This window comes from Nelusetta ayraudi, unplaced genomic scaffold (assembly GCF_046127955.1).
Source record: "Nelusetta ayraudi isolate G7.1 ecotype Tasmania unplaced genomic scaffold, CSIRO-AGI_Nayr_v1 ptg000002l, whole genome shotgun sequence".
Taxonomy (NCBI): Eukaryota; Metazoa; Chordata; class Actinopteri; order Tetraodontiformes; family Monacanthidae; genus Nelusetta; species Nelusetta ayraudi.
Window position 1 is genome coordinate 9,628,587 of NW_027466052.1, and position 202,346 is coordinate 9,830,932.

Sequence of the window (202,346 nt, forward strand, 5' to 3'; positions counted from 1 at the left end):
ATTCTGTCAGAATAAATGAGTTGTCTGATAATTAGGGCGACCGCATCATCGTGCAGTCATCGGCCAGTGGCAGACAGCTCCATCAGCTCCTTGTCTCACTCCCAGTCAAGTCTGCTTTCATATTTGCTCTTCAAGTAATTCGTTCAATTGGTTGTGGATAGATATTTGAAAACTTTCCTCCGTTGTTTGGGCTCACATGAAGGCCAGTGTTTCTATTAAAAAGTGTTGGCTAATTGTCCAGGTGTTCCTGCGATCAGAGTTACATCATCACAAAGCCGATGACTTGAGTGTTTATTGGACACAACTTCTGCTTAAGACTAAGAGACTAAGAGAGTTTCTGATCAGGTTTTTCTGATCAACTTTGACAAAATCATGATGAAACATGGGACAGAATGTACACACCATTTGTACAACAGCAAGTGCACAGTTACCATAGCAACAACCAATCAATACTAAATAATAATAAATAAGAGCCTGTAAGTGAATAATCAAGGCACAGGAATATCAGTCTGACATCCCGCTGCTATTTGTTAAAATTGTTTGCGTCTTTGTCGAAAGACAAGAGCAAGTCAGAAAGCATTTCGCTTTTTAATTCGTTAGCTTTTCCCCATCATCTAAGGGCATAAAGTTTCACGAAAACATCAAAGCCATTGAGTAGTTCTTAATCTCTATTAACCTTTGAAAATTTAAAAAAAAGTAAAGCAAAGCAATAATTCCATTGCAATTTGTAAAGCTGAGTAGAGCATGAGTAGAGATGAGCGCTGGGAGAGTTTCGCATGTGTCAAAAGCTTCAAGATCATTTGGTTGTATAATACAGTTCAGGGAGAAACCAAAAAAGACAAAACATCATGATTCCACTGAAACAAATAAAAATGTACAAACGATATGAATGCGATAGTGGATTCGACTTTAATGAGATTTGTCACCAAAGGCAGCTGGTCTCAGTCTCAACTAGGCTGCAGTCCGGTGCAGATAAAAATAATAAAACAAATAAACATGCAGTGTTTCGGTCGAGGACCATTTAGGGTGCTTCCTGTGTAGATAAACATTGTGGATGAAGGGGGTGAGTGGATCCAGGTCAGGGTGCAGTGGCAAAGCTGGAAATGGCCAGTGTTAGTTTGTGTCGTACGAAAAGAAACAGACAACATGCAGCACACAACATTTCTGGACTGCATTGCTGCCTCTGCTTTGTTACATCAATGGCTTTTATCTCAGGTTGCTTGTGATCTCCCGTGTTTTTCCTCCGCTGCATATCTCTGTCTGTAATTACGTGTGTGTGTGTGTGTGTGTGTGTGTGTGTGTGTGTGTGTGTGAGAGAGGGAGAGAGAGAGAGAGAGAGAGAGAGAGAGAGGGAGAGAGAGAGAGAGAGAGAGAGAGGGAGGGAGAGAGAGAGAGAGAGAGAGAGAGAGAGAGAGAGAGAGAGGGAGAGAGAGAGCGAGAGAGAGAGAGAGAGAGAGAGAGCAGGATGGGGGTTTTCTTTCTATCTAAACACCATTTACCTGGACTCACTTATCTTATCAGCCCAACACAACATCCCAGTCAGTTGTTGACTATCCCCACTCTCTCCATCGTCACCATATCTGCTGGGCCACCAACTGTATCTTTATCATTCCCACTATTAGACTCTCCTATTTGCTCGCCAACTTCCCGCCTGCTTTCCTTGCTTGTGATATTTCATAGTGTGTGTGTATATATATATTGCCTGCTAACCCTCTGAAAAACAGTGAAAAACTGCCAAAAGGAAATTAACCCAGAAATTGCATCTGTATTTTTTAATCTTTTTTTTTCTTTTTTTAAAAAAGCCCTTTGTATTGTTTCGTGGTTGCGATGTGCCAGGGTGCAGCGTTAATCCAAAGGTCAGTCAAACCTTTTTAATATCAAACGTTGAGACACAAAATGATTCATTCTAAAGAACCTCAGACAAAACAAACCAATCTTACAAAGTTGTCACAAAGATTAAACTCTTTTCCCAGAGTTTCTTTTAAAAGGCTTCATTAAAATAAAATATATGCTTTTAAAACTTCAGGACAAGAGGTGGAAGAACACGGGGGATGATTTTCAATTATATTAATCCTTATTTTTCGACTTAGCATAAAACACTTTCTAAACGAGCTCATAACAGGCTGAAAGCTGATGTTAAATTACCACCTCAGCTTTGGGAACTGCACATATTCATTCACTCAGTTCATGTACAGAAACATGGAGATAACTGCTTCCCCCGTCAGCTGCATACTTCCCCAGAAGGTCCTCCGCCCCGGCTGTTTGAACCTGCAAAAACAAAATCTCACACCTGTCTGCGCTCAAAGGTAACTCATATTTACAGAGGTTGTGTTGCAAGCGTTTGAAAACTGCATTTTCTCTACCCTACTGAAGCAGTAACGCACTGCCACCTCAAGACAGTGTGGCAGAACTGCAGCTTGTCTCTCTGTCCCTAAACAGAGAACCATCCATCCATCCTTTTTCAATACCCGCTTCTTCCCGAGCTCAGGGTCACTGCATGGAACCTATCCCAGCTGTCATAGGGCGAAGGCAGGGTGACACCCTGGACAAATCGCCAGTTCATCACAGGGCTACATACAGACAAACAACCATTCGCACTCACTCACACACCTACGATCAATTTCCAGTTCACCTCACATATGCATGTTTTTGGACTGTGGAAGGAAGCCAGAGAACCCGGAGGGAAGCCGTCCTATATTAATAATAGTTGCATGGAAGATGTCAGTGGGGCAATCAGAATGAAACTTATTTGGCTAAAGAAAAGCAATATAGCAATAAAAGATTATTTAAAAAAGAAAAATCTACCCCTTCTTACATTTTACATGATCGACTTACTCTCACCGCACAAAGTAACACACATATTAATTAATTAATTAATTAATTAATTCTTATCTAATATTCTATTTGACTTCTGCGAGGGGAAATAAAGTAAACACGCAGGATGAAAGAGAGTCATCAAAGTATGTGACACATGGGATGGGGCAGCAGCCAACAAACACATTTACAGCTCTCTGCCAACAAGTCCAGCCTACATTCGACATAGGCACTGCTGCCAGCGACCGTGTTTTATGCCAACTGGGCTGCCACATCCGCACAATGTTAATGACTTATTTATTAAATAAATATAAAAAAAAAAAAAAGAAAAGAAAAAAAGTGGACCCATAAAAGATCCTCAAATCGCCAGCCAGACAGCAGAGGGGCTAATAAAACTGTGGAGCAGAATTGACCATATGTATTTCACTTACATATATATATATATATATATATATATATATATATATATATATATATATATATGTATATATATAATTTTATCTTAATGTTGATGTTGATTGTTGAGGAATAGAGAACTGCAGCTCGGTATAAATGTGTCACTTTGAGACACAAATTGTTTTTTATGTCTGAGCAAACACAGCTCACAACCTAACCCCTGTTTATCTTCACAACTCACACAGCCGCCTGTTGCGGCAGAAGGAAGGCAGCTTTCCCGAATGACAGAGATCATGGAAAAATGCATTTATTACGCCTCTGAAAACTGCAGTGGCCCGCTTAAACCCATCAAATCGGCCTGATTTTTGGGCCCTTTCTAGGAAATCCTCCATGGGCCTGCCGACCAACTCACAATGTTTGGAAAGATCACACGAGTTGTGTGCAGGACAGGGATCCATCAACAAACTAAATCCTGCCTGTGACTGTGATCAGACAAATTAAAACTAAAGTCGCAGAAACGGCTGATGTCCTGCAGTGGACAGAAAATATTTGTCGTCAAGCAAAATCTTAACTCCGGGAACATAACAGGTAAACACCTCAGAACACATTTTCCTGGGCAGAACTTCACTGCGGACTGAAGACTGGACTGCTCTCAAAGATTATATTTATAATAATTAAGTTCTAAATATTATTATTGGACTGTGCCGCTGCCAACTCAACATGTTGGTCTTAGCTCTCTGCTCACAGAAACTCTCTCCATTTGTCACCAAGCTCCTGTGCTCACAACCCAGGATGTTGAATAAAAATCAGACCTTGTACTGTGGATTAAAGACATGGCTGCAGGCTTTAGAACATTTCATGCAGACAGTTGATGGATTCTGCTGTATTTGTCATTTCTTTTTTATCCTCAGCCTGTTATCATCCTCCGTTTCTTCCCTCTGACTCTGCACACAGGCTGTAATTTAAATGGGTTCTAGTTATTTATCCCCTTTTTAGAATCACTGGGGGGAAGTATATCTCCAAAAATGGGACCTGCATTAACCACAGGCTGATGTCGTGTAATCAACGGCTTGCACCGGGAAATAAATTGTTCGGCAGCTATCTCTTCCACCAGAAAAACGCAACCTCTGAGATTTGAGGTATTTTATTTAACGTGTGGTCACGGTAATAAATATGTGTTTTCTTCTGCTAGTATCTATATCCTGTATCTGTGGGTTTGTACAACCTGAGAGCAAAAGGGAGTGGTTGTGGGGGGGGAAATGAAACTGCAGTCTGCTGTGGAAGCAATGTGCTGCTTCCCAGCACTCGCTCAATCCTGCTTGCCTGTGTGCTCCGTCTTCCTTTTATTCTCTTTTCAGTGATATGCTGCATTTTTCAATTCTATGGACCTTTATTTCAATGGGCGGCATACAAAATAAGCAAACACATTTGGTTCTACCTGGATACCACAGGCACACACACAGTCTTTAGGCAGCAGCTCTGCTCAGATAGCATTTAGAGAGCCCAGTGTGTGAATGGTAATCAGGCTTCATATAGAGATAAAATCCAGGGGGATTCTCTGGCTCCCGCTCCTGCTAAGATAAACATCAGTGAATGAAAATAGAAAAGGATGCAGATGGGGGGAGGGAGGACGAATACAGAGTGGTATGTTCTCTGTATGGTGGAGTGTGCGTGTATGCTTCCTTGTCATAGGATGAGGAGCGTAATGGTGAGGACGAGGACGTCTTCTCGGGGCTTCTGACCTACACCTTCAGCCTTTATGGAAGAGGCCTTGACTAAAAAATCTCGGTAACCTCCAACACACTTACTGAAGCTGGAGCGTTAATGATTATGCAAAGAAATGATTCATTTTGGAGGAATCTGAAATAATAGCAACACAGTATTCAGCCCTATTCGCACGGGATTAGTATTACCTGGGGACCTCTGGTAATGTTGAATTTACCAGAGGTCCCCAAATAATACTAATCCCGTGCAAATGTTTTGTCTGTGCGGTAGGTTTGTAATACTGGCAACTTGCAAGCTACAGTATTTTCAAAGTACATTTGTTACGAATGACAAAAAAAACAAAAACAAAAAAAACAGCAACCTTTCCCTTTAAATTACAATGAATATCATCTCTAATAGCACCCCAGAAGGTGTTTCGGATGCCGCATTGTGCACACTGTCGACAACAACAACTTGTAGCAACTCAGACTCTTTAACATAAAACAGCAAATATCATTTCTCCCTTCGAGCCCCCAGATGAACACTTGAGGTCTCTGATGAGTCTGGCACTGAACACCAGGGCAGCTGACGAGCGGCGTTATGTTTGGTCAGCCATCTATTAAGTTTGCTTTTCTCTAGTGAGATTTTATCTGCACCTGTTTATAGACAGTTTCGTGTAACACAGCAAAAAAAGAGAGAGAGAGAGAGAGCAAACATTCCCCATGGACAGATTTAATAAGTGACAGTTATTAAGCTTGACAGCACTCCTGAGGCTAACCGTGAAGAGGTACCAGGCCCGCTGCTTTGATTCTGCCTCTGATCCTGTCATGTGGTCCACATAATGACAGGCAGACCCATTTCTATGTCAGTATGTGCCACGTCAACTTTATGTGCAGAGTTGCCCAAAAGCTCAATTACACTAAAGTGTTCAGAAAAGATGGTGCAGTGTACGATGAGGAAAACTTGATATCTGTCGTGACAGTGAGTCGAACTGGTAGCAGCACAAATGTGAACAAACCCAAAGTGTGCACGTCAACGTGCATGTACGACATTTCTTCCATGCAGTGTCTCCATGACATACTTGAATGTATGCTCATCTAAAAAAGAGAGAGAAATGAATCTCAAAAAATGCAAACATTTTGTTAAAAGTGCTGATAGAAAAGCAAAGAGAAACTTCCAGTCTGCCAACTGATTGGATATGAAGTCCAGTGCATCACAAGTCTGTTATGAGGTTTGGTCAATCACCAGGAGTATATATACCAAAAAAAGACCAAAAGAAAAAAATGTGTTCCTGCACTCTATCATCTCAGCAGGAATTATGGGTAATTTAAGCAGCACATATTGACCCTGTTACACAATGTTTGAATGTCATAATGCTTCTGCTTCCCTCCCATGTACAAAAATAGAGTGAAACTAGAATTTCAATCCTTGCATAACAGCTCTTTCATTTAAAATGACTGGACATTGAATGAATGATTATTCTCTGGGTTCTTTTTAACATCCATGTTTTTGTTATGGATGTTAAAAATTGTTAAAGAATTCTGCCCATTTATTTTCAAAATCATTACCCCCCTGAAGTGAATGTCTATGCTGTAAAAAAAAAAAAAAAAAACAAAAAAAACACGCAATTTGGACCAGCTGGAACAATTTGCAATGGAAGAATGGGCCAAAATCCCTCAGGAGACCTGTGCCTACCTTGTAAAGATCTGCTCTAAGAGGTTGTGCACAGTTGTGGCTCAGAAAGGGACACTATTGATAATTAATGACCAGGGGGGCGAATATTGTTGAATGTCTCATTTTGCACTTCTTGTTTCAACTCAGTGTATCAACACAATATCCTAATCAAACTTAGTGGACATTTAGTCTTTGTTATTTTGGAAGCAAATACACCATAAACAGTTGTCCAGCATGAGAGATCAGTGGAAGGTAGTAGCATTGAATCCTTGGGGAATCTGTTGGTGCTCTGAGTGGTTTGGTTCTCTCTCTGCGCTGGCATGCGTCTCCAGTCCTCCAATAACGAACCTGTAACCTCTCTGACTCTCACCACCCACACGTTTGGGTATGTGTGTAAGAATTTTTCGTCAAACTTCCTTGGCTCTCTTTTCACTCGAGAAGGTAATTATATCACAGTGACCAGTGTACAAATCTGGAAAAGAAACATTTATTCACTGCGGATCCAAGTTCATTTATCCTGAGGTGTGAGGATGTTTAGGGGGCCATGATGAAGAAAGAAGAAAAAGGTCATTTCAAATTCTGCGTACAAATCACATAACTATACTGTGCCATATTAAGCCACAGGCTTCTTTGTGACTCCTTTCAGTGCAGAGGTCCTCTACGTGGCTTCCTGGTGATTGGGTGAGGATCTGTTTATTTAGTGCCGTCATTCATGTGTGCGTGATGGGTGACACACAGAGAATAAAAATGAGCCGCCAGGCAAAAAATATGTCTGATAGTGATGTCTGCTACTCCTCCGCAGTTACCTTTTTTTTTTTTTTTTTAAATAATAATAATAATAAGTTTAAACTTTCCAAACTGCAATATGTACATTCCCCCGGCAGCATGTCAAATAGTATATATTATCTGATGAGCTGCTGTTAGCATTTATATGCAGGCTCATTTTCTCTTCAAGTGTCTATGGATTAAGCAAATTAAAAAGTCAGACATGAAAGAAGGGATCATCTCCATGCCAGTATAATTGTTTTCTAAAAAAAAATAAAATGAAAAGAACAGCTTCAAAGCAACATAGCAAAAATTAATCCTTTGATTTAATTTAGAAGACTGTCTTGTTTCAGGAGGATTCCAGCATGTACTCCAGTTTCATTAGAATTTTGAATATTTTAGTAAGATGGGTATCTCAAAGTCCAAATTTCATCTTCTGTATCGTCTCATATACGTTTGTGTCCTATTTGAAGTACTTATGTGTGACCACACGAGGGCGCAAAATACTAAGTAAGAGTCTTCAAAGGATCGCACCACACGTGAGTTCAACATTGTTAATTTAATGAGGATTACTTACACAGTCATTTATTCCAACTCGCAAACATCTGTACCGTACTAGAAAAGTTCTCTCACAAAAGGAAAAAAAAGGTGTTTTTTTTTCCCCATCCAGAAAAGATATTGTTGCCTCTTTATTTGATTTTGCTGCGTTTTGTTTGTAAAATGAAATGATGGCATAAAATTGCAATCTTAGATAATGTTGTTTTGAGAACTCTTGAGAACTAAGTCAAAGGACTGGAGGCATCCTGAAGAACTTTTGCCTCTTCTCAAAAAGGCTTCCTCAATACGTCTATGACGACCTGGACGACTAAGAACCTCTATAGAAGTTATTTGTAAGTGTTTAGATTTTACGGAGCATACATTTTCCCTTGGTCCTTAAAAAAATAATAATAATTAAAAAAAAATAAAAAAAAAATAAAAAAGCTGTATATAAGAAAAGCTAAGGCCTTAAGAACAATATTTGAAAGAGGCAATCGTTTTTTCTTCCCGTTTGGCACAGTATTAGATACTGACCAGCAGGGGCAGTAGTTCACAAAAGAGGCTTGAAAAAGAAGCCACAAGGAATTATGGGACTTTTAGTTCTCCATGGCGGTCGGTCGGTTGATAAGATCGTGAAGAACAAAACAAGGCAATAACCACCGAAAATAAAATATCAGCCTCGAATCGAGCATCAATTCGATACATACACAAGGTGAGTCGGGAAGAAATCGGTAGATTTCCGCCGTCGCACGAGAAGAAACGGTTCACTTTTGGCGAAAAATAAACAGGAAGTTGGTAGCGTTGTGGGACGTGTAGTTCCGCTTGCAGGCCAGCGAGCTTTTTTTCAACGCAAAGAAAAAAGAGAAACAATAACAAAACAATCCCAACTTCCATCTGAGAAGCTGTGTTTGGATTTTTACCGTTCAGCAACCATGCCTGGCTTCACCTGCTGTGTGCCTGGCTGCTACAACAACTCGCACCGAGACCGGGACCTGCGCTTCTACACATTTCCCAAAGACACCACGCTGAGAGAGCAGTGGCTGAGGAACATCTCCCGGGCTGGGGTCAGCGGCTGCTTCAGCACCTTCCAGCCCACCACGGGTCACCGCGTCTGCAGCGTGCACTTCTCCGGCGGCAGGAAGACGTACAGTATCCGAGTCCCGTCCCTCTTCCCTCTGCGGGGTGTGAACGAACGCCGGAGTCGGCGGGGCAGAAGCAGGAAGGCGACCAATACGGTGGCCGCCGCCACGACCTCCGGGATCGTTATCAACAGTGTGCTGGCTAGCACGGCGGATGTGGCCGGTGTTGGGGGCGAGGCGGGCGACGAGACCATCACCGTGGTTCAGATAGGCCACAACGGAGAGTACCTGGGCACGGCCAAGCTGCCCGCCGCGTCCGAGGGCATCACGTACGCCGCGACGGTCGACCACGAGCTGATCGCAGACGACGCGACGGTCGAGACCGTCTCCGGCGGCCACCTGCCGGCCGTGCAGTACGTCAGCGTCACCAGCAGCCCGCTGGATCACTCGTACTCGCTGACCACCGGCACCACGTCCGCCGAGCTGCTGCGGAAACTCAACGAGCAGCGGGACATCATCGCCTTGATGGAGGTGAAGATGAAGGAGATGAAGGCGACCATCCGCCAGCTGCGAGTAAACGAGGCCAAGCTGAAGGAGGAATTGCGGGAGCAGGACCGGCTGCTCTTCGGAAACCCGTTGCCACTCTGCTCTAGGAAGAAAGTCTGAGTGATGTTTGGTTTTTTGTTGGACTTTCATTGGGGTGCGCGCAGACGTGAGATTCCCCCCCCCCCCTTTTCGTATGGATTTATGAGCATTGACAATGTATTTTTGGCTAATAAAGCGTTTTTTCTTTGTAGGCCAGATGTATAAAATGTTCCGTGGCATATTAGAAGTACGCACATGCCATGATTGTCTTTCGCTAGAACCAAGGTGAACATGCTACCTGAGGCCCAGTGGCACAGCTTTAGGCTCTGAGACTTGTGGGACAACAGATGGGGGGGAAAGCATCAGGACTGCCTAGTTGGATAGATGGTTTGTCAATCGACGTCCCTGTTTGCTTGTTTGCCCTTACATTTAAATCAATACTATGTTGCATTTCAAACATTGCCTGGTCGATAGTTCTTGAAATTTTCAGAGGTGTTTTTGTGTGTGAACAAGACACTATATTTGGCATACATACAGTTTGTCAATAAAAAAAAATATTACAGTGATATGTGTTGCCGTTCAAGGTACCTCTATTTTTTTTAGGATGTTTGGGCAGCAGGAAACTAATGAATCACTTAAAAACATATTTAAAACATTTTTTTTAATAAAGTGTATCTGTTGGATACAAGCAATAAGAGGAAGTTCTGAGAAAAAATGTTCTGTTCTGACACTTTGTGCATCTTCAACTTGCACTCCAATGGCATTTTGTAAAGTGGAAATCATTTATTTGAGTTTGATAGGTGAATGAAGTGCCTGTTAAAGGTCAGGTGTCCTGCTTGGGACTGGTTCTTTGTCAGTATTAAACTTAACAGGAGATCAGGAGGTCAAACATTTCAGATTCCTCATTTTGAAGTGAAATTAATTTCGAAGCACACACAAACATGTCCTTTCAGTGAAATTGTCATGAAAAGAGGGTTAAAAAGAAATTTTATATTGAAGGCCATTTACTAAGAGCTTTACCGTTTGTTTATTTTTTAAATAGTGAAAATGAATGAATGAATGAATGAACCATTATGTTCACCCAAAGACATGTGACATTTAAAGTGGCTAACTGCATTATTAGCGTTATAACTGACAAGTTAATGAGTTAATTAGGTTAGTGAAGGAAACCTCAACATATGTTCAAAAATAACTGATTAAAACAAGATTAATTTGTTAGTGAGCAGTAAGAGAGTTATTTTCCATGGAGCTTTTGTCAATTAGTTACATAATGCATTTACTTGAAATGAACCGGCTTTCCATTTAAATCATGAACATTTTCATCACTATAATGTCGCTGCGAGAATTTTGGATTTCTGTGTAATTTTTTAAAATAAAAATGCTCTTAGTTGTTGCATTTTGATGTACCCCTGCAAATTCTAAAGATTATGCTAGGCGTCTTATTTTGCTGTTGCAACGTTAACACAATTGTTGAAAAAAAAATTTGGACTATATTGCATTGGGAATTATTCTTAGGTCTGCAACAGCATTTTTCTTTTTGTGTAGTTGCTCACTGCCCACACGCTCATGCTAATATTTGAGGTTATGTAAAGTACTAAGAGTCGAAGAACTTTTTCCTACTTCCCACATTCTAATATCAGAAAGTCAGGAGATGTTGCAGTGTGATTCATTACCACTAGATGGCAGTCGGCCTAGCACTCTAAGAACGGACGTTATGGTTTCCGATTTAATTTGCTTCAACCTTGCTGTGGACAGATTGGCTATCTGTTCCACTGTTTAATCATAGAACTAAACTAGTAATGAGAATGTAACGGAATTTATTACTGCAGACCCAGTCAAAGCAGTTACTCTGACTCACTTCCAAATGTGTGATTAAACCCCTCTTGTGATGTAGCTGAGTGAGAAAAGAAGAGGCACATGAATGGATTGACAGAGAGTTTTGGGCAGAGTGAGGGTTCAGATGCTAATCTCATCTGGATTTTTTTTTTTTTTTACTCCCCACAGTGTTACATAATGTAGTAATCCACGGCTGTCGATCAAGCTTGCGGGACTATAGCTCCCTCTGTGGCTCCGGCAATTCAAACATCCACGTTTAACCGGATGTATAGAAAATGCTGATGTCTCATTGTCTTTTTCATGGGACTCAATTGAAAGTGAAAATGAAATACACTAAAAAGTGCAGACAGCTATATGTGTGGCATCTGTTTGATGCCGTAGAAGAAAGAGCTGGCAAAGAAAAAAAAAGTTGCCATTGATTTCTGTTTGCTTGTTTTATATAGTTTTCAGCAAATCCTTCGTCAAACCAAAACAAACAGTTTTTTTTTTTTTTTACAATATTCCAAGGAATGAGTCTGCGGGCCTCCTGTGGCTTCAACAATCGAGTCACACACATTTTGACCACTATTCTGATTGCTGCTTTATGTGCAGTCTTACTGCTTTTATTTTTAACGTGTTTAGGTCATCTGCTTACCACTACAAGACACTGTAGACATAGTTTAGACATATTTACATTGTCTAAAATGAGAACTTTCCACACAGTGGACACATGTAACACACCTGTAACCTGACACTGGCGTGCTTTGAATCTGGCTGAAAACGTTGCCAACTCCAGACTGTGGCTCAGGAAAAGCATCTACCTTTGGTGTGTGACAGTGAGACAACGCTCTCAGCATTCCAGATAATCTGGAAATATTGGGAGTAGTCAGACGGGGGCTCTCTGCAGACCAGATTATTGCTATAATGCCCACCGTCCGTCTTTAGTGAAACGAAGGGTTAAACTTTAACAAGAAAAATCCTCTCCTCGCAGATTTGATGCCGTCAGCCCTCACGAGCGCGGCTCCCACATGAGAATGCAAGAGCATCATCCCATATTTGCTGAGTTAATACAGATGTTTCCCGGAAGAGTTGCAGCTGGAGCTCCTGCCAAAGTGGCTCTCCTGGTGTATTGATTTGTGGCAGCAGCTTCAGGCACAGACAGATTATTCTGGAGTTAATGGTTGTTTTAAGCTGCAGATTAACAATGAGTTGCCATTGCTCCTGTGTCAGTATGCAGGATTTATACTAATGCACAGTGTGTGAGCCATGGGGGTGGGAGGATCGGGAGGCCGAGAGAAACGGGATGGAGGTTACAAGGTGGATTCCTGCCATCCGAAAAAACAAACAAACAAAACAAAAAACGAGGATAAAACTTAACAGTTCACACTTCATCTGTCAGGGAAAACAAGCTGTGCGAGTGCAATTTGTCAAATATTAAAACTGGCTTGTTCTGACCCGCGCAGCTGTCGGGTGATTCTCACACAGCTTGCTGTTGTTCTTCCTGCGCCTGAACTCCCAGGTGAGCTTGATTCTCTTATCCTCTCTGGGACGTCACCCATCTGTCCACACACGCAGCTAACACAACATCGCCCCCATCGTGTTGTTGCCTAATCACGCGGGTTTTTTTTTTTGTTATTGTCTTATTTGCGTTTCGTTTTTTTATTTTGGTCACAAATCTTTGATCGCCAAAAGCTTGTTCGATCGCAGGTAAATGTGTAGGAACACGAATGCTGATGGTGTTACATTATTTTATAAATGATTCCTATTTCAGACGCTCTAAATACTAAAGGCCGGAAATGAGATGCTTTAATCCAGTGGGCCGTGTTGTGGCGTTGTCATTGGTCTGTTGCTTCCAAGCCCTCTATGGCTCTCGCCTTGTGCCCCTCCCTGACACGTACACACAAACACATACACACACACACACGCACACACACACACACACACACACACACACACACAGCATCCTCTTACTCGCTGTGATGCATTGGCCTCTTTCACTGTTAATCCAGTTGGTTTGTGCCTCCGTGCATTCAGCAATCTGAAGAATTCCCATCGGATGGCAGGACTCATCATATTTTAACGCACAGACCAAACACTCCTTGGTTCTTCTAGACAGTGGTTGACGCATCGGACCCTGTGGTTCGGAGGTGGAGAAGAAGGATGAAGTTCCAAATGGGCATGCCGTCACTGCTGCTCCCCATCGCTCTCAGCCTCAGTAAGGATGCTTTTTCATTTCTCTTGTGATTGTTGTGTTCAATTTCTACATTAATTTCTTTGGGTGGGTAGAAATGGTGGCTAAGCGGTCCCATTTCCTTTACCTACCACTGGGCAATTTTAATGTGTCTGAGTTGGACTAAAGCCAAAAAAACTGAACAAAGATAAAAAAAAAAAAAAAAGTCAGGTGTGTTTCTGCAACTGTTTCAGAGGTTCATTGCTAAATAAATGTTTGATTGGATGGCTGATAAAGAAGCTTACCTTTGATATGTTCTGAAATAGAGGAAAGACGGTTTTACAAATGCACTTAACTTAATGAATTCCCCACCGTGCGCTCATGTCCATATTGTCTCTGCTCATCACCGTGTATTTATACTGTATGTTTGATGAACGTAACGTAAATAAACTTTCTGTTACTATTACTCTGAAAAAAACAATAAACCAAATAGAGCAGCTGTACAAAAATGTTCAGATTTATACAAAAAACTTTTGACAGGAAGTAAAATCGTGTCATTACTTGAAGATGCGTACAAAAACAAAAGAAAATAATAATAATAATAAACATAGCAAATACAATTGAGTCTTCGCCTTGCGAAGACCTGCTCTGATCACTGATGTTCAGTCACTCTAGTCAGTGAATTTCAGACTCCACTGCCACAGCAGAAAAACAACATAATTCGGCTAATCTGGTTTGAGGTGTTGAACAGTCACATGAGGTCCAAGCGTCCACATTTGACGTTGTGCATTTTGAATGTTTACTGCCAGCAACTGTGTTTGTTCAAAAACTTGCCTTAAAAAAAAAATCCACTGGAGGCTCAAATGCTCCATCTTCTTATCTTCTTGGGCAGCCAATGTACAGGTTTGCTTTAAACCGTCTGTTTTTAGCCACTGGATAAATGCCCAAGTTACTTTTCAATTATGTCAAAGACCACTCAGAGTGGTGGGATGCAAGGTATAAGCTGATCAATATACTTAAGCAGGTCTTACATGGTTTTGTAGTCCTGTGAATTTGGCTGGGAGGATTTATAATCCCTCCAGATGAGCAGGATACAACATATTTCTGTATTTGTTTGATCCGTCTCAGATCCATCTCAAATGGGACACGTCAACGTATAAACATTGTTTTTCACTCCATCGGATGCAATCCCCAAAGGACACAATAATTTCGTACCTATGTTATCCTCCGATGATGAAATGAACCCGGCAGTGGTGGAACATGCTCTTCCTCTCTGCAGGCCTCCTTCCTCTGTGTTTTGGAGCTGCCATTCCCGTCTCGTGTGGGTCCATCTACAAGAGCTTTGCCCAGTGTTTAGTCACGCTTGGGGACAGTTTGGGACAGACAGAAAAAGACCCCAACACGCAGGACATTGATGCCATTTGCAGGTGTGTGAGTTTGTTTTCTGTAGTGACGACCTTTCAACAAAACTCTGTCTTGATATGTTTGTCTCATGGAGAAAAACAAAGTTTTATTGGTAATTTCAATATTTCAATAATTATTGGCACTGGTGATAATTAGTAAGTGGTGCAAAGTTAAGAAGATGAACAATTAAGTCAATCATTGTGGAGTTTTTCAACCTGTATTAAAACAGATGGCTGAAGAGTAAATGGAGGGGGGGAAAAGCACTGGAAGTGACCTCAGCCTCTCTAGGACAAATCGTGTTGTGGGCCAATAGGAAGCTAATCTCATTATCAAGGCTACTGGTTTCACACAAAAGTTGATCCTTTAATGTAATGTAAGAACAACCATTGCACATTTATCACTATTTGTATTCACATTAGAATTAAAACTAACCATATTCCCAGATGCCACGCTGAACTCTAAATTACTGGTCAAGCTGCTGATTAAGCTGCTCTGAGATTAGCAAGAGAACGTTTTTAAAACTCATTTTCTCATGAATTAGCTAGCTACATAAAAGCACAACGCTCTGCTCTGCTGAATTCCTTAGTAACTCACTGTTGACTAACTGTTCCTACTGCTGCGCTCGTTCCTTTAAGATCCTGGAACGCGTTCCACGTCTGTGCCAACTCAGCTTTGGCTGGCTGTCCCGGTGATGCAGCAGCTGTCTGGGAGTCTCTAAGACAAGAGTCCAGGAAGACACAGTTTTCTGGGAACCTCTATGACATGTGCGCCAGCCGCACCACCCTGCCGTCCAGCACCGTGCCTGCTCCACAGAGCCCACCCACGTCCGACCAGACCAACCAGGAAACGCTGAAAGGTCAAACGTGGAGGCCCGGCCCTGCCCTCGCCTCTCTGCTGTTTCCTGTGTGCAGCACCCTGCTGATTGTGCTCAAGAGCTAACCCAGCGTCGTTGTGTTAAGGATCAGCGACAGCAGCTGCAGTTCCCCTGCGATCCAGACTCAGTCAGACTTCAGTCGGGCTCCTCTGCATCCCAGTTTTGGGAGAACTTAAATAACTGGATGTACAGTGCATGAAACATTTGGATGGGTGATTCCTTTATGGACAAACTGTGAGATATATTTGAAAAAAAAAAACAAAAAAAACATGAAGAAATACATACGAATGAAGACAAATCTCAGCTGTAAATTATTTTCTGTCATTATGCCGCAGGGATGCATGTCTTTTAGGTCAAAGGAGATTTTGTGGAATGCTTCAACGCCAGGTGTTCAGATCTGGTTGTGATCCAATCAGGCTGATCCAGAAGTGAGTGTTACAGGAATGATTTTGTGCGGTGAGTTTAATTCATCACCCCGTGCGGCTGCTTTGTCGTCAGGAAATGAGATTTCTGTGCAGAAGTGTTTCAAAACTGAGCCCTGTCAGTGGGTTTCCAGCCTGGCAACGTGATGATGATGTGATGATGTTTTCTGTTAAAGTGGATTTCAGGTTGATGCTTAATCAAATCAACAACTCTTTACCTTCATAAGTTACACAGGTGACCACAAAGAGCCAGAGAAATAGCTATACCATTAAACTCTGAAGTCAAATGTCAAATGCACATGGTGGCATGTTTTCCTGATTAACTCTAAAAGTAAATGTTGATATATTTTAATTTTGTAAATTTGTCTAATTAAAATGAGATTTATGGAACCGCATTTTACATTTCAGTGACCGTTTTCTTTGTTTGTGTACCGCTGATATGTTTGTTTGTTTTTTTTGTTGCATGTTCTGGGTATAACATCTGTTACACATATGTAACACGTTTCTCTAGTGGTGTGTTGCTCTTCACTATTGCTTTGGCTCTCGACTTGATCAAACAGCAATTTGTTATGCTAATGCTACAACCCAGCCCTCATAAAACTCTTACTCATCTTTGGCAATTGTCTCTTGTGGTCATCGTACCTCTGCGCCCTTGAAGCCACTGTCTTTAGGGTGCGAGAACACAGGAAGTAACTGATGATCTGCGCTGCAAAGCAAAAGTTCAGGTTTAACTGGCTCACATCGAATTTCCGATGGAAATGCTAAAAGTCAAAGGGTATCGTTGTCCTTTTTGAACTGACTAGATATTTAAAAGGGTATTGCTTCCCAAACGTGTGCTTTGTAACTGCAAAACAAATTGGTTCATTACTGATTGTGCAGGAATGGGTTTGTTTCGCAATTTAGCATATCAGACATGTAAACAGCCTAAAATTGACCTTTCTCAAAAGTTTATTTTTTTGGATAATTTTTCATGTTTTGCAAAGTTATACTGTGTTGTATTTAACCTTTCGGAGAACGTTTAAATATCTATTTAATTCACACAGCAAAAACACCATGTTTCATTCACATTTTTGCTCATTAAATTTATTTTGAAAAAATTTAAGGAAAAAAAAAACAGAGGTATTTCTTTAAACATGCCTTTAGGATAGACTGTGTTGGTCTTCGGACTGTCCTTACAAGAGCCTTATAAGCCTCTTCACTCTAATCTCTCTATGTCCTGAATTTCACTTGAGGAAAATCTGCAGCCTCGTTACGAAATTTTGGAGGAAACTTCAGAGCGCTTGCATTCTGCGCGCAGCTGTTTACAGATTTCAGAGGAAGCAAACGTTTTGTTGTTCCTGTCGACTACCGAGAGTCCTGAAGATGCACAGAGACATTCATGGGCTGCTGACCAATGACAGTGACAGATGGTGTGTATCATCAGACACGGCTGGGATTACGTATTCCATGTGCTGTGGATTGTATTATGTGATCCATAGGACCAGGACTTTGTTTTCCCTCAAACAGCAGCTGTGACCACGTCATCAGCACTGCACGTCAAATCCTGTCCTGGGGACAGATTTAAATGTCGGCATTGTCTTTCTCTGCTTAGTCAACTCTGCACATCATTTTAATATTCTTAGATTATAATAACGGTTTTGCAGCTGTAAATATGCACATTTCCACTTAAATTGAACTCATGGTGAGATTTATGCATCTGTCATGGCTGCATAATGTGTATTCATCACGTTTTTATAGAGTCTGATTGTGGAAAATGAAAATCCCCCAAAAGATTCCCTGTAAAATACCATCATCTCTGTTTCTACACATCTCCTGGCCTCTAGATTCTCTTAACATGACTCAGGACGTGTCAACGTACGGTGCGTAACAGTGCTGACTCAGTGTTTCCCAGCAACACCACATCTTCTTCAGACGGTGTTGAAGAAATATACTCTTTATTCTAGCGTAGGCACATCTTAGACACAGTGGAGGTTGTATGTAGAAGGGCATTGTCGAGTCTTACAAAGTGATCTCACACACCTTGTAGAAATGCCACTTTATTAAAGAGGCCAACGGAGGCCCAGAACATCAGGGGTCTGTGAGGTGTTGCAGGCTGTCAGGATAAAGTGAAGTTATTTTTTCCTCAAAACAAACAAGCAGTGCAAAACAAACAAACAAACAAAAAAACACCACGGATTTCAATGCATAAGTGGCACAGTGCAATTTTACAACTGTTGAGTGCTTAATTATTTTTTTTAAAATTTAAATAAGGGCAACAAACTTGTCTGGTACAGAAATCTCTTCACATCATTAGAGGTGGTAGGGGTCGGCCTGACTATTGGCTTTTTTCCCACCAAAAAAGTGACATATTTTTAGTGTACCAATGCCTTATTCAGAGTAAGTTCCCCTCTGGCAGCTGCAGACCTACAATACAGATCAGAAATCTAAAGGGAGCAGGGGGTTGTATGGACAAACATCCTCACGTCTGTGGCAAATACGTCGCCCGAGGGTGAAATAGTGATGTTAGACCTAGTGAGACGTGGGCGCGTGCCTGTGGCCTATATATGCAGAAGGTTCGGACTCACACAGTTTGATCCTGGACAGACTGTGACGGAGCTGCCAAGCAGCTGTACCGCCCCGCAGACAGTGTACTAGAGAGGGATCAGTCAAACTTCTCTTCCGTGTCGCGACCCTTTGGGAGCCAGTTGTGGGGCCATGGAGGAACTGGCCCGGGGAAGCATCAGCCTGCTGGCCAGGTCCGCGTCCCATTCGGACCCTCCGAGGCTGGGCTCGTACGGAGCGGTGTTCATCATGCTGAAGTCAGCGCTGGGGGCAGGACTGCTCAACTTCCCCTGGGCTTTCCAGAAGGCAGGAGGAGTGACAACGGCCCTCAGTGTGGAGCTGGTGAGCAAAACACCTGCTGGATTTGAAGCAGATTTGGCTTCCCGTGTGCTTGTGTAACTTGCAGGAATCTTTGTCAAATGTTGCTTAATGATATTTTATGAGGTTGGTTTTCGTGGGCTGTTCTCTGTGTTTGGCCACATTCACGGTCCTTGTGTCACCCCTTGGTGTGAAAGAGGGACATTTTTCACAGGTGAGTGCTAATGAAGCTTCTAGTTTACGTGAAGAGCTGCTTATCTATTCAACTGTCACAACAGAATGTGTAATCTAACCATGTGGTTGTGTGTGTGTGTGTGTGTGTGTGTGTGTGTGTGTGTGTGTGTGTGTGTGTGTGTGTGTGCGTGCGTGCGCGCTGTATCATTCTTGGAAAGTCAGGCTCCCTTTCTATGAATGGACCAAATTGCCTCACAGTTCAGGGGACCCACACAGTTCTGATAGGACAGTTCCTATTTGATGCATGTGTTTCAAGTACGCTGCTGATGATTGATGCAAATCATTTAATGCCGACCAAGAACACTTGAAGCTATTTCTTCATCTTCTGGGATAAATTATGCCTCAAATGGTGAATATGCATTGCCACTCATCTACATTCTGGGCTAAAACCTAAAAATTCAGGTTCAGCAGTGGCTTTTTCTACTTTAGGCTCAATCAATGTGAAAACATCAGGGCTGCAGTCGACACATAACACTTGCTAAAAATGCTGACTGTATCAAGGACCTCTCTTAAATGTAAGTTGGGTAAATGGTTAAACAGTGATGTCGGCCAACACCCTGTCTGCAGGTTTCCCTGGTGTTCCTCATCAGTGGTCTGGTCATCCTGGGCTACGCCTCATCGGTAAGCAGACAGAAGTCCTACCAGGACGTGGTGAGGGAGGTGTGCGGGCGAGCCGTGGGCCAACTGTGCGAAGTCTGTTTCTGCTTCAACCTCTTCATGATATGCGTTGCCTTCCTGGTGGTGGTGCAGGACCAGCTGGAGAAACGTAAGTGCTGACCTGTCGTGAAGTAACTTTGGCTCCACAGTATTGCTTCTTATCTCCCTCTTTTAGCCACTTCAAGCTTCTGAGGTTTGGGAGGCACCGTAGACCTTAGTCCTGGCTAAGTTTATTGGAACAAACTGTTTGCACACAACTTTTGTTTTGTACTGTAGTGGTCAGTCTTGTGCTGGTAGGCTAATGGTAGTTTTATGCCGCAGTTTTATGGCTTGAGATCTATTCTAAACTGTGAGACAAAGCAAACGTTTATGTACATTTCCTCCTGTCGAGAAAAACTAATCAAAACAAAAAGAAAACCAAAAAGCAGTCACATGACACATGAAACAATATAAAATAATGACAAGGCTCAGCTTAATCATGTTACATTCCTTAAGAAAAATTTTGTTTCAATGTTGTTTTTCATTAGACATTACATATGCAAATACATGCAAACAAACAATAAACCGATCAGTAAATTATTAATAAAAGATAAATCCACCCACAAAACATAGGTTTTTATGATGTTGCTGGCAAATGTTGCTCAGAGTTTGTGACCAATTTTAAAGCCATTACAAATATCAAAAACATTAATCTCTCGCTGACCACAAAATCATCTCCACTTTAATTTTCATGCCAGCATAAGGGTAAACATGTGACCATCAGCAGTGAAGCAGCCTGCAACCCTTGCACATTTTTTCGTTGTTATTTCATCCATCTGAAATGCCCACATGCCAAGTTTATGTTGTTGCACTTTCTTTTTAAATGTTTTTTTTCTTAAAAAAAAAAAAAAAAAAAAAAGTTATTTTTTGAATTTACACACACCATCTGTCTCTGCAGAAAAACTCAAACACTTCTTGTCTTATTGTGATATTCTCAAGGGTGAAAGGCTCTCAAAGCATTCCCTGGGATGGTTTCCTATTCAAATCAAGTGTTGTGAAGGAAGTAGTTTAGCCTTTGGTGCTTGCTAAAAATGACCTTGCAGGATGCGTGGAGCCTCTTTCTTTATGTCCTTGCGTTGCATCCTCTGTCAAACTCTGTTTTGTTTTTTTTCTCTAGTCTGCATCTCTTTGTACGAGACCATAACGGGGTCCACTGATGGAGAGATGCCGTACCACTGGTACACCGACCAGCGTTTTTCTCTCTTCATCGTGTGCCTCGTCATCATCCTTCCCCTCTCCATCCCAAAAGAAATTGGCATCCAGAAATACACCAGGTATCCAGCACTTGTTCGACGCTCTTGGCCAACATCCAGCTTCTACATGATTTAACTCCTCTCTTCTCAAACCCAGCGTGCTGGGGACGCTGGCTGCAACGTACCTGTGTGTGGCAGTGATAGTCAAATATTACCTCATGGACAGCCATACAGTTGACCTCACTCCAGAGCGCAGCCATGGGTCAGTAGCACTGGGTCCTTGCATGCATGCATTTTTTTTCTTTTGTTTTTTAATAAGAAGGCTGTTGTTTCTTTGATTGCACCAGTGAATGTGAGCATCTTTATTTTATGTTTCAGTGTCGGTTCCTGGGGTTCAATGTTCAGCGTCGTACCAACTATATGCTTTGGTTTTCAGGTAGGGGCATCTTCTGATTTCAATGAAAATTCAGATCAGTTTTATTTGGCACATAAATATTAAAGTGTAATATGTAAATTTTTTACACTTGACATATTTGTGTATTTGGAAAAATCAACAGGGGACAGTATTAGTGAATCTTTTTTTGTTGTTGTTTGTTTGTTTGTTTGTTTGTTTGTTTGTTTGTTTTGTCCCAGAAGCCACATTCAATAATCTTTAATCCTAACTATTTTTTAAATGTAAATATTTGAGAAATAATATTTTTATATCCCTCTAATGTTTTTACATGGGGATTTTTATTTCTTTCCCTTGTCCTCATCATGGTCTTCGCCACTTATAAAATAAAATTGTCCGTCCTTGCATTGTAAGTGTTCTTTAAAGGAATTTTTCATACAAAATGAGACTCTTACATATTTATTCTGTGTATTTTGATTCTTCAATATTGTGATTCTTGCCGCAATCATAGCTGATGAATTAAAATATTGCCATCAGACATTATTGTCATTATATATATATTTTTTTTTATCCATTGTGGTATCTCTGATCACATGCTGTACCTGTGTGTGCCTGCAGTGCCACGAAGCCTGCATTGCCATCTACAGCAGTATGGAGAACCAGAAGCTCTCCCACTGGGTGTGCATCTCCACGCTCTCCATGTTCTTCTGTTTACTCGTCTACACCCTGACAGGTGCTTCCCTCTACGAAGACCAGCGAGCAGTGCATCATGGGACTGTCTCGAACCAACAACCATGTCGCCCCCTTTCTCTCTTTGCAGGTGTGTACGGCTTCATGACCTTTGGACGGGAGGTTGCCTCAGATATTCTGATGTCCTATCCTGGGAATGACGTGGTCATGATCATTTCCAGACTACTTTTTGGAATATCGATCATCACCATCTACCCGATCATTCTGCTCCTGGGAAGGTGAGCGCTACGTGGGTCAAGGTGTGTTCCCCCACTTGAGTTTCTCACCACGGGAACGTGTTGTCTCGCTGTCCATCTCCGGAACAGGTCTGTCATCCTGAACTTGGTTCTACGTCTTGAGAGACATCGGCGAGGAATAGTCACTCATTCCTTTGAGAGCCGCTGCAGATTCATTCTCACTGTGATCTGGATAAGTGTCACTGTCCTCACCGCCATGTTTGTCCCCGACATGAGCAAGGTCATCAGCGTCATCGGAGGAATCAGCGCCTTCTTCATCTTTATTTTCCCTGGTGACTAAAAGTTCTTTCCTCTCTTCGTTGTAATGTCAGTGTTTGCGGTCACTCTAAATGTGGCTAATTTGTGTGAAACTTGGTATGTCTTTATATTGCAGGTCTATGTTTATTGTTCACAATGCAAACTGAGCCAGTGAATCCAACTATCAGGTAAATACTTAATGCTAAATACTTGATTTTTTAGAGAGACTTGACCCTGACTCGTCATATCTAATGTTGTAAGCAGTTTTTCAGCTAAATCTATGTAACTGGTCAATTAAAGAGCTACATTCTCAAGAAATGTAAACATGATACTAGGACACAGTTGCAGCCACGCCATGGTTGGCAACATCATGTGAATTTGTTCACCACCCTCATCTCTGAGTTTTCTCTTCACAGGTCAATTTTGATTGTTTGGGCCGTCATCACCATTGTCGTTGGAGCCTTCATCTTCGGCCAGAGCACAACCATCGCTGTGATGGAGCTGCTCAACAAGTTCTGAACTGCCGAGCCTTTAGGTTTTACAGCCGTCCCTAGTTACTGCATTGTGACCCCTGAGCTGTCTAGTTTTCTAGTCTAGTTTGCACAACTCGAATTCTCACATGCTAAATGCAGTTTTTGTTCTACACATGACAGTAACAGAAACACATGCAGGGACACAAAGTCTTTCTTTGTGACATGTTGATCATGAAAGAAAGGAATCTCAATCGCGGATTTTATTTGGTTTTCAATTCATTCACAAGGCTGTATGTGTTATTCACACTTATTTTTGAATGTTTTCGTTTTATGTGATATGTTAAAATACAGTATTAAAGCCACGATGTTTTGGAGTTGAGTATTCAGTGTGGTTAGAACAACACCAGGGGGCAGTATTTGACCATATTAATACAGCTTTTTATACCTTCTTATTTTAAATGTGGAAGTATATTTTGGCAAAGCCAATAAGGAAACGTTGACATGCTTTCAAATGGTATTGGGGACACGTTTAAGAACATTTTCTATTTCATATAAGCAGATGGGAAGGTGCCCTTGCTTTTGACCTGCAAATGATTGTGTGGCCTCCCATTAGGCATATGATGCATGTCTGTCATGGACATTTTTTTATTTACACTTTCCCTCCACTGACCTCCACAAGGCCTGAATCACACATGATGTATTAAATCTGCAGTTTTCATTGGCCGCATATTGATGGTTGAGGTGTGCTGAATTTTATTGTTTATTGTTTATTGACTTCAAGCTTGAAAGAGTTATGCTCCATGGGCTGGGAGCATGCACATACTCACACAAGGACGGGAGTGCGTAACGATTTACAGTAAATCCAGAAAATGGGTGCTGTATGTTAGCCGGGGGGGCAGCGTGCTTACGTATCAGTGGGATTTCACATGGCCCACTTATCTCTTAACTTCATTGAAACGTAGACACTTAGTGAAAACAGACTCCAGCTCCTTATCAACACTTCAGCTTGGTAATAGGCTTGTTTCATGTGCTGCAGTGTGACCTCCCTGTAGGGAAAACATCAAGCTCTCATAGGCCGGCTCCTTGTTTGCCAACCAATAATCATTCATCCGGCTTCAAATTAAAAAATCCAGCAAATTTGAAGAGAGAGAGTGAGAGAGAGAGAGAGAGAGAGAGAGAGAGAGAGAGAGAGAGAGGACCACATCTACTTCTATTACGCAGCCTCTGTGCTTGAAACTTGACGTACAACTTTGCTTCAACCGTTTAATCCATTTCAGACCTTTAATAATTTAATACTGGCCTGACGGCCCTTTTTTGTTTTATCCCAAAAGAAAAAGAAACTCTGAGGAGAAATCTGCAGCCTTGTCCACAATCCAGGCATGAGTTAGCTGTAACAATCTGCCCTGCAGTGGACATGAATATGCAAATTTGGTCACAGCCCATCAAACACTTGTTAAGGCACTTTCCCTAAAATCACCAATGTCACAGTGGCGGCAGAGGTAAAGTCCTTTCATCTTTTCACAGAAATTTAAAGTTAAGGTGTCCCAGCGGGAACTAGCTGAGGTGAACTGAGCTGTCACTAAAGGAAGCAAGCCATCCTTTTTTCGTTCACTTTTAATACTTTTTTTTTTTCATTTTTCTTTGCCTGTGATAAATTATTTGCAATCTTTATTATAACACTGTCCCCTGTAGCCAATTTATTCCCTGAAAGATGACATGTAATTTGGGCATCCTGCACTCCTAATTTATATCAAAACGTCTTTTAAAATGTAAATGATCCTGTTAAGAGTGTTAACAAAATGGCTACGTTTTTATTTAGCCAAATTATGCGTGCGCGCGTGCATGTGGGTGAGTGGGTGTGTGCGGTGACAGCGCGTTTATTGTGTGATTGTTGACAATGGTGGTGTGGATGACCTTGTTTTTTATGGCATCAAGGTTATGACAAGGAGGCTGGGATCATTATGATGGAGATCAGATGCGTCCATCACTTGGTGGCTCCAGTCTTCATTCAAGTGATGACGGCAGATCTTTGACCTCCAGGCCGAGCTCAGCAAGATAATCGCTGCCGTGGCAATGAGATCAGGTGAAGGAGAGGCCCGCGTCGCTCCGTGTGTCTGCAAGAAGAGCAGGAGAACAGGAATATTGCAAGTGATCACAGGCAGAAGGACTGTGGTGCAATAGTTCTATGCAGCGTGCAGAATTAACTTGATAAATGTTTTCAAACAATAGTATTTTAGAATTTAAGATTATTATTTTAATCACAATGTATGAAGGGGAAAAAAAGATTTTCATGTGTTCATGGTTTTCATTTGAATTAAGGCAGAACCGCTGCTCACTGAAGTCTGGCTGGCTTGTCAGACCTTAAAAGCTGCAGGGATTTGACTAATTACATTTTATCACAGCACTTAGATATGCTTTTTTTGTTCTTTGAGACAAAGATTTGTGAGGCAGAATTAAGCCTGTCAATGCGTTCAAACACAGAACCCTGAATACACCAGGAAGGCAGTACAAGAAATGTGCGCCTCACTCATCATCCCTTTGTCTCTGTATCCAGTCACAATCAAGACAAAAATTTTTTTTGATATCCTGTTCTTTCTGTTTGCATCTTCACCATGTTTCCATTGTGCTGCCAGTGTAGTAAATGAAAATCTTAGGAGAGTAAATGTAGAGAATTTAAGGTTAAGTCTACGTAATGCACATCCTCTAAAAGTGTCTTCTGTGTGTCCTGGGCAAAATCCATGCCATCAGCTGAGGTTGCATTTGAGCCAAATGTTAATATAACACTTTCTACAGAGCCAGTGCCAGCAGGGCAACATTAAAACACACTGTTTCCATTTAGCAAGCAGATATCTGCTGACTGGCAATTTCAGATGGCGTTTGGCAGAGGCTGGAAGGAATGTCATTAGCTGATGGTATATTGTCTTTTTCTGTTAACAGCAGTTCACAGAAAATGTCATCTTTTGCAGCCACATTTTCAAACCCACATTGTTTATTGACAGTGTGATGCTGCGGCGCAAACATATTGAAATGACTGTGTGCGCAAAAACATATTTGTGATAATCAGCCCTTTGTGATGCCACAAAGAGTGTTGATATGTCTCCTAACTCTAGCAAGGTGTTTATGCTGTCTGATATCGTCCAACACCATCCTTGTTTGCGTCCCGTCCAAAACATGAAGCATCAGTTTTCAAAGAAATTTGGCTGTCATCAATTTAGTCCCAATAAATCTGCTCCTGCTTCTGTTTCTGGGCTGCCAAGCTTGAAAAAAATATCCCGAACAATTTCAGTGCTGATCTTTACAGAAAGAAGGTTATGTTTTTCAAGGCTTAACTGTGTCAGTATCTGAGACACGGCAGCGTTAGTAGTGGAGACCTGAGTAAGCTGAATGTCAGATGGAGCCCCAGAGTGGCTGCCCTTTCGGAATAATATACTACATTAAATAATTCTGTCCTCATTCTGCGTTTCAGGGCATGCAGCATTTTTTTTTTAGTTTGACTATTGACCTTTAAAATGTCTTTCACGTTAATTGTGGTAAACACAATATGCTTTTGCACTTCATTTCAGCAGTATCTGTCTCTTTTTTCTGTTTTCAAATGTATGAAAAGATTGTAATTTGCTGATAAGGTTTAGGCTGCTTACTGAATGCTTGTACAAGCTATGCTTTTGCTTCCAAGACCCCTGGCCATTGTTAAACCATAACAACTTCAAACATCTGCCTCAGCTTGAGTTTGGATGGTGCATTTGGTGGAATGGGGGCATTATGATATAAATAGAAGCCTACTTTCTCATTAATATTAAAGAGGTGACACTGTTATAGAAGCAAATCAGATAACAAAATGTTTACACCTACCTCTTTTGGAAATACTAATTGCACATGGATTTCCCAAAGGCCCATTATTTATGAATGAGACTCCCTCTGTCGGTGTCCTGTTTTTGCGGCTGACACATATTCCTCGCAATTTCCTAATGCCAAGAGTATCGACTGCAATTCCTGTAAAGTGAATGCTAAAAATTGGCAAATTGGTAACACTTAACCTATCAAGCTACTGGTATTTGTATATAGTAATTATGTAACATGATGACACAGATCAGATCACGGTGGATAATCTGTTAGGAAATATGGATGCACTCACAAATCCCACCAAAATACTGGATTAGTTCAGATTTCACTCACAATGTAAATTTATTCAATGATGAGTGAATAATTTTGTTTCAGTTGTGTGTGCTTTATCTTGCACTTGTCAAAAAAATAAATAAATAAAACAAACAAACAAACAAACAAACAAACACAATACAGCAGTATACAGTAAATTGCCCACAGCAATTCAAAAAGAATAACCAACAAAAAGACTTTGATTTATTTATTTATTTATTCAGTTCATGTAAATACATTTATTTATGGCTATTACATTTCCTTTTTGGTTCAGAAAAATGTTTTGTATTGACATCATTGTATCATTCAGGACCTCAGCTTTACAACACAAGTCCCGCTGAACTTTAATTTATGATATCCCCCCCCCAAAAAAAAAAATATATATATATATATATATATATATATATATATATATATATATATATATATATATATATATATATATATATATATATATATATATATATATATATATATATATAGTGAGTTCCAGCGTATTAATTTGCTCTTTGGGCGATGCTCTCGGTACCGAAATAAAACTATGTAATACGCCTTTAAGACAGCGCGCATGCGCATCTCCTTCCCACAGTCACGTGAACACACCACGCCATTGGGCTTCCTCAAGTCAACAAAGGTCCGGTGAGTCCGTCTGTAAGTAGTTTGACTGTGTTCTGTTCCCCGGTAACCGACCTACAGATCTTTACAGGGCCACACATGCCTCTGAAAGCCAGTTGTAGATATGGTTACCCTAAAAAAAAAATACAACAAACACAAATCAGAAAGAGTCTTTGCAGCTTTACACTCTTCTCTTCGATCATGTCTAAGTGTCGTTCACCATGCGCACATATTTATGTTTCTATATGATTTAAAGGAAACACGGCGTTAAGGTGCCAGCGGGACTAAATACCTAACAACACAGCACACTTGTCTGTCTCACGCTTTACTTGCAAAATATACGGAATACAGACGTGAGTTGGACTGCATCGTGTTACTATTTTGTTTTTGTTTTTAAATGAGAAACAAATAAAGTAAGAGTCACGCTCGGTCGGAGTTGAAAATATGTTGTCTAAGGGAACACATCAGCGCAAAACATTATTCCATGTCTCTTTCTCCTTCAATAGTCATTTGCCTTAAATAAAACACTGGCGACAGCATCCAGACTCGGATGTTAGTTTAACTAATTCTAAAATTAAAATAAAAAATACAGTGGTGGAAAAATGTTTTTGGACACCTCATGCATTTGTAACGTCTGCAGGTGTAATTTGATTTAGTGCAGCCACCAACATTTACCCACATGCTGCACATGTGCTTTTCCATCCAGCTCAAAAATGGATTTGTATGCTCTGATCCTGCTAAACATTTTGAAACACACATAAAAAAAAAATATCTAGCAATATTTAATGACAATAATTGTGTGTTCGTAAAATTGTACAAGGTGTCTGAAAACTTTTTTCCTCTACTGTACAGAGTGGAATGGATGACTGTCTTGCACACTTGCAAAGCTAAACCTAGTGATTTATTAGAAGTAGTTGATGAATGTGCTGCCATTAGCCATATACCAACCAATGATTGCCATTCATCATTGAGTCACTGTTCACTAATCAAGAAAGTACCCAGAATTCCATTCTGCTGCCTTGCATCGCCATCTAAATCATGTGCTTAGCAGCAGAAGATTAGCTCTGGGCTTGGTTTGGTTCTCACTGTAATTTTGTCATGAATTAGGGATTGTGCTGTAATTACATTGCTTGTTAAAGTCAATTATCAGCAGTCGTGGTTTTGGTAAAATGAGTAGCATCACAAACTGACCACAATGCAATTTTGCTGTGCTACAGCATCAGCTGTAATAAAATGCAATTCGGTCATTGTAACATCTTCTTTTCATCCCATAAAATAATTTAGATTCTTGTCATCATTTCACATTTTCAATTGTATTATTATTATTTTTAAATGTGATCCGTTGTTATATGATGAGGCAATGACAAACGTGCAGTGTGAGCTCCGTGCCCTGAGGGAACCACATCACCATGAGTCGACATCAGTAATTCAGCGGCACTCATGCGTGCAGAGAAAAACGAAGGGTTGCAGAGCTCAAACTCTGAATTAATCTCTTGAAAAGCTCCATACAAATAGAGGCTGTCATTATTAAAATGCAGTTTTATTTTGAGTTTTTCTCATATGAGCAGTTCATATTAACACTTCACAATTCCATCACTACGGTCCTCTAACTGGAACATTTCCAACCACAGCAGGTGTTTATAGGATGAACTCATGCAATGGAAGGAGGAGGAAAGTGGCCAAGCTGCAGCAATCCAGCTCAGTGGAAATGGACCCTGACACAAAGACTGAGGTCTGCGCTCTTTTTGGAAAAGTTAAAACCTATGTGAGACCGTCCAGTGGGGAGTGGTGCGTTCCGGACCCAAATGTTGCCTTAAGATATCCGGCGGTGAAGCACTGTCAGCTGCAGGCCCTGAAGGCATCGCTGAACGCCGTAAAGAACCAGCTCAGCGACAAAAACGTGCAGGTCTGGCATCAGCACACAAACTCCACCAACCGAGCTGGCAAGGTCATGGGTGCGGTCCGCTCGGCAGCCAATGCGGAGATCTGCACTCAGGCCTGGTGCAAGTTCTTTGAGATTCTGGGGTCTTTCAACCTGCTTCCAGTGGAGGCTCTTCAGAATGGAGAGCTGAACACTGTCCACCTGTGCGAAGCTCCAGGGGCCTTTATAACTGCTCTCAACCACTACATCAAAACCAGAGAGTCCACACGCTTTTGTGATTGGAGCTGGGCGGCCAACACGCTGAACCCGTACCACGAGGCAAACAGCGGGAGCACCACGATCGCGGACGACAGGTTGATTGCGAACACGCTGCCTTGGTGGTTCTTTGGCTCAGAGAACACAGGGAACATCATGCTTCTGAAGCACCTGCGGGAGCTGCAGAGGTTTGTGGCCAACATGAACAGGGTGGATTTGGTGACGGCGGATGGCAGCTTCAACTGTCAGGAGAACCCGGACGAGCAGGAGGCGCTGGTGGCGTCGCTGCACTACTGCGAGGTCACCGCTGCACTGCTGCTCTTGAGTCCGGGCGGCTCCTTGGTCCTGAAAATGTTCACCCTCTACGAACACGCGTCCGTCTGCTTGCTGTACCTGCTCAACTGCTGCTTCGGCTCCGTCAACGTCTTCAAACCTGCCACCAGCAAAGCCGGCAACTCCGAGGTCTACGTGGTGTGTCTGAACTACGACGGCAAAGAAGCCGTGAGGCCTCTGCTCTCAAAGCTGATCCGTAATTACGGCCCAGATCAAGCCAATCGGGAGGCACTTTTCCCAATCTCGGTTGTCCCAGAGTCCTTTCAGAGACAACACGAAGAGGTGTGCCTGTACTTCCACACGCTGCAGGTGGAAACGATCACAGAAAACCTCCGACTGTTTGAGGGGATGAGTGTGGAGCAGAGGCAGCGGCTGGACTACATCAGAGACTGCACGGCTCTGGAGTACCTGCATCGCTTCCAGGTAGGATGTGTGCAGACCATCTGCTTTTTATACCCCTTATTCTGCTACTTTATTTTGAGGTTGGGTTCACACCTAAAGGCCCCTTTCCTGATCCTTATCAACGCAAGGATAATCGCGTTGCAACTCTTCTGTTGGTCCAGTTTGCGTTCGCTCGGGCTAAACTCAAACAGTCCAGGAGTTGGAAAGAAAAAATCATGTCACCATATATGTCATGGACATAAACTCCCTTGCTGTGTCTTCAGTACATTATAGAACATCGTCCGCTTATTTTGTTTAATGTTGGTGCTAAGCTAGACCGCACATCAACGGATGTTAATGGGCCGTGCATATGAATGGCTGGTAAGCCTGCGGGTATTAAATAATGTTTTTATACATGCATATCGCGGAAGACGCTCTGCAATCAGACAGTTGTATCAGAGAAGAGGACGAGGGTTAGTGAGAGCCGACCAAGACTTGTTTTCTTTTGCTGTACAGGATCAGCTGGCGAGGTAAGTGCTGCGATTCGGGTTCACATCACAAATAAAAGGCTCCAGAATTCACACAGTGCGATCGTTTAGTCTGCATCACAGGCCTTGGCCATCGTTCACACCGACCCAGAGAGTAAACACTCCAGGGTTTAGTTTAACCGGAATATACGCAGCAAGTGTGAATGTGCCCTAAGTTCATTGCATGTGTTTTAATTGGATTGTTCTCAAAGTTAAATATTACTTGAATTGAATTGTTGAGTTTTTTTCATTACTGCAATATATATTTTTACATTAAGAAATATTTTCACATGGCAGAATTAATCCCCGGCAATGTGTCATTAAAAGTAACCAGCGGTCAGAAGGATTGGGTCACAGGGTTCTTTCATGCGGTTACCAGTTCAAACTTTTAGAAAAAGCTACAAATAGCAAAATTCCTGCCTTCACACACACATTCCTAGCAGGAAAATGACATTGTGTGTGTGATTGCAGGTGGTCCATGTTCCTCGGTGTCGATGGGTCTCTCGCAACACGGTGAGTCCCGCCTGCTGCAGCGTCTCCGCGGGCCGACCTCTGGGGCAGAAGAAGCAAATGGGCTCCTTCAACGAGCGTCGGGAATTAGAGACGCTGAGCTGGAGCCAGCGCATGGAGAGGGGTTGCCATGCCGCCTGGGCCCAGAGACACTGCACTGAGGCTGCCGGGACGGACTGCGTGCTGACGGGACCCCTGACACAGTGCGAAGTCAACACGTGGTACGTCCTGACCGGATCTGCGCTACCCGCCGTCACAAACTCTCCCTTCTGTGAAGGGGAACTGCTGAACCTCCTGAATGAAGCCTTGAGGGACACGGCACCAGACTGGGCTTGCCTTCCTCGTTGCGGCTCCTGTCACGCGCTCAGCCCAGCCTCCGTCTTATCGGACGTCGCGCGGCTCTGCACAGCCGAGGGCGGCGAGAAGAGACAGTGTCTGGTGTTTGGCAGCAGCTTAGCGTGGAGCGCCTGCGAGTGCGAACCGGGGGATTTAATCCTCAGATTTTCTGCAGAGCCTTCATTTCCTAAGAGCGGCTGCATCACGCTACACGACGGGGATCCGCAGTACCAGCAGGAGCTGCTGGCTTGCGTTGTGTCCTCCCTGCAGAGCCTGAACTCTGGGGACGCCCTGCTGCTGCCCGCGATTTCTGCATTGACTCGAGTCACAGCAGCTGCAGTGCACTGCCTGCACGTCTGTTTCCACTCGGTCACGTTCAGGTGTCCACGTCCCTCAGGCCGAGTCGGCAGCCTGCTAGTGTGCGTTGGCTTCTGTCCCGAAGCCGCCCAACAGATACTCCCTGTTCTCACTAAGATCCAGGACTCCGTGGGTCTGCGAAGGGCAGCGGAGGACGCGGGTGGAACTCTGCCCCATGGGACTGATAGACAGGTGCTGCAGTTTGTTCCCATGGAGGAAATGCTCACTGGAGGGTTGACTGACTTCCTGCGGAGCATGAACGCTGAAATTATCCAGCAGAAGCTGCACTTGCTCATGCAGTCCTAGTGCAGCACGGCGAGCTGCGACTCGCTGCACAGCATCACTTCAGGGGCCATGTCATTGTCTGACAGCGTGTTTGACTCTGACTGAACCAGCAAACTACTGCAGCTACACAAGCCTTTGGCAGTTTGTCATCTGCGTGTGACAGCAGATCTTATCAGGCTTACATCATGTGTTTCTGGACAATGTAGTACGAAGCAGATTTTTTTTTCCCCGACGCCATGCTTGGTTTACTAAACAACTACTGTCCAATCTTCGGGAACATCATGTTGAGTTTACACAGTTTGGTGCCTTGAGTTTTTTTTTTTTTGTGACATTCCCAAAGCAGAGCATAGATTTTTTGAGAAACAAAATAATGGCTTCCTCAAGGTTTGTTTGTCCCATGTGATCAAATCATTTGGAGACGGCGAAAGGTTAAGTCATATGGTTAATTTATAAGGTTGTATACTGGTCACCCTGGCAGAATCTTTTTCAGTTTGGTCTAAAGCTAAATTTTCATTTTAATGCTTTAATCATTGATTTTTGGATAATTATTTTTTTAGATGAAGTGGCTGATTTTCATCTGATTAATAATGTAAGGAAAAGCTACATCACACATAATGAAGGAGACATAGATGAATACATAGTTTAATCCAGATAATAATTCACATGATGGTGACAGTTAATATGACTCTCAGATGTTATTGATTTTCCCATCAGACTTTTTTTTGTTGACATCTTTGAATTTGGCAAAAGGACATACATTGGCGTTAGTCAGACTGGCAGTGATGTAAGAGTTTAAAAATAATCTGTCCGACTATTTCGATTTGTTAAATTGAACAGTTTTAATCCAAATATTGATATAAATTTATGTTTACTTATCCTAACAATAAGATTTGGTAGGATTAATAGCAGTTATGGATAATGGAATACGTTTCAACCAAATACTCGATTCAACAAATTGATTTGTTCATCCTCATGTTTTTGTTTATTTTGAAAAGTTATGTGGTTTCAGAACTCTAATCACATAAATTATAAAGTTGTAGCCAATTGTCAATGTCCTTTCCAAAGTACATAGACGTCAATCAGTCGATGTTTAGGAATGATTCTCTACCAGATTTCTCAAAGTGCTTTTTTTTTTCTTTTCTCCATATTATTAATTATTATTGTCAGTTGAAACACAGTAAAATTGGAAATACTTTCAGAACAGCCAGACATGGACACTGTTGACTCATGATACGATTCATGAAAAGCTAATTATTTACAGAAGTAGACTGAGAGAATTCATAGGGCAAAAATGGTGCAGTCATTGCTTTTCTCCTTCTTTTTTTTTTGAGAGGCTGGATAAATAACAGTTTCACCCTGAGCACCATCCTCCCTTCTGGCATTCACAGATGGTTTGTGTTGAAGCCCACATCATAAAGACAGTGCAGATTTACCCTGAAGACCCATTATTTCATCACATGAAGTCTGCGATCTGTTTGTCTTGCTGCCATCATGCAGCTTATAGCCAACCTACTGTTAATTATTTCATTTCTCTCGTTTGTTTCCCTGTAAGAAAAAAACAACAACTTTTTGTCCGTGTAAAGAGGACCTTCTGTGGGCACTCAGATGTCAAGAGAGGGGGCTGTTTAAATATAACTACATATTTTAGAGTACAGGTGTGCATCATCGTGTTTATCAGGATTTTTGTTTTCCTTTCGGTGTCATTACATAAACTTTGTCGGACGTGGAGTTTTATTTTATCCTTTCATTTATACAAAAATAGAATAAAAAATTAAATGACGGAAGAAGTTTTCTGTTTTCCTTAAGGTTAAGGCATACGGCGTTCTGTGGAAATTAAGTAAAAACTTTATGTCTGCCTTTCTCCTCGCACACTTTTCAAGAAACCAAATGACAGTTTGACCACTTGACAGACGTCCTTTGGAACCGATGCTCATTACGCGCTGGAAAGCAACACCGAGAGATGAACGCAAACTGTAGTGACAGCTCTTCTATTCTGAGAAACTTAGCAGGTGTGCTTCCCATGAGGGTGCAGCGAGGCAGAGAAAACTTTCATCTGATCCGATGCTTTTCTTCAAGCTTTTCCAAAACTGATATCAGTGGTAGAAAGAAAATGCAATGGCCGCCTTGAGCTCGGCACTGGAGAAAGTCTCCCGCACAACAGCCAGCTTTCGACCAGCCTTCGATCTGACCCACTGATTCCTAGTAGGAGGGCCCAGTGAGTGCTGGGTCAAATTAAACTGGTGGACAAAACAAGTCCGCTTATATTAAAGTGGAATCAATACACAGAGAGGCTCACAGAGGGTGATTGCAAAAACATCAGTCTCTGGCTCTGCTCTTTTCACAAACTGAAAGGACGAACTAATTGCACAGCAGCCAAAATCAGAACAAAAACAGGAACAACTGGAACAAAACAAAATCTTCCTTGGCTTTATGGATTTGTCAAAAATCTGCTCTGATAGAACACATTAGTCAGTGTGACTCGAAACGACAGTACAAGCTGTGACCTGGGTGTGCTGATTTTCATTTTCTTTAAGAAGTGTGGCACCATATGCTCCAGTGAACCCCTGCAACCCTGAGTGCAGGAGGAAGCGGGTATAGAAAATGGATGGATGACAGAAGTGTTGCACTGCAGCAGGTTGTCATGCACTTCTCGTCCCTAATGAAACTGTGCGATTCAGCCAGATGGAATGTCAGAAATTTGAAAGGGAATTAAAGTTTTGTGGCAACAGTTTATTTGAGTCAAGATGGTTATGGGAATAGGCTGCTTTAATTTGCGAAACATAAATCTGTATACCAGTAACATTTAGACTCTGTGAGATTATGGTTTTGTCTGAAGCTGGGGGTGCTCCTAGAGTTCTTACCCTCACAGAAAACAGAGAAAAAAAAACCCAAAAAAACAAAAACAGACTGTTTTTTTTCTCTTCATTTTCAAGTGAGACCCTACAGAACACCCAAAGAAAATACCATTTAGGGGTTTTCATTCACCAGTCTAAAATCAACACATTGTCTCTTGTTTAAATACGGTTGGATTACTGTCGATTGGTAGATCACAGAGTAAATGAGTGATCCTTAGTTCACCAATCCGTCTGACCTGAGCAACACTGCGCTTGGATTTAAAGAGAAGAAAAAAAATCAAACAAATCTCAAAGTTTTTCTTTCATGCTTGTGTGTCACAGAGTCAAATTATCGGCTTGAACAGTGTATCAGGAATTTAATCCATCTTCACAGTCACCAATCTAACCTGCGTGTGCGGGCACACACAGACACACACGCGGACGCACAGAGTAATCAGGGTATGTGTATGAGCAGGTGATGCAGACTAAAGTCTAGGTGGATTCAGTGATTAGATGGTGAACTTGTGAACTCAGTTCAAATTCATCCCAGGTTGTGAATGAAGCCTCATACACAGTGATTGTTGTCTGAAAGCGTCACAACGACTGATCAGAAGGAATGTTTCCCGATATAGCTGTTGGATTTGTGTCTCATCCATCCATTTCCTATTGTCCTTTGGAAAGGGAAGGCCTTCTAACCTTAGCTTTAGTGCACACATCTGTGTGCACGCACTAATACACACACATAATTAATGATTCATTTTAAATCATACAGGTTCAGTTCTCCTCCCAGAAGTCAGTGACCTGCTGAGTGGCCACAGTATAACATTAACCTCTGTTTTTGTTTTCTGTTTACCCTTAACCAAAAGTGAATGTGTGAAAAGTGCATGACCTCAGTAATGCAGTAATAGACCTTATGACTAAACAATTTTTCTGATGGAAATGACAACACAGCAAAAAAAAAGTGCTTAATCGGAAAGAATTGTTCCTCAAACGACATTGTATACTTAAATGTGAAAATGCCCCCAAACTTCTGGTAAATATGAAATGCGAGAGGTTAGTGACCCTCTCTTCAACTAGAGGCCGTGATGAGTCAGATGGATTTAGGTACATTTATAAATGTGTTTTATTTGATGTGACTTAATCTGGAAAAAGCAAACTCCGAGTTGCAGATGTCTCCTGATGTTTCCCTGTTTTTACAATTTTTACAATTTGACTGATCCCTGTGTGCTGAAGTGTATTGATGCCAAGTCTTAGGTTAGGTAAGTTCTAAGGGATTGTACCATCTAGTCCTATGAGCTCAACTCCACTGTAAGAAGAAAAAGTTGATCCCACAGTATCCAACTTTTGATATGTGCTATTTTTTTTATCGTGTGCAAATCTCAAATATTTTTGTTTACCATGGAACATCCACCAATTAGGATATTCTCGGTTGTTCCAGCATCTCAAAAAACACTGCTCCTGGTAACTGTGCTCACCATGTGTTTCTGGTTGAGCACAGGCTCAGCATATTAGCAGTCACTTAGTTGGGGAGACTATGCAGCTTTCATTAAGCCAGTTGGTAACTTTTAGCTGTGCCACAATTACAACGTTTTAAACATCGACACAGTTTGCATTTCTTGCAACAATGTTGTTTCCTGGAAAAACTTTTACATGTCCCCTTTTGCTCAGTCACTGTGGTTGTATTGCACAACTAGACACATTTCACTTAAGTCAGATTTATAAAAAGTTGTTTTTCTGAAGATGTATTGTTTACCTCTTTTTCTTAAATTTTTCACCTACTGATAAAGCTGCCCTTTTCCCTTGTTGGGAAAAAAGTGGTATAGGGCCCTCTGCAATGCCCTTTCAGCAGTGAAAATGAACTCCAGTACAATATAGGCACCCTTCAATGCTAGAGAAAAATGTTGTCTCCCTTCTATGTTCCAACCTCTGTTTTTCATGGTTCTTTCCCACATGTGCAATCAAAAGTCTCCAGGGTTGTGAAAATGGGAGTGAATAAATTATGGTTGGAAGCTGTACAAGTTAAAAATAAAAAAAATATAACTAAGACAGAAAGGGGAAGAGGACTGTCCAAGCATAGGGTCATTATAAGTGCAGCAACAAAGCTCAGGCAACACCATTTGACAGTAACTGTTTCACGGACACCTTCATCCCTGTAATGATAAAAATATGGAGATGGTTTTATTCAATGAAAGTAGTAAGTCTATCTATGTGGTGAATGAAAGCCCCTACAAAGACTCTACCATGGATGCTACAAGTCGCTCAGGTGAAGACAGTAAAGTGACTTCGGCACTTCAAGGTAAGACCAAGTTAACATTTCAACAGTTTTAGTGATTGTATAAAGATCCAGTTTTAAACCATTTTTAATTATCATGCTAAACTCTATGTTTGAAGTCATAAAGGGGATTGCATTGATAACCACAATAGTAAAAGTTCTTAAGAAATAAATTGAAAAAAAAAAAAACATTTGTGAGAGGTAGATGGTCCAAATGGGAAACAGTCAGAGATAGTTGGCAAAAGTAAAAAAAACAAATGGAATCTATCACTGATCGTTATCATCAACTACTAGAGCAACTGAAAACTAAAACTATTGAGAGTAACATTCCTCTGTCACTCACAGGAGCAGGAAAATCAAAGAAGAGCTCCTGCAAATGTGCAGCTTCGTTTCTAGTTGTGCAAATTCTTCTTCTTTCGATTGGACTTGTGACTCTGTGGTTTTTCTGTGAGTATTTGAGAAAATGCAGACTTACATAAAAGCACTAATGTGACTGACTGTAATTCTTAATTTTCTTGATGTTTCCAATGCAGTTATCAGGGGTCAGCCTGAAAGTGAAATGGACGCTGGCATCTTAAAGGGGAAGTACAAAAACCTTACTTCAGAAGAACAGAACTCAAGTTTAAGTTTACGTTTAAGCGACCTGGCCATAGAAAAACAGAAGTTAGAGACCACTAACAACAATCTAATGACTGAGAAACAGCAGTTCGAAAATGAACTAAATAGGCTGACAGATCTGTTAAAGACCCATCAAATCAACTTTTCCAAAGAAAGAGAGGATTTGGAGACCACAGTCACCAACCTCACTCAGGAAAGACATCAGTTACAGACCACATTCAACAGTCTAATAAAAGACAGAGACCAATTAAAGACCAGTTACAACAACCTAACCAAGGCACAAGAGTGGATACACACCAATTACAACAATGTAGTTAGAGAACAAACCCAGTTACAGACCAGCAACAACAACTTAGTTAGGGCAAGAGACAGGTTACAGACTAACTACAATAACCTGGCTAACGAAAAAACCCAGTTACAGACCAGCAACAACAACTTAACTAGGGCCAGAGACAGGTTACAGACTAACTACAATAACCTGGCTAACGAAAGAACCCAGTTACAGACCAACTACAATAACCTAGTTAAGGAACGAGACCAGTTACGCACAAACTACAACACTCTAGTTACAGAAAAAAATCAGTTACAGACAAGTAACAATAACCAAACTTTGGATATATACCAGTTACAGACAAACTACAATAACCTAGTCAAGGAAAGAGACCAGTTACGCACCAACTACAACAATCTAGCAACGGGAAAAACTCAGTTACAGACAAACTACAATAACCTGGCTAGGGAAAGAGACCAGCTACGCACCAACTATAACAATCTAGTTACTGAAAAAACTCAGTTGCAGACCAGAAATAACAACTTAACCACGGCCAGAGACCAGTTACAGACAAACTACAATAACCTAGTCAAAGAAAGAGACCAGTTGCGCACCAACTACAACAATCTAGCAACGGGAAAAACTCAATTACAGACAAACTACAATAACCTGGCTAGGGAAAGAGACCAGTTACGCACCAACTACAACAATCTAGCTACAGGAAAAACCCAGTTACAGACCAACTACAATAACCTAGTCAAAGAAAGAGACCAGTTGCGCACCAACTACAACAATCTAGCAACGGGAAAAACTCAGTTACAGACAAACTACAATAACCTGGCTAGGGAAAGAGACCAGCTACGCACCAACTACAACAATCTAGCAACAGGAAAAACTCAGTTACAGACCAACTATAATACGCTTGTCAAGGAAAGAGACCAGTTGCGTACAAACTATACCAGCGTAAATACTAGGAATCAACAGGTAGAACAGCAACAGGTAGCTTTAACAAGACAAAAAAACATTTTACAGGCTAGCGCCAACCAACTGTCTCTAGAGAAGAGCTTGCTCCAAAGACGTGCTGAAGTCCTGACCACAGAGAAAAATAATCTCCAGAGAACACTTCAAGGTAACCTAATGTTCACACACACAAATATACTAACACGGCAGGGTGGGATTTATTCTGTCACACTGTCCTAAACAATAGCACAAGAAGAAAGGAATTATTTCACTGCATTGTCACTGTACTGAAACCAACTACTTAGCCTCTTGTGTACAAATAATTGAGTACTTGCTAATTTTCATATATGTTCATTAATTTACATAGCTCTATTCCAAAACAAATTGATAAAGCTTGACAGAACCTGCATTATTTATGTGCATAGTAAATTTCACACCAACAACCAATTAGCTGGTAAAAAGTAAGTATGCAATAAGTCAGTGAATTATGACTGTAAAAGTAGTGCTTTGAACATCGCAATAATTTTCTTTTTCAGACAAGGAAACCAATTTGAGAGACCTGACACAGCTGTACACTACCTTGAAGAGCACTTTGACCAGCTTTGGAGGTATAATTAAAAAGTCAAGTTGTGACATTTCAAATTTAGACTGTGCGTTACTCGCTTATTTTGGTTCATGTTTAATTTTCTTCTCTTTCACAGGTCAGCTAAAATGGTCATTTTTCAAAGGTAGTCTCTACTATGTATCATTGTCCAAGAGCCAATGGCAGCAGAGCCGAAATTTCTGCACAACCAGAGGGGCAGATCTTATCATAATAAACAGCAAGGAAGAACAGGTACGTGTGTGTGCACTCGTGTTCGCATCAAAATAGACACAGGTAGGTTGTGTTAAGAATTTGTGAAAGCTATTGTGCCAATATTTTGTTTTTGTTTTGTTTTTTTTTAAACACAAGGTTTTTGCGAACCAATTCAAAAAATCTGCGTGGATCGGCGCAACTGATTCAGCGAGAGACGGAACGTGGAAATGGGTGGATGGGACTAGCGTAATTCAACCAAGGTTGTCTGAATTTTACACTACCATTTTATCTTCACTAATAACTTTCTACAGTATTATGGCACTTTGTTTCTGTTGCTATTCTCTGTTTTAAAATAAATACTCTGGACCCATTTCAGGTACTGGATGCTGAGGGAGCCTAATGGTGGAAGAGGGGAAAATTGTGCTGAGCTAAAGAGTTACAATTCTTTGAACAGCTGGAATGATGAAGGCTGCCACTCTTCACGCTACTGGATCTGTGAGAAGACACTTTTTACATAGCACTGCAATCGCTCATAAAAATAAAATATTGTTTTTACTGATTCATGAAAATGTAAACTTTGATTTGAATAGAAACAGAATAGGTCACTGAAGTGACCAAACCTGCCAACTGTAATGTGCTTCTTAGAAAACAGTGACTTGAACCAGCAAAAGGTCAAAGCTAAAAGCTGAAAGGAAATGCTTCAAACAACATTACAGATTGTTTAATTGTATTGATAATTATTTATGAGAAACATTTTGACAAAAATGTTCCCATAGAGCCAAGAACTTTACTTTACTATAATCGTGTATAAGACAAACATAATGTTAATGTAACAAGAATTAATTAATAAAAACATACTCACCAAAACTTTCTTTGATGTGATATTTCATTTTTGAAGCTACCTCTACAAAGACAAATATAAACTTTACCGCTGAACATCATAGATCAATTTGCTATCAGTGTAGATCAACTGCGAGACGTGCCCTGGAGACATGGTGGTCAGCATCATTAGAGGTAACTTTGGAGTACAGAAAGATTCAGAGTAAAAACTCTGGCAGAGTAGTGATGCATCATGTCGTGTCACGCTGCCAATGGAAAAACATTTCATTTCGAATGTTGCAAAGAGTTGCCGAGTGTGCTGCAATGTTTAGCATCGCTGCTTGTTGGATTCCCAGGTCAGGGGAATTCCTGTGTTGAGTTTGCATGTTCTCTCTGTGTCTGCGTGGGCGCTGTCCTGGTTCTCTGGCTTCCTCCCACAGTCCAAAAACATGCACATGGAGCAAATAGGGAACTATGAATTGGCTGTAGGGGCGAGTGTGACTGCAAGTGCCAACAGTTGTTTCTCTTTCTATGTGACCCTGCGATAATCTGTCGCCTCGTCCATGGTGTTACCCCGCTGTTGCTGGAACACACCTGATTGAATGAAGTAAAGAAAACATACATAAATATCCATCCATCCATCTATGCATTTTCAACACCCACTTCCTCCTGGCCTCAGGGTTGCGGCTTCTGGTGATACACAATACAGGATGAGTGATTGACTCCAGACAACTTTCCTTGAGTATCGTTTTGATGCAACAAAATGCAGAACAGTGGCTGTGTGTTTGGCGTATATAGACCTTGAATCAAGGCGTGTCCTGTAATGTTCACATTACTTCGAAGTCTTTCCACTTGCTCTGCTGTCTTCAGAGAAATGCTGTTGACAAAACAGGTGAAGTGAAACTCTCATTATGCAACAGAAAAAGCAGCGAGGAATAAACTTCGGAGGCACAGACTCATGTTCCCCATGGAGTTGGATGTCTTTGGCGGAGGAATTCAGCTCAGTCACTCAACTGTCTCACTGTGATCTTCTTTCAGGATGAACCGCGGTGCTTGTTAGTCTCGCTTTGGAGCCCCAATCACAAATGTGTGAGAGAAATGAGGTGGGCAGACAGTAAAGAAAGCATTACACCACTTTAAGACATCTGCTGTGATTGAAAACTAATCCAAGCTTATCTTAAAATCCTTCCTTGTTATTCGCAGTGTGCAAAAGTATCATTTGCACTTATTTCGCTGGTCAATGCTGTCATGAATATTATACAGATTATAATCTAAATGTTATCACATAAAGATATTTTCTCTCTGTTTTGGGGTGCCAAACCAACATTTTTAATTATTGCACAAACCCAAGTCAGATTACAAGTCTTAATTTCTTGGAGACAATCTTTAAAACTGTAAATCCACATTCCACGCTCGATTTTTTAACTCCAAGTTCTGACCTGCACACCCAGTGTTCTGGTGCCATCTTCGAGAGATTTGGCTGTGTGTTTTAATGGCATTTTGGTTTGTTGTACAGCACAAGCTTGCAAAGTATGTTTTTTAACAGAATGGTTGCGTTGTCTCAAACAAGGCTTGGCCACTAGCGGGACAGAGACTTGAGACAAACAGTGTGGTTCAAACAGTAAAGTTGTTTCCATGCAGGAGGTGAAGTGAGGCTTAGACGTCCCGATTTCACTTAATGTCAACATGCTTGTTAGCATGGCAGCTAGCTAGCTAATGTGGAGTTAATGATAAACTGCTTTACAACAAGCCCTGTGGAGAATCAGTCAGCATTCCTGAAGTGACGTCATTTTCAAAAATACATGTAAAGAGTTTAAAGGCTGCATCATCTTGCAGCAGCGTGCAGGAGGAATGCTGAGGGTGACAGAAATGTTTCAGCTCCATCTCGTTGAGAGGTAGAGTTGCAAATCAACACACCAGTAAGCAACATCTGCTCTCTGTCACGGCGACATGGCGGCGATGCAAACGAGCCTCTCGGCAGCTGTCATCTGACAACGAACACTCTTTTGTCGGTTCCACAGATGAGAGATGGACCATCCACAGACCGAAGGAAAACCATCAATCTCAGCGTTAGAAAGAGAGACAGGAGCCGAGCCACATCTGCTGTACAAGCATTAGTTTACAGTATCAACAGGGATGTGACAAAATATGAAGAAAAAAAAACAACCAACATTTCAACTTGTGTAAACTGCTTTGGAGGGCAGCTCAGTTTTTTTTATTTTTATTATTTACTGCCCCAAGTTAAGCCTCCTAAGCTGCTGCAGACACTTGCTGATAGTGAGGAAGCTGCACTAGTTTTTGTAATGTTTGAAAATGTGGAGTAGAGACAGATAAGAAAGAAAATAGAGCTGTGGAGATAAAAATCCAGCCAGACGTTGACTTGAACTCACGCCAGCAAAGTTGAAAACATTCATCTTCATAAGTTGTGGCTTTACTGCTGATACTGTTTGAAGTGATAAATGCACAGCACTATATACTGTACACTCCATTAATCCCCCCGCGCTGCATGTTCTGCATTTAGACCTCATGGGAATGCCATTCAGAAAATCTTATAGGCATAAGGGAATATATGAATTGTTTGGTCTTGAGTTCGACTCGGGGTTTCAGTGTCATGCGTGTGTGCATCTATAGGTGTCTGAAAGGAGGAAAATAAAAATCATCGAAGGAGAAAAGAGGAACATGTGGTTGCAAATCTTTCAGCGTGGCAGGTGTTTTCCGCTCGTAAACAACAGCAACCAATTAACCTCTGACACCTGGGCAGGATTGGAGTGTCAATCCCTGTCGATTCCTGGAAATATTGCAGTTTGGTTCCTTTTCTAATGACTGCTTTTATGGATTGAATATGTTAATCTAGCTGGATGTTTGTTGGATTTATCGGCGATGCATGACAGTCTTTGGGGTTTTCTTTTTTAAAATGCTAATCAGTCACTCAATTTAACCCTCATAGGAAATGGAGATCATGAGGCAGCTCAAACTCCATGCACATATGTGTGTGTATGCCTTTTGTAAAATATATGTTTAAAGAGTTTTTGAATGAATATGGTACATATATAAATATATAACTATTCCTAACAATAGAACTACTTAATTCACAGAGATTCAAAGACTTTGTAATGATATTTTAATTTATTATTTATAAGGGCAAGTTATTGGAGCTATTGATGAGAGGGAAAATATGTACTTTTACCTACATTGTTGTCTGGTGTTGATGCAAAAACAATTGCGAATGTGTTAATGGGAAGCATGGAAGAGGAGTTGAAGAAATGGCTTTCATTGATTTGAACCAGGTGATTCAGTTAATTCCACTTGAGTTTTCTTATAATAGATACACTTCATTTGTGATGCTGACTAAGTGTGACGGGCAACACAGACATATGCTGATATGTGTTGGTTTGCATCAATAAATGTATATGAGCTTTAGTTACCGCAGATTTGGAATGGATTAGAAGTGTTCAATACTAAACAGGTCTGGAGTCATTGATTATTCGCCATTCGCTCGACACTGAGTGTGGACTCTAAATGTCATCGTAACATGTCCTCGATGCACACAAGATGGATCAGTGATACTCGGAAGAAGCCCATCATAGAAGTGTTGAGGTTCCTGTGAAAGTCATGAGCTCTCTGCTGACGCCTGTGTGTGAACAAATCACTCTACGAAGCTGATGGCGGTCTATGAAAAATTAATCCGACGTGGCTAAAACCTGCCCGCTTCATTCAGCTCGCACTTTGAGCCCATCGTGTCATTTTTTTTTTTCTCTCCCCAAAGTGAACCCAGGACGGTGCCAAAGCTTTAAATGCACCGCTGCTAGTGCAGTTCCAGCGTGTCGCAGCTGGCTCACATGTTCCCCCCACAGTGTGACAGCCAGATTATGTCCCATATGGACTGTTTGGTTTATCATTTAATGCGATTAATTTGTCTCAACGCTTGTAATCACAGATCTGATTTTGCTCTCTCCTCCCTGCCGCATGTTCAAACTGTGACAATAAATGGCTGCCAGATTAGCCTTCTTCACAGTGTGGCTCGGAGTACAGTGGTGCGTCTCTGCGCTGCGTTCTTGGCCCCGAGGCACATTGATAGGCCGGCGTTCAACCCGCTGAATTGGACCAACTCGATAAAAGGCGATTGCCCGGACAGAGGTTGATGCTTTGGGGCACAAATCAGGCCCCAGGGACACTTGTTGGCATTCATTATGCGAACGCCCACACACGAAGGCGCACATACACACGCACACACACACACACACACACACACACACAGTCCAGGATATGGTTGGTCAGGTAAACAGCACTGTACGTGCACGTGGGAGTGCTTGTCGCGCTTCGCTGCATTTGTTTATGGAGGCCTGTCAGCTCGCTGTGATTCATCACAGCACCCACTTCCTGCGCTGTGCTGCGTGTGTGTGTGTGTGTGTGTGTGTGTGCTTTACTTTTAATCCATCCATTCTTTGGTACAGTCCATTTTTTTTTTCACTGATGAATGGATGTGAGGTTTTGGTGTGTGAAGGGCAAAACTCCATCGTCGTGCTGGCCAAGGAACCACGTCCTCGAGGAGAGGAGGCCTGGGCGGTGCAACGCGTTTGTGTCCCTTTTTTTTCTGTTCTTTTCAATTTCCTGTCTTTTGCAGGCTTGACGTTTTGGCCTCGCTGTTGCATCAGGAGGACAAATAATCGCTTCTTGTCTCCGGTGGCATTATTACTCATGGTGGGGTTGTTGTTGCAGTGGAGAAATGTGCTCTCTGGGGGTCCAGCACCCTAATTGCTCCCTGCGGATGTGGGAGAACAAACCGTCCTGCATGAATACGCGGCGGCGATGCCACTCTCCTCAGACAGGCGCAGACTGGAATACAAATTTTTATCATTTGCCAGATTCGACTTCCGCCTCATCTGTGAAATGGCTGTGTGGTGACATATGGGGCCCGCGTCGTACGAGTTCAGCTCTTATCTCGGCGGGAGGCTGCCAGTGCGCTGGGAAGGAGTTGGTGGAGATTCTGTTAAGCGTGTGTGACTTCTGACAAATCTGCGTCCTAAACGGCGTTGCGCACAAGATGATGACGATGCCGTTTTCCCCCATTGTAAGGTGTTCACGTTGTAAGCGCTGAGACATTATCACTCCACAATCTCCCGTATGGACGGAAAATTGGTTTCCCGCTCTCTTCCCCTCCTCCCCCTCTCTCCATTTTTAGCCTTTAGCGGCCAACAGTTTCTATCTCTGATCATCACTCGCTGGCTCGCGTAATGTAGCTGATAAAAAAAAGGAGGCTGATTATGACAATGAGGCATCCTGTCACTCTAATCTACACAAATCATACACTGGCACTCCGACTGCTGCTCAACCGTGTTAATGTCGGAGCAAATGTCTTTGGCAGTCAAGCCCAGAAAGCCTAATTTAATCTACATGCACACTTCCACATAAATAATCCCACACTGTGATACTCATTCCTACCAACAGCGTGTGCATTTGGCATTTATTGTTCCTCTGAGCGTGTGATTAGATGTGTGTTATCTCAGCACTGCGCAGGACTTTGGTGTTATTTATTGGTTTCAGCGCCCTGATTCAGCTGATACCTGATTGGCTGCGTGACAAGAATAGCTGCGGGCGGCTAGTCGATGGGAAGCAGAGAGCTGAAAAGTTGAGGTTCTCCAGTTTGCATTCAGACTCCTTTATTTTCCCCACAGAATAGCAATGGCAGCTAATAATGACTGCTGGTTGAGAGGAATGGCGCCATGCGTCACTGAACTGTCTCCCATTCAGGAGAAGGATTTCGAACAGTCTAGCTGATGACGTGAAGGCATTGCACGTGTGTTCAGAGCGGGCTCTTCTTTAGAAATGCATTTGTTCTTCATTTGAAGAAGAAGGATGAATTACACTCGTTTTTAGACTTTACAAAAAGCAGAATTTGCTTGGAGCTTTGCCATCCTCCACAGTTAACATCAGCGGAGACAGAGTGCGCGCAGAAGTGATGTGACAGTTTAACACCCACCTCACTAAATCACTGTGACGACGCTTCTCCCTCTATTATAGCCTCAAATGGCTAATTAGGACAAAACCTTACACATAAGTCAGCTTCACGCTGTGATGCCACCGGATGTTTCTCAGAGCCGGCACACCACCACCAAGAGGCAGCGCGGAATTTCAAGAATTCTTACATGTCGTTTGGTCTCAGGTGGCTGGAAACTAGGTCAGCGAGTTCAGGACAATGAATAATATGTTTGTTTTATTTTCTGTCTAATGTTTCGAATCAGTGTGTGAGACTGAGACTTGAGTCTCACACATTAGAGAAAAGGCAGTTACAGATGTATGTACATACAAGATACAAGTGTATCCTGTGTCTCACATGAGGCATGCATGTATTTATTAGTTTGTGTACTTTTTATTGAAAATTATCTGAATTTTTAACCCATTTTTTTCGATGTGGGAGACCTGTTATTCTGGAAGGGCTAAAAAAAACAAAAAAAACTTGACTATTTTGTTGATGTCTGCACTGAACAGTGCCACTTCATGCCCGTTGGCCGTGTTACAGCACAACAAAACAGGATTATAAAAATGCAATGAAAATGCAAGACTTTAAAACTTTTCCATGTGTTTAATATTAAAGATGCATGTTTTTAAACTTAAAACCTGTTTTTGATCATGACTATGACTAAATCAGACAACAAGTTTAGTCACTGTGTGTGCTTTATTCAAATACACTAGATTTTAACTTCTTCCCTTATAGGTGTTGGTTGCTGACGTGGAATGCACCGAGAGAGATGTGACATCCTCATAGGTTGTAATGTGGAAAGTGTTGCTGTTGAAAAGACTGGGAATACATTAAAGAGAGGCACTGGGAGAGGAGTCGGAGGAATGGCTTTCATTGATTTGAACCCATCAGATGAGGAGAAACAGCAGCGGCAGACACGAGCGGCAATAATCATCCATTACGGGAAAAAAACAACATTAACCCACCGTTTCACCTGCTGCGACCAGGATAGCTGCTTTTAGTCCGAGGCCCTTTCATTCCATCCCGTTTAATTTGCCACCAGAGCAAATCTAAAGGACCTCGCACCTTGATCGTATCCCATTATAACATTTCCCACTGAAGGTTTCTGCACTTGATCCTGCATAATGCTGCATAACACCAGAGCTGCGATGATGAAAATTAAATCAAAGTGAGCTCCAAAGCCTCTTAAACACCTGGCCGCATGCAACGTTTCCTCATCCCGCCTTTTTTGCTTTTAATTATCAACAGTAAGCCTCTTATCTGGATTTCATGCTTTATGTCTCACAGCATTCATGGAATTGCATAATTATCCATCATCTGCAAATGTGTATTACAACAGCCTTCCTATTGTATTGAGCTGCTGTACACAGATGTGCGCACGCCTGCATCTGTAGGTTTGTGTGCGGTGTTAAATGCAGTGTTTGTTGAAATCACAGTCGTCTCTTGTAACCTAATGTCTCGTTTTAGACCATTGTCTCCTCACCATCGTTGTCACAACGTCCAGACTGGTCCTTTAGCTTCCTCACCTCTTGCTAGCACTTCTTTCAAAAAAGGACATTGCAAACAAATTGTATTGTTCATTGTTGTGTTCATATGCTTTTGACATTCATTTTCCTCCTTTCATATAAATCCCCTCCTTGATTTTTCATAATTCCTCTTCAGCGTTTTCTAACACATTGCCACACAAAAAGTGTCTCACACATGCACACACACACACACACACACACACACACACACAAACACGCACACACACACACACACACACACACACACACACACACACACACACAAACACGCACGCACACAGAGGTTTATTATCCACGCAACACTACTTGGTTTCTTGTTTTTCTCCTCTTCTCTCCGATCAGCAGCACACAGCTCTGCAGGGACGAGATAAAGTGTCTTCTCCTTCCTCTCCCTCCCCTTCCTCCTCATCTCATCCATGTGAACCCCCTCCACCTCACCCCGTCCCAATCCAGCTTATGCCAGCCAAACCAGAGAAAGAGGAGGCGAGATTGTGCCGCAGAAGGAGTGGAGAGGTAGGGGATGAAAAGAAGGGATAGGACTGCAAGGTTCATCTTGGAGATGGTACAAAGGTGTGCTGGTGATTTAGTGGCCGTGCAGGAGCCGCACTGCTGCTGCCTGGATTTATGCCAAATATGGCTTCGATTGGCCATGGAGACTAAGAAACCCTCCGACCTCTGCGGGCTGGCAAGAATGATGGAGGGCTTGAAAGGCGGAGGGAGGAAGACAGAGAGAAAGACAGAGAGAGAGGAGGAGGAGGAAGGGGTGGTGTTGGTGGGGAGGGGGGTAAAAGGAGGCTGGAGGTGGGTGACATCTGAGAGGTAAAAGCAAAACCTCAGCAGACAGTGGAGGGACAGAGTGCGGCGCTTCACCGAACATGAGCCGCACATCACTGCGCACGCAAGTGCCGCGGCCCCTGCATGGAGTCTTTAGCTTACTGAGGATTTATCGAATCGTTCACTCTGCCCCATTTGACACAACAGAAGTAACCAGGGAGGAAGGTTCCCTCCAGATCCTCAGGAAGCCAGCGGGCCGTCCCGCACGAAGGATAAATTGTTTGATGTAACTCTCCACTGATTTGAGTGGAAAGCTGGAATCACACCGACTCACTCCGCTGCTAAACCAGCAGCACGTGGAGCACTTCATGATGACTCTTATGCAAAGGCCAGTGGAGCCTGTACAAACCTTCTCCTCCTGCTGCTGCTGCCTGCAGATGCTCTCCTGCTGCAGCTCAGGCAGGCAGGCAGGCAGGCTCTCCTCCCCCCATCCCGATCCACATCCACCTCCTCCTCCTACTCCTGAACGCGCCCCCATGTGGCGGTGGGCAGAAGCGCGCACGCCGCGGGGGGTTTAAAAGGCTCAGCTGAGGAGGAGCAGCCCAGTACCGGGAGAAGAAGTTTACCTCGAACTGTCACACTCCACGGAAAGGAGGGAGAAGCAGCAGAGATGGCAGCTCAGGCACAGCAGCCGCCCCACCTGCACCTGGCGGAGCTCACCGCCGCGCAGTTCATCGACATCTGGAAACATTTCGACTCTGACGGTGAGTGCGCGCAGCGGAGTTTAATTAGTGCTCGCTCGGTTCTGATCCGCGGCTGAAAATATGTGCATGTAGTTGTAAAGAAACTATATATTTTTTTTTTTCTCCATCATCTTAGCAATGTTTCCTTTTTAAAGTTATTTTTAATGTACAAAAAAATGTTGAAGTTGCGTTAACTGATTTTAATATTGAAATAACCTTTCCAGTTCAATTAATATTAATATCGCCGTCTTCACCATTCATGTTGTGAACTTTTTTGCTTTTTTTCCTTCCTTTTCTCGCGCGCATCTGCCGTTAAAAGCCCGTCAGTTTTTAATGCGCTTATGTGGACCCGACGGCGTCACTAACACGCTGCAATATCGTTTACTTTATGAGTCACTTCACTTGCTTTGGTTTTACCACGTCTGGCTGCTGGGTGGGTTTTAAATGTCCGGGGGGGAAAGACTCCAGTCAGAGCCGAGCGGAGAGTCGGGGAAGGTTGGGGGTGGTGGATGGATGGATGGATGGATGGAGGTAGGTAGGTATAGGGAGGAGAGGATGAAGAGGAGCAGAGTGAAGAAGGGGGGAGGGCGAGGATGCAGATGGGGGAGTGGGAGAAGGGGCGGGGTTAAAAGTAAAGACAAGCTCTGCTGAGTGGTGGGGGTTTTACTGGGGTTTACTGGGAGGAGCGTCGAGATGCCAGTGGCAGAGAAGGATTATGGATGATAATAAATTAAAATTGCTTATTTACAATAAAAACGCTCTATATGCAATTTATAAAATGTATTTCTATTTTATTTATTTTTTTTGTTTCCCTGTTTTCTACGATGTTGTTTAATGGGGATTTCTATTTTTTGTCATTGATGTTGCTGGATTAAGTTTGTATTACGTAAAGGCATGGAGATCAGTCGATTGATGAAATCCATGTAGAACTACTTGTTTTCTTGTACAGTATATCCATTTAAAAAAAAATCCCTGAGCAATACCACTGGCTAGACATCTTTTTTTTTTAAATGTATGTTTCAAATAAACTTGTTAAGAAAGATTCTTGTGCCAAAGCACGTGCACATGCTTGTATGAAGTCCTTGACATCCAGTAAAAGAGGCTCCTTTAAATTTAGTCATTCCAGCGCCTGTATGTAGACTTGATTTGGCCCAGAGAATACCATCTCCTCTGATCCCAAGCTCCAGTGACACAGAGAATATAACTCACCACAACAGTCATTGTCATGCTGACGTACAACACCCTTCAGTCTGTCTTTAGTTTTCCATAAAATTAAATCTTTCCTGTTTAGCACATTTTCAATCACAGTATTATCAGTGTTCAGTACTGCTAGTGTGTCACACTGTCAGCTCCAACGGTGTCCTTGTGTTTTTTGTTGGAAATGTTCCTCCAAGGTTTCTTACACTGAACCACTCCACTTTGGTGGTTTTCATGTCGAAGATTATCTTCTGTAGAGATTCAGATAAAAGACCCAACATCAATTGTTAAACCCTTAAAAAAAAACAAAAGTGTCTCTCGATAAATTTGCCTGACCCTCATTAATGTTTGTCTTCGTTTGTGCCCTCAACAGCGCAGTTCCGCAAACACTAGTAATCTTTTGTTGGTATCTGATTTATTACAGAGCAAAGGCTTCTGTAAGGTAGAGTTAAGATGGAAAAGTGTTACACACTCCAGCTCCATATGTTTGGTTTTCTCTCGTTTGATGATGTTTCGGTCCTCAGGCCTTCTTCAAGATCATTACACACTGGCAAAGATGATTATGTAGGTCACACTTTTACTCATGCACGTGTAGGTGATCAGAAAATTAACCTATAGAGACAGACTGGGGACATTCACCAAAGAGTCCTGCTATTAAAAACTACACTGAATTATATAGCTATTTCTCCAATAAGATAGAACTCTATTAACAATACTTCAGGTGAATGTGTATACTTCCATTCAGGGTAGATTCTCAATGATATAACACATATCAGCTCAAGATGAGCATCATAAATGCCTTTTTCAAAAATGTCTAATATAAATGACAATGGCAAGTTTCAATTTAAGGAAATGTAAGAAAAGAAAAAAGTCAAATCTTCAAATAAACAACATTAATACAACTTAATCCGTACATCCAAAAGGTTGCATCTCAAGAAATGCTTATGGCAGTACGCTATATTCAGGACCAGTTCAGTATACTTACAGAGGAAATGGGTCGATTAAATACAACAAAATGGGCCATTACTGGATAATTCATTTTACCGTCTAATAGTATTGTTTTGTTCAGCAGTACTAGTTTTCACCACCACACTTCTTTTTCAAACTTGATTTGCTTCGATAGCTAGTAATGGGAGACTGTACACTAGAAGACAGACCTCTGACAGTCTCTCACACCAAAAACACAATTTGTTAGCAATTTTTTTTGACAAAGACAAGTCAACACCTTATGGACAAGACAGTAGATGCTTAATGGAAAAGGCTACCTGGAAAGAGCATGGATTGAGCTTAATGACCACAATATAATAAGATCATATGACAAGGTGCCAATGACTGCATCAAGACTCTTTCATGATTCTTCCCCTACTTTATAAAATGTGTCCGTAACTTCTTCTTCTTGTCATGATCTCGGTCAGAAACTCTGGTGCTGCAGGCTTTAAAGAAAGAGAAAAATCTGGAGACAGAATGTTCTCCACCAGTGCAGACTCTGCTTCCGCAGTGTATTGCCTGCCACCGAGCGAGTCTTGTTTAGCCCATTGTACAGTAAATTTGTTGCCTATATTGGCGTTAAGCAGCTGCGCTTGCACAATTAGCAGATGAGCTGTGCTTGGAAATGTTTTGGAAGGGTGAGGGCTGCATCTGGCCTCAATGCAGGGCTGTGCATGCACTGTGCGGCAGCTGAGATTTGTAGTGCAGCTGAACTCTGGCAGTGATGACTATGACCTGTAAACACAGTAGCTCACATAGGATTTATTACGAGTCACGTGATGTGGAACACATTCACCGTAAGCCTGTTTATTTATTTTGTTAAACGCCTCCTCGCTAAACTGCGTTTTTTATGGTTGCAGAATTGCTTTGACAAAATGTTACAAAACATTTTTCTCCACTTGCAGAACAAGATTCAGCTCAAACACTTGGGGAAAAAAGAAACATTTAGACTGCCATGAAATTATATCATTACTCTCTGCATGTGGCTTGCTGAAGCTTTGTCCATCCTCTGGCATTTTGTTGCTTTGCCCCCAACATTAGTTAACAAATCAGCTCCCACCTCTCACTCCCGACTCCCAGAACCCTCAGCTAGTTTGTGCTGTGTGCTCGGTAGAACATATTTGCACGCCGACTGCTTTGACTAAAGCTGGCCTGACAATTGCACCCAGTGTTTTAACAGTGTAATAATTCAGGCATTTGACATGATTTATCCAAAACACACAACTACATACCTGCTTGTGTGTTGTAACTATTACACACAATTTCACAGATGCTCACTTTACAAAGTGATGTCATATAATCACAGAAAAAAAAATTAACAAAACCAACCATGGAGCAAAAGTCTATGTGAAGTTCTGGCTCAGAAAGCTTTCAGGCACTGCCAACTTCTTAGTCTGCGATTTCTCCTTGGCTGTGGCAGGATTTTCATTGGAGGCAGCCAAATGTGAATGAATACCAATATTTAATTTTACAAAACTGGGGTGCAGGAAAATAATCATATTAACACCAGGCCAAAGACTGGTCATGCCTTCACAGAATCGTGATTAATAGTGTCTACTGTGGGGCCAATTGCAATTTACTTTGCTGACAAAGTACATTGCTGACTATTTCATAGGGCTGTTGTGAAAATGTTTGTCCAATTTCCTGAATTTTTCTCTCTCGTAAGTTTGTAAATAAATGTTTGGCTTACAGGACTTAGCTCAGCCATATGTCTCATGATAGATGTCTTTAAAAAAGTCTGTAAAACAAAATACTGACTTTAAATGTGAGGCCAAATTTGCTGTTGGCTTCCACTTGGTTCCTGCAGTCATGACTTTTTGTAGCTCTGCCAGAGCACAGATGGAGTCATGGAGCACCTATAAAACACAGTGCAATGACTGTGCACATGGAAGGGGGGAGGTGAAGGAGAAAATTACCAGATAGGGATGGAGATGAGAGGACAAGAGATTAAGAGAAAAGCTGGGGGATGGGTGGATCTGTACATATTTTTGTACATGCTATTTTTTCAGAGTTGAGGTCATTTTTTCAGAGTTATTTTTGTAATACAAAAGGCTCAAAACCCTTCAATCCCTGCTGGTACTGTAGACAGATGGGACCCATTCTGATGATTACAATGAATATCCTATATGTTGCCCGGAGACTTGGTGGGAAACCAGTGGATACAACGATTATCCACTGGTTAATCGTTGTATCCACTTGTTCACACTGTCGTGCTATGTGCAAATCCAGACACAAGGACAGAATGCCCCAATAAGCATCAGCCCCACTGCCCACTTTCCTCTGTTAGGCAAGAAAACGCTCATTAGACCACTTACACTTCAATTGCACCAGGCCTTTAAAAAAAAGAAAAGAAAAATCTCTTCCAGCTTTTTGCCACAATATCTGCCACAGCTAAATACCATTGTGGTATGATATGTCCTTGGTTCATTGAACTAAGCCTTCAATTAAAAGTTTTTTTTGTTGTGTGTGGATTACATAATATGTTTATTTGATGTCCCAGTATTCCAATGCTTTGGGCTCCACTCAAGATATGAATATTGATGGCTTAGAAATTGTGCTATGACTTGTACTCTGAGCTCAGAGATAAAACATCCAAATACCCTGAGTGCAAAATAAAAACACGACGTTCTATAACCTGCTTACCCGGATCCAATCACAGCTAAAGACCTCCGACCGGACGGAAGCTTGAGGTTTTCCAGATTTGAAAGATCCCCGGTGACCTTTAATCAGTCTTCTGGCCAGTCAACAAAAGCTTCAGGCGACTACAGAGGTTTAAGACATCATCTGTGCCAAACTAATTTAGCTTTCTGGGTGCTCGGCAGGAAACGGTTACATCGAAGGCAAGGAGCTGGAGAACTTCTTCAAGGAGCTGGAGACTGTGAGGCGAGGAGGTGGAGCAAGCATGGTGAGAACATGATCAGTGTGGACATTCTTTAAACGTCAAGATGACGGTTGGGTCGGTCTTCACTTAAATGCAATAGAAATATGTTTAGACAGATGGATACGAAACAAAATATAAGCACAAAGAATGATGCATACAAACACACAATTAGAAACCAAAAACCCAACACTATTCAAATATACACTATACTGAATCTGATTAATAGTGGAATATTAATTAAATACCAGAACAACAACAAAAGGGGAAAAGGAATGGGGGAATAGAATCACTGGAACAACTCTGCCTCCTAATTGGTTTTACCAATTAGAGTCTGGGAACAATAGTTGCTGAATTATTTCTGTATAGTAAGAAGTATTTATGTTCTAGGTTAAGTAGAACATAAATGGGTTGGCTCTCTTTTCATGTTTTAATTGGCTAGTTTATATGTAATGTTAATTCATGTCCTTTTGATGTTGGGTTGCTGTTGAAGGATCCTACACATGCTGCATTTAAGGAGAAGATGAAGGAGTTCATGGCCAACTTTGACAAAAACTCAGATGGAAGAATCGAGATGACAGAGGTAAGAAAAAAATCTCTGTCCTTCCAGAGACTCACTTGGATGATTCCATCACTCGCTGTGCAGGACAGACATCTATTTCAAAGTCACAATAGCTAATCATTATTCATAATATGTGGAATGTGGAAGATGTAACCGTCAATGTCCCTCTTCTCTGGCCTGCAGTTGGCTCAGATTCTGCCCACAGAGGAGAACTTCCTGCTCTGTTTCAGGGAGTTTGTGGGATCAAGCTCCGAGTTCATGACCGTAAGTTTGTGTGGTGTTGTTGGATCTCAGCCCCTCACCTTGAGCTCTTCAGCTGGCCACAAACCGATTTTTGCAATGATGAAGATTTTGCTTCCACCAGGCCTCAGCCGCCCTGTCGTTCGCTCACTTACTAAACGCTCCACTTCACCGAGCTGTGAAATCTCTCCACGAATGCCTGAGGTCAGCAGTGACATCAGTGGCTCCCCTCTGGGACGCACACTCATCCGCTCTGTGATTGTCTCTCCGTCCAGTCGGGATGCTTTTTTTTTTGTGATTCCAGTCCAGTAACAGGCAAAGTACTTAGTTGGTTTATATATTTAGTTCATCAAATTACCCTTTCAGGCAACTTTTGTTGCCAATACAGTGGCACTCAAGCGTCTAAACATGCTAATGTTTAGCTTTTGGGAGCAATTAAATATGTTGGTATCGCTTCAGCAGGGCCTCGCCGTGTTTCGTTGCATATTTTCTTGTACACTAAGAGAGAACATAGTGGGAAATCAAACATCTGGTCGGCTATGATTTAACATAACCTGTGAGTAAACATGTTCGGGGCACTCGAGCTTGTTTTGAAGGAGGTTTCCGCCGGTGGTGTGATGTTCCCTGCGCGCAGTGCAGTAAAGCTATTCTCAGACCGCTCGCTATTCATTATGAATGGAGCGCAGCTTTCTGCAGTGGGAGAGGCAGTGAGTGCTGCTGGAGAGGTTCAACTATCCATATTTGACAAATTCTATATTCGCACGCCATCGCCGGACAAACCAGTCCCACGCTTCCTCTATTCCGTGTCATTCTTCCTTTCTGTCCATCACAGACATGCAATTGTCTAATGCGTACACCAGACTAGGCACATACAGCTGCTAAGCCGACGCACTGCCACCGTTTAGGCAAACAGATGTGCAGCTAAACAGAATGATGGCACGTTGATCTTTGCCTGAGATGCTTAACGACGCAGTGAGAGTGTAATCTTTTGTGTTATTCAGCCTAAACATAGATTTGCACATTGTCTTGATCAAAATTTGGTCATGGCCATACTTGGTCATAATTGTTGCCAATTTATGCCTCCGTGATTGTTTCTTCTGAAATGGTAGCCGTCATGACGGACAGAAATATCTTGTCGCCTGCTCCAGGCATACAGTATGTATTTTTGGCCCACATGGTAAGCAGTGTGACTGTTCTCTGCAGGCCTGGCGGAAGTATGACTCCGACCGCAGCGGATACATCGAGTCCAATGAGCTGAAGGTATGCCCCACTGTCTGCAATAAAGCAAATCAACGAGATGAGAGTTTTAAAGAGCAACAGCAGCAAAACGCAGATTTTTTAGTTGCTTTAGTAGCTTAGATGTTTATATTACATATAAACAAAACACACACTGCAATTTTAATGCTTCTTTAAAAGCCGCAGTTGTAGCCGGGAGAACATAGGCTAAAAAGCGGACAATAAAATTAGCCAAGAGTCATTGCACCACTTCCTCTACTTCACTACCATTCGAGCATTTGTTGAATGAGTGAAGTCTCTGTTGTTGCAATCAGACTTGATTTGAGAATTGGACTCGACACCAGAAGCAGAAGAACTTGGGACCAGTCATTGAGCACTTTTTCTCTTCTCTTTTTTATTGCTGTCACAGGGTTTCCTGTCGGACCTGCTTAAGAAGGCAAACAGAGAGTATGATGAGAAGAAGCTCAAAGAGTATACACAGACAATTGTGAGTAGTAGATTTTTTTTTATTGTTTGGTTTTCGAGATTGAATGATGAGGATAAAAGGCATCTTTTTATCATGTTAAAATTAAAAGCTTTTAATTTATTTATTTTTATATTTTACATTAGGTGTCTTTTCTGAAGCTGTATTCAGATTTTTATTTTTTTTTTCAAACTGTGTGCACGGTATTAGAGGCACTGCTTTGTATCAGCTGCATTCTTATAAATTCTGCTGTTAATCTTCTTTGCGTTCAGCTGAGGATGTTCGATCTTAATGGTGACGGTAAGCTTGGCCTCTCTGAGATGGCGAGGTGAGTGTGCTTCCATCTAGTTCCCTTCGTAGCTACCTACCTCCCTGCCAACAGCATGAAGCCTTTCTTTGCCGTTTTTGTCAACAGGCTCCTGCCAGTCCATGAAAATTTCCTGATGAAGTTTGAGGTCAGATTTCTCTACAATTAACTTAATGCATAAAATCTCAACTGTGGAAGAGTGAAGTTGAATTAAGGGATTCAGACAGTATAGTTCAGTGTTATTGGATTCTCTATGCAAGGATTATTGGTCATCAAATCACTGCCTGGACATATGGGCTTTGACACAAATGTATTTTCCTGCTTATGTTAAGTCCATCAGGATTTGAATAATGCTGTCTGACGTTTCCTTTCAAACATTACAGAGGCCTGTTATGTGCTTCTGAGTTCCATTAAGTTATTGACATCATTTAAAAGTACTTTTTTTAGGAGCCATTGATTTATGTTGGATCTTAGAATAAAAAATATCTTGCCTAATTGCAAACATTTGCAAAGAGCACATACCGTCTATGCCAAATCACTTGACATCCACTGTGCATTATCATGTGACGCTTCAGTTCCAACATTTTTAGCACACGGGTAGTTTTAATCTACATATATCCCTGGCATGTTTTTTGACATGTATGTTCCCATATGTACATGCCAGCTTGAGAGAGCAGATCAACAATTCCTTTCTAACAGAGGATTAGTTTGTCTGATCTGGATTAACTCAACTGTAGTCCCAGTTATCATAATCTGCATGGATTAATATCAGTTCTGGATGTTGTGGGGCTTTCACAGCTTTCTAGAAAAGTCCTGCAGACCTTTCACTTGCTCGCCTTCTCTTTCTTCTCACAGGGCATCAGGCTCACGGTGAAGGAATTTGACTCCCTCTTTACCTTCTATGACAAGGTGAATGAGTTTGTCACTGTTTGTCTCTTGTGTGCTGGAACATAACTATTTTCCAAATGGCGAATCATAGTAATTGCGGTCATTCCACAAATTGTTTCTCTACTGTATTTTTCCTCTATAATTTTATTGATAATTCTGTCACTCAGGTGAACCTGCAGAATATTTTTTTATTCTATCTTGGCCATGTAGTGCCATCAACAGTTTAAAATTAAATGGGTCACTTTAATATGTACAAAATTAAATCTTTTTTTACTGGTACTCAGATTCACGCTTTTCATATTCCCCTTTGGGTTATACCACTAACTTCTGTTTAAAGTGATAAAAGGCTCTCTAGCCAGTCATATTTTCACATGAAAGGCCTTTATCACCTCGGTGACTCACACCTCTTATGTCATCTTCCACCAGGACGGTAATGGCTATATTGACGAGCAGGAGTTGGATGCCTTGCTGAAGGACCTCTGTGACAAGAACAAAATGGTAATGAGCCCATTGACTGATCAGTTCAGATTACCCCCCCACCTCCCAAAAAGAGAGACGATAGGTTCCTGAGATAAAACATGAGGTCGTTGGCAGTGTCAGCGGAACAGATTGCGCCTGCAAACTCTTTGAGCATGTGTCTTTTTCGGGATAGGACGTGGCCTCGACGGGATTGGATGGGTACAAGAAGAGCATCATGGCTCTGTCTGACGGGGGCAAGCTGTACCGCACGGAGCTGGAGATCGTCCTCTGTCGGGACTCCACGCTGTGACCTCCCTGCCTGGGACCGTGCTGTTCTCTCCCCACAACGCCTCCTCCTTCCTACCTCCTCCTGTAACCTGGTGCATGTATGACCCCTAACCTCGCTACACCACTGAGCGTGAAATTCAAAAGTGCTCCTGAGAGCACAAAGTGTACCACTGGCCATGCTGTCCTAACTCGTTCGACCCTCCTTCCGAGGGTTGTTTTTTTTTGTCTATCCCTTAACCTCCCCCTCCACCCACCTTATAATAAAGTTTGACAGTCTATTAGCGATAGAAGAAATCTATATGATTTAAAATCATGTTGTAATATGAATTTGCATTTTTACATTTATCTCAGATATGTTTTCCTACTGATGACGTAAATTAATATTATATAAAACACCTTTCTGTGTATTTTTATTTATTTATATTTAATTTAGTAATATTGCATTTTGTCTGATATAGCTTTTTTCTGTTTTCTTCAATGTAGACTAAATAAAGGCATATTACTGAAAGGATGAATAAATATAACACCTCTAGTCCCAATGTCCATTCTTCAGTAAAATGAGTATTCTCATCAGAGCAGCATTCGTTAACACCTCTACTATCATGACGATAAAATCAACTGTGCCATCATGCGGCTGGACTGAGAGCAGTTTATTTCCTTTTCTCCACTTGCAGGAGAAAATAATTCTCCCAACTCTGAGTTAAGTGGTTCCACTGAAGATTACAGCTCTGGTACAGATGCACAGAGAAAGAGCGTTTTCTCCAGAGAGCTGCACCATACTTTCTAATCTCCTGGTAACAGAGAATGTGATGTGGAAAAGGTTTCTTCTGCTGCTCCATTTTTCATAGCGGGGTGTTTCTTGAGCTGCTGTAGCGTGTTGAGATGATGCGAGCTCAGTGGAACGAGCTGAGGGACACAAAATACACAACATGGTGATTACTTTGTAGTATTTATTGCACACAAAACACAAAACAAACAAAGCGTGAGCAAATAAAACATTACCAAGAGTATAATTTTCTAATTATTAAAATGTGTCAATCTATTAAAGATAACTGCATGCGTCCTCATACCTCATCATATGCTACAGTATAATGTTTGTTACTACTGATCAACAATCACTACAAATCTTTTTATTAGGTACAATTAAGATTTATCATAATTTTCCTGAAAAATAAAGCTCTGCTCTATTTTGACAGTAGGATGGAGAGTTGCTACACCCCCATGCTTCAGCCTCATGGAACACTCTACCTTCCATCAATTAATAATAAGACCTTTCATCTTTAATTAAACTCACTATCTTTAAAGTGAATATACGCTCACTCAAACAAAATAATACAGCGTAAACCTCCTTTGGCAAAGGCTGTACAGACAGGCAAACGTGTGTGTGCGTGTGTGTGTGTGTGTGCGTGCGTGCGTGCGTGCGTGCATGCATGCGTGCATGCGTACGTGCACAAACGCACAGTGATATAGAGAGAGGCACACAGAATGAAGCTGTGGGCTGCAGTTCAAGCTGTTAACTGCTGACAACAAGGAAAATGAGAGTTATATCCGCTCTGATTCCTTCACACACATCAGTCCCACTCAGTGAGAGGAATGAGACAAGTGAGCAGAACAGACAGATGAGATTCCCTCTGTTATTTAACCTCTGTACAGCTGCAGCACACACACACACACACACACACACACACACACACACACACACACACACACACACACACTTCAAATATATGTATGGTAAATTATAAAGGAGACATGCTTCTCATGTGTGGGCTGCTAAATTGCCTTAACAAAAAAAAATACACCGCACCTTTCAGCCCATCTCCCTTTTAATACATCAAGTGACATTACATCCAAATAAGCAATGATTTGAAAGTAGTCCTCTTTGTCAGAGTTGCCACTGACAGCAGACATTGCCTTGTCTTCTCTCTCTCTCTCTCTCTCTCTCTCTCTTCCTCCCTCTCTTTCTCTCTTGCTCTCTTTTCTTTTATAAATTGCACAAATAATTTAGCAAATTAATCTGGCGCAAAAGAAATACAACTTAGAATATATTTAGCAAAGTCGAATGCACGTGTGTTTTGAGGGAACAGTATAATGAATTACACTTCTACATGCATGGAGATTTTGATCGTGAACATTGTTCAAAGCCTCAGGTTGCGGTTGAATGAGTGAATGCAAATGAATACACAAAGTGCAGTACAATCGGTATTATCAAAAAGTCTGACCTCGGGTTAAGCTGTGAAGCATCATCCTGCTCTGCAGTCAGAAACCCTTTTTTATCAACTTCCTTTATTCCCTCTTCTTTAATTTCAGTGGCCTTTTGTGTCTGCTTTGCACTATCCTGTGTTCAGTCAGACTAAAATCTAAAAAAGCAACTATCTAAAAAAAAATAAAAACTTAGCATTTTGCCACCTTTTGCCACCTTTTGCCACCTTTTGCCACCTTATCACATCCCTTCTCTGACTTTTCTCTAGTGTAAATATATGCTCGAGAAACTATATTCCCAGCCACAAACTGCCCTTGCCACAAACAAGCCATGTTGAAGTCCTGCTCTGTTGGAATGCCAGCAAGCTGTCCTTATGTTTGCAAAGGATGAAACTCATTCATGAACCTCCAGACAGTCTCCTCTGTAGTTCTTCCAGGTCCTTGAGCCTTCTGCACAGGCTGACTTACAGTGATCGATGTTCAGGATGTTGTTTGTGTAAGGGAAAAATGCCTTATACACATACTAACTGCACATAATTTGCAGTAAAAACTCACAAATTATGTCAACATAAGCATTTTCCTTTACAGCATTGTAAGATAATATCACTTTTAATCATGCTATATCAACACACATCAATACCAGAGTGGTTTTGATAATTGATGATTTACGATGAAGGTTGACCAATGGCTCTGCAACTGAATGACCATTTAATTTTCTTTTTCAACATTTACAGTTATTGCCAGCAGCTGCAACAGATTAAACATCATCTGTAAAATACTGACCTCAAGTGGATAAAAATGGTTGCTGCAGTAAAATAGTCCCAGGAAATTACGTAATATGCAAACGGAGAATAATACGACGTGAAGTAGTTGAAATAGAAAAACGATGACAAATTCGAGAATGTATGTGATGAGATTTTGCAATAGTCGGTCGAATACTTTTGATTTTTTTTTCTCCAAGATAAACTAGCTATGGCCCATACAAAAATAACTAAAATATGTAAAGTTAGGACCCCCCCACCCCCCCAATTGCAATAACAACTTTGTTTTTGTTTACTGCATTTTATTCATCTAGTATATATATATATTCCTCGTATAATGATATTTCTTTAAATAAAAATAAAAATCAATTCCGATGGACACATATCGAGCGTGCCTTCGCTGTTCTGACGTCAGCGCGTACTTCATGCGCAGCATCGTGCTAGCGCCTGCCCTTCACATCCGTCCACATCCTTCGAGGCTCTACTCCCAAGCGCAGCGACACGATGGCCCTGCTCAAGTCGAACAAGTTGATCTACTGTCTGGGGAACATCACCCCTTCCCTTGGAGTTCTGTCCACCCGCAACAGGTAAATAAATCGCGTTAGCACGTTTACAAAGTCACAGTTATCGGTATAGTCGTGAGCATCGCATTTACGCTAGCTTTGCAGTCGACCTGTCTGTGCACTTAAAGCTAATTAAACGCGGTATTTGTTGTTAGAAATTAAACTAATTGGTGTATTGACTAACATACAGTTACTTCAGTCATTTATGTTCGCCAGCTAAATATAGACAGGGGTCAAATGGTTTCAACAGGCCCCGATGTGGTGCGTGTGTGAAGTTGTGTCCTGAAACGAAAGCCTAGCTAGTATTAATGAAAATTTGTGAATGTCAAGGGCATTGATCTACGTAGCCGAAGGCCATTCCCCGTGTTACTCATGGGATTTGTGCAACTCTGCTTTAAGAAGATAAGTTGGGGTCAGCTTTCAATGGAGACCGCTACTAACGAAAGTCACTCTGGCGTGTTAGCCGCGCAATGCCAATCACGAATTAGTCAAACATCAGCGTTTTACTGTGCACAATTGTGTGTTTTATAACCGTTATTGTTATATTTGGCGCTTTTGTTGCGTCACACGCGTAAAATCTCCCTTTACAAGTAAAGTACCGATAGATTTGTAGTTTCAGGTGTCAAATCCCAGCGCACGGTTTGAGCTAAGCAACTTGTCGTAGTTTGTGACGTAATGTGCACTGATTGGCTTCCTCGATCCGCCTCTAAACGCTGATTGGCCGGCCACGTTCTCAAGAAGAAGCTAGCTCTAAAACCAATGTCCTTTCAGGGTCTGCTGGAGGACAAACCACTCTTATTTCCTCAATTCGCCCTTATTTAATAAAAGTCCTTGCACCTTCTCAGAATTGGCAGTTTTAATTCGACTTTTTCCATGTATATCGCTAATTTGGTCAGAATCTGGCTGCAATTGTTTCAAGCGTATCTGTGTTATACATTGCTAAGGGACTATTGCTATACTGCATGAAGCTCACGCCGTCTTCTAATTTTAAACCACTTGTACAGTACATTTATTTGAATAAAAATAAACCAGTATAATGCATCATCAAAAACAACTTCTGCAAATGGAAGTTCAGATTTTTTTTTTTTTTTTTTTTTAGTTTTCTCATCATCAGAACCTCCAGGGCTTCAAGCTTTGCACAAAGCCCTTTGGTCTATTGATTACTACGATGTTGTCTGTGATGTTTACATAACTCTTGAAGTTCAGCTGGTTAAGAATTTTGTGTAAATAGAAACCTGGTGCACAATGTTATGGATGCATTAAATTGAAACGTTTTTGCTCAACGCCCTTTACAAAGTCTAACTTTACCTTTTCCTGCTGCATATTGCCTGTCAGTCTAGTATATTTGTCATTAAATTCTAGGTGTTTCAAGAGTTAGCATACTTGGGTAAAGGCATAGATTAAACATCAAAATATTTTATTGAGTGCAGTTGTATTTGAATTGCTTTATCTCTTGAAGCAACCTTTACTACTTCAGATCAGAGCATGAGAGAGAGAACACATTCCAATGAAAGTTGTTCAGTAATGTACTTGCAAATAAAAAATACTGTGAGTGTCATGCTTTTGCTGGTGCTATGTATAATCCAGCCTGAGATGTTGATGATGGACATGCTTTTTTTTTTTTTTTTAAGCGGGATTTAGAAAGAAATGAGAGACACTTATTGCCCTTTGAAAAATGTTAAGTCCTAAATTTAGATGTTAAGTTACGAGGACCCACAAAGCAATCGAAACCTGAGACAGTGTGACAGCAGAAGCTCACTGAAGATTATCACACAAAACAATCTATACATAAAATGATGCACAGATTGTATTCATGAGAAATAATTGCAACATTTGCAACAATATAAATTTTGACATAACACAATTTTTTTTATCATTTGAAGAAGCCTATTGTGCAGTTTTATTTTGTTTTTAAACATTTTGGAAAATGCCCCAAATCGATTTTTTTTTTTTTTTTTAGTTTTTACATTTTTGAAAATGCCCTGCTATCTTTTATCTCCATGTAAACCACTATATGGGGTAATTATAAATTAAGTGGATCACTTCTGTGATTAAGACTGATTAGTGAACTGCACTGGACTCTGAACCTTCTCCGTCGGTTATTACGTTTGTTTGTTCAGCGAGCATGTGTTGTTCATGTGTTTCTCAGTTAATGTGGTATTTTTGTGGGTCACATGAGGACTTAATCTGGACCATTAGACCGACACTCACAGGAGCATGGCCAATAGACCGTTACACTAGTACCAGGGTTCACTCAAGGCCATGAAAACTTGTCAAGAGCTACTTTTTAATTCCCAACCTGTTTATGAGGTTTTACATGTGCAATATTATTCTTCCTCATTGAACTTTTGACTCTTCTCTCCATTTATATGGCAGCTCATGGTGGGGCGGAGTGCAGATGGGCCCTCCTGATCCCATTCTGGGAGTGAGTGAGGCCTTCAAGAAAGACACCAGCCCAAAGAAGATGAACCTGGGAGTGGGAGCCTACAGGGATGACCAGGGAAAGCCTTTTGTGCTCAGCTGCGTCCGCAAGGTAGAGCCATCATCAGTTCACCACATTAGGGAGGAAGTCAGTCGATTCACCAGTGTAAACGTCTCATGCCAGTGAACGCCATTAAGAGAGTTATTTGAACAGAGGTCCCTCTGAAAGTTTGTCAGTGTTTAAGAGGTCAAGCAGTTGTGCCTGCTTGTGTCTTCCCTCATTTGTACATTTCAGCGTTGTCATCCTGAACTCAGCTTTTGTGGCCCCTAATAGTATCGTGGGGTGAAACATGTGTCAATAATTCATCTCTGCAAGACTCATCATTGTGTGATGGTTGATTCTGAATCTTACTTTGCGTCAGAAACGTGAAGGTGATCAGTTGATCACTGATGTTCTGTCTGATAAACCGTCATGGCTATGTTTTACACCTCTTGATTTTTTTCCACCTCAGGCAGAGGCCATCATTTCTGCCAAACAAATGGACAAGGAGTACCTTGGCATTGGTGGTTTGGGGGACTTCACCAAGTCTTGTGCTGCGCTGGCTCTTGGAGCTGATAACGAGGTTCTGAAGAGCGCAAGGGTAAGTTTGGTGGAATGTAGTTCGCAGACTGACACAGACTGTCGGGTTTCTCAAAGTTCTATCATGTGACACTGCAGTGTGTGTCACATGGCAGCTGCCAATTTCGTGTCTAATTTCTAGTACGTCAGTACAACACGGTGAACTATACAATATGCCGTCACAAAGTTGGTCTTTTTGGTTCAGTTGGTCAGAGCCTTGCGCCTCAAAACCCTACCGCGGTTTGTCAGAGCGTCTAATTAAATCAAAGCCAAGCTCAGTGAAGCTGCTCTCCTCGTCCAACAGAGCATCACAGTCCAGACCATCTCAGGAACTGGATCTCTGCGCATCGGAGCCAACTTTTTGGTGAGTTCTGAGTTTTGCGGTCAGGGCCAGGGTCAGGTCAGTTGTGACTTCTTACTCAGCCTTTTCTTTTCCCATAGTCCCGTTTCCATGGAGGCGCACGCGACGTGTACCTCCCCAAGCCGTCCTGGGGAAATCACACACCGATCTTCAGAGATGCCGGCATGCAGCTCAAAGCTTACAGATACTACGATCCCTCCACCTGTGGGTTTGACTTCAAGGGAGCTCTGGAGGACATCTCTGTAAGACTGAGTGACAAGGGTCCCACAACTTGATCCACTATTGGAAAATTTTAAGAAAAAATGTTGACATCTCATGAGTTCAGTTATAGTGTCAGTTTCTTAATGTTTAATGTTACTCTGTGCTGTATTGAACTAGGCTTAGCTGTACAGATGGATTATTGCAAACACACTCTAAGTTGTATGTTTTCTTTTCTTTCTCTCTCTCTCTTTTTTTTTTATTGTGGCAGACCATCCCAGAGCAGAGTGTGATTCTGCTTCATGCTTGTGCCCACAACCCCACCGGTGTGGACCCTAGACCTGAGCAGTGGAAGGAGATTTCCGACATTGTGAAGGTGAACCTGCAGGATTTCTTTGAAGCCGCTTTTGAGGCTTAACATTCTGCACACATTTTCACTTATTGTTATCATCGAGGAGTCGTAAGCGGGTCAAGAAGTGCTGCACTGTTGATAAACTCCGTACCTTATCTGTTATCACACTTTTTAGATTATTTTTTTTCTGTTTGTCTCGCTCATTTTTTTCTTTTCCTTCTTGTGCACCTTGTAGAAGAGAAACCTGCTTGTGTTCTTCGACATGGCCTATCAAGGCTTTGCTAGCGGAGACATTGACCGTGACGCCTGGGCTGTTCGCTACTTCATTGAGCAGGGCCATAACATCATGCTGTCTCAGTCCTTTGCCAAGAACATGGGTCTTTATGGTCAGTTAACATTCCTGCTCTTTGTCATTAATCTCAAGTATCATCTTTGTATCCTTTTTTTTTCTTTTCTTTGTATTTAAAAGTTTTCTCTAAATGATACTGTTCAATTAATCTGGGAATTATTTGGGGAACTGAGTTAAAATTGACCATAATGTTGTTTTAAAAAGTTTAAGATGAATTGCCTTTTAGTGCAATTCCTCACCTTCATTTGCAAGAGTTGACCATCATAGGACCATCTTCAGCTAGCATGTTTGTCAGGTTCACAGACATCAGGTGGTATATTTCTGTGTTGACCAGTATTTAACACTGTGTTGCCGTTCACAGGTGAGCGTGTTGGAGGCTTCACTGTGGTGTGTAAGGATGCAGAGGAGGCAAAGAGGGTCGAGTCTCAACTCAAGATTCTCATCAGGCCCATCTACTCCAACCCCCCAATGAACGGTGCACGAATTGCATCAACAATTCTTAACTCACCTGATCTGCGCTCACTCTGGTATTACATTTAAACGTCTCGCACGCATACTTTCTGAACAAAATGTGCAAAATGTTTAGTTCTTTAAGTATGCAGAAGTATTAGGCATATGTTCCAAGTACATATTTATTGACCTCTTGTGATTTCTTTTTTTTTTTGTCAATGAGTGCAGGCTGGAGGAGGTCCATGGTATGGCTAACCGCATCATTAAGATGAGGGAGCAGCTGACGGATGGCCTGAAAAAGGAAGGCTCCTCTCATAACTGGCAACACGTCATCGACCAGATTGGAATGTTCTGCTTCACAGGACTAAAACCTGAACAGGTTCATACAAACACATTATATTTAACAAAGACACATCTAGAACTATGCTCATGGCACTGGATTTATAGCTTAAAACTGTTTTGTGAATAAAAACGGCTCCTCAAAACCTTTGGATTTTGCAAATTTCCACAGAAGAAATAAATATCAAATTCCAAAAGTACAATATCGCCTGTAAATTATAGCTATAAAGATAATAATTTAATAATAATTCAGAGAGTAGTAATGACTATTTAAGAAGGCAATGTTCTAAATGTGAGTTCTGCAGTTTTATGGAAAAAATATGCATGCATTTCTCAAACCATTGCCGTAGGTCACAAACAGCTCCACCTTGTGGCAGCAAATCAAATTTTTTTCAGCATATCATAATTGTACAATTTGATATGGTTTTAGATTTTGTGAGATGTAGAAATCTCATTTTAATTATTTTATGTATTTAATTGTATTTATCTGTGTCTTTTAGGTTGAGCGTCTGACTAAAGAGTTTTCAGTGTACATGACCAAAGATGGAAGAATTTCCATGGCTGGTGTGACCTCTGGAAACGTGGGCTACCTGGCACACGCCATTCATCAGGTCACCAAGTAGAGTGGATCCTGCTGGTAGAGCGACAACATCAGCAGCAGTATCGAAAAGGAGATCCACGTGTGACACAACTCTGTCTAGTCTCCTCTATTCCATCTTTTTAGAGTCCAAGAGCCCAAATTCTTAGTTAGACATTTTGTTGCGTGGATTTCATCATGAGTTCAACGTGCAACAGTTGCTGCAAATAAACGGTTTCTGGTCATTAATTTCTTGGATACATTTCAATCAATTGGCTGTCTTGCAGTAGTGTAAAAAAACAGGTATCATCTGCTGGCTGTGCATGATTATCCGACTATATGTTTACATTTCACCTGCTGTGGACTCTGTCCTATAAAATATCAAAAACATGAGGTTAAATCAGACTATGTTTGAATTTTATACTTCAACCGAGGTCCCTGTATTAATGTCTGTAGAAAACGTGAGCTCTAATAATATATTTTTTCTTAATTTTAATGGTGGAGTTGTAGCACTTTATAAGCTGTTAAGCACTGTTTAAGTTTGCAAGACAAAGACGACACTCTTTTTGTTCCTCTAAATTATATAATCAGTCTATCAACCAAAACCACCAGTTTATAAAGTCAACCAAATTAGCCACCCAGAATCCTCTGATGACCCATCTCACCATCAAAACCTTAACGGCTATATTTACTTTTCAGTAACTCGGAAATCATTGCTTTCAATTTTTCAAACTAGTTCTTGGGCAGAGCAGCAATTTCCTAACCAGAATTTCAAAATTCAAATGCAAAGCACAAATTAACAGGACGTGTTCTTGGAAAGACGAAATCCCTTCTTTTTTCTCGTAATTGCAACAGCCACAGTTTTTGCATCTCTCTTCATGTTTTCATTTTCTGTTTTCTTGTATTTCATTCAAGTGTCCTAAAAATAAATGGTGAGTCACAGTAGAGCGAAAATAAAACGGCTCATTGGAGAAACATAATCTGCTTCCCTGGTACTCTGACAACATGATTTTGGTCTGTTACTCAGTCACTAACATGGTGAAGCAAACGTGGCATTCAGAAAGGTCAGGTTGGAGCCCAGTCTCCCTATACAGTACAACTGGCTGATGTATTCATAGTTTTCATTCTGTCAGGAAAAAAATGGATCGACATTGATGTACTGAATAAAAAAAGAAAATAAATAAATGATGATAGTCTTAATTTTTTTTGGGGTCGTTTTTGTTCATGGATCTGCCACGTTTTCTAATTATACAACATGTTGATGTTCTCAAATTAACTATTTGACGTGACAAGTTGCTGGAATCTTCAGGATGGTATGTACGCAATACATAGCCCAGTCTATTGTTATATCCTTTGTGACGGGGGGAATGCTCTCAAGATGTCTTACGATGTATTTTTGACAACTTCAAATCTAAAGCTCTTGCAACCAACCAAGCTGCTTTTCAAGGTTATTTCCCCTCCAGCCTCAGTTAGACGTCTACAAGTGAAAGCTAACTAGAGCCTACGCATGAAAATAAATAAATAATGATGTGGTTCTATATATCAAAAAGAAAATGCATTTGCATTGGCAGGTCTTAACAAACAGTTAACATAACATTGACAACAATAGTTACATCGTAATTATAATCAAATACCATCGAAGATTTAATTTGTTCGGAGCTTGGTTATATTTCTGAGTTTTCTCAAACAAACAAGACGCAGTGTCAACGACGCAACTCGACACACTCTAACAAATACAATACCCACAATTCCAGGCAACACTACAAGGTACTGTGTCATGTGACGCAATGTCACGTGCGCCACCACCTAAGCGCAAAATTGCCAAAATACGAGCCGCTGAGTGAGTCAACTACTGCCGCTGCTGTCAGTGGGAGCCGGGCAGCGTCCGAAGGACTGTTCACCGTGGTGAGAGTTTTATTTTTATTATATTTTTACATGCTTTCACTGAACAACGGAAGCGTTTTGTTGTATTCCGCTTGAAAGGATAAAGAGCTAGTTATTTGTGTGCTCTTTCTTAGGTTCAAGCGTTCGTCTTACACGTTCACTCGGCTAGGGTGATGCGGCTGGCTAGCTATTGTTGGTCACACGCACACCGAAGAGACTGGCAACGTCGACATGAGTTATCGTTTTGTAAAACGGCGAGGCAAAACATGAATATGATTGCTTTTAAATACATTTAAATATTGTCTGAGCAGTTTCTAATGTGGGTTGCCTGTGGCTTGTAATTAGTCAACAATTAGCCTATCGCCGTCGTTGGTGAAATTCAGCTCGGTCCTCACTAGTTTATTTTTATTCGCTGCTTTCTTCCAGTACAGTAATTACATAAGTTATTCATTGAATTGCACCCACTCCCCAGGACACTTGCGTATACCAGAGCTTTATTATTGTGAAATCGGCTCAATGTGGAAAGTTGTGATTTACTTCCTGATATAATTATGTCGGTCTGACAGGTCGCTGCTGTGCAGCTATTGTACTGCAAACACAAGATTAAAACCAATCAATCAGTAAACAATTGAATTAATTCTAATCGACGTAATTGGAGGAATCAAGTCATCTCTCTCTGAAACTGACTTGAGATCACCTTGGTGCTGCAGTCTTTGGGACTCAGTTCAATCGGTTTTAGGTTCTTTTCACCCCCTTGGGAAGGTAAACAGAAGTTTCTCTAAAATGCAATTGTTTATTTATGTTTTTGTTGAAAAAAAAATGCCACAACTTCAAAAGGAGCGCTGTTGTATTCTTTCATTTTGTGATCATTTGATTATGCTGTATAACGCCCTGTAAGATTCCTAAAGCAAAGCTAATGCACAAACTCTCATTCCAGGTTACAGATGGCTCAACTATCACACCACACACAGTGCTGACTCAGGAACTTCAACTGTAGCTGCTGTTTCTGCACTCTGGATTTACAGACTGTGTGATTGATTCCCTGCTGATCAACTCAACTCACCCTCCGCCTGCTACCAGGCTCCCATTCTGTTGTGGTTTGAGCACGATTCCCAACCTTGTGACCCATGGCGATCAACACTAATGTTGAGGAATGGGGTGGAGCTGGAACTATTAACTCTGGGGAGAGGGCCTGGTTACTGCAAAGCCCAAGCGTGGAATCCAACCATGATCTGGAGACAGAGGAGAGGAGAAACAGGGGCGTGTCGTCTCTTGGGGCCGTCTTCATCGTGGTTAATGCCGCTCTGGGAGCAGGTCTGCTCAACTTCCCTGCAGCCTTCAATATGGCGGGAGGCGTAACTGCAGGGTTGATGCTGCAGATGGTGAGGAGATGCCAGTGAGCTACACAGCACTTCCACTCACCCTGCGTGCACTGCATAGACAGTGTTATCAGTCAAGAAACAGTCAGCATGGTGGCTAATTATAATTATATTCTTTCTCTATGTTTCTGTTGTTTAGATGCTTAAAATCATTTTTACCTTTGCATTTCTAATATACATAATGATATAATAAGAATTACATTTTACTCTTACAGTTCAGAATTCAGAATACTGTCTGACTTACTTCTGACACAGACACACACACAGACACACACACACACACACACACTACCTGAGCGGGTTATTTATGTGTCATCTGACGTTGAACCAAATCTTTCTGTGCATGATTATGCTAACAGGAAGTTGAATTATGAAAAACTTCCTGGTTCTTGTTTTCAGTTCATGCTTATCTTCATCATCAGTGGACTGGTGGTTCTCGGCTACTGCTCCCTGGTGAGTATCCTTTTATATCAATGTTCCGCTTGCTTGTCTTTGATTCGTGTTCCAGCTGTCGAATTTGGATCAATTTTTTCACTAAATGTTTTCTTTAAAAGCTTCTCTGCACTTTTGTCATAGCTTTGGGCATAATTCAGACCGAATACAGTGCACCACACAAACCCCTGCCCAAGTCCATCCAACGGGTTGCATTAAGTTCTTACTTTCTAATGAAATGCAATGAGAACTTTTAACGTCTTGCTGTCTTTGTCCAGCTGGAGGAATAACTACCTCAGTGCATGCAGTCTTTAGACATGGGGCAGACTGACTAACTGTGTTCTACAACATTGCCTGCATAAGGAAATTAATTTACATTAAGGATGCAGTCAGTGGTGCAGCTTTGCCTGAGGAGGTTTGATTGGAAGAGAGAGGAAAAACATTTCCAGTGAGCAGTGTTTGCCACTGGTTAAAGAAAGTTCAAACAAATTAAAAGTTTGCTAATTCTGTGTGGTCTTTTTAGGTCAGTAATGAAGGCACCTATCAGGAGGTTGTTCGAGCCACTTGTGGGAAAGTCACTGGGGTCCTCTGTGAAATCTCCATCGCTATCTACACCTTCGGGACCTGTATCGCTTTCTTCATCGTCATCGGAGACCAGCTGGAGCGACGTAAGCGCACACAGCGCGGCCACCTTGTTGAAACCGTTTTGCCATCTTTGTTAGGAAGTTAGTGGTGATAACTGTTCCATTGACGAGTACAAAGAGCACAAAGGAGGACACCAGTCAGCTCTTTCAGATCACTAAAAATGCTGCTACTGTCATGTCCTCGAGACGCTGACGGTGCAGAAATGTTGCTCGCATGTGTCGAAATGTGCCGCGACCTTTAAGCCACTTATAAAACAGATGATGGCATCCTGCTCCTCCTCCCTTTGACACTTACAACCATTATTAGCATATCCATTGTATTTAAAAAAACAAGTTAGTGTATGACCTGTTTGGAACTTAAAAACAACAACAACAAAAAGTTTTTTCCTTTTCTAGTGATAGAAGCCATAACCCACCAGGCAGATGATGCAGTCAGTGTCCCCTGGTACATCGGACGCAAATTTACCATCGTTGTCACGGGAGTCCTGATAATTCTTCCTCTGTCCATCCCGAAAGAGATTGGCTTTCAGAAATATGCCAGGTACAAACACCCCCCCCCGCCCCCCCAGTAACATTATTTCAATAGTAATTATCATGATAATGGTAATAATGTGTTAGACGCTGTCCTTTTTTTTTGCAGTGCTCTGAGTGTGATGGGCACCTGGTATGTGACCATCGTGGTCATAATAAAGTACATCTGGCCAGACAAAGAGGTGACGCCAGCCTTTGTTCCAGCAAGGTAAAAGCTCATTGCTCTTTCTGAGTTCTTCTTGCCTGTTCATTTCAACTCTCAGCCGAGACCATGTGTGACGCCCATGTTGCCTGTGTGTTTTGTTACAGTTCCTCTTCCTGGACTGCAGTCTTCAATGCGATGCCCACAATCTGCTTCGGGTTTCAGGTACCTCTGCTTCTGTCCCTCCTGCAGCAGCGCTGGACTGTCGCTCTGCGTTTGGTGAGGGTCTGCTACCCATGCATTCCTTCCGTCCTCATCACTTCCTCTGTATCTCTGTGTCCATAGTGCCATGTCAGCTGCGTGCCGGTGTTCAACAGCATGACCAGAAAAGAGATCAAACCATGGGGACTCGTGGTCACACTCAGCATGATAATCTGCCTCTTCGTTTACACAGGGACAGGTAACACCAGCGCCGTGATTGTTCATCCATTTTCAATACCCGCTTATTCCTGAGCTCAGGGTCACAGGGGTTACAGGGGGTCATAGGGCGAAGGCAGGGTGGACTAGTCACCAGTTCATCGCAGGGCCACATAGAGACAAACAAAGACAAACACACACACACACACCCACACCCCTAGGGACAATTTAGAGTTCCCAATTCACCTCACATGCATGTTTTTAGACTGTGGGTGGAAGACGGAGAACCCGGAGAGAACCCACGCAGTCACAGGGAGAACATGCAAACTCCATACAGAAAGGTCCCAGGCCCGGAATCAAAACTATCCCCCAGTTTCAGCCATTTACACGAGAAAGCGTTTAAGAAAGAGCTCTCACACATAGCAGCTGATTCTGATGATGTTTTGCAAACTGAACCCGTGATGTAAAACGGTTTTATTAACTCAAACTGAAATGTGTTGTGGCTTAAAGGTCCAGTGTGCAAAATCTGGCTTGATTTATGTTTTTTGTATTGGTAAAAACTTGACATACTGCCATTAAATACATTGATAAAAGTGTACACTTGCAGTACAATAAAGTAATTTGGTTTTCCTACCCTCACTCATGTTTTAAGGAAGCCTGCCTGTCAGTGTTCTAAATACACAACGCGCTGTCAGTCTGGCTTCCTTAAAGACCAGGAATCCTTAAAAACTTTACACACTGGACCTTTAACGTTTCATTTAAAATTCTAAGCTATTGGTCCAATCCTAAAATGCTTCATGACTGATGAGTATTTTTTGATTTGTTGTGCTGTGTGCTTGTTTAGGTGTCTGTGGCTTCCTGACCTTTGGTGCCAATGTCAGTCAGGACGTGTTGATGTCGTACCCGTCCAATGACATCGCTGTGGCCATCGCAAGAGCTTTTATCGTCATCTGTGTCGTCACCTCCTACCCCATTTTACACTTCTGCGGCAGGTACGGTGCAGTGACTTCCACACTCCTCTGGCCTTTTTTTTTTTTGCACAAAAGCAGCATTACAGTGCAGTCGGTGCATTTTATCCATAAACATGTCGATTGTGATGGTATTTTCCATGCAGGGCCGTTATAGAGGGACTGTGGCTGCGTTTCCAGGGCGAGCAGGTGGAGGTGTGCGTCCGCCGTGAGCGCAGGAGGCGCATCCTGCAGACGCTGGTTTGGTTTGTCGCCACCCTCCTCCTGGCCCTCTTCATCCCTGATATCGGTCGGGTGATATCACTGATTGGAGGATTGGCAGCCTGCTTTATCTTTGTTTTTCCAGGTAAACAAGGCACATTTCTTACCCCCTAGATTTGTTGTCAGAATGGTTCGCCATTGTTGTGTGAGCTGTTTGTTTTCTCATTGACCCAATAGGTTTGTGTTTGATGCAAGCCAAGTTGTCAGAGACGGACGACAGGTCTTCAAGGTGAGACGCCGATTTGTTTTATTTAAAATTTTTTAAAATCCATTCAATTGTCCAGTTGTTTGTTTTTAAAGTGAGCTGACTTCCAAACGCTTGTATTAATGTTCTCAGCCTGTATCTTCTCAAGCGTCTTTTCCCTCAGTTTTATATCTTGGTCAAGCAAAACAAAAAAAGAAACTTGCCCCTGAATCGACTGTGTTCCTCCTGTACAGCTGGCACACGCTGGTGGTTTTAGCCGCTGTCATGGTTACGATGGGAGCTTTCATCTTTGGCCTCACGACGACCAACTCCATTTATCAAGACGTGGTCAGCTAAGAAGAGCACTTCCTGTCAGAGACTCTTGTGTCCTCATCACTGAAGCTGGAGATTTGGCTCAGTCCCGCACTGCCGTCCTCTTCAGCCAGAAGAAATGGAGAGAAGTTTAATAACAATCATTTAAAGCATCACCTGGACGGCACCATACATCTTTGCCCCATATTGAGTTCAAATCAGGTGGGACTAAGAGACACAGCACATCCCTGTGTGACTTCAGACACTTTACCTTTTATTGTACGTTCATAATTAAACTGCATGTTTTATGTTTCAATGGTGCTTTTTTTTATTTAAATCAATCTGCGGTGAACAACTATTAAAAGGCTCAGAAAGACACAGAAAGTCTAATCTTTGGACTCTCTGGTTTGAGCAATCAATACATTCCGGTTTTGTTTACAGGAGCTAACGGGCACAAAAATGTCCTACCATAAAGTCAATATACAATCGGATCATTATAGCATTTTTATCATGCAGGCCAAAGTAAATGTTTGTTGGATGTGGGTAGGCTATGCTTCTCAGGTCCAGATTTGTGCTGATATTGTTGGAAATTTGCACTCTAATTAATTAATTGATTGATTAATTGATTAAATAAGTTTCAGCCTGGGCTGAAGAAACCTCACTCTATCCCTTTGTCATTTTGTTTAATTTCGTAGATTGATTTTCAGATATTCTATTTTTTTGTAGAACTGTCATTTTATTATTGGTCACGATGAGGTTAAATTGTTTCTGCTCAAACAAACAGTCCATACTGAAGATACAAAAGAACAGTCAGACGATGCTTGTTGTGCCCCTTGGAGCAGCTTCTCTGACTGGGATCAGGCAAAAATCACAAACAAGTCAAACTTTCATCAGTGATGTCAGTGGTCTGAATAGAAGATGATTGTGATGTGTAAAAACATCAATGCCCAATAATCAAGACTGAGTCCTTCTTTAATCTGTACTCATTCTCTATCATGGTTACATTAAGTCCACTTACAGCCTAAAATGACATGGTGAAAAACTTGAACTAGTCCTCAAAGGAAAGAAGTTAAAGGGATTTTTTTTCAGGAGAAAAGCCAGTGTGGCATTTTAACTGTTGATTAAATTCAGGTTGCCTACTCTTAAAGGTACAGGAAGGGAATGACGCTGAAGTCAAAGCAGTAACTGACACTTTTTCATTGTTGGGATTGTATGTATACCAATATGTTGATTTGTCTGGGTGACATTTTGCTTCTTATGAATTTGCAAGATGTCTCTTGATTTTCTCCAAGGCTATAAAAAACAAAATCATGTATTAGGTTTTCTGAAAATGTGACATTTTAGCTACTTTTTGTGTAGAGTTACAGGAGACGACAACAAGACTACCTGTAAAACATTGAATCTAAAACCAAGGCATGTGAATAAATCTGACAATCTATACATTTGAGGTTGTTTTCCAATAAAGAGACGTGTGAATGTGCAAATATGAATGTGTATTTAATTCAAGAGTGAACACAATATTTAGATCTTTAGAGATAACTGTCTACATCTGTGCGCCATAATAGCTTTGATCAAGTCCAACCTATCAGCTACAATACTCGTTCAGGTGATTTTTTTTTTTTTTTTAATTCACTGCAATACACAGGAATCTGTCAGGCCGAAGTGCTGAGACTTTAAGCTTTAAGGAAATTTGTGTTTGGTTAATTGTTAATATGCTGTAATTGCTTCCTGGCAATAAACCTTATACCACTAAAAAGCCTTGTTTATTTCATTTCCCCCCCAGAGGCGAGTTAAAAAGAAATTCAATTCCAACGCAAACTAGCTTAATTTGCTGTTACCATTGCCTCTCGAACTCCTGGTACCCCTAGTTAACCTACCAGACAATGAGGTGCTCTACAACAAAATACTCCAGGGAAATTTGGTTCACATTTCCCTTTTTACAAACAAATTTAGGTATCTAAAACACATTTTAGATTTCTTTCCCTTCAATGCTAGAGAGATATACGTGGCTATGAAAATGATTGGTGTGTAAATGGATAGAAAACAAATGAACAGAAAAACAATGTGCAAATTATTTACGCAGCATTCAAAACCAAAAAGGTAATGGCTCGACATATTCCAGCAAAAATCAATTTCCCTGAGAAAACCCTCTTACAAGTTGCGAGTGCAAATCAGCAACATCAGTAGGACGTGTTGTTCAAAAAAGACTGGAACATGTGTAAAGCTGGATCTGGAGCCCACTGAGGAACCATGTGCCCTGCACCCTGCAACAGGACAGCAGCATTCAGTTCACGATCATGCAACCACGTGTACAAATTAAAGCAGAATGCATTATTCCAATGGCTGACAATGAAATAAACACTTGTAGTTACCTTCACTGTCAGGAAAGTGAGGTTTCCAAACTGCTGGTAGAAACCAGCAACCTGCTTATCCAGAATCCAGGACAGGTAATTTGAGGTCCTCTGGGAATAACATTTAAAACTGGGGTTTGGTTTTTGTTTTTTAGGAAAGAAAAACAAACAGCAAAATACAACCAAAAACGTTGTTTCTTTTCAAAAGCAAACGTTTAAGTTTTTTGTTTGTTTTTTTTTAAATTACCTGCAGGCCGAGGTCTTCCACAAACCACTGGTCCCCCAGGAAATTGCACGCCATGTCCGTGTCTCCATTATAGACCAGCGCCCTCAGACCCAGAGACAGCAGCTTCAGGTAAACCTCCTTCATCGTCTCATAGAGCATTGTGTACCGATGGCCAACGATGTCACTGCAGAGAAGGCAAAGGGGATCATAAGCAGTGCGTGTTGTCACGTCAGCGCTCTCACAACACTCCTTACGTGCATACCTGCAGATGTCCCACGGTGGCAGCGTATCTGGTATGTGTAAAGCTTTCCTCACGTCACCTCTGTTCAGCCAGTTGGTTTGAGCCGAGCTGTTGATACACGGGGGGACAGAGTGAAGCTTCCCACCTGAAAACTGGATTCAAAAACGCGGCAGGGCATTAATAAGACATCTTAGAAAGACAAAGAGCACACGGTCACGGATAGGGAGGAGCCACCTGGAGAGGTGGGAAGTTCTTTCTGTGGTTTTTAAAGAGGTGATTCATAGCCAGATCATAGGCTCTGTGGAATCTTCTGCCACCCTCACAATCCAAGTACAGGGAGTACTCATTTAGCCCACTCGCATACACTATAGCAAAGGCCATGTGCACCTAAAAGCAAAAGCAGAAAAAACAAAGGAATGCTCTCATTAACTGACGTAGGGCGTAGAAAAACACTGCATTTTAAAATGCATAATCTTTATATGAAATTGCACACATACAAATGTTCTGCAGGACTCCAACGTCGAATTGTAGAAGTTACAGATCCCCTTGTCACAGCAGTTTATGTTCAGATCATACCACAATCTGTAAGGGGAGAAAAATATAATAATAAATAATAAACTCAGTCTCTACCTATGAGATTCATTTCTGGGTTTGAGGTCATCAACGGGTAAAAAACTAAACTAAACAAAAAAAAAACTAATGCAAAACTGTGACAAAATTGAATGGAACATATGCATGTACTGTTGTGTGTATTTGTGCTGAATTTAAATACACAAGCATCTAGTCGTATGTGGTCACATTGTTTAATTGGTACCCACACAGTGTGAGCAGCTGCATTGAAAAGACTGTATTAAAAAAAATAATCAACAAAACAAAACACATATTGAAGCACAGAGTACTACAAAATACTACTTACTCTTCTCCAAAGAGGCCATGGTAGTAACTAAAGTAGATCAACGACTGGTCATTGAACTGAAAGCTGCTAAGGCCATTTCCCACTCCAAAGCCCTGCAAAATTGCAACAACAATAAGCAATAAAAAATAAAAAAATAAAAAATAAAAAAAAATATATATATATATGTAATTTTAAAGGATTCCTGACAATGTCCGTTCTGTTTAGACGCTCAAAAATTTCGTTAAAAAACAAATAAAAAGACACATTCTACAAACTAGTGATATTACCAAAACAGACCAGCAGATGTTGCTCATGAGCCAAGAGAAACACACTAGTAGGAACCAACCCACCCACAACCTTAATGTGTAAGGTAAGAAATGAGAAAAAGTTCATCCTTTACTCCTATTGTCCACTTTTCAGAAGAAGGTATGAAAATGTACAGTTCTGGGAATGAGCGTTCGTGACGTTGTTGATGAAGCGTTTCTGTTTCAATGAGATGCTGCTCTCGTAAAGTCCAAGATGAAACGCAAAGATCTCAAAATGAATATGATATGGCTCTTTTGCGTCCATGCTGTAAATAAAACCAAGAACTGGTGCTGCTGATCGGAAAACAGCCTCAACCAAGAAGGAAATCTGACCTTAAAGTTAAATGTGGCAGGTCCAGTGGCCACACGAAGGCTCAAGGTTGGCACGTAAATCCCGCCGTAGCTCTCTCCGAAGATGAAAAACTCATTATGAGTGAAGGCTGGGAACTTGGCAAAGAAACTTAGGAGAGCTCTGTAATTGTCTTCAGCTACCTGAAAAAAGGGGCAGCATATGCCTGCCTTGTCACACCGATTTTCTTCACCAAGAAATTGAATTGGGGGAAAAAAAAAAAACAAAACCTAATCACTGGACTTACCTGATCATCATCAGTCCTATAGTTTTTGTCATCAGAGTAGGAGTAGCCCACACCTGCAGGTGACTCCAGGTACAGCACATTGGCAACCTTGTTCCAACTGAATGGGTTCTCGTACAGCGTGGCCCCATCATTGTGCACCTGGAGGGAGAAACTCAGTTCACATCCAGGTTTACACGTGAGCTATGCGTGAGCTGTACACCTGATCTCAGCCTTTACGTGAAACGGTCCGTTCTCCGACAGGAAGCCATCGAGCGAGCTGCAACCTGGGCCTCCGTTCAACCAGAGCACCAGGGGATCTGTGTGTGGCTCTCTTTGTGACGTCACAAACCTGCAGGAGATAACGTAATCTTTCGTTGCTGCACAATTCACATGTGCCACTAGTCGTGTACATTGTGTGGCGAGGAAACCAACTTCCTGAACAGTTTACGCCACGCAAAAAAAAAAAAAAAAAAAAAAATAGTTGGCTTGTGCATGGAGGCAACAAAACACAATTACCAATAGTGGAGAAACTTCCCGTGTCGTGCCTGGAGGTACCCCGACCACTGGCGAAAGTTGGGTTTGAACGACATGCCTGGCAGCACCGAAACTTCGTCCGGAGCGTAGTAAGCCCGGCAGACGGGCTGAAACATGGCCAGCAGACACACCAGCAAACTGGCGGCGAACATCGTGACACCAGAATTCTCCTCCGTTTGACGAGATTGTGAAGGCAGGACGGAGCAAGAAGTTCCTTTGACGTCCACGACAGCGTCTTGAAAATGGGCCACAAAGGAGTCATATGACTCGCTCACGTGACCGCCGGAACCTTATAAGGACAGGAAAAGCGCGAACGTGTGAACATTTATTTTGAAGGCAAACATGATCCCCGGGTAGTGAGGAGGGAGATTAACACGTTGAACTTTCAAACAGTGAAAGGTGAGACGCTCTCACGGCGGGGTTTGACTTTAACGAGCATGATGTTGATGTTGAATCAAGGCTATTGTTCCAGCAGCCGACACCTGCATCTTGTTACAGATTTTGGCGTGTTAGCTAGCATTTACATTTCTGCCAGTAACTGTTAAAATAGTAGTTGTTGTTATTATTATGTACGCTTTAGTGTGACGTACAAAAGAGAGAAGACTGTTACCGATGGTATGTAAAGTGGTTGGATAAAAAGACCCAGTAACCAAGGGTAGCTCGTCCGTCCAGTTTGTATCGTCAGGAGTCAGAACAAACGGAAACAGTGAAGTTTTTTTGGATAAACACCTGATAATGGTGTTTTCTGTAGGGTTTTCTTTAGTCGCAAACAGTAGACCGGTTCTTCTGCTAAAGACGTTGTTTTTTGTTTTTTTTTTGTTTTTTTTACGTACGTTAAAGTTTCATCTTTGCATGTAAAGGTAGCGTGGTCTACATGGTTTCCGGCCCTTGCGATTCAAAATAAAACTGCAAGTTTGGAGGAGAAAACAGAATGTATGATTTTGCTTGGCAACAAAAGTCTCTCTCCGACGTATTGTTTCTTCGTTTCCCCGTACGTTTCCCGATAGAATGGATTGCGACAGTAGTCCCGAGAGTTCAGACGAAGTCTGCCACACGCAAAACAACTTCTCCAAACCCCCACGGAGAGATCGCAGCCTTTTCCAGCTGACCACGAGGTTTATTGGTGCTCTACGAGACTCGCAAGACGGATTACTGGACTTGAATCGAGTAAGTGATGTGTCGGCATAATAAAAATGCTTGGAAAAAACAAAACAAAACACAGACATCATCGCATGCCATTAAAGTGGGTCATAGATACGATATCCGATTATTCAACACAATGCAAAACATTTTAAGTTTAAATTAATTAAACGTCATTTTCTTTTTGTGATTGAACTTTCTTTGCTCTTATTTTGGATCAAGAAATTATAATTTTTTAAAATTGTTATTGTGTGTGTGTGTGTGTGTGTGTGTGTGTGTGTGTGTGTGTGTGTGTGTGTGTGTGTGTGTGTGTGTTTTGAGTTTTTTTTAATTTTTTTATTGCTGAATTGTATTCTTTGTTGCATAACAAACTATGTTTGTCTGCACTGCCTCATTGTCAGCAGTGGTTAAGTCATGATGTCTTTCAGGTTCTCGAGATTTGGCCAGGGCCAAAGAGACGGTTTTATGACATCACAAATGTGCTGGAGGGCATTGGAGTAATTTCCAAACTTTCCCAATCTGTTGTAAAGTGGAAGTGAGTATAAAATATTAACAAACATATATTAAAATAATGAAAGTCGTGTTAACCATAGCTCAACAATTTAATGCTTGAATACTTTCCAAAAAGGGGTTACTTCCCAGGTCCACATGATCAGGCATTGTACAGCAAAATAATAAAGTTCCATTCTGAACTGAAGGACCTGGAGCAGTTAGAAAGTATGTTGGACCAGCATACATTCTGGGTTGAGCAGAGCATCAAAAGCACAAAGGAGGATTGCAATCAATATCCTTTTTAAAAACATGTAATTTTGTATTTTTTGTTGCCTTTTTGCTTTCAGTTCTTTCAGTCACATTTTATTTAAAAACCTGACTGTACTTTTGCAAAAGTACACAATGCGTAGTGTGAGCAGGGGTGTGGTGCGTTGATGACCTGTTGGATGGAGAGTGAACTTAATAATTTAGCACACTGGACTCTGGATTTATCTTTTTATATGCTATTCTGTCCTAATTTTTGACACACTGATATTTTGCACCCTAACTTCTACTGACTCAGCTGTATCTGAATGTTGATGATCTTCTCAACTGCTTTCCTGGTAACGTATAGCCACTACTTTTTATTTTTGTCCATTCGCTTTAGTTTTATTGTGTTCAGTCAGTTCAGTCAAACTGAGTGGAAATGTGTGTTATAGTTTAATGATCATCAACTGGTGCTCACCACACCACTTTGTGTGGAACTATGAATGTTTGGCATTAGACATTTTGAAATGCCGTTTTATTGATGGATGTGTAAATAATTCATCATGATATAACAATGTCATTAATATTTTGACAGTGACATTTACTCTCTTGGTGCTTAAGTCCATGAGTCTTTTTCTTTATTTTACAAGTGGACAAGTAAAATTTGGATCTTTTAAAAAATTAAATCTTGTATAGTTCAAAACTATTACCCTTGTTCAAATTCAGTTCTTGTCTCTCCAGATAGCATGCTCGTGGCAGTAAGATACTCATCTCACACGCGGCTACATATTCCCATTCTTAGATCTACAACTGTAAGTGAGGAACCACCTGACCCGACCCAACTATTGAATTCTTCATCTGGGGAACTTGTCGGGATGATTTTACCTCTGATTCTTTAAGGAGCAAAGCGACTCTACAGATTACCAGGCCTATCTGAAGAGCATCAATGGGCCAATGGATGCTGTTCTCATGAACAAATGCCCTGTCACCTCCACTACTGTCGTGCTGCCCTTTCCTCCGCCTGAAAACTTTGGACAGAGCGCTGAATTAGAAATGCCAGGAGAGGGAAGTGGCCATTCTTCTCAGGCTTCTGGCAGTGCTAAACGGAGCAACATGTTGGCGCGCAAGGTCATTGAGGAGATGAGATCCTTGTCACGTGCTGCAGCTCAGCCCAACAGAACAGATGCAGCCGAATGTGAGCGTTTTTTAGTTTGCACAGTTCCATCATCAGCAGCTAAAAGTGGAGGAGGGAGTTTGCCGCCTCATTTGTTTGTTTTTTCTTTGCAGTGCAAAATATAGCCGCGAAACTGCATCAAATAGCACAGCCAACCAGAGGTAGTGTTCATGTCTCAGCTCATCTGTCAATCATTCATGTTTATGAAATTGTCTTCTGTAGAGAAGCACTGTGGTGTAGTGGTTGGCACTGGTGCTCAAGGGCAAGAAGGTTGTGGGTTCCATTCCGGTATGATGATTCTGTGTGGATTTTGCATGTTCTCCCTGTGTCTGTGGGTTCTCTCTGGATATTCCAGCTGCCTCACACAGTCTAAATACAGTACATACCAACTGGCAACTCTACATGCCAATGTGAGCATGACAAGTTCGACTTGTTTCAGCTTAGTTTGTTTTTATGTTGTGGATGGTCTTCTAACACTGGTACCTAACAGTGTTGTTATTTATTTCATTTTCTAGAGCTGCTCCAAAGAGATCTTCTCAAAGAGCTGCTGAGCTCCGAAGGTATGCCTGTTTTCTGATGTCTTTGGAACATGGCAGCGACCTTTGTGAATTGCTGCTACTTGTGATGGGAATTATTTCTTTCCCTGTTCTACTCAGTTTTAACCCCGATCTACCGTCTGTCCTCCGACTGAACAGGAATACATGAGCAATTTGAACAGGCATGATGGCTTCATTAGTGTATTGAAGTTTGACTGTGGTGCAATCTGTAATGTTCTCTTTAAAGTATTTATTTTTACTTGGATAATGTACACAGTTTTTAACCCATTCATAACACTTAATAAAGAGATGATTTTGCACCGTTTTTGTATGTGCAGAAGTTGTTGTTTTTTTTTAGTTTTTTTTTATTTTTGTTTTTTAATGGCTTTTATAATGCAGTTAAATTGTGATACCACTGGTGAAATGAAATGAAATGCGACACGTATGGGTTTAAAATCTGAGTAGTGGCACTACCAGAAAGTTGTGAGTCTTGATAGTTTTTCTTTTTCAGTAAACTACTCGTAAATTCCTGTTCTGAGATTAAAGCTAACATTTTTGCAATTCTAAAATGAAAGTGAAAAAACTGAATCGTTCAGTTTTATTTTATTTTTTTCAAAGTAAAGCTGTCCCGGGGTTACACTTCAATACACTCAATAACTGAGCAGCGTGGAACAAATAACAGTTACTGCTACGTTCCTCTAAGGAGCGGTAATTTTGGCCTTTTTAGCGGCTCGTTGCTGATCCAGCGCTCTCCAATTGTCTGCACTCGGTCCATGTGTTGGTGCACAGCGCCCCCTGCTGGAAGGCCCGAAACAAACCGTGTGGTCTTGTTGCCATGGCGAGCCGTGTTTGACGCCTCGAGCCTCGGATTGTCGTAGCTCAACTCCTTCCTAACTGTGTGAACCTGGTTCGACCCCGGGAAGCGGCGAAGCACAGCATTTCTGTCTGACTCTACTGTTCAACATACACAATGGTAAGTCTTAATACGTTTATCAATGCACACAATATGAATTGAGTGGTCATCAGTAGAAGGTTGTAATGCGTATCCATGCATTTTGACTTTGCCCAGCCTCCCAAGAAGAAGGGCAAAGGCAAGAAGGGGGCAAAGGCGAGGTCGCCCACACTGGTGAATGGACTCACCATTGATGAGTCGACCAAGGATCAGGTACAGAGGCGGAAGTGTGACGGTGCAATGCTAATATGACCAGCCCTCTGAGACTCTGGGGTGGTGCAGGGGTTAGCAGTTAGCCGCCTCACAGCAAGAAGGTTGCGGGTTTGATTCCGGGCCTGTGACCTTTCTGTGTGGAGTTTGTATGTTCTCCCTGTTTCTGTGTGGGTTCTCCGGCTTCCTCCCACTGTCCAAAAACATGCGTGTGCGGTGATTTGGGAATTTTAAATTGTCCGCAGGTGTGTGTGTGTGTGTGTGTGTGTGTGTGTGTGTGTGTGTGTGTGTGTGTGTGTGTGTGTGTGTGTGTGTGTGTGTGTGTGTGTGTGTGTGTGTGTGTGTGTGAGAATGTGAGTTGTTGTTTGTCTATCAATACGGCCCTGTGATGAACTGGCGACTTGTCTAGGGTGTCACCCTGACTTCACCCTGTGACAGCTGGGATAGACTCCATCAGACCACCGTGACCCTGAGTTAAGCAATAAGTGGCTATTGAAAATGGATGGATGGTCATTTGTGCTTATACTTCTACTCCTCCTGCCCTCTGGGTGGCAGCTGTCATAGCGTGTAGGCAGGGATGACCAACACAGAGACTGACGCTCACTTGTAAATGACTAACATGTCTCCGCCTCACCTAACGCGGTCACGTTTTTCAGTCTGCGGATGTTCAGGAAAAGAGACGACGTGCACAAAGCTCAAACCCACAACTGTGAGACAATGGCACTATTGTGTGCCTCAGTGTATACTCCAATTCATATATAGGGGTGTGCTTTTTCAGCTGGAGGACCACATCGCACAACTGAGAGAGGAGCTGAATAGGGAGAGAGATGAGAGAAACTATTTTCAGCTGGAGAGGGACGAGATCACCAGCTACTGGAAGATCACTGAGCGAGAGCTGGAGGTGGCCAAGGCCGAGCTGAGGAAATTGGATAAGGACATAGAAGAGGATGAGGAGCGACACCGACTCGAGCTGAAGGTAAGATTTAAAAATTTAATGAATGACCACATCAAAACACAACAAGGCTATTACTGCAGATACGCGGTGGCTGAATCACAACATTTCACGTTTCATTTCTCTATCCGTTTTAGGTGTATAAGCAGAAGATGAAGCACCTCTTGTGTGAACACCAGAGTGCTGTCTCAGAGCTCAAGGCCAACAACTCAGTGTCTGTCGAGGCCCTGCAGAAAGAACAGGAACAAATTGAGATGACGATCCATAAGAAGATGAGAAATGTCTTAGTAGACACGCAGGAGCTGGATATTGAACACCTAGTCAAGGACCTGGAATTGGTTTGTAGTTCACAACAAATTTTAGGAATATGCTGATTAAAATGTTCCAAATTTTCAGCCAACTTTTTGTAACTGAAACGCAAAAGCAATTTGTCTCAACAGAAACATGAAGAAGAAATGGCCGAAACAAAGAACAGCTGGGAGAGGCAGCTGTTAGGTGAGAAAAAAAACAAAAACGTTTTTGGTTCTGTTAATTGGCCCAAAGTGAAGAAATCATTTCTGTGGTGTTTGTAATCAGAAATCAAAGCGAAGTACAAGAAAAAGATGCATTTCCTACGAACGGAGCTGGACAACATTAGGAAAAATCAGACTGGCGAGAGAGAAGATCATTGCAACAGCCACATCGACGCCCTGGTGGAAGACCACAACAGAGCCTTCAATGAAGCCAACCTCCTGGTCAACCAGATGCAGCAGGACGTGGACATGAACATGTCCCTCAAGGTACAACAAAGATGTCCCAGATAAACAGTCTGCTACTTCTGATGGTTTTTCTAGTAATGAATATTGAACGTTTTTTCATCTGTGAAAATTGTGTATTTTTTTTATTGAAGTGTTAGAACATGTCAGCGCTTGGCTAACTTTTAATTTATTTAATGCAAATAGAGACAGAACTCAGAGCGTGTGTTCATAGATTTTTCCTTGACAAGTTAAATAATTTGTTTGACTAATGTCTCATATCAATAGATCTGATCCAGTTGTGGTTTATTTCATTTTCAGAGGCAAATTAAAGACATGAGAATGAGTCAGAAGGAGAAGGAAAAGGAGCTTCTCCCCATTTTAGAGGACAACAAACGTCTTGCTAAGCTTTTCTTAAGCGTCAAGGACCAGATAAGAGAAAAGGAGAAGAAAATGAGGAACTGCATCCCAAAGGGTTCTGATGTTGGTGTCCCTTGTTGTTGATGTGAAAGAGAAGTATTTTGCATCATTTTTCTGCATTTGATTAGGTGTGCTTTAATTTGGGACACTTATTTGTAGGATCACATCGAAAGGGTTAAGAAAAAGGAACTGGATGATGCCAAGGCTGAATTCCAGACGTTGGAAGAAAACTTCCGCAAGGTAAAGAGGGAAACATCTTCAAATTATTTGCAAGAAGCCTTGTGCATTTGTTTGCTCAATGTGGACGTTTTCCCACGTAACATTTCACATGTCACGCAGATCCAGCAGGAGAGGGAAGAGCTGTACAAGGCTCAGAGCATTCAGATAGTGCAGCAGAAAGTGGACACGAAAATCGAGCTGCTGGAGAGGAGGATGAAGTCCATAACGGACAGTTTGGAGAGAAAGCAGGCGCAGCTGTGCTCTGTGCTCTCAGCTCCCAACATGGACCAAACTGCTCTGGCTGGTGTCGCGGGTGAAATCGAGGTACCCTCCCATCACCTGCTTCTCCAGCTCCTTGGTGTCGTCGTTCAAAGTTTTGTTTTACTGATGCATAAGTTGCTCAAAGGCAGAATTCTTATGAAAAAAAAATGTTGTTTTTACTCACAGAAAAATCTGGACGGCAGTAATAACACCATCAAGAGCCTACAGTATAAAAAAGCACTGATCTCCAAGGTCGGTAGTTTATTGATCCCCTGATGAAAGAGCTGCACATCCTTTGGCCAAATGCTAATTTTGATTTGAATATGTTCTCTCTCTGTGTTATTTTCCATATGGTGTGCACCCTGCAGGCCCTGAAAGATTTGCATCTGACCTTTGAAGCGAAGCAAAGGGCTATCGGCGTGCCTGTAGAGGAGCTCTGTGCAAGACCATCTGAGGGTAGCAGTGTTGAGGAAGCATCACACTTTCTGGATCTTCCAACCCAGAATCCACAAAGCAGCTGAATGTACCAGTCATCAACAGGGTTGCTGGCCTGCCAATAGAAGCTGCCATAGAATTATCATATAGAGCACTCCATGTATGGACACATGACATTATGACCTTTGGGTACAAAACAACAACAACACTTTTTTTTTTTTTTTTTTTTAGAATACAAGTGATTTTTAACAGAAACCAAAATACCAGGAGTTTCTTTGGGGTTCGGCTTGTATCTGCAGTGTCGCTGTAATGAAAAATATGAGTGTTTTTGAAAACTTAAAATGTACCTTCAAACCTGAACCTGAAAATGTCAGGGTCGTTTTTAACTATGCAGTTTGGCACTTCTATGCGTGCTTTATACATAGTGACATTACCAGGTTTTTTAATGTAAGGACTGCAATAAACTCACAAAGAAATGCTGATAGTCCTTGTTCTGTGTCAAAGCTTTATTTTTTCAATCAAGCAGAAAAAGGAAATTCTAAGTGTTTTTTTTTTTTTTTTTATTGCATTTTAATTTTTTTTTTCTTCTGGGTGCTAGAATGTGACAAGAAATGATGATAGTCTGCGCTGCTTCATGCCCCATAAGCTATAAGCAGCAAGCATGGGAGTGTTATGCAAAACTATGCGAGCCATGCTGTGCTCCTGGAAATTAGCTTTCTGGCTCACAGCGAGGGCCCCGTCGGCCACTTGAGTGTGTGTCTCCCTAACATTAGTCATTGGCTGAAGCATGCATAATAGAAAACTATTATGGTGGAGAGTGGTGTGTGACTTTTTGCATCTTACTGGAAGCTCATGTGTTCGGATGATGTGGTTGAATAGCTGGGAATTATTCAGGAAGCAGCCAATTTTTGATGTGGAGAATGTTGTACAAGGCATTGGCGCCGTGTCCCTGTGAAAGGTTTCTGTAGAGTGTAATGGAATATATTAAACTTCATTCAATAACATTTGCCCATTCTGAGTAGATGACACAGTCTGCCTGCAGTCATGTCGTAGAGGAGTCTGCTTTTGCGTGTGCAATGCGAGAGCAACACCATCTGAATGGAACTATTAACAAATGAAAAGGATGAATGTGACATAGTCAACAAGTGCAGGGAAACAAAAGAAACTGAAGACAAGCGTTTTGTATCTGAGTGTCTGGGTCGCAATACAATTTATAAAGGTTAAAATGTTTTTGTTATTTTTTATATATATATATATACATATTAAAGACTGAAGAAGAATCTATTAATAGTCATTTTTTTCTTCTTTGCAAGACAACAGTAGCTTTTTCCTCTTTGTTACCTTGACATGTTTCAACGGATGTCTTGTGTCTTCCTCAGAAAGTGTCACCTGACTCCAGTGTGACGTGTCTTATCAGCTGTTGTCAAAACATGTCAAGGCCAGAAAGAGATACAAAAAAACACTATTGCCTTTTGTAGAAGAAAAACAACAGTGATCAAAGTATTGGAAGACATTGTGAACATCATTGAACTGAGGCATCTATTGTTTGCTACTGATACTGTTATCAAACAGAGGAGCTTAAACACTGGACTCGAGCCAAGTATTCCAATCTCAACAGCTAGTGCAGCAGTTAATTTCTGCCGTGCCTGCATTTCCAGTGGAGAGAGTGTGTGTGTGTGTGTGTGTGCGCTGAGGGCTCATAGGCAAGATACAGTGTCTCATTGAATATTCTTGTGGCGAATCGAGCCCTGCCGCACTGAGTGATCGCTGTTCCTCTCCCTATCAATAATACAGGAGGATGTTATTGTCCCCGTGCAGGCCATGGTATCGTGCAGCGCAAGCGAGTGGAGGAAGGAGGGGGTGCTTTCACTGCTGAGCCCTCTTGGGTTTCAGGGCCTGTGGACAGTGGTCTGACTCCGGGGAGCCAGCTGCCGGGCCTCTGCACAGGGTTCCATTGTAAGTGGGCCTGAGTGAGGGATAAATGTGTCGGAGTGGTGACAGACTGCACAGTCCCGATGGGCCTGCAACCCCCTGTCAGTAAGACTACACCTCAGCAAAGCTCACATCACCAGATGAGTCCCACCGAGAGACAACTCAATGGGGAATCAGTCAGCGGGGGACATCACACAGTTAGAAGACGGGTTGGATTTGCTGGGTGTGATTAACATGATCCAGATTTTAACCTTGCCTGGGCACTTGGCTGAGTGCCGTGGCCTTCCTGCATCCTCCTAAAGCTCCAAAACATTGACCTGGAGGAACATATATTTACTTATCAATACATTTGCACATTTGAGAATACTAATATATGACAGTGACTGATCGCATACTGTAGTTCTTTTATTTGAATTGTGATAAAATTGGACGACTAACATTGTGTAATAATAGTGCCTTGTGATGTTTATAATACACCAGTAAAACAGATGAAGTCCAGACAAAAGTGACCCAAACGGTTTGAAGGACAGAGGATAACAGATAGAGGACACAGGTGGGAGGGGTGCTGGAGGAGAGGGTGAGCGGTAGAGAAAGTTGGAGTGATGCTGATACAGACAGAGGTGAGACCTGCTTGAGTTCATGCTGCTGAGTTACAAGTGTGGGCACTTGTTAGTTTTAAGGATACTAAAAGAAACTAGTGGATTTTAGCTCTTGGTAAGTCCTGATGTTTTTATTCCTTGCTACACAGTCCTTTAGCCTCAGGAGGGAAAAAAAATTGACAAGTTTTCATTTGTACAAATCAATATGTGTTACTTTAATATTTTTCCTTGAATTTATAGGCTCTACTCACTTTTCAGAAGTATTCTTGTTTGTTTCTGTTTACGAGCTACTGCCACTTGTATTTGTGTTTATTTCCAGCTTAGAACATTTGTTTTTGTAACAATGCTGTGAAAGGGATAAGGGGACGTGGAATAGGTCATTAAGATTTAATATCACCTCTCTGCTGAGACACATTACTCTGTGTATCCATCTCATTACAGGCTAATGACTAAAAGAACTCTGTTTTTTTAAGGTTTCTCAAGGTTTAGTGGTGGAATAAACAGTGAGAGAGAGATAAAATGTGATGGCACAACGTGGGTCACCGTGTGTGGTATGAGATGAAAATGGTGGATAAAGCACAGGGGATGGCCACCCTGGGATTCCTAAGCATTGTCATAGTTTGTGCCGTTGTGTTTGAACAAGCATCCTCTGAGGTGACCGGTGAGTGCACTGCAACACCACGCCTCTCAGTGCAATCATTGTAGTGTTAAAATCTAAATCTCTCCAATGATGTTTGTAATGCGGCTCTTTCAGGAGGGAGGGAAGACGATCAGCGAGATGCCATTTTTAGGGAGATCATTTCAAAGTTAAGCGCAGGGATCAGCAAAGACCCTCAGAGAGACCGCCCTAAAACTAATGACGATCAGCCAGTGCACCCTTGGGTGAGGAACTTAGTGGGGGGCCTAAAAAAACTTGGTCTGCTTCAAAGCAAGAGCCTGCCCTCATTAAATAAGCCGATAGACAGGCACCGGCTCTCTGGCTTCCTGTACAACATCTCTCTGTACCTCCAAGAGATGGGCGCTGAGCTGGAAGACGCACCAGCGGAGCCCGATGAGAATCATCTGTGGGAGAAGGTGCTGCATTTCTTCCTCCAGTCTGAAGGGCTGAACCAGTGGCACGGCCGTGTGCCACCGCGGCCCAGTGTCAGAGTGCAGGACTGGCTTTTATCCCTGAGGGGCAGCCCTCACTGGGACTGGCTCCTGGGTCTGCTCCAGAGTCTCATCACCCTCTCTGAGCGTCAGCCCCACCGACCGATTCTCACTTACTTAACTCAGAACTGGAAGACGGTCAGCGCTGTGCTGGAGGTGACTCTTCAGGCCCTGGTCAGCGGGACCTACGGCCAGGCCAGCGCAGGTCTTCAGGGCTTTATCTGTGCCCTGAAGGGTCAGAGTGACTGTGCATTCAACGTGAGCTGGCTTCAGACGCTGCTGCGCTTCCTAGAAACACGCAACTGGAAGCCCGTGGTGAGTTTACACCCAGCGGGAGAAGCTGCAGAACACAGAAAAACCTCAAGTGTGCTTGGTCAATTGAAGCCCTTCAGCTTGCCCCCTGAAGTCATCAAGCATGATGGGTTGACAAGCAATGCCTCGACGGAAAACTCAGCGGTAACTGCCGATGACCTGGAGTCTGTGCAGAACTTGCTGCTTCAGGCGTTGTCACGTTCCAGTGGGGGAGAGCGCAGTGGCAATTCAGCAGAGAAAAACCTGGCTCTGGTACAGAGTCTCGTCAATCTGAGGAAGGGTTTCCTGCACAGGTTGGGTAGCTCTGTCTACGGCAACCTCAAGAGAAAAGTATCACGGGTTACCATGGTGCTTCTGGATGATGTCAGCAGCCTGGTAGATGTGCCACAGCCCAGCACTCACAGCAGGTGCTCAGTTGGTGAGTATATTGTTTGCTTGAAGAGTTAGACGTACATCCATAGACTTGCTTCAGGAACATGGGGTCACTGGTCAAGTTAGTTCCAACTGGTTTGTATGAAGAGACTGACCGTACTTTGACCCGATAGACAGCAAAGGCACAGTGACTACCCCTGCTTTAAAATCTTTGCAGTCATCTGGGTGAAGAAAAGCGCCTGCTGTAGTCCCAGTTAATCTCTTTATCCCCTCATTGATGTCAGTAACATTATATCCTATGCATTGTTAGCTGAGCTGCGCTCTTACAGTAGGCATCTACATTCACTGCAGGAGATTTCAGGTATCTTTTACACCTCTCGGTTTCTCTGATTTTCTGTTTGCTTTTTTGGGGGTCAATGTTAAGGTGATGTCCGGCAGTTGATCTTATGGTGAGATATTTTTGAAATTCTAAATCATTTATTAACTGTGGTCCTCATATTTTAGAGCAGGAACAATGTCATGTGATGTACTTACAGCCTCCTTTCATGCACTTGTAGGGGGATAAGACACAATGTGACCTGGAACACGGAAGCTTTGGGTTTTGCTTCCCAGGGTCTGCCCAGCTCACTTCCATTCCTGTCCTGTCCATCCACCGGAACAAGTGAGCAAAAACCAACACCAGTTCCATCAGCTGCTCCAAAAACAGCCGCATCTTCAGAAAGGAACTTGAAACGTAATCGCCTTCATGAGCTTTATACGTCTCCCCGACACTCCTACGTCAGTCAGCCACAAACTGGGGAAAAGGGAGGCAGCTACGACGTCGGGTCGCAGCCAGACCACCCCTCCTCCGTAGAAATCTTGGAGGCTGCGTGTAACGAATCCATCCCTGGTCTGACGGGCGTCTCCAACTTCACAGTGTTTCTTTACTGCAAACTCTTTGAAGGGGACAACGAGTCTGTCGACCCCGCGGTGTTCCAGATGGGAGTGGACCTCCACTCCACTTGCTCTGAAGCCGCCTGGTACCTGTCTGCCGCTGAGGAAGACCTCTTTTGGATTCATGTCTGCAGTGAGTTCTTTGCCCACGAATTCAACAACACAGTGTGCGCCAACTCCTCCTTCTGGCTGCGCAGAGCACACCAGGTAATTGGACTCAATCCAATTGCTCCTTTCCCAATTGCTACATATTCACCTCACCTCATGACGGCTTTTGAACTCCGCAGGCGGCACTGGCAAAGGACTATCGCTTCGTCAACCAGACAAGCTTGGAAGAACTGTGTGTGCAGGTGTCAGGTGAAACAACAGGGAGCCCAACGCCCAGCAGCAACTGCATCAAGGGGTTCGCCAACGGGTCACTCAGCGCCCGGACTTTCAGGCACTGCTTCCTCCCCAACAACTCTGCCCTCATCGCAGCTTTGTGTGGAAAGGAACCCTCTGATTCGTACCGATCCTCCCCGCAGGAAAGCTGGGCTGGGACATACTGCTCCAAAATACAGAACACCTCCAGTGTTAATGCCACAGAAGAAAACTGTCAATACAGAAAGTGGGATGTGTACGACTTTACCAACTCCAGCCTCCTGGCGCTCTGTGGGCGAACACATGGACTGAGAGAGCACATCTGCCTTAATGCCACACTGCACAGTCAGCTGGTGAAGTCAGTGCCTCAGCTCACTGACATCTGTGCTGAGGCAGATGCAGAGGCCGGGAAGTGTCTGCTTCAGAGGATTTTTGACATGCTCCCCGCGCCTTACAAGTTTGACACGTCACAACTCTGTGTGGACCCCGCTCCCCTGCTGGCGGACGCGGTGCACAAGCTGAGCGTGTGTGAAGTGGAGGGGAGGGAACGCGAGGGGCTGTTGGTCATGCTGGGCTACGTGTTGCGAGTTCTGGACTTTATGGTCGGCCTCTCTTCGGGTCTGGATGAAGGAGAGAGGGAGGCGAGACAGGGTTTGGGCCAGGCCATCCTTCTCTCCAGCCTCCTTGACAACAGCTCCTGGGCAACCCTGCAGCCAGAAGCCTCCGTGAGCGTCCTGCAAACTGTGGGAGTGTTCCTCCGCAGAGAGCAGAATACCACTCTAAAGGAAGACCTGTTGAGCTGCTTTAGTGTAAGTTGGCGGAATATTAATATGACACGCAGACAGACATACACACAAACACACACATACGTAATCAACTAGCACAAACTTGATGCTATTGTTTTGCTTTTTCCTCAGCCGGTCTTGTGGGAACTCATCCAGCAAGATGACAACTCATCTGCTCTGAGTGTCCTGCTCCAGGTACAGCTGCATTCATTTTAGGCCATTCACAACAGAGGAGCCTCATTCTGAGGTGACCCAATTTGTCTGTCCCTGCAGGAGTATCTGCAGATGCCGAGAGACAGCATTCGGACCCTGGTGATGTCAGCAGAGAAAGACGCTGTCAAGCGTTTCATCTCCCGTGTGCATCAAAGTTGGGACCAATTACAAGTTGAAACAGACAAGGTTCCTCCTAAAATCTCCCAGGGTGCATAAGTGAAAATATATGCCTGAGCGTAGGCTTTACCACTGGTCTATTATTTTACACTATTCTGTTTGAATATATGTCATGGGCCATGCATATTTAAAGGGGGTCAACCTGAATGCACATCAGCTCTTTCCTGTGCTTTTGTTTTGACTGTCAGGCCTCCCAGAGAGAGTTGCAGGCCATGGAAACAATGACCGCAGCTTTTATCCATAAGTTCCCCCGAGTGACCCCAGAGTTGTTTGTCGACCTGTCTCAGTTCATTCCCTTCATGTCTGTCTCTGATATAATGAGCTTTCCCGCCTCGCTGATAGTCAACGACAGCGTGTAAGTCATGCGAGGACTGAACTTTAAGCACCGCGTCCACTTGGTGATGCTGACGACTGCGATGCTGCTCTGCAGGTTGACTGCCATTCGAGACCACAGCTCAGGGATGAAGCTGCTGCAGAAAAAAGCTTTTGTGAAACGACTCCTGCAGTCAAGTGCGGTGGGCGACGTCCCGACGTGGCCGCCATACTTTCTGAGATCCATCCTCCCACTTCTGCCTTACCTCCCAGTTAGCTACTTCCAACAGCTAACGGCACAGCAGGTCAGAAGTCACAACAATGATGACAACGGAAGCAAAAGCATGTGTGAAATTTTGTTTGCAGTTTACCAAGACCATAGAGTTGTTTATTTATGTACAATTCAAAAGTTTTCAGTGATTTTTTTTAATACTATCTCGCCTGAATCAGCTCAGTCCTCTAGTGGAGTGGCTTGGTAATGGCAGTGTAGACGGTGTAAGGGGCCGCCATGTGCTCCGAACTCTCTTTAACAAGAGAAACCTGACCAAGGAGGACATTCTAAGGTTTGTGTACAAATTATTTATATGATTGCTTATTCTGTGTTTTGCAAAATTAGATTTAATGCAGAGTTTTGATCACATTAGCATTGAAATTCTAGCCAGTGGTGTGATTTGGTTGATATTGTTGATGAGTGGACAGTAAACCAAAAGTGCAAAAGATATTTTATTTTGGATAATCTCCTATACAGTATAAGATGCCTTCAATTAAATGTAAATCCTTTCAGGTTAGGAATCCTTGCATGTTATCTGGACCCACTGGACCTGGGACCCTTCCTTCATGGCTCGGCAGTGTCTCTGACTCTGTGGCTGCAGCTCACACAGTGCATGACTAAAGGCCTCATCAGTGATAGCGGCAGAGTGAGCCTTGCATTCAGCAATGCATTCCCAGTCCCATCATTCATTTCATGTAATGTCTGATGGAGTGTGTTGAAACGTGTTCCCCTGACAGCTGTCCTCTTGGTTGATACCAGCCTCTGAGAGCCTGAACATCAGCAGCATGGGCGCTGCACAGCTGTCGGACTTCAGTGCTGTGCTGACCCACTTAGGGGCTTCCCTGTTGGTTTCCCTCCCATCACCACTGCTGCTGGAACTGCTAACACAACCAGGACTGCACCAATATTCCCCAGCGCAGGTGAGTAGGGAACTTTTCTGTCTTCTATAATTAAATTGTTAAATTCTGGTTACTCATGTAACTGTGAGATTCCAAAAACAAGTTTTATTTCCATAAAGGCTAATTGAAAGAAAAAAAGTAATGCAAAAAAACATGAAATCAAGGAAGCGGGACTCAATTTCTACATGGATTAATTTATAAGAAAATGCAGGCTACTATTTGTGCTAAATGTATTTTCTCTCCTGACTCTATTATTTATATATATTGATGAAATTAATAACCAGTTCTTGAATTAAATTTTAAACACTTATTTCTCGCATGCCTGCTGTGTGAATGTTTCAACTCTTCCCTTAGGCTTTCCAAATATTATCCAAGATATCAAAGGACACCAATGTGAGTAGACACGTTTGAAGTATGTTTTGTTATTCCAGAAAACTACATTTATATGACTGCTTGTATTTCTCTCGCCTTGCAAGCTTACCATGGAAAACCTGTGCAGACTGAGGCCTTTACATCCTGGGCTGTCACCTGCTGTGTTCAGAGACCTCCAGTGGGCTGACATCAGTCAAAGCGGCCTCTGCCAGTGCTGGATGATGACACTCAATCAGCTTAAGCCTGGTCATAGAGCCCTGCTGTACGGTGCATTGCAGGAGGTGATGATGGCCCTGTTTACTGATCATACAGCTTCCCTGTGTTTGAATGTGAGCTGTGATAAAGTTGCAACAGAATAGCAGTAATTTTAATAAGTGGTGTATTTTGATCAATGTTTTTCTTTTTCTTTTCAAGTTATTTATGAAAATGCACAATTGCACAATATCATTATTTGAAGTCACAGCTTTTCACATGACTAGATGCATAATATTTTAAAATGTTTTCTTAACAAACATTACAACATTCAGAAACTTTTTGTGAAGAAATTAGTGAAATTTCTAGACAAAGTTCCTTTATGCTTTATACCAGGCCTCCTTTTATTTCTCGCTGTCATTCGTTGCCAACAGGCTCTCCACAGTGACGAGCAGAACATCACTCAGTTGCCAAACTGTCTCTTACCTTTCGTGCCTCTGCGGAAGTTGACAGAAAACTTAAATGGTGAAGAAATACTGAGACACATCAGCCGTTACAAAGAGGTGGCCTGGTCACCACAACAGGTGAACATTTTCCCAAGAGCTACCTCGTGACAGCTGTTTCAAGGTGCATCGATGGTTTAAGAGCTCTTTGGCTGTGTAGTAAGGTTACCAGCTTCACTTTTCACAGCCCCATTAGTCTATAACTCATTGGATATGCTCCAGATGAGCCTTTCAGGATATTAATACTCTATACGTGTCAGCCACCATCAAGCTAATTAGTTTGGATGTAGTACAATGGTGTGGGGGAGTGCAGCGTAAATTAATAATGGCTGCCTTAAAGGGATTTTGTCACAGCCAGTGTATTTCACTTTCTTGTACTTGGCCTAACGAGACAAATCAATACACAGTGCCCTTTTAAGCAAATAGCTTGGCTTAAATGTATTAGACACACAATATTTAAACCAAAATGTTAAATTTAGGACATTATCAGGTCAAATGTTTCAGCACCCTGCTTAGGTCCTTGTCTGTTTGAAGACAAACTCAATAGTTTGTAATTACTGTTATGATTACACCCTCTGTCCTCCTGTCTGAAGCTCATGATTTTCAATTTCCTGCAGCAATCTCAGATAGGGTTTCACATTCAACTTGAAAAAAAATTGCCACAGCACACAGACGAGCAAACCTCTGTCCTCAAACTAAGTGCAGACCTGTGAGGATATACTGGCACTGATGTACCATTTGTCTAGACTGGTATTTTTTCAGTGTGTTTTCAACTGTTGTTAGGCTGTCTATGAAAAGGCTGAAATAGGATTTAGTGAAGCTGTATTACTAGTCAATCTAGTTTGCGTGTAATGTGTTTAGAGTGAAAATTATTCATGAGACAAATCTTTTTTTTTTTCGTCTAATGTTGGCTTTTTAAAGCAGTTAATGATCAGCAGCAGAATCTTTATTTCATGTGTAAATAATATTCAGAATACTAGTAATTGACTGACAAGAATACCTCTTAATGTGAGCAGTCATTATAAAACTGTCTCAGTCTGAACTCTATTTCTTTTCCAATGGCTGTATTGTTAAAGGATAATAGGGCATTTAGCATTTTGTTTTTAACGTGACCAGACTGAAAACCATGTGTTCTCTAACACGTTTTTGTCTGCACAGGCTCAGCTTTTGTTCAAAAAGATCTGTGACTATAAAAACATGACAAGCCTTATGGCAAGGTTGGTTGGATTTAAGCTATTATAACATTATGATCTTAGGTCTTAGGTCATCTTCTCCTATAAACAAGTGACATAAAACTCATCTTTTTTTAAACAGAGGTCTGGGCCACATTGCCAGTGGGATGACTTGTGACTTTCTGAGGCTTCAGAGCAATAAAACAGATTTTGCAGAGCTCCTGCAGTTCCTCACGGAGCTCCCTGGGGACAGAAGACCTGCTCTGGTAAAGACATAAGTTTATGTTACTTGTTTAAATCAATGAGAAACATATATTTCTAACACGTTCCATTATGTTCTGTTATGTTGTGGGCGCGCTATTAGCGCAAGTGTATTGTAGACGAGCTGAAGAGGCCACCTGAATTTGACCTTGATGTTTTAAGCCCAGGCTTTGCAGCCACTTTACCGTAAGCATAAATTGTTCTTCTTTGGTATGAAAATATGGAACTGTTTGATTGTCTACATGTTCCTTGAATAAACATTTCTCTCTTTCATTCCCAGTGTGACAATAGTGGAGAACCTCTCGAATGTATCCTTCAGAGCCATTCTGGATCACGTTCAGGCCCACTTTGTTGATTTCCTCAAGCTGCCACATTACAAGCAAATGAATTTAGCAGAGAGAGCCCTAACTGAGCTGGTAAAACGCCCACATGGCCTTTCAATAACCTGCCCTTTCAATCATATCTTGTGCAAAAGCTGATAAATTTGGGCTTTTTCGAATTACTAAATATGTGATCATGTTGCTGCACACAATTGTAAATTCTTTACTCAAAGCGGTAAAACTTTCTTCAAAGGTTCTGTAAATATCGAGTCCTACTGATACAGCATGGGGTCAGAATAGGCATCATATATTATACAAGACACATGCACCAAGAGAGAGAGAAATTAATTCACAGGGTAATCTGTATCCTACTTTTGGCAAGTTTTCTTGCAAATGTAGTCACATCAGTGCGAAATCCCAGTAGTCCAGGTTCACTGAGTGTACGGTCGTCTGCAGGATTCTTCTCAGGCTGACAGGGAGATTGATGGCACCACTCTGGACACACTCGGGCCTTTAGTGCCCTTCTTGGACCGGGACAGCTTGGCTCTAGTGGACAGGAAAGCTCTGGCTCTGCGTCTGGAGGAGATGCAAAACTTCTGCCTTCCCAAAGAAGCTCTCAAAGACATTAGTTCCCTGCTGACACAGAGAGACCTGCTAGGGTGAAACGGCACAGCCTATTTTTGGTTACCACGACCGTCTCAGTTGCATGAAATATTCCAACATTTGGGGCACACGTACGATGGTATGTCTCTTTCAGGGAGCCGTCAAATTGGCACATTGGGGATGTGGAACATTTGGGCAGGCTGGTGTTTTCTCTCTCTGCCAAGCAGATTAACACCATCCCACTGGTGAGACTGAGCCCCACACATCACACTGCAACAAACCATGCAAAGAATTACTTTTCTTTGTATCTTTTTTTCTCTGTGCACCTTCCACAGACGGTGTTGAATAAAGACACAGTGGAGCAGGTCCTGGTGGGTCAAAGTCGCTGGGAGGACAGCGTGGTGGGCAGAGTGTGTGCGACACAGTGTGTGGACCGGCAACATCAGAAGCAGCAGACTCAGAGCCTCATTCGAGGAATCGTCAAAGCTCGTAGCAGGAGAGCCAAAGGTCCAGTAGATATCCAATAAACTGCCCCTAGCACTTTTGACTGGTTTATTTCTGTGCACTGCTGTGTCATATTGATTCTATCTACTTCAAACCTAGCACTATCATCTAGCACTGACTGACTGCCAGTCATGAGTTATGAGTTGAATTGTCGGGGCTTTTACGTGCTTTCTGCTGAGCAGTGTTGGTTCCGAGCTGCGCTGACATCAGAGGGACCTTCCCCTCAGCATGGACGTCCATTCAGCTCAGCCGCATGGCACAGGAGGATCTCATACAGTGTGTGGAAGTGTTTGGCCAGGATGACTCCATGAGCTCTGAGCAGCGCCGGGCGTTATGGGTCAAATTGAGACCGGTCAGTGAATCAACACATCATTTGCGTTGTCCGTTTTTTGACTCTCGACAGCATGAACGCATTTTGTCTCTCCGTTTAGAGTACAACATGTCTGTGTCAATTAGTTGATTCTCGAACGGAGAGGTTATTATTATTATCATTATCATTATTATTATTATTATTATTATTATTGTTGTTGTTGTTGTATCCTCTAATTAAAGCCACAAGTACCACACACCTGGTGGCTGTTGGTTACACAAATGATTCGACTGTGCTTTACTCAAATATCACACTGCAAGCCTCATGATATGCACACAGACAAGCAGGGAAAGAGCGCTGCCAGAGGCCAAACTGGCCCTTGGAACTGTTTTTCTGTTCCCCTTGCTTACAAGCTTCAATTGTTTGGAAGCAAGCGACAGAAGAAATCATTGTCAGCCACGTTAAAGAACTAAAGGAAACACGAGATGCATTCGTGTGTCATCATTACTTCTGGCTCTAACAGTGCCCTGGTTGTTTACTGAATACAGTCCTTCAGTCCAGTGAGAGAGCTGAGAGCAGATCAGGTCCTGTCTCTGGGCTCACTGGTGACTGAGATGGCAGAGAGAGAACTTCAGGCCGCTGCTCCCACAGATCTGGGTGCGCTGGCTCACCTGGGGACTCTGTCAAACTGGAGCCCTAAAAAGGTCTTTTCCCCCCTCACTGTATCCTCCTGATATTGAACAAAACAAGTATACAGGAAGGCAACCATACATTTCATGCTTCCGTCTTCCATTTTTTCCCAAGATGAGAGCAGCGATTTCAGGTGTAATGTGGAAACGCAAACTCATGGTGGAGCAGTTTGCGGCAACTGATTTGGCGACATTCGGCCACCTGATCTGTGGGCTGCATCCCTCAGAGATCAGAAGACTGAGCCCATACAACCTGAGGTGAGGCGTCTGTCTCCATTTGAATTCCTCCTGCACAAACACAACAAGTGCACTAAAGTAAACCCAAAAGTACTTTACCCATTTTAATTTTATCCGACCACCAGAAAAACTGGAGTGATTCAGTACGTCACACTGGCCCTGTGGCTGTTGTCAAATAACTTGCTTCTCTGGTGGTACCTCGAAGAGATGGCTCTAATATTATCTCCAAATTACTGACCACATCCTCAAATTCTAACAAACCATCACTGGATGACTTTCCTGTGATTTCAGAGAATAATTCATTGTTTTTCTTTCATGTGCAAATGTTGAAGCAGATGCGAGCAAACAGAGCAGGGAAATATTTCTTAGCTGCATGAACGTGAGCCGTTTTACATACCTTCAGAGAGTGATTAATTCCTGAATATTTTTTCCCCTCCACTGCAGTATGGCTGTGCCATTCCTGCGGGAAGCGACAATGCCTTGCACAGAGCAACAGATGGAGGCATTGACAAGCTGTTTGTCCAAACCTGAGGCCTTTGGCCCAGTAAATGCTTGGGGAACAGAAGTTTTCCTTGAAATTGGGACATTGGCAGGTACAGTAGAAAATCACATCCTAAAACTGGGAAGAGGATATGATAGCTCACTGGCTACAATTGAAAATATCCCCGAGGGAGGAAAAGTTGTGCAAAACTTTTCCGTGGTGTGATAATAAGACACAGCAATCATCAGACTACTGTTGCAAACCACTAGAGCTCGGAAAATGTGGCAAGAAGAGAGACCACGCTAGAGTGCTCAGACAAATACAAATTTATTAAACGTAAGCTAAAACAGTAAGGTACGATAAAGTGGATGCAAGCTGTGGAAGAAATGTTATCACCTAATAGCGTGATAAAACCCAAAGCAATTAAGATTTTAAACAAGGCCTGATTCTAAACAAGGGCCAATAAAAATGCAAATGTCTGTTTAGTCATTCAAACGCAGTGCACTATTTTTTTTACTTAAAGAAATCATATATTTTCAATACTAATGAGATGTTTGTGTGACACATTTTGGAATCTGCACATTAATTTGTTGTTCATGATTATCACAGATGTCCTAAAGCCTGCAAAAGCAAAAGTGGAGAGCATGAAAAAAAGTGTGCTCATCTCGACGATTCGATCCAAACATGACAGTGACAGTTCATTTCCTAACTTCTAGCAAATGCAAAGCAGTAACAGCTGCTCCTTTGGCTATAACTCTTTTTTGTTGAAGACGTGAAAGTAATCTGCGACTACTTAGATCAACGATTTTAATCTTGTTGGGCCAGACGTGATTGGATTTGAATTCTCAAAAAGCTGTGAGAGTTGACATGAAACTTAATTAGATGATGATTCTCCAGCTGCCTTAAACTAGATGTGGGTGTTGTCACATCACAGTGTCTTTTTCTGCTCAGTGGGCCTGGAGGATATGGTGTTGTCAGCTCTCGTGCAGGAACAAGTGGAGGGAATCACCCCGGATGCCATCGCCCTTATGACACCAAAAAAGATGGCAGTATGTTTCAACGATTATGTAAATTCCATTTATTTTATTTTGCCTTCAGCATGTTGCACCACGAGGAGGAGAGCTCAGGTGCAAATCAAGGAAGTAACAGTGACGGCTGCATTTGATTTGGCCACTCCAGTTTTGAGGTCATGGCTGGGTTTTTTTTTTGCTGTCACTCTCGGTATTTTACTTGGTTCTGCACTGAATTTTTATACAAAACCTTAAAATATGCCTGATTTTTTTCATTCATGGAATCCATACTTTATTTATAACAAAATAATGAATTTTGTAGAGCCCTGTCTTGCACCGATAGAAATAAATAAATAATTCCTGGACTTGGCCTTTTATCTGGATCGGCATCAAAATGTTAATGGGCCCCTCCTTGCTCTTGGCCTGGTCTTCCAATAAGTTTTATTAAAATACATTTTGTAGCTGATGCATAATTCTGATTTTAAAAAAAAGTTTTAAAATGTATATATGGTAGAACCTCAACTTTCTTTGTGAAATATTTAAATTTTAAGCACCTTGGAATACTATAACAAAAATATATTTCCCTCATCTGAAGTTGACACAAAGGTTCACGCTCTCGTGGTGACACTGGATTCTGATCAGTAATGAAGTAGTCATAAGATATCAGAAAATGATGCTCTTAGCAACTCCTCTGAAGTGTCCTATAACAGCATCTGTGTGTGTCTGTCTCACAGGTGGTCTTCAGTGTCTCTCAGTTATCGTGGCTGAGCGCCGAGCAGGCGTGGACGGTCACTGAGGAGCAGTGGGCGGAGCTGGACACTGAGCAAAGAAATGCCATTCAGCGAGCCAGATACGAGGGAGACGTCCTGCTGGGGCTAAGAGGTGCACTTAGGGGAAAAGAGCAACCTTGATTTAAAAAAATAAAAGTCCATCTCACGGCATTTTCCTTAATGAATCTGCACTTTTAAATCTTTTACTGAGTAATGACTTTGGGCATGTGCATGTTTTTTGATGTGGGTATGTAATATGGACCAACCGCTGTTGTGTTTATGGTGATCAGGCGGTGATGCATGCTCTGCTTTACTGTCCCCCCCAGGGAGAAACTTGGCTCAATCCACCCTGAGCGCAGCAGGCTTCACTGTGCGCTCCTTGGCTCTGTGCCTCCTGCTGTGGTGGCTCATTTAAAATGCTGAAACCAATTTAATGTTCCTATGTATCGTCAAATTTGTACTTCAGTAAATATCAATAGTTAATGTAAACTGTTCTGCCTCCTTGGTGTGTGAGTCTGTCACTGTGCTTCCAGACATCTTCGGTGTAAATAAGTACATGTTGTGCACGCAGTATATGTTATTTATTTTATTGTTTGTATTTTTCCAAGGATCGTGCTATTCAAAAAGCCTGTCAGGATTTGTGAATGAACCAACAAAGTTAGGTTGTTGAATTAAAATGCTGTGCACTGCTTTTGTACAGCCCAGAGATCTAATCTAAAGAATATCACTGAGACCACCACTATCCGTCCGTCATGCCCTGCAGCTGTGGTGTCATGATACCACATGAGGGCCAACTTCAATCAACCAAGACTTGGATTTTGAATTATGATCCAAAGTTTCCAGCCAGTATCATAAACAAAAAGAAGCTTATAGACCATCATGCAAGTGTGTTTGTCTAGTATGTTTGAATGAATTTGAAATACAAAAGATTTTTTGTGCTTTTTCTCTTTTTTTAAACTAAATCATAGAGTAATTGATCACATTTACAATCATTTTTGAAAGAATTTACATCAACAAAGTAACAATAGTAGGAAGAAAGTAGGAAGACTATTGATTTATCGACAGCCAATTTCACTTAAAGCTCTTAAGAGCAGTATTTTTAAATTTTTGCGCAATGCAACTTTTTATGTTAAAATGTATAATAATCATTTTATATATATGTATATATATATATATATATATATATATATATATATATATATATATATATATATATATATATATATATATATATATATATATATACATATACATATATATATATATATATGTATATATATATATATATATATATATATATATATATATATATATATATATATACATATATATATATATATATATATACATATATATATATATATATATATACATATATATATATATATATACATATATATATACATATATATATATACATATATATATATATATATATATATATATATATATATATATATATATATATATATATATGTATTTATATATATATACACACCAGGCTCTGTTATATTTCAGTTATTCTCTACACAGCAACTTTAGATTCCCACAAATTCCCCTCAGGCTATTTCTCCTAATCAACATCTCCAGTTTATGCTATGTTGCCAAGTAAAAGCTCATGAGTTTGAACAAAAACAAAGTCTTTCCTCAAGCTAATTCCTTCCCAGTGGCCTCAAGATCCAGATTGTCCTTATTTTTCCCATGTTTTTGAAGACTACAGCTGGACGGGCCAGACACATTGCTATCAGTGCTATGTCCCCAGTTGTTTCAAAGTATTTAATCCCATGTCTGGACCTTAGATGTTGGCCTCAACATAGCTGAGAACATAAGGCTAAGTAGCTCCATGATATCGTACTTCATATCAATTTCATGCCAAATTCTCTTCCTCTCTCTCGTCTGCAAAACATCTCTCTTTTCATTCCCTCTTAGGTGGTACTTGATTGTATCCGGCCTCATTTTAGATCTTCAAATCCCCTGTTGAGCAGTTTGTCTCTTTGCCTAAGAAAGTACTTTAGAAATAGATTTACCATGTTTAAAGTTGAATAGCCCGAGGCTCGTGTGCCTTTAATGCTTCTGATCAAAGTGTTTAGGTTTATTACTGTGTAATCACAGAAGGATGCTCCTGAGACTGGCTGGATTGCTCTGTTCTCTGATAAAAGGATGGAGACCAAAGTAGTATATGGAAGCAAAAGGTGAGAATAAAGTGAGCTTCACTTCACTATTTAAAAAAAAAACTTGCATGGGTTTGGTGAAATTGTTTTACCTGCCTTTGCCAATGGTAAGTCCTCATGCGTCATGATGCGTAACGTTTTAAAGGACACATTTGCATGAACAGTGCATTTTTAGTAAGACCAAAATAAATAGCCAACATTAACTTTGTTTGTCTTTTGATGACGAGTATTGTATTTGCAAAATGAATAGCTCCACTCATAACCTACTCATAAGGCATGTTGCACCGCGTGTCTTCAATTGCCCAGCATTTGGATCTTCTCAGCCTGACATGACTTTACACAGAGATCACAAATGGAATAAGATGGATATGAGGTTGAGTGGAGTATTATAAAACAGTGACATGAACATTGTTTGCTATATGTTTTTGTGATGAGAATCATTCTCACTTAGCCATTCATTTGACTATTGCAATTAAATATCAGACATACAGACACGTGTTGTTTGGTCAACTGGTATGGCCCAAAGTATACTGCATACAGCAGATTCAACTAATATACATGTATTTGCAGTTTAAGATGGAAGGAGGATATATTTACAAATTAACAAGCAACTGGCCATGTGCCTTTACAGCTTTCTGAAATTTAATACAGGCTCGGTTTATGCATTGCTTTCTGAAATGAGATTGCTTTTTTTTTTTTTGAAAAAGCGTCTTACAAAAAACGTTATCCAGCTAAATGCGGTGAACACTGAATCCTAAGCAGGGAGACTGCCTCAAGGGCAATCAATCTCTAAAATCATTAAACGGTCCACAATACCGAGGTATGTTCATGTGGCACAAAATAAAATACTCGGCTATGGAATAATCCATGGTGTACACATAATATTTCCTTTAGCACTTCTGTGTATTCACATGGCAGCGTATCTTTAGTAATAACACACGTTGCATCCCATTTGGGAGTGAACACTTTGTTCGGGTGCTGCCTGTCGCAGCCAGAGCGTCAGCAAAGGGGTGCTAGGAAACTAGTGACCAGCAGGTGGGGCTGTAGCCGCGCAACTGTGCTGTCGGTAGGTGTTGCTCTGCTCTCCACTCGATCCACGGCAGTGACGTATTTCCTGGGGCTTGTACGGACCACTCAGCGGTACACCAGAGGGGTATCATGACTATTTATATCCGACTATTCTCTGTAATCATTTTTTCGGTCGTTCCACCGAACTGCCGTCGGTTGTAACGCCGCGCCGAGAGTCAACAACAAGCTGGGTCGAGCAGGATGTAAGCGGAAGCTGGTAAGTTGAGCTGATTGTAAGTTTCCTGTCTGCCCCAGCTAGTATTTTTCTCCCCCGGACTTGTTCGAGCTGCGTGGTCAGCTACTTTACCCCATGTCCATTGCTTTAGTAGCACCGGGACCCTGGCACCGAACCGGACGGCACGCTGCCTCGTCGATCCCGGTCGCTGTCAGTCAGTCTCTCTCTCTGTGTGTATGTGTGCCGTGTCGGCTCTCAGACCAACGGCTACTCGTGCTCACGCATGCCGAGTGACGTCGAATTCACATCGTTGGGGTTCTGCGGGCGCCGTAATAAAAAAAAAAAACAAACAAAAAAAAAAACAAATTGTGCGTCGTGTTAGGTTCCTTGGAGTGACCATCGAAGTGTAAGCACCGGGGTTGTCGGAAATGTTGCACCGGGGCGGGTAAGAAACGGGGGGAAGAAAGGGGGAGGCACCTGGGAGACGGAGCAGGTCAGCCTACTCCCGGAGTCAAGTTTACGTTAATCACGTCGCCGTTCACTTCCAGACATATTCGTCAAGCGGAGGGAGTCATCATCCGATCCGCTCCAGCCGCTTCGTGACTCCCTCCCTCCTCCCCCCCCCCATGACTTTGTTGACAACCGACGTTGCGTGTCAACCAAAAAAACAAAACAAGGTGAGTGTCCAGAGCCTCGACTCATGCCCTCTCTCTCTCTGGCGTCGTTTTCTTGAAACGTCTTAAAGGTTTTTCGGACCTTACAAGCTTTTGTAGTCACGGGGCCGAAGCCGTGAGAAAAGTTCCCCCTCTTTCCCGGACCCTGGCGTGAAAGTTGTGCGTTACTACAGCAGTTGACGTCCGCGCCCCTCGCAAACATTTCACGTTGCTGTTTACATGGTAGAGCTAATCGAAAAGTCGAGTTTCGGAGACTGTCGTGGAGGGTTGTCTGCAGCGAGGCTCCCTGCCTCCTGCCCTTCGTGTCTGGAATTTGGCGTTAAGCATAATCAGGGGAGATGTGCTAATCAGATGTTGTCGTTGGGAAAGACTGAGTCGACCTGCTGTGGTCTGCTTTGCATGCCTGCATCATGTCGGATGTTTCCTAATCTGGGCCCGTGTGAACAGGCCATGGCTCTTAATGAAAATTATATCTTGTCAAGTTGTGTTGATGCTGTTAAAAAGTGTCACAGCAGAAATCTTTGTGTGTCTCTCTCTGGAAAGCCTACTCTCCTGCTGTGCGCTGTTTTGCTTTTTTACCTCGCCACTGTGTCAATAAAGAGCTGCTGATATCTTTTCAATACACTCTGCTGTCAAGCCCCCCTCCCCAGTGTCTGTGATTACACTGACTAAAATGATCAAACCCAAAACACAATGCATGCTGTTCTAAAATTGGTTGCGACCTTTCTCTGCTGGCACTTTTTGGCGACTCAAGGTTGAGAGACCACAGCGGAATTTTAATGAAATGCTCGTACTTGCTCTTATCTCCAGATGTCTGCATTAGTCGAGAGTTTTGTGCCACATGTGTGTACACTCCCTCTGCCGAAGCCACATCGCAGCCAGATAAAAGGGGAACGGACAGGTTTGATAGTAAACTCACAAAAAAATATGAAAGGCAGCCGGCAATGAAACAAGTCAGGGAGAAATATGCACTTGTGTCTCAACTCCACGGCAAAGCCGTGGTAGTCATGTGAACTTATGGCTGCTCCTTAAAAAAAAATCTGAACAAAGAGCCTTGTAAAAGCGCAAAACTGAAAATCCCCGCAGTGGATAAAAAAATGTCCCTCCTCTTGTCAAAACCTTTCATTCAGAAGAAAAAAATGGTACCCTTTTGCACATAAAATTATTATTTTAGTAAGATTGTTCTGCCAAAGCATAGTTTTCACTATTTTGTGTTTTTTAAATACTGTACATGCGAGAACCCTCCTGAAATTCCTGCTGTTTTTGTTCTATAATGATAGGTGCACATGTTTGACTTTGTGCTTTGCTTTGTTGTTCGGCCCGTAGTGAAAGCTTTGTGACAGACTGAGACTGACTGAAACATTTCCTGGGAAAACACAGCTTTGCTTGTTTCCTTGCACCTAATTACAATATTTTTTAAAAACAGGACTTCAAAATCATAAAAAAAAATAAAATAAAACTAAATTTGTTTTTGACATCTCAAGAAAAATTGGGACTGAATTTTTCTTTTTTTAAACTCGGCTCAGGTGCCTTTAATGTGAATTAAATGCAAAGACTCAATGTATGGATTCCAAGCAATGGTCTCCTTAAAAGTGGACAAGCTTTTTGGGTCAAAGTGCGAAAAAGACAGACTTATGAAATGTATCAGAAAGAGCCGTTTAAACATTTGAAAATATTTTGAAATGTAGCCATATTTTAGCCGTCATCAGTGTTGGAGACATTCTTGCCATCCAACCACAATAGTTTTTTTCCCCACACTGGCTGAATTACATTTTGCAATACATCTCAAAAATGTGTAAAGGAGAATTGGAAGCAAATAAGGTGAACGTTATAGATGTGACCTCCGGGCTGTTCATTGCTTGTCTTATTAAAATGTAAGTAGTTGACTGACCAGTTTTCCAAGGAGTCCTGTTGTGTTCTTCCCGCGAAGCTGCATTACCTCTGAACGATGCCGATGTGATGTTTGGTGCAGTTGGTTTGGTCTTTTGCAACCTCTGTTATGACAGTCGGACATATGGTATCATTTAGTGTGGTGGCACCGGGGTCTGCTTGGAGCTGCGCGCTCGGCTCCTTTGTCTTTGGCGAGCAGTAAAGTAGTGGGGCAGTTGTTATGTCATGGCTTGTGGCTTTCACGGAACTGAGTGGTGGAGCGCCCAGATGAGGTCACGGGCGCCTGCACATAAAAGTGCGCGCGTGTCTGGAAATCAAACAGAGGTTTGGAAACGTTCGCTCTATTTACTTGTTGCTCAGAGGGACGGTGTCGACAGAGCCGAGTGAGTCCTTTATTCTTTTTTCCCTCAAATTTGTCTTTTTAATTTGGATAATTTGTTTGCATGAATCGCAGCTCTTTGTGATTTTAATGTGAAGCCTCTAAAAATGTTTGCAGATGTAGAAACGGGTTCCGGCTGTCCAGAATGAAAATCTGCCCGCTAATAAATCTTGTTTGTCTTCAATGTTACTTGGAACATAGAAAGAGTAAACGTGTGAATAATATTGGGTGTGGATCCTCGCTGCATAATTAAAAGCGACTTTTATGCGTTAGGGTTAGGCTTTGAAATGGGCTTAACGAAGGCAGGAGGAAGGAATTAAAAAGGCTGCTGACAGATTTGTAGGTTGTAGAAGGTTTGCTCGATAAAAAATGTTGTTGCTTTTTGTGCAACGTCATACACTCTGAGTTGACGCATATGCGGCGAGAATTTCCTTTACCAGTTATCAAGGGGCTTTTTTTGTACTTCTTATGAAACAAATGTGTGAATTGTCTCGTGTGGATTAGCACCTTGTTGAAGCTGGCTGTGGCCAAGATGACGCATAAGCTGTCTGACCTCTGAGGATGAAGTCACCTGTAGATCCAGAGCACCCTGAACTCTGCTGTCAACCTTTCAGTCATTCACACTTTGAAGCAAAATCCTGCCAGGACGTTGCTTTTAAAGGCACAAATGCAAAAGTAACATAATCTTTATGATTTTAACGAAATCCCCGACACATTGCTGTTGGTTTCACACAGTTTCACTGAATTTTAAACATTAAATAGTTTGATCCAAAATGAGGAAATCTAGAGCATGAACTGCACAGAGCTTCCAGAATATGAATACAGTCTGTTTAGTGAGAAAACGAGGACTCCATAGTCACTGTTTTCCTCCGAAATTAATAAATTCTTTTAATGGCCGAGTTCAACTTCAAAGTCAAGTGGTAAAAATCATGTGCAGTGGTAGTTTCCTTTTATTAATTTAATGACCAATTATGCTGAATGACATAACTAGCAGAGATCAGATGAAAAAAAAAGTAGCACGCAAAAGATTTATCGAAACTAACATGAAATGGGTTGTACGATTTTTTTTTTTTCACAACATCAAAAAATGTCCTAAATGCTGAGGAAAACATTAATAACCGTCCATTACATCTGTTGAAAGGAAATCTGTTTAATATTGAAGTGTGAATTTATTTGAAACACCTCCAAGGTTGACATTTGGTGCCATGCAGCTTTGAACAACAGCAACATCAGCAGCCGTATTCTCAGGGAAATACAATTGAAACAAATGTTTGTGACAGCAGCGTCTGCCGTGGAGCTTTATGAGGGCTGTAAAGCGAGTTGCTGCCGCAGGGCTGTTGCGTTGGACTCATCACACTGTACAGGTGTATCTCGTGAAAAGCAAACAAGCAAACTTATGTGCTGCTGCATAGTCTCCTGTGCACAGCAAAAGTGTTGCCTGTGTTTAAATAAACAGGCACCCACACACAAAACATTAAACAGCCCCTTGAGATTCGCTCAGATAATCTGCACCGAAACTTCGCCCGTTTATTCTGACATTTGCAGCTGCAGAGGGAAAACCGTCTAGCGATACAAGAGCGATGGCCGGATAGGTGATGTTTTGGCTGAGCGAGAAACTTGAGAAATGCTGTATCTCTGTACCTAATGACTATCAGTACCTTGCAGCCGCGTACAGCATTGCATCAACACATTGAAAATTCTTGCTTCACCAGAATCTATTTTGGGGAAAGTCTAAAGCCACTGAACTGTGGTTCAGTGCCATGCCGAGTGTGAGAACCAGTTTTCTCTGTGCATCGGATGGCTGCCTGTGAATGTCTCTAGGTGATAGTTAGACCTGCAGGACAGGAACTATTCAACAGTGGTCTGGGAATGTGAACACAATTGCCAACGCATGCCGTGTTAAACACAGAATATTATATATTAGCGTTGCAAGCAAAGCGGCCCGGTTAACGCTGCGGTCACAACACGGTTTTAACACTTTGGACAATGGCCCCTGGAGCCTGAAGGCACAGCTGGCGTTTCAGTTTGGAAAACCGCAATTTTAAGATGTTTTTTGTCAGCAAACTGTTGCGACATGAGCTGATCACAGGCTGTTTCACTGACGTCTAAAAATACCCAGCTCGTATCGCTGCGCTTTTTGCCGACTTGTTGGCATAAACACATCACTCATCGTATCAGACTATAATAATCAGGTTATAATCTCTCTCTGGCCGCTGCCGTCTCAGGCACCTTGCTTGCTGAAACGGCTCCCTCGGATGGTAGCGAGGCTCCTCCGCCGTCGCAGCATCCAGGGCGTCACCGCGCCTCCCCAACCACATTCCCCCACCTTCGCCTCCAGCCCACTGTACCTAAGCATTTTCCTTTAGCAATCCCCTTTATCCTCCCTCGGGAGTGTAAACATCACAATTTGCCGCCGTGTGTCCGACCACAATATCGGGCCTGGCTTTGACGCACAATGCCGCAGGATTATCGAGCAGCAGGCATTTAACTGGCCCGTAGGACACCTGGTCCCAGAGAGCTGCTCGTCTTCACGGGAGAACTACACAGCAATTGTTTTATTTTTAGATGTGCTTTGTCTTCCCGTAACATGAAGGATTCAGTTAGAGGACGTGTTGAGGATACTTTTTGGTTGTTTTTTTTTATTCCCCCTCTATTGTTCACTGAAGAAACCTAAAAAAGTTTCTGTTTGCCTTGTGGGAGCAGTTTGCCTGTGGAACATATGCCCAAGTGTGTACAGTCTTCTGTTTGTTACATCTTAGCGGTCACAGTGAATCACAAAGACTGACACAGCTCTTGCGTTCCGGCCCGGCTTTCAAATTTTCCATGTGCGGATGTGTCGTAATGGCGTCTTGTGTTCTTCTTCTTCTTTCTCCCGCATTTTTTTCCCCAGGTGAACCGTGACCGTGCCCGTTCTCTGTCCGTCTCCGTGCATCTGCATGCACCGCGGGCGACCCCAGTACTGTGCTCAGAGACCGTGCTGCACTAGGAAAACCCCATGGCTCCTGGCCCTCCCTCGGTAGGCCGCAGGCTCTGGCTGCTGGAGTTCGCACTCGCGCCTCTGCTGGTCTTGCTGGTGTCTGGGCTGGAACCTGTGCTGGGACAGAAGGTCTACACCAACACGTGGGCGGTCCACATACCTGGAGGCCAGGCGGCAGCGGACGAAGTTGCCAGCAAACACGGGTTCCTCAACTATGGACATGTAAGTTCTGCATTTCTGTTCTGGAAACTCTGTCGGAATGTTTGGATACAGTGAAGTCAAACTAACACAAACTAACCATGCAGCCATTGAGACTATTCAAATAACCTCCTTTGTTGAGAAATCTCCTTTATTTGAATGTAGTAAGCATCTGGCTTTATAAAAGATGTGCAGAACAGCTCTCAGTTGATCCCTGTTGTTGGTGCTACTTAGTTCCCATAGAGACCATTAATATCTATGCAGCCATTGTTTTGAGGGTCAGCAAAAGCACAAAATTGAGCAACTTGGTAAATAGCTGGCAGGGTGAAGTGTTTATTTTCTAGTTTTGCCTGTTCCGGTTTTGTTTGCCTGATAAATCCCAGAATTGACGTTTGAGAGTTTGTCGTTTGAGATTTTGTCAGGAAAGAGGCGGGTGGGTGCAGATGTGGACTGTGTTCTCTCTCTCTCTCTCTCTCTCTCTCTCTCTCTCTCTCTCTCTCTCTCTCTCTCTCTCTCTCTTCTGAAGAAGAGAGAGAGAGAGAGAGAGAACTCTAAAACTTGGGTGACTGGCATTATGAAATGACACCAATCCACTTTTTAATGGTTTTATTCATTGGCTCTCTGATAACACTCAAAATCCCTCCCATGTGACATGGAAATTGATTTCCTTTCCAGGAACTAGTAAGTGGGCGTTTACAAACATTTCCTCTTCGTGTCGCTGAGTTTTGCTTCTGCATGGCTTCCTGTTTGACCTCGGCACAAACTCATTTTCTTGGTTATCCTTTAACGTCATCACGTCCTCCCTTGAGAAGACGCTGCAGACCTGTTTAACACTGGTATTGTCAGCATTTTTTAAGTTCCTTTTTATTTGTTGGCTCACAGAGAGGTCTTACTCTGTTTGTTAAACAGCCGTGTGTTCTGTTCTGAAATAAGATAAAACGTTTTTTTCTTTTTTTTAATCGCATAAACAAAATGTCTGGTTACGCTTTCATTTTACACATTTTAATCAAAATTTCCATCCACGTTTTCTTTCTCCTCATAAATGATCTGTTATTCTTGCCTTAGTTGACATTAATCTGAGTGTTTATCAGTAATTAACCAGGTCATTTGTAGATTGAGCAACAGTTTAGGATAATCTCACTGCCAACATGTTGTTGGAAAACAAAGCACTTAAATGGTGCAACTATAATTTGCGGATTACATGACGAACCCTTTAAAAAACACTGGTGATGTGACACTGCAGCAAAAGAGTTAATATGAACACTAAAAAAGGGAATTTTAGGATGGTCGGAGACAAATAAATTGCTTACCAGCACCAAGAAAATCTTAAATCCCACAATTCCATGTTTCCAGGGAACCGCTCTCCCTGGTCATGACCAGGAATGTTATTTGTGCTCTGAATCATGCACGCAGACTGATGACTAATCCTACGCACTTAAATCCTTAAACTATGTATTGCCCATACAGAGAAAGCCACACAGAAAAAGCCCTTATATTCATGCGGAAAGCTTTTCCACTACTTGACAGCTTCCCACAACTTTCTTAAATGCTGTTTTACTGCGTTCTAAAATGTCTCTACATTCCCGAATCCAAGAAAACATGCAAAGTCTGGCTAATGATGCGGCCCCGATAGTGTTTGTTAGTGAAATGCAGACCCGGAGCCCCGCCTCCAAATCCGAAATATGTGCGCAAGTAGAAACAGATGGCCCAGGTTTACGTGCTAAGCAGGTACTCCACTGTAGGAAGTTGAGAATGAGAAGGCCTTTGTGCTTTGTGAAAAGCGCGTCAACCAGTTCTGAAGCAATGTGTGCTCAAAAATAGAAACAAAAACAAAGAAAAAAAAAGAGAGAAATGGAAAACAGACTTTTGTTTTTAAACTGTTTTTCTATCTTATAATTGCGTTGTTGAGCTGCTGTTTTTTTTTTAAAGCCTGAATATGCTGAGTTTTGTAACAAATCTGACACGTTGGATTTTTTTTCATCGTCTTAACAAAGTTACATATTTAAAAGACAACATAGTGGAAAAAATGAAAGCATGCCTTAAAGTGTATTTTTTTGACTTCTCCTTCGAACCAAGTAACCATTTGATCCTTCCGGAAAATGAAAGACAGATGAAGCCACTATTAAAAATATCTCTCATCCCCCTCGCAAGGCTGACGCTTTGAAGGCTGCAGCAGGCGATCTGCTCGAGGACACGATTGGATGCACAAAGCAGTCACACGTGCGGGCTCCTCTCTGCGTGCTATTGATGAACACTCATCGCTCATTAGCTTTGAGCGGTGAGGTAGGATGACTGCTACCGACGGGGTGCCAAGGCGTCGCTAGTCATCGATACAAATAAGCCGCGTCTGCAGAGCCGGAGGGGAGGGTTGGGGGGGCAGAGGACAAGCGGCGACGAATCAAGTTTGCTTTGTGCCGAGTCTGAGGCGGGGCAGCGAGCTGCGTGTGGTCAGGCATGGCGAGCCACAGCCGCCGCCACCACCGGCTTGCGCAGGTGCTGAGGAAGGAGGGCTGGAGGGGAGGAGAGGAAGAGGGGGAGGGGCGGGATCAAAGACGGCAGCTGGCCAGGTTCTCCAGCATCTGATGATGATTGTTTTCATCCTGCTCTCACTGTGGCATCCTGCACACCTTGTTCCGGAAACTCACTTCGTCTTTTCACATGTTCCGCCGCCTTGACTCTTGGTACACGCTGTTCCGCACGCCTCCCGTTTCTGTGTCTCCGGGTTTCAGAAGAGAAACTCACCGTCTGACTGGACAAATGAGGGAGAAAATGGACCTTTTGTCATAATTATGATGTTTTGTTTTTTTTACTTCCTCTTAACAAGAGAATGACTCCGTTGTCATGCAGAGCTGTTCTTGGTAGTCTGTAATCAGTGAACGAGGAATGCCATCTATTAGGTTGTTATGACCTTTTCAGCATGAGGGGCTGCAAAATATTAATGTTTCTGAAAGACGGAGGCATTAGTTTTGTCGGCCGTGCGCCCGCAGCTCGATGTGTTGGGTATTTCGGTGTGAAAGCTTCCTTTCTTCTCGACATCAAGACTTATTCTTTCACTGCGTCATGCGTTTGTGTCCTGCACTACCAATCTTTTGACGCTTTAAATTAAGGAATGATAATTTCCTTTTCATCTTCTGAAAAAATATTTTAAAAAAAATTTGAATATTGGCCAAAATGTCCAGCAAATACACAGATTTCCAGTTGTCCAATCAGAGCACACAGGGAGTTTCTCAAACGGCTCGTTTTGCCTTCTTCCATTGCCAAGATCCGTGCAATGTCAGGTTTGTGATGAACCCTCCAGGAAACTACTCATCAAATGACTGAAAACAATTCTCTACCCTGTTTTCTTCTCTACATTGTTCACAGAGAGACAAGCCTCTATTCATGTTATTTCATTTTAGATTACTTTATTTTCACTCGACTACCACATCAGGTGCAATTTTCTAACAACTTGGGCTTTCAAATTGGCATCCTGAGTAAGATTACAGGGAAAGACAGAATTTGTGACTTTTATCACTGGGAGATACTGCATTTTTTTATAGATTCCAAAATTTGGGTCTGTGTAATCAATTGTATCAAATTAGGAGTGTTTTATGTGAAACCTTTGGAAATATTTTTAGATTTCTCCTCTCTACTCATCTTTGAGTTTTGGGCTACTTTAGAACAAAGGGAATAATTAAAACGGTCTTAAAGTGTTAGTATTGAAAACAGCTGACTCCTGCACTGATAAATGAGTATTAATCGCCAACTCGAATCTCTGGGTCGTTATTTTACATTTTAAAGACCCTTTTCTTGGTCACATTATCGGGCTTACGCTGCAAAATTTGCAGAGGAATTAGATTTTCCTTTTCTTTTCCTTGTGCTACATCTGCTTTAATTGCTCCTCTGTTAGGCCACAGTTTTAATGAATGGTGAAATGGGATGAGAGTGGATGCACTTCATAAATGTGATTTAACAAGGGGGACTGCAATAAGTTAAATAAACCCTAAAGAAATGTTTCAGCGTAATCTTTGAAACTCCACGGCCAGAAGCTTGAAGACTTCACTTTAAAGCACATCAGTGTCGGCTCAAAAGTGTCCCTCTTTTATTTGATCTATAAAATCACTGGATTTTCTTTATATATTTTTAGGTCGCTCCATTTTTGAATATGGCCCATTTAATTTCTGTTCATTGCTTCTAGCTTCAGCAGCTCCTTTTTCTTACAGAGTCCTTTATGCTGATGACACACTCTGGCTGTTAAGCTTGTTTTTTTTTTTTTTGTGATGTTGAGTGGCTGCATTCTATCTGCGCTTGACTTCCTTAATGTGTTGCAACTTACTGCACAAGTCACAGTAATTACCTGTTATGGCGTACTGGGGTTGTACAAACAGAACTTTGAAGCGATTGTTCCCTGCTGAATGAATGCGGAAAGAAAGCCAGTAAGCCAGAGTGACATCAGCTTTTTTTTGGGTTTCTGCTTCCTTCTGCTGTCTCCTGTAATATTAATCAAGTCACTCTTTGTTTCATTCGAGACATTTAAAAAAACGCTGCAAATCTGTTCGAAGTGTTGTGTTTAGACACTGTGACGTGATATCTGTTCCTCTTTTCCCCAGAAATGCCATTCTACAGCAGGGATGGGGGGGGGGGGGGGGGTGGATTGTTAAAAAAACACCCTCACTGTAAAAATCTGTCATTTCCTGTCCCGTGAACACTCGTGGGTTTCTGTCACAGAGTGTGGATGAAAAACAAATGCCGCGTTGGTGTGTTTCCCCGCTTTGGAAGCCAGCTTGCTCCGTGGCATGTGAGGGTCACTGTACTCTGAGGCCCCTTTTGTGCGATCTCATTTGCTGGATTCTTGTCTCATTTCTGCTGTGGTCGGCCCCCTTTCATCAACACCATTAATATTCTGCAAAGCGCAAGATTAAAGAAGGGGCAAAAGAGATGGATGCTATCTGTAGTTGCACTGAAGTGAAACCCTCCTATCAGCAACGTGCGACGGCACTTGGAGGCACCCTGTGTAAGAACTCTAATCCGGCCTAGTGCTCCCTCTGTAGTTTACAAGATAGGGTGGAATAATGAACTTCTAATCTCCCACCACCACAAAGAAGTTTTCTTTTTTCTTTTCTTGTACGTTTCATGGCCTCCTTTGAACAAAAAGGCTCAGTGGGGTTCTGTGATATGAGACATAATAAATTCTTGTACCAAATGCCTTATTATCATCAGCATAAGGCATTATTGTTTTGGGTTTTTGTTTTGCTTTCTGGCTTTATCAAAAGCCAGGAATCAATTTAACAGGAGGTTCTGTCAGCTCAGTGCCAATCAAGTGGAAATCATAAGCACTCAATTGCGGTGGGAGTTGACTAAAATTCCTTTTTCTGCATCGTGCTGCTGCAGCTTCGAATTGGAGCCTTGTTTCAATGGGGATTTCGCCCCAGTAATTAATTGGTAGTTATTGTTTAAAGTCTATTTTATTGTAGCCAAGTGTGTTGAGATGACATATCAGTAATCATACCTGTGTGAGTAATTTCTCATTATTGTTCCAAGTGTTGGAATTTTTTGAGGAGATTTATTCTAAAAGTTCTGGCCTTTGGATTATCCCGCTTTGTGTTCTACAATGAGACGAGAAAAAAAAATGCAGACAAATTTGTTGCTTTTTCCCACCTGGAGACTTTGGGCACTTTTCAACTACTTTCAGAGATATAGTATTCTATACTATTGTTCCTGGTTTTGAAGTCTATCTTTTTAGCTTGCATATGCATCCTGTTTGAGAAAATTTTTCAAATCCATCTGTTTATCGAAGCTCCACTGTGAGGTAGAAACAGTGTGAAATGAGGAAAGCAGACAGGAGAGGCTGAAGGTATGAAGGCCATAATTGGGCTCTGGAGAAGTAAAGCAATTAACTGTGGGGAAATAAGGCGCTTGGAATGGTTTGCTGGAAAACCTTCAGAGGGAATCGGATACGGAAATGCTGGGAGAAAAAAGGTGCCTGCTGGGTGCTGGGAGGAGATTCTCAGCGTGATTTGTACAACCACACATGGGTGCCTTCTCATTTTGGCACTCCTTTGCCATCAAAAACAAGTGATCTGCTTTAAGAAACGATGCATCAGCACCTCCATGAAGCCCCATCGGGATTAAATCCCGGCCGCAAAGTTTCCCGCAGTGTTGCAGATTGTAAAATGAACTTTAGAAATGTCAGAAACACCCGCGTGTATTAATGGTCCTACCAGCAGATGCGTTGGGATGACTAATACGATTGCTTTGTTATAAACGCAGGGCTGAATGTAAATAAAAAACGTAAATGAGCACACAGGGATTAATTGCTGGCTGTCTGTTAATGCTCTTTTATCTCCGTTGATATTTGCTGTACTTTATGATCGGAACAAGAATAATACTGTGCTTTAAGCAATTCTATAGCAAACATGGAATGAGCCATTAAGTAAGTAATTAAAGGAAAGTCCATTTAATTATTTAATCTGGGAGATGATGGCTAAGGAAAAATTCATTTTAAGATGGCCTTGAGAGCCGGGAGTCACTCAGCCATCAGCGGGGTGGTGATTCTCTTTTATCATTTGTTTTTGCTGTTGGTACGATATAGGAAGTGGACACGCGTTGCACATTGTTTATGTACATCCTTGATATGTTATTTTCCCCCACGGGCCTCTTGGTGGTCCTCGAGTTAAAGCCATGACTTGAATACATCGGCTATATGGATCAAAAGTGCTAAATATTTAACCATGCCTAAGCATAGTTTGTAAGCGAGTTTACTTGAGCAATATCTTTATTAATCTTTAACGCGATGCTAGGCTCGTCGCGGCTCTGGCCCGCTTCAGCCAAGCGGCGATGATGACTCCGGCAGATCACGCGGCCCGACAGAGCCAGTGTAGCATGTCCTTTCAGAGCTGGCTGTCCTTTGAAGAGCAGTAATGATGACGCTGGAAACACTGTCCACTGTCAGGGCTTTTGGTTGGAGACCCTTGTTTGGTGTGCGGACCCATTAGAAGAAGGGGCTTTTCATCCGCCGAGGACTGCACGGCTCCTCACATCCCGGCAGTTGATCAGCAGCAGAGTGCTGCGTTGCTTCTGGTTCCTGGCGTTTCTGTCCAACAGAAAGGCGGCCTTTATACAGCTTCCCGTGTCTTGCGTCGCCTCTGTTCTGCTCCTCTTGTAACTTAATGAACTGCTGACTGCACACACTTTTTGCAGACGGCAAAATAAGAAATTGTGTCAGCTTCTGAAGGACTTGGAAGTCCTATTGTTGTAAAGGGATTCATGAAAGCAGCCAGCCACAGAGGCTTCAGCTAAATGTGGAATAATGGGGGAGAAGTGGGAGTTGCCAATCGTGGAGTCGTGGAATCACACTTTAGAGGAATGAAAAGTTGTGCAACCAAAGAAAAAGTTATTGTGCCACACCTTTTGAAGTTTGAACCTTTTGTAAACGCTCAAGCATTTTGTCTAGTGATATGAGTGAAAAACATCAAGCTGACCTTAACAATTTGAATAAGGACCCTTATGCGTTATATGAAATTTTAGACGTACACACCCAGAAGATTACATTACTAGACAGTGATCTCTTTTGTTCAGACACGGCTAACTTGTGGATAATAAACAAAACATCAAGATTAGGGCCAGGTTTGGAATACTAATACTCATGGATGACATCAGTAACTTCCAGAATGAATTCAATGGCAAATGTAGAATTTTTAGGACCCCTAAGAAGTTAATTTACCATAAAATTGTCTTCCAAGCACACATCTGTCTGCTCCATTGCTCCTCCGTCTTGGCTAGCTTTTTACAGCCCCACCAGCTGTGCTGATGTTGTGTGAAGCAAAGTGAGGTGTGTTCTCGCGACAAAGTACAAGGTAGACGACCAAAGTTTAAAGAAGCTCATCCCTCGCAAGGCAGGCATGCTGTGTCCAGGAGATTCCGCTCACGTCATGAATTGGCGCAATCATTGAAGCTACCAAAAAACTGCAGAAACGAACACATTGTTTTAAGATAGATCAACTACACAATGTTTCTTATTTACAATTGCTTTTCCATATACGGTAAAACATTACCTTTCAGCCCAAATGGTAAAGTATGTCATTTTTTTATGCTGGTGCCACAAAAACTTTGTCTGTCCTTTATCCCAGGTCAGATCGGATTTGCATTTACTGGTAATAAATCAGGCTAGTTTTAAAAATGAGGCCAAGGCAAAGTGTGTTACACATGTCTGGATGGAGTGGCCACTGGCTTCACTCATCTCTTTCAAACGACTAAGATTGGGGGGAGGTTAAAAAAAAACAACAAACCGGTCGGCTGGAGGCCATCTCCGGCCCCGAGCAAAGGAGTGGACAGCCGTACCAGCAGCAGTCCTGGGAAGTGCAGCCAGCCACACTGGGTCATTACTCTTCCCTCCCACAGAGCCAGGATGGGGGGGCGGGGACAGAGAACAGCCACGCTCAGGTCACAGAGGGCGTAACAAAAGCCAGATGTGCCGAGGGGACGTAGAAATGCATGGACAGGCACCTCACTCTTAGCTTTTAAATATGTGCAGGCCCTCTTGTACACACAGGAAGATGGAAGGCTGAGGTATTTGAAGAATGCCAAGACAGACATGGGGGTTTGGTGGGGGTACATATGTTAAAAGAATAATGGTTAAAACACTAGCATGAGAATCCAAGTTTTGTCCTTGATTTCCTGGCAATAAAAAAAAGTTTTTTCATGGGCTTTGAAAACAAGCTGGTGTATTTAAAAAAGAACCTGCTTTGCTGGTGTATTATAGATTTTATTCCTTTGTCTTGCTTGGTTTCCAGACTGCTAGGAAAAGGATCAGCACAGGTGAAGGGTCACAAAAAGTCGTGAAGGTTTCATGAAACCTAATAGGCTTCAGCTCAGACAACTGGGAACATAATGAGTAAGTTTAACAAGGAAAGCGGTCAAAGTTGTTTCATTTTAAGAACTGGTTTGTTTTTCTGTCTTGCTTGACGCTGTGTGTAGAGAGGTAACAAGCATTTTATTTCCTCATTTGGTTTGACCTTTTGCACAAGCAGTGAATAATTAGACACTGACTAAATAACTGCCTGAATTGTTTAGAGTAAGAAATGTTTGAATACAGCCGTAAAATGGAGAATATCCCTGGAATCTCTCTCTCCAGGGAGGCAACGGTAAACATTTTCAAACCTTGCTAATTGGATCCGTTCAATAGAAGTCTATAGATTTATCTCAAGCCACTACGAAGATGACACTATGGGACTGTGCAAGGTATGTATGGCACGTAAACTCTTATTGAAAGGAGCCCTTTATTAATAGAATCTAAAGTCGCGCATTTCATTTTGTGGAGCGCAGAGTGACCGAATGCATCTCACCTCACCTCAGCATGTCGTCCACATGTGTGCAGACGAGCAGGAGAAGATGACTTGGGGGCGGGGAAGTTGTTTGAGCAGCAATTTCAAAAGAGTGAGCGCTGAAAACAATGAGGTAGACGTTAGGAAAAAAACAAACAAACAAACTGCAAACCACCTCATGGAGGAAGTCGCGCGGCCACGAATGCAGCATTTTGGGCGTAGCTTTATCCTTGTAACCCGAGTCCTCTCAGGTTGTTACAGATCCTCCTATTTTTTTTGTTGTTGTCTTTTTTTTTTTTTTTTAAACGGATAGGCTGTGTGCCTATGTAGCAGATGCTGGGTTTAGATTTCAGATGGGGCTTTGTTCGCGCACACCCTTAGTTTGGCCACATGGGGGTTACTTGAAAAACTGGTTTGCAGCCTCACAACATGAGAATCAAATTTTAGATAATACCGGAAATTGTCTCGCCACCAGCGCTGCAGCGCAACACGCAGTTTACCCACTCAGTCGAGCCCCGTCAGCTCTTAATTCATGTGTTCACGTCCAAAAAAACTAGCGTGTAGACATTTAGTAGGCCGAGACCTCACCCCTCCACCCCCGACCCCCAGCTTGTTTACGTCTGTTTCAACCTGAGAGACTCTAAGCAATTTCCTCATTTGCCATTAAAAGACGTTAATTACAGAAGACTTGCGGAATCTTACATAAGAACAGGGTCTGAAATTTACCCGCAATTAAAAACGTGGGCTGGGCATATCAGTGTCTGACTGCAGTAAATGATGTTTTGTCTCTCAACTGTACACAGCAATTACGTGCAGGTGTTGGGGACGTTTGTAGCGTTTGAGGCACAGTTTTATTTACTGCCGGCAAGTGTTGTGGTTGCGAGTGGAGCCCGGCACGGGAGAGAGAGGCGGGGGGGAGCAGCAAGCTGTCAGTAGCAGTAGAGGCAGCCGCAGGTTAAAGTTTCTGGCGCAGTAATGGCTGCTGCGTCTCAGCAACAAGGTGAGACTCAGCGGTTGTTTCCCAAACCGCTAAAGGTTGACTGGGGTTAGTCCTGAAGCAATAATCGACTTCACCCTGGAGGAGCAAAACGGAAAAAACCTCCTCTGCTCCTCCGTTGCAGTCAGGAAAATGTGTCTTGTTGAGGGCGAGCTGAGCCAAGTTCTCCACCGCCGCCTCAGAGGATGTGTTCGGGCAATAGCTCTGAATCAAATTGCGGTTTGATCGCCTCATTCTTTTTTTCTTGGTTCGCAGCTGTGGACATCATTCTTTTCATATTTTGCACTAGGTTTCCTGTACAGTAACTGTTCTGTGAAGAAGCATTCTGTATTTTTGCCAGACATAAAGAAAAATCTGGGGTCACATTACTTTATGAGATAAAATAGAAATGTGCCTCATTCAAATTACAAAATAATCTCTGCGGAAAATGATTTTGTGGATCAGAGCCGCGTTCTGGCCTTGGTTAAAATCCAGCCCCCATGTTAGATGTGGACCTGCACTTTTTGAATGTTTATCATCAGTCAATGCAAAGATATATTTCATGGTCTCACTGTGATTCACACCTTTGGAATCCTTTGAATGTTGCACCTTGGGCCTTTTAACGTTGCAGATGCTCGCCAATACAACACTTTCAACATCAAACATTTCCCCCTACGCTTGTGAGTGCGCTTGCAGTGTGCAGTATAATAACCTGTTGAGATGCCATATGAGCTGTTTATTTATTTCTTTTGCCTCGTGCTGAGGTTAAAGAAAGGGAATGTATATAGCGGTGTTTACACAACCTTTTCTCTCTCTCTCACATGCACTCACATAGTCGCATATATATGAAGAAAGGATATGGCTGTGAAAGAAATTTATTTTCCTTGCCTAATGCCAACGCTGAGAGCAAAATGTGAATGTGAATTTAACTCCCTTTACCTTCCCTGAGGTACAAACTGAAACCCCTTTTCCAGAAACCCCGGAGTGATCCCACTGGATCGCTGACAGATACGGCACCTTTAAACAGGTTTCCCGGAATAAATATTACACACAATAGCTGCACAACAAATCTCTTGGCGTTCTTCACAATGTCGATTTTTCTCTTTGATACTCCTAGGAGTTCTATGATGCATTTACAGTAGTGTCTGCGGTGCGCAGTGGTGATGGCAGTCAGATACGTTTCAGCCATCTGCAACATGTCAGCCACCAATTTATGTCAGGCTGATTCCAGCGGACCGTTGACGTCTTGTGATGTGAAAATTAGAATGTAAGTTTGTCTCCGGGCCAAAGCAGTCAACCTGGAATAAACTAGTTCCATTCTTAAATTGATTTATTGTCTGTGAGGGCCTCAAGTGGACCGTAAAGACTCACTGCAGTCTGCTCTGCTGACTGCGTCACACCATCACCGCATCTCTGTATCCTTTTAATTAAAAGTGGGGCGTTCAAAGTGTCCTCTAATAATCCATTCACTGATATCAGTGCTCACTTCTGCTTCACCTCTTATTTTCCCCATGTTCTTTTGTAACTAAGTCTTCAGAGCTCTTCTCTAAGTGCAGGAGGCACTTCCTCCGTGCAGCGCTGCGCTCTGAGTGTGTGCTTATTTTGTATGTGTGATCTGTCGTCTTCACTAATATGGTTCCGAGGAGCGAGAGAGGCGTTTTTTTTTTCTTTTTAAATTTGATATGTTTTCAAAAGGAAACTCTTTCAGGATTTCATAGCTTAACTTCAGTTGACTCTAATTCCTCTGCAGGTGTATCACTTTTTTCTGTTTAAGCTCTCCAAAGTCATGCATTAAAAAGGCTTATTCCAGTTTGAAAATATTTCCCTGAGTGGCCAACCCAATGTTCTCAATGAAGGTGTATTTGTCACAGTCATGTGTTGTATCAGCTGTATGTGTGACCTCCTCAATGTTCATGAATATTCTATTAGTGATGGAAGCGATGCATCAACGAGTCCTCCTTCCATCCCCCACCTCATCAAAAATTGCATTGCTGTGCGTCGGCTTTCGAGGAGGGTTCCTCTTTTTTTTTTTTATTGCACGTTCGAAGCTCGTTGTGCCGATTGAAGCCTTACTGTGTGAGGAAGGACGCCGACCACAGCCTATTTTGAATGTGGTAGTTTGCATCAGCAATAGGAGGTTCGACAGTGAGTTGTTATGTTTCTTTTTTTTTTTTTTTTTTTTTTTAAATCATTTGTAGTTTTGCCATTTTAAAACTAGAGTTTCAAAACCCCCCGAGACCCTGAGTGCAGGAGTAAGCAGGAAATGGATGGATGGAATTTCAAAATTATATTTACAATTTACATTTGATTAAAGTGTCAACCTGCTGTTGAAATTGCACCCTCGGTTGGCCAGGTGCATCACCTGGTCAGTCTGGCCTGACCTGTCTGCTCCGTCTTTTATCTCATTCCTGCTCCTTTCACGCACGCTGCCGCTCACGAGCGGCGTGGCTGCGCCTTATCTTCCGCCTTGCTTCCCTCTGTGTAAGGCACAGATCGAGCATGGGGCTTTCAAATGGCTTTGGCCATTTTCTGCCTCGAGGGGTAGCGATGTCAAGATGGAGTTGGAGCAGCGCCCGTGTGAAAGGGAAATGCTGCCGTGAGAACTGCTACCATGGGGAATAGAATTGGTTAAAAATTAATGGCACCATCCTTCAGCGACCAGTTTCAGGTACCTTGTACAAATGAAAGAGAAAACACAGGGAGTTGGGAGACGACCATGTGAAAATCCACTTCCTGTTCAGAAACGGCTGAATGTTTCTGAGAAAAGCAGTCGGCGCACAAATGTTGACTTTCACACATCCGAATATCTAAATTAGGAGTGCTGGGGCCGGGACGCTGTGAGTAATCACACTGGCGCGGCAATCTGCCGGCTCAGCTGGTTCAGTGTGTGAAAAAAGGAGCGACTTTCTTTGGGGAGTTGTTTGTTCTGGCAGTGATGTGCGAGCGGTTAATGTCTCGCACAAGGAAACTTATGAGCCAGTTTGCTTCCCTAATAGCCGGTTGTCGGACATTGAGAGGGGTCCTCATGACGGTGACACCTGGCCAAGGCAGCCGGCCAAGCCCGTGTCAGTGGCATTGCTTTCATCCTCCCTGTTTCACATTGGGAAATTAAAAATGAAACCATCATCTTCAGATATTCGATATGCTATGCCGTCGTTGCAATTACAATTGAAAGCTAATTTCCCAGCTCCCCTGAAAAGGCCTCTCGCAGTTGTGCACGGGCAACTGTCCGGCTCCTCGGAAGCGTCTCTCAGCTCGAGGAACGTTGCCAGTCTCTCGGGATGGGATGCTGCGGTGGCTGAAGCAGTCCAACCGTGCTGCGGCTCCGGTGCTTCTGAGCAAGGGTGCTCCCAGGTCACGTTTCGGCCGAGAGACCACTTTGCCCGCTGCCGTTCGACTTTCCCTCTCCGTGCCCGACGGGGGAGACCGGAGGACTGCAATTACAGCGCGTCATAAAGAGCCGAGCCGTGTGCTGAGTTAAGCTCTTTCCAACAAGTGCGTTCAGTGTTTAGTCCGCAGAAAGCAGCCAGCCTCCCACTGCTCCTCAGACCTATAATACATGCCGTTTATGAAATCTCTCTGCTTCCCTTCATCGCTCCGACCGATCTTTACACACACACTCACACACACCACTGCCTGGAACCTTTTATTATCCTTATTATGGTATTAGGTTGGCCTGTTTGTCTATTTTGGGACTGTTCTCTGTTATTTCTCATTCTTCTTGAGTCGACGTGCAGCGTGTTCATGTAGATGCCAGGAAATTTGTTTTTTTAATTTTTTTTTATGCTCAGTTAAACACAGACGGGAACAATCTCAAAAGTTCTGTTTCGTCCACCATGCAAAGGCTCATTAAGTAAGATTCACTTGCATGTGTCAGTTGGAAAAAAAGTGTAGTACAAAAAACAAAACAAACGAGTACCTGCATATTAAATGTGTACTAAGACCATGGTGTTGTTGCATAAGATGTAGCTATCAAAATGCATTCTAGTTAGGCAAGTAGGCTGAATTATCTTCCCTACGTCCTTCAGCATCATTCAGAATTTTTTTCCCCCCACAACAGAATTTTTTATCTGAGAAAGGCCAACAAAATTTTGATACCTGTTTCCTGATGAATTGCCCAATTTCCCATGTCTTGTTTTTCTTTAACTATATACAAGCTGCACCGTTAGAATAAAGTCATAAAAGCAGATATTGCAACCACACAATACGAACACCTCCTTAAAGGTATCGCTCTATAAAAATGTTTTTTCCCCCCCTGAATTTTCAAATACATCTACTGTGGGTGTATGTGTTTGTGTGATTTCATACAACTACATTTTTTTTTTTTTTTTTTTACTCTTAATTAGATCGCTGTTACAAAGTGTGCCTTGGTTTTGGAAATGATTTGTCTCATTCTATCGATGCCCGCTGCCCTGTTTAGAATTTCGTACTTTACTAACACAGTTAGTAGAGTATCATGTTGACAGTGTCGTTGGAGCTAGAGGAAATGGTTGCGGTTGGCCTTCCTGTCATTGTCCCGGCTGCCAGGCTGCAGTGTTTTTAGGCACCGAGTGTTTCAGACCAGCAGCTGTGGCAGTTTTCTGGACACAGTCAGCGCGAGGGCCGCAGACTGCGACCAAACTATGAAAAGGGAAAGGAATGCTCCCCCTCCGTTGAATCGAGTGGAGTGACCTGAAATGCCACCGCAGGAGTATACGTGCACGCACATACGTACACGCGCACACGGCAACGCAGAGATAAAGCTTTTATCGAGAAACGGAGCATACCGAGGACAAAGTACAGCACATTAATGAGGTTCAAGCGAGTGTGAAGGAAGTTGGGTGGATGGATTTTACCTTTAAAATTGAAAAAGTGTTATAGTTAAGAAAGGCCTGTACTCTATGTCTAATACAGCTTTCAGCCTTGTTAGGATTGAACTTTACCACTGCCCCATTGCCTCCTCACTACTGCTTTCCACGCTGGTTCATTTTCTTTAAACAAAACAATTGTTTGCTTTTTTTCTTAAATACTTCAGTATCTTGTGAAGAATTGCACCTAGGTCCTTCTTTTATTGGGCCAACCGGGAAAGTGTGCACATTAGAAAAATAAGCATAGCTGAGAGTAAACGGAATAATACACTAGAAAGGTACAAGTCAGGCCGGGGTTCTGAAGTAGGTGCGTCTTTGCCCACAGTGAGTTAGATTTTTTGTTTTGTTTTGTTTTGCTTGTGGTGGAAGTCGTCCGCAGAGTGAAGCGTCTCTGCTCTGAGGCCACCACTGGTGACGCCACTGGAGCCGTCGTCTGGTGCGTTGGCTCTGTTGTGTTTACACCTGCCTGCTGTGAGGTGGATCAATGAGTAGGCAGTGGTGAGGAACCCTGCCTCGGCTCGCATCCCTTTTTTTTTTTTAGCAGTTTTTCAGACTGTGTTTTACAGCAGCCTTGTCGTATGCCAAATAATTCCCTGAGACTTTTCATCATTTTACCGAGTTTGTTTTCTTCTTTTAAAGGTGTGTGTTCAACATAACGGCCAGCCGTAAAACTCCGTGCCAGCAGGACGAGAGGTTTTAAGACTTCCCAGTGTTCAGATGGCGGCGTTTTAAGGGCAGCCGTGCGAAAATGAACATCTGCGCCGTTTAATTGATCACGCTAGGTCAAGCGCGCCGTCGCCTATCCCAAACTGTAATCACTCATTATCCTCACGCACACATTCACAGGGTCTTTAATCTCTCCCTAAACAGCTGCACTCAGCTCAGGGGCCGGTGTTTGGCTGCGTCTGGGGAGGCGGACGACCTGTTGACGGCTGTCAGTTGGGCGTCGTGGTCCCCCTCCCTGATGCCTTTTGCTCAGTTATCTTACGCGGCCTGCTCATTATGCCACAAAAGCCCCGTTCAGACTGCCAGCCAAAATTAGCCCATCCAGATTGAAACCAGATGGCTCTTTTGTAGTCTGAACATTCACAAATCACGTGAAATATGATTTTTGCACCACCTTTGGGAGGTAGTTTCAAATAGCATTTGGACAGATGCGTCTCAGTGTGAACAGCTCCAAACAGACCGATCGGTTTTGATGCAAGACCCAAAGCGCCAGACCAGTGACTTAGTTTGACTTAGTTTTTGCCGCTGTCGCAATTATATGATGGCACACAGTACACGCGCTGGACGACGCCTCCGCTTTGACGTCGTTGCTACGGCAACCTGTCAGATGGGTCAATAATGTGATCCAGTCTGAACAGATCCAGATCCCATTTGCTAAAAACAGTGTGGACAGTCAGTCCTAAAAATCAGATTTGAGAAGGAATCTGATTGAATCAGATTTGCCTGCAGTCTGAACGCAGCCAAATACGTCACTGATGGAAGTGACTTTGATGACGCTTCCCGTGCCGGGATAACCTACAGCACACCAAGCAGTGCACCATCCACACTCTGTCCATTTGTCTGGAACAAGCATGTGATTGATATGTTTTTTGTGCCGGACCCGCCGCTGATTTATTTGACAGGCCGTCGCAGTAAAGGCGGCCAAATCGTACCAGTGTAATGTTCCTTGACAAGGCAGCGTTTCAGTTTCAGTCTCACAAAGCAGAGGAAGCCCAAGCTGTATTTCACCGCGCCCCTCGTCTACGGAGAATGATTTTGCGTAGTAACTGCCTTCAATGTCTTCCAGGGACTGCTGAATTATTTTGTTGGAAGAGCTTTTTTTTCCTTTTTTGTTTTGTGTTTTTTTTTTTTCCATGCGACTCAGGGAATGGAAATTATGAATAATGTTGTTGATAGACTTTCGCCCACGTAAATGAACACATCACATTTAGATGGAGGGGAACAAAGTGATGCAGTGTGGCGGCAGCGGCTCGAACTGAACTTCAGAACTGATTTATTCCCATAGGACCAGACAATGAAGTAAACAGTGATGGTCCTCCTGCACAACCGAAGCACTCCGTCGCAGATCAACCGGCTGCTTCTCGCCAGTTTTTTCGACTGCGTGTAATTGGCATTGACAGCAATTTTGTACGTCTTCCCCGTGAATAAAAGAACCCCGCGGTGATTAACGTTTGCCCATTATTCTCAGGACATTACTTCCATAATACCCCACGCAGCCGTGACTCAAACTGCAAGGACAAACTGCACCTTCTGTTTCATTAACTTAGTTTCTCTTCTGTGCCCCCCCCCCCCCCCCCCAAAAAGGTGCCCTCTGCAGTTTAAAACTTTAAGTTTAAGTTCTGTTTCTGCGTTTGATGTGCTAATGCAACATGTTCAGTGCATTTTTTTTCTTGCCTAACATTTGCAGATTTGATCTTTGTACTGGGATCTCATCACTGCCAATCGTTATTTTGTTTGCACCATGTGACTTATCCTTCCGACATGAATGTCCTTCAGAATAAAGAGACATACATTACACAGCACATGCCAGATACAAAGGGAAATTGAATTGAACCTCGTCTCTTGCAGTATTTTTTTTTCATTGTTTGGCTGTTCAGTGGAGGCACTTCAATGTGAAAAAAATTAATTTACAGCTTTATATCTGTCTTGTATACTTCTCCGTTCTTCTTGATACCCAGAAACACAACGGTGCTGTTTGCATGTTGCGCTTGTTCCAATAACATCTTAGTTTTGAGGAATAAAAAAAATCTCTGAGTTGCTTTCCACTAAAGTCAAAATGAGCTTTCAGAAATGAGTTGTGGCTTTTCCCGGACTCGGTGCACCATGCTGTTTCAGACAACAGGAAACTTGTAGAGCTTAAAAACAGAAATCTAAGCTGGATATTTAGAGACGTGTAGGATGATTTTAATAAACAAAACATGTACTTTGTACATGTCTGTTCTTGATATTATATATACTGCTCATATAAGAGGCATTTAGTTGTAGCCAAAAGTATCTGCTCCAGCTTGTCTGCAATCATCACTTTGGTGAGGGTTTTATATTTATTTCAGATGCCTCTTTTTTCTTTGTCTTCAAGAAGAAACTCCCACTCAAATCACCTGATAGATAAATAATATGTTTTTTTCTTGACTAATCTAGTCAGTTGTTCTTCATAAAACGCAGCATGTTCAGAATTTTCACCCAAACCACAATGACAAGTATAGTCCTTCCCACATCCGTTCTTTTTTTTCTAGGTCTTTTTTTTTTTTATCATCTGCCATCCCTCCCCCTCCTGCCTTTTTTTCTTTTCTTCTTCTTTTTTTTTTTTACTCCTCACTTGCCTTAGTGCAAAAAGTGGAAGCACAATGAGTCTGAGGCTTTTTGTAGAGCGATGTGCATAGTGGGCTGTAATGTAATATAGCCTTGGGCGTTGGCACAGGCAAGATGGAATATGGTGACTGGACCTGCATTTATATAGTGCTATTCAAGTCCGGCGACTTTTCAAAGGCCTTTACAGCGACACTCACATTCAACACTAGTAGCAGAGACCAAAGTATAAGCTGTCAGGGGCCTGAGGTTGTGTTTGACCTTCTGCGTGCCCTTCACTTTGATGGACAGGAATGAAATAAAGTATCATTTTAAGCTGCAAGGGAAAATAGATTGTGCCATTTATAATTTTATGTAAATCTGAAAAAGTTTGACGGAGTAATAACGCATCCAACAACATATCTGATCTGCTGTCTGTAACCTGAACCGAAACTAACAAAGTTTTAAACTGAAGTACCGAGTTGGTCTTGTTGTTGCCATAGCTACAGCCTTTAACTGTGGTTTTGTGTGTGCCATTCAGTGCACCTTGCGAATGGACGCAAAAAGGTATTCTGTTACATCAGCTACGCAGTGGGTTCCTTTAGCAACAGACGGCATCATAAGTAGGATTGTTATGTATTTTTTTTCAATTTGCACTCTGCGTTTTCACTGAATGCGAAACAAATCTCATGTGATCCTGAACATGATTTAAAAATATTTGTGCTGTGGTCTGTGTGTTCTTTGTGCCTGTATTGGTTGGTTACGGAGGAAAAGTTTTTTTTTTTAATGACTGTCGCTTTTGATGTCTTTTGAAATGGTCAACTTTAATTTTCTTTATGTGTGTACATATATATATGTGTATATACTGTGTGTGTGTGTGTGTGTGTGTGTGTGTGTGTGTGTGTGTGTGTGTGTGTGTGTGTGTGTGTGTGTGTGTGTGTGTGTGTGTGTGTGTGTGTGTGTGTGTGTACACTCGTGCCTTTGTGTTTAACACTACCTGCCCTGTGCTCTGTGCAAAAATAGAGCGCTTGTGTATGTGCTGCAGTCAGAGAGCAGTGGATGGCTGGGGATGTGTGTGGTTGACGGTTGAGTACAAGTGAAATGCAGCCACAGCCGGTGGAAGCTCACACAGTAGCTAGAATTTTGGCTTGAAACAGCTCAACTTTCCTTTGTAGCGTGCAGAATCACCGTGCACTTATCCGGAATGTTTACACTGCTGCTGTGCACGGTATTATGATCTTTTTTTCTTTATTATTTTATTGTTGTTTTATTTTTGTTAGTGGGTAGCCAAATCCTAATTGATATTTACATTAAGTTAATTGCCCCACTCCAATGTGTCCAGCAGGACTTGTTTCAAAAGCCAAACATCAATAATGGGTTGTTAAATTACATTACGTTTAATTTCTCTTTTTTTTCTTTTTTTAGCTTAAATTCCCACTTACAGTATAATAGGCAGGGCAGTTTTTTATTTTAAGGCAAAACTGTCACCTGTGTAGCAGCATTTTGTGCGGTACACTCATTGCAGTGCACCTTGAGAGGGCCCTGTGACAGCTCATTAAAGTGAAGTGCCTGCGAGTTGGCTGGCTGTGGAGACAAAAGTGGCAATTCCTCTATGGAGGGAGAGGACATTGATGGAAATGAAATAGATGGAGAGTTGTTAGGAAATTAAGAGAGTGCAGCTCCCCCAAATGGCCCCCGAGGTCCTCATCCGAAAGTTAGAGGAACCTGTTTGGTATTTCTGTCCGGCAGCATGGAGCTGTCAGGGCTCTGAGAGTAAAGAGGGGGATAAAATTAGACTCCAGAGTTAAATCTTAGCATCACCTGTCCCACAGGCGCTTACCTATTTCAGGCTTCTTTTTTTTCTACTTTCAGGTGGGTGTGTGTGGGGGTGTGGGTGTGTGTGTGTGTGTGTAACAGAGAGAGATAATGGAAGAAACCTGCAATATGGTATCATTATTTTTTAACAGGAAGACAGTTTGTTTGTGAACTCTTTGAAATTCTTTGATCGATTCTCCACCAGTTTGAATGCATCAGAAATAAAATGCTTTGATTTTACTCTTTAAGTACTTGCAAGTATCACAGCATCCTATTAACTGTGCTCCCTTTAAACCCCAGAGCTGGTTCATTTGATTTGAAATGAAAAAGCAAAATTAGATGATGAGGCTGAAACATCTCTGGCTTCATCACCCCGAAGCTCCCAATCTGTTCATATGTTGCAACTCACGGCTCGCATTTATATCACCATTCATGCTTATTCATCGGTGCACATTAATTCTGTCCGGACAAGCACTTTATGCAGCCTGCCTTCACGTCTACTTTTCCCTCGCGCTCCTAGCAGGGGCTCTCCCAGGGCCCAGAAGCAAACTACTGCAGTTATAATGCCAGTGAGTTTGCAACAAGACTGCTCCCATCCTGCTCATTCCCATAATTCACCCCTTAAAAACAGTATGTGTGCATTTAAATACCTTTATTCAGCATGCATTTTTTTTTCTTTTTCTGCGCCATGTTGTTGACAGCTAAATGTAGACTTTGCTTCCATTCTTCAGCAATGGTTATGTCCTCCTTATCCAGCCATCATAAGTTTGAATTGTCCAGTATTTAACTTACTTTTTAAAGTAAGTTGTTATAAAAAAAAATAAAAAATACTATTTTTGTCCAAACAATCAAACTATTACTAAAATGAAATTAGATGAATTGCTAACCCTAACATATTTTTCTTCCTATTCTCTACTTTCACTGCCATGTTTTGTACTGCCTCAGTGCTCCGATTAGATTTAGTATTCCCTTGTGCTTTTAAAAGCAATCATACATTTGGCACTCCCAGCGACAGAAGTGCCTTCCTCACTGTAAAATGCTTTTTCCCCCCAATTTACTTTGTCTTTGCTGAAACACACAGGCACACACACACACACACACACACACACACACACACACACACACACACACACACACACACACACACACTCTCTCTAACACTCACACACACACACACACACACACACTCAAAATGGGGTAAGTTGTGTTGATGGCTCCAGTTGAGTTCCTCTGCTAATGAGGATGAGCTCATTAATGTCTCCGTCTGAGCACGGACAAAGTGTTTGGAGAAAATTTATCTCGGAACATTTTAATGTAATTCTGATAGGCGTGACCCGTGTTGTCACAAGCATAACGTTATTACACTTTTCACTCCAACGCACTACCTAGAAAGTCTTTGTCATAAACAGAGTTTTATTTTCATGTAACTTTTTTATCATTTATTTTGCAAGCACGGTATTTTCGACAGCTCCTCCTCTATTAAATCTTAACGCTAACATGGGGAACAATATATATGGAGCCATTTTTATGAGTTGCTGTTTTGCTTTTGGCAGTGACCAAAGAAAATGCCTGCAACGTTTTGTCGGTTTTTCTACAATAACTGCATTAACCGTTGAATTGTGTTAAATATATATGCTTTTAATGAAATTCTTCTTCTTCTTCAATAGTCTCTTGTTCTCACATACATTTAGTAAAATGAAGACATATAAATTGGTTTTGATTTTTGACTCCTTTATCTCAGAACTTATCTTTAAATCTTTTGTAAATTCACGTGTTCTGATCTTCAACTTGTTTATGAAAAACAAAGGAGGACGCCAAGCAATTGGACAAAAACAATTCTTCCCACTGTTTGTTTTTCTGGAACATGCCTGCGGCATCTCTTATTAAAACTTGCTTAAAAGTTCATTTCTTCTAATGTTTTTTCATCCAAAATAAAAGACAATGACTTTTGCCATGTTACTGGTACAACATGGCCTCCGGCACTGACGCTGAATGTTGTAGACTCTCAGCCTGTGATTTGTTTGGTTGCTCCTCATGCATATTGGTGCTGCTGGGGTGAACTATTCAAAGACAGCAGTCACATTAAGGTGCACTGAGGTGATTTGTGCCAAACAGGACGTCATCCTGTAGTACATCCAAGCCCTCAGACTCCATTTTAATGAAGTTGTTCACCCAGTGCATATGCCGAAAAGGTTTTTGACTCTGTTGTGTCACTTTCCATCATGCCTCTGTAACTCACATGATCTATTTGGCCAATCAGAACGATTCTGGAGAACATCACTTACAAGAAACGTCAGGACGTAGCCAATCAGAATGAGCTGAGTCACAGTTGTCCTGTGAGCCGTTTTCAAGGTGTTTATTTTTGTATTGCAGTCAATGTGAAAAAATGGTTTTTGGACCCATGGGATTTTTTTTTGCTGCAGTACCTCGAGTGACCACTGGGGAAAATTGGTGCGCTGCCATTTTGCCAGTCCGGAATCCAGTTCTTAAAACATCCATGGGTACATCCAGTCTTTTACTCACTATTTTTATTACCTTGCACAGACACCAAAGTAGTGAAGATCACAATGAGCAAGAGCGCTACTAAAATCATGTTGGGGCTGAAAGTAGTATTGAGGATTTTCTCTGTATCTTGCAGAAGACAACAAAATAAAAGTCGAGGCCTGCAGGGTACTCCGCTGCTGAAATGCTCCTAGACATTCCCTGGTGGGTAGTGGGCCAAAACACACCAGCACCGTGTGATACGTGTCAAGTGCCGAGCAACAACACCCACTGGCAGCACTGCATCAGTCCAGAATGCTGTTACCCACTTCAATCTGCTGAAAAGACAAACAGCTGTGCCGTATGAATGCATCAGTGATGTTACTGAAGTGACTTGGCACAATGCTTCGAGATGCTGCTGCGTTGGTTTCTGCACACTTGTGCTTCAGAAGTCACGTCAGTCATCATTTAAAAGGCCAACCTGACGTTGCACTCCGCTGGTTGGACGACTGCCACTTTCTTATTGATAGATAAGGGATTGAATCTTCAATGTGAGATAGATGTCGTGTCAGTTATACTCAATGAATCAGTAAGTCGATGGGTCTGGCTCTTTGTGACAACTCTTTGAAGGCAATAAAGTGTCGATTGATTGACTGCGCTCGGAAACATTTCAAGTTCATTAGTGGATATATAAAGTAATAAATAGACCCAAGTTGAAGCAGTGATTGTCTTTTTTTCAAAATGAGTGCTTGTTTGAAACCAAATCACCAATGAGGATCTCTGCACTTATCTGTTGTCTAAAGCTTCAACCAGTCAGGTTCATCTCGCAGATTAGTCCCCATTGTTTTTCTGGAGGGTTTTAACAAATACACTTTTTGGCTCAGAAACTTTGTTTCTGCAGCACCTCCCCCCTCCTCCCCCAATTTGCTTTTGATGGGTCAAAAATGGTCAACTGCAACCTGAGGCTGAAGGTCACACTGCATCGATTGTTGGTTTTCGAGAAACGGGCTGTGTTGGCAGGTCAGCTCCACAAACAGTCCCTAGGCATTTGCCCTGGGTCAACTTGTTTTTAGGCATTTGGAAATGACTTGTGAAACATCAATGTGCATGGTTTGAGTTTTGAAAGTAAACTTGAGTATCGAGTTGCTGAAGCAGGAGGCTAAGGCTGCAGGCTGCCTCGCCATACAATTCACATGCAGGCCATAGGTATGCTTGATGTGTTTTTCAGCTGCGTTCCTCAGGGCACAGAGTCTCTTACTCGCTCATTCGGCCTGCTTAAATACTGACTTGCCTGCTTCTTATCCAGTTCAACATAAAAATTAAGAATGATGCCCAGTTTTAAAACTGAATAAATACGATCAGGGAAAATCATCATGTTTTCAACGGCAAACGACAGAGGAGGTTGTATATCCTCTGCCCAACTGCATGCTCAATGTCTATTATTCATTCCAGCGATGTAAGCAGCAACTAGGTGTGTGCAGTCTTTTACTCAGTTCAGACTCCCCTTTGACATTTACTCTATCCCGACAAGTTAATACGTCCTAAAATTGTCATGGTGGTTTTGGCAACACTGAATTGTAAACACAACACATCACATAAACATCATGTTTCCCTGAAAAAGTGAAATGGGGGGAATTCTGTCAAGTCATTTGTTTGCTCAAGCTTCACAGACCCTGAACAGACCTTGTAACGTCTAAACTAGGAAATGTAATAGATTAGAGTGGGACATTAATATACAGCGTGCACATTCATTTCAGGGATTGGAGTGCCTGCAACGAGGGGCCACACTATGAACTCAGGTTGATGATTTTCATTCTGAAGCCACATCATGGAATTAACATTGATACAAAGTAGTTTAGAAGGGCTTCATTCATGTGCACTGCAACAAACCAGCTACATCCTCTGCAAGCTCTGTTCTGGAGAGCACTCATATTCCTTGACCATCACTATTTTGTGGGCAGTGTTAAATGGTAGTCCAGTGCATAACATTGCAAGCGAGAACATGCCCAGCGTGGTATTTCTTCTGTTTTTCCCATCCTTTTCCCCCCTGGAAATTACAATATAGGCAACTGTTTTGGCAGGCTGTGTTTTCATTAGCATCAGCCCTCGAGTGTCTGTTTGGCACTTTTTGTTTTTATCGACATGGTCAGGGGAGCGGGGGTGTCGCTATTTTTTTGTTTTTCCAAAAGCAATGTGGAAGAAAAGATTCACATGCATGCATAACATGACTGTGTGGGCCGCCTGGCCAACAAGCCAGAAACAGGAGATCAATTCATACAGAAGAAGTAGATGACATGATGCTGTTTTTGTATGAAATGTTGTTTTTTTTTAGTACATGTACTGCAGAAGTCGTGCATTTCCTTTCATTTTCTCACCACGTTTTGTTCTTAGAGCAAGGTCAGATTTTTAGAAGAAAAGGAAATGTGTATTTGAACGAGTGCACCTCTGTGGAGGTCCTCAAGGCCCCACCTGAGGGTTATTTCACTGAAAGAAAGCTAATGATGCAGAAATTTGGTTCTGGGAACTCAAGGCAAGGTTTCAAAAGCAATAAAACTACTCACCTGCAAACAAAAGAGCAGAATGCACAAGGCAACCTCGTATGACAAGAAAGAAAAAATGATAAACTGTGCAGACCGTCAAGGTCATGAAGACAAAAAGTTTTCGAGTTTGCATCATCAACATGCTGTTCATCCTAATTTCAGTCATAATCCATTTGTGGAGCTGTCTGTCGTGTAAAGCCTATGAAAAACTTACTGACAAGTACATGAATAGTACAAACACCAAGTCACTAAAGCAAACATCGACACAAAGGCAATTCACTTGCTTCAGGCTGAATGATAAGATGACGGGATGGGGCTAAGGTAAACACATTTCATGATTGTGCTATTTTTAAAAATTGCAGGCCAGCTGTGCAAACCCAGGGATTTCCACTTATCAACCCCTGTCCTGTTCTTTTGCCTCACTCTTTATCTGTGCAAAATCATTAGACTCTGGCTCAGCACACGTTGGTCAATCATTTAAGGAATTAAGAAGTCAAATGTTCTTTATCGCTTCCCGCTAATGCATAAATATCCTTTTTGTCCTGTCCAGTCATTTTTATCCCCGAAGTAAAATGCAGTCAAATGTCATAACTGGGGGAAATTGTGATTTGATTGATCATGATGAACAACTAAGCTGCAATGTTTGTGCAATCTTTCCCGAGCCAGATTTACCAAAACCCAAAGGCTTTGTTCCTTGACCAACCAGAACTCCGCATGGAAATCCGTTTCCTATCATGTTGCTGCAGACCTAAGCCATCATTCAGGATTAGTCTCCAGACATTGTTTAGCTCTTTGTAAAACATAATTTTGTCAACGGTCACAGGAGACGAGACACCAGACAACTGCTTTCCCACAAGGTAAATTGGCAGGAGGATACTGGGGACAAACATGCAAACAATCTGGCAGACAGTCATTTTCCACTGTCTGTCACCATGCATTTTAATGAGGTTGATGGATTAATGCCTCAGTTCAGTAATGGGCGGCGTTATCCGTACACCAGTTAATCCTGTTGTGCTCTATCAGCGCCAAGCTTATCACATAGGTAATGGCTACTGTCCATTTGCTCCCCACAATATCTTTCCCTCAACTTGTCTTTGTTTTCAATGGAAGTTGTTCCAGTGGAAAACAGTTAAACTTTCACGGAAACGATGGGCTCCAGAGATTAACTGGCCCAGGACACAAGATAAGTGTTGTTACTGATTGCCAGCTGCCAATTGGCTGGATGTATACAACAATAGACAAGAAGCAAGCTAGCAAGAGTGTGTGTGTGCATATGTTTGAAACACTTGAGTGGTTTTTACAACGCCCAGTGGCTAGTGTTCCACCATATGTGTGCTACATTAACACTTGAATGCAAGCTCCTTCCCGGTTTGTGTTGCTTTTGTGTTCAGACTTGTGTAAGCCAGACAGTTGTGTTAATTGCTCCAAATTGTCTTGTAATCTGCTGCCCTACGAATTGGAGGAGGCAACTAGATTTGTCTTGACTTTGTCACGGAAGACCTTGGAATGGAGGCACATTCTCTACTTTGGCCGGCAGCCTTTAGTTACAGTCTGGATAAAAATCCAATTCATTCATTCATTCATCTTCCATACCCGCTTACTCCCGAGCTCAGGGTCACGGGGGTCTGCTTCCTTGTTTGTAATTTTAGATTTTATCAGTTCTGTTTGCACTTATTCATCCGTTTTTATATCCAGTTTTCTCAACATATAAATTTACAAAGTGCCGACTGCAACCCAGCAAAACTGTAACATAGAGGGCAATGATTATATTTAAAATTTTCTTCAAATCAAATTCTTAAGATAAATTGTACTTGCATTAATTGTTAGGTTTCCAAATCAAATATTTGAAATAGCATGTGAAAAATCAAAATGAAAACAATCATGCCTCATCCATCCTTCAACATTATGGTTTATACAACCAGTACAAAAACATATTCTTGACTGGAATATCTCCGCAGAAATGCTTGTCCAATGTCTAAGGAAGACATGTTGTTAGGATTGGACACTGTACTGATATTGGATTGGATTTGAACCACTACTGTTTTCTCAGAACAACATCATGATTATTCAGTCAAGTAATGTTTTATCAGATGTATAGCAGTACTCTCATAATGTCAATGTGAGCAAGAGAGTCAAAAGAGAAAACCCTTAAGGAGATAGAGACGATGGTTGTCCAGCTAAAACAAGGGAAATTATCACCCTTTTCTTTTTTCTTGGAACAAGCTGGTGGCATTGTGCCTTCACCACATTCTGATGACACTGCAGCAAAACCCGATGTGAGATAAATTGACAAGACTATAGATATCAGTTGCTTTGTTGCCTTCTGCCAACAGATAAGAGTTTATCGTCATTTACGCACCAGCAGCCCCACTTCCCAACAGAACTGGCTCCATTATGCCTTAAACCGTGATAAGTTATCGCATCAAACATTTGCTGGATGGACCATTGCTGCTTTGTCTAAAAGTTGCCTCACTGTTGTTAGTGCCATTCAGAGTTTCCTAATGAATCCCACCAGCCACCGCCGGTATCGCTTCCATCTTGCAGCCTCATCTGCTGGCCAGCACAAAAGCCCCAGCACTTCTTGTTCTGTTGGAGATGTGGGGCGCTGTATTCTCTCTGTGTTCCTTCTTTAATGGTGTTACACGCACGCACGCGCTGCTCCAGGGTGGATCTCACTTTCAAGTGTGTCCACCCTCTAGGTTATTGCCCTCCCCATTGTCCACCAGCTTTGTGTGTCCAGGCTTTATGTGTGGGCTCAGCTTGAATCGGCCTGTTTACAGTGATTAAATGGGAGCGGAGGAGGTTGGGATGCTGAACAGCAGCTAAATGTGAAAAAAGTAATTTTCTCTCTTTCTTAGCAAGTCTACATTTTGCTTTACTTTACTTTATACTTAAAAAAACACTGTATGGGTGCATTTTTGCATTTCTTTGATAAATAATATATCAACTTTCCACAGTATACAGCGATAAAGGGCATAGATGCACTGATTAAAGGTCCCATGTTGAGCAACATTTACGTCACTGAACTTTTGTGATGTTCGGCCCTGAGATCCTCTCAATGCCTCCTTGTTTTTGTCCCTCTCCAGAATTGGACAGGGTAGAGCAAAGCGACTGTTTAGAGGTAATTGCCAACGTGTCGGATGTAAGATTTACTGTTTTTTTTTTTTTTATGGAGATCTATTTTGTGTGTTGGTTATTATTATAAGCTTACTCCCCAGAGAGATGAATACCAAAAATAGAAAATAGACAGAATATTGAACCTCTAATTTTCTTCTTTCAACTTCCTCAAAACCTTTTATGTGTGGTGTTGTTGTACATCATTCCTCTAACAGGCGGCGGGTTACAACTACTATCTACTGATCAACACTAATAATCACACGTCTTCTAGTAACTGAGCAAATAGGGTTTTCTCTCAAAAGGAAAAATGTTGTTTTTTGTGGCAGCATCAAAAGATGGTGGAATTTGTCAGAAGAATGAGAGTGGGCTTGTCTGCGAGTCGAGATCTTTTGTTGGTCAAGGCAGCTCATTAGTCTCACCTGACACCAGGCAACTTTTTGCCGGCACTTTAGCTGGAGTCTACCTCTCGCTGAGGTTGTCTGTGTTTGATACTCCTGACATTTCACTTCACAGTGATGGATATTCTTGGATATTCTGGAAATTCTTCATGGTTGTGGTATTTTCTTATTTACTGATCAAATCTCTGTCTTTCCAGGTATTTGGTGATTACTATCACTTCCGGCATCGTACAGTGACGAAAAGATCGCTGTCAGATCACAGAGGGACGCAAGTTCGCCTCCAACAAGATCCAAAAGTAAGGCTTTCATGGATTATTATTATTATTTTTTTTTTTTTTTGGATTATCAGATTTTCATACTTTACTTTCAAGAATCTTTTTTTTTTTTGATCATGCAACCTTTTAAAAGCGTTTTATGCCTCCGTGTTGGGGAAAATATTATAGATGTTTCATGTTTCCACATTGTGCCCATCTTTCTGTCTCTGTCCCAACTAATCTTGGTAGTTCAATTGCCCAGGAAATCTCATCTAGGCCTTAATAGTTGGACTGAAATGCGAAGCAATCAGTTGCTGTCATATTCAAAGTGGCGGCACTAAATCTCCAGATAATGAACATGTACGACTCATCTGTTGGATCTAAAAGAAGAGATTTTCTTTGTTACGCAACAGACATTTTTACTCTTAACTGATGAAATCATCTGAAAACCCTGGACCTTAAAATCCTCATCTGATACATTTTGACCTGTGAGGTTTTGGGATTTAAAACCAGTATGTCAGTCAACTACCAAAATATGTCAAGGAGACAAATGGAACCCTTCCTCACTACGGGGAATGACTCTCATGACTTCTCATGTCACCTTCATCTTTAATGGTCGCCTGAGACTAAAATTGACATTTACACCCCCATTTTCCCTTGAACCGAGTGTTAAAAGTTGAGCTGCTGCTCCCCTGCAGACATACACTTAGCCCTATGACTGATCTAAATTATCTTCCGCATGGCAGTGTTTCTGGAAGATTTGAAGGAGTGCTTGAGGTAAATTTGGAAATAATTGTGAGCACTTTTAAACGACACGGTAAATTGATATTCTGATAAAATAAAGTATAGCTAAAGATGAAGTTTATATGAAGGTTTTTTTCCCCCCAGCTGAGCTCTTGATGTGGTTAGTACAACTTTGAACTAAAGTATAACATTATTATGAATACATCTTACAAACTGTGGAATAGGAACTAAAAACACTTCACATCTTCTCTTCCAATGAGCAAAAATGCAAATGAAACCTAATTGCATTCAGCTTAATAAATCAGACTATTATTTTCATTTAATTCATTATCTTGCCTAAGGGTCATTAGTCGTATTCTGACACAGTGAAAGCTCAATGACAGCAGTGCAGAAAGTTTGCCTCCTACTGAAAATTGCTTCCAAATGCAAGTAGCACAGCTGCACAATTTATTGACGCACCTGTCGGTCCGTCCGCCGTCATTATCTGCTAGCGTTTCGTTGTTGAGCTAGTGGTGCAAAGCTGTTTCAGAGTCCAGCTTGGGGTTAGGCTGCAATAGTGCACAGCATTGTTTGATTTCAAGGCGGGTGAGTGGTTCACTGTGCATGCTGCGAAAGCTGGGTTGAAACTGAGGTTGGTTGACAGTGATGCATTACAGTGAACAAAGCATTAAAGCACGTTTGTGACAGTTGTCATTGCTGGATGGAGCAAAAAACACAACATGAAACTGCAATGTCAGTTACAGAAACGTTAATAACAATGTTAACATTAATGCAATTGAAAAACATTCAGTTGTAATAAATTTGCTTTTACACTTTTGTGCATGTTCAAATTAAATATCTTTATTCGTCTTTTATCGCACCAAACACGTGCAATGAATTCATACCTGCTTAACTGGGCCACTTTTCATCATTGAACCTCATTGCTTTTCCTTGATTTGACAGCCTTGATGTAATTTTTTTCAGAAGTATGTTGAAACACAAGACAATATTGCTTTGTTTCAACAATCAAGAGAAGGTTTTCCACGCACGTCTCCCCAACTGCGGATTTCTAATATGAATTATAAATCTGAGGAACATGTTTCTCCTATCCTCACGCTGTTTCTGACTGCCAATTGGGAGGAAATTAGTTACATATTCCCAGAGATTTTGAACTTCCTCCAAACTTATTAGTGAGTCGTAGGGATTAATTGTCTCCCAGCCTAAGCCAGCAGATTAGCTTTATGCCGTCCATTATCCATCAAAACTAATCCGCAGCCTTAATGTATCGATGAAATGTCTTGCTTGCGTAGCGACACGACCGAGGTGCATTCTCTGATTGCGTCAGTCAAAACACCTTGAGAATCAAGTGGCCACTGTCTAAAGACCAGTCACGTCAGGCTGTTGTTGCAAATGTTTATTTGTTTATTGACTCAAAGGTCAGGCTGTACAAATCCTGCAAGGAGCTTGCAATCGTAACCAAATCCCTTGGTTTGTATGCAGAGACTTTGCTTGTTGCTCAGCTGGCGCGAGTTTTTGCCAAATCTTTTATAAAGCAGCAGGTCCACTGATCCACTTGCGCAGCAGCTGCATATTATGCATTTTATGACGGAAGAGTGACATTGCCAAAGAAAATCCTAGTTTTGAAAATTTAAAAATTCAGGAGACCCTGCTGCATTTTAACTGATTGACATGAAGCCTGGAGAAAAAGCTCCATGAACTCTCTTTGAAGAGTGTCTAATTACTGACAAAAGCACCTGGACCTCTGCCAGATCTCCATAGTCTGGCTTAAAGAGCCCTCTTAATAAGGTCTATTGAGCTTTGGGTCTTTTACATACACGCCTGCTAGCTACAGTCTGTTTTATTCCGCTGCAATGTTGCCGTTGTTGTCGGCACTTTGATTCGCCCAAATGCCTTTGTTTGATGAAAGAATAACGGGAAGGAGTCGAGGCAACAGGACTGACGCAGAGCAATGAGTGTCCCTGGAAAATAAAATGTGGGCATCAGATGTTGAAATGCATTTTTCAAGTCAAGCAGTGGCAAGAAGCTGTTTGCACACACGCACACACACACACACACACACACACACACACGCACACACGCACACACACATAAAACAATCACAGCATATATGAAATGACACGGCTGCTGATCTGCAGGAAGAGTCATATTCTGTTTCCTTGGCTCCCCCATTTGGCCCAGGAGGTTGGATGCTATGTTTATTGAAGGGAGAGGGACGGAGCGGAGGTGGTAATTATGAGTCAGGTAGGGAGCCTGTTTGTTCGACAGACGGGACTCTCCACCCGGATGGAAGGCCAGTGGTGCGCTGTGGAGCTGTCGTCCTCACAGCTCTTCTATAATGAAAATCTGTTGAAAATGCCATCCGCCAACTGCAACGCGTTGTGTTCAGGCTCCCGCGTAATTACACACCTTTTCGAAGTGAAATCATGAAAGAGAAAAATGAAAATGCTTGTTGTTAACGTCCTGTGACACCTTTGTCTGTGCTAGACTTTTGATTGTGGTTGTCAAATTTATTGTGGGGGTTGCTGACAGCAGTAAAAAAAAAAAAAAAAAAGAATCAGATGCCTTATAACAAACAGCCACCACCATGGTGCATTAGATTTCTGCTGCACTCCCACCAACTGAACACAGGTCCTGATGCGAAACAAAAACAACATTGCGCACCGGGAGGAAGGCATTTCCCCTGCGCTGACTGAGAACTCCAGATGTGTTGATAGTTTGTGAACACACCCAGGCCAGCAATGCCATCATTTCCTCCCGTAAGAGGGAGTAAAGACAGGCGGCACCACGCATTTTCGAGTCATTTTTCGATGCTTTCCAATCTATAATTTAAATAAAAGCTTTTTATCTGTCAAAACACTGCCAAATTCTGTGCCGGCGCCAAAGATGTTGTTGTGCCGGTCTGGTTAGACTCGGCCGCATGTGTTGGAAGATGCTGCATTATGCATGATGGTTTGTGCGCAGCGTACTAAGTAAATTAAAAATTGTGCGGTTATCTGTCAAGTTGTGGCGTTGAATGTGCTGCAGTGGACGCCTCCTCCCTGAATTATACACTACCTCCTATGTGGCTCCAGAAAACCACACGTACTTTTGTTAAGAGTCCTGTAATATTTAATCACACTCTGCGTTCAGCAACCAAGACTCGACCTGCAGCTTGCATACCGCATTTCATTAGTGACTGAACGTCGGATGGGTAAAGCGAAATGGCATGCAAGTGGCCAAACGAAAAATAATAAAACTTTATTTTTCGTGGTCTGATAATGGATGTGCGAAGTGAAGCTGGCATCAGTATATGTGGGTCCCCAGACGGCCGAGATGCTGTTTTCTATCACGGAACAGCACTGATGGAGCAAAGCTGCATGGCTATCGATTCAGAAATAATCTCCTTCACAAAATGTGTTTGGAAGACACATTTATCTGTTTTGAAGAATTAGATTTTGAATTGCTGATAAGGTTTGCAGCCATTTCAACTTGATATTATTCCACTCGATAGAGCCAAAGCTCACAGCTCCGGCATAAAGGTGTTGGTAAAAAATAATTTATTTGTCACTGGCTGGTAGTCATTTGTCTTCTCACTTGCTAGTAAATACCTGACTGTGAGCCGCTGACCTCCCAAGATCTGGCACTGAAATCGTTCTATCAGAGGATCATGTTAGTCTTCAATTTTCCTTTGATGTCTTTGGAAATGTGCAGAGGCAGTTTTTTTTTTGTTTGTTTGTTTTTTAAAGAGTAAGTCAAAGAAATATGTACTGCACTTTGTCCTTCACATTAGGTGTTCAGCTGCAAGTTTAGTTTACCTCGTCATCCATTTTTCTGTGAAGCAGGAACATTTTTGCAGCTTGTGTTCCTTCTGCTGTTGACAACACTCTCTGCAGACTTGGAGCAGTTCCTGCAAGTCTTTTTTTTTTTTCCTGTGCAGTCTTTTTGTACCTGTGCATCTATTACAAATGAAGCATACGCAGTTGTGTGGAGCCATAGGCATAACAGATCCATGTGCACGCTGATGCAGCTTTGTCTGAAAGTTTTAATTAGCTTTGGGCTGTCCTGCAGCATGTGGGTTTGTCTCATTAGTGCTAAACCAACAGTAACTATGTGCCTCTAATTTCCCCGTGTTTACTCTTGTTCCCTGGGACATATTAATCTGTGATGACCATCACGTTCGGCATATAATGATTTCATGTAATGGTTCTCTCTGCAGAGCATTATCACCAGGCTTGTTCCAGTAAACAATGTTTCTGCCGCAGGTGCTGTGGTCCGAGCAACAGGTGTCAAAACGCAGGAAAAAGAGGGATATCTACCAAGAGCCCAGTGATCCCAAGTTCAGAGATCAGTGGTACCTGGTGAGTAGAAGCACTGACACTGCATTTAACAAAAAGCCTCGTGTTTTTCCCCTGTGTCTGTCGGAAACAATGCAAGACCTCAAACTAATTGAGCCTTTGTCTCCTCAAAGTCAATAAGGGTAATTAGATTTGGTGTTGATGTTTCCCTCGGGCCAGACAAGCAAACCAAGACCCACAACTCTCGCATGTTGCCTTGGCTTGAGACGTTGCAGTGTTTTCTTTGCTGTCGAGGAGGCAACCGTCTTTAGTGGGCTTCACTTAAAGGATTAAGCTGAACAGAGTCAAGCAAACTTGCGTAGAAGGCTCTCCAAACCCCCGAAAACCGTGTTTTACTTAAATTCATGATGCACGGCAGCATAAAGCAAATGGAGAGCTGATTCACCTTGACGCGCTCTTGTTTTCAGTTGATTGATTTTCACGTTTGGCTTGAAGAATGTCACACAGACGCCGGGCCTTTTTAAAATCAGCTCTAACGGCCCTCGGGACTTTCTGTTCGGCTGCACTCCTCCTTCAATTACTTGGGGAGGGGAGGTTTCTTCAGACGGGAGAAGATTCATGGTGATGCAAAGCAGACTTGCATCACTACTTGTTAAAAATGTTCTTTAGTGGAGGCACGCTGGCGTCCCTAGCGTGGTGCAGCAGTTAGAGGCAACTTGAAAGGCAAATGAAGCAGATAAAAGCCTGCTGCCTGCTTGTTTCAGCGCGAATAGATGTAATAGATTTTCGCCGTAGCGTCACAGCAGCTATCAGTAATTCAGCGGGGTTTAAGCTGATAGATGAGAGTGAGGCTATTTTCGAACTGGGTGGCAAGTATTTGTTAGAGGGGGGACAATATGGGTATTTTTCTGCAATTGCTCAAAATTTCCTTGCTCCACATGGATAATACAGATTTAAAAAAGTACAATTTGAGTATTTTAGGATTATGTTTAATAGAATTAATTGTACGAGTGAAACGCCACAATATACCATTAAGCCACTCAAAACCCTGACCTTTTCATTTTTATTCTGTTTATTTGAGAAAAACGGCTCTGACTGCATTTCTTCACTAGATCACAAGCTCGGTGTAAAACGTCATCATGCCAACGCTGGCTAAAAAGGTTACACAGTCACATTCATTCACACAAACACCATTGAGCAGAGGTGAGGACATTTAACTCAAGCAGACGGAAACATGCACGTTTATTTGCACGTTCTGAAGCGCGAAACAATTAGACGCGTCAACGTGTTAGTCAGGCTGCATGATTCTTACATAGTTTTATCTTTAGTGACTAAATTTAAACACTCTTTCTGACTAACGGCCCCGGTGTCGTGCTGTCAGAAGTGATTTTTAAAGAAGATTTTTAATGGTTGCAGCAGTATTTGGAGCAACTCTGTGTAGAGTGAACTGGAGTTAAATAGCATTGAAATGCTTTCTTTGCCCAGACTTCACTAATCCCTTTAAGTCTGTAACATAGCTTAAAATGGTGCTGCATTTATTAGGATCAGCCTTTTGCCAAGCAAAATAGATATTTCCTGCTGTTCCATATATAAACTCAAAGTATCAGAAAAATTTGATTACGGCGTATGATTATAACGCAAACATGCTGTCAGTGACAAGCCTGGGTATTTATTTATTTTTCAGCACGAGTTGCAGTTCAGGTTGTCGGGTTGTAAAATGTGCTGCTGCGTTCAACGCATGAAATAAATTGGTGTGCCATTAAATACGGGACCTGGCAGACCAGAGGCCACTACCGGTCGTGGGCGGTTGGCTGGCATCGTGTCCTCGCCGGACAGATGCTAATGGTCAAAAATCTTTGCTTGCACTTTATCATTCCGCAGTGTCTAACCGCGTGTCTGTCTCTGTGACACTGGTGGAATAATGGGTGAGATATCGATGTAGTAAGCTGCTGTTTTCAGAGTTCTGAAACGCTGCTGGCACCGAGCCAAGAAACAAAAAGACTTTTGCTGCTGAGATGTTTGCAAAGTGCTTGCAGAAGTGATGCATGACAAGATTTTCTCAAGTTGTACTTTTCTCTAGCTGGTTTAGATGCTAGTGACATCGTAACGATCCTCTTGTTTAATAGAAGAGACTAATCCATTTCAAAGTCTGTGCTGTTGCAGGTTGTGCGTCCAGCGCATGGTGACATGCATTTTTCAAAGTAGAGCTGTGAAAGGCTGCCATTGCTCTGACTAAAGGTCATGCTGAATGTCAAAGGTTTATCAAAGACCAAAGGGAATCCAAATTCTCATTATAATCTCAAAAACACTCTCCCAAAGCTAAAAATAAAGCTAAAGCTGTGCGCTAAGGAAGAATATTTGAATCTAATAATGGGCACCTTTCCTTCCTACATTCTTTAATCAAAAGACTCCCTCCATCCCTCTTTCTCTTTATTTATTATTTTTTAACCACCTCTCCAATTGTGTGAGCTAAAAGCACTTTCTTGTCTGCCTGTCATAACTCAAGTATGCCGGGTAATTAGATTCCCTCTGAGCTATTTGCTGTCCTCTTGCCCTCAGTACAACGCCAACCACCGTGACTTGAATGCCAAAGCTGCGTGGCAGTTGGGCTACACAGGTAAAGGCGTGGTTGTGTCCATCCTGGACGATGGGATAGAGAGGAACCATCCTGACCTGAGCCAGAACTATGTGAGTAAAACTCCCACGTGTGCTGAAACGACATGTTTTGCCACAAAGGCGCCTCGTTGCTGTAAATAGAAGGAAGATAAGAACAAGTGCATATTCTACATGTTGTTGAGATGGATACGATTAAAGCCAAATCGATCATGCCCCCCCCCCCCTCCCCCCTTTGGATTTTCTCAGGACCCAGACGCCAGTTATGATGTGAATGATGGCGACACGGATCCCCAGCCGCGCTACACACAACTCAACGACAACAGGTAGAGCGCTGCCTCGGAAATCATTTCCACTCTCGTCATTTGTCCTTCCCAGGAGCCACCACAACAGTGGTGTTTGCTGAAATACCAGTGATACTTTCAAGTTGTTGATACATTCAGCTCTTGCTGTCACCCTTGCTGTCTGATATCAGCCTGTAGCTCACATTAAAAAAAGCACTTTGGCACAACTAATTGAAGGTCACTGCCTGTGGGGTTTGTTTTGCCCAAGATTTTTTTTCCCCCCCGGTTTTACTCTATTTAATGCTTCCTACCCACTGCAAATGGGCAATTATATGCTCTATGTGCCTTGTGAGTTGTGTGGCTGATTTGACAGGCTTGGTCCTGGGTTTTTAATCGCAATGACAGGACAACTCTACACCCAGGGTTGTGTGGGGCAAACCTACACGGTGTGTGTGAAGAAGAGCGAACCACTGCAGACGGAATTAGTATTTGCTGACCATCGCAGTGATGTCTTGGCCAGCATCGATTGAATTAAGTTCATCAGTATTAATGAAACGGACCAAATGTCTTGGCTCCAGAGAGCCGCTGCTCATCTTCCTTCATTACCGCCGCCTGTTTCCCTCATGACTTTGATTTCTTATTTGCTGTAATCTGCTGTTTGTAGGCCAATCGGCTGAGAGGCCGTTTTTATCTCGAGGCTCACAGTGATTACGGGCGGCGGGGAGGGAGGATTATTCTGACGCATGGACGGCCGATACGAGCTTGGGTTGGAAGTCAAGGGAGGACACCTCTGGGAAAATAGAGGCCGGACGGAGGTCTGAAGTAGACAAGGACCTGAACATCTCGGACAACCTGTTGCTTGTTCTGCTACATCAAAGCTTTGTGGGGTCAATTAGATATTGGAGAATGCCATCGATCGGAAACAACTATTGTGCGACATACACACATACACACACTCATTGGTCCAGTAAAGTTGAAACAATACGCCGTTGCATTGTAGTTTAGGACCACGCAGGGTTTTCTTCTGCTCTCTGCAAACATTATCCATAAGTAAGGAAATGTTCCTGTGGAGGAATGTGGGAGATCATCCCTCCGGTGCAGCTCAACCCTTCCACAATCGATGCCAAAGCACGCTTAAGCTTCTCTGGTGGCTCAGAGTGGCCCAGAGCCCAGCTAAGACACTATTGATGTGTTCCTCGTTTTGGCTGCACCTCTCTCCAGACCTTACTCACCTCACCCCTTATCTCTCGCCAGCCTGCTCGCTGCATCTTCCTCCTGGCAGTGCCAGTTGCGAGGGAGCGCGCTTGTCCGTTTGCGTGTGTGTGTGTTTGTCTGCCTTTTTACAGCGAGTTGGAGTAGATTGCATGTATAAACAGCCCGTGGGCGGGAAGAAAATGCGTCAGGTTGTGCAGGAACTGTGGAGTATCTGTTCCTTGCAAAAAGCCCAACTCTGTTCACCTCTATAAAGCTGTCTTTCTTCCCCCAGCATATGGGAAGCAGCGAGGATGGCTCTGTAGCAATGTGACCATTCACTCTCTTGTTTATCTAAGGCGGCACGTGATCAACATGTTTCCCCTCGCTGCGTTTCCTCTGACTCTTGTGCCAAAAGATCCCAAAAAGTGCATTTCCAGTATTTTACACATCAGTGATGCCTCCTGAAGTCCAGCACAAACAACCCTTATTACAGTTTACTCCATGTCAGTGCCATTGGAAGGTACAGAATGTACAAGAAACATTCAGAACCCTTTGAAAGAGCTTTAAATTTATGAATAAAAACATAGATTTAATTGCATTTCTATTTGGTTATTACCATGGATTTTGACATCACTGTGAGTGTTCCAATGAAAAATGTTTAAAAGTTTAAAATATCACATGTTCCCACTCTCAAATTAGAAGATTCCAACATGCATGAAAAAGCAGGCTTCATTTGACGAGTTTAATGCTTGAATTTGTCACAAGTTATGCTTGTTGGCCGGCCGTGCAGAGAAAAATACGCTCAAGTCCAGGCCAGTAGTTTCAAATGAGCTCATATTGCTCATGCTACAAAGGAAACCTTTAACTTATAAACAATTAATTTTACTGACTGATGACTGTAAAAGGGACCCTGTCGCTGCGTCACAGTAAATATTCTCGCTCAAGTGAGAAATGTAGATTAATAACACATATAAACCCAGGAATATCTAATGCCTGCTGATGAAGGAAGGGACTGAAGAATTACAATTTTGCACTGGCCACAAGATTAGTCATGAGTCTAGCTGTTACTATTTTGAAGGTATACCAAGGTTTGAAGTCAGAGTTTTCAAACGTTGATGTCTTCTGCCCTTAGCTGGTCCTCAAAACATCCAGCAATCCTTCCAGTGGAATGCAGCACTAGTTTTGCCTTCATATTTTGACAAAATGACACAATTTGTTGTCATCTTGAGAATTTTTATTTTTATTTTTGTCATTTTGGTGATCATACATCTTTTACACCATTAAATCTTTATTGGCAATATAATGTGTTCCCTCGTCTCTGCTCTCCAGTCCTGGAGGCCATATCATTAGAACATTGACAGAACTAGGATCAAACAAAAAAAAAAGAGTCCTACTCGTTTAGCTTTGTTTTTTCCACAGACAACAACATTTTTCTCAAGTCAATAAGATGACAGAAAGACAAAAAGGTTCAGTCTGAACACAGCAAATGTGTTGAACACTCGGCACCAGTGCACTCTCGGATATTGCCTTTGTCTTTCTCTTTTCTTGTGTTGTCTTGCTTTTATATCACAGCATGCTCGAGCATTTAGACATTGCAAAAGGCAAATTTAAAACTGTATCTCCAGAAGAGTGTTTTTGAGCTTATGTAAGTTGCAAGTTAAAAGCAAAATGATCCATACAAGTCAAAAATCTGCTCTTATGCTCTGTTGCTTTTCCCCCCTATAATACATCATTAACTGGTACAAATTGTGGTAAATTATTTTTGATCCTTGCACTATGTCTGACGATGGTTTTAAAATGCCTCCATGACAGAAACATGTCACCGTAAACTATCTGCAGAGAGCAGTTTCGGTTCTGCACAGCGATAATGGTTCTGCCACCTGCCAGCATGAATACTGATGGTGCTTTTGGTGCGAGGCTTCCAGCCAACTGTACTTCTCTGTAACCTGAATCTGTCTTTGTGCAGGGAACCTGCCATGAGGTTTTGTTTTAGCTATAATCACTACAAGACTCCTAAAGTTGCTCCGGGTACGCCATTATCAGCGTTCCGCTCAAGACAGGAATTCCAGCATTTAGAGCACAAACGTCTTTGCTTCCACACAATTCACTTGTTCTTTCCCAAGAACTGGGTGTTGCTCAATTCTTATGAAAAAGAGATATTACTCACTGTAAAACTGCTGGTCAGCAGTGAACTTGTGACAATAGAATGAGTAATTTACCACTGAAGTCTTTTGAGTATTGCATAACGTTAATGTTGCAGCAATCGTATCGGGTTTTGTTCTGGTTGATTCAAAGCCTGTTTGAATGTAAAATGTGTAATGTTAAGTGTAATTGCATTGCATTTGTCAAGTTAATAATGCAATTGGGCTCATTCTGGATTAACACAAATCAGATTTTTTTTTTTTAGTTAGGTTTAGTGTGCTCAACAAAGTTCCTTGCACAATTAGTTCATTCTGTGCTCAGGCCAACTGAACAAGAGAAAACATGCTGCAGTCTTGTTGGTCTCATTAGTCTTTTTGGCTTATTTTTTCTGAGTCCTAGTCGACTCCCAAAAGCAAACAGTAAACAAAATGAGTCCGTGGCGAGGCTTACATCAGAAAATTCATGGAATTAAAGATGTTAAAATGAATCGACTCAATATGTGACAACAGAGACACCAGTTAGTCGAATTAAGGGGAATAAATCTTTCTTCGCACAGCATTTGCAAGAAAATGCCGCACAGAATACATTGAATAGAAACAACAAATCTGTTTTGATTGCTGTCAAACAGATAATTTAAGCGTAGCAAGGGGCAAGTCAGCGTGGTATTATCAATGCTAATTACCATGTGAGATTCCTTCAGTAAACCCTGCGCTGTACTTGAGCTGACAGATGTCTCCTATAGATGGTTTCCTCAAGGGGATTTTCCTGCCATGTGACTTGAATATCATGTCTGTAGCCCCTTTCATGGAGCCCAAGGCCGGCTGGACGGTGACTGCAGGACTGGATTCATGTGATATAGGCCTCATCAGGAGGTGAGATGAGTGAAAAGTGTGCATGCACACGCAAATTGAGGACATACAGTCACGCTTTGCCCTCATTGTCAGAGCAGACGCTGCTCCCTAAGGCTTCTCATCGTGACTGCTCATCCTGTAGAGAGTTGAACTCACAGTCAGGCTTTCTAATTAGCTGTGGCTCATATTCTGCTTTTGGGGATTTGGGCCTCAACCTCTTAAGGTAACTTTAATTGGTTAGGGTTGTCTGTTGACTGTATCAAGGGATGCTCGGGTAAATTAATAAAGGTCAGATCAAGTTTGAGGTCTTATTTAATTTTTTTTAAAGAGTCAAAATAAAATTAAATGGCATTTATATAATCTTTATCATTTGAATTTGAGGAGTTGAATATAATTTTGAATATATATTTATAAAGGTTTTGCTACTCAAAATGACGAAAATAAAAAAGAGGCTGATAAGCCCAAACGCAGAGCTCACCACTTCTGGCAAATCAAGACTTATTGTGTGTAAAAAGAAATAAATAATCCACACTTCCGTTTTCAACCAAGGCAAGAAATAACAAGCACTGACGTAGTTTTGCACAGAATACGCAGGGCCCACTGGAAGTAGCACTTGGCCCTGAGCAACTTGAGGGTGCACTTAGTCAGCGCACCGTACAATTGTAAGGTTTTGTGTTGTTCTTTCCCGTGTTTCCTTGTGAGGCAGAACTGTGATGCGGCTCTGAACAGTTTCTACGTTGTGTTGGCTCTCATATCATGTAATATATATGTACAAATACATATGTAGAAATTTAGTGTGTGTGTGTGTGTGTGTGTGTGTGTGTGTGTGTGTGTTAAGTTGAGCTTAAAAAAAATTGTAATTGTAAGGATAATACAATGGATCACAAATTAAGAGTTTTGGGTTTTTTGCCTTAGTTTTCATGGTTTCAATAATCAAACTAATTTGGTTGTTCAGAGATCTGATTATGAATGTAATGTCTCAGAAAGCAATTGAAGGATATCATCAACAGTCAAGCAGCACAAATGCTGTTTTTCTCTTTAACCGTATCAATCTGAGCAAGTCAGAATTCCATATAACAGTAGCCACTTGTTACAATTCTGGTTTAGTATTACAAATACAATATAGTTTAATGTCCACAAGGTAATTCAAAACCATAGTACGTACGTATTTAAATTGAGTGCGTAATACTTGACACCGTGCTTCTTTCAACGTGCTTACCCATGTTTTTAAACTGTCAGTTGCTGCACTCAAGGTCTTTATAGCATTCACCACCTGCCAAACCATAGCTGCATGAAAATGAAAATCAAGTCAGTCATGTTGTATTAGTGAGAGAGACAGACAGAGAGAGAGAGACAGAGAGAGCAATCTCAATTTTTGAGATTGTGGTCGTTATTTATTGATGCCTTGCATCCATCTACCAGAGAAGCGTCAGAAAGGTACAGTATGTGTCCACAGGTTTGCTGAAGGCCTCGGCTGGGCGTCCAGTGGGGGAGGTATGAGTCTGTACGTGCCCAGCTTCCCATCACAAACACTTTAGCTCCTCGTTATCATCAGCTGCATCACAAGCACACTCCCATAGAACAAACGGCTGAAATGTCAACACGCTAGGCCCTTCCAGGAATGGCGAGATAAGGCGCTCTGGAAAATTGTCCGGATGACATTGGGGCATGTGCGACCCGTGAAGCTCGATTCCGTCTCGCTGAAGCGTTGCGACACACTAGAGTTTCTTCCAGCTGCGGTTTTGAAATTAACATCCACCCTCTTGGCTTTCCGTCACTCCGAGGAGATGTGCAGGGGTCAGCGCATGATAATTTGCAGCCTTGACCCCCCCCTATAAATAGCCACGGTTGGTATAAAAGAATTGTAGAGGATTAATATAAGTCGTCATATATAGGAACTGCTAATCTGACCTCTGACCTCACTGTTATGAGTTCATGCACTCTCATATTTATCCTTTTTGTGTTCAGTAAAAGCGTGAATTACAGACCAGCCTCCGATTGAGCGCCTTTGCCGACGGCCTTGGAGTGTTAATTGTGTTGGATTCTCTGTGTCTCCTCCTGTAGATGGCTCCCCTCAGCAATGTCTGTTTTTTCCTGGTATTCCTCCACATTACTTTCCGGGAGAAGCCGAGCTATTCTGCAGGGTTTAAGCTACTGTTTTAAGGACATTATGTGCGCATTTCCAAGCAGGCTGGCTTTGGGAATACACCTGACTGGAATGCGATGATCAGCCCCTTTGTTATGGCTCCTTGGATGTCGACGGTGCGACGCCTGGAGCGAGGTCTTACTGCAAAGGCCTCGGCTCAGCAAAGGACCCGCTGTGAAAACAGAAAATCAAATTCACAATTTCCTTGTGTTTGATAAACCCCCCCCCCACCCCACCCCCCGACTTCCCCATCCCATCCAATCCCGTCCCATCAACGCACTGCTCGGCATTTCAAGGTTACAAGTGCTCGGACGCCACAGATAATCTGCGGTGGTCTCCTCTCATTGGTTGTGTGTTTACTTTTCCGACAACAGGGAATTCAGATTTGTTTAAAGAAATCAAAGCCAAGAACCTGTCCCCATCAGTTTTTGTCTCGGCCTGCAGCTCAACCGCAGCACACAGAGGAGCACATTCTCTCACAGGACGATCACAGACATGGACACCACCTGTGGGTGTACATGTCTGCTCTGTATATAGAAATATACGTATCTATCAGCAGTTAAGTGCCTTGTCATGGGGTATATTAGACGTCCAAAGATTGGCGGTGTGCTATAAACAGGCCTTTCTTTCTTTCCTTCCTTCTCCAGGCATGGAACACGATGTGCAGGAGAAGTGGCGGCCGTGGCCAACAATGGCATCTGCGGAGTTGGTGTAGCTTACAATTCCAAGATTGGAGGTAACGTCAATCTAAACAAGTGCATTATTGATCTCTCAATACAGCGGTGGCCTGCCAGGACGCTCTGGAAAAGAGAAGGATCTTCAGTCGAGCCTGTACTGCATTTTGCTAAACGCTATTGGGATTTATCCACCGCAAGCCTGTACTTGTTGTTCCATTTACTGCTCAGCCAGTCAGACTGCATCTGTTGTAGTTCAGTTGCATAGAAAACTTAATGATACTATATATTTTACACTGTTTTCACAGCGCCATTGTCTCCTTTAAGCCTGCAGGATGCTAAAGTACCTGAACTATTCAAACACACAATAGTGTTTTTCACAAGGCTGCTGCTTGGTTGCGTCCAGGGCTGTTTAGTTTGTTCCATATCTGCGACCCTTTCAACATTTTACAATATTCAAGGCCATAGATCCACCAGAAAAAAAAAGTAGAATGATGAATCTGTATTATATGTTTTTCCTCTGATTGATTAGTTGTATTTATTGACCGCAAACTCAGTGTATTTAAAGACCTTTGATTGTTTGAAGTGGGTTTTGAAGCAGTGAAGTCATTTAGTTTTGACTGTGGTACAGTGTATGGTGTTGAAGACCAATTTAAGATGTTTTTATCTGACAAAATATACAGTTGACAGGGGCTCAATGAGACGGTGCTGCAGTGTCAGACTCCCTGCTGTTCTAAAGTGGCTCAGTCAGTGTCTGTTTCGGCCAGAGTTTCATCTCCCCGTATTGTAGGTCAAACTGCAGTGAAATAAGACTTGCTGATGTTTTGCGTATGTTATTTTTTTTCCCCTCTTGGTCCTCCATGGATGATTGGGAGTCACTCCACAGTGCTCTGCTAAAAGACTTCAGTTGGTCTTTGCCTTTAGGTGCAAGATTTTTAGTTCTGTTGTGACTAAATAGGTTTTAATGATAAAATTTATAACAATTTAATGTTGTTTTTTTTCTCATGCAAGACACACACACGCAAAGACACTGCAAAATACATGAGCATATCAAAATATTATGAAATATTAATTTGTTTGTTCTAAAAAAGAATTTGCACCCCGGTGTGTTGAGTTGATTTGCTTCTGCCGAGGGGGAAATGGAAGGCCGTCAGTTTCTGATCCTATTCTTCAAAGCCAGATTCACTGGCCTGTGAGATGTAAAGAAAACAAGTTGAATTGCATCAATCTTTAATGGAATGTGCTCTTCATTGTTTCACAATTGATTTTCAGTTTGTCCTTTCCCCCGCATTAAATGTGCTATCAGGTTTAAAGACAGTGAGTTTGTGGCGTAGCCGCAGTGGGATTTTTATACTTGTCATCGTGTTTCTTACTCGTTCTCGTGTGATAGATGGATTTGGATGCATCATCAGCTCTAGTCTCAGTCCAACATACAGTCTATTTCTTTTTCTTCCACAAACTCTTTCTGTTTTCACTGTTGTTCATTACAGAAGTCTTCCACCTACATGCCTATCCCCAGAAGTATATTAGCCCTGTCAGTTTATATAGCGCCATAAAAGCTCTCGTTATAATCTCTCCAGACGACAAGTGGGAATTTACCACATGGCACATATAGCTCCTCTGTGATAACAGTTGGACTGTGTTGTCAGTGTAGGTGGACCAAGAAACTGAAAGTACAGTTTATGAAAAAATCAAAGAAATGTACAGGCGAGTTCTCGTCTGCTCCTCTACTTTACCTTAAAAACTGCCATTTAAAAAAAGAAAGAAAAAAAAAAAAGAGTCGCAGCAGTGGCAGCCCGCCAGGCTGTTTTGAAAGTTGATTTTATTTGGGGAAAGAAATGGATTTTCAGTTGTGCATGTAAAGCGTTGAAACAATTTCTGGTTCAACTTAAAAACTGTAAAAATAAATAAATAAATAAATAAATAAATAGTCACTCCGACCATTTTGATTCATGCCTCACACGGTTTGCTTTGCACAGTATTTTCCAGTATGTATAAGCCACTTGGTCAGAATGTATTGGACAACAGATTACCTGTCATCCTTAATATGCAACATTGAATTTTGTGTTGTTCACCTTTTCAGAGGTGCAGGAATAGCTGAAACAGACAGAATATAAAAGAGGCACTGGTTTAAAAAATAAAAATAAAAATTCAGTGTCAGTGGCCATACAAGTCATAGCTATGAGGCCAAGTCGCCCATCTAGCTCCTCCTTTTGGTAACTAAATGTAATTGCATTAATAGCTTAGTTCATTTGCTTTGTAGTTATTTCTATTTATTTTTAAATTAACTCAGGTGCATATTTGGCTATTGATTATAATTTCATTATCTCCAAGTTTGTCCTACAGTCCTCTGTATAACCACATTAACAAAATAGTGCTGCCATTTTTTTTTTATGTATTTATTTTTGACTGCTTTGTGTGGTTGTGTTGCTGTCCTTTGTACTGCAACTGGGCAGCCAGTCTCTTGGATCGATCATAGTATCTTCACCGTCCTCGAGCCCATTACGTGGCTCTGTCAGAGGTGCATGCTGCTATGGTAACACTAGCTGCTCTGTGCTACTCGATGCCGTTGGTGGACTTCAAAGAGTCAGTGCTTGGTTTCTTTTACCCATATGGAGCAGCCTGACCTGCGCTGCTTCAAAGGCAAAAATGAGTTTGTTTTTGTTTTAGGTGTGTTTGACTTTTTATAGGTTTTCTGCAAAGAACATTGTAGAACGAGAGTGAGACACACTGCAGGAATACGCAGGAACAAAAAAACCCACTAATCTTTTACTTTTTTTTTTTTAATTCATTAGGTGTTAACAATACATAGCTCTCCACATATTGATAAACTTCTTCCCGCTGTTCCCTCCATATAACTTGCTCCTCTGCTTCCTCCTTTCACACCAACTAACTTAATCTCTGCTCTTTCACTCTATCCATGAATTTCCTCTTTGGTCTTCCTCTTTGAGTTCCAACTTTCCTCCTCCTCCTGCTGTTTAAAACATTGTGTACTTGTGTTTCCAGTTGAAAATCCAGTTGAAAATCATTCTGGGCAGAGATTGCCCAGAATGTGGTGTTGAATTTTCAAAATCCAACTCTTGCCAACAACAGCTCACACTGCCTCAAAATGAGCATTTCAACAAGTACACAAATACACATTTCAAACAGCAGCCTGCAGATGTGTACAGATATCTGCAACAGAACATAATGTAACAGTGATCAGCAGGATAGGGGAAGGTTTCCAGCACCTGCAGATTATTGAGTGTTTCGATTTAGGTCTGTTTTGCTGTAAAAAACAAAACAAAAACAAAAACAATAATAATAATAATTTGAAAAAAAAGAAAAAAAAAGAAAAATCATTGGTTCGGCACTGTACTGTTGCAACTGCTGTTTAAAATGTCTTTAATATGCTTGCATAGTCATACCATTGATGGATAATTGTTACATTGTTCTGCAAGTTTATTGTTTATAAGTCTGGTTTATTATTTTTAAACTATTTTATTTCTTATTATATTATTTATTATTTTCTCTTATATATACATGCCTATATACATATATATTTCCTTTCTTCTTTTACACGAGGGGTTTTCAATCAGTAGTGTGAAGAACACAATTGATTGGTTGATTGATGAACTGGCTGATGGAGGGGGATAAAAAAAACACCCAACAAGACAAGGCGAACATACTTGGACTGACAATGTGCCTTTGAATATAATCTGATCTGTGCACGTTCTGATGCCTGCGTTAAAAAAAAAAGTCCATCCTATCCTAAAAGTATCAATCTTGTAATCTGTGTTTATATTTTCAAACACGCTCGCAGGTGTGCGCATGCTGGACGGCGAGGTGACCGACATGGTGGAGGCCCAGTCTCTCAGCCTGAACCCTCAGCACATCGACATCTACAGTGCCAGCTGGGGCCCGGAGGACGACGGCAAAACGGTGGACGGCCCGGCCAAGCTCGCCAAAGAAGCCTTCCTGCGCGGAGTGACAGAGGTTTGTGCTTGCGTGCGTCCGTGTGTTTGTGAGAAAGGGAAAATTATTTCCTGTCTGTGTGTGGCTTCCATTCAGCACTCAGTAATTGAACTGTTCAAGCATGAGAGGACACTAGCAGAATGAACAAAGCAGTTTTTGACCCTTGGACAATTAGGGATAAAGGGAATGTCCTCTAAAAGGCCACCAGGAGGAAAATCTTGTTAGGCGGGAGAATGAAAGGACAGTTCTTGGTCTGCCAACCTGCCTTATATCAGCCATGTCACTCTGCTGGCTCGATGTCCCCTTAAATGTCAAGTGTGTAAATACAATTAAGGTTCTTAAAATCAGTCCCAACGAGAGTTTGTACTCTGAGCCAATCGAATGAAGGCATATTTTCACAGGGACATCATTTTCAAATCCAAACGCCTGGCATCTGACTGTGAATTTTAAGCACTTGTTCCTCCCCCTGTGTTAAAACAAGCCAACGGATTCATAAGCACACAGATCACATCAGAGGGGCTTGCACATCTGCACTCCGCGTATAAAGACATCCATCCCGCTTACACTGGCAGTCATTACGGAGCAGCAGGATTCAAAGCGCGTGCCATAAAAGTGATTGGAAGTGGTGACACGGACGACTAAGATAATTGCCACGGTGACGGTTTGTCAGATGGCCAGAGCCGAGCGCCGACCATTCAGAGGGACGCTTCTGATCAGCACAATGAAGCGGCCCTCAAATGAAAATGATTGCACTTGAGTGGCTGAGAGGTCAGACGGCTGATCACAATGAGTTGTTATGTCATGCGGTGTTTTAAAAGTATGACATCCCATCCCTGTGATATTTGTCCCCTGTTTAATTTTCCAGGTCGTCCATCTCTGCGATATACACCGCTATCGAAAGCCTCTCCTCACCCGAGACTGGAATTGAATTTGCTGCGTTGCAATGGGCGTCCATGATAAAGCATGACCGGGAGTTAATTTGCACCTAAACGTGGCGTCTTGTTTGTGTCCGCCTGAATGTGCTCCACCTGCCGCTCCAGGGTCGCAGCGGCTTGGGCTCCATCTTCGTGTGGGCCTCTGGGAACGGAGGGCGGGAGAAGGACAGCTGCAACTGTGACGGCTACACCAACAGCATCTACACGCTGTCCATCAGCAGCTCCACCCAGAACGGCAACGTCCCCTGGTACAGTGAAGCCTGCTCCTCCACCCTGGCCACCACCTACAGCTCAGGGAACCTCAACGAGAAGCAGATCGTGAGTATTTGTTTCTCTTGCTCACCTTCTTAATGTCTCAACAACTGCTATTTAATATTACTATACTGCTGTAAAATTGAATATTTCACCCGTTGGCTTTTTTCCCCCCCTGATAACAAACAATGCTTTTTTGTGGTTCCCTCCAACTGTCGTTTGTGGTTGTGTGAAACCGGAACGGCTGTCACCCACTGACAGCTGCTCCTAAAGAGACGATCATTGACGCTGTTGGTTTTCAAGGATTTTTCTGGATCCTTTCAATTGACTCATCAAAAGAGGCTCAAAGCTGCTCAAATAAAATAAATGCACTGAGAGAATTTCCTGCCATTTGCTCGCAGTGGCAACATTTTGTATGATGTAATATTACCTTTATAAAACAACTTAACAGAGAAGTGTCTTTAGTAACTTCATCTTAGACATGTCGTTTCCATGGACAGTCAGTGTTTCCCTCATAATCACGTTTATATCTATTCAGTGTTCAACTATAACGTCTTGAATTTGTGAGCCGACGGTTTGGTTCTTGATGTGTTTTCTTTGCCTTTCAACAGTCAGAATCTTCAATGCAGTAGATGTTGAAAAGAAAATAAACCCCCGGACTTATTCTCACAACTTGTGGAGTAAACAAAGCAATAATTAGCTTTCCCCACTGCAGAGTCTTTTTTTTTATTTTTTATGAGTGTCTGAACAGCAGCAAGAATAGCAAGCTTTTGTTTTCTTCTTCACCCAACCCGCCTTTGGGCCATATAGATAATTATAAATTATAAATGGTGAGCGCCCCAACTCCGTCCCCGCCACAACGGTCAGCTTAGTATTCTTTGTACGAACACACACTTTTCTCACTCTTGAGCTCGCAGTCTCACAGTCACACTTGCAGGACAGACAGCTCATGACATCTCTGCGACATCTGGCTCGTCCCTCAGTGGCCCGACGCCGCACCGCCTCTAATTGTGCTGTCACTCATAAAGCCACAGAATGAAGAGATGGAGTGGAAGAGCGGCAAAAGACCTTGAAGGTTTTCGCAGTAGTGGCTGACCTCCCTCCTCTTGTTTTCCTTCCCACGTATAAATCCCCTTGTCTTTCCATTCAGCCTAGTGGAAATGGCTTAAAAGCTCTTAAATGCATAACTGAACCATTAAAGTGAGCTCTGCCCGTGTCCTTATTGGATCTGCTTGTGGAGGCTCTGCAGTGGTCAGCGTATTTCCCGATTCTTCAACTTTTAGAATATTATTCAGAATTTGAGATTGACCTCCCCTTTAGCGTTCTGCCAGAGACGGCCGGCAGTCATTTATAACCTTTTCCGAAATGGCTTTTATGCTCGGCGCGGAGCTCTGCACCGCCTCGCCGATTATTCATGCTGCTGCATTAATTTAGTCCTGAAGTTGCCCAGTCCAACCTCGGTGCGCCTCTGTGAGTCACAGAGGAGAGGTTTGATCTCTAAAGAGTCACATGACCCGCTCGTTCTCGCAACGGCTCGTGTGATGTCAGCGCCCAGCGTTGATTATCCATCGAGGTGCAGCGTACAGCTGCTCTGCTCTTAAGGTCACGTCATGTGTGCTGGACATTTATTGTCGCCAGCACAGAAGACACACACAGCTTCTAGAGTGAGTGACTCATAGCAGCGTCGTCAGGAGTTACAGCGTCTTAAGATGTATTCAGTGAATTTTTGTTGATGAGGGTTTTGGAGTCTGTAATAGTTTTTGTTTTGTTTTTCCCAGGTTGGACTGAATTTGAAAAAGAATAGCTCAAGGGAAAATGTGAATACCTTTTTCATGGTATTGGTTATTATTCATACCGATTTATTCATCCCCTTTGTGTGTTTCACGCAGGTGACTACCGACCTCAAGTCAAAATGCACCGACTCCCACACAGGAACGTCTGCCTCTGCCCCGCTGGCTGCTGGGATCATTGCCCTCGCCCTTGAGGCAAAGTGAGTAATTATCACCTGTTTTTTTTTCCTCAACTGAATCATACCGAGCCTCGTGCATGATAACTGTGCAGTTGCGTTTCAGCTTCCTGTCTGAATCTTTTAACGACTGTGGCTGGCTATGGATACTGAGAATTAGTTTTTTTAAAGATTTATTCAAAAAGTTTTTTTTTTTTTTTTTTTTTACAAAATCACCACAATATTGTCCACCGCAGCAGCTGCTCCTTGTTTGAAAAGCCTGGTTATAGTTTGCTAATTTTTCACTTCAAATTTTTTGCCTGTGTTATTATCAGTTCCAAAAAAATGTGTTTTGTAAGCAACAGGTGATCCACTTTTCATTTCTTAATTGTGCTTCAGACTTTTAGAGTCTGAATTATAATTTTAACACACTTGCAATAAGTAGGAGCCCGAGTGGCAGAGACATGTTGTTATGCATCAATTCTGCTTGATTATCCCATTTTATGCTCTAGTTTTTGACCCTTCTGTCTGACATATTTTTGCAGTGCATTTACAAAAATGGGACAATTTAATGTAAGCCCTAATTATCCAGTCAGGCAGCACTAATAGAGGGACAAACAGGAACATCACAACAGTCCTGAAAATGAGCAATTAGTCCTCTGGCGACGCAGTGCTAATGGGATGCATTTGATAAGAAAGTGATTGAACAAAATGGGCAAATGTCGTGAATTTCCCTGTCTAAATCTATTCAAAAAACTCTTTGCAAACATCTGAATTAAGCCCAGCTGTGACCTGCAGCCCATTTAGGTACCTTGTTCACTCAAGCATGTACTGTATGGCTGCAGGCAGAAAATTCACTTAGCGCTTTATCCGGCTGTCATTTTATCATTTCATTTGCCGAAGAGCAGGAAATTAAGCAAAGATTTGTTGTCGTTAAGTGAATTAAATTGTCTGCCGCGCACCTCGTTGTGCATTTAAATTAATGAGCTGTGTGTGTGTGTGTGTGTGTGTGTGTGTGTGTGTGTGTGTGTGTGTGTGTGTGTGTGTGTGTGTGTGTGTGTGTGTGTGTGTGTGCTTGTTCCAGTACAAATCTGACCTGGAGAGACATGCAACATCTGGTGGTTCGAACTTCTCACCCAGCCCACCTGCTCACCAACGACTGGCAAACCAACGGTGTCGGCCGCAAAGGTACTTGGGCTCCTCTCAGTTTGTTTTTTTTCTCTCTGCGGCTTACAGTCACTTTGAAGATGAGACATGCGGAGCAGCTGTGCAGATCTGCAGACTGGTTAGCGGCCGGTCGGCTGTCTGCGGACTTGAACGCGGCTCTCATTGCTCTTCCCCCCCTTGTAGTGAGCCACTCATATGGGTATGGGCTATTGAACGCCAGCAACATTGTACAAATGGCAAGTACCTGGACCAATGTTGGGCCTCAGCGGAAGTGTGTGATCAGCATGACCTCTGATCCAAGGTTGGTGAATGTACACACAAACACACACACACACACTCTATAAAACTAATGTTCTTCAACCGCATGCTGACATATTTTGCTTTTAAGAGCCCACATTCTTTTTAGCTTATGTGTCAATTCCACATCTACAGAGAAGTTGTTTTTTATTATTCGATGTGTGAACAGTAGCGTGATGAGCCAAAATGCCTATTGGCAGATTGCAAGTTCAGCACACGCCTGTGTCTGACTGAGCTGTCAGAGTTTGCCACAGAAACTCTCGTTGCTTTATCGTCTCCAGCTCACCTGCTGGACGCCTGCTGATCTGCTCTTTTTAACTCAGTGCACACGTGCACTTTGAGGCTTTTTTTCTGAGCCTTTTTTTTTTTCTGTCTTCAGAGTTTGAGTTTGAAGACCCATTTAAATAAAAAAAATAAATAAAAAAGACTCGCGTTCCGATGACAGACTGTAATATTCCCCCAGCCATCTCTTTCCTCCACCTGGCATCCTAACACAGCCTTGTTCCACCTCTTCATTATTTGCTTCATCACAGTTCTCATGGGGTTTGAGGTTTCTGTCGGCGAGCAGCTATAAGGTGCTCACAGCAGATGGTTAAAGCATCTGTGAACAGCAGCGGAGGCACTTTATTCAATTTGCATCGGAGGTGTTTGGCTGAATGACTTCGGCAGAGTGATAAGTCAGCAGGTAGCTGTCCGCTGCCTTTCATGCTTCCATAACATGCCCTGATTGCCTCAGAACATCATTGATTTAAATTTTTATCTCTTTGGCTTAAAGTCAAAGAACCTTTAGGAACATTTTTGCCGGACTGTTCAACTGCAGTCAAGCAAAAATGTCTGAAACATAGCAGGACGTTGAAGGTTTGTTTGTGTACTTTTGTTTCTGTGAAACTCTGTCAAGGTTCCCCACTCTTACTGAGCTTTCCTCTTTAGTAATGTCAAAGACTTGAAATGCCTGCCTGTGTTGACATGTAAATATCACTGCTGTCTAAACTGTATAAAACCAGAATTACGCAAAAGGGAAGAAAACAGCTTGTAAAATTTAAATGTATATACAAACATATACATGTGTACCTATTTGTATATAATGGGAATATACACTGTGTGCACAATTATTAGGCAGGTGACTATTTTGACTATATCATCATTTTATCCTTAATTTCCAACCCCAAACTGTATAAACTTGAATGCTAAGAAGATATAATGCATATTAGATGATGTGTATTTGTGTAACGAGGGAGGGTGTGGCCTAAGGAGATCAACGCCCTATATCAAGGTGTGCATAATTATTAGGCAGATTTTCTCCTCAGGAAAAATGGGCCAAAAAAGAGATTTGAAAGTCAAAAATTGTAATAAAAAAAAAAAGTATTTCAGAGGGATGCAGCACACTTGAAATATCTAAGATATTGGGGCGTGATCACAGAACCAACAAACGTTTTGTAGCAAATGGTAAACAGGGTTGCAAGAAACGTGTCGAGAAGAAAAGATGCAAATTAACCGCAAAAAATTGAGAAGAATCAAACTTGAAGCCACCAGGAACCCATTATCCTCCAGTTCTGCAATATTTCACAACTGCAACCTACCTGGAGTGTCAAGAAGTACAAGGTATTTAGTTCTCAGAGACATGGCCAAGGTAAGAAAGGCTGAAACCCGACCACCTCTGAACAAGACACATAAGTTGAAGCGTCAAGAATGGGCCAAGAAATATCTGAAGACAGATTCTTCAAAGGTTTTGTGGACTGATGAGATGAGAGTGACTCTTGATGGACCAGATGGATTAGCCCGTGGTTGGATCAGTAATGGCTACAGAGCTCCACTTCGACTCAGATGCCAGCAAGATGGGGGTGGGGTACTGGTATGGGCAGGTATTGTTAAAGATGAGCTAGTTGGACCTTTTTGGGTTGAAAATGGACTCAAAATCAACTCTCAGACCTACTGCCAATTTTTAGAAAACACTTTTTTCAAGCAGTGGTACAGGAAAAAGTCTGCATCTTTCAAGAAGACTTTGATGCATGTGATGGGGCATTGTCTTGCTTAAAAATCAAAGTATTCCACTGTGTGGCTGGCCAGTAAAGGCCTTAAAGATGAAAAACTAATGACATGGCCCCCCTTTTCACCTGACTTAAACCCTATTGAGAACTTTTGGGCCCTTCTGAAGCAGGAAATTTACAGTAAAGGTAAACAGTACACCTCTCTGAACAGTGTTTTGGCGGCTGCACAAAAAGTTGATTATGACCAGATCAAGAAACTGACTAACTCCGCGAATGGAAGGCTTGTGAATGTTATTGAAAAGAAGGGTGGCTATACTGGTGACTGGGTTTTGTTTTTTTATTATTATCATTATTATTATTATTATGATTATTATTATTATTATTATTATTATTATTTTAATTTCTGAAATGTTTATTTGTTAATTTTGAGGTTGTTTTTATTATTCTCACTTTAACAGGTAAAAATAAACAAGTGAGATGGGAAAATCTTTGTTTTTCATTTAGTTGCATAACAATTGTGCACACTAATAGTTGCCGAATAATGGTGTACATAAAGATATTCTCATAAGAAAGCCAGAACTTCACTTTTACTACTTAAATGTTCAGGTTTGATGGTTTGTTCACATTTTGGATAGACCAAAAGCACTCTAGATGTACAATAGCAAAATTAATCCTCAAAAATACAACTTGCCTAATAATTGTGCACACGGTGTATATATATTCCTGTTCTTATTTCCTCATTCGGTGATACTTAAATGTAATTACTGTTTAATTCAAATTTTTGGCTCATCTACACGTAATAAGTGTTGCGTTATCATATATACCAAAAATGTGGAAAGACACGTCATGACAATAAGTTCCCTTAAAAGTTCAGTATTTTAACCCTCGTATCCGTGTCTTGTGAAGCTGCTGCAAAGGTCGTCTGTGTTACGTCTGGTGCGCCGTGAAGCATTTATCCCACTGATCCTGCAGGAATGTTTTATTAAGGCCTGACATTTCATGAACGCTCCAATTTTAGTCAATAATTTGGTCTTCCTCAGTGGGTCGCTTCCCCCGGGAATCGTTGTAAATTCATGTAATCCCCTTAACGAATTTGAACAGGGAGGAAAACGACGCCGTCGCCTCCCCACAGGGAGTGCGGCTCCTACAGGTTGTCGGACGTTAATCCCCGTTAAAGGCCACAAACTCTTCACCTTCTTGCGCGCTCGTGCTTTTCGCCGGGAGTGAAATGTCACAGTCTGCCGCCTTCACCTTTTCCTTTTCTTTCCTCCTTCTGCAGGAACATCGGCAGCCACCTATTAATTAACAGGACTATCGACGCCTGCTTCGGCACAGACAGTCACGTGACCTCATTAGAGCACGTCCAGGCCCGGCTCACCCTGTCCTACAACCGCAGGGGGAACCTCGCCATACACCTCACCAGTCCTGCCGGCACTCGCTCCACTCTGCTGCATCCCAGGTGTGAAACCTCGGTGGCGGAGGAAACAGCCGGTCGGTGTGTTGAGTCGAGGCATTGAAAAAACGAATGCACGTTTAAAATGCACGGGTTGTGCTTGTGCTGCAGGCCCCATGATTACTCATCAGAAGGTTTCAACGACTGGGCTTTCATGACCACCCACTCCTGGGATGAGAACCCCACTGGGACGTGGACGCTGTTGATCGAGAACGTGGCTGGTGCCAGTGACTATGGTGAGACATCTGCTTTGTTTCAAGGAATGCACCACAGATGGTAATTTTTATAATAATTGGCCTTCCTCCTCCTCCTCCTCCTCTCTCGTTGGGTTTTAAAAGATGCTCCACTCGACATTTCTTCCACCCATTAAGTCTTTGGTGTTTAAAAATTGGCTGCGACTAATGATAACCGCCTAATGATGAGAATCTCAAAACAGTTGAAGTGCCTGTAATAAAATTTACTAATGTTTCCTAACAGTAATAATACAATAATAATTGTAGTCAGTAATTAGTGACAGCATCCCCTGCCAGATGTTTCCTCAGCTCTGAGAGCCGCTTTTCTTTTGTTCCCTTCCAAACCTGTGATAGGAGCACCAGGATGGAATCAGGGGCGCTGCACCAGCAGCTTTTGTTTGTTTCTTTGTTTTACCAAAAAAGGATTTTATTTTGAAACACTGGTCGTAAAGAACAAATTTAAAAACACAAGATGTTTCGGTTTTCAACCAAACATCAGTTGTTTGGTCCACAGGAAGTAGCTCTGACAGTTATAGACACAAATAAGGGTCACATGGCTGGGGTCACATGACCTGGATAAATGAATCTCCATAGACGCCTCTCTTTGTTTTAAATGCAGGAGGCTGCTTCTGTTGCACGTCAACGGTAAAAATAAAAACAGAGTGAGATGGAGAGAGAGAGAAAGAGAGCGAGATGGAGAGAGAGAAAGAGAGCGAGATGGAGAGAGAGAAAGAGAGAGAGAGAATGGGCACAGCATGGGACCTTTGACACTCTGAGTGATTTCCCTGACTTGTGCGATTGACCCTGAAACCTGTAAAACTTGCAGACGTGTGACTTGTTGACCGAACAACGCTGTAGGATCTGAGAGTTGCTGAGGTGGAACCAGTCCAACAGTGTGTAATCTTGATCGTCAGCATACATTTATAAAAGCAAACTTGTTCAGTAATGATCGGCCAGATAATAATAAAGAGACAAATAAAGCGTGTAAACAGCCATCACTAAGCTTGCTTGAATCCCTGGGAAACTGAAACTCGTAAATCAGACTATAGAGACGCAGGATGGACATTTATCCCCTGCACCGTAATTACACAATTAGTCATAACCCTTTTTTTGGGTGGCAAATTTATTGGCTGGTTCCAGAGTTTCACTGCAGGGTACAAAGTGTGACTTGACCCACCAAATCAAAGTGTGCTTGGAGAGCTGAAAACAAGCATCTTTAAAAGGTTGATTCTCTACATGGTTCCCATGGTTTTAATGGCCCGCAGCGCGATGGACTCCATCACTTTGATCCTGATGTCTTCTTGAAGATCATCAACTAGACTCACCATAAATTTGGTTTCAATTGCAAAAACCACAAACAGAAACCAGAAGAGGAAAAATGCGTCACTCCTACCTACTCAGTGAGAAGTGATTTATGAAAGCAGAACTGCTCACAAGGTGTCTGCTTTAGATTTCTTTTTTATTATTATTTTTTTTAGAAGACATCCACTTTGAAACACTGATGTTAGGCACGCATGGAAATCCTAAAAGTGCTTCCAGCAGACGTTTTTTCCGCCACTTTGTGCAGAAAATAGCGCCGTCTGCAACGAGACAAGAACACATTTCACCGAATCCACCAGGGCCGCTCTGCTCCTGACAGATCTCCTCTGATTTCCTGGCCTTTTTCTTTTTTTTTTCTTCCTTTTTTTTCTTTTTTTGAGCCGCTTTCTCAAATCTGTGTTCCGCAGGCACCCTGACCCAGTTCACCCTGGTGTTGTACGGCACCAGCGCCGTGTCCTCCAGCTCCTCTGACCAGACTCAGCCAGTCAACAGCAACTGCAAGACCCTGGACCTGAGGCAGATATGTATTGGTAAGACTGGTGTCTGCTTTCCAAGGAGTGGGTGGCGGGGGGGGGGGGGGGGGGGCTGCCTTCTGCTGCATCCCTCGGCGTCGCTCAGCTCCTCAGCGGCACCGCTAGGGAGTCGATGCTCGGCCCCGACGCCGCCGTGCCCTCGCCTCGGATCGCGTCGGTGTTATGATTCATTTATAACGTTATGGATCCGTCCCCTGATGATATGGAATAAAATCTGACTGCAGGTCCCTCCATATTAAGCTCACCTAAATGACTTTGTGTGTGTGTGTGTGTGTGTGTGTGTGTGTGTGTGTGTGTGTGTGTGTGTGTGTGTGTGTGTGTGTGTGTGTGTGTGTGTGTTGCCACCACCTACTCACTCCAAAAAGTGCTGCAGGCAAAGTATTGTGTGCACACTGGACTGCATGTTGTGAGTCTGACCCCTACAGGCTGTCGGAGGTACTTGCGCTCGCACACAGGCAAGATCCCTATTAAGATTCACAAGCAGATAAACTGTTTAATCAGCCTTGATTTGATTATCATATGTTAAAATTATGGAGCATCCGAGAGTGAACAGTCGGACTTCTGTGACTCGGGGGCTCGCAGTCACGTTGCTCTTGTTTACTCATGTGTTTAAACAAGTCGACAGGACCCGGAGGTGAATTAGATTGGCTCCCCCCCTGTTGGCTCACACTCCTGTGTTTTTGGCTCGGCTGCCCCCCAGCAGCCACGCTCTGCTAATTGCATTCACAGGCAGTGGTTTGCATCTGGACCCGCTGCATGCATACGGAAAATGCGGTGTTGACTCGGAACGTGCCGCACTCAGCAATTAAATTGCAAAGCTTTTCATCACTTTTTTTTTTTTTTTCTAAGGCGGAGTTGGTGAGCTGTGTTAGTTTGCAACACGCTCACGACATCAAGACAAAGCTCTTGTCTCCAGATGATGTTTGCTGATATCTGAGATGTGATGCGCCGCTGTTGAATAAATACAGTAACGTGAGGCACTGCGTTTCGTCATGTCGTCCTTTTGTTGTTTGGCGCAGCAGACCCTTCTGCCTTCTGCCTTTGACTCGCATAACTCACAATGATGAACAGAGCGGTTGTTGATCTCCATTTGTTTATTTTATTTTTTTTATCTGTGTGTGTTTTGTCTCAGAATGCAACTACGGCTACTACCTCTTTGAGCAGGGCTGCGTAGAGGTGTGTCCAGCAGGCTTCTCCGAGGGCTCCCAGCCCCTCAACTACACAGTGGGCAACTCCATAGCACCAACCTCCGTCCGGGCCTGCCTGCCCTGCCCGGCGCCCTGCCTGACCTGCAGCAGCCTCAGCCCCCACGCCTGCCTGTCCTGCCCGCACCACAGCTCCCTGGACCCCATATCCGGCACGTGCTTGCACACCACCCAGTACATGCGCGAGTCGCCCGGCGGCTTCATGGTGGGCCAGGCGGACCAGGAGCTGGACCCCCAGTTGACCTCGCGGCTCCCCATCACCATCGCCGTGCTCAGCTGCATGGCCATCATCGCCACCTTCGCCGGCGTCTTCCTGCTGCTGCAGATGCGCTCTGGCGCCGTCATCAAGCTGCCCTCGCTGGAGGGCGGCGCCGGCCTCGGCGGCAGCTTCAGCCTGGGGGGCAACCGCGTGGTGTCGTACAGGGGCATTCCGACAGTGTGGGGCGACGACGAGGCGAACACGGACTCGGAGAACGACGACTTTGACGTCCACAATGAGAGGACTGCCTTTATCAAAACACAAAGTGCTCTTTAATGCCCCCCACCCACGTCATCCCTTCCTCTCCCTTCAACTGTCTTGATGATTCAGGGCTGCGGCAACTGTCCCTTCAGTCTTCTCCACTTTCTCTCTCATCCTTTTGTTTTTTGCTCTCCCTCTGGCAGCGGCGGTGGCGGTGGTGGTGGGGGTGGTGGGGTTCATTTGGACGTCTTGCTTCGGGATCTCTTTCCGCCACTCTGCTGTGGCAGTCCTGATTAGAAGCCGCTGTCCTCAGTTCACACTTGATCGCTTTTTCTATTAAACTGGCTCTTTCCCTCCTCCCTGCCCTCAATCAAGTCACTGTCCGCGCCCGCCGAGTCCCCCGACCCCTCGGCAGTGGCTCCTTCATTGTTACAGTAAACAAATAACGATTCTTTAATTCTCTCCTCCTTCTCTTTCCAGCAGTCTTAGTGCAGTAGCCAGAAGAGATTGTCCAGAAGCAGTGTGTGTGTGTATTTGCTTGGTAGTGTGTGTGTGTGTGTGAGAGAGAGAGAGTGTGCATAGAGGTAAACGTCTGATGAGAAATGTAATGCCCTTTGTGTCGAGAGGGCCAAAGCTGGTCCCATTATAAATTAGAAGTCTAAAGGAATCTGTTTGATGGGGACATAAATCACATCCCGAAACATTGGCTGTCTCCGCCGCCTCGGTTAGTGACATCATCCATTAGCTGCACAGAAGATCCCGCCGCCTTTTCGCATTTTATAAACCGCATTTAAAAAGTACTTGAGTCAGATTTATGGGAAAAAAAAAAAAAAAAAAAGTCAAAGGAATCCAGTTACTGACTGGTGGCCTGGAAAACAGCAGACCAGACCAACAAACTGGCTGTCTGTCTGGAGTTTAGAGCAACGCCACAATTTTCATTGTGAAAAAATCAGTCCGCTTCATGAAATTGTGAGTCCTGTTCCTATTGACGTGAACATAATGTGCTGAAGTCATTTTTCATCTCTCGCCGTGAATCTGACAAAGCTTCTCTGTGGGATTCAACCGCCTCATTATTTACATTGTTTTGAACTCCAGAGTCGCACAGACGTGCAACGGCAGTTCCCTTTCTTGGAAGAAGGTAAAACGAGAGTAATATTTGAACAACCACTCTGAGATGAGTCGATTGATTTGTTCTGAGACGGAGTCACATGCAAGGTTTTGATTTTGGTTTCATCGCCGGGTTGACAAGACGAGCAGCCGAGGTGCCGGAGGCCCGGAACAATATGAGGCGTCTGCAACCTTCCTAATCCACCTGACAGGTGTTGAGCTGCCACTGATTGATTACAGAGGCAGTGATAACACGTTCCCCGTGTTTATCGCAGCGCATTGACGCCTCGAATCAGAAGAACCGAAGTTTGCGTGTGCGTGCGTGCGTGAAAATAGGCTCATCTGCGCTGAGTGAAGCTTCCTCCTCTGTCTCTGCTCTTTCTCTCAAATCCTGAACGCTGTTTAAAAATCTCATCAGTGTCTCTCTCTCAGCCCTCCAGTCTGAATCTCATCTGAATTTCAGATGATGTCGTCTGAGCTATTGCCAATTAATGATATTCTGGTAGAAACCGCAGCAGCTATTTATTCAAAGAGATTTTAATCACACATCTAGGCTAGTTTTGAAGTGATTCCCCGCTCCACCCCAGGCTGGCTATTATCACAAATACGCTTCTCCTGATTTAATCCAGAATAGCCTTTGTGAATCCATTGATCTCTCTTCTACTGTGATTTTTTTTTCACCCCCCCGCCCCCCTACCCCCACCCTCCCCCTCTGATTCCAGTTCAAAAACAGCTTGCTGAAAGAGGTTGTCATGGTGATGACATGCATACAAAACTGCAGCTGCTCATCCATTTATCTACCTCTCATATCATTCAGCAAGGGTTCATACACTGGTAATGGAGCTGTTAAATGCTAATAGAAGTCAAATTACAAGTAGGTTATAGAAATGGGGATACCCGGGTCGGAATCAGAGAGACAAAGGTTTGCAAATCGGAAACTGTAAAGCTGCTGTAATTTCTGGTCTCCTGAACATCTTCCCTTTAACAAAATGTATTGGCTTTAGGACGGGCACTTAATTAGAATGTTTATCCGGCTTCTCAAACCGTCACTGAGATTAAGAAATGGTAGATTTGCCCATTGATTTTTTGTTTTTTTTTGTTTTCTTTTGTTCTTTGTTTCCACCACCGAAATCATGTCACACTTTGTTTCCCCATTAGCGGCGAGGGAGGACCTTGTTTATTCTTAAGTTATGTCCCCGACAATCTGTTTCCCTGTTGCAGCGGTGAGAAGATGCACAAGCACACAGAACAAATCCATTTTAATTAAGCCCTTTGTATCGGAAAGCCTTCATAGGAGGTGCAGTTTATGAATATGCAGCGGGGAAATTAATGTGCTGGATGTGATTTGATTCTAAACCGCGCTCCAAGACAATGAATTGAAAGTATTTGGGTTTAGTGGCGCCTTCCTTTTTTTCCCAAAAGCGCGGAGGGAGATTGGAATGTGCGCCCGCAACGCTGCGCTGAGCCGGGAAGCTTCGTTTATCTCCGATGGCCTGTGCAGGTGTTCCACATTTGGCTTATCGAGGCAGGTTCAGCCCGGAAGCGTTAAACTGGATTGGAAACTAAATTCAGAGTGCGGATTAGAGAGAGAGGGGGGGGGGGTTTCCCTGTGAAAGAGAGAAAGCCAGCGTGACGAGCGTGTCTTGCATCACCTACATGGTGTACATTAGTGCCTACTGCAAGTCAAGGATTCATTAGCCCTCGTTAAGGGAGGCCGCACATTTATAAATGTAGGAGGTTCGGCCTCAGATTCAAGTCACAGGGGCTTATTGACAGCTCCCCCGCCTGGCAACAACAACTAACGGGCTAATGCGGCACCAGAAGTGCTCCTGTGAACCCCGGACGCTCGGCTATTTGCGTTTTCTCACCAAGCTGTACTGTACAGCTCTGAATTCGTCTCGTCTCTCGTGCACCTGCCCTCACAGTGCTGCTCCCCCGCTGCGACCTCCCCGTGGCTTCCTCGTAGCGCCCACTCGCATTCGCACGCGCGCGATTGTGCAAAGTCGCAGCGGCATCAGAACTGAAAACCGCTCGCAGACGAACAGTGGGGGGGGGGGGGGGCGGGAGGTTTCGTGAAGGCGAGCGTTGGAACGTTTATCCTGATTACAGCAGCATTAAGTCACTAAGTCACTTCAAAGCGCGGGGAGCTGCTGAAAAGCCCATCAGCAGCTGTCTCTCTCATTTTCAACTCGGCAATGCGATCGACACTAAAATAAAGTGAGGAGGTTTTTTGTTGTTATAAGGAGGCAACGCCAGCATTAAAGTGTGGAGCCTGTTCATGCAGAAAATAGTCTTGGGGGCAGGGAGAGGGCTGCTAGTTGTTTCTTCGTAGCGGTAACTCTGAAGGGAAGGAAAAAATAATGTGCCCATGGGAATAATGGAGGCTTTTTATTTATACAGCAGATTAATTTAACAAGAATCTCGGTGTTGCTTCAGTCCTGCCTTAGGATGTAGTCTGGGGTAATCACAATGAAGTCGGTAGGAGCAATATCTTTGGCATAACCAAAGACAATCATTTAAATGCTGTCTGTTTAGTGTTTGGAAGCGGAGCCGCTTCCAGCTCGTCCCGGACCATCGACCTCTCCACCAGCGCGCGTTCCCTCCACGTCACTCGGGTCATCTCTCTGCCTTTGTTTCATTTCGGAGACGTGCAGCCGCGCTCTGCGCGCTCAGCATCTGCGGAGGGGAGGAGCTAGAATGTATCCCATCGTCACAATCTCAAGGGCTGAATCAGGTCTGCGCGCGTGTCCGTGTCTGTGTGTGTGTGTGTGCGCGCGCGTGGCGGCGGCGGCGCGCACACGAGCTTGTTGAAGTACAAATGAAACACTTTGTGACGGGAGGCGGCGGGGGGACGGTTCTCCTCCCGCCGCCTCTGTAAGGCCTGTGGCTGCACACAGTACCTTAAAGATTCTGTTTGAGAATGACTATCTTCAAATGGGACATAACACTAAAATAAGGCCTATTTTTGTACTATATGAATGGTGCAGTGTAATTCTTGTAATTTAAAGATTTTTTGCTCTGGTTTTTTTCTCTTTTTATTTAATTGATGTCAATTAAAGATTCTACTAAAAAAAAATAAAGATCTATGCAAATTTGAATGCGTTTTTATTTACTTGCATGGAAATTGGTCATGTTTGTTTGGAAGGAATAAAAACTGTCTTTTTACTTAAAAATATTTATTCTACTGTATTTATTAAGTAAAAGCAAAAAAAGACAAATGATCATAAATATGATTGATTGCAGGGAAGATTTCCGACTGTAAATAACTTTTTTTTTTAAAACTATAATAATATCCTTCTTTGTTTGAAATAGAGATGCATAAAATCTGCCTCTTGGAAAAAATTGCAGAAAAGATAAATCTGAAAAAAAAACGATAAAGCAAGTATCCTGCGGTGGAAAGAAGATGACGAGGTATCAAAATGAAAAAGGATTGCAGGAGTTTTTCCCCTCTAATCTCACATAATTGCTACAAATAGCCCAGTCAGTATCGCGCCTCACAGTAGTTTAAAAACATTACCCTTTCAGCTCCAAGAAACCATTTGGTTCACATCGTTATAAATCCTTCTTTGCATCTAATTTGACACTTTTCCATTTTGAATATGCAACTGGTAACAGAGTCGCACATTTACACTTGAACAGTGGAGCAAGTTATCGGGTATTTAAAGGCGTCTCAAAGCAAAACTACTGCTTTTAACAATTTTATGGTGTAAAATTAAGATTAGATTGCATCATGTCACCATTAGCTGACATACTGTGGGAACCAGTCAGTCTACCTGCCAGGATCCATAAAGAAACAAAAGAATACTGAAGATATGTTGTGAATATCGAAAGGCAGAAGTTTCTACCTTCCATACAGCATGGCAGTACTAAGTCAGTGATAAAGTTAGCCTTGGACTCTCTTTTCTTTTCTTTTTTTATACTGAAAACCAGCTTTTCGGTTGTTTGCTAACTTTCTGTTCCGCTGTCAGCCAGCAGAGGGAACGGTGTGTTTTCCTGCAGCAACACCGCTTTGTTTGAGCCACAACCTGCTAAACAATCATCAAGGTTACATAAGAAGGCAACTTGCTCGACTATGTCAACAAGGGACGCGCAACATCAGAAGGATTAACTTGTCTGTCTGCATGACACAAAGGTTCTGGAGTTCAACTGAATGCTTCCATCCCTGCAGCAGCTGACAGCTGGCAGCTCTTGCAGAAATGTCATCACGCGGGTTTGTCACACACTTCAGGTGTTCACCTCCTGCGGCTAAAGACTTGTCAAGCACTGCGAGCTTGTTCTGACGTCCCCGTCACATGTTTCCCACTAGAGTTCGTGATCCTTTTCAGAAATCTTTCCTCGGGTGTCGCCAACTTAAAGCCGCTCGACTGCAGGAACCGCACTGACTCCAGCAGATAAACATTTAACGGGGAATGGTTGCATTATTGGTACTGCAGGGCCTTAGTGGCAACTCATTACAAATTAAAACCCCATTATAATTCCAAATGACAAAGAGGAAATAACTTTAAAAAAAATAAATAAATAATGATAAATAAATGCTGAAAAAATTGACACTGGTAATTACTATAATTTGAACTATATTTACTGTAATTCAAATATTGCATACACATTAAAAAAAAAAATCCATGTTTGACAGACAGACTGACTGATGGCCTGCAGTTCCCAGAGGGCCACCCTCAGGTTCAGGCACTGAAGTAAAATACGATTTCTACAGTAAGTATTACCTGTTATTTGTTTGTCTTTTTTTTTTTATCTCCCTGACATAAATTTATGTTTTATTTGGTCAGTTTTATGAGTTTTCATATACTATTCCACTATACACAGATTGAAGCGCTCACTCCAGCCCTCCTCCACACTGTGCAAAAAGTGTGAGCTGCACCCTATTGTTTTTGTCTCATCTCCTCCACATTGTGTGCAACGAGTGTATTTCATAATGTATTGCCGGCTAATGTAATTAAGCAAATGAGTTTGCAGCGGGGAGGTTGCGCTCGGCAGCTACCCAGTCGTTAACGCAAGCTTTTTGTGTGAGGCGCGTTTCAAACTGCGGTCAAAGAAAAAAGTGAAAATCTATTAGTTGTTTTTTTTTTGTTTTTTTACCACCAACCCCCTCCTCACTCCTCTTGTTCTTTCCACGGTAATAAGAAGAGAGGCTGCTGCTGCTGAACTTATGACTAGTGGTGCAGTTGTTGAAACTCCGAAACGAAACCACATTTTAAAAGAGTTGCAGCAAATGTGTGAAAGCAGAGCGGTGTATTCTTGCCTGACCACATGTGAGACATGTTTAGAGTCCTGAGGCTCTCCATCCCTCAGCTCTCGTGTTGCTTTTATGTTTTTCCTTTCCTTTCATGCGATTCGCGTACCAACTGCATTGCAGCTTTAATGAACAAAGTGGGCTGAACGGAAAATGACACTTGCACTGGCCAACCACATTCAAACAGGAAGTTCTAGATCTGCAACATTTAAAAAAAACAAAGTGATCACTCGAATGGAAATGAAACCTCACTGCGGCCAAAGTCGACAGTTACTGCTGGTCACAAGCAGCTGCCTGCGCTGCGTCTGGCTCAGACAGCTCCTGTTATGGTGAGGAGGGCAGCGTAGAAGTTGAGCGATGGGTTTCGGCGAAGACCTGTGGTGCCCTCAGGCGCACGCGGCCGTCGTGAGGCTGCTGGACTCGGAGCTTCACCTGATGGAGGTCATGAAGAAGTGGATGGGTCAGCGGGCCAAGAGCGAGCGGGAATTCTCGGCGCAGCTGCACCACATGACGAGCATCGTGGAGAAGATGGAGCGCTCCCAGCACGGCGCAGGGCCCGACTACATCAGCCAGCTCAACAAGGTGAGGGGCTCAACGTCCACAGCACCGCAGCCACTTCAGAACGAGAAAGCTGGAAGTGCACAAGAACGCAAAAGGTGTTGAAAACAGAGCCGACCTTGAAAAGGCAATAGAGACATTTGTGACAAAGATGTAAAGACAATATAGAATTGTTCTTATGGAAGGGCCAAGCCAAAATGTTACATTTAAGAAGTTGATGACAACAATTTGGAGCAACACACGCGGTTTAGATTTTGAGCAACAACTATAGAAAACATCAGCTGAACATTCACACTGCTACTACTGGCTTGCACTTACCTTCCCTGTATCTGTTTGTAGTTATGGTTTCTTATTGTGTTATTACATTTTCATTTTAAAGTAGTAGATGAGGACAACCGGACGTCTTTTTCGTCAACGTCATGCCAGACATTGACACATTTTCACAGCCTTTGACGAAGGTTCCCTTTGGAATCAGGAAAAGATGCACATGCGGCAGGCGCCAGCTAATTAAAAGCAAAGTGTTTCGCTGATTCGCTGGGAAGCTAAAAGCTCACATTTCTCTGTGCACCGCCTACAAGTCGTGGGGAGTGCTGGTCTCGCAGACGGACGTCCTCAGTCAGCTGATGAAGAAGAGCGCCGAGGACCTGCTGGCCGGCCCCATCAGCAAGCTGACGCTGCTCATCAGGGACAAGCAGCAGCTCCGCAAAACCTACACTGACCAGTGGAACCTGCTCAAGCAGGAGCTCAACAAGGTCGGTGACTGACGGCCGCTCATGCAACGCACCATCTAGGGAACGCTGAGACTTGCAGGCCGCTGTTTGGCTCTGCTTCCATAAAAACGTCTGAAGGCTTTTGAGGCCGTAGGAGCTTCATTTGTTGCACACATTTAAACTAAACAAAACAAAAACGCACATGCTCAATAACACACAAATACGGAACTACAGTAAGAATTACATAATTTATCTTTTTGCGTGAAATCACTCTGAGGTATTAGTCATGCGAACATGAGTCACATTCATCGGCAGAGAGACGCTGTTTAGCTATCAGCTCATTAGTTGCATATTTGCCCGAGCAGCGTTGTAACGCGACTATTCCATTTCAGTCGGCAGTAAAGTTCAAATTCCGTCACTGTGGCTACCATTTCCATTTTTAACATCACACTAACTTAAAAACAAGACTGCTTCGCTCGGCGAAGTGACGCGCGCGCGCACACACACACACACTTCTCACAAGCCCCTCTTACGAAGGTGCACCGCAGGCACAGGTTTAAAAATAAACAGCAAATAAGGTGAGCTTTGAGGGGGAAGGGGTTTGTGCAAATGCAAGGTGACGCAAACTGGGTGTTGGCAGCTCCAAGCTACGGTTTCAACGCCCAGTCGATCACAGTCTAGTCTAGTCCGTCTTGGCTCCACTTTAACTCGCAGCTCATTTCTGCAAGCAATGCGCTTTCCAGGTCTGACGCCTGCGAGTGGCCAAATAGAGAGTCAAACCAGGTAGAGCCTTAAGTAGCTCACCCGGCTCCGCTGCTCTGGGTTCAGGTCATTTCCTCTTGGTTATACTCTCATGTTTCAAGTTCCTCTTTGGACAGACAGGCACAGTGTGCCCACCATGTTTATCATTTAAACATGTTCCCCCGAAAAAAAATTTAATAAAGTAAAAATTAACTCTAAAGTAAAGTGCCTTAAACAGTATATATACAATTTGTGTGCATGTGTGTGTGTGTGTGTGTGCATTGCCGCTTAAGGTGACCCACATTGAGCTGGAGAAGCAGAAGGGCTGTTACCACCAGGCTGTGAAAGATGTCGCTCAAACGAAGAGGAAGTACCATGAAGCTTTGAAAGGTGAGAAACTTCTCTTTACAGGTTTCACACTATTGCAGCAGCAGTGTGTGTGTGTGTGTGTGTGTGTGTGTGTGTGTGTGCGCGCGTGCGCGTGCGTGTGCGTGTGCGCGTGCGCGTGTGCGTGTGCGTGCGTGCGTGCGTGCGTGCGTGTACGCACTATATTGACTCATCATAACATGATCACCTCCCCCTGGTCTGGCGGTGCAGATAAAGAGCGGGACAAGGCTAAAGAGCGCTACACCAAGGCCGCAATGAAGCTCTACAGCGTGCACAACGACTACGTTCTGTCCGTGCGAGCGGCTCAGGTCTACCACGAGCACCACTACAACCACATCCAGCCAGCCCTGTTCACCACACTGCAGGACCTGCAGCAGGAGATGGTTCTCATACTGTAAGAGAACACGCTCCCCCTCGAGACTGTCTCGCACTGACTTGCTGCTTCAGACTTTGCTTTAGAATGCCCTTGGAAAGTGTTTTGTCTTTTATAGCGTTCAGCGATGCAGTGAGTCAGTGTGGATATTCTGCAAGTCTCTCCATTCAAGAGTACATTACGTTAATTATACAACACTTTACCCTGCGATTGGGGTGCATTTGAGCACCCATTAAGGCAGCTTACACTGTTAAATGCAGGAACCATTAAAAGTAGTCCAATTCTAACATGGTCATCTTTACTCAATATGGATATAAAACGGTCTGTACAGGTATTGTATTGACAATGGCAGGAGGGATAGGGTTGGCCCAACCCCATTCATTTCAATAGGGAAACTTCAAACAGATGTAACTCCTCAACGGTACGTCCTAGAGCCTTGGAAACTCGATCATAATTTGGCCCTTCTGAACACGCCAGTCCAACCAATGTCGCTCTACAACCTTCTGTTCCGGAGATGCAGAAAATTTCCGGCCATATCTCCATAATCAGAAAAGTCACACATTCTTGGTGGTGGTCCCATTGAAAAAAAAAAAAGAACAGAAAAAAAAGAGTTAGTCTACCAAGACTATGGGTTTAGGCCCATTCAATTATTTCTTCCTGTACCTAACCCTAACCCCAAATGTGCCATCATAATTAATACATATATAAAATAAAGGCCATGTTTCATACTGTGGCTGTGTGAAACATGGCTTTTGTTCAGTTCTACGCAATTGAAACAAAAGCATTGTTTCACTTGATCCCAGCTAAGGAAAGGTGGCTGATATAGCAGGTGGCCAGACATCCACTCCACAAGGCAACAGTTACAAAGATGTTCCTGTCAAATAGCCGTGTTACTCTGTTGTTTTCCCATTTGCACCATCTGGACCAAGGCAGGAGATCCTGCAGGAGTATTTCGACATCTGCTCTTTCCTGCAACATGAAGTGGTGAAGCTCCACAGGGAGATGTCTTCTGCCCTGACGGCCATCGACCCTCAGACAGAGTACGAGAGCTTCATCAACCAGAACAGGTAGTGTGAGGCAGGACCTTTCGCTCAGCTCTGGCATTATCCGAGCAGATAAACGTGGCACTGAGGTGGTGTCATTGTGTCTTTGGAGGTCTGTCGGAGAGATCTCTGCCTGTGCAGGCTTTGACGTCTGTGTCCTGGAAAACACGGAGCAGCTGAGTTCAGGAGAGATCGAACTGAACGACCTCACATTTGAGACAATCCAACACAAGTGAGAGCGCATTACTCAATTTCAACCTTAAGAGCTCAATTTCTCCACTTCAGCCTTTAAAGTACAGCTTCCTTTTTGATGTCTACTTTCTAATCTCCTGCTCCCCCTTGGCGTGGCTCATCATTTTATTTATTTATTTTTCTTATAACTTCTGGCATCATTTCCTGTTCTGTCTTCTCCTCTCAGGCTGACCTCGCTAGAGGAGGAGCTGCTGAACCTGGCTCGGACTATGGGCCACCAGCAGTCGTCATTGGAGCAGCTGGAGCTGGAGCTGGAGGCTGAACAGGAAGGTGTCAAAAAGGGCCAAAGGTGAGCAGACTGCAAATTTGAGCCAGACTCAATGACGCTCTGATGCTGTGTTAAGATACAATAGCAGCAAATTTAGTGGACAAATTTATTAGGCCCACCCCTGTGGGTAACTCTGTCCACTGGGCATGCTCAGTACAGCCTTGGCCGGGAGGCAGCTAATATGCAGCTCTGTCTCAGGGGGCTTTAAGCGCTGTATAATTTATAATACAGGGCAATGCTGGGAGTTATGAAGCCCAAACCCCTCATTTGTTTTGGCTGATGAGGCTGTCGGAAGGTGCTCAGGGTTCACGCTCCTGCGGGAGTGGCCAAAGCGTTAATGAGCTCCCGGCGGACCACAGGAAACAGCGCGTTCATTGGCCAAAAAAGTTGACACCTTTAAAGGGCAGCTGAGTAGCACATATGGTGTCGGCGGTGTCAACAAGGGGAGCGAAGGTTGTGCTGCCCTTTGGTTTGGATTTTGAAGGACTGCTTTGCAAACCAACAGTGACAGTTGACCTCTTGCACGACAAAGAAGCAGGACTGAGCATGTGCAGGTGGCTCCTTTAAAGGCCCCATGCTCCACCAAATTCACCTGACCAATGTTTTCTAACAATAACTTTTGTCCACGTTAGTGACAATCCCCACAGTCAGCAGAGCATTCAAGAAAGAATTAGTTTTGGCTGTAAACAGAGGGCTAAATATCTTGGTTTCTGGTGATCTACAGTCTTCAAATAACAGAAAAAAGATGTATAAGGATTATGATAGTGAAACAGAATTACAGCCATGTTTCACAGTAAAAGTCAACAGTAAAAGTTGAGAGTAAAAGTCCACAAGACTGTACTTGTTTTACTCATCAGGCCTTGTTGCCCCTGAAAAACTATTTTTATATTGATAGATGTTCAGGCGAGAAGATCAATACTTCTTTACCTTCAGGTAAAATGCAATTCAGCTCAGAGTCCATGAGCAGAAACTGGTTAGTAGAAGTGCAAACATCTAACGGAGGAAATTAAAGCAGCAGCTCAATTTAATTTGGCGATTTCATTGAGTTATGGGCAATGTTCATTTTAAATTGGAGGGTATGCACAGGTTAAGGTTACAGCCATACGAGCGTTCCTTTAATTTTAGCTGATCCAAGTTTTTATTAGCTCTGAGGCTCTGAGCTTCTCCCTTTATAATGGCCTAATACACCTTTAGCACAGTCCGAGGTTATTACAGCTCTAGACTGGTTAAGATCCTCACAAAAGCTGACAAAGCTGCTGTTATTGACTACATCAGCCAATGGGATGCATTTATCTATTTCCATTTATTTACACCTACGGACTGCTTATTGGCATCCGTGCCATGTGTTTCCATCAATTTCATTGTTTTATTGATTCATTCCGCCCTGCCCACGCAAAATCAATTTCCCACTCTCGCCAACTTTGCGCAGGGTCTACCAGTTCAGCAAGAGGCATGCGATGGAGGAGTGCCGACAGCAGGTGGCTCAGTCTCAGGGCATGAAGGCCAGGCTGGAGGTTCAAAGGCTTCTCCTGAAGGAGAAGCTGGAGCAGCTGGGCAGCACGGAGCCGCCGTCTGGACTCAAGCTGGACGCAGATGCCGACTTCATCTCGTCCAACGCGAGCAATGTATGTTGTCTCTGGCAGCCTGCAGCTGTGTGCGTCCTTTTATAGCTCCTGTCGTGATCTGAGAAATCCCTCAGCCAGGTTGGAAAAAAAAAAAAAGATCTGTACACCTGAGGAACATGTTCTGAGGATGGGAATGGACTCGCTGGAGTTCTTGCATTGGCAACCGAGCGAATCAACAAATTTAAAAGGATTTCGTCATTCTTGCAAGCATGAATATGAACTGAAAAATGCTGTGGCTGATATCATGGCAGTATTATGTTGTGAACTAACCCCGTTTCAAGAGAAATGGGTGAGGTTTGGTTGGTGCCACTCTACACAGACTCTCTTACGCTTTCTTCACCTAAACAATAGGGGGCGAGAGGGTGAAATGGAAAACGTTTTCCAGTCGACGGGTCACTTTTTATTCTCACTGTTTTGTCCTTTGCCTTAAATGCAACACCTTTTTTTCCACACAACAAGCGATTTATCTTATTTAGGCCATTTATCTTGTTTTGGCCAGAGTGTCAGAGGGTAAAAGTGTGTCTGCTTTCTCTGAGTCGGCCTGCCGCTTAAGGCGTCACTGCACATTCTAAAGTCAGCAAAAACAAAAACAAAAAAAAAAGGAAGAGCTGCACACCGCTTGGTGGGTTCTCTACATTCATCACTTTTTTAGTTGAAGACAAGGGGGCAGCTATTACACAGCTGGGGTCAAAGTGGACTGTGTTAGGACTGTGTTAGCAAGCTTGGAAAGTGGAGACACTTTCTGCTGTTTAGCTCTCAGCTCTGCGGAGTACCGGCAGTTTGCCCACACGATCCATGCAGAATGAACCTGAAGTCTGTCCACCATCACCATCACCATCACCACTTTTCAAGGAACCCAAAGCACTTTACATTGAACCCATTATTCATTCACACCACACTCACACTGGTGGTGGTAAGCTCTATGTGTAGCCACAGCTGCCCTGGGGCAGACTGGCAAAAGCGTGGCAGCCAATCTGCCCCTTCGACCACCACCCAACATCCACTGACATTCATACGAGTCAATGAGGATTTGCCCAAGGACAAATCGACAGATTGAGATGGAGCGGGATTCGAACTGCCAACCTTTTGATCATTGGCTCTACCTCCTGAGCTACAGTCACTCACTGCTTTCCCTCTCCTCGTGCCTCCAGGTGTTTCCGCCTCTGGAACAGCAGGATTGGTACCACGGTGCCATTCCCAGACTGGAGGTGCAGCAGCTGCTGAAGGACAGCGGGGACTTCCTGGTGAGGAAGAGTCAAGACAAACCAGGTTACGTGCTCTCCGTGCAGTGGGACGAAGCCTGCAAGCATTTCCTCATCCAGAACGTAGATGTAAGGCAGTGTGTGAAAACCGAGAGAAAACATTGTCGGGGTTTAGGGGAAGGGGGCGGAGGGTCTCTCCTGCTCTGACTGTTTTTTCCTATGTGCCAGTAGAATCTGTACCGTCTGGATGGCGAGAGCTTCCAGAGTGTCCCGCTGCTGATCCAACATCTCCTGTCGTCACAGCAACACATCACCAAGAAGTCTGACATAGTGCTGATGAGGCCTGTGGTGAAGGTACACGCACACACGCACACTTGCAAAACACATTCTGCATTTTACCTCACTAGTGAAGTTGTTTCAGCCAACTGCTGCAAAGAAAAACTGCTTTTTTCTGCGTTATTGTGCTGAAACCAACCATTTGTATTTTGTTTGACCTCCTACATAAGAAGTTGAGCTGATTATCCTAGTAAGGCCAGTGCAAACTTTTTGTTTTTTAATGCAAGGCTTATTACACCCTGGCCCTGAGAGCTAGAAGCCATCTTTCCTTGCTAGCTAGTGCATGACAGCAATATTCATAATTAAGTATACTGTTCCGTCTTGGGCTGGAAGCATCAGCACCATTGTTTACATAGGCACATTTTAGCAAGATATATATTTATTTTTTTACCCGTAACAGCAAATTATTTTATCTAATTTCAAATTCAGAGATGCTAGCTTGGTCTCTTTCATGTGCATGTTAGCATCGAGGCATTCAAAGTGACCGTGAAGCAGCGGGAACAAGTGAGGGCAGTTTAGGAAGTGGAGAACATTGACTTGTGAAATGGGAGGTTGTGTAAAGCTTTTTCCATCAGTGTGATCACATCATGTTGCTGTAGCTGGTGAGAAAACCATGCTGCCTTCATTTAGCTTTTTTAAGCCCGTCTCACTTGAAACTTTAATTCTGTTTCTATTAGGACAAGTGGGTCCTGTCTCATGACGACATCATCCTGGGACACTTCATTGGACGGGTATTGACTCCTATATTTGTCACTTTAACAAAACAGCAAATACAAAAATTTAAGTTTTAAATTAGATTAAATCCTTCTTGATTTAAAAAAAAAAAAAAACGAAATAAAAAAAACAAACGTATCTGTGTTCTGAATAGGTCCGTCAATATCTCCTCCGATGCTTCACAGTCTATGCCCCCAGCTTTATCTAAAATTGCTCTCAGCTCTATGTTGCGCAATCTGCAGAGTGGAAAATTGCAGTAGCTGTAACCACAACCGATTGTGTTGTTGTTGTTGTTCCCCTGACACACACGCAGGGCAACTTTGGAGAAGTGTACAACGGCCGTTTACGGCACAGTAACACCGCTGTAGCTGTGAAGACCTGTAAGGAGAACCTGGCACCTGAGCAGAAGAATAAGTTCCTGATGGAAGCCAGGTAGCACACACACACATACACATACACACACACACACACACACGCACGCCAGCGCAAGCATTGAACACAGACACACACAAACTACGGTCCGCTGTACAGGATTTTGAAGCAGTACAATCATCCCAACATCGTGAAGCTGATTGGCGTGTGCACCCAGAGGCAGCCCATCTACATCATCATGGAGCTCATAGAGGGTGAGTGTTGATTGTTTTGCATTGACCGTTGGGCCCTTCATCATGATATATATTAACACGTGTGTGTGTGTGTGTGTGTGTGTGTGTGTGGTTGTGTGTGTGTGTGTGTGTGTGTGTGTGTGTGTGTGTGTGTGTGTGTGTGTGGTTGTGTGTGTGTGTGGTTGTGTGTGTGGTTGTGTGTGTGTGTGTGTGTGTGTGTGTGTGTGTGTGGTTGTGTGTGTGTGTGTGTGTGGTTGTGTGGATATTTACCTATTCCCCAAGGTGGTGATTTTCTCTCCTTCTTGCGCCACGAGGGCCACAGCCTGACGGCCAAGATGTTAGTCAAGATGACAGAGAATGTGGCGTCAGGCATGGAGTACCTGGAGAGCAAAAAGTGCATCCACAGGTCGGTCCCACGGCGGCTAAATACATCTTCTCCGCGGATCCAACTCGTGACTCCTTACATTTTTTTTTTTTAAAGAAGGTATTTAGATGTGCCCTGTTTCGCAGTGGGTGGGTATTTTGTCCTTTCTGAGCGGAAAGTGAAAAATTTGAGTTCCTGAAATCATGATGAAAAGAAGAGGAGTCTGTTTTGCACAGGAGGAGGTTTGGATTTTTCTTAATGTCACAGTTAAAATGATAAAGTGAGATAAACGCCAAAGCCCTGGAGGGGACAACAACAACTGATTGGCGTAAACAGCTGGGAAGACACTGAACGCTGCAGTATTAATAAGAAGCCGTCGAGAAGAAGTGAGATCAGGAAGGATGAGCTTGTTGAAAAAATAAAACCTGCGAGAGAAAGTGACCATTTTTTTCTCTCTCCTCAGTTTTTACCTTTTATAACTGCCTTAACTTTCCATCCCCCCCAAAAATAGTACAAATCTTTTGCTTTTCTTTACTCTGAACTTGTTCTGCCAAAATACAAACGCGCCCTCTCACAGACTCCTGCTGACTTGCACTCACATCGCTCCTACCTGTCAACATGGTGTGCGCGCAATGGAGGAAAAAAATGAGGACGAATGGTAACCGTCACTAAACTGATGTTGTGGTTGTGGTTTTGTTGCAGCCATTGTTGCAGGGAGGAAGGTTTGGCTCAAGGCTGTGGCCACATTCAACAGTATACCGAGGCCACGGAAGTGTGCACTGTGCCAGGGGACACATTAAGAAATTCAAAATCATCAACAATTATAACTCACAGGGAAAACCAAGAGTTGGGAGGAAACGATTGGCCTCAGCAGGATGGAGCGCTCTGCACTCTGCAGCTGAAACGTCTGTATCATCTGCCAGATGGCAGTGGGACGGACGTGTCGTGGTGGGGGTTTTCACAGTGCATAGTTACTGACACGTTTAAACATCTCGCTGCAGAGTTTCCCCGCCCTCAAACCTTAAAAATGAGAACCCCTGGCCTTCTTTGCCGCGGTGAGATTTTAAAGTCAACTCTAAAGGAGGAGAAGGGATGCAAGCGGAAAGGTGCTTTAATGTGTGTGTGGATGGAACTGGCCTCAGCTGCAATCGTAGCAACACGGTCGCTGGGGAGAGCTTCTGAGGGCTGCAGATGAACGGCTGCAAACATCAAATGTGCTGCACAAGCCGGGGAGGGAAAAGAAATCTTCTAATTCAAAAGGATTCGTGAGACGAGCAACCTAAAAAGCTGTGATCCAGAGATCAGAGCAAACACACGGAGCCTGTACTCAGTCTTGAGACTGTGTTAAAACCAATCAATAAAATATGCATATATATATATATAAAAAAAACGATGGATACATAGATGGATAGATAAAAAAAAAAAAATCTCGGTTTTTCAGTGTAATTATTTCTGTTTTTCGTGTTATTTTTTCCCCACCCTATTTTCCCGACAATGCTCTCTAAATGGAAGTAGTACCAGTGTCTTAAACCCATGTCACAATAGAATTTGATTAAACTGAACAAGCTGGCCATGTTTGCTTCCATTATATCTAGCGCTCAATGAAAGAATGGATGTGATTGTTTCCGATGCTATCTGAAGTCGGGAAATGGTGCGGGGGGAATTTGCACGAAAAACAGGGCTGGAAAGAAATGGCACGAAAACCAGACATAATTACACTGAAAAAGATTTTTATTTTTTAATTTGCCAAGTGAATGAAATTATGTGCAGCGTTGTTGCGAAATCGTTTTTCGGTGTAAGTGGTTTCGGTGCTTTAGGGCAAGATACACATAGAGGACGGGGTTGCACAGAGAGCCGAAGTTGCGACAGCAGACACATGACAACGCTCACTTCTCCCAGCAGCGGCGGGTCAGTGGCGCCTACTAGCGGCTGCTTGGCGGCTGGTGTCCGCTCCTCTTCACGCCCCTCTCTCGGTCTTGTTTCGCCACAGGGACCTCGCGGCCAGGAACTGCCTGGTTGCAGACAACAACGTGGTAAAGATCAGTGACTTTGGGATGTCCCGTCAGGGGGATGACGGTATCTACTCCACGAGGGGAGGTCCCAGACAGATCCCCGTCAAATGGACGGCCCCCGAAGCCCTGAACTACGGTTGGAGACAACTGCACCCTGCACTCACACAACAGTACACGTGTTCCTCCGATCTCTCCGCCAGCGAGAAATAATCTAAAGTCACTCGTGTGTGTGTGTGTGTGTGTGTGTGTGTGTGTGTGTGTGTGTGTGTGTGTGTGTGTGTGTGTGTGTGTGTGTTTTCCTCCGTGTGTTTGCTGCCCTCTGCTGTTGGCTTCAGGTCAGTATACCACAAAAAGTGACGTCTGGAGCTTTGGTATTTTGTTGTGGGAGTCCTTCTCGATGGGGATGGCGCCCTACACCAGCATGACAAACCAGCAGGCACGTGACGAGATGGAGAAAGGTGAACATTCGCACGTGTGGCCGTATACCCCCCCCCCCCCCTTCATGAGCTTTGTGTTAGTATTGGCTCACTGAGGAAGATACTTGTCGTGTGTGTGTGTGTGTGTGTGTGTGTGTGTGTGTGTGTGTGTGTGTGTGTGTGTGTGTGTGTGTGTGTGTGTGTGTGTGTGTGTGTGTTTGTGTGTTTTAGGATATCGTATGCCTCCTCCAACCCAGTGTCCCTCGGACGTCGCCAGTATAATGAACAGCTGCTGGCAGTACGAGCCCAGCAACAGACCGTCTTTCAAGAAACTTCGCGCGGAGCTCAGTGCCATACACAACAACATCACTTGACACAAGAGAGAGTGTGTGGGGTTTTGTTTCCTTCTTGGCCTTTGTGTGACAAGTCCTCTTTGGAGAGCACATGGCACAAGACTTTCTGTCTGGACATTTTACCAGAACTTCACTTGAACCTGAAAGAATCCACCATGTGAATGCTGGTGTCATTTTCGAGATTAATATCATGTCACCTGATGTTTAGGGCACAAACGAAACAGGTGCTAGTGCTTGTATTACATTGTCTTCAGGGTTGTTGTTTTTTTTTTTGTTTTTATTTTGGACAGACAATCTGTGCAAAGTTTGCTTCTTTCTTTCTTTCTTTCTTTTTTAACTGTTTGTCTTGTTTTGTACACATTGCACCTCTGCAAACACAACCTGCATTGTGCTACAGCTGCACCTGTCAAACATGAAGCTGATGTGATCAGAGAGAGAAATAATATTGTTGTTTTGAACTAACATGAGGAAAAGGTTTGAATCACATCTCTGTGTGGTGTGCTGTGCTGGCCAGCGCTGCCACCTCAGTTTTGGTTTTGACAGTGAACTCTTGAATTATGCGTCTCGGTACACCACTCATAAGTATGAACAGGAGCTTAATTAACGTACCTTGTTCCAGGAAAAGTGGTGTGTGAAAAGTGGAATTTTGTAACAATAAAGCGTTAATGGGAAGTGGAGTGAATTAAATGAAGCCAGGAGTGAAAAGACGATATCTCACTCAGCCATCACATCCCTTCATCTGCTCAGTGGAACTGAGTAAAGATAACATCTCTTAAAGAAGCTCACAAATCATCATTAACAGCTTCATTTTGTCTCTTTCAGTGCGTGAGTGAATGTTTGAGCGAGTCTGCCATAGGAGATGAATGCCTTCACAGTACGGTTGGAATCCCTGGCCACTTTTACCCGCGTGAAAGAAATGAAGAGGGGGAAAAAAAAATGTTTTGAACACATATTTTGTGACTTTGACATCTTTATGAGTCACGGCAAATGTGCAACTTGTGTAAGAGCAACTAGTGAGCTCAGGACAGAAAATGTCAACGAATGCAAAATAGGTTTGAAGTCTGAAAAGTTTGAGGCATTGCAGAGAATCCCATGCAGCTGCTGTTTACAGCTGAACAACAACTTTACATCTCTAAGTAAACACAACGCACGCCTCTTCTATTGCAAACTAAATGCCCGTTTAATGTCAACTTGATGTTTCTAATGCTGGAGTGTGCGAAACCATCTTTGACAAAGACAACACTTTGTGAGACAACCACTCTCTGTGACTCACTCTGATTATATAACAGATTTCCAGGAAACATGCAAGTCAAGGCAGCCAACTCAACACCAATTACAGATAAAAGAGAAAGGAATAATGTGTTTCTCTCGGTGAGCTTCCTTTGGATTTCCCTCAAGGGCAAACTCACACCTGAGTTCAGAGCTTCACCTCCCCAAACAATAAAACTGTCCTATTACGCTGAAAGTGGACATGTCAGTCCAGGAAACGTGGATCACTGAGCGGCTGCTTAATAGGCTCTCAATAGCCACGTCGTCGAGCCACTTTGAAAGCAATTGGAAACCCGTTACACAATTGTTTGAGGGCGTGTTCACATTTCTCAACCCTTCAGCATGGGGCAACGCCTTTGTCCTCGCTGCACAATTCTGGCAAATGTTCTGTTGCGTGGCTGCAGCCAGGGACTGCTCTGTAGAAGCTGCCTCCAAGTCATCACTGACAAATCTACTTTTTCTTCAGCCAAAATTCTTCATGAAGCTGCCTGTGACATCCTGCTGGATTCATGCCAAATGAAAGTGCACTGAAGTTTGGTTTGTACTTTTGTATGTGTCCTTAAGCAGTAGGAATTCTTCACATATTATCAGGAAATGGTTGATTTCTATGCTCAAAATTTTAACATATACTGTGTATTTATATTACACATATATATATAATACAATGGTACAGTTTCCTGACGGTTCAGTATGCATCAGGGTTTAATAATTAAAAGCACAGATGTAATCAAACCGCAAATCTTTATTTGTTTTTTTATGTGCACTTTCAGATCAGATCAAATTAAACAAACATAAAATGCCCCAAATTAAATATAAAGTTTACGATTATCCAATAAAAATTATGAAAATTTGAACCGGTAGAAGCCAATAACGTAGCAACGGCCAATAACGTCATAAATTTGTCTGGTTATTACATTATTGGACTGCTTAAAAAAGCAGTTTTGGGGTTCCTCATGTGCTAGGAGCCCTTAAATTTGACATGAACCTGCAAGCGGTCCCATGTCTCTAGGACAAAGTTGACCACTGACCCCATAGACTTGCATGGCATTAGGGTTAGCGGTAAGGCTGGAATTAGGGTTAGGGTTTTGGGGTTCCTCATGGGCTAAAAGAGCCAAATTTGACGTTGGTGTTTCCTGAGGGATCCTGATGAAGCAGCAAGTGGCCCCATGTCTCTCGGACAAAGTTAACCTTTTACCCCATAGATTTGCATGGCGTTAGGGTTAGGGTTAAGGTTGGAATTAGTGGTAGGGTTAGGGGGTCTCTCTCTCTCCCTCTCTCTCTCCCTCACACACACACACACACACACACACACACACACACACACACACACACACACACACACACACACACACACACACACACACACACACACTTGGCTATTTAGTATTTTTCCTATGTAGCTATGTCTGCACTAGACAGAACTGAATAATACAAGAATATTCCGCTTTACAAAACATCTCCCTGAATGGCCTCAGCCCTTTGTTGAAACAAGGCCGGTGACATTGTTGAGTGACACTGGCATGTCTCGTCATGACGCTCGTGTGGGTGTGTACAGTCATCAAGAGGTGAAGAAGGAATTGATACATATCTCTTCAATAACGCTGGTGCTTCACGTCAGGTACTGTTAATGCTGCAGGGATTAGCGCTGTTGTTAGGGGATTGGGCCATTAGGACAGATCAAATAGATAATGCAGATAATAGAAACTAAGTACTTGTACATCAATACAAGATTAATCCTACAAGGAATGACAATATGAAATAATCTCCTCAAAGTTGTGAAACATGCTGCACTTGCATGCCACAGTGTGGGCTTCAGCACAAAACACTCAAGGGGCTACAGAATGGACATTGGAAGTGATATCATTCTGTGCTGCAGGCAAATCTCCTCTTTCGGCTTTCTTTTGGAACCATAACCGGTCTACTGTTCCGGTCATCTGTCCAGTAAGCAACAAAAACACCACTCAATGCTAATAGTAACGTTACCTAAATTGTAAATGGCAGGAAAATAAATTTAACAGTATGAGAGGGAGGGACATCGCCCTGCTTGCAATATTGTCTACATTTTCCTTGCATGACATTATCCACAACACGGCTGCATTATATTTGCAATATGGAGATGGAGGATGGGGGCTCAGTGCTACGACAGTGGGAGACCACTAATTAAGTGGACAGTCATTTGTGGTCTTTTAAGCACCTGCTGCTTTTCCAGCAAGTTTGATTTTGTTTTGCAAGTATTTAATCTCAAAACTTATTTCCACACCACTTTGCACTTCTCCTGGACGAAACCTGTGTCCCGCAGTGAGCATTGCCCTCCTGCTCACCCTGCTTACTCTTCTCCAATCACAAAGGTCTTCAATGACCACCCTACGTGTATTCCTGAGCATCTGGTGATGTGGCAGGGGTCTTAAGTGCCTGGTACACTGTGAGCGGCACTCCTGGATCTCCAGACAGATCATCCGACTCAGTTCTGGCTTCCTCCCACAATCTAAACACAAGTTGACTGGGTCAACTACTGTCTCTCTGTATTGGCCAGGCAGCAGCCCACCAATACTGGCCCCTCAAAGGGAACTATCACTTGGAATTGTGAAAACTGTTTGGGGGTTTTTGCAAAGAGATTTCAACATATTCATGAAATCACTAAGTCAAAAATGCCAAGCATCTTCTTACTTTCAGTTTTAACCACATAAAATGTTGTGGGTCCTTGCTATTTAAAGGCACATTGCAAGGAAAGAATTGCCCACCTGCAACATTATGGAAGATAAGTGTGGATCAGGTGTTTGACGTGATAATTTGTGTTTGTTTCACAAAGACACTTAAACTTCTTGTGTTGTGACCTGGAAGCGGGACGCAAATACAAGGAGAAGGTGTGTTCGCGGTATTTTAGAGACATGACAAATTTGGCCTGTCTGTGTCAAACTGGCAGCTCAACTTTTTAACCACCAATAACCTTAACTGGCTGAACAGGTTCAGTCACTAAGTCACATGAGTACCACATGATGATCTTGCCTGACGATCATTAGACTGCAAGGTTGTTGACCACAAACCTCTGGCATGCTTGCCATAACTGTGATGTTTTCTGCCTTAATTCTGAAAAAAAAACAACAAAAAAAAACCACCCCCAGGGAGTTGAAGCGAATGTCTGGAAGTCACGTACGCACAAAACACAGCGAACAACAACAAGCAGAGGGAGCAAATAGTCTTTGGGAAAGAATACTAAGTACTGATTAAGTGGCTGATAGTTCTTTTTAATGCCCTACAACTTTCCACATCACATTGGCCAAGACATTGTTGATTCTCAGGAATCGGTTTGTCCTCCGTCTCCTCTTCAGACGCTTGACTAATAAGTTTGTTGGGAAGACAAGGTTCTTTACATGGTTTGAAAAAAAAGAATCCCTGGAAGGTGCATGAGGTGTAAAATGAAGAAATAAAGTAATTATCTATCTATCTATCAAATATGCAGAAAGCTATGGAGCCCCTCTGGTGACATGGATGGAAACAAATAATGTGTGGCCAGGCATTACCATATCGTGTCCACGAGATGATAAACGCGTGACCACGAGATATTTATTGTTGTGGCCACGAGATAATGATTGTTGTCATTCCCATCCTAGCCTACTCTTGAATATCAAAACAAGGTATAATTGCCTTAATTCGCGAATGATAATCAGCATCACTCCAAAACTGAAAGCTGTATATAGACAACCATCCCTCTACCGGCACAAATGAACCATGTCGTGGCCACGAGATAATAACGTGTGGACACACATTTACAATCGTGTGGCCACGCGTTCATTATCTCGTGGGCATGTTATGGTAATGCGTGGCCACACATTATTATTATTTTCATCTATGTCACCAGGGGGCCTCCGTAGAAACCAATCAGGGTTAACAAAGCAAAAAACAATACCACATGAAAAATGTGCGTAAATATACACAAACAGGGAGGTGTCAATATTTGTGTTATTATTTTTTCTTTTGTTGTTGCCTTTTTAATTCTGTAAAAAAAAAAACTTTGTGTTGCATTTTAATATTTGAAAGTCATATAAATAAAGTTGAATTTGGTAAAAAAAAAAAAAAAAAAAGAACAGCGGCATGAAAATGGATAATATAAAATAAGCACCCAATGAGGTTCAATAACTACCAGATACTGAAAGTTGAGGTTATACTAAACAGAGGGTCTGAAACACTTACTCATTGAACATTTTCTGACAATTCTACCGCCATGAACTGAAAATATGTCCAGGCGTAACGAGAGGGTTCATTTTTCACCCTTAGAGACTTTAGATAAAAACAAATGTGCTTGTTGGAGTAAATTGTGACTACTTCTGTCTCTGTTGCTTATCAAAGTGATACAATGGTCCAGTTAAAAAAAGAAAACTAATCGACGACACCCAGTTACGATGTAATGACTGGGTCGAAACCATTTGAAGTGCACGGCTGTGACTGACTGCTGTCCCCTGCTGCTGTCAGTCACCTGGGAATCCAGCTGCGGCACACGAGACCTCATCTCAATGTCCATGTGTGAGCGTTCCCGGAGTCACGATGAGTGCAACCGTGCGAGAAACAAAGATTGCGTTACGACAAAGCAAAAGCATCATTTTGGAGTGTGCGCACCACAGGTCTGCCGTCGGTGTTCTATCTGAGTATCAAATCAGAGCGTGTGACCCTTGTATCTCTCAGGCATCTCACACTGCGTGCTGGCTTGTTGCTACAAACGTTTTGATGGAACGTGAGCATGCCTACATACTCACAGCCTTAGTCACATTGCTACAAGGCAGCGCCATTCGACTCAAGACAGTGGAAAAGCACTTTATTGAGGCTCTATTTTCCACAGCAATCAATTGTATGTGACAGAGGAGCATTCATTTTCAAGCATTGTTTGAGTAATAGAAAAAGATCCTGTTGATGTGAGTGATGAAAATTGTTTTCAATTATTTATTTTTTTCCTGAGCACTAAAGTTTGATTAATTTCCTCAGACAGATGCTGTCTGAAGTGGTCAACAGTTTGTTCCCTGTGTAGGCAATGTACAAACTAAACTGAGCGTGACGGGTCTTATCTCACAAACACAAGTGTTGAGTAAGAAAGTAAGTGGACACTTTTGCCTAATGCGCAGTGACAAGGAGAACAATGAGAATTGTTCGATCATATTAATACAGGTACTACCCGAAAAATTAGAATATCAAGTAAAAGTTGTTTTATTTTGACAATTTAACATAAAAGATGAAACCAAAAAATTTTATTGAGCCATTACACGCAAATTGACATTTCTCAAGCAGTTCCTTGTTGTAACTTTGCTGATTAAGATTTTCATAAAAATTTGACTTTTTGTAATATTGTAATTTTCTGAGTTTTTGAATTTGAGTTTTTTTTTAAGCTGCAAGACCTGATCAGCAAAATCCAAAGAAATAAAAACTTGAAATATATTGATTTGCATATTTTTCGTTTATATAATATGTCAAATTCACCTTTTAAGTTGAATTGCAGAAATACTACAACCTTTTCAGGACATTCTAATTTTCTGGGTATTGTATAATTCCTCAGAATGGGGATTTTAGTTTCGATAGTTAAATGAGCCATGGCATCTGAGATGTGCCTCTTTTACAGTTTACTGTTTTACAGGTTTACCGGAAGTGCTCCAGACATATTTGACAGATGAGTTTATTTCCTTTATTCATTCACTCTGAATATTTGTGAAGCTGCTGCAGGTTTGTGCACAGTGATGTTCATTCATTCATCTTCTATACCCGCTTATTCCTCTTCAGGGTCCCAGCTGTCTTAGGGCGAAGGCAGGGTGACAAGTCGCCAGTTCATCGCAGGGCCACATCGAGACAAACAACCATTCACACTCACATGCACACCTACGGACAATTTAGAACGTTCAATTGACCTCACATGCATGTTTTTGGAGTGTGGCAGGAAGCCGGAGAACCCGGAGGGAACCCACGCAGACACAGGGAGAACATGCAAACTCCCACAGTGATGTTGCTCCAGCAAATACAAGAAAAGGAAAAACAACAACAGGAAAATTTGACATGAAAGACGAAAGTCTCCAAGTTAAGTTGGAATGAACATCTGTACAAGAGCTATTTTAAATTTGATAAAGGTTAAGAGCAGCATTTGGCCATTTATCCCTGTTTCACAGGAGGTGAAGTCACACAAACCAATGTTACTCTCAGAAGATGTTTTTTTAAGACTTGTTTTTACTTGCTGTGTGTGTCAGTTGTTTGATTGTTCAACTGCAGTGTTACGTGTCAAACAGGAAACAAAAGGTTGAGCTGGGCCCAACTATGAATTCCAATAGAAATACAATTTTTTCTTATTCTTTCCCTTTTTGGCCTGATGCCTTCAAAGAGTTGGCCGCAGCCAGTCATCTGCCTCCAGCCAACCCTCTCTTGCCTGCTGCGTCGGCAATGGCTGAAGGTGAGATGCTGCAATATCACCGGAGGGTTAAATTCAGTGCAAAGAAAGGTCGATGCAGAGGCTTCTCGAGGAAGGGACTCGCTAATGAGCCACACCTTCGCCCATGTGACCCTGACGACTCACATGACCGCAGACAGGTAGAAGGTGTGACTCTCACCGGCGCCTCTGAGGCGAAAACGCCACGATAGGCGGCAAAGCCAGCGAGGTACGGTCAGCTATACTGCGGTCGAGGAAAATCGTCTTCGAGAAACAAAGATTCCCGCCATCCTCTGACTGGTCTCGTCAGAAGATGCACGAGGCTGTTCGCTTATCTGCGCAGCGCTGATCAGTGTCTCACTTCCCTGCAGGTTTGACAGCAGTGCATAATATCTCTATTCACATCATTCCTGCATGGCGGAGGCAGAGCATACAGCCCCAGCGGCCGGAGCACATTGCTCAAATTCCCGCAGCAGATAGCATCAAGAGCTGTACCCCAGTCACATGTTCAACCATACTCACTGCATCACAACAGTTCGGGGGGGAAAAAAAACAAAACACTATTTACAATGAACTATGCATTCGGTTCATCATAATAACTTTTACTAATAAAATTATTTACAAAATGGAATACTCGTTGTTACGAGCTGCACTCTGTCCAGATCATGTTACAAATTTCAGGCAGTGGACGTGAGTTAATGAGGCAGGTAATTGAGGGCCTCTTCTTGCTGGTTTTACTTCTCAGGAGCTCCTTTTAACCTGAAGCTTTTTGACTCCACCAGTCAGTGTTTGGAGCTGTGACTGCATGGGGATTTGTCTGTTCCAAGCTGTGTCATCACTTGTTTTTTTTGTTTTTTTCTACCGTTTTCAGCACTGCAAATTAAGTTTTTTTTTCTTTTAGTTTGTTAAAAATATTATATTTGAAGGTAAACAAATATTAATGATATTTCATTCAACTTTCTTAAGGACACAATGGTCCATAGCACATTTATTGTCATGTTTCGATCTGTTATATTTTGTTTTTTACAGTTATTTATTTAAAAAAAGTTTTTGGGTTTTGGTTCCAGTATGGTTGTTCATGGTTGCTCACATATATCTGAATATATGTAGACTACCAGTAAAAAATAGATGAGTGAATTGAATGAATTAAATTGAATTGAATTGAATTGAATGTCTTTCATTCTCATGACTATTGACATTGCAGTTTCTCACTGAAGGCATCAAACTATGGATGAACACACATGGAATTATGTGGGAAACAATAAAATTGTAAAATGACTCAAACACGTTTTATATTTTAATTCTTCAAAATAGCCACATGTTGAGCATGTTTTTCTTTGGTGCATAATTACATATATCTTACTCCTATATTTGATGTCCTCAGTATCTATCTGCAGTGTAGAAAGTTGTAAGGTAAAAAAAAAAAATGCATGAGAAGGTATATATATATATTTTTTACTTTATGTGGCACTCAATTATAGAAAAACAAAAATTTGGGCTAGACTTACCCAAACCCTTTTAAACTATCTGTTAAAAAAAATCCACAAGTCAAACATTGAAAACTGAACTCATGCAGATATGCAGCCACTTGCAGAAAGGTAGAAAAAGCCGTACACTAATCCAACCCGAACAAAGTAATGGGTGGATTTGATATAAATGTATGAATATCTATTATGTAATATCTTATATATTAGTAAATGTATCACCGTTTCGTTTATATAGATTTGAATCTAAGCGGGAATCTCGCTTGTTACATAAGTTGTCGGCATTGCGCTGAAAGGAAACCAGATATGTTCTGGAATGTTCCCTGTGACTGAAACACAGCAGTGCCGTGACACCTGACTGTTCTTTAAACCTGAATGTCATCGGACAGATAATAATCGAGAAGGGAAATGCCACTTAAAACAAAACACAGTACACATGATGTGTCGCGGAGAAGAACACGACTTGCCAGCAGGCATGTGACCTGCGGAGGTGACCCGTGCCGTCTGATTTCATTTCTGATTTCTCTGATTTCATTTCATTTCTTTTTTTTTTCTTTTTTTTTTTTTTACCAGGATACAATTATTGTTTTTATTAAACAGTATTTCAGCAGTTGTAATTTTAGTAGTCAGTGTACAGTATATTT

The 202,346-nt window shown here is 42.6% G+C and overlaps 14 protein-coding genes and 1 long non-coding RNA gene across 19 annotated transcripts; 14 read left to right on the top strand and 1 right to left on the bottom strand.

Annotated features, from left to right (window-relative positions):
• Positions 1-8,460: 8,460 nt before the first annotated feature.
• Positions 8,461-10,137, top strand: thap11 (THAP domain containing 11). Its single transcript, XM_076022914.1, has 2 exons — positions 8,461-8,602; positions 8,818-10,137. Exon 2 carries the CDS (start codon positions 8,823-8,825, stop codon positions 9,633-9,635), a length of 813 nt encoding a protein of 270 aa, XP_075879029.1. The 5' UTR covers positions 8,461-8,602; positions 8,818-8,822; the 3' UTR covers positions 9,636-10,137.
• Positions 10,138-12,695: 2,558 nt separating this feature from the next.
• On the top strand, positions 12,696-16,639 carry nrn1lb (neuritin 1-like b). Its single transcript, XM_076022925.1, has 3 exons — positions 12,696-13,584; positions 14,819-14,966; positions 15,579-16,639. The coding sequence occupies exons 1-3, from the start codon at positions 13,530-13,532 to the stop codon at positions 15,880-15,882; spliced, it is 507 nt and encodes a 168-aa protein (XP_075879040.1). The 5' UTR covers positions 12,696-13,529; the 3' UTR covers positions 15,883-16,639.
• A 2,166-nt stretch (positions 16,640-18,805) lies between these two features.
• LOC142886029 (putative sodium-coupled neutral amino acid transporter 8) lies at positions 18,806-23,747 on the top strand. The gene is made up of 10 exons (XM_076022938.1): positions 18,806-19,122; positions 19,900-20,098; positions 21,146-21,302; positions 21,379-21,483; positions 21,600-21,657; positions 22,231-22,345; positions 22,433-22,580; positions 22,668-22,870; positions 22,972-23,023; positions 23,252-23,747. The coding sequence occupies exons 1-10, from the start codon at positions 18,934-18,936 to the stop codon at positions 23,352-23,354; spliced, it is 1,329 nt and encodes a 442-aa protein (XP_075879053.1). The 5' UTR covers positions 18,806-18,933; the 3' UTR covers positions 23,355-23,747.
• Positions 23,748-28,059: 4,312 nt separating this feature from the next.
• cmtr2 (cap methyltransferase 2) lies at positions 28,060-34,717 on the top strand. 2 transcript variants are annotated; one of them, XM_076022951.1, is made up of 4 exons: positions 28,060-28,107; positions 28,928-28,963; positions 29,718-30,968; positions 31,925-34,717. In XM_076022951.1, the coding sequence occupies exons 2-4, from the start codon at positions 28,934-28,936 to the stop codon at positions 32,960-32,962; spliced, it is 2,319 nt and encodes a 772-aa protein (XP_075879066.1). In that variant the 5' UTR covers positions 28,060-28,107; positions 28,928-28,933; the 3' UTR covers positions 32,963-34,717. The 2 variants fall into 2 exon arrangements, with proteins under 2 accessions (XP_075879066.1, XP_075879074.1); XM_076022959.1 differs by lacking the exon at positions 28,060-28,107 and having other exon boundaries at positions 28,945-28,963.
• A 3,101-nt stretch (positions 34,718-37,818) lies between these two features.
• Positions 37,819-41,559, top strand: LOC142886048 (uncharacterized). The gene is made up of 7 exons (XM_076022973.1): positions 37,819-38,071; positions 38,393-38,494; positions 38,581-40,065; positions 40,433-40,504; positions 40,598-40,731; positions 40,849-40,952; positions 41,069-41,559. Exons 1-7 carry the CDS (start codon positions 37,942-37,944, stop codon positions 41,208-41,210), a joined length of 2,169 nt encoding a protein of 722 aa, XP_075879088.1. The 5' UTR covers positions 37,819-37,941; the 3' UTR covers positions 41,211-41,559.
• A 797-nt stretch (positions 41,560-42,356) lies between these two features.
• LOC142886058 (uncharacterized) lies at positions 42,357-44,976 on the top strand. Its single transcript, XR_012926364.1, has 2 exons — positions 42,357-42,614; positions 43,348-44,976. It is a non-coding gene; the product is annotated as an uncharacterized LOC142886058 (long non-coding RNA).
• Positions 44,977-49,825: 4,849 nt separating this feature from the next.
• Positions 49,826-60,563, top strand: LOC142886078 (calretinin-like). Its single transcript, XM_076022993.1, has 11 exons — positions 49,826-50,555; positions 55,541-55,623; positions 56,090-56,179; positions 56,342-56,422; positions 57,602-57,658; positions 58,044-58,121; positions 58,370-58,425; positions 58,513-58,552; positions 59,260-59,313; positions 59,719-59,790; positions 59,945-60,563. Exons 1-11 carry the CDS (start codon positions 50,462-50,464, stop codon positions 60,059-60,061), a joined length of 822 nt encoding a protein of 273 aa, XP_075879108.1. The 5' UTR covers positions 49,826-50,461; the 3' UTR covers positions 60,062-60,563.
• Positions 60,564-63,428: 2,865 nt separating this feature from the next.
• got2b (glutamic-oxaloacetic transaminase 2b, mitochondrial) lies at positions 63,429-70,431 on the top strand. The gene is made up of 10 exons (XM_076022989.1): positions 63,429-63,589; positions 65,942-66,098; positions 66,499-66,627; positions 66,910-66,969; positions 67,047-67,208; positions 67,436-67,540; positions 67,752-67,902; positions 68,227-68,392; positions 68,544-68,694; positions 69,155-70,431. Exons 1-10 carry the CDS (start codon positions 63,507-63,509, stop codon positions 69,275-69,277), a joined length of 1,287 nt encoding a protein of 428 aa, XP_075879104.1. The 5' UTR covers positions 63,429-63,506; the 3' UTR covers positions 69,278-70,431.
• Positions 70,432-71,015: 584 nt separating this feature from the next.
• slc38a7 (solute carrier family 38 member 7) lies at positions 71,016-76,701 on the top strand. The gene is made up of 12 exons (XM_076023059.1): positions 71,016-71,136; positions 72,053-72,497; positions 72,894-72,947; positions 73,450-73,594; positions 73,967-74,111; positions 74,211-74,309; positions 74,411-74,468; positions 74,589-74,703; positions 75,505-75,652; positions 75,775-75,974; positions 76,067-76,118; positions 76,328-76,701. The coding sequence occupies exons 2-12, from the start codon at positions 72,243-72,245 to the stop codon at positions 76,428-76,430; spliced, it is 1,374 nt and encodes a 457-aa protein (XP_075879174.1). The 5' UTR covers positions 71,016-71,136; positions 72,053-72,242; the 3' UTR covers positions 76,431-76,701.
• A 1,160-nt stretch (positions 76,702-77,861) lies between these two features.
• Positions 77,862-81,774, bottom strand: LOC142886113 (lysosomal protective protein). Its single transcript, XM_076023048.1, has 11 exons — positions 81,495-81,774; positions 81,216-81,327; positions 81,000-81,137; positions 80,737-80,895; positions 80,120-80,211; positions 79,701-79,785; positions 79,438-79,590; positions 79,225-79,355; positions 78,984-79,146; positions 78,758-78,847; positions 77,862-78,649 (listed from the first exon to the last, which is right to left on the bottom strand). Exons 1-11 carry the CDS (start codon positions 81,662-81,664, stop codon positions 78,566-78,568), a joined length of 1,377 nt encoding a protein of 458 aa, XP_075879163.1. The 5' UTR covers positions 81,665-81,774; the 3' UTR covers positions 77,862-78,565.
• Position 81,775: 1 nt separating this feature from the next.
• On the top strand, positions 81,776-85,425 carry LOC142887601 (transcription factor E2F4-like). The gene is made up of 10 exons (XM_076025374.1): positions 81,776-81,911; positions 82,520-82,679; positions 83,081-83,187; positions 83,281-83,446; positions 83,707-83,746; positions 84,132-84,202; positions 84,291-84,585; positions 84,678-84,725; positions 85,080-85,124; positions 85,221-85,425. Exons 2-10 carry the CDS (start codon positions 82,521-82,523, stop codon positions 85,253-85,255), a joined length of 966 nt encoding a protein of 321 aa, XP_075881489.1. The 5' UTR covers positions 81,776-81,911; position 82,520; the 3' UTR covers positions 85,256-85,425.
• Positions 85,426-85,710: 285 nt separating this feature from the next.
• On the top strand, positions 85,711-89,770 carry drc4 (dynein regulatory complex subunit 4). Its single transcript, XM_076023035.1, has 11 exons — positions 85,711-86,073; positions 86,170-86,265; positions 87,041-87,238; positions 87,352-87,552; positions 87,655-87,709; positions 87,791-87,993; positions 88,270-88,431; positions 88,528-88,608; positions 88,708-88,911; positions 89,035-89,100; positions 89,217-89,770. Exons 1-11 carry the CDS (start codon positions 86,071-86,073, stop codon positions 89,367-89,369), a joined length of 1,422 nt encoding a protein of 473 aa, XP_075879150.1. The 5' UTR covers positions 85,711-86,070; the 3' UTR covers positions 89,370-89,770.
• Positions 89,771-92,372: 2,602 nt separating this feature from the next.
• On the top strand, positions 92,373-105,510 carry LOC142887609 (stereocilin). The gene is made up of 29 exons (XM_076025387.1): positions 92,373-92,475; positions 92,569-93,693; positions 94,072-94,096; positions 94,205-94,787; positions 94,868-95,749; positions 95,858-95,920; positions 95,999-96,124; positions 96,304-96,470; positions 96,546-96,732; positions 96,878-96,990; positions 97,212-97,344; positions 97,436-97,618; positions 97,952-97,990; positions 98,074-98,250; positions 98,596-98,745; positions 99,823-99,881; positions 99,979-100,102; positions 100,201-100,283; positions 100,378-100,513; positions 100,874-101,076; positions 101,175-101,265; positions 101,356-101,527; positions 101,707-101,876; positions 102,383-102,538; positions 102,639-102,781; positions 103,205-103,353; positions 104,193-104,290; positions 104,986-105,133; positions 105,348-105,510. The coding sequence occupies exons 1-29, from the start codon at positions 92,373-92,375 to the stop codon at positions 105,434-105,436; spliced, it is 5,877 nt and encodes a 1,958-aa protein (XP_075881502.1). The 3' UTR covers positions 105,437-105,510.
• Positions 105,511-108,305: 2,795 nt separating this feature from the next.
• On the top strand, positions 108,306-178,443 carry furina (furin (paired basic amino acid cleaving enzyme) a). 3 transcript variants are annotated; one of them, XM_076023023.1, is made up of 17 exons: positions 108,306-108,477; positions 109,920-110,010; positions 114,269-114,577; positions 143,518-143,616; positions 148,560-148,655; positions 151,152-151,280; positions 151,455-151,531; positions 158,470-158,558; positions 162,299-162,471; positions 163,491-163,703; positions 165,527-165,627; positions 166,667-166,770; positions 166,933-167,050; positions 170,314-170,493; positions 170,599-170,723; positions 172,448-172,570; positions 173,706-178,443. In XM_076023023.1, exons 3-17 carry the CDS (start codon positions 114,374-114,376, stop codon positions 174,311-174,313), a joined length of 2,439 nt encoding a protein of 812 aa, XP_075879138.1. In that variant the 5' UTR covers positions 108,306-108,477; positions 109,920-110,010; positions 114,269-114,373; the 3' UTR covers positions 174,314-178,443. The 3 variants fall into 3 exon arrangements, with proteins under 3 accessions (XP_075879138.1, XP_075879120.1, XP_075879130.1); XM_076023005.1 differs by lacking the exon at positions 109,920-110,010; XM_076023015.1 differs by lacking the exons at positions 108,306-108,477; positions 109,920-110,010 and adding an exon at positions 111,268-111,382.
• Positions 178,444-180,829: 2,386 nt separating this feature from the next.
• Positions 180,830-193,224, top strand: fes (FES proto-oncogene, tyrosine kinase). 2 transcript variants are annotated; one of them, XM_076023080.1, is made up of 17 exons: positions 180,835-181,175; positions 181,730-181,903; positions 182,896-182,992; positions 183,200-183,383; positions 184,292-184,429; positions 184,518-184,637; positions 184,824-184,946; positions 186,355-186,550; positions 187,702-187,881; positions 187,984-188,106; positions 188,766-188,819; positions 189,116-189,234; positions 189,334-189,428; positions 189,690-189,813; positions 191,762-191,919; positions 192,119-192,241; positions 192,431-193,224. In XM_076023080.1, the coding sequence occupies exons 1-17, from the start codon at positions 180,951-180,953 to the stop codon at positions 192,571-192,573; spliced, it is 2,376 nt and encodes a 791-aa protein (XP_075879195.1). In that variant the 5' UTR covers positions 180,835-180,950; the 3' UTR covers positions 192,574-193,224. The 2 variants fall into 2 exon arrangements, with proteins under 2 accessions (XP_075879187.1, XP_075879195.1); XM_076023072.1 differs by lacking the exons at positions 191,762-191,919; positions 192,119-192,241; positions 192,431-193,224 and adding an exon at positions 190,474-191,144 and having other exon boundaries at positions 180,830-181,175.
• Positions 193,225-202,346: the final 9,122 nt, after the last annotated feature.

What these genes read in the sequence shown, in the direction of transcription:
- thap11 (XM_076022914.1), top strand. Translation starts at nt 8,823, where the DNA reads ATGCCTGGCTTCACCTGCTGTGTGCCTGGCTGCTACAACAACTCGCAC.
- cmtr2 (XM_076022951.1), top strand. Translation starts at nt 28,934, where the DNA reads ATGGATGACTGTCTTGCACACTTGCAAAGC. An exon ending in GTCTTGCACACTTGCAAAGC is followed by an intron (nt 28,964 to 29,717) that starts TAAACCTAGTGA and finishes GCAGGTGTTTAT; the next exon opens with AGGATGAACTCATGCAATGG. An exon ending in AGTACCTGCATCGCTTCCAG is followed by an intron (nt 30,969 to 31,924) that starts GTAGGATGTGTG and finishes GTGTGATTGCAG; the next exon opens with GTGGTCCATGTTCCTCGGTG.
- LOC142886078 (XM_076022993.1), top strand. Translation starts at nt 50,462, where the DNA reads ATGGCAGCTCAGGCACAGCAGCCGCCCCACCTGCACCTGGCGGAGCTC. An exon ending in TCGAGTCCAATGAGCTGAAG is followed by an intron (nt 57,659 to 58,043) that starts GTATGCCCCACT and finishes TTGCTGTCACAG; the next exon opens with GGTTTCCTGTCGGACCTGCT. An exon ending in TCTTTACCTTCTATGACAAG is followed by an intron (nt 59,314 to 59,718) that starts GTGAATGAGTTT and finishes ATCTTCCACCAG; the next exon opens with GACGGTAATGGCTATATTGA.
- nrn1lb (XM_076022925.1), top strand. Translation starts at nt 13,530, where the DNA reads ATGAAGTTCCAAATGGGCATGCCGTCACTGCTGCTCCCCATCGCTCTC. An exon ending in CCCCATCGCTCTCAGCCTCA is followed by an intron (nt 13,585 to 14,818) that starts GTAAGGATGCTT and finishes TCCTCTCTGCAG; the next exon opens with GCCTCCTTCCTCTGTGTTTT. An exon ending in GACATTGATGCCATTTGCAG is followed by an intron (nt 14,967 to 15,578) that starts GTGTGTGAGTTT and finishes CGTTCCTTTAAG; the next exon opens with ATCCTGGAACGCGTTCCACG.
- LOC142886048 (XM_076022973.1), top strand. Translation starts at nt 37,942, where the DNA reads ATGGAGATGGTTTTATTCAATGAAAGTAGTAAGTCTATCTATGTGGTG. An exon ending in CACTTTGACCAGCTTTGGAG is followed by an intron (nt 40,505 to 40,597) that starts GTATAATTAAAA and finishes TCTCTTTCACAG; the next exon opens with GTCAGCTAAAATGGTCATTT. An exon ending in TAAACAGCAAGGAAGAACAG is followed by an intron (nt 40,732 to 40,848) that starts GTACGTGTGTGT and finishes TTTAAACACAAG; the next exon opens with GTTTTTGCGAACCAATTCAA.
- furina (XM_076023023.1), top strand. Translation starts at nt 114,374, where the DNA reads ATGGCTCCTGGCCCTCCCTCGGTAGGCCGCAGGCTCTGGCTGCTGGAG. An exon ending in TCAGAGATCAGTGGTACCTG is followed by an intron (nt 148,656 to 151,151) that starts GTGAGTAGAAGC and finishes TCTTGCCCTCAG; the next exon opens with TACAACGCCAACCACCGTGA. An exon ending in AGCATGACCTCTGATCCAAG is followed by an intron (nt 167,051 to 170,313) that starts GTTGGTGAATGT and finishes CTCCTTCTGCAG; the next exon opens with GAACATCGGCAGCCACCTAT.
- fes (XM_076023072.1), top strand. Translation starts at nt 180,951, where the DNA reads ATGGGTTTCGGCGAAGACCTGTGGTGCCCTCAGGCGCACGCGGCCGTC. An exon ending in GTACCATGAAGCTTTGAAAG is followed by an intron (nt 182,993 to 183,199) that starts GTGAGAAACTTC and finishes CTGGCGGTGCAG; the next exon opens with ATAAAGAGCGGGACAAGGCT. An exon ending in TGGGACACTTCATTGGACGG is followed by an intron (nt 188,820 to 189,115) that starts GTATTGACTCCT and finishes ACACACACGCAG; the next exon opens with GGCAACTTTGGAGAAGTGTA.
- slc38a7 (XM_076023059.1), top strand. Translation starts at nt 72,243, where the DNA reads ATGGCGATCAACACTAATGTTGAGGAATGGGGTGGAGCTGGAACTATT. An exon ending in CAGGGTTGATGCTGCAGATG is followed by an intron (nt 72,498 to 72,893) that starts GTGAGGAGATGC and finishes TCTTGTTTTCAG; the next exon opens with TTCATGCTTATCTTCATCAT. An exon ending in ACGGACGACAGGTCTTCAAG is followed by an intron (nt 76,119 to 76,327) that starts GTGAGACGCCGA and finishes CCTCCTGTACAG; the next exon opens with CTGGCACACGCTGGTGGTTT.
- LOC142887609 (XM_076025387.1), top strand. Translation starts at nt 92,373, where the DNA reads ATGAAAATGGTGGATAAAGCACAGGGGATGGCCACCCTGGGATTCCTA. An exon ending in TGGCCTGGTCACCACAACAG is followed by an intron (nt 98,746 to 99,822) that starts GTGAACATTTTC and finishes TTGTCTGCACAG; the next exon opens with GCTCAGCTTTTGTTCAAAAA. An exon ending in TGAAATTGGGACATTGGCAG is followed by an intron (nt 103,354 to 104,192) that starts GTACAGTAGAAA and finishes TTTTCTGCTCAG; the next exon opens with TGGGCCTGGAGGATATGGTG.
- LOC142887601 (XM_076025374.1), top strand. Translation starts at nt 82,521, where the DNA reads ATGGATTGCGACAGTAGTCCCGAGAGTTCAGACGAAGTCTGCCACACG. An exon ending in CAATCTGTTGTAAAGTGGAA is followed by an intron (nt 83,188 to 83,280) that starts GTGAGTATAAAA and finishes CTTTCCAAAAAG; the next exon opens with GGGTTACTTCCCAGGTCCAC. An exon ending in TCTTCTCAACTGCTTTCCTG is followed by an intron (nt 83,747 to 84,131) that starts GTAACGTATAGC and finishes TTGTCTCTCCAG; the next exon opens with ATAGCATGCTCGTGGCAGTA.
- LOC142886029 (XM_076022938.1), top strand. Translation starts at nt 18,934, where the DNA reads ATGGAGGAACTGGCCCGGGGAAGCATCAGCCTGCTGGCCAGGTCCGCG. An exon ending in GGCATCCAGAAATACACCAG is followed by an intron (nt 21,303 to 21,378) that starts GTATCCAGCACT and finishes TCTCAAACCCAG; the next exon opens with CGTGCTGGGGACGCTGGCTG. An exon ending in ACTCCAGAGCGCAGCCATGG is followed by an intron (nt 21,484 to 21,599) that starts GTCAGTAGCACT and finishes TTTATGTTTCAG; the next exon opens with TGTCGGTTCCTGGGGTTCAA.
- drc4 (XM_076023035.1), top strand. An exon ending in ATGAGTCGACCAAGGATCAG is followed by an intron (nt 86,266 to 87,040) that starts GTACAGAGGCGG and finishes GTGCTTTTTCAG; the next exon opens with CTGGAGGACCACATCGCACA. An exon ending in TAGTCAAGGACCTGGAATTG is followed by an intron (nt 87,553 to 87,654) that starts GTTTGTAGTTCA and finishes TTGTCTCAACAG; the next exon opens with AAACATGAAGAAGAAATGGC.
- LOC142886113 (XM_076023048.1), bottom strand. Translation starts at nt 81,664, where the DNA reads ATGTTCGCCGCCAGTTTGCTGGTGTGTCTGCTGGCCATGTTTCAGCCC. An exon ending in ATAGGACTGATGATGATCAG is followed by an intron (nt 80,896 to 80,999) that starts GTAAGTCCAGTG and finishes CCCTTTTTTCAG; the next exon opens with GTAGCTGAAGACAATTACAG. An exon ending in TGGAGTCCTGCAGAACATTT is followed by an intron (nt 79,591 to 79,700) that starts GTATGTGTGCAA and finishes TTTTGCTTTTAG; the next exon opens with GTGCACATGGCCTTTGCTAT.
- got2b (XM_076022989.1), top strand. Translation starts at nt 63,507, where the DNA reads ATGGCCCTGCTCAAGTCGAACAAGTTGATCTACTGTCTGGGGAACATC. An exon ending in GCATCGGAGCCAACTTTTTG is followed by an intron (nt 66,970 to 67,046) that starts GTGAGTTCTGAG and finishes CTTTTCCCATAG; the next exon opens with TCCCGTTTCCATGGAGGCGC. An exon ending in CAAGAACATGGGTCTTTATG is followed by an intron (nt 67,903 to 68,226) that starts GTCAGTTAACAT and finishes TGCCGTTCACAG; the next exon opens with GTGAGCGTGTTGGAGGCTTC.